Source organism: Emys orbicularis, chromosome 4, assembly GCF_028017835.1.
Source record: "Emys orbicularis isolate rEmyOrb1 chromosome 4, rEmyOrb1.hap1, whole genome shotgun sequence".
In the NCBI taxonomy this organism is placed as follows: domain Eukaryota; kingdom Metazoa; phylum Chordata; order Testudines; family Emydidae; genus Emys; species Emys orbicularis.
The window spans coordinates 20,991,613-21,279,970 of record NC_088686.1 but is presented as its reverse complement, the minus strand read 5'-3'; the positions used below and the strand labels follow the sequence as shown (position 1 = coordinate 21,279,970).

At 41.8% G+C, this 288,358-nt stretch overlaps 4 protein-coding genes across 5 annotated transcripts; 2 read left to right on the top strand and 2 right to left on the bottom strand.

Annotated features, from left to right (window-relative positions):
* Window positions 1–16,071: 16,071 nt before the first annotated feature.
* On the top strand, window positions 16,072–94,842 carry KLC1 (kinesin light chain 1). The gene is made up of 16 exons (XM_065403899.1): window positions 16,072–16,215; window positions 44,388–44,649; window positions 47,654–47,884; window positions 49,565–49,643; window positions 56,482–56,707; window positions 57,308–57,395; window positions 58,164–58,265; window positions 60,574–60,747; window positions 62,042–62,141; window positions 63,096–63,145; window positions 63,228–63,295; window positions 65,056–65,164; window positions 81,826–81,987; window positions 87,246–87,376; window positions 93,273–93,339; window positions 94,777–94,842. The coding sequence occupies exons 2-16, from the start codon at window positions 44,389–44,391 to the stop codon at window positions 94,840–94,842; spliced, it is 1,914 nt and encodes a 637-aa protein (XP_065259971.1). The 5' UTR covers window positions 16,072–16,215; window position 44,388.
* Window positions 94,843–112,006: 17,164 nt separating this feature from the next.
* XRCC3 (X-ray repair cross complementing 3) lies at window positions 112,007–136,086 on the bottom strand. Its single transcript, XM_065404197.1, has 7 exons — window positions 135,997–136,086; window positions 135,137–135,274; window positions 133,350–133,562; window positions 126,847–127,001; window positions 118,790–119,002; window positions 113,413–113,459; window positions 112,007–112,414 (listed from the first exon to the last, which is right to left on the bottom strand). Exons 1-7 carry the CDS (start codon window positions 136,049–136,051, stop codon window positions 112,174–112,176), a joined length of 1,062 nt encoding a protein of 353 aa, XP_065260269.1. The 5' UTR covers window positions 136,052–136,086; the 3' UTR covers window positions 112,007–112,173.
* A 3,452-nt stretch (window positions 136,087–139,538) lies between these two features.
* ZFYVE21 (zinc finger FYVE-type containing 21) lies at window positions 139,539–165,794 on the top strand. 2 transcript variants are annotated; one of them, XM_065403013.1, is made up of 8 exons: window positions 139,539–139,717; window positions 143,110–143,160; window positions 147,547–147,715; window positions 150,297–150,372; window positions 153,673–153,764; window positions 154,741–154,794; window positions 157,445–157,587; window positions 165,420–165,794. In XM_065403013.1, exons 1-8 carry the CDS (start codon window positions 139,586–139,588, stop codon window positions 165,453–165,455), a joined length of 753 nt encoding a protein of 250 aa, XP_065259085.1. In that variant the 5' UTR covers window positions 139,539–139,585; the 3' UTR covers window positions 165,456–165,794. The 2 variants fall into 2 exon arrangements, with proteins under 2 accessions (XP_065259085.1, XP_065259086.1); XM_065403014.1 differs by lacking the exon at window positions 154,741–154,794.
* A 997-nt stretch (window positions 165,795–166,791) lies between these two features.
* On the bottom strand, window positions 166,792–273,131 carry PPP1R13B (protein phosphatase 1 regulatory subunit 13B). Its single transcript, XM_065402337.1, has 17 exons — window positions 272,907–273,131; window positions 242,457–242,604; window positions 225,390–225,509; window positions 219,519–219,586; window positions 193,798–193,899; window positions 192,523–192,697; window positions 191,967–192,163; window positions 189,451–189,591; window positions 188,151–188,331; window positions 181,803–181,972; window positions 180,187–180,688; window positions 178,726–179,510; window positions 176,917–177,054; window positions 176,694–176,827; window positions 172,254–172,420; window positions 169,411–169,610; window positions 166,792–168,509 (listed from the first exon to the last, which is right to left on the bottom strand). Exons 1-17 carry the CDS (start codon window positions 272,913–272,915, stop codon window positions 168,468–168,470), a joined length of 3,279 nt encoding a protein of 1,092 aa, XP_065258409.1. The 5' UTR covers window positions 272,916–273,131; the 3' UTR covers window positions 166,792–168,467.
* Window positions 273,132–288,358: the final 15,227 nt, after the last annotated feature.

Here is a 288,358-nt window from a genome sequence, read left to right as displayed (position 1 = left end):
GATAGACCAGAGAATCACACCATCACCAGGAAAAGGCAGGTCTACGTGACTGGGGATTCCTTACTGAGAAGAATAGACAGGCCTGTAACCAGAGCTGATCCAGAGAACAGAAGGGTGTGCTGTCTGCCGGGTGCAAAGATACAAGATGTGGACCCAAGGCTGAAGAGGATCCTAACGGGAGTGGGAAAGAATCCACTGATTGTCCTTCATGTGGGAACAAATGATACGGCTAGATTCTCGCTGGAACAAATCAAGGGAGACTATGCAAGGCTGGGGAAGACGCTTAAGGAATTTGAGGCTCAGGTGATCTTCAGTAGGATTCTGCCTGTTCCTAGAGAAGGGCAACAAAGGTGTGACAAGATTATGATGCTCAACAGATGGCTCAGGCAGTGGTGCTATAAGGAGAGCTTTGGGATGTATGGCCACTGGGAGGCATTAATGGACAGAGGACTGTTCTCTCGGGATGGACTTCACCTGAGTAGGGCAGGAAATAGACTTCTAGGATGGAGGCTGGCACAACTGATTAAGAGAGCTTTAAACTAGGAATTTGGGGGAGATGGTTGGGAGATGTACAGGTAATCTCCATGCCGGATTTTAACATTGAGAAGGAAGAAAACGAAGTAAGAAAGGATACAGCCGTGGGTAGGAGAATGGACATAACGAGGAAGGGTAGTGTAGATACCAGTCTAATAGGTGATACTGACAGTAGAATGTCAATGCCTAATCGGGTAAAGAATGTGAGCAAAGCCAAACAGCAAAAATTAAGATGCTTATACACTAATGCAAGGAGCCTAGGTAATAAAATGGAGGAACTAGAGCTACTGATGCAGGAAGTGAAACCAGATATTATAGGGATAACAGAAACATGGTGGAATAGTAGTCATGACTGGAGTACAGATATTGAAGGGACTGTGTTGTTTAGGAAAGAGAGAAATAAAGGCAAAGGTGGTAGAGTAGCATTGTATATCAATGATGAGGTAGTCTGTAAAGAAATAAGTGATGAAATGGATAAGACAGAGTCTGTCTGGGCAAAAATCACATTGGGGAAGAAAGCTACTAGAGCCTCCCTTGGAATAGTGCTTGAGGTGTGCTATAGACCACCAGGATCTGATTTGGTTATGGATAGAGACCTCTTGAATGTTTTTAATGAAGTAAATACTAATGGGAATTGTGTGATCATGGGAGACTTTAACTTCCCAAATATAGACTGGAAGACAAGTGCTAGTAATAATAATAGGGCTCAGATTTTCCGGGATGCGATAGCTGATGGATTCCTTCACCAAGTAGTTGCTGAACCAACAAGAGGGGATGCCATTTTAGATTTGGTTTTGGTGAGTAGTGAGGACCTCATAGAAGAAATGATTGTAGGGGACAACCTTGGTTCAAGCAATCATGAGCTAATTCAGTTCAAACTAAATGGAAGGATAAACAAAAATAGATCTGTGACTAGGGTTTTTGATTTCAAAAGGGCTAACTTAAAAAAATTAAGGAAATTAGTTAGGGAAGTGGATTGGACTGAAGAACTTGTGGATCTAAAGGCGGAGGAGGCCTGGAATTACTTCAAGTCAAAGTTGCAGAAACTATCAGAAGTCTGCATCCCAAGAAAGGGGAAAAAATTCATAGGCAGGAGTTGTAGACCAAGCTGGATGAGCAAGCATCTCAGAGAGGTGATTAAGAAAAAGCAGAAAGCCTACAAGGAATGGAAGATGGGAGGGATCAGCAAGGAAAGCTACCTTATTGAGGTCAGAACATGTAGAGATAAAGTGAGAAAGGCCAAAAGCCATGTAGAGTTGGACCTTGTAAAAGGAATTAAAACCAATAATAAAAGGTTCTATAGCCATATAAATAAGAAGAAAACAAAGAAGGAAGAAGTGGGACTGCTAAACACTGAGGATGGAGTGGAGGTTAAGGATAATCTAGGCATGGCCCAATATCTAAACAAATACTTTGCCTCAATCTTTAATGAGGCTAATGAGGAGTTTAGGGATAATGGTAGGGTGACAAATGGGAATGAGGATATAGAGTTAGATATTACCACATTCGAGGTAGAAGCCAAACTCAAACAGCTTAATGGGACTAAATCGGGGGGGCCAGATAATCTTCATCCAAGAATATTAAAGGAACCGGCACATAAAATTGCAAGCCCATTAGCAAGAATTTTTAATGAATCTGTAAACTCAGGGGTTGTACTGGTATGACTGGAGAATTGCTAACATAGTTCCTATTTTTAAGAAAGGGAAAAAATGTGATCCGGGTAACTACAGGCCTGTTAGTTTGACATCTGTAGTATGCAAGGTCTTGGAAAAAATTTTGAAGGAGAAAGTAGTTAAGGACATTGAGGTCAATGGTAATTGGGACAAAATACAACATGTTTTTACAAAAGGTAGATCGTGCCAAACCAACCTGATCTCCTTCTTTGAGAAGGTAACAGATTTTTTAGACAAAGGAAATGCAGTGGATCTAATTTTCCTTGATTTCAGTAAGGCATTTGATACGGTTCCACATGGGGAATTATTAGCTAAATTGGAAAAGTTGGGGATCAATATGAAAATTGAAAGGTGAATAAGGAACTGGTTAAAGGAGAGAATACAATGGGTTGTACTGAAAGGTGAACTGTCAGGTTGGAGGGAGGTTACTAGTGGAGTTTTGGGACCAATCTTTTTATTACTGACCTTTGTACAAAAAGTGGGAGTGTGCTAATAAAGTTTGCGGATGACATAAAGCTGGGAGGTATTGCCAATACAGAGAAGGACCGGGATATCATACAGGAAGATCTGGATGACCTTGTAAACTGGAGTAAAAGTAATAGGATGAAATTTAATAGTGAAAAGTGCAAGGTCATGCATTTAGGGAGTAATAACAAGACACATAATAAGCTGGGGACGCATCAGTTGGAAGTAACAGAGGAGGAGGAGAACCTCGGAGTGTTGGTTGATCACAAGATGACTATGAGTCACCAATGTGATATGGCCGTGAAAAAAGCTAATGCGGTCTTGGGATGCATCAGGTGAGGTATTTCCAGTAGAGATAAGGAGTTATTAGTACCATTATACAAGGCACTGGTGAGACCTCATCTGGAATACTGTGTGCAGTTCTGGTCTCCCATGTTTAAGAAGGATGAATTCAAAATGGAACAGGTACAGAGAAGAGCTACTAGGATGATCCGAGGAATGGAAAACCTGTCTTATGAAAGGAGACTCAAAGAGCTCGGCTTGTTTAGCCTAACCAAAAGAAGGCTGAGGGGAGATATGATTGCCCTCTATAAATACATCTGAGGAATAAATACCAGGGAGGGAGAGGAATTATTTAAGCTCAGTACCAATGTGGACACAAGGAAGTTTAGACTTGAAATTAGACGAAGGTTTCTAACCATCAGAGGAGTGAAGTTCTGGAACAGTCTGCCAAGGGGAGTAGTGGAGGCAAAAGACATATCTGGCTTCAAGACTAAGCTTGATAAGTTTATGGAGGGGATGGTATGATGGGATAGCCTAATTTTGGCAATTAATTGATCTTTGACTATTAGCGGTAAATATGCCCAATGGCTTGTGATGGGATATTAGATGGGGTGGGATCTGAGTTACTACAGAGAAGTCTTTCCTGGGTGTCTGGCTGGTGAGTCTTGCCCACATGCTCAGGGTTTAGCTGATTGCCATATTTGGGGTCGGGAAGGAATTTTCCCCCAGGGCAGATTGGCAGAGGCCATGGGGTTTTTTTGCCTTCCTCTGTAGCGTGGGGCACGGGTCACTTGCTGGAAGATTCTCTGCACCTTGAAGTCTTTAAACCATGATTTGAGGACTTCAGTGGCTCAGATATAGGTTAGGGGTTTGTTACAGGAGTGAGTGGGTGAGATTCTGTGGCCTGCGTTGTGCAGGAGGTCGGACTAGATGATCATAATGGTCCCTTCTGACCTTAAAGTCTATGATTCTACTAGAAATTAAATGGAATCCAACTGCACATACTTCTTGTGTTCTAGCTGCTATAGCTCTCATTCTTTTAAAGGAAAACGCCTCTTTTCATTAAAAATAAACAAATTTCAGAATTTACTTAGCTTTCACTTTAAAAACAATAAAATGTACTATGTTTTTTCACATCAATATGTAAACCGTGTTTTCTTTTGGAAGCTACCACTTTCTGTGACAGGGAGAAACAGTTGTTTCTTTAATCTCTTTCTCTGTCTCTTCCCACTACATAATACCCCACAGAATTCCTTTCCCTCAACACGGCCTTAGTAACTAGATCCCTTGGCTTATACCATTAATTTCCAGGAGGTAGAAAGCTATGCTATGCGAGTGGTTTGAGAAAGGGAGAAGAAAAGTGAGGAATCTGGATACTTGCCAAGAACAAAAAGGATGGTGGTGTAAGAAAGGAGTTCACAAGGAAAACTTGCAATTCTTGTGAGTTATATCAGAGCAAGATTTTATTTATTCTGTATTGGGAGGTGGTTCTCAGCCAGGAGTACGGGTATCCTTGGGGATACACAGAGGTCTTCCAGGGGGTACATCAACTCATCTATAGATTTGCCTAGTTTTACAATAGACTACATAAAAAGCACTATCGAAGTCAGTACAAACTAAAATTCCATATAGATAATGCTTTGTTTATACTATACACTGAAATGTAAGTACAATATTTATATCCCAACTGATTTATTTTATAATTATATGGTAAAAATGAGAAAGTAAGCAATTTGTCAGTAATAGTGTACTGTGACACCTTTTTGTATTTTTATGTCTGATTTTGTAAGCAAGAAGTTTTTAAGTGAGGTGTAACTTAGGGGTACACAAGGCAAATCAGACTCCTGAAAGGGGTACAGTAGTCTGGAAAGGTTGAGCGCCACTGGTATTGGGTATGTGTGGGGTATCTTTTTCTTTTTTCTAAAGCTGTTCATGCTTTCATGAGCAGCTATGCTTAACTTGTGGGTTGTTTTTTGTTTGTTTGTTTGTTTGCTCTTATTAAAAAGACTGCTGTCTGCCATTGTTCTCAATGGGATGGAAGTTAGTCTGTCATCAGAGAAGATGGCATCCTTCTGTGCTCTATGAGTTAGAAATCTATCAAGGTGCAGGGAAGAGAAAAAGATTTAAGGAAGTAGGATGGGGACTAGATTTTTAAATCAAAAGATATCCCATCTTTTGGGGTGGATGGGCCATGATAGGTGCCACATTCTGCACCCTTGGGATGAATGGGGAGAGACCCAGGAAAGTGAAAATGGAGGAGAATGGAAAAGGAAAGAATGACCTTGTCTCCCAGTACTAAAGAGCTAAGTGGAGTCCCACTCCACTTGGAGTTGGCTTCCTCTACAAACGTGGGTTTTTTAAATGCAATTTATTATTTGTAAGTCTTATTTTTTGGCCAATTCCGTGATTTGGGAGGGATGGCGGTGGCTAATGAGTTTTGAGCTGTGAGTCTTGGCAGTACTCTAGGCTCTTGGTTCAAGAGTGGATGGACATGACCCCAGCATAAGGCTCTGAGAATTACAGGATCAAGTGTAATTCTCCCAATGGTGATGCAAGAGCTGTGAGTACCAACGTCAGGGCAGACTGATAAAAAACAGGGCACAACCCCCTAATCGGTAGTGAGTTCTAAATTTAGATTTCACCAACCAATTGCACCAAGTGCAAACTCTTGTCTTCAGACACTTTAATAGCCTTAAAATGGAGTCACAGACAGTCCCCGTAGGTACTCCGGTCTGTCTTGCCAGGTGAGCATATCTCTGTGACAGATGGCTCCTTACATCAAGAATCACACTAATATTCAGGTTGCTCCTGATCCCAAAGGACCAGTCACCCCATGTTAATTACTTTACATCTTACACCAAAGCCAACGCTTGTAGCCAATCCTATAGTAAACTATATGAAGATTTATTAACTAGGAAAAAGAAATTAGAAAGTGATTTACAAGTTTAAAGCAAGCAAACATAGAAACATGAATGAGTTACAATCTTAGGTTTCAAAAGGTAATATAGACTTCGATAATCAGCAAGTTATATTTGTCCTCTAGGGCTAACTCAGGCTCAGCAGCTGGGGATCTCTTGCTTATGCCTAGAAACACCTTGCTCCCCCAGAGTCTAGGCAGCCTAGAGATTCTTGGTTTGGGGTTTTTATCCCCCTCCTGCCATGTGCTCTGAGCTGCAAACTCAACTGATGGGAGGAGTCCACTTGCATTACTCATCTTCAGAGGGCATGGGTGGCGGCTATAATAGGCCAGGGAAGGTACTGCCTTTCCTGGCTGCAGCTGCTGCTGCAGGATGTTGGGCTGGGGCTGCTCAGGCCCCGAGCTGCCAGGTGCAGCTGGGGCTGGGGTTGGTTGGCTGGCTGGGGGCCAGCCCGGGGCTCCTCTGGCGGCGGAGGGCACGCATGGCTCAGGGTTCCGGATGGCTTGGGGCTTCACTGGCCGTAGGGGGGGGGAGCCCTCAGGGCTGTGGCCCTGGGGCCTTATGCAGAAGGTGTGGGGCCGCAGGGCTAGACTCCCCGAAGGGGGGGTCGACCCACCGCCCATGTCAGAGGGAGGATAACAGAACAACATTTAGAGTATTTAGTCCTTTTGTTGATATTTTCTCAATTAAGATGTAGGGAGTTTCCAGCCGTAAGACCCAATGCTAGACTGTCTGGTATCGAGGGGTCGTCTCTTTCTGGAAGAGAGTAACAATTTTTGTAGAAGAGCCGCTCTTCGTGCTAATTAATCTCCTGTATGACGATTCATGCAGTCACAAAGGTTCACAATACAACCACTCAAATATTACAGTACAATATGGAACACAGATATATCAGTATAATTAATGCATGCAGCAACCCAGAAGCATTCAATAGAGTCTAAATACTTAACACTTTCTTATAGTTCTAAAACCTATTTTATATATATTAGCCCTCAAGTGAGCCAGATTCCAGCTATGTATCTGCCAGTGTCCTGCTGAGTTACGGAGACCTTGGGATGAACTGGCACCTGGCCTGCCAGTGTCACACCAGTACTCAAGGCTGAGACTAGCCAGGATCTAAGGTCAGGCTGGAGGAATGATGCTTACTGACACCTAAGGCCCCTGTTCTACAAGCTGATCTATTCAGGCAGACCTTCATGGAAGTTAATGGGGTTCTGGATGGGCACAAATGTCCATCCATATAGATCAGCTTACATGACTGGAGCCTATTTGAGTCTTCAGTTGGAGAGGTGAAGGGGCACAGTGTAATGTTATGCTGGGAAGGTGGTGTGTGACCAAAAGAACCCAAATAATAAAAAGGAAGGAGATGAGAAAAAAAAATCCATGTTGTCACAGAAAACATAGGTTCTGTAGGAAATCTGTCTAGACAAAAAGTCGTGTAAAACAAGACTTCCCTGTGAGATTCCCAATGCTTTTGGTCAAGATCATGGTATAAGCACTATAGGCTGATGGCTGGGTAGCGCCCTGGCTCCTGAATATTACATCAGATTCTTTTTTTTTTTTTTTAAAGAAAACGTTTTTCCCTCATGGTTAGGAAGAAAAAAAAACTTGAAAGCATGACCCAAGATTACTGCTGCAAAAACACCTACCAGGGTATGCAGACATCCTGAAACAATAGCTCAGAGAGGTGTGAGCTGCTCCATTATCTCAGTGGCTGTTAACTCCCAGATTCACTGCTCTTGGGGCCCCTGACCATCCCAGCAGAGGACTTTGCGTCACCCACCCAAACAGATACACCTCTGCTGTTGAAGCAAGTACTGAGGGTCCCTCTGCTGCTATACCTGTTTCTTGTGGGGTAAGTGGTGGAGAAAGCTCGCTATTGCCACCCCTGCTGCTTCCAAGCTTCTCAGGAAGGAGAGAGGACCCCCTGTCACTTCTAGTGGGGGCACGGCCCTGGCACAAGATTGAAGCCATGGGGGTCTCCCTTGTCCTGGGGTGCCAATGCACTGGATATTTTTAATGCAGCACTGGCCAAGATTAATAGGATATTCCACTAACAAACTTTGCTTTCTTATTCTTTTTAAGATTCTGATTATTACATGACTTCAGTAAATTGGCTCTGTGTAACTAAGGTAGGTGAATAGAGAAATAAATGTAAATTCCTGCAGTTCATACACATTGGTTAGGAAATGATGTGATCCTGGATGTAGATCTGAGTCAACAGAAAGATAGCAACTGTAAGTGAATAAATTCACCAGAAGAGTGAGTGTAGGGGGAGAAAAGGAGAAAGGACTGATCAGAATTGTATGGTCTTTCGCCTATAAGGCAACAAAAATCAAGGAAAATGATTATGGAGAAGAGACCCTTAAACTTGACCAGGACCCTTAAACTTGACCTAGTAGTCGCTCTGGTAAGGGCAGTCTTGGTTGAGTGGAGCAGATGGGAGGTGGTAAGGAAGCAAGAAAGGAAATTTGGAAATGAGATTAGGTAAAGGATCAATAGATACTGAGGTAGTATGCATAGAAATTTCCTTAAGGACAGAGAAAACAAGAGTGTGGTAGAAGCAAAGGAGCCAGAGAGGAGAGAATGGCTAATGATGAAATGAGATCAGGGGAAAGGGTGCTAGTGAGGTGAGCAGACAAGTGAATAGACTTTAGTGAAAACAACGAGGAATCCGGTGGCCCCTTAAAGACTAACAGATTTATTTGGGCATGAGTATGCCCAAATAAATGTTAGTCTTTAAGGGGCCACCGGACTCCTCGTTGTTTTTGTGGATACAGACTAACACGGCTACCCCTCTGATACTACACTTTAGTGGTTTGGCAAATAGGAGGGAAACATTGGCAGTGAACACGGGGGGAGGAAGGACTCTAGTTTGGGGACAGGGATGCAAAGCTGATGGATGCTGTCAATTTTGCTTCCAAAGAAACTTGCAAAATCCAAATGGGGAAAAAGTTAACAGTAGAAAGTTAGAAAGGAAATATTGACAATGATCATAATTCAGATTTGTGATGCCACATTCTATCCAAGGTAGGGAATAGGGGCCTAATTCTTCAGATACTTACTCAGATATACATATCCCTTTAAAGATGATGATGGAAACAGGGATGTATAGAAGAGTGGCAATGTTTCTGAACTGACTCAATATTTCTCTTATGTTCACATCTTAATACGTAGCTGCAATTTGTCTTAATTCAGTAGCTCTCAAACTTTTTTACTGGTGACCCCTTTCACATTGCAAGCCTCTGAGTGCGACCCCCCTAATAAATTAAACACACTGTTTAATATATTTAACACCATTATAAATTCTGGAGGCAAGTGGGGTTTGGGGTGGAGGTTGACAGCTTGCGACCCCCCCACGTAATGACCTTGCGACCCCTTGGGGGGTCCCGACCCCCAGTTTGAGAACCCCTGTCTTAATTGCATGAATTATGGAAACAATAATTTTAACTTCATAAATAGCTTTAAAATACTTCCATTATCATAAAGTATAAAACCCAATGGTTTTAAAGAAAGCAGAGCATCTTTAAAAGAGCTCAGTCCATTCAAAAGCCTTCTTAATCTTTTCAGCGTGTTCCTTGTGCTCAGACAATAGCAATGCTATGTAATAGCTGTGAGCTGGAAGAGAATTCTGGGTAATGAAATGCAAATGTCCACATCAAGCATCCTGCTCTACTTGTAACTAACTATTGAAACACTCTGCATATATTCTAAACACACTGCATAATTTTTGTTCTTGTCAATTACTATATGCATAGTAAAGATTACGGAATAAACACACTAGCTATTATTGGCAAAGGCTTTCTACAACTACTTGTAATACTGAAAAAAAGAAAAAAGGGAGAGGGGAGAATTTACTTATATAGAAGACAGCTACATTGACTTTAAGCAGTGATGAGCTGCCAGAATGTTAATAACCGGTTCCCTACCGGGTCTTCAGTGGCACTTTGGTGGCGGGTCGTTCACTCGCTCCGGGTTTTCGGCGGCACTTTGGCGGTGGGTCCTTCAGTGCCGCCGAAGACCCAGAGCGAGTGAACGACCCGCTGCCGAAGACCCGGTAGGGAACCGGTTATTAAGCTGCCCGGTGAGTACAAGCCCGAGACCCCCCCACCCTAACTGCCCCCCAGGGCCCCACCCCCTACCCAACTCGCCCCGCTCCCTGTCCCCTGACTGCCCCGACCCCATCCACCACCACCCCAACAGACCCCCGGAACTCCTATGCCTACCCAACCCCCCCATTCTCCGTCCCCTGACCGCCCCCCCCCAGAACCTCCACCCCCTCCAACCGTTCCCTGCCCCTTATCCAAACCCTCCTCCCAGCCCCGGCCCGGCCCCCTTACCGTGCTGCACAGGGCAGCGTGTATGGATGCCGCGCGGCCCGCTGGAGCTCGCAGCCCCACCCCCTTACCATGCCGCTCAAAGCGGCAGGAGCTGCAGAGCTGCCCAGGAGCGGTCCAGAGCCCTGGCGCCGGGTTCTGCGAGGGGGGAAGGCGGGGGAGAGGCTGGGGGAGCCTCCCTAGGCGGGAGCTCAGGCAGGCCGGACAGGACGGTCCCGCGGGCTGGCTCCAGCTCACCACTGACTTTAAGTAGAGCAGAATCAGGACCGATGTTGTTATCTTTAATGAAACCTCCAATAATGGGTTTCCTATGATATGTTGAGACATCTCGATTGTTATGGCAGTGAATCAGATAGGAGTTTCCTGCCAGTCTAAAGTTTTGTTTTTTTTACTCCAGAGTCCCTGACCTCAGTGATACCAGTGTAATTCTGCCTGTAATAACTAGAAGACTATATTGTAATATATGCACAAAAGGATAGGGTTAAGGTTGTTTACATGGAACTGTGAACTTTGCATTTTCTGACTCTTGAGTGCTTATCTGTGCATATTTACTGTTTTCCTAGCACAGTCCTTGTTGTATGGAATGTTTATTAAAGCTTTGTGAAATTGGCAAGAAATTGTGATCAATGAAGTTGATAGCAGCATTAAACACTGCCAACTTAGGGCCTGATAAAGCAAAAAATATCAGACAGGCTGCTGATTCTGGCTTTTAGAGAACTAATGTTGCCTGGACACATTTGAACAGCTGCTGCATTTCACTGATGGGTGAAGTTATTCCAGTATAATTCCATACTGTAACCCATATTAATATTTTGAAGTCGGTTGGAATCTTTTGTGTGTACAGACTGCAGGATCAGGCTATGTTTGTAAAACATTTTGTGAGAGAATATATATCAAATGGAAGATTATTTCTGAAAATCAAAATGGTGTAAGTCGTTAACAGAATGGGCTATATTTCCCTCTGTATGTGATTCCCACTGACATGAATATGAATTTCTCTGTGGATCAAAGACCCCAAAGCGTCAGTCAGGCTGAACTCTGAATTTCCTAGATTAGTTGGTTTTTTAACAGCTGTTGCTATTTAAACACAGGTTTTTTTATTGGGTTGCTTGAATTGTTTGCTACCTTTCCACAAATAATTCATGTGTAAAACATGCACCTCAGATTGTGAGTTAAAGGCACAGATTTCTTTCTGGGAAGGGAGGGAGTTTTACACACCACATCCCCTTCTCCATGGACCAAACCATCACATCCACTGGGAAGTCTGCACAGAACCATAAGGTCCTGGCCTATCACTGTAATGGCCCTCCCCTCCACTGGGAACTGGGATTGTTTAGTCTGCAGAAGAGAAGAATGAGGGGGGATTTGATAGCTGCTTTCAACTACCTGAAAGGGGGTTCCAAAGAAGATGGATCTAGACTGATCTCAGTGGTACCAGATGACAGAACAAGGAGTAATGGTCTCAAGTTGCAGTGGGGGAGGTTTAGGTTGGATATTAGGACAAACTTTTTCACTAGGAGGGTGGTTAAGCACTGGAATGGGTTACCTAGGGAGGTGGTGGAATCTCCTTCCTTAGAGGTTTTTAAGGTCAGGCTTGACAAAGCCCTGGCTGGGATGATTTAGTTGGGAATTGGTCCTGCTTTGAGCAGGAGGTTGAACTAGATGACCTCCTGAGGTCCCTTCCAACCCTGATATTCTATGATTCCACAAGGGTCTCTAGGCCACTTCACCCTAAAAGCACTGTTTTGTGCCCATCTTGTTCCTTAAGAGGACTTGGGAGAGCAGGCAAGGAAAGGATTTACTGCTGGTGAAACCAGAATTAATTCCTATGTAAATGGTCATCCCACTAGGCTCTTGGGGTATGTCTATACAGCAATAAAAACCCAGGGCTGGCCCATGTCAGCTGACTCGGGCCATAAATTTGGCTTAGATGTTTGAGCCTGGGCTCTGATACCTTCCAAGGGAGGAGGAGCCCAGGTTCCAGCCCAAGCACAACTGTCTACACGAGCAGTTCTCAACCAGGGGCTGGGGGGCTGCAAGTAGATTTCAGGAGTCCACCAAGTAGGGCCAGTGTTAGACTCACTGGGGCCCAAGTCAGAAAGCCGAAGTGCTGCTATGCAAGGCTGAAATCAGGGGCCCTGAGCCCTGCCACCTGGGGCTGAAGCCGAAGCCTGAGTGACTTAGCTTTGCAGAGCCCCCTGCAGCATGGGGCCCTGGGCAATTGCCTTGGCTTTTATATGCAGAAAAACAGTTGTTGTGGCACTGGTGGGCTGTAGGGTTTTTATATCAGTGGGGAAGAGCTCAGAAAGAAAAAGATTGAGAACCCTCCTCTACACTGTGATTTTATAGCCCCACAGCCTGAGCCCAGCTGGCCCGAGTCAGCTGACACCAGCCAGCCCCAGGTGTTTTATTGCAGTGCAGACATACTTAGAGGTCTAATCCAGCAGACCTTTGATGGGAGGGGCTTCTATTGTGTCTGAGATCAGGTGGAAGCTTGCTTCAGAGGCACACTGAGTCAGTGTCTTTTCTGATACACATGATTAGTAGAGGGATTTGTGTGGCCCCTTGGTTCCAGCAAATTAGAAACCTATCTGACTGGAAGCTTATGAAATATGTACTACTTAGCAAGAGATCAAAACCATATATATATATGCTTCATTAAACAAAGTGCATTATGTATCTGAGCATGTTAGAGTAGTTGCTTTGTTCAGAGCCATTCAAGTCTCTGGGGCAAATTAGTAACTGCAGAATTATTATTTTTTTAAATAAATGGGTGACAGGGAGGAGGCAGTGAATATTGTTTAGCCAAAAGTCAGAAGCAGCTTCTTTGTATCAGCTCTCTTGCATAATTAGGATGTGTTCTGATTTTAATTAAATCTTATGCATATTCATGAAAACTCATTGAACTTCCAGACCAAGTAGATCTGATCCCCCTACCTCTTTTAATGTTTAGTTTGAATATAGGGTTGTTCTCTACTCCCTCCTTCTTTTACTTTCAAATTTCTGCAGAACCACACAACTAGCTCCCATAATGTGAAGAATCACAACCTATGATAGCTTCCTATCTATTGCCTAGCTAATGCTAGAGCTCTGTTCAGTAGCTCCTTACTACAAATACGAATAGATAACAAATCATTAATGTGAAATTGCCAAATGTGTGTGTGTGTTTAATTGAGACAAAGGGCACAAAAATTGCTGCTCTACAGAACTGATATTTAACTTTCCATCAAAAAGCAATCACGATCTCTACAACATGAACATCAGCATTACCTCTGGGATATATTTTAATGCCACTATCCTTTTTGAAGTCTTAAGACTTCTTCTCCATAATTTTCTCACAACTGCCATTGGCAGCACCATCCATCCACTTTTCCCTGAGTTTTTTTATTAGGCTTCTGTGACTCTCCCCTTGCCTGGTTCTCCTACCTCTCTGACCATTATAGTATTGCCTTTGATCCTCTTTTCTCCCACCTCCCACCTATGTTGATATTAATGAGTCTGTCCTTGGTACCCCCCTTTTACACTTGCTATCTGAGCGATCTCATCCACTCCTATGGTCTCATCACATTTATACTGATATCTAGCTCTCCCTCGCTATCTAGCTAGGTACTTATATAGTGATGCACCATAGCATCTGAGTGCCTGTCCAGGCTTACATTCATACATGTATGATACAGACTGTTCATGTCCCTCTGATACCACCTCCTCATGGAAATCCTACTGCTTCCTCATATTAAACATGTCAAAAATAAACTTCTTGTCTTTCCTTTTAAACCACCTCTCCTCCCATCTTTCTTCATTACAAGGATTGGTCTCTGTCCAAAGGTGATTGTTTTTAATTTTGGGCAAAAATGGTTCAGACAATTTTCAGTACAAAAATTGAGTAAATATAATGTGACTCCTTTCTTTGAGGAGCCAGAACAGTTGGAATGAAAGTTGAAAGCTGGCATTAAAAGTAGTTCTCAAGTGTCACAAAGTGTTATGGTGAAATTTGTTTTTGGTCTGACCTATGGCCATCTGAAACTGTATACATACAGTCCATTTTGCATAAGGTCTTTCATTAAGCTCAAAACGTGCCAAGTTCCATTGTGTGTAGATAATTTAGCTCGCACAGCAAAAGAGTACTGATGCTATATATGGGCTAAAGCAGAACCCTCACCGGAAGCCTTGCTTGTCTCCTGTGCACCTTAAGGTGCAAAGGTGAACAGGAGACAGGCTCTGTTCTGCAGATTTTCTAAGGTGTGCATGTTCCAGTGGTGTCTATCCAAACGGTATGATTATGGGATTAACATGTGCTACTGTCAGTCTTTTTTGCAAGCCAGTGAAGCTTGAAAAAGTCTCCTTTTCCAGATTGTTCTTTTAAAAGAAATTAATAATCTAGGAACTGTCATACAAAAAACAGCCAAGAAAACATTAAGTCTTAAAACATAAGACTGCATGGATAGGCATTCAGAAAATGCCAGTCAAACTCTGCCTTTCATTGCACATGAATTGTGGCCTTGCCTAGACTAGAATTTAAAGCTTTAACTTAACTAATTTAGCACACATTAAAAGCAATGTACTTTATCTACATTATATTTCTCAAATAGGGTGGCCAGGTGTCTGGTTTTCGACCGGAATGCCTGGTCGAAAAGGGACCCTGGCGGCACCAGTCCCACGCGGCTCATCTCCAGGGAGACAAGTGGGGTCCCACATGTGGTGGGAAGCAGAGACTGCCCGGAGCCAGAGGTACACTGGAGTCCGGACAGGACACAGAGAGAAACTGGTGGGTGGGGCCAGGGGGTGGAGAGGAGCCCTCGGTTGGCCGGTGGGCAGGCCGAGAGGAGCAAGTAGTGGGGGCGGGGGGAGTCAGGGGGCTGGCAGGATCTCAGGGCACAGTGCAAGCAGAGCTGGCCTGGCCCGTTCTGAGCATGGGCCCGGCTCCATGGCACTGCTGGCTCCATTGTAAACTGGGCAGGGGAATGGGCTGAAGTGATGCAGAGACTGAAGAGACAGGGCTGATTGGGAGGTTGGGAGCAAAATTAATTGCTGGGCAAGGGATGGGCAGATGTGGGAGGGAAACCTGCAGCAGGGGCCAAAAATCACCTCACCCAATACAGTTGGGAGCTTGGGCAATGCTAAATGTGCCTCACACATTGGGGATGGGGCATTCCAAAGTCAGAGCGAAACAAGCCAATGCAACCCTCTGTAAAAATCTCACCACTTCTGGGGGCTGCTGCATGATTTTTGAACTGAAGCTGGCAGTATTGCTCACGGCCAAGCTTTGTCTTGGTCAACGAGGACAGCACGGTTAGAGGCGGAGTAGGGAGAGGAGCTGTCCCTGCTCTTCTCTGGGGGAGCGTCCCGCAGCAACTGGGGCGCAGTGGTCAAGATGAACTTGTCTAAGCGTTATCTCCCCTTCCTCCCCTCCCCGGCATGAGTCTGGTCCTGGCTCACCCGCCAAGCTGCCCCTGCCTGCAAGCGGACTCTCCTCCCGGGGGATTCTTTCCCACATATGACCAGCAGAGGGGGCTGTGCTAAGCCTGCTCCTCGCCACTCTCCTACTGCTGCCCCGCGCCGCAATAGGAGGGTGAAGGCTGCCGCTGCCGCTGCCCCTGCCCCGCCGGTCCTCGCGCTCGAGCCGGCGCACGCGCTCCCTTGCAAGCTCTCGAGCTTCTGCCCCCACCAGAGGGGTGACGTCATGGGTTTGGTCGTGGAGCATTGTGGGTCGGGAGGGGCCGCCATTTTCGGTAGGGCGGAGCGAGTCGCACAGGCTGGGAGCTGGGAAGGGGGCGCGCGGCGGCGGTGATTCTTATTGCCCGCAACTGTCAGTGCCGCTCCCGCGGGAGGGGTCTTGCGTCGGCAGCTGTAGTAGCTCCTAGGGCAGCCGGCGGGTGGGGAGGCCGCCGGGGTTGGTGGTGCTGCCCCGCTCCCCCTGACATCCCCTCCAGTTCCTTCCCGGGGTGAGCGGCCCCGGCCGCCTCGCCGAGCCCTGCGCGCATCGCCGCAGCCTGCAGCACCCGAGCGGTGAGTGAGGGAGGGGAAGAGGCCGGCTGTGGCCAAGCCCGTGCCTGTCGGGGGCTGGAGCTGTGAGGGAGGGTGATAGGGCGTGGAGTGGTGTGTGGGGAGGGGATATGGGGGTGAGCCCTGTGCCTGGCTGGAGCTGTGGGGGAGGGTGATGGGACACGGGGTGGTGTATGGGGAGGGGATATGGGGGTGAGCCCTGTGTCTGGCTGGAGCTGTGGGGGAGGGTGATGGGACACGGGGAGGGGATATGGGGGTGAGCCCTGTGCCTGGCTGGAGCGGTGAGGGAGGGTGATGGGACATGGGGAGGGGATATGGGGGCTGAGCCCTGTTCCTGGCTGGAGCGGTGAGGGAGGGTGATGGGACACGGGGTGGTGTATGGGGAGGGGATATGGGGGTGAGCCCTGTGTCTGGCTGGAGCTGTGGGGGAGGGTGATGGGACACGGGGAGGGGATATGGGGGTGAGCCCTGTGCCTGGCTGGAGCGGTGAGGGAGGGTGATGGGACACGGGGTGGTGTATGGGGAGGGGATATGGGGGTGAGCCCTGTGCCTGGCTGGAGCGGTGAGGGAGGGTGATGGGACACGGGGTGGTGTATGGGGAGGGGATATGGGGGGCCGAGCCCTGTGCCTGGCTGGAGCTGTGAGAGAGGGTGATGGGACACGGGGTGGTGTATGGGGAGGGGATATGGGGAGCCGAGCCCTGTGCCTGGCTGGAGCGGTGAGGGAGGGGGATAGAGCGTGGCGTGGTGTATGGGAAGGCTGTGGGATATCGGGTGGGGGTGGGTTGGTGGGGTGCGCAGTGAGGGAGCAGGAGGTGGTTGACGGGGTGGGGTTAGCTTGTGTTTTGCTATTTTCTGCGAGCACTGAACTTCACCTCCTTTTCCTTCTCCCATGACACAAACAGAACAAAAGGCTGGGCAGGTCCTGTTGGCCTGCTGGTCCTTCTGTAGCTCATGGTTACAGCCAGCCCCTTCAATGTGTGTCTGTCAATCCAGTTAATCGTAAAATGCTCTGGCAGTGACTGTACTGGTGACTCTGCTGAGGAGATGCTGAGAGGAGGGGATCCAGTTTGCCTGGATTGCCATCAGCTTTGCTTTGTTCCTCTTCCTTTCTTGCTCTTTCCTGGCTTCCTCCAGTGCTGCAGTTTGGGGCTGAGGATGCCCAGGGAGTAAACCCTGCAGAGTTGTGGAACAAAGAGGAGCTATTCCCTTTCCCACCTCTTTCTTGTAATGTCTTTATTTGCAGGGTGGATAGATGGGTCGGTTAGTTGCTAGTTCTGAAATCGTGTAAAAGAACAGTTGTGACAGCCCTAATGCCCTTTTCGTGTATGCTGGCTGGCTTTATAAATTACAGGGGCACCAGTCATGATATAGATTGTGTCATCATTATAAACCTCTCTATTTTCAAGCTTTAAGACTCTGTGTATGAGGTCTTGGCCCCAGGAGCTAACCATATTTAGGAGATTTTAAAACAAACCAAAACACAACTCTTCAATAAGCTATACTTAATGTGAGCAAAATAACGGTAATACACACCAGGTTTTGTAGCTTCATAGGTCAATTTAGCTACTTTTCTGGTTAGTTCCTCCCCCCCCCCCCCCCCCCCCCGCGCAAATTTAGTCCATTTAAGGATTTGTGACTGTTTTTTTCCCCAGGTGACATATTAGCTGTCCAATATGTGCATCGGCATATTCAATTTAATAAATTCTCAAAACACAAATGTAAGAGCTCCTTGCATTTCTGTAGTATCCTTTGTTCTGGGTATCTTGAAGATCATATCTGGATGACTAAAGGGATCGTATCATGTAGGTTAAGTCCACAGTGAATAATTTAAAAAAATTACAAAAGCATATGTTTCTATTTTAATTTTTTTCTTTTATTTTAAACTTTTCTCTGTAGTGTTTGAAAACTGAACATAACAGCAATGCAAAAAGCAAAACTGACTAGAAACAAATGTGAAATTTGTTTGCATTGTTTAAAGTGAGAAATAAAAAAGTAAGCAGATATCCTAGATAGTATAAATTAATTTACATTTTCATTTTTAAATATGGAAGATATTTTAAGTATCTTTGCTTTTTAGTAATATTATATTAACCTGTACTTGCAATGACAGTAGGACCAGGCGTGGGATGGCATTTTGTTTGGGAGAATGTCTCATTTTATTTTTGGTCACGGACACAATTTGCATAGGAAACATGCATCCAAATTAGCACAAAAGGACATACTTAAAAAATCTTTCCAGATACAAACCATTGTTTAAAAAAAAAAAAAAAAAAAAAGTTGGCTACAATTTTGAGTTTAGCTTTGATTCAAAAATCTTATTTGGCAAATAATTTTATTTTAATTGGTTATGAATTCCATAGCTGAGGTACAACATGACTGAAGATAACATAGCCAGAGGACTAATGATAGCATTGAGTAACAAGTTCAGCATTCATGGACTGGGTGGATTTGATTTAAATCACTAGTCAGGAAGACTCGATTTAATCATGGATTTCTACGTAAAAGTGCATTCTTGTTGATTGTTATAACCTTAATACATATTCTTCACAACTCAGAGATAGATGTAGGTTTCATTTTTAGTAGGTACACACTATACATATTTTTAAAGGATTAGTTTTACAGCTATATCAGAAAATGAATGATTGGTTATTTCATGTACCAAAGGTAATTGAAGCAGATATTTATGAAGTCTTTGGGAGGTGATCGCCAATTCAACAGGTTAATCATTAATATTTGGAGGATTTTCTTGCCACGTTGTATTAGGAGGAGAACATCACCAGACAGACATTTACATTGTTTTATTTAACTAAAACAATGTTGTTGTGATGTTGTGCAGTCTATGGTTTTATAAAAATATGATAAGTGAATATAATGTAACTGGGATATGCTTCATGCAAAAGGTCTCTGTAAGGTATCATTACAAAGCTTATAATCTACTGTGTGTGATCATCCTATTTGTATACATGTACCCCTCTTGTATCTGAAACTAGAAATATGAAATATAACTCTGAGGGCCTATTGTAATTATGCAAAGTGTGGGCCATTAATGGTGGTTTGGAATCTTGATGACTCCCATTAACTAGGACCACTGTCTGCAGATGGCTGTGTTTTACCTGTAAGTCTTCCTGTATAGTTGTGTGCTGGCAAGTGGGTAATGAAGTCTTGCAGTGACATGTGATCATGTCACCTGAACTGGAATCCATCTTTAACCTGGTGCTTTTCCAGTGGGGTGGTGGAAACCCAGATAGAGACAAAGGATTCCCGCCTTATGCAAAAGATATATAAAGGGGTGGAACAGAACAGAGAGAGAGGAGCCATCATGAAGAATCCCCTAGCTACCACCTAAGCTGGAACAAGAGCTGTACCAGGGGAAAGAATTGTGCCCAGGCCTGGAAGGTGTCCAGTCTGAGGAAAAAACTTACTGAAGCAGATATCTCTAATGGTGAGATTATCTGTATTTAGTTCGATTAGACATAGATTTGCGCATTTTATTTTATTTTGCTTGGTGACTTACTTTGTTCTGTCTGTTACTACTTGGAACCACTTACATCCTACTTTCTGTATTTAAGAAAATCACTTTTTACTTATTAATTAACTCAGAGTATGTATTAATACCTGGGGGAGCAAACAACTGTGCATATCTCTCTATCAGTGTTATAGAGGGCGAACAATTTATGAGTTTACCCTGTATAAGCTTTATATAGGGTAAAACGGATTTATTTGGGTTTAGACCCCACTGGGAGTTGGGTATCTGAGTGCTAAAGACAATCACACTTCTGTGAGCTGTTTTCAGGTAAGCCTGCAGCTTTGGTGCAAGTAATTCAGACCCTGGGTCTGTGTTGGAGCAGACGGGAGTGTCTGGCTCAGCAAGACAGGGTGCTGGAGTCCTGAGCTGGCAGGGAAAACAGGAGCAGAGGTAGTCTCTGCACATCAGGTGGCAGCTCCCAAGGGGGTTTCTGTGATCTAACCTGTCTCAGTTATGTATTCTGGATTTTTTTCTTCCAACAGCAAACATATAATATTTTAACAAAACAAGCATATGGATTTTTGAATGTAGGTAAACATTCAAGTTTTTTAAAATCAGGTTTGTTTTTGTTAAAATTGTTTTTAACTAAAATAGTTAAATGAAATTTAAAAAAAACAACAACCAAAAATTAAATCGACTGTCAGCCTGGTCAACATGAGAAACTTAAAATATTGGCTTCTTCAGCTAACTCAATTGTCTTCACCTTCATTTTCCTGTTTGTTCATAATCTGGAAAAGAAAAACAAGCTTTCCTACTTTTTCAGGTCCCAAATGATTTCTCAATTTGGAATGAATTAGCCCAAAGGAAGAAAATATTCTTTCTACACCAGCAGAAGAAACTACTGCTGTTAAAAGTGAGATTATCACTTCAATGGTCTCTGAATCCAAGTGCTTAAGTGACTTCCATCAGTTCACTGGTGTGACTTTCTTTAAAACATCATCAGCAAACATATATTTCTTGAATGGTTCACCCTTAGCTCTGAAGTTTATTATAGTTGGCATTATGGAGGGATGATTGCTGGATGTCCATGTCATAGCCAACTCCTCTTCTTCAGCAGTGAAGGTTTGACCCTGGTACCGAGTACTGAGAATATTTGCAAGAAAATGAGCTGGAGATAGTGCTTGTCCCATTCGTTTTTTTTAATGCTTGTAATTTAACTCTGTCACTGCATATTTCTCTTTTTTAAGATTTCATTCAGTTCCTTCCAAATTTCAACAGTGTCAGCAATAAAACAGCTATTTCCCTGCATTTTGTTCAAGACTATAGAAATAGACTTTAGGGTACTCAGCATGTGTTCAACATTTCTCTTAAGCCCAATGTTGAGAACTTTATGACAGTGCCATCTATTTTTTCACGATTTTGTTCACAAACTGTCATCAGATTAGGCCAGTTCTTGATATAGTGCTCAAAAGTCCCTTCCAACCCTGATATTCTATGATTCTATGATCTCACTACTGAGTTCCATCGCACGTCTTGTGGGAGAGTTAGCTTGGTTCCTCCCACTTTTTTCAGAGCAGCTGCTGCAAAGTGGTTGGTTGTTATGGAAGTATTTTGCAATTTCAACAACATTAGCCTTTGTTTCTGGAACACTGAAGTCTTTGGCTAGGAGGTGCATCAAATGAGCACTGCAACCGTATGTTATTAGCTTGGGATTCTCTTCACTCTCTTCTAAATAATTTCTTCTCATCTTGGATACATTTGCAGCATTGTCTGTGACCAAGTTGCATACTAGACATTTAAATTTTTTTCAGTTTGTTATAGCTTTTACTGCTACTTTTTGTAAGTATTCCGCGATGTGTGCATTTCCTGATGTATCAATTGTTTCTATAAGGAAGACATTCCCTTCTTCTGTTGTCACACAAACACATACAACAGGATCATTGTGGACATTGCTCCACCCATCAAGGCTCAGGTTAACAATTTCACCTTCTAGACCTTTTGCACACTGCTCAATTTCTCTTTCATACACTTTATCCAGCAATTTGCCTGCGACATCTGCTCTGTTGGGTGGATTGTATCCTGGTCTTAATGACTGAACCATGTTAATGAAGTGTGGGTTCTCAATCATACGGAAATGAGAGTTTGTGGCATAAAAAAACGGGCAATTTTTCCATCAATTACCTCTTTTTGTAATCTGCTGGTTCTTATCACAAATTTAGCTATGGTTGTTTCTGGATGATGGAGATTTGTTGTTGTTGCTACAGGTGATATACTGTGGCTATGTGACATACATGATGTGACTGAAACACTATCATTGGCAGATAACACTGAAACTATAGAAAATGATGGTGATCTTGAAGGTGGATAGTCTTCAGAATCCTGTATGTTGAGGATGAATTCTTCTAAACAAAATAAGTCAATGTAGTTATTTAATTATTATTACCATACTGCTCATTTAGTATTACCCATTGCATTCACTGACACTCAGTAATACTTTAAAGGTGAAATTGTAAAAGGAACATCTGCCTATTTCAGTTATCTATTTTTTATCACAACTGCATCTAAAATGATAGTACCATAGAGTAACAGCTATAGTTTTTGCTCAAACATGAGAATTCAAGAATAGTCCAGAAGGAAGACAGGCAAGAAAGAAGTATGAAATAAAAAAGTTTACCAACCTGAAGATCCTGCATGTTCAGACATGTTCCTTTCATCATCTTCAATGCAGCTTCCTCTTGAGAAGGAACGTTTCTCATGATGTTTCATTCGGACAACCAGGCCTTGCATTTCTTTATTGCACTGTTTGCATTTTGCACGCATCCCTGTCTTACCCACAGGTAGAGGAACTTCATTAAAATATTCCCAAACTGGGTCTCTTTTATGGCCTGCTGCCATTATAGGTTTTTCCCTTCTAGTGAGAGAATGGTATGGTAGATCTCAAATCAATGAAGGCTACACTCAGAAAGACCTCAAGACTTCTGGAATATGCTGCTCAAACAGTTTCACTTTTGTTTCTACTGTCTGTCCCTCTCTTCTCACATTTATCTCCAGACTTCTCCTTGTCCAGATCTATTCCACCCCCAACAATCTTCTATTCATTGAACTTTTTGAAACTTTTCACTTTTAGAGAGAGGTAAGGGATTGACTCTGTGTACACAAATTTGCAGAGGGACAATAGAGTTGAGGTGTGTTATTTCTTACTCTATATGTTATTTATTTATTTAAAAACATTTTTGCTGTTAACAAGCATGTTATCTCTGGAGAGACAAATCCACAGTTTGAGAACTGCAAAACTATAAGCATCTCTGATGGTATCTTCTAGACTGAGCACTGAGTCCAGTTGGATGGATAGATAGAAAGATAAACCTAAATAATCTATACAGAAGCCCCTGGAATCCCATAAGATTGGGTCCCTAATCCATGAACTATTTGAACTCCTGTACAAAACTTTTCTTAAACGTTACATGAATATATTGTCTCATACTGTAAAATTCAAATTTATAATCCTTATTCCACGATGAGATATCTTTGAGCTATAATATATCTTAATTAAAACAATCTTTAGATAGGTTTTTTTCCTCAAAAAGCATTTTATCAAAAAAATCAGATTTATTTAAAAAATCATTGATTTTTAGCCACCCTGTTCATGGACAATTGAGAGCAAGCAGATCCATTAGATGAAACTGAGCACAAGGTCTTAATGTTTTTTTCAGTCAGCAGAACAGTTCTATAGTTAACACATTGCTTAACAGGAAATTGCTGTGAAATGATTGCAAATTTGGAGAAGTATTAGACTCGGTACTCTATCGCATTCAGAACTGTTCAGATAATGCAGAACCATATGGGGAAGAGCAGAGAATTACAATAGTCAATTCCTCAAAGTCACACAAGAATGCGGTATCACTTCTGCATCATGTTGCAGTTAAAAAGTTTGGAAATTTGTCATTTCCACTTGATCTGAGAAATGGAAAATCTCCTTTTTCCTTGTAGTGACAGTGCATAGCTGTAGGTTAGACTCTTGATCCTAGCTAAAATGATTCTCCTGCACTTACAGAGCACCTTTCCTTTTATTGGTGAAGAAAAATACAATGATTTGCAGTATATTGTGAAATTCTCACAAAAAAGTAGAGTTATGGTTACACATATCCTTTCAAGATAAATTCAGTTTTTATCAAAACTAAAACTTAAAGCATCATTAATATGCAGACTAATCTCTGATCACATGCCTTATTACACAAACATCACACCCAAACGCAGATTTTTTTCACCTTCACTACAGACTTCCTCTCTTGCAGCATAAAGCCTCTGACAATATATAAAGCAATTTCTCAAAGTCAAACTCAAATTCAGGCGATTTAATTAAGGTAATACCAGACTTTCCAAGTAAAATTATATTGGTGATGTATTAATCTTTCTGAGGTAGCAGTTAAGGTTGTACAGTTGACTACTGCACCACTCATAATAAGTAATTCAACAATGATCCATAGTCAGTACACAATTGACCAGAGAGATGTGGATCACTCTTTGTATCCCTATGATCATTTAGATCAGCTGAGATGCCTCTGTTGGCATTCCCTACATATGCAGTCCTGGGAACTTGAATTGGACACCTTCTGTGAGTTGGTTCCGAGAATTGGAGCAAGAACCACCTATGGATTCTTGAATGGTGCAAGATACAATTTTTATTTCTACAGTGTGTTGTGTGAGAAATTCTACTGACTCAAGATGATAAGGTATTTGTCTCCGGAAACTTAGTCTATATTAGACAGATAACAAAAGAAATAATGACAAGCAAGGGTGAGGACAGGCAAACCTCTACAGAAAAGATGCAACTCCAGTGCCCAAGATTGTCTATCCAGGGGCTATCTTTTATTGGACCAACTTCTGTTGGTGAGAGAGACAAGCTTTTGATCTTACACAGAGCTCTTTTGTGTAAGCTCAAAAGCTTGTCTCTCTCACCAATAGAAGTTGGTCTAATACAAGAAAATACCTCGTATCTAAATACCAATATCAAAGAATTTAACTGGGCGGGTTGGTTATACCTGTCATGCTGCACAAATGGTGGGATTATATGATAGCAGTGAGCCACACCATATTTAAGGGTACAACCTTATAACACATCCCATAAAATTGTTTTAAAAGGTTAGCATTACATCACTCAAACATGACAAGAAAGGATGTTTACTTTGAATGTCAATTAATCAGATCACAAGATACCAGAACACCTTCATGAAAAAGATGAAGTAAAGCTGGAAAAACACATGCACACATTGCAAAATGAGATAAAGATTGTCTGCACTAGTCTCTACCAAAGAGACTTCTATCAAAACCCTATCTCCCTATTCCAACCTCAAAACATAAGGTTGTGAAACCCACAAGATTATTAGATCTTAAATAAAAAATTTCAGGTTAAAAAAGGTCCTCTGTAGTAAATTGGTTCTGGTTGGTAGGTTTTGTTGTTCTTATCAACTGCAACTACATCTCAGAATATAAAATCACTCAGTTTACTATCCACCTCATAGAAAACATGGATGTACTAGTTTGCTGTGGGACTCAAGATGTCAGGTGACATTTCAGCATAGGTAAGAAGTGCAGATACTTACAGTTTTTAATCTTAGAAAGACTATTAGATCTGCCACTGAAGATCAATTTGTGAGCAAAATAACTGTGACTGTCTTAAAACTTTTGATCAAAAGAATTTTCCTTCTAACCCAGTTTACAAATAATAGTTCGAGATCACATATGAAGCATGTAGCGCTATAATTATAAAATGTTAAACGGAGACCAAGATATAACTAAGTCCATATGAAAAATGGAATGCAATAAAACATCCCATCTTGTCTTTATGAATTCTTGTGACAATCTTTGTTTTTTAATAGTGTAATACAACAAAGCAAATGTAAATACAACTTACTGCTGTGTAATCACTTAATTGTTGGTTTCCTACACATGTGGAAACATTGAACTTAATCTGTGTATATACAAGCGTTTTTAGGACTTTTTAAACTCATCATTGGTTCATTAACACACACATACTTTGTGGAGCATTAAGCTGTCCAATACAGTGGTCATATTTTTTAAATGAATCTTATTCTGTATTAAACAATTGAAGACAGCCATGCTTTTTTTTCAAGTATGCATCAGTGTGGATTCCACTGTAGGGATGCAGAAATGCAAGATAGGAGTCTTTTGAATGGTAGTGTCAGTCAGGGCTGTGCAAGTGCCTTGTGTAAAGGTCTGAGAGGCTATGAACCTCCCTCAGTTCTCTCTTACTGCCTGTGGCAGTGAGATGGAACTCAAGGAGTATCCAGCCCACTGCTCTCTTTAGAGTAAAACTATTTTTCAACATTGTGGGACAAATCTTCTCTGCACACTCCTATTGAATGTTTAAACAAAGAAACAGAAATAAGAAAAGAAGATTGGTGACCCCTCCCACATACACTTCCCTGTACAGCAGGGTGAGATGCTTCATTCCAGCTACCACCTCTCATGGCAGACTCCAAACCTTCAGTGTTCAAACTCTGCCCCTACTGTGACTGTCTGATTCCTGACAAGGATGGATATAGCCAATGCTTTTTCTGCCTAGGGGAAGCTGAAACTGCATCTGGTAGAGCAGTCTATGTGGGTCTCTTTGAACCCAAACATGGTCATTGCCAGAGCAAGTCTGGATAAACCAGGCCAGCACTCCCTCGAATGCACATCATACCCTGGGATTGAGCAGTGGAGAAAAAAGGCAGTGCTGGCACCAGTCACTTTGATGTTGACCACCTCAACGTTGGTGAAATCCTTAGCCTCAAAAACCTCTGCACTGACAACTTCGGCACCAATGGCCCCAGAGGCTGCACTGGCCACCCCAGTGCTAGCTCTCCAATGAATAAAGCCAGCATCTGTATCCACAGAAAGGTGACACTAAATCATAGAATTGCATGTAGCTGAGATGTAGCTCCAAACTCGAAGGAAAGTCCCAAAATGAGGATGTGACACATCACTTCTCCAGGACAGAGTCTGTAAATCCTCATTCAGAACTGGAGCGGCACAGGGAATGAGGGGCTGGGTGCCAACTCCCATGTTTATGATGGAACCTAGCAAGGGCCCAATAAAAAGGAGGAATCTATATCACTTTTTGAGACATTTGTAGTGCTGAAGAGGCAACTGAAACCAATATTATAGTCCTCATAATCAAAGTGCGCCTTGATGGCGTGAGGCTGGGATCTCTCTCCTGCCTTTAGAGAGTGACCATAAGGAGAGTACCATGGAGCCCTGGGGTTTGGCCTTGGGGCTTGAGTGGCACTGGACCGGCCAGTCCCAACCAGGCCAATACTCACGTGGTGTGCCAACTTGGCCGTAATGGCCCTGTTGGGAACTGATGTCCCATGTGTCCAAAAGCAAATCGCCCTCCCATGCTTCCAGAAAGAGGAGGAGATCCTGTTCCCCAGTGGCATTGCTAGCCAGGCAACCCTCACCAGAAGCAGACATGGGTCCCCAAAAGCAGAGAACAAAAGAGGGATTACATTAACCTCCATCTCCACTTAAAGGATTTGTCCTTATTGACAGATGAGGCAGTTACACCAGCCCCGACATTGGCGATTGATGACTTTAAATATTTAGGACCTCCTGTTCCATATTGTGGAGACTCCGGATGTTGAAATTTTATTTATACAAGAAAAAATCAAACTTTTTAATATTCTGAGCCCCACTATGCTGGCCAGAATTGCCCTCCCGCTAACAAGGGCATCCTGGAACGAGCTAAAGGACTGCACAAACCTCAGTCACTTCTACTTCCCCATCAGTAATCCCAGAGCTCAAAGCGATTAGGTTAGCCTGCCTAGCCTTCCTATCTAGTCTTCAAAACTCTACAGTGCAGCTCCTGACAGACAACGCAACTGTGATGCACTGTATAGACCAGGGGTAGGCAACCTATGGCACGCGCGCCGAAGGCGGCACGTGAGCTAATTTTCAGTGGCACTCACTCTGCCCGGGTCCTGGCCACCAGTCCGGGGGGCTCTGCATTTTAATTTAATTTTAAATGAAGCTTCTTAAACATTTTAAAAACCTTATTTACTTTACATATAACAATAGTTTAGTTATATATTATAGACTTCTAGAAAGAGACCTTCTAAAAACGTTAAAATGTATTACTGGCACGCGAAACCTTAAATTACAGTGAATAAATGAAGATTCGGCACACCACTTCTGAAAGGTTGCCGATCCCTGGTATAGACAAACAAGGAGGAGCATGTTCATCTCCCCTCTATCAGGAAGCTATCAAGTTCTGGACATGGTGCTACTGTGACCCATAAATCCCTCAATGCCAACTGACAAGGGTGTTAAAAGAATATCCTGATCCTGGTGTTACCTTCTGGTTCACCAAAGAATATCATGCGAGATCTTAAATGAAAATCAGGGTGGTGCTGGCCATTAATATAATTGTACAATGTATGTACTGCTACTATGTAAGGAGGGGTGTGTGTGTGTGTATTATATGTATATATAATATACACACACACCCCTCCTTACATAGTAGCAGTACATACATTGTACAATTATATTAATATATATGCATATACCACTGTTGACCAATCAGCTGCTGATCCAGCTCCTGGCTTGCTGGACAGGACCATTGCCAGAAACCCCATCCAGATCTCAAATAATTACTCTGCATGTCTGTTGGCTGATTGAGTAACACGGACAGAGACTGCTCCATACTGTCCATGAAATCCTGATACAGAACAGGAAAACATTGAACAGAAGAAAGACTTATTAATCTAAATGGAAATGGTTTTTGATATGGGCAGCCCAACGTACTCTGGACCTGGTCCAGGCCTTGATACCAAAGATCCTCAGTTATCTGTTGCGCTTCAAACTGTCTGGCCTTTCATTCAGTTCTGTCAAGGTCTGCCTCGCAGCAATTTCTGTTTGACAGCTTCCTGAACAATCCTACTCTGCCTTTTCTTGCTCAATGTTATTGAAGTTCCTCAAAGGGTTCTGGCATATTTACCCACCAGTCAGAGAACCAGCTCCTGCCCAGGACCTCATATAGTCCTCCCTGGGGCTCATAGAACCTTCCTTTTGAACTTCTTTTGGAATGCTCTTACACTACTCATTCTGAAAATGACATTCCTAGTGGCTGTCACTTCAGTCAGAAGAGTGAGTGATCTTAAGGTGGTTATGATTGAACCTCCCTATATAACATTCCACAGGGATAAGGTGGTGCTAAGACATCACCCAAAATTCATCACCAGTGTGGTCTCACAATGTGATCTACCTCTTCCTGAAACCACACACTGCACTGGGGGGGGGGAGGAGTTGCACAGATGAGATGTGTCTGGACATTACTGTATTACATTACAAACTGTTCAGACTGTCTCCCCATCTATTTTAGTGGCTATAGCTGGGTGTTCTGAAGATCACGCCATCTTCTCACACTGTCATATTCATTTGGATATTCTATGTATCTCACTATTTCCAGTTAACTTGTGTAACCCTCCCACCAAACATCAAGGCTCTCTTCACCAGAACTCAGGTGACATCTTCCACATGCTTTAGGAATGTGCCAATATAAGAAATCTCCAAAGCAGCAACCTGACCTAACCAGCTGACCTCTGTCTAGTAGTATGCTTCAGACTAAGCTGCAAGGTCCAATAACAAGTTTGAGAGAGCAGTAGTTCTTCCATTGGCGTTTGACTTACACAGCTGAGACTTCTCATTCCCATCATCCTGAGGGAATACTGCTTCCAGTCACTTACAGTGGAATCCACACTGATGCATACTCGAAGAGTACTTACTCTGTAGTAACTGTGGTTCTTCAAAACGTCAGTTTGGATCCCGCAACCCACCTATCCCTGCTTTTGGAGTCCTCAGCTAACACAGGCTTTGAATCATGAGGCAACTGAGGGAGGGTTGCAGCTGCTCCATTCTTTATGCCCTGACAGAGGAACAGGAAGAGGCACAGATCAGATGTGTAGCTCTGATGGAGAAGGCTAGGCAAAAACCTCCAATTCTGCATACATGCGGCACATGTAGACAGTAGAATTCATACTGACAACATCTTGAAGAACCTTGGTTATGTAGGGTTAGTAACTGTTCTTTTATTCCTTGTCATTGTATATTTCTGATAGTATAAAGAGGCAGAACTTAAAAGAATGAGATGCTCACCAGAACTCTGGCTGCATTATGCCACTCTGAGCCTTTCACATGGCATAAAGGGTTCCTAAAACCACTGTAACCAGCGGGGGAGGATTCCCTAGCATAGGCAATGTGAAGGACAGCCATAACTTCCAAGGACCCCTTGCAGGCCCTGTCATGTGGGGCAAGTGAGGCATGTTGCAGTGGGACCAAAGCACTCCGCATCATTAGGGAGATTCCAGGCAGAGTTGCAGCCCATAAGAAGTATAGTCCTTAAGAAGCTCATGATCTCTCCAAGGCTATCCTGGTAAAACTGCCTTATAACAGATGTTTTTAAAGCGTATCAATCAAGGCAATTAAACAACATTTCAAGGTTGATTGGAATATGATATTGATTATGCACTCAGATGCTATGGCCATGAGCACAGTATTAAAACCTATATAGAATAAAATTCCACAACTTAATGAACAGTTTTTTTGAACTTAAGTATGAGGCTAAGTATTCCATTAGTGAATTATGACCATAATTACAGTGGATACAAAATAAAAGTGAAGGTGAGATCTAGGACACTAGGTATTGTAACAAACTGAGGAAAAACTGAAAGATAGAAACCAGCTTGTATGTAACTGCTGTTGTTTGACATCATTTTTACAAAATTATGGACTTATGCACTGATGCATGTTCAAGAATCTAAAAAGTACAATCAGTGTTTTATGTATGTATATCACTCCTGAGGGTACTCTGTGCCCCAAAATTAAAAATTCTACACACAATATTTTAAAATTCTGTAAATTTTATTTGTCAAATAAATGTGGAGGCTCCAGCATGGCATTGGGGAGCATAGGCCACTGGCTGCACCAAGGTTGGCAATTGCTGTGCAGCTCTCCCTGGGGACACAGACTCAGTGATGAGGCTGTACCCAACCCTGACACAGCGCAAGGACAGGGCACCCCAGGGCCCTGCCCCTCCGTGCCAGGTGCACCAGGTGTGGGCAGGCAGGCTCAGCCCAGCAGGATCCAAGTGTGGAGGGGCTTAGTGTGGGGGGATCCAGGTGTGGGTTGAGAGGGTTCTGTGTGGGGCAATCTGGGTGTGGGTGGCTCAGTGGGGGATCTAGGTGGGGGGATCTGGATGTACAGGGACTTGTTGGGGGGGGGTTTCTGGGTGCAACGGTAATGCCTCTGCAGGGGGGTCCAGGTGAAAGTGGTTGGAGCACAGCGGGAGAGGAGGGGGTCTGGGTGTGTGTGGGATAGAGCTTGGTGTTGGGGGTCCAGATGCTGGGGGAGTGGGGCTCAGTAGGGTGGGGATCCAGGTGCAGGTGGCTCGTCAGGGTAGTTCAGGTTCAGGGGGAGTGGGGCTCGTCGGGTGCGGGCGGGTGTTCTGGTGCCAGGGTGTGTGTGTGTGTGCGCAAGGCTCGTCGGGAGGGTCTGGGTATAAGGGGGTCTGGGTGCACGGGGGTTGGGTGGATGAGGGAGCAGCTCCCTGTACAGTGATCCTTCCCCCTGCAGCTGAGGAGCAATGGGTGTAGGAAGTGCAGGGGGAGAGTTTGCAGAGCTTCCAACAGCCAGGGGAGAAATCTGGGGGAATGGGTCTGACGCAGCCCGGGTTGCCGTGCAAGGGAAGAGGAAGTCCCCCTCCTCTCCAGCTCAGCTGGGACTAGCAGCTGAGCCTGGCACTGGGTAGGAGCTACCAGCTGGGTCTTCCCCTGCCCTTTCCCCTGCCCCACAGTGATTTACCTCTCTGCCAGCTGCCCTGGGCACCCAAAACATACTGCTGGGGAGGGTCGCATGACCGCTCTTGTGGCTTCCCTTTGCTTCCCCATCAGAAAGTCCTTTTTCTGCAGGGAAGCAGAGAAATTTGTGGGGGACACTAATTCTGCGCATGCATAGTGGTGCAGAATTCCTGCAGGAGTAACAGTGTGTATATATGTGTGTGTGTTCGTGTTCTCTCTCTCTCATATATATAGATATAGATATATAATCTCTCTCTCTCTCCCCCATAGTGCTTGTAGCACTTGTATCTCAAAACATACAACTTGACTAAACCTTATAACAGCTATGATTTCATTGTTAACTGTGTGAGGCCTTATTTTCTAATGTTCAAATGTACATACAATAGATAAGCTATTCGGAAAAAGGTTCACTGATGATTTGACGACAAAACATTTCGCATATTTACTGAACTTTTTCAGAATATACTAGAATGAGAAATTCCAAAGCATTAAATACATGAAAAACTATCTAATTTAAACCTCTAATTTTACATAATCTTTTCATAGTAATAAGCATAAAGCATGGGCTTTTCTAAAGTGCGTAAGGTGGAGATGAGGTGCCCAACTCTTTGACTTTCAAAATCTAGAACTTTTAAAAATTGTTTGTCTCTTCTGCAAGTAGGGCCCATGTGCCAAATCCTGCAGTCTTTACTTAGACAAAATTGCCATAGGAGTTTTCTAAGTGAACAAAACAGAATTTGTTGCTTAATGAATAGTAATTGTTATACATGGCAAAGATTCATTTTGATAGATGCGTTTCAGCCTTAAGGAAACAGAGTGTAGCTACAACTATTCTTTTATTGAGAATCTATGTGCATATTACAATTAAGTGTGTGGGTCTGGGTGTGAAATTTTACATGAACTGTCTTTTTCTCAAAGGTGATCTAAAGGGGTTGACTTTTATATAGTTTTTAAAAAACAAAGGATAAAAACATTTTGTGTGTGCGTCTTTGCAAGTCATCTTTAAATGGTAGTGTTCATGTTTAGGGGATAAACTAACATTTGTTATTTGTTTAATATATGTACATTTCAGACTTAAAGCACAAACTGGAATCTCTTGAACAAAGTTTAGTGCAGTTCAGAATGCATGTTTTTTCCCCTTAAATGCAGGCAATCAAAATTACATTGTTGTGATGTGACTAATTGTGCACTGTAATGTCTCTGAAACCTTGTGATTGAGCTAAGAGATGATAAATCTTCTTGTCTCAGCATCCAGAGGAGTTATTCTTTGAGACAGCTGTTTAGAATGTTAGTGAATATTTATATACCTCATAAAATATTCAGTACCTTTTATGTCTGGTGCAGACATAGAGCTACCCTCGTTCAAATCACTGCCTATTCCTCTAATTTATTTATAGCCAATGTATCAAGGTTATTTGACCCTTTTTATAAGGGTCTGGAGTGGGGCTATAAAATTATTATAGAATGGCAATCAGAAGTTTTGCCTTATGAGTGATAAATAGTTCTTGCAGTCTTCTAGCACAACATAGACTGGAACTAGTTGTGTTCACTAGACTGTATTTCAAATATCAGCACCCTTCTACAAGGACAGTAAACTTCCCCCACCCCCAGGTCTCTTAATTGTGCTTGTGAGTAATAGTTCACTTGTTGTGTGTCAGGCAGCTGTTTCGCTAGATCAGGGGTTCTCAAACTTCATTGCACCGTGACCCCTTCTGACAAGAAAAATTACTACATGACCCCAGGAGGGGGGACCGAAGCCCAAGCCCGCTGCCCCGGGGGGGGGGGGGGGAGAGTAGCAAAGCTGCCCTCCCGCACAGGGCAGAAGCCCTCGGGCTTTGGCTTTGGCCGTGGGAGGTGGGGCTTGGGCTTTGGTTTTAGCCCTGGGTGGTGGGGCTCGGGCTTTGGTTTCAGCCCTGGGCCCCAGCAAGTCTAACACCAGCCTTGGCGACCCCATTAAAACGGGATCAGGACCCACTCTGGGGTCCCGACCCACAGTTTGAGAACCCCTGCACTAGACCCACTTACTGCACTTCTGAGAACAAAAATACAACAAACCAGGGCTGCCATAGCAGTAGCAGGCTAATTCAGTTAATCTAAAAGTCAAGCAATATTTAATTAGTATATTTTGGATGATTGTTTTATGAATATAGAGTTATCAGTAAAAACCTTACAATTTCATTTCTTTTACCTGTTTGTGATATGGACACACTATTTATTGTCAATATGTATGTCTATGATGTAGGGAATTTCTAAATTTAACTTCATAGTTGTGTTCCCCCTTATTAACTTTTAAACATAACCTTTTTAACTAGTGATAGAGAGAAAATATTTAGACCAAAATGAACTTGTCAAGAGGGGCAAAGTGTAAGTAGATTTGACTCCTCTGGTCCTGGCTACTTCCTGAATGGTGAATTGGAATAGCCCCAAATCTGCATAAATATATTGTCAAGCTTAGCTATTCAAAATTAGAAAAGTGTTAAATTTAGCCAGAGTCTGACAATAATTATTTGATCACTCAAACAATGCAGATTGTATGTACAATAACTTCCCAGTTTATTTATCTCTTCATGCACAAATAAAATGACGATATAACATTGTAGAAGCAGTTGCCTTCAAATGTTGTCTTCTCTGTGTAAGGAAACTTCACACTGGAAAAACACCAGTCTGGCTTTTCTAGAAGCTATTAAAAAAGCATTTTTTGGCTGAAACTGGCCACTAAAATCTGCTTCAAATTTAATGTTGCCCAGTGAAATTTGCCATATTGCTCCATGATAATGGCACTTCTTTTTGGGGGTCGGGTGGGAGAGGAACAGCTTTACATATAATACTTGCACTTCCCACACAATCTTCATAGCCTATTTACTAACTAAACTCCAAACCCAACCAAAGAACAGAACAACATAATTGACCCAAAAAAATCAAACCGGAAGATAATATGCATATTTAAAGATGAATTATATAGCAGTCCTTAATTATATAGCAGTCCTTCCAGAACATATTATAGTATAGATACTCATTCATTAAACTTAGATACCAGCAATATAATCCACAGTTCTTCTTCGAGTGCTTGCTCACATCGATTCCAATTAGGTGTGCGCGCGCTGCGTGCATGATCGTCGGAGAATTTTCTACCCTAGCAACACCCGGCGGGTCGGCTGTGGAGCCCCCTGGAGTGGCGCCTTCATGGCGCTGGATATATACCCCAGCCGACCCAGCGCCCCCTCAGTTCCTTCTTACCGCCCCTGACGGTCGTTGGAACTGTGGAGCGCGGCATAGCTGTTCTCCACTCTCCCTAGCTTATCCTGTTAATTCTGTAGATAGTTGTAGTTATAGTTGTTGTATAGTGTTAGATAGTTATTCATCTTAGTTTTTTAATAGTTGTAAATAGTTAGCGGGGGTTAAGGGGGTTGTTTTCCCCCCTTTTTCCCCCGGCGCATAGCCGGGCTCATGCCCAAGGCTCCTGGCTTTAAGCCGTGCGCGTCCTGCGCTAAGCCTATGCCTACGAGTGATCCGCACGACTCATGTCTGAAGTGTCTAGGAGAGTCCCATCAGACAGATAAGTGTAAGATCTGTAAGGCCTTCAGACCGAGAACCAAAAAGGAGCGGGACTTTAGGCTTAGGCAGCTCCTCATGGAGGCGGCACTTAGCCCGGATCCTCCCTCGGCGCGCCCAGCCCCGGCACCGAGCACCTCGGTGCGCAGCGCACCTGCGGCACCGACTGGTACTGCACCGCGGGCAGAGTCGGACAAGGCCTCACGGCACCGGCCTCCTTCGGCACCGCGCCCGCCACAGGGGCCTCGGCGCCGGTCCCTGTCTCCGGGACACAAGAAATCCCGCAAGGCGCAGGAAACTGCTGTCCTGAAGACACCGGCTCCCCCGGTGCCGGGGGTAGAGCCGCGTCCGCCTTTGGACCGCCAGAAGCAAGTGCCTGCTACACCGTCGACTCCGGCACCACGGCCGTTGAGTCCGGTGCGGACTGGATCACCACCTCGGTCGGTGGTGGAGCCTTGTCTTCCGTCCACCCCAGAGACCTTCGCGACGGCGAGAGACCTTATTGCTCTCACGGAGCCGGCACCGCCCCAACCACCGGCACCGTCGGCTCCTCGCGCTGTGCAATCCAGGGGCAAGCCTGCCCTGGTGCGCCCGCCGTCTCAGGACGTGGACTCACGGCACCACTCCAGGTCTCTGAGCAGGTCCCGACGCCGCTCGCAGTCCCGGCGCCGACTATCGCCTCGGCACCGGTCGTACTCGCGGCCAAGATCCTCTTCACGGCACCGGTCTACGTCTCGGCACCGTCACGATCATCGGTACCGATCGGACTCCAGATGTAGTTCTCGGCACCGGTACGAGCGCCGCTCGAGTTCGAGGGGCTGCTCCCGGTACCATGTCTACTCGCGGTCGTCGTCTTCTAGGTCCAGATCCGGATCTCGGCACCGACATGGCCACCGGCACCGATCCCGGTACCGCTCACCGGCACCACGCAGGGACCGATCACCTCCGGACCGGCACCGATCGGCACCGTATCATCCTGAGCCGATTTCGACGCGTTCAGCACCGCCTTGGCCCTCGAGATCAGCGTCTCGCTCCTCCGATGGGACCTCGAGATCGGCATACCCTCCTCAGGGTCAGGCTGCTGCGGCTGACTTGGGCCACTGGCAGGAGGTGGCGGAGGACCCTGCACAGGGACCTACGCACTGGTCGTTCTGGACCCCGTGGGCGTATCACCAGGCGCAGGGGGCTCCACCATCAGCCTCTCGCTCGGCACGCTCTGAGCCCAGGGTCCCGGAGGCCACCATCTCCCGTCCTCCCCCAGGGGGCATGGAGGCTCCCGTGCCTACACCACCTGAGGCCCTGGACCCAGGGGCAGGCGATGCTCCGATTCAGGGACCCTTGGAGCAGGACCTGCCATTAGACCCCTTGCCACCTGAGGCATCCTCCTCATCTTCCCCAGATGAGGCGGTGGCAGGCACAACAGCCTCGGGCCCGCCCCCGATAGATCTTCGTGCCCACCAGGACCTATTGCGTAGGGTGGCGCGTAATATGGATCTCCAGGCGGAGGAGATAGTAGAGGTGCAGGACCCAGTGGTGAGCATCCTCTCGGCTGATGCCCCATCCAGGGTGGCATTACCTCTGATCCGGACGATTCAGGCTAATGCCACTACAATATGGCAAACTCCTGCCTCTATTCCACCCACAGCCAGAGGGGTGGAAAGGAAGTACTTCGTCCCTTCCAAGGACTATGAGTACCTATATACTCATCCCCAACCGTGTTCACTAGTGGTGTCATCGGTGAACGCAAGAGAATGTCACGGCCAGCAGGCTGCAGCGCCCAAATCGAAGGACGCTAAGCGCTTCGATTTGTTCGCGCGTAAGGTGTATTCAGCGGGAGGGCTACAACTCAGAGCGGCAAACCAGCAGGCGCTCTTGAGCCGCTACAACTTTAATTCATGGAACTCTATAGGGAAATTTAAAGAGTTGGTTCCCCAGGACTCAAGGGAAGAGTTCGGGGCCTTAGTGGAGGAGGGTAAGAAGGTGGCGAGGACCTCCTTACAAGCCTCCTTGGACATAGCGGACTCGGCCGCGAGGACGCTGGCCTCAGGTATCGCCATGCGGCGAGTCTCCTGGCTCCAGGTCTCGGGCTTGCCGCCGGAACTGCAGCAGACCCTGCAGGATTTACCCTTTGAGGGCCACGGGCTGTTCTCGGAGAAGACGGACTCTCAGCTGCAGAGCCTCAAGGACTCGAACGATCATGCGCTCCCTGGGGATGCATGTCCCAGGGCCCCAGCGCAGACCCTTTAGGCCCCAGCCTCAAAGGTTCTACCCTCCCCCGCCTCGTCCGAGACAGGACTTCGCCAGAAGGCGGGGCCGAGGTGGTAGGCGAAGGTCGACCGGCCCTCAACCCGGTCAGAACCAGGGGCCGCCTAGGCCACCTTCAGGCCCTAGGCAGAACTTTTGAAGGTGCGGTCGAGGACAGCGCCCCAGCCACTACCCAGGATCCAGCTCCCTCCTTTCGGGATCGCCTCTCCCGTTTCCACCGTGCTTGGTCCCTTATAACCTCGGACCGTTGGGTCCTTCGCACGGTGGAGAGGGGATACGCTCTCCAGTTTTCTTCGTTCCCTCCCTCCCACCCCCCCCCCCCCCCGTCCCTCTTCAGGGACCCTTCTCACGAGCATCTCCTTACACAGGAGATTTTTGGGCTCCTCTCTATGGGGGCCATAGAGGAGGTTCCGCCAGAGTTAAGGGGCAGGGGGTTTTATTCCCGCTACTTCCTGATCCCCAAGTCAAAAGGGGGTCTGTGACCCATTTTAGACTTACGCGGACTCAACAAATTCATAGTAAAGTTGAAGTTCCGCATGGTATCATTGGGGACCATTATCCCTTCCCTGGATCCTGGAGACTGGTTCGCCGCCCTCGACATGAAGGACGCATATTTTCATATAGCGATCTATCCGCCTCACAGGCGCTTCCTGCGATTTGTGGTAAACAAGGTGCACTACCAATTTGCAGTCCTTCCCTTCGGATTGTCCTCGGCTCCCAGAGTGTTCACAAAATGTATGGCTGTCGTGGCAGCATACCTTCGTCGACAAGGGATACAGGTGTTCCCGTACTTAGACGACTGGCTGGTACGCGGCCGCACCAGAGAGCAAGTTCAAGCTCACGTCCACATAATAGTACAAACATTCCACGAGTTGGGCATTCTACTCAACAAAGAGAAGTCCACTCTACGACCAACCCAGAGGATAGAATTTATTGGGGCAGTCCTAGACTCCAAACGTGCCCGAGCTATTCTACCAGACAATCGCTTTCATACCGTCACAAGCGTCATTCGAGGGCTCAGGGCCTTTCCGATTACCACAATAAGGACGTGCCTTGCCCTATTGGGTCACATGGCCTCTTGTACTTATGTAACCAGACACGCCAGACTTCGACTTCGCCCACTGCAGGCCTGGATATCGTCAACGTACCGCCCTCATCAACACAGCCTAAACATGGTGGTCACGATCCCGACCTCGGTCCTGGCCTCTCTCACCTGGTGGCTGGACCGCAAGGCGGTTTGCGCAGGAGTGCCGTTCCACGCCCCTCAACCCTCCCTGCACCTGGTCACGGACGCCTCATCTCTAGGTTGGGGCGCTCACCTTGGGGAGCACCACACCCAGGGATTGTGGACCGCACCCCAACTAGCCCTGCACATCAGTGTTCGAGAGCTGATGGCGGTGCGCCTGGCGTGCCAGGCATTTCTCAGTCTCCTACAGGGCCGTTGTGTGTTAGTCCTCACCGACAACACCACGGCCATGTTTTACATCAACAAGCAAGGAGGAGCCTGCTCATCGCTTCTATGCCAAGAGGCCATTCGCCTGTGGGACTTCTGCATCGCCCACTCGCTACATCTCACGGCATCGTTCCTTCCTGGAGTCCAGAATTCGCTAGCGGACCGTCTCAGCAGGTCCTTCCAGACACACGAGTGGTCAATTCGCCCAGACATCATCTATTCCGTCTTCCAGAGGTGGGGATTTCCCCAGGTCGACCTGTTTGCATCTCGAGCCAACAGGAAGTGCCACGCATTCTGCTCCCTACAAGGGCGAGCTCTGGGCTCTCTGTCGGACGCGTTCCTTCTAACCTGGAAAGACCACCTGTTCTACGCTTTCCCTCCATTTCCACTGGTCCACAGGATTACTGCTCAAGCTACGCAGAGACCAGGCATGGGTAATTCTAGTCGCTCCAGCTTGGCCAAGGCAGCACTGGTACACCACACTGTTGGAGCTATCGGTTCAAACACCGATCACACTTCCCTTGTGTCCAGATCTCATCTCTCAGGACCACGGCCGACTATGTCACCCCGACCTGCAATCGCTCCACCTCACGGCGTGGATGCTCCATGGCTGAATCGGACAGAGCGGCAATGCTCGCATTCCGTCCAGCAGATTCTGCTGGGAAGTAGAAAGCCCTCTACACGGACCACTTACTTAGCCAAGTGGAAACGGTTCTCCTGTTGGTGCGAGCAGCGAGCCACGCCCCCCTTGCAGGCACCTATTCCTCTCATACTTGAATATCTCCTATCCCTAAAACAGCAGGGCTTGGCGATATCTATCTTCAATCAGGGTTCACCTGGCCGCTATTTCGGCGTTCCACCCAGGAGAACTCTCTTCCTCGGTCTTCTCTAACCCGATGCTCGTTAGATTCCTCAAGGGCTTAGACTGACTGTACCCACAGCAAGGCCAGCCCGTTCCGACGTGGGATCTCAACCTGGTTCTCTTCAAGCTCACAGGGTCTCCATTTGAGCCATTGGCTACCTGTTCACTCCTGTACCTATCCTGGAAGACAGCCTTCCTTGTAGCCATCACCTCAGCAAGGCGCGTTTCTGAACTCAGGGCGCTTACGTCCAAGCCCCCATACACTGTTTTCCATAAGGACAAGGTGCAGCTTCGCCCCCACCCTGCCTTTCTTCCCAAGGTAGTCTCACCTTTTCACGTGAACCAGGATATATTTCTCCCGGTCTTCCATCCTAAGCCACACACTACTCGCCAAGACCAGCGTTTGCATTCTTTGGACCTACGCAGGGCCCTGGCTTTCTATATTGACCGTACAAAGCCGTTTAGGATGACGACACAACTCTTCGTTGCAGTGGCCGACCGGATGAAAGGCTCACCGGTCTCCTCACAATGCCTGTCCTCTTGGATCACGTCCTGTATTCGTGCTTGCTACGACCTGGCCGGCGCCCCGACGCCACGCCTCGCCGTTCACTCCACGAGGGCCCAGGCCTTCTCGACTGCCTTCCTGGCTCAAGTCCCGATCCAGGACATTTGTAGAGCTGCAGTTTGGTCGTCAGTCCACACATTCGCCGCTCACTATGCGCTGGTACAGCAATCCAGAGACGATGCTGCATTCGGATCAGCGGTTTTGCACACAGCAATGTCTCACTCCGACCCCACCACCTAGGTAAGGCTTGGGAGTCACCTAATTGGAATCGATATGAGCAAGCACTCGAAGAAGAAAAGACGGTTACTCCCCTTTGTAACTGTTGTTCTTCGAGATGTGTTGCTCATATCCATTCCAAACCCGTCCCCCTTCCCCACTGTCGGAGTAGCCGGCAAGAAGGAACTGAGGGGGCGCTGGGTCGGCTGGGGTATATATCCAGCGCCATGAAGGCGCCACTCCAGGGGGCTCCACAGCCGACCCACCGGGTGTTGCTAGGTTAGAAAATTCTCCGACGATCGTGCACGCGGCGCGCGCACACCTAATTGGAATGGATATGAGCAACACATCTCGAAGAACAACAGTTACAAAGGTGAGTAACCGTCTTTTTCCATATGTTATCAAATATATCTCCTCTGTCCTCTATTTTATAAATCATTCAAGCACTTTGCTTTTCAGGTTGAATTGTCTTGGCTAATTCTGACAGGATTTGTCTGTCTTTACTGTAGTTTCAAGGTTATTGTAGACCTAAATGTCATTTAAGCGGCCATTCTCTTATACAGATCCACAGAGATGGAGTCTGTTCCTTTCCTGGTAGTAGACACACATTAGAATTCTGAATATTGACATTCACAATTGAGGAGATTCTGAATGCCTCCATTCTGCTGCTTTGTCTCCAGATTGTGGATTTGTCATGTTGCCTTCAGAAATCCCCCATTTCAACTCCTTGGGTTGGTAATTCACAGGTCATAGATCTCAGAATCTAGATTACATCTGTTAGTATTTGGTTTTAGAATCTGATTGCCTCCCTTTTAAGACCCCAGGATTGGAGCAAATGTAAAGTCAATAATATGTTTTTAGATAATCAAAGTCCGGTCTGCAAGTCATGACTATGTTGTTTTAAATATGTTTGTCTGCACTGAATTTAAAACTTAATTCTAAACATTCATCCCTTGTCTCCTGAGGGTTCCTGTTCAGGGTAGGTCAATTTACAAGCTGCTTTGTTGGACCAGATGTAGCTGCTGCTGGGTTCGACTCTCCTAATTACAACGTTAATGTATTCTCTCAGAAATGTGTGCCAGTTTCTTCATTCTTTATCAACCCTTCTCCCCATAGTAACAAGTCACAGCATCCATTTTGCATCTCCGATTTAATTGAGCATACAAATTGTGTCCCATAGGAAAAACCCTTTAAATGACACACACTATACAAACTAGTTCATTTATTTTTTCCACTCCAGGAGATTGACCATTTGCAGCGTGTCTCACTTTATAACAGATTTGTTATATTTTCTTATTATATGGTATCGTTTTTATCAACAAATGACTATTCAGCTGTCTGTCTTCATTATCTGGAATCCAATTAACTTTTGCTGCAATGGTTAAAATGTATAGCTCAGCAAAAACATTCTCGTCTGTCAGTTTCCTGTTGCTGTCTGTTTCTGTTAGAGCATACTAGACTCACCACCCTTTTTCTGCAGAATATGGGGACATTTTTGTATGCAGTTTGCTTTTGAAAATTTCAGAAATAACCCAAACATCTGAAAAACACTTAATCTTTAAAATCAGGCTTTTCAGAGGGTCTCTAATGTGAAATGAAAATCTATAATGGCCAGCTGTCTACTGCTATTTACCTTCATTTCCTTACTGACAAAAAGGATTAAATGTTTTTGCATTCAGCAGGGAAATAATTAATTTTGGGGAGAAAGGGAGCATGTCAAATTATAGGTGGGAGTGGGCAAAAAGAAAAATTGGGTACTGGTTTAATTGTAATCATTGATGGTAAAAACACGATACCTGTGAGGTTACAGTACAGTATTATTACCTCTTTCATTGTTTGGAAAGTTTTTATATAAATTAAAACATTTAATAATTTCTCATATCTTTTCTTTCTGATGCATCTCTTTAAAATCTTATGCTAAATTAGTATTCACTTCATTTTAAAATAAAAGTTTTAAGAGTTTAACATAATTTTGACATACAAATAGAATATCTGAATGTGCTGGGTTTTTAAAAACATGATACTATGAGGCTGCTAGTTAACATCTTACTCTTTCTTTTGTTGTCTATCAGTTGTTTCATGAAATAAAGCATCCTTACTACAATAATCAGCAATTGATACGCTTATTTACTACACAGTGCTAAATATATTGATTTTAATATACAATATAGTCATTCAAACATAATGGCCAAGATTGCTCAACTTGAGACATCTTAAACTTGCCTAATGTTCAGAAGGCATGTGCTCAGCATTCTGGAATTCTAGGCCCCTCTTTAAATACTTCAAGTTAGGCACCCAAAGTCATTATTCACTTTTGAAAGTCTTGTTCAATATATTTTGAGAACTTTAGTTTTAAGCAGTATGTGTAACTTCCTCCTACTTTGTAAAATCCTTCCCTGTATTGAAGTATGTTTGTTTGATTTAAGCTGTCATCCTTAGGATTTCTTAACTATTAGCAGAGGTTTGCTGAAGTAGAATGATGGTATTGGTTGGTATTCTTCCCCTCCTAGCTTCTACTATGTCAGTGTACCAGGGAGTACTAAACATACAAATGTCACCTTGCTAGCTGCAGAGGAACAATTTGTCTGTTCTACTGTTACATTAATTTAGAGTGAAGAGGTATACAGGACGTTTTGCTTAGCATCTGATTCTTGAAAGTGACAGGATGTCCTATGTCTTCTGTTGTTAATTCCACATCATGCTTTTGCTTCTCATTTTATTAACTGAAGATTTAACATCATATGAATCCCTTTTGCATTTTGTCACCTTTCTCTTACCTCTGTGTAGTGTAAAATATTGCTTGTCACTGTTCCTCTTAATTCCTTTTAACAGTGAACTCCTGAATTCCTTTAAATAATTGGGGCATTAAAGTATTTAGTAATACTAGTAATATAACAAAATGAAGAGGTGATTACAGTCAGCTTCAAACATTGTAATATTTAAGTGCTTTCTTACATAATATGGAAACTGTTAGGCCTTTTTTAAATAGGAAATTTAAAAACAGTTTCATCTCACAATTAGATGTGTCAACAGTTTCAGATCAATATGTACTTTGAGGTTACTACTACTTTGACTAGACTAGAATGATAAACCTAGGCTAATCTTAGAGTCCTGCTTTTGTTTTATGATGTAAAGGGAGTGTACTGTTCCTGGTTGCTGGGAGGGAGGGTGTTCTTCCTCCTTTCTTCTCCCCTCTCAGTAATGAAAGAGAATTCTGGTGGTCAGTCAGTCACCTTAATGGACAAATGCAATTCCCTGTGTTTCACTGATTGTATGTTTATGGAAATAAGTTGTGGCTGATTCTGGTCCTGCATCACAGCTTCTATATGATGTTGAAAAGTAGCCACAATGGACTGGGGAGAATCCTCCAACATAGAGCTGACAGATGTGGCCCCATACTGCCTCTCTTTATGAACCGCAGCATAGAGGAAATGGTGGGGTTGGTAGTTGTACTTAACACCACAGGGATTTTGGGCTCTAGTACATGAACAGCTGTGAATGAAGGGGTGGTTGTAAAATAGAGCAGCCCCTGTGCTGCTCTAACTTATGTCAGGGACCATGAGAGAGAGACAGGTGATTTAAAGGAGAGAGAGCACAGAATCTGCCCTCTTGTTGGGTGCTAGCTGGAAATTCTTCTACCATGTATTGATATATTTTTGGTTTTCAGTTCTTTTGCTTATGTAAGTATCTTAATATAAACTTTGGACAGAGATAAAATGTTGAGAACTTTTGATATTCAATGACATTTAGAAATAGTGCATGAAGTATGCTATGTACAGTACATAGACACACAAATATATTTTGAATAAACATCTATTCATGATTAAGTTAAATTTAAAATGCACATGTATGCAGGCTTTATTAAAACTAAAACATTAATATTCAGTTGATTATTTTATTTTTGTATTTGTTGTTCACTGTTGTACTTTTTCATTACAGAATGTATGACAATATGTCCACAATGGTGTATCTAAAGGAAGAGAAGTTGGAGAAGCTTACTCAAGATGAAATAATTTCTAAAACTAAGCAGGTGATTCAGGGACTAGAGGCACTGAAGAATGAACACAATTCCATTTTGCAGAGCTTACTTGAGACACTGAAATGTTTGAAGAAAGATGATGAAACTAATCTGGTGGAAGAAAAATCAAACATGATTCGAAAGTCGCTGGAAATGTTGGAACTTGGACTTAGTGAAGCACAGGTAAAATTGAAGCAGGGGATATCATTTCAAGCTGTAACTGCAGTTATGATATGAAAGCAAATGCAAGCTTATATCTCTTTGGACTGTGCTTTAGTTAGAGGTGTAGAATTGAACACTTGGATATCAATTCTTAGACTTACACAGAACTTATTAAAAATTAGCAGTGTCAGTTTGTATTCAGAAGTTTTTTTAAACCTGATTATAGCTTATAGGGAAGTAGGTTTATATAACTATATAGAGCAGGGGTCGGCAACCTACGGCATGCGTGCCAAACACGGCACGCGAGCCGATTCTGAGTGGCACGCAGCTACCTACTGCAGTCCCGGTTCCCAGCCCCCTCAGCCCCCCCGCCCACCGCTCTCCCCTGCGGGGGCAGGAGGCAGAAGCTTGGTTCTGCGGCAGCCAAGCTTCCCCCCTCCCCTGCTTCTTCCCCCAGTGTGGTGCTTTCCTGCCCCTCCTCCTCTCCTTCCCTGCGCCAATCAGCCGATGGCCCTAGCGAGGGGGAGGGGGAAGAGCGGCAGCGTGCACACAGCTCCGTAGAGGACGCAGAGAGAGATAGGGACGGAGCCTGGGGGATGGGGGTGGAACAGGGCATATCCCTTCCAGCCCCCTGCCATGAGCCGCTCAGGGCAGGGGTCTGGGAGTGCCCCCACGAGCTGAGCACCCCAGCCTTCTGCCCTGAACCCCCCCACCCCAACACACACCCAGCCTTCTGCCCTGCACCACCCATACCCCCAGCCCTCTGCCCTGAACCCCCCACACACCCAGCCTTCTGCCCTGCACCGCCCATATCCCCAGCCCTCTGCCCTGACCCTTGAATTCCCCACACACCCAGCCTTCTGCCCTGCACCCCCCACACCCCAACACACACCCAGCCTTCTTCCCTGCACCCCCCCAGCCCTCTGACCTTACCCTTGAACCCCCCCACTCTCAGCCCTGCACCTCCCCCACACCCCCAACCCTCTGCCCTGCCCTTTGAACCCCCCCCAGCCTTCTGCCCTACACCCCCCACACACCTCAGCCCTCTGCCCTGATCCCTGAACCCCCCCACACACACCTCAGCCTTCTGCCCTGAACCCCCTCCCCCAGCGCTCTGCCCTGACCCCTGAAACCCCCTTCCCCCCCCCACCCCACCCCCGGTCTGGGGTCCTGGCCACAGGCCCTGCTCAACCCGCTGCTGGCCTAGGTGAACAGAACCCCAGGCTGGCAGCGAGCTGAGCAGGCTGGTGGCGAAAGATCAGCATTTTAATTTAATTTTAAATGACGCTTCTTAAACATTTTGAAAACCTTGTTTACTTTACATACAATAGTTTAGTTATATAATATAGACTTATAGAAAGAGACCTTCTAAAAACGTTAAAATGTATTACCGGCACGCGAAACCTTAAATTAGAGTGAATAAATGAAGACTCGGCACACCACTTCTGAAAGGTTGCCGACCCCTGATATAGAGTGACTGACAGTGGCGGTTTTAGTGCATTATGCAGCTAATTATGCATTGAGCATTAAATCCTGGTCCACTGAAGTAACACAAAGCTGTTCTTTGACTTTAGTGAAACAAGAATTTTTATTTTATATATAGGCTTTCTTGTGGCACTTGCCATGTAATGTCTGAGCACCTCACAGATATTAATGATGCTCATAACAACTCTGGAGAGTTAGGAAAATGTTATCCTCACTTTATATATGGGTAACAGAGACACAGAGAAATTACCTAACTTGCCTGAGGTCATACAGAGCTGGGAATAGAACTGCTGAGTCCCAGTCCAGGACTATAACTTTAAGACCATCATTTCTGTCCCTTGAACCTAGGATTATCTTTTTAGTACTTGGTACTGGTAGGGCATAAGGGTTTCTAATGTACACCCAACATTTTAGTAAAATTTAAAAAAAAATAGTTTTGAGGGTTGGCTAAAAGTTGAGTACTGAATCAGAGGAACATTCCTTGTTTAAAAGAGAGAATCCCTCTACTGACTTTTATGAAATGGCTTGGGGCATGGGATGGGGTGAAGGCTCTGGGTGGCACTTACCTCGGGGGGCTCCCCGAAAGCAGTGACATGCCCCTCCCTCAGCTCCTAGCTGGAGGCATGGCCAGGCAGCTTTGCACGCTGCCTAGGTGCTGGGGTGGGGGGGATGTCGCTGCTTCCAGGGAGGCACAGAGCCAGGTAGGGAGCCCTCCCCGGGGCGCCCCCGAGCACCTGGGCCAACATCCCCCCCACCCCCAAGCACCCGTGGCAGTGTGTCCCCCTCCACCCCTGAGCATCCACAGCCCCCATCCTCCCCGCCCCCCAAGGTTTAGTCAGGGATATATAGTAGAAGTCATGGGTAGGTCACAGACTGTGAATTTTTGTTTACTGCCCATGACCTGTCTTTGACTTTTACTAAAAATACCCATGACTAAAATGTAGCCGTAACCATGTCAAAACCTGGTATTTTAACTACTTCCAAGGGTGGCAGGTGTGTGCTGCTCTGCCCTGTTCAGGTAAAAGAGCGTTTTTCCTCCACCAGCGTGGACATAAATTGTCCCCCTTTTCTTCTGGTCACCTGGTGGAGATGGTTCAGTGTCCACGTGCTGAAACTGCCATAACAAGTAATTCTGTGGCTGTGTAGCCCTCAAAGGGGCCACATACCATTTCTGGCAAGACAGAAAACAGCCTGTGTTACTTCACGTGTGGAGAGGTCATTCCCAGCTATCAAAGTACATTACTATAAACAGCAGTCAAGGTAGCAAACTTATATACGCTGCTGTATGTTACATCAATAAAAGCAATCACAGCACCGCATATGGGTAAGAATTTCTTCAGATTAGTCTCAGCTGAGCAGGTAGCAAAGATGGCAGAAGTAGAGAGAAATCAACAGCCAAATGGAAATTATGAAAGGGGCCAGACAAACATTAACAGATTTCACAAGTGCAATGGTATCTATGCATGAAAAGCCTTATATGTTAATACTAAAGGAATGCATTGTACAGGAAGAATGTCTTGTAATCTTTCGTGCTTTTTAGGTAATGATGGCCTTGTCAAATCACTTAAATGCAGTGGAATCAGAGAAGCAGAAATTGCGTGCTCAGGTTCGCCGGCTATGCCAGGAAAATCAGTGGTTGCGTGATGAACTAGCCAGTACTCAACAGAAATTACAGAAGAGTGAACAGTCTGTGGCTCAGCTGGAAGAAGAAAAGAAACACTTGGAATTCATGAATCAGTTAAAAAAATATGATGATGATATTTCTCCATCAGTAAGTAGATGTGCATTCAAAAGCATTGTTTCTTTTTGTTAGTAAGCTGCCAAGGAGCTTTTTATTCCCAGATACGAATTTTTAGCAGTTGAAACAAGCATTTCATATATAGATTTTAATTTGTTTATAGACAGGCACATTAGGAGATTGATTTCTTCATACACCTCTACCCTGATATAACGCTGTCCTCGGAAGCCAAAAAATCTTACCGCGTTATAGGTGAAACCGTGTTATATTGAACTTGCTTTGATCCGCCGGAGCGCGCAGCCCCGCCCCCCCAGAGCGCTGCTTTACCACGTTATATCCGAATTCGTGTTCTATCGGATCACGTTATATCTGGGTAGAGGTGTATATTTATATTGTCCTAATCTTATGTAGTTTATACATTCACACAATAGAGAACTGCTTCCAAGAATCTTTATCTCAGGAAGACCTATATTTTACAGATGATGGAGTAACTACACTGTAGACTTGAGGGGGTAAAAGTCCAGCATATAGTAAAACACTTATACCTAGCAACACACTAGCTTAAAAATTTACTTCGAAAATTATCTTCAGAAAGCCATAAAATGTCTGTTTTTAAAGCCCACAATAAAAGGAGAATTGAGGATAAGATGTGTAAATTGTTGATATAAAAGGAAACTGCATTATTTGGAGCAGTCTGGAAAATGATTTTGACCTAGATAGTGGTCTCACTATTTTTTATTATTTAATATTTATATTAGCACTAGAGGCTCTAGTCAGGAAAGGGGCCCCATAGTATTAGGCATTGTGAAAACACAGACACAGTCCCTACACTTACAGTTTAAGAAGGGAAGTGACATATGAAGGGTCGGGAAAATAGGAGTGCAAGCAAATATGTACAGTTTTCATATACATATGTATACACTTGCAAAAGTGATTTTCATAATTTTAAATAAAGTAAGTGCTTGGTAACCTATCTGCCCCTCAAGCAATCATTGGTTGATTTATGGGCATTATCACAGAAATAGATCTCATCTTGTAAGTTGTTACATTCTGGATGGTGTCTATGTCTGTTTCAATCAATTGTTTTATTTTCTTCTGACCTATTATTGCTACAGCGTAGGAGTGGCAAAATGCATGTGTTTAAACATGCTAACCAACTGCTAGACAAATCCTTTCTAGCACAATGTGAATACAGTGAATTGTTTTAGTCAGGTAGTCAGCTGCATGCAATGCAAGGAAATCTAAAAAAGCTAACCCTTTTTTTTTTTTTTTTTTTTTTTTGAGTCTCGGTACCTAATTATGTTCTTAAGAATATGGAATAGTACCTAAATAATTTAATAGGATAAACAAGGAACTATAATCTTTAGACAGGATAAAATATCCTAGCACCTCCATGCTTTGGAGCAAAAAAACCTTAAATTTTGGCAGGTGCATAGTGTGAGGTCATTAGTGCCCCTTTTCCTGTCCTCACAAAAATCCACATAGATCTGACTGAGTTAAAAACCTCTGAAATAAGATTGCCAGTGCAAATTTAATTCAGCTGTCTTGTGCATATGCATTGAGATAGTCTTGCCCAGCATCACAAAGGACATCCTCGATGCATATCTTTAATGTTCTTTAATCATAGATTTTTATATATAATTGTATATAAAAGTTTTCAGTGATTTTAGATTTAATAATGTAACACTTTGCTTGGGACTGGGGTTTGTATAGGAAGACAAAGACACAGATTCTACCAAAGAACCTCTGGATGACCTTTTCCCCAATGATGAAGATGACCCAGGGCAAGGAAGTAAGTGAACTTCAGATTATATAATTACAATATATTTCTGCAGAACAGAAGCTTGCTTTTATCTTCAGGGAAATAACCAATCATTAATTCCTAGAGTGCTCTGGTCCAGACACTGTGCAGCATAGACAACAAGAGTAATTGCAGCTTATAGGATTTATTGTATGCAGTAAATTATGATATAATGAAGATAAAAATGTTTCCCTGATGCACTTTTCTGTAATTTCTTACTCCAGCATTGACTGAGTATGTTCATCCCTTCCAAAGGGTGGAAGACAGGAAAGCTGATTTATGAGGATGTTATTCCCACTACATAAAAAGGCTGGGCTAGTCTAAGCTGGGGTTTTTTTTGTTTTGTTTTTTGTTTTTTTTAAAAAGCTTGTTAACTACCCCTGACCTCATTAGGAGCTAATTTCAATACAAAATTTAGGCAGTAGCTTGCTAACTTAGGCAGAGAAGCTTTAGATCCCAGTGTCAGGACCTGTTTCAGTCAACCTTGAGACTTGGTAGTCTGCCCAGGTAGGGGGTTCTATGATGACCTGTATGGTTAACTTCCCTGGGCAGGTTTCCATATGAGGCCTTGTCAGTTCTATTTTTGTTACTCATAAGGAACACGATTTATTTATTTATTTTGCAGTCAATGCTCCTCCAGAGATGTTATCCTCTCAAGGCTGAAGGGTTGATGAGTTGGATGTGGTACACTTGAGTTACACCTTTATCATTATTTATGTTACCATAACAGCTAGGAGCCCCAGTTATGGACCAGGACTCCATTTCGCTATGTGCTTTATGAACATAGAACAAAAAAAGATGGTTCCTGCCCCCAAAGAGATTACAGTTTTAAGTACAAGAGAGGAAACAACAGATGGATACAGACAGACCATTGGGATAGGATAAGGAAACAAGACACTATTGGTCAGCCTATGGTGTCCACACACCAGCGGCCTTAACCATTGGCAATTTTTTTTGTAGGCATCAAAGAAAAGGAGAGTTTTAAGGAAGATAATGAGGTAGCTTTGCAGATAATTACCAGGGAGCTTCTCCTAAGTCTGCAAGGCAGCATGGGAGAAAGCATGATGGTGCTTGTTTGAAAATTCAGCAAGTATGCAATGGAAACTGTCACCATAGGTCCAATAGGCATCTTAGTCAACCTCTAGATAATAAATGATAGATGATGGGTCTTAAAGGGCCTTGAAAGTGAAGACAAGTCGTTTTATCCAAAAAGGAAGGGGGAGCTAGTGGATGCAAAGAGACAGGTAACATAATTAAAGTGAGAGCTTAGGAAAACATAGACAACAAAAAAGCAACTGCAGCTTTTAGGATTTATTGTATGCAGTAAATTATGATCTAATGAAGATAAAAATGTTTCTCTGATGCGCTCTTCTGTCTTTGCAGCAGTGTTCTGAATGGATATGAGTAGGACAAGACTGCATTGTAAAAGCCAAAGAAAAGGATGTGTGGTAGTAGAGGCATGAGATGAGAGCCATGATGAGGGTGTTAGCTGTGTGGATGGAAAGGCTGTATATTAGAGATGTTATGCAGAAAGAAACAGTGAGATTTAGACATAATGTGGATTTGGGGATCTAGAAAGATCTGAGTCAAAGATAATGCCTGTGTTACAGGCTTGAGTGACAGTCAGAATGGTGGTGGTATACCCAGTGGGGGAACTCCGTTTTAGCCATATTTAGATTGAGATGACAGCTAGATGTCCATGAGTCGATATTAGAGAGAGAGGCTGAGATTTTAGTTGGGACAGAAAGAGGCAGATCTGTAGTAGAGAGATAGCTCTTTGAGACATCAGCATAGAGATGTAGTTGAATTTGTTTGTAGATGAAATTGCCCAGATATAAGGTGAGAGGCAGAAGAGGGGGGACCAGGACAAAACACTGTGGAATTCCCATGGAAAATTGGAGGCTGGGGGTGAGGAGGATCCTCTGAAGGAGCAGTAAGAGGTAGGAGAAGAACCAGGAGAGGCCAGAGTTACAGAAGCCAAGGAGAAGCATGGTCGATAGTGTAAAAGGCAACTGATACATCAAGGAAGATGAGGATGGAGTAAAGGTTCAGAGCTTTGGCTAGGAAGAAGTCGTAAGACACTTTGGCAAGAGCAGTTTCAGTTGAGTGTAAGCCGCGGAAGCTGCATTGGAGAGGCTCTACTATGGAATTAGAGGAGTGGAACTCCAGGCAGCAATTGTAAACAGCATGCTCAATGAGCTTAGAGCTGAAAAGGAGATGGGGGTGGTAATTGGAGAGGCAATTGAGGTGAAGGTTGGGTTTTTTAAAGATAGGAGAGACTAACATATGTTTGCATTGTGAGGGGAAAGAGCAAGAGGCTTAATAAAGAGTAAGGGAAGGGATGAGTGGATGCAAGGGATTTCAGGAGATGGGATGGTGTTACTGGAGCAAGCGGAGGAGTTAGACGGGAACAGCAGATGATAAACTTCTGCATCTGTGACAGGAGAGAAGGAGGTAAGAGTTGTAGGAGGAGGATAGGGAAGGTCATGTTGTAGTTTGTCAGCTTTCTTGTGGAAGAAATTGTCAAGGTCCTGTGCTGAGAGAGAAGAGTAAGATTTGAGGAGTGAGTCAAAGGTGGCAAAAAGTTGGCTAGGATTGTGGGCATGGAATACAATTAAGTTGAAGAAGTAGAGTTTAACTAGGATGATGTCAGAACTGATGGAGGAGAGAACAAATTTGTAGTGGAGGAAGTCAGCCTGGTCATGGAATTTCTTCCAGAGAAGATCTGCAACGTGAGAGCAGGAGCAGAGGAAGTGCATTTTGGGGGTGAGCCAGGGCTGGGGATTAGCAGGGGGAGCCTTGTCATGGAAGAAAGGGGCAAAAGAAGTAAGGGTGGAGGAGAGCGAAGCATGGAGATAATCATCAATCATATAAATGGAAGAAAGGGGAGAGAGGGGGCAGGGAGGAGAAGGCTGAGAGCAGATGACAGTTCTTCAGTGCTGATGGACTGGAAGGCAAAGAAAAGCCAAGTGACAGGGTATTAGGAAGGGGACTAATGGGCGATGCAAAAAGAGATCAGGTGGTGGTCGCAGGAGAGACGTCAACAACATAGGATCAGCGAGAGCAGAATGTTTGGTGAAGACCAAATCAATTGAATGGCCATTTGGTGACTGGGAAAGTTGAACCAGAGCTTCAGGTCAAATGAAGAGGAGAGGGTGAGGCAATGCATAGCTACAGGATCAGATGAGTCATTAACATGGAAGATGAAGTCACCAAGAATGAGTGAGAGTATAAGGAGAGAAAGAGCCAGGACTAAAAATCGGAGAGGAAGTCTGATGGGAAGGAGTTAGGTAGATGAGAGGAGAAAAGATTGGGATGCTGTGTTGCTCAAAAGACAGAGTGGAAGAGGGCTGAAGAAGGGGGTTGGAAGTGGCAGAACTGGGAGAGGAGAAGCCACACACCCACCAGGGTTGGATCCAAGGTGGGGAGGGGAGTGTGGGGGAAGGAGAGGCCTCTGTAAGAGAGGGCAACTACAGAATCAGTGTAGGGATCCAGGTCTCTGAGAACCAGGAGCTAGAGGGAGCAAGATACGAAGTGGTTGTGGATCACTGAGATCTTTTTAGAGATGGAATGGGTGTTCTAAAGACAAAAAGAGGAGGGGAGGAGGTGGGGAAAATGGAGCAGGAGAGGTGTAAGGTTAGGAAGGTTAGGAATGGTGACAGAATGGGTGGAGACGGTGGGGGGACAGGTATGGGTGGTGAAGAGGTTGATGAGGAAGGGAATGCCAGGGTTGGGAGAAAGGTCACCAAAGATGAGGAGGTGGCAGCAGAGGATGTGTGGTTTGGATTTGTGAGGGTGGGAGGAGAAGGGAGATTGGAATAGAGAGAGGAAAAGGTATAGTTAGTGGGAATTGTAGAGGGGTGAGAGTAATAAAGGAGGGGAATTGGAGCTAGTGTGAGGGGTAGAGGAGGGAGGAAGAGAAGAGATGATGTGATGCAAAATAGAAGAGGGATGTGTTGAGAACCATAGAAGAATGACAGGGGGATGAGGTTACAACAGAAAACCCAAACCCGAACCGAGTTCAAAAAATATTTTGAAGGCACGCTTGCATGTCCCCCTGCTAAGTGGCTGTGGTGCTTTCTCCCACCTTGCAAAGGAGGAGGGGAGTAGCCATCTGGGGTCCAGTGCTGGGATCTGGGCAGTGGGGGGTGTTTCCTTGGTGCTGACAATCCTTATGTGGTAAATTGTTGATGGTTAGGATTTGTTTACTGAAATACTGAAGCTTTACAAAATGTAAATCAACAAGAGTGTGAGATTGGTTCTATAAAATCTAAAAGAGAATTGCTATGGAGACTGTTGGTGATATCACCTGAATCAAGTTTTTCTTCAGATGCAGCCATTGTGTGGGGCTTGAAAGAAATAGTAGAGAAAATCATTAAGATTTTATGTTGGGGTGAGGCTCATCTTCCATGCTTCTTTGAAGTCAACATACTGGTAACACTAATGCTGAATTGCAGAGCTGTACCCACAGCTGTCCAGTCCATCCACCATTTATTTGGTCAACAAAAAAGGAAGGGCAGTCTTTAGGTGACTCTTATGACCACCTGTCAAAAGGTGCTTGTGCTCTTTAGGCTCTGGTGGTAGATGCCTGGTTTCATCCCTGGATTATCAACTAAGCCTACATCTTCCTCCCTATGCTAGGCAGGGTGTTGAACTTGCTAGAGAGATAGGGCAGGTCCACACTACATACCTATATCGATATAATGACATCGCTCAAGGATGTGAAAAATCCACATCCTTGAGCGATGTAATTATACCAACCTAACCCCCCACGTAGACAGTGCTATGTCAACGGGAGAGCCTCTCCTGTCAAAATAGCTACCGCCTCTTTGGGAGGTGGATTAACTACGGTGACAGGAGAAGCTCTCCTGTCGGCATAGGAGCGTCTTCATTAAAGTGCTACAGTGGCACTGCTACACTGGTGCAGCTGTAGCACTGTACATGAAGACAAGCCCATAGTCCTCATGGTTGTCAAGATGTAATTTGATGAAGACAAACCCAAAGGGGATGGGTGGAATGGGGCTGGAAGACAAAGGTTATAATTACAAGAACATACAGCTGGTTTATCGTATGCATCTTTGAAAGACAAAAACATCGTAATTATTTTTTTTTGCTTGTTTGGGTTAGCTTAGAAATGGAGAAGGGAAAATACTAGTAGCTAAAGCAGTGGTTCTCAACCTGCGGCCTGTGGGCCGCTTGCAGCCCGATCAGCACACAGCTGCGGCCAATGTGACATCTTCAGGGCCATACAGGTAGTATTGGATATGGCCCACAATGGTAAATAGGTTGAGAACCACTGGAAAAGAGGGCAGTGGGCAGAAAGGGGAAGAGGATCAGAGTGTGAAGTATAATGGGCAAGAATTTGCAAATGTAACCGCTGCAGTTTTTGAACTGAATGATTCCACAGACATTAGAGTTTGCCAGGGCTGTGAAAGTGTCCCTTGTTTGGTAGGGGCAGAGGAGTGCAGAAAGCCAGGCTCTCACTGCTGGAGCTCTGGTCCTTTGCATTCAGTTTCTGGAATCAATGTGGTTCTGCATTGGAGGAGACCTTTATAGCCCTCACAGAAACTTGTGTGGAGAGGAGGGGGCAACAGGCTATTTCCTCCTGGTTCTGGGATGGAGATGCAGTTGTTGTGAGTTGGGGGTAGGGAACCAGGTGAGCAGATTTCAAAGGAATAGCAAACAAAATGAAGAGGCTGGCTGTAAAGGCTTGCTTCCCTTTTCTCTTGCTGCTGCTGCTACCTCTATTGGTGTCTCTTCTAGGGTAGCATAGTGCTTTTATAGGCCACCATGGGAAGAGTGGTTGGAGAGGAGAGCAGGACATGCTGGAGAGGAGGGCAGGGCATGTGGAAGAAGATGACTACTGAGACTTCATACTCCTGGAGCAAGGGGATAAAGGAGGAAAAGTAGACTAACTCTAGTCACCTTCCTGTGGCTGGCTGGTGTTGCTTGTCTTGCCCTACCCTTCCCCCTAGGTTACTTGGACCTTTAGTAGCTGTAACTGAGGGCAGAATTTGGCCCTAAAATTGGAGCTTTGTTGTTAATTCAGTTGCTGTGTGAATCAGATTAGATCCCACCTCTCTCCCCATAGCTTTTATTGGCTCATAGGGGTAAAAAGTAGTAAAAATATGAACTTGTTCATAACTGGAGTTATACTGTATTATATTACCTGAATTCTCTTTATCCGAAAATCCTAGTTGTCCAAATCCACAATATGTCCCCCAGTTAGCCCTATGTTAATAACTTGCTAATAACTTCTTGGTTAGCTTGTTAGCACTAAACAGCTTTGTATTTGTATATTGGTTTTGAGTGGTTCCCTGTTGTTACTGAGACCTACTCCCATTTCATCAGCAACAACACCTTGTCAGGACATATTAAATTGTTTAATTTGAATTAATCAGAATAAATGATGTCCACAGTGGTTTTAATACAATTTTGGTGTTTTTAATTAACTCAATCACATTAACATTGTTTTTACTCTTTATTGAAAGTACAAAGTATTAAGCAAATATCAGCATTACTCCCTTCCCTCTTGTATTTCTAGGGCAGTAAAAGAAGAGATCAAAATAGCACTTTTGTTTATCCAAACTCCTAGTTTTCCAAAACTTTCAGATGTCCCCTAGGCTATTCGAATAAATGGGAGTGAACTATGTCAGTCAGAATACAGACAGGGAGAGGATCTGCTTAGTATGGGAGTGCCATTTTTTACAGTCATGTTTCAGAACAGAACCACACTTTAAAACAATTAGATTAATTTTAGTGTCTAGTATCTGGGGAGCATGGATTTTTCTTTCAAAATGGTTTCAAATCGGTTGCCTTCTTTTTGCAGTCCAACAGCAGCATAGCAGTGCAGCAGCGGCTGCTCAACAAGGGGGCTATGAAATTCCAGCAAGATTAAGGACTCTTCATAATCTGGTTATCCAGTATGCTTCCCAAGGTAGATATGAGGTTGCTGTACCCCTGTGTAAACAAGCACTTGAAGATCTGGAGAAGACTTCAGGTCATGATCATCCTGATGTTGCCACTATGCTAAACATACTTGCTTTGGTGTACAGGTTGGTATTCTGCTATACATTTAAATTCTCCATTAACTAAACTTCTTTGTTTCTGTAAAGTTGACTAGAGGCCTTAATGCTGGGACTGCTATAAAAATGTTTTTGACAATTTTGTAGGTTCTAAATTTTTTATTTGTGGTATCACATGGGTACTTGACCTGGGGTGCTCTGTCACACCACAGTACACCAGGGTCTAGATGAGTTCCTGAATATCTTCCCATACCTCAGTTTTTGGAATGCTATTATTCATTTTGAAATTTCACTATCCATCCATCTTAGATCATTGAGAAGACAGTCAGACAACTACCTCTCGGTTTATGCTAATGCTGTTGTAAATTGGATGGCAAGATGTACATATGCAGATAGTTCATTTCCAGTCCCTCAAAAAAAAAACTACTTTAATTGTAGTTTTTTGCCCTTGGAAGTGAAGGACTGTGTCTGCATTTGATCCCTTCTCTTCTGTACTATAGCATTCCTATCCTGACACTGAAGTCAGCTCCTACTTTTGCAGTTCATTATCTTATAAGACTTTTATTTAAATGCTACTTCCTTTTTTTGTGAAACAGAGTAAAGTGTTAATTATGGTTTTCTAAAATTTAGGGACCAGAACAAATACAAAGATGCAGCAAACCTCTTGAATGATGCCTTGGCTATTCGTGAAAAGACTTTGGGCAAAGATCATCCAGCGGTTTGTATATCTGATTTTCATATTTTTAGTTGTGTTTTTCACTGACACTTTTTTTTTCTTCCCCTGCCCAACTTATTCTAATATTAAACTCAACAGGAACATTTAAGATCTGGCTTGTCACTAAACAGGACAGGTAGGAGGCCACAATATAATATTTTGCATTCTTTTAATATTTAACTTGTCTTTGAGCATTTTATCCATTTCAAACTATTTCACCCAAAAATTACTCTGCTGCCACATTTATTTGATTATGAATCAAGTTGCATGGTCTGTATGTGGAAAAAATTAACTTCTGAAGGAATATTTTAATTCGCTTATTTTAAACAATTCAGTTGCTGAATTCATGTAAAAATTGTACTTCTGATTTGTTTTACTGCCTCTGTTTTAAAATAAAACAGATAATTCCAATCAAGATGTTCGTGCTCAAGTCACTTTTAAAATTTAACTTGGTGATGTATTGCTTCATATAATCTATGTTACAGTGGGCAACTCTGTGAATCTGGATTTATGTAATATAGCTTTATTTCTGTGTTGTCCTATTTAGAGCAAATTTATGCATTAATCACATTTCAACAGACTAACTAAATACATTTCACAGTTTGCTATGTCTTCTCATTTAAGAGTTATTTCTTAATGCAGTGATTTTGCCAGAGGTCTTCACTGTACATAGAGGATATGAATACAGCAGTCCATTGTAAATATATTTTAACTAGTTCATTCTTTCACTAGGTATTCACTTCATATATAATGTTTCTCTGCTGTTGACAGGTGGCAGCTACTCTAAACAATCTTGCAGTGCTTTATGGTAAACGAGGAAAGTACAAGGAGGCAGAACCTTTGTGTAAGAGAGCTTTGGAGATCAGAGAAAAGGTACAGAGTAAAAAACAGAAGCCTGACAATGGATTTTTATTTTCTGTGAATTTCAACTTCTGCTTTTTAGAAAAAACTCTCTCTCTCATATTTTGATTGGTTAGACCTACCAAGCAATACTAAATACCTTGGATAGAGTTCTACAGCTTCTTAAATTAAAATACAAAATTGTTTTAAGAAAATTAACTTAAAAATCTTGAGAGGCTTTGGGTGTATTCTAAAGTTGTGCAATAACTGTAAAGTAAGAGCAACGCTGCAGGAAAAGGACATTTAGGTATGTTTCTATTGGGTTGACTAGAGCATTTGAATACAAAATAAATGTATGCCATTTAAATATTTCAAGTTAGTTTTGTACTGCCGCAGAGAGTGAAAATGCTTATTCCAGTGCATTTGTCTGGCTGTCTGCACTGCAGTATGTTAAAACTGGTTAAGTATGCTGTATGTTTTTTAAGTTATTCTATTACTTGAAAACTACATCTCCTGTTATGAATTATTTTGTTGCTCTCTCAATTAGGATCTAATTGAATAATCCACACATTATATACAAAAAAATTTTTTAGGCTTTTCATAGCTATTATAGGGAAATCCTTAAACTCTGGTAAGTGCAAAGCCATAGATGTGCTGACTAGTTTACTTGAATGCTGTTTAAAATGTTTTAATCCTGATAGAGATAATTGTTGACCTGGGATTAATGTAAATGGACTAACTCAAACAATTGTTTTAGAATCCATGAAACAGGAAGAATTAAGACAATAAAAATTTCTATCTGATAGGACTCCCCCCTCTACCCCCCCCAATTACTCTGTACTTTCTGAATAATCAGTTTGAAATAGAGAAGTCTGCATCATCTTCAAATATTATTGAAAATGAGGTTTTTATTGAACTAAATATGAAAATGAATAATACAGTTGCTAACGTAAGCCTGTGATATTTTGACCTGCTGTGCAAATCAATTTGTTTCATGCTGCCTGTAAATTTTAATATGGTGTGAGATATTGTATTGCAAATACATAACTATTATAAAAGTTGTCAAAGGAGATGGAGGGTTATTATTTGGGCAAAAAACAACTTGGGCTTTGGTCACCTGGAAAAGTTGAGGCAATTTTCATTTGTCAGGTAAGCCTGTCAGTTTGATATTAAAATGATCAACAATGATAGTTACAATGTTAAGATTTAAATTGTAATATCTGGATGTCATGGGGTAATCCTCATTTTTCAGGGCTACTGTTTCAGGCTTCATGCAGACTTCTATGCTGAAGTTTTGTGTCAGTCTCCCACTAATGCTGGTGGAAGTGCAACTATAAACTGCCTGCTGGAGTTCTTGCCACCAGGTTTTTTAATCCTGTTCACTAGCACTCCAGCTATTGCTGACATTGGTGGCACTTCACTGAAGGTAGAGAAGTTGTGGGAGATCTTATTTCAGAAAAAAATGGAGTGTAGAGAAAAATCAACAGGACATCATTGCATTGGCTTACACTCAGTTCAAGTTTATAAGTTTTCTTCATAATCGTAAGAGCTAGAAACTGTTTTCTTTCAAACAGAAGTTTGGATTCTAGAGCAAATTCCATAGCCATGGAATTGCAGAATACACAAGACCCTGGTTATATACAGTATTATAGGAATTGGAGAATAATTAAATGTACATATTTAGAAAAATTCTATTATACCTCCCTCACTTACAGAATGACTAGTCATTAGCAAAACAACATAATTACTGACCAAATGACTGTGTCTAACACAATGCAAATTAGAAAAAAATAGAATATTTCTTCTTTGCGAGACTGAAAGATATCCTAAAACTTATTGGAATATATTCATGCAAAGGACTTTTTGGAAGCTGTATTGAGAAGTTTATTTAACAAATATCAGTTTCTCTAATGCATTGTAATCTTAGCCTGTAAAATTTCAGTTTAACTTTGAATTTTGATTGAGTGCACAAAAGCATCTTTTAAAATTTGCTATAGATGGAAAATGTCTAAACTACTTGATTTTTGTGAAAATGGTTGAAAATTAGATGCCCACTTGATACCTTATTTGCCATGTCAGCCAAGAGCAGTCCTAGTGTATACCTAACGTAAACGGGGCCCTCTTCCACTCTCAACCAAAAAATGGGATTTATAATGAAAATAGTGACTGAATCTTAATTATAGAAAAGTCTGAGCAGGGTAAACTGCTGAGGTAAAAGAATATGGTCTGATATTGAAATTAGAAAGAAAAAAGTTGTGAAAGATCATTTTAAGATCATGCTTCTTTAAAATCTAATACAATAAATGGGGAATGTTTTAATGTATGGTACCTTCATTTCCAGGTCCTGGGGAAGGATCACCCAGATGTTGCCAAACAGTTAAATAACCTGGCCTTACTGTGTCAGAATCAGGGTAAATATGAAGAGGTGGAGTACTACTATCAAAGGGCACTTGAGATCTACCAAACTAAACTAGGACTGGATGACCCAAATGTAGCAAAAACAAAGAATAATCTGGTAAGTTTGTAACATGAAGTAAAAATAGGAAAATGTAAGCTTTGTTTTTTCTGATATGCTAAAATAATTACTCCTGGGTGCAGAATGCATATCCTCCGCAGATTTCTTGGCTCCCCTGCAGAAATATGGGGAGCAAAGAAATCTGAGGAACACACGTCCTTTCCCCAGCAGCCCTGGCGCATCTGCTGAGAGCAGTCAGCAGCAGAGAAATCGCTCGGGGAGGGGGAGGGGAGGAAAGGAAAGGAGGCTGGGCGTGCGTATGTCCCTGGAGAGATGTTAAGGGGGTAGGGCTCGGCGCGTGCCTGCGTACGGACGAGTGTCAGGGCTTGTCTACACTAGCACTTTACAGTGCTGCAACTTTCTCGCTCAGGGGTGTGAAAAAACACCCCCCTGAGTGAAGCAAGTTTCAGCGCTGTAAAGTGCCAGTGTAGACAGTGTACTAGCGCCGCGGCTCCCAGCGCAGGTAGCTACGTGTCCCTCGTGAAGGTGGGATTTTTTAGAGCACTGAGAGCGCTCTCTCCCAGCATTATGCTGCCACTACACAAGCCACCTTAAAGCGCTGCTTTGGCAGTGCTTTAACGTTGCCAGTGTAGACTAGCCCTAAGGAGGCAGGCTGCTAATGTTCCCATCGTTAGTTAATTGTTCCCATTCTTAGTCAATGAAGACTTCTTTACCTTGCCAGAGTGGTGTAAAGGAGCCTTATTGTAAATAACAGTAACTAAATCCTCAGCTAGGAAGGTCTATGTGCTTTCTCACTTTTTTTTCTGTGCCAGAGAAGCACAATGGGGTTAGATTACAACTCAGGATCTATTTTACGTTTCCATGTTTAAAAAAAAAAAAAAAAAGGCAGGACCATGATTAGCAAAACTGTCTGACTTTTTTGTGTGTGAATGTCTGAGCAATTTAAAGCGACATTCTACTTTACAGAACACCAAAATAAAAGTAATGTAATTTAAATGAAAATCCAGGATAAGAGGAATGCAGGGTATTGGTTACCAAGTATTTGTAACTTAACTTTCTTGTGTTTAGGAAATGCTGAACAGTTTTATTGTGGTATTTTTTCTGTATGGTAGTTTAAATAAATTACCAAAATAAGTGAAATTGGTGTGATTATATTGTTGCATATTTTATTTGTCAAAATAATGCAGAATTTTGCATTTTTGGCTCAGAATTTCCCCAGGAGAAAATAATGTTGTTTTTTTTATTCAACAAGCATGTAATTATAGGTACATTCTGTCTTTAAAAGATAAATCAAAACTTTTCCTATGCTGATACCTTTATATTATTTTTTTAGGCATCCTGCTATCTGAAACAGGGAAAATTTAAGCAAGCAGAAACTTTATACAAAGAGATTCTTACTCGTGCACATGAAAAGGAATTTGGCTCTGTAGATGGTAAGGAACTTGGTGTACAACTGAAAAGTAGGATTTCTTTTTTATACTTCTCAAAATAAATCTGTTTAAGACTAATTGATATTATACTTAAAGTTGTGAGTATTTGAGGGAGATTAAAAGGAATGAAATTTTAGACTTTATTGAAACATACAGCAAAATCCATCCTAAGGAGGAAAGACTTTAATTACTGCATTAAAATTAATCCAAAACAAGGATTTTTTCCAAATGAGTGAGACTTAGCAAGTCTACGTAACAGACTACTTTTCTATCTAACCTACTTTAGGATGTTCTATAGAACCCCAAACTCTAGTGTCTAAGAGCTAGTATACACACGGGACTATGTTTGTCGTCTTCTAGTCAGTGACTGTAATAATTCAGTATAGGATTTTAGATTACTTGGTAAAAATAATGGTCAACTGTTTGAGCTCATCTGCCAAAACAATTAAAGAATGCAGAAAAACTTATCCTCTTCTTAAATTGGGCAGACTGTAAATTTAACAGCTAGATGTCAGCAGTCTATTTGTACATTGTTCCAGTAGAACATGTTTCATAAACTACTAATTGTAATGCAGTATTTTCATTTCCTTGCAATAAGACAGTTACTTTTGCAGCATTCAGTAGCTGTCACAATAAAAGAAATAAATGTGTGTATTCTAGCAAACGACTAAGCTCTTGTCAGTATGTACTTCCACCAACTTGGTTGGATCAAAGTCTTTTAGAAATAGCGCTCTGTCAGCAATTTTGTAATGCTGACTTCTAGGTATCTTTTCTCTTCTAAAGCCAGTTAAAGGCAGACACACGTGTTTTGTTAATCTGCTTAGTCTTTCTGTAATGTGTCAAAAATGCTAATTGTGCTGCCAGAACCATTATTTTTGTTGGTCTTCAGCTTTCTTCAACCTGAATATTAATGTCTACTTCTTTCACTGCTATTATTATTATTTATATTTTCACCAGATGAAAATAAACCCATCTGGATGCATGCTGAGGAGAGAGAAGAATGCAAAGTAAGGACATGATTGAATAATTGTTTTAAGAATTTCTGTTGTTAGTTACAGATATATTTTTAACATGCTGTTTTCAATTTAGGGAAAGCAAAAAGATGGCTCATCCTTCGGAGAGTATGGTGGTTGGTACAAAGCTTGCAAAGTTGATAGGTAGGTATATTATTTAAAGCATTTTAACTACAGAAAATACAGTGTTCAGAAATGTCAGTTTTAAAATCATACTTAAAAATAAAATCCTTTCATCTGTGTTACTAATATTAAAACTGATATCTAAGAAATCCAAGGCCATGTTTGCTGGCCACAGCAGAGAAGGTGGCTTCGGGGATCTGATTGTGACTTGGTTCTGAGGCCTTTTTTATCTCAACTGAGGCAAATTCCAGTGGCTAGTAACAGCACCCAAAAGACCATCTGTCAGTTGGAGATGAGTAGAATGCAGCAAACTCTGGACATGCCTTTTCCCCCAGTTTCAACATACCCCTTATTCCAGGAATTACAGAGGAGGGGTGATATAGGAGCTTACTATGCCAGCTCTGTGCCTGCTGGGAACTCCCACATGCTGTGCATCTGATCAGTCTCTGTGCCACTGCGTATCAATAGTATAGACAGAACAGAGGGGAGTAGAGCAGGCCACATCATCTGGCCCCCTACCTACATTAACTCCTTATTCTGTTCTCTGTTTTGCATTTCATTATTAGTCTCGTTTAAGTCATTTACTTTTTGATTCTCATGCTCTACACAGTGCTGCAGTGTTTGAATTGCAAAATCTTGTGAGAAATGGCTTTGTTTGACTTTAAACATTTTCATTGAAATTTGAAGAAACAAACACTTCTTTCTCTTTGTATTATGCTTGATAAAAAAATTTCTGTATCAAATTTAAATTTTGAGCCAAAACTATTGTACTGTGTGTGTATTATGTATAATATCAAAATCTTCTGCACAAAATAGTTGACACTGTTAATAGTGAGAATTATTTCTGTGTTCATCTTAGCATTTAGTTGGGGGATGTAGTAATACAAATAAGACTTTTAAAACTTAGTAAAACTATTGCTGGATCTAGTAAACTTATCTGTTCAGTCAAATATGCAATAGATATGCAGGGGAACGGGTAACTGAACTATTGAGGAGCATGCATCAGGAATTTTGTAGTGTCATAAATGTCTCCTTGCTCCTACCTCTCTCTCTTGTTCTAAACACTGTGTGCCACAGAAGTAGTCAGGCTGTCTTATTGCTTCAGGGTCTCTGCTCAAATGCTGCTGGAACAAAACCTCAGCAAGGGTCTTGACTGGTTTAAGACTTATAATTAACAATTGTGGTATATTGTTGAATCAGTTTTTTTTTTCTTGTTGGGGTTGGGAGAGACAATTCTCAAAGAAATTCATAATGGAATTTGAAATCTTTCCCCTCAACATCACTGGCTTAAATCTGAATGAGGTATGTAGCAACTGAAAGTAGCTCCCAGCTAGAGGCCGAGAAGGAATTTTTGATCTCAAGTGCCTAATCCATATTACAACACCCACCATTGATACGGGCACTAATTGACATATTTTCTGACCATTTCACTGGTGGCAAAAGTTTGACTGTATTTTGGAGACTGAACTACACTGTTACCACTAGAGGTCAGGTCTGAGGCACCCAGGAAGCTAGCACTGCTGTTGTTCATGTCACATGGCTCCAGAGGATAGTAGTTGTATTAGTTTTCAGGGCTATTAAGCAATCACTTTTTGTGAGTCATAAATGCATTTGAAAGATATTTTTAATGTCTCACATATTTAATGCTTGTATAATATTTTAAAAGATGATTCTCAGATAATATTGATTATACTGATGGTATCTAAGCTTTTATCTCATGTTTTTGAGTTTTCATGTGTATGTAAATTTAAGAATAATTTCAATGTATATTTTTTTAATAGTCCAACAGTAACAACTACCTTAAAGAATCTTGGAGCACTTTACAAACGTCAAGGCAAGTTTGAAGCTGCTGAAACATTAGAAGAGGCAGCAGTGAGATCTCGTAAGCAGGCAAGTATGAAAATTCCCCTTTGTTCTTAGTAATGCTATTTGTGGTTTGTTTTTATCAACATTTTGACTTCCAGTTGATGTATATTGTGCACATATGATGTTTTAGCTGTTCAGTAGCTGGCAGTTTTTTAGAGATGTATTGCTGTATATATTTGCTAATTTACTATCTATTATGTTAACAAAAAGCACCCTTAGTTTTAGTTTAAATTAAAAATATATAGGCGCCATGTTAATCCTTAGTAAACTGGGTAATTGCTAGGTTGATGATACCAGGAACTGTTGGAATACTAAGTGTTCTGAGGTGCCATTGTGGGGGCAGGAGAACAGCAACTGGTAGGTGTGCAGTGCAGGAATGGCACAGCCGAGTGGGGACACTTCCTGGCCTGGGTTGGCAGCATGCATGTGCGTGGCATAATTGAGGGTGAATCCTGTGGAGGGCATGAGGGAGGACAGAAGCAGCAGGCTCAGACAGCAGTTTTCAGCAAGAACAGTGTGAGGAGTTGCACAATAGAAGTTGGGAGTTGAATCTTAGGGGGTAAGGTTGGACCATGTGGGGACCATAGCTAGAGAAGCATTTCTGGGGAGGGAGACCATGTTAGGGAGAGGATCAAGAGAGGAGCCTTGGTTGGTGAACACTCTCTCCAATACTTCTGTGTGTTGATATGAGGTCTCTTCAATCTATTGAGGAGGAACTTTTGTAACTCTCTTAATGTAGACAAGACCTGGGGCCGGTGTCTACAATGAATATTTTTGGAAATTCTCAAATCCTAAAACCTGTCAAATGACCACCTCACCTTTCCATGTGGGGGAAAAGTTTTTTTTTTTTTCTTTTTTTTCGTTTTTTTTTCTTGAAGTAGAAGGAAAGCTGCTTGTATGTTTGTGTTTTAATATGGGTATAAATGTAAATGTATACATCTATGAAAAAATAATGTAGACCATACTTGCAGAATGGGGGATTCTATCAGCAAAAGATTTGGGGGTCATGGTGGATAATCAGTTGAACACAAAATCTTGAAATTCTGTTTTTAATAATTTAGTAATTTTGGTGGTAATAGAAAAGTAAGGAATTTTCTTCTTGTAAAATGATGTTTTCGTGTGGACACTTTGTAATTCAAACTACAAGTAAACTAGTTCAGAACAAAAAATTGTAGTCAAAATATGGCAGGCAATATCTTACAGATAAAGTACCTCTTTCTTTTTTAAATACACCGATTTGTAGCTGAGATGTTTCAAAACCTATTAGTATGTGATCCTGATCCTGCAATATTTTTTGTTGCTGTAGAAGCAGACTGCCAGGAATAGGCAAGAGCAAAGGAGTTACTGACAAACCTTATACCCCAAAATGTGCTGATGACATCAACATTGATTGTTTTGATACACAAGGAAGTATCCAATCCATTCCTCCATGACAAACAGAAGGAAAACCTGAGTGTTTACCAAGTAGAAAAGGACAAAACCAGTAAGCTTGAAGGAAGATATTAGAGAAAAAAAATCTTGATATATCCCCTTTTAATATAAATATGTGAAAATGCTCCTGTATAAGGTCTTTATATATCTTTAATCCAAGTGAGATTTTAAAGTAAAATAGCAGTTCTTCGAGCAATGTCCCTGTGGGTGCTCCACTTAAGGTGCACTTGTGCCCTGCGCCTTTGATTGGAGATTTTTGGTAGCAATGCCTGTTCAGCCCTCACATGCACCCCATACATTCTCATACACCATGCTGAGGCGATATGGCACTAAACTGAGAGCGGTTAGCCTGTATCTTCTCAACCACCGTTTGCTTGAGATGGAGTCTGCAATGAGTGCCTATTCTCTGTTTAGCATTTAAATACAGTTCTGTCGCATCTTATGTGCATTTAACATGTGCGATTTCAACTTTACGCGGTTGGCAAAAACAAAAAAAGAGAAAAACAACAGTTTTAATACTATACCTGTAGTGCGGGCGATTTCGCCCGCCATTGAACTCAATGGGGTTTTGGCTATACGCGGTTTTCGCTTTACGCGCTAACCGCGGAACGGAACCCCCGCGTAAGATGAGACAGACCTGTAGATAGTTTTATAGTTATTTACCTTTTAATGTTTCCTTTGTCTTTTCTTTCCCTTTTGCCCTTAAAAATTTAAAATTAATAAAAAAATCCTTTTATTCTTAGATATATAGTTAGATATTCGTTTAGTACTTCCCCTTCTTGGGATTGTGCCTCATTATTTTTTCTTTGGTATGGTGAGTTCCCCAGGATTTGAGAGGTGCCTCTTCTGCTGTGAGGCTATTCCAATCAGTGACAGGCTTTCCCAGTGCCTCCAGTGTTTGGGGATACCCATATTCCTAGTAAGTGCAAGATCTGCACATCCCTCAAGGGTAAATCCCCAAAAATAGGGAAACCAAATTTAAATGTCTGATGATGGAGGAAGGCTTACGTCCAGCTTCAGATCCAGGGGCGGAGGATCCCACTGTACATAGACCTCCCAGTACTGCTATTGCTCTGCTCACATCAAGATCTCGTCACCATAAACCCTGAGAGAGGTAGACAGTACCGTGGCACTAAGTACTTCTGTTGCACCAAAGTCCTCATCTGCATCTTCCTCTAAACAGAAGGAGGTAAGGAGTAAATTTGCAAGAGGATCTCTGTCACTGACACAAGAGGACTATGGAGAACTCAGGTCCCAAGAGGAGTTCCATGTAGGCTCTGAGTGATGCTGGTACTGCAAAGGCAAAGAAAAAAAACTCAATCTAAGGCAGACTTGGTACCAAGTTTGGGTACTCAGACCCTAACTGGCAGAGATATGGGTGAAAAGACTTATAAGCCCGTCCAGGAGCAACGCTCAGTACCAATATTGAGGAAGTCAGCTGTACCAAGGATGGCTAGACCTCATACGGTACTGAGGGAATTGTAACTGACGCGCTACTGGGTGCCCAGCACATGGTGTCAGCTACATCAGTACTGAAGCCACCCTTCACAGAGTCTCTCTTGGGCTAATCTTTACCATCGGTAACACAGGTGTTCAGGTACCTGTCACATTCCAGGTTGCAGTCCATACCACTTGCCTTGAAACCTTGGGTGCCTCACAATGCTTTGCTGTGGTAGCTACCAAACAGGGCCACTCAAACAGACAAACAGCATGCAGGTCAAACCCTGTCTGTGTATAGTTGCAGTCCTGGTCCAGCAACTCTGACCTCAGCAGCCTTTCAGCAACACACCAGCAACTCTCTGGCTTCCAGGAGCCTTGGTTACTTCTTGTAGCGTGACCCCAACACACTCCTAGTCCTGAATTTCCTAAAATGTGCATTCGAGCGCTCTCTTGGACAGTTCAGATATTATAGGTCTATTGGCCCTGTAAGGGGTCAATATTCAATAGTTGCCCAAACATTTCAGTTTAAACACAACACTGGATTAGTTTTGATTAAAAAATAAAACAAGTTTATTTAACTTCCGAGAGAGATTTGAAATGAGTATAAGTATAAGGCATTAAAGTCAGAAAGGGTTACAAGAGAAATAAAGATAACTAGCTTTCTAGTATCTAAAACTTAAATTAGACTTAGTTCAAGGTGAAATCCTTACCACATGTTTCCAGCAACATTGCTGACCAAATTCTCAGGTCAGGATACTGCCCCCCTCCCCGAAGTCAAAGGACTGGTTTCTTAGTTGTCTTAAATGGGTGAGAGAGAGAAAGAAGAGAGAACCTGTGGTGGTTTTACCCCTCACTTTTATAGTCCAGTCACCCTTTAAAACACATTTCCCTGAGGGTCACTCCTAAATAATGTTCCTTTCTGTTGTGAGGACGGAGACATGGAATCTCCTGGGGAAAGAGGTTCCATATTGTTCCTTGCTAAAATGTAGATCCATCTGTTCTTGCCCCTGACAGGTGATTGTCAATCAACTTTGATGACTCCTGGCTAGAGGTGTTAGCCTGTCCTTTGTCTTTGAGGAACAGGTTTACCCTCTCCCCAGACTTGTCTGGTAAACATGTCAGTCATGTTTCCAGCTTCTGTTCACATAATATTGCTACACACATTTTACCATGATATAATTGACCAGTGAGTTATTAGTTTTCAAATGATACTGCACAAGGCATATTTTGTACAAAGATTACTACAATAGTGGGTAGTATGTGGGAGTGAACGCTTCAGATTCTCACATCTCAGTGCAAAGTTCCCCTGTCTATTCTAAAACACATCACTATCCCTCCTACACTGATGTTTTACAAGAGGATAGACCTTAAAAGGACACTCCCATGACAAGAACACAGATGCCTCCACCTATCCCTTTGGGCCCCGCCAGTGGCCTTGCTGGGATCCATGGTCATTCTATTGCCAGCAATTCGCAATAGGGTCTTCACACCACTGGAGGGAACAGAGAAGGACCGATTTTCCTCAGCCCCCTGTACCACCACCCATGGCAGAGGAGGCGCAAGAAGCAAGGACAGACAAGGAGATGACACCTCATATGAATATTTCCTCCTCTTCACCTGATGAAGCTGTGATATTTCCATCACCTTCTATGGGAGATAACTTCAGACTGATGAAGCAAATTGCTGACAGGCGTCAGATTCCCTTACAGAGATTTCAGGAGCCCCATAAACTCCTAGATCTCTTACACACTTCATCATCCATGAGAATTGCCATTCCAGTGAATGAAGCTCTTATGGAGCTCACTAAGACTATTTGACAAACCCCAACTTTGACACTGTCTACCTGCAAGAGATAAAAAGTATTAGGTTCCTGCCTGGGAATCAGAGTTTCTATTATCTCACACAGCTCCAAACTCTCTAGTAGTAGAGGCCATTGATGAAGAGGTAAGCAACGTAGCTCTAAGTCCATCCCGTACAGCAAGGACCATAAGAGGCTCTATGTTTTTGGCTGCTGAATCTATGCTTCAGCCACGATTCAGTTCTGAATAATGAACCATCAGTCACTCATGGCCAAGTACGACTACTTACATTACAACACATGTAATTCCTTTATTGAGCATCTGTGAGAGGAACATCGTAGCCAGTTTAAAGCCACCATTCAAGAGGGTCAGCTGCTAATGAAGACATCGCTCCAGGCCTCCTTAGATGCAACATATACTGCAACACAGTCTATATTAGCTGCAGTGGTCATGAGAAGAGTGTCTTGGCTGCAGATGTTGGGCTTTCCGACAGAGGTTCAAAATACTGTTGAAGATCTCCCATTTGATGGTCACAAGCCCTTTGCAGGCTTGACGGATACCTTTTAAAGGACTTGAGAGTCACGCTGAGATCCTTTGGAATCTATACTCATGTAAATAAGAGGAAATACAGTAGATCTCAGGTGACACACAGAGCACACCCAGCCCTGTATTCAACATGCCGTAGACCTTCTGAACCCCTGGTCAAGAGACCTAGGTACTCAAAAAAAGAAATCCCTATCAGCTACAACTACGTTCTCCTAGCCAGCCATGTCCTTAAAGTGACAATTTGGACGGCTTGGTCAAGTCTCAATCATCCAGTTGACAGGACTATACAACTACAACGTCCTATCCACCTCCCTCATTTTGGATGCTGCCTTTCCTATTTTCAGGATGTGTGGGAGCGTATAACTTTAGACAAAAGAGTTTTGGAAGCCATAACTTCTGGTTACACTATCCATTTCCAGGCTATCCCTCCTCCCATCCCCGTCCCTCTTCAGGGACCTCTCTCATGATCAGTGCAGTATAGAGGAATGGGATTCTCCTTAAAATACTTTCTGATATCCAAAAAGAAGGGAGGGTGGAGACTGATTTTTAGACCTCAGGTCACTAAATGGATACATAAAACAGCAAAAATTCAGGAGGGTGACATTGGCAGTAATAATTCCATTGTTAGAATTAGATTGGTTTGTGACCCTCGACCTACAAGACCCACATTTTCATGTCACTATTCACTCATCACACAATGTTTCTTCATTTCCTAATCAACAGCAAACACTACCAATACAGTGCACTTCCTTTTGGACTATCTTTGGCACCAAGGGTGGTGTTAATTATTCTCGTAATAGTAGCCGCCCTCCTAGACGATAGGATCTGCCTTTTAATAAGCCAATCAGGAGGTGCTGGAGTCAATAAAGATCATGTGTTCTCTGTTTCACAGTCTGGGCCTTCAAATCAGACAGTCTATTTTGACTCCATGACAGTGTCTATATTTCATAGGGCTTTTCTAGATTCATTGACAGAGTATACCTACCCTCCAGTGGATTTCTCGCACTAGCTGACCTCATCTCAAGGATTCAGGGCAGTACTCAAGTTGCAGTAAGAGATTGCCCTCAACTGCTGGTACACATGCTCATATGTGTCTTTGTAGTGCACTATGCCAGGTTACATCTCCAAGGTCTACAGGAATGGTTTACAAACCCAGCAAACATAATATAGGCATAATATTGTCTGTTCCCAAACGGATTCCACACTTACTCAATTGGGGGAAGGATCCAACCAACACTTGCACAGGTGTTCCTTCTGTTCATTCAGATCTCCCCCTACCGTGGCGATATCAGGTGCTTTGCTTTTGGGTTGGGGGGCACATCTGGGATCTCAGAAGATGTGGGGCATATGGTCACTGCAAAAGCAGCTTCTCCACATATTCTTTTTGGAATTGTGAGTGGTCAAAAATGCGTGCATAAATTTTCTACCTCTAATCAGATTGAAGTCAGTAAAGATAATGATCGACAACGTGGCATGTGTAATCAAGACCATCGACCAGGGAAATAACCCACTTCCTTCCCTGATGAACCACAGGATGCACCCCACCCATGTACTTATTCGCTACACTGATACTGACTTGGACTCTTTATACATTCCCTGGGTGGCGTACCCAAACCCACTTATCCACTGATGCTTTAAAAACTCCCACGCCCCAATCTGGGTCTATGCTGGTTATGTGATATGTATGTATCTCGTGATCCTTGTAACTGATACCTGTAATCCCAAATAACTCAAGCCGGACCCCAGATGTACAGTACCTTCCCTCTTAACTTGTGTATATTTAATTTTAAACATTAACTTTAATAAAAAATTTAAATCTGTTCTTATCAACTGTCAGGGAGGAGCACCGTTCCCCATCTCTCTGTGCCAAAGCAATAAAACTCTGGAATTTTTGCACAACCAACCACATAGTCATCTCTGCTTCTTACTTCCCAGGTATTCAAAACACCATGGCAGACTATCTCAGCAGATGTTTTTCTTATTTATGAATGGGAACTAGACTCCAGAGTCCCTCACATGATATTCTCAGTTAGGGGTTTCCGGAGGCAGATCTGTTTGCCACAGCAGCCAATTGAAAATACATCATGTATTGCTCCAGAGGGGGTCTTGATCCTGTATTGCTAGGAGATGCATTTGTCATAGCATGGACAAAAGGACTTCTCTGTGTGTATCCAATGCTGTTATTATTGAAGGTTCTGAACAAGATCAGACCAGGGTTATAATCATAGAATATCAGGGTTGGAAGGGACCTCAGGAGGTCATCTAGTCCAATCTAGTCAAAGCAGGACTAATTCCCAACTAAATCATCCCAGACAGGGCTTTGTCAAGCCTGACCTCAAAAACCTCTAAGGAAGAAGATTCCACCTCCTCCCTAGGTAACCCATTCCAGTGCTTCACCGCCCTCCTAGTGAAAATGTTTTTCCTAATATACAACCTAAACCTCCCCCACTGCAACTTGAGACCATTACTACTTGTTCTGTCATCTGGTACCACTGAGAACAGTCTAGATCCATCCTCTTTGAAACCCCCTTTCAGGTAGTTGAAAGCAGCTATCAAATCCCCCCTCATTCTTCTCTTCTGCAGACTAAACAATCCCAGTTCCCTCAGCCTCTCCTCAGAAGTCATGTGCTCCAGCCCCCTAATCATTTTTGTTGCCCTCCGCTGGACTCTTTCCAATTTTCCCACATCCTATTTGTAGTGTGGGGCCCAAAACTGGACACACTACTCCAGATGAGGCCTCACCAATGTCGAATAGAGGGGAATGATCATGTCCCTCGATCTGCTGGCAATGCCCCTACTTATACAGCCCAAAATGCCGTTAGCCTTCTTGGCAACAAGGGTACACTGTCGACTCATATCCAGCTTCTCGTCCACTGTAACCCCTAGGTCCTTTTCTGCAGAACTGCTGCCTAGCCATTCGGTCCCTAGTCTGTAGCAGTGCATGGGATTCTTCCATCCTAAGTGCAGGACTCTGCACTTGTCCTTGTTGAACCTCATCAGGTTTATTTTGGCCCAATCCTCTAATTTGTATAGGTCCCTCTGTATCCTACCCTCTTCCTACCCTCCAGCTTATCTACCACTCCTCCCAGTTTAGTGTCATCTGCAAACTTGCTGAGAGTGCAGTCCACGCATCCTCCAGATCATTAATGAAGATACTGAACAAAACCGGCCCCAGGACCGACCCTTGGGGCATGCTGCTTGATACTGGCTGCCAACTAGACATGGAGCCATTGATCACTACCCCTTGAGCCCGATGATCTAGCCAGCTTTCTATCCACCTTATAGTCCATTCATCCAGCCCATACTTCTTTAACTTGCCGGCAAGAATACTGTGGGAGACCGTATCAAAAGGTTTGTTAAAGTCAAGGAATAACACATCCACTGCTTTCCCCTCATCCACAGACCCAGTTATTTCCTCATAGAAGGCAATTAGGTTAGTCAGTCATGACTTGCCCTTGGTGAATCCATGCTGACTGTTCCGGATCACTTTCCTCTCCTCGAAGTGCTTCAGAATTGATTCCTTGAGGACTTGCTCCATGATTTTTCCAGGGACTGAGGTGAGGCTGACTGGCCTGTAGTTCCCCGGATCCTCCTCCTTCCCCTTTTTTAAAAATGGGCACTATATTAGCCTTTTTCCAGCCATCTGGGGCCTCCCCCGATCGCCATGAGTTTTCAAAGATAATGGCCAATGGCTCTGCAATCACATCCGCCAACTCCTTTAGCACCCTCGGATGCAGCGCATCCGGCCCCATGGATTTGTGCTCGTCCAGCTTTTCTAAATAGTCCTGAACCACTTCTTTCTCCACAGAGGGCTGGTCACCTCCTCCCCATGCTGTGCTGCCCAGTGCAGCAGTCTGGGAGCTGATCTTGTTCGTGAAGACGGAGGCAAAAAAAAAGCATTGAGTACATTAGCTTTTTCCACATCCTCTGTCACTAGGTTGCCTCCCTCATTCAGTAAGGGGCCCACACTTTCCTTGACTTTCTTCTTGTTGCTAACATACCTGAAGAAACCCTTCTTGTTACTCTTAACATCTCTTGCTAGCTGCAACTCCAAGTATGATTTGGCCTTCCTGATTTCACTCCTGCATGCCTGAGCAATATTTTTATACTCCTCCCTGGTCATTTGTCCAATCTTCCACTTCTTGTAAGCTTCTTTTTTGTGTTTAAGATCAGCAAGGATTTCACTGTTAAGCCAGGCTGGTCGCCTGCCATATTTACTATTCTTTCTACACATCGGGATGGTTTGTTCCTGCAACCTCAATAAGGATTCTTTAAATTACAGCCAGCTCTTCTGGACTTCTTTCCCCCTCATGTTATTCTCCCAGGGGATCCTGCCCATCAGTTCCCTGAGGGAGTCAAAGTCTGCTTTTCTGAAGTCCAGGGTCCGTATACTGCTGCTCTCCTTTCTTCCTTGTGTCAGGATCCTGAACTCGATCATCTCATGGTCCCTGCCTCCCAGGGTCCCATCCACTTTTGCTTCCTCTACTAATTCTTCCCAGTTTGTGAGCAGCAGGTCAAGAAGAGCTCTGCCCCTAGTTGGTTCCTCCAGCACTTGCCCCAGGAAATTGTCCCCTACACTTTCCAAAAACTTCCAAAAAGTGACCAGGACAAGTCTGGTATCCCTATCTCATCAGAGTCCCCTCTTGTCCTCCTTGGAAGCTTCCAGTCAGTCCTTACCTACTGACTCAAGATGCAGGTCAAACACTTCACCCCAGTTTATGGATTCTGAGGTTCCAAGCAGAGAGAGAGTTGGTAGGTAAGACCCCATGGGAAGCAGGTCTAAGGGGGAAAAAACAGTTCGAGGGAGTTGTCAGTTTTTCAAAGAGACATTATTAAGGACACAAGAGCAAACTATCCCACTGCTTAGGAAAGATAGGAAGTATGGCAAGACACCACTGTGGCTTAACCAAGGGATCTTCAATGATCTGAAACTCAAAAAAGAGTCCTACAAAAAGTGGAAACTAGGTCCGTTTACAAAGGATGGATATAAACAAACACAAGCATGTAGGGACAAAATTAGAAAGGTTAAGGCACAAAATGAGATTAAACTAGGTGAAGACAAAGGGTAACAAGAAAACATTCTACAGATACATTAGAAGGAAGAAGAAAATTAAAGACAGGGTAGGCCCATTACTCAATGAGGGGTGAAAGAGAATAACAGAAAATGAGGAAATGACAGCAGTGCTAAATGACTTTTTGTTCCAATTTTCACCAAAAAAGTTAGTAGTGATTGGATGTCTAACATAGTCAACACCAGTCAAAATGAGGTAGGATCTGAGGCTTTAATAGGGAAAGAACAAGTTAAAAATTACTTAAGTTAGATGTCTTCAAGTCAACAGGGCCTGATGAAATACATCCTAAAATACTCAAGGAGCTGACAGAGGAGATATCTGAGCCATTAGTGATTATCTTCAAAAACTCATAGAAGACTGGAGAGATTCCAGAGGACTGGAAGATGGCAAATAGAGTGCCAGTCTATAAAAAGGGGAATAAAGACAACCTGGGGAATTACAGACCAGTCAGCTTAACTTCATTACCTGGAAAGATAATGGAGCAAATAAGCAAGCAATTTGCAAACACCTAGAAGATGGTGATAAGTAATCGTCAACATGGATTTGTCAAGAACAAATCACGTCAAACTAACCTAATAGCTTTCTTTGATGGGGTAAAAAGCCTCGTGGATGGGGGGAAGCAGTAGATGTGGTATATCTTGACTTTAGTAAGGCTTTTGATACTGTCTCACCTGACCTTCTCATAAACAAACTAGGGAAATACAGCCTAGATGGAGCTACTATAAGGTGGGTGCATAACTGGTTGGAAAACCCTTCCCAGAGAGTAGTCATCAGTTCACAGTCAAGTTGGAAGGGCATATTAAGTGGGTTCCTGCAGGGATGGATCTGAGTCTGTTCAATATCTTCATCAATGATTTAGGTAATGGCATAGAGAGTACACACAAAGTTTGCGGATGATACCAAGGTGGGAGAGGTTGCAAGTGCTTTGGAAGATAGCATTAAAAGTCAAAATGATCTGGACGAATTGGATAAGTGTTCTGAAGTAAATAGGATGAAATTCAAGGAGAAATGCAAAGTACTCCAATTAGAAGGAGCAATTAATTGCACACACAAAATGGGAAATGACTGCCTAGGAAGTAGTACTGCAAAAAGGGATGTAGGGGTTATAGTGGACACAAGCTAAATATGAGTCAACAGTGTAACACTGTTGCAAAAAAAGCAAAAATCATTCTGGGATGTATAAGCAGGAGTGTTGTAAGCAAGACACCAGAAGTAATTCTTCCTCTCTACTCCGCGCTGGATAAGACCTCAGCTGGAGTATTGTGTCCAGTTCTGGGCGCCACGTTTCAGGAAGGATATGGACAAATTGGAGAAAGTCCAGAGGAGAGCAACAAAAATGATTAAAGGCTTAGAAAGCATGACCTCCGAGGAAAGATGGGGAAAAAATGGGCTTGTTTAATGTGGAAAAAAGAAGACTGCAGAGGGATATGATAACAGTTTTCAAGTATATAAAAGGTAGAAAATTTGTTCTCATTAACCTCTGAGGTTAGGACAAGAAACAATGGACTTAAATTGCAGCAAGGGAGGTTTAGGTTGGACATTAGGAAAAACTTCCTAACTGTCAGGGTGGCTAAGCACTGGAACAAATTGCCTGGGGAGATTGTGGAATCTCCATCATTGCAGGTTTTTAAGAACTGGTTAGACAAACACCTGTCACGAATGGTCTAGTTACCATGTAGTCTTGCCTTGAGTTGTGGGGACTAGAGTAGAAGATGGATTTCAGTCCCTTCCAGTCTTACACTTCTGTGATTGGATGGTTCTTGGGGCTACAGGGCCTTGTTCCTCAAATGCACAACAAGTTTTATTAAATAATAGAAAACCATCAACAAGAAATACTGTGGAAACAATACCATCTTTGCTGTAACAGTCGTCATATTTCATCAACTCACTCTCCTCTTCATAGGGTACTGGATTACCTGTTGGAATGGAAGACGTTTCTGTGAATTGTATTAAGGTTCACCTAGCACCAATAACAGGCTTTCACACACCCATGGAGGGTTTCTCTCTTTGTTCACCCAACTACAGCAAGATTCCTGTGAGGTTTGTCAAATATGTCCCCACAAATCAGGAAACCTGCTCCTAACTGGGACCTGAACCTAGTCCTTAATGACCTTATGAAGCATACGTTTGAACCTCTGGCTACATGTTTGTTGTAAGATTTATCTATGAAGACAGCCTGTCTGATAGTGATCTCTTCTCTTCTTCCCAAAGAGTAGGAGAATTGAGGGCTTTAATGTCAGACTCTCCCCATTTACAGTGTTTTCCAGAGAGAAAGTGTCGCTACAGGCCCATCCAAGATTCTTACCTAAAGTGTCCTCAGAATTCTAAATTAATCAAACCAGTTATCTCCTGGTTTTCTTCCCAAAACAACATTGGATTAGTCAAGAAGCTATATTCCATACTCTATATGTAAGGAGCATGTTAACTTTCTGCCTAGACAGGACCAAACCATTTAGAAAAATCTCCTGTTTCGGTCTATAATGGATACGAACAAGGGTTTGGTAATTTCGAAATGGAGGTTGTCAAAGTGGATCTCTGGTTGTATTAAGACTGGTATGATAGAACTCATGTCCAACCCCCTTCGAGAGATTTAGCACATTCTACAAGAGCACTTTCTACATCAATTGCATTACTTAAGGACGTAGACATATGTAGAGTTGCAAATTGGTCTTCTGTTTCATACTCCTTTTCTGATTGTTACGTCCTGGTGTCTGCGGAAAGATCAGCTGCATCTGTGGGCAAGTTAGTTCTCTTCTGTATTGGACTCTGCACTGAACCTTCTGCCTCCTTAGGGGAATACTGATCTGGAGTCACCTGAAGTTGAACACCCAGAGGGACACTATTTAAAGAAGGAGAGGTTACGCAGCTTGTGTAGTAACTGGAGTTCTTGGAGATGTGTCCCTCTTTTGGTGCTCCACTACCTGCCTTCTTCCCCTCTGCTTTGGAGTCATCCTTATGGGACTTCGTGGTGATGAAGGAGTTGAGGGCAGTTTGCCCATGCAGCCCATATAGTCTCTTATTGGAGGATGAGGATGTGTGGGGTGCATGGGCGGGCTGAAGGGCACCTCTACCAAAAATCTATTATCAAAGGCACAGGGTGCAAGTGCACTTGAAGTGGACCACTCACAGGGACACCCATCTCAAATAACTCCATTTACTGCACAAGATGAATAACCTCTGTATGTGTATTGTCTCCTGAGCAACAAAACTTTCACTTGGTGTTTAGTTCTGATTTGGTTAATATCACTTCATGTGATTACATGCATGTTAGAAAAGTTATGACATAATTAACCAGGGTAAATGGCAATGAGTATAAGGAATTATAGGCATAACTGGCAGGTAGGCCTGTAGTTGTTTGCCTAAGACTTAGCATTATAAACCACCATTATAATTTAGCCTGAATGGTTAAAGTCTGGCAGAATTTTTTTTCTATGCTTTCTCACTACATCAGGCTGGATTTTTTTTAAATGTGTCAGCACAAAGGGTTCAGCTGTTTTTGAGAATATGGTTAGGTGAAAGTTTTTTTTTTTTTTTTTAAACTATTGACAAAACAAAGTTCCAACCATTTCTTTGAAGAGCTCTAGAGCCCTTCAGGTTTTGGACCAGAATTTGACATTTGGTAGGGAGTTCCTTCTGGGATCAAAGAAATGCCTTTTGATGTCCCAGAGAAATCAACCCAGATATAGTTTAGTAATAAGCGTCTGAAAATCACCCCTTGCACATGCTCAATAGAGCTTCTTAAAGGTTTGCAGCTGAAATCCCTGAATATTCCATTTGTATGGAGCATGCTCTAGTCCCACAGAGCTCCAAAATGTGCCAGCTGTATTCACATGCACAGAGCTAGTTTCAGATGTGGCGGTTGATACATTAATTAACAGCACCTGTCACTGCCCTGTTGGTCTAGATGAAGGCACATGTTAAAGTAAAGGGGAAACAGAGTTGGCACAGCCACCATCTTATGCTAAAAGTAGAGATAGTTCCCCCTCTCCTCCTAGGCTTGAGGCAGCAGCACTTCTCCTTGGCTGGTGTGCTGAGGGTGCCCCCTCCTGTTTCAGTTTACTTTCACTACTGAGGTAGATGTGCTGGACTCCAGGAAAAGATTATGCTTCAAGTCTCATCTCTTTCATGGACTAATGAAGTCTTGTGCAATTTGCATTTCTTATTGAGCAAGTCAAGCAGTAAAGTATAATTCTCCTCATCTTATATTTGGGTAAATGAGGTTGCACCTATTCTGTTCTGTCAGAACTGGAAATAGAACCTGGTATTGCATCTCTCACGTGGCTCTTTAAGCCACATATATGCCTTCTGGGTTGTGGGCTGCCTCGGGGGCTCGTGCAGCCCCGGGAATAGGTTAAAGCCGCTTTGTGGCTGCTCTAATTTACAGCAGTCTGTTGGCTCACAGTCCAGAATTGCAGAGTGTTGCAGCCACTTCCCCTAACATTCCACCTCCTGCCCCAGCACACTCCTACACGGGGGTCTGCAAGTGTGGCAGCATATGGCCATATATCATGGTTAAGGCTACATTTTAGTCACGGGTATTTTTAGTAAAAGTCATGGGCAGTAAACAAAAATTCATGGCCCGTGACCTGTCCATGACTTTTACTATATACCCCTAACTGAAACTTGGGCCAGGGGGTGCTCTGGGGGGGATGGTACAGGGCGCCGCTGGGGCGAGGGGGAGGTCGGCGTGCGGCCCGGGACCCCTGCTGGCGGAAGGGGAGGCGGGGCTCGCAGACTCCCTTCCTGGCTCCACGTGTCCCTGCAGCTCCTATGGGGAGGGGCAGCGCACGCTGCCCACCACAAGTGCCGGCTCCACGGCTCCCATTGTCCAGGAACCACAGCCAATGGGAGCTTTGGGGGCGGCACTTGCAAGCAGTGCGTGGAGCTCCCTGGCCTCTCTGCTTAGGAGCTGTAGGGACATGCCGGTGGGAGCTGGGGAGCCCCTCCCCCCCCCCCCCGGAGCGCTGCTTTACCACGTTATATCCGAATTCATGTTATATCGGGGTAGAGGTGTATGTTTTTCTGTGCTCTTTGTAACTACTAAAACCCCACTCCCCTCCAGAGCCAGCAACAGTACCCAGGCTTTTGATTCCAGACTTCTGTGTGCTGTCTGAAAGAGTTGGGTAAGCCACTGGTGAAGTGTCATGTCCCCCTCTAGTGACTGATGGACATAGAGGATTACAGACTGCTAGTGCAGTAAGTTAGTTATACCTTTAGCTCAAGTAGTAGATGTCTGTGTAATTTATTTAAAGGTCTTGGTTTTCAATCCTGTTAATGACCCATACAGGGCATCATTATGGTTCCACTTGTTGGAATTTCTGTTTCTTCAGTTTACTTTTCTAAAAAACTAGGCATTTGCATACAAAAAGCTACTTTTAAAATGTCAGTTACAACGTGCAAGTACTCAAAATTAAGAAATGCCCAAATTAATGTTTTCTGTGTGACTTAGCCTCCTTGTGTCTGTATATTATGATAATCTTTGTGTGATTATATACTATTTGACCCATGCTTCATTCACTGCCCAAGGTGGACAGTGAATGATGCAGAAAGTTGCAAGAAGAGAAGGGATGTTCTCTTGTGACAAACGTACTGAGCTGGGTTCTGTTTCTGGCTGAGCAACAAACATCACTTTGTACTTGTAGCACTTCCTGACATGATTTGTTGTCTTAGCAACTTTAATATTTTTAGTGTAGTTTTTTGTATCTAACATACTTTATATTTCTTTGAGTAATCCTTTCAGAAATTCAGAACATGTACCTGATGCATCCTTTATCAGGAAACTCTATATTGCACTGGCAAAAGATTGGAATCAATAAAGTCCCTCTCTTCCATCTCTACTTTGATCCTATTCTATGGTTATAATTAAATTTTCATAATAAAATTCATTACTTGTAAAATTTCAGCACATGAGAACACTTTTTAATAGAAAGCTTATACCACAGTCGGTTGGGTTTTTTAAATGAAACTTTGTGTAGGACTTTTTAAAGATGAACTCAATGTTCTTTACAAAGATAAATAAACATTACTAACCCCATTTAACATCTGGGGAAACCAAGGAAAAAAGAGCATGTGTTTCCATGTTAGTGATCTAACAGGCGCCTTAATACCAAGCAGATATGTGAAATGCTTGAGGTAAGTCACTGACAGTCGAGAGAAGAACCCCAAGTCTCCTAACTCCCAGGCCTGTGCTGAGTCCAACTGCTTTGCTTTATGTTGCATTGATATTTGTACTAGATCAGTTATAAAGTATTGAAAATTGTATTAAGTTCAGAGCAAGTTAAATGTATCACTGATTTTTTCGTTAACCTGGTTACCATGCGTATTTATGATACTATACATTATTAAAACCTATATTGAGTAAGTAAGACACTTTTCCCCCCCTTTGCCTGCCTCACAGGGTCTTGACAATGTTCACAAACAGAGAGTTGCTGAAGTGCTAAATGACCCCGAGAGCATAGAAAAAAGGCGAAGCCGAGAAAGCCTCAATGTAGATGTGGTAAAGTACGAAAGTGGCCCTGATGGAGGCGAGGAAGTGAGTATGAGCGTAGAATGGAATGGGGTAAGTACAGTACACAGTTGAAGAAAATAGTTTAGAAAATTTACCACTATAACAGGAACTTCTTTGTCCAGTTGTCATTCCATTGTGTTTTCAAAGTAGTTTTCCTACTTCATCTACTTTACAGTTCATAATTCTGCAGAATTAAGAATTAAAGAATAAGATCTTGCATTTAGTAAATTCTTCACATTTTGCTACTCTTTTAAATTGTCCACAATTTTTTTGTCCTGAAAAGTAAAATTTCTTTAGGAATTTCAAGCAGCTGGGCTTAACTATGAGCATCTGAATGCTGATTGAGTGTCCTGGTGTTTGTTGGGTGCATAATCCCTAGTCTGTGGTTTCCTCAGTAAATTGGCAATTAATTTACTTCTGCTTATTTGCTCTCTTTATATCATCCTTGCCTGTAGGTTAAATGTGTCCAGCAGGTGCCACTATGGAATTAGGAATATTAAAACATCAGTGGTTTTTAAAGTAAATAAAAATAATCAGTTTAAGACTTAAAAACAACTCCAGTCACCCCTCTCCCAACCTTGTCAGAGAGAATGATTTGTAACTTTGTTTCCAGTCATGGAAGAAGGTTGATCCATAATCTGCTTTTGTATGTGCTGTCATTGCTGGTTCATGGCAACTTGACAGCAAAGATACATTTTTGAAATGAAATGTATATCTCCACTTCCCATGCACTCCTTTAGAATTTATGATTAAAGTGAGGCCTTATTCTATCTTGTGATGTCTTGTTCCACTACCTAACAGAATACCTGTGTCATGAGTTAGAACAACAAAAACTTTTAAAAATAGATATGTTTGTAATGTGTGATTAACTGTGCATTTTCTACCCTTTGTTATGTCTTTCATGCTTTTAGGTATACTGTTTACTTAATTTTGTTTGCTCCGGTTACTGACTTTCTTATTGTGTATTCTGTTGCTGCCAAGGGGATGTACTTAGTGCAGGCAGGCAAACTGTTAATTCACTATAAACTATAGTTCTGCTAAAAGCACTGATACATTTTGCCAAATTGCTGTAGTGATAGGTTTGTCTGGCTACTTTTACTTTTGCTTTCGGGTGTTTATCCTATTTTATAAACTAGAATGCTTCTAAAGTTCATTTCCCTTACCACAGTTTTCCAGTCACTTGTAAGAAGCTTTAGGATCCTAAAGCCAACTTCGTAAAAACTTACACTTGCTGAGTTTGCACGGAGAATGTTCTCTCCATCTTTGGTTGCTTTTGTCATTTATCAAATGGCACTTTGTTGGCATTGGTATTCTCCGTGCCAAGACAATCAATCAGCATCTGTTGTGAATAATTAATGTTGCATCATTAGTGTCCCCAAAATAAGTTTGGTAACTCCTTTTATCTTAATTTTGTCCACTCAGCATTAGAACTGTGTACTGTACTCCTCCCTTAATTTCTGCCGTACTTTGCATGCCTTTGTGTGTTCTAAGTGAATAAAACCTTTTTCTACTGTTTGCTTTTAATTAAAACAAGCATGCAGGTTTTGGAATGATAAAGAACCTTCTGGAAAAATACAAAATGGTATTTCTAGGTCAATATTTGAATGAAACCTAACTGATAAAAATCTGTTGACCTAAAAAATTAATTTGTCTTTAGGGACCAGAATTAAGGAAGTGTTGATTTTTACAAAGTCTGGGAATTGCACCATTCATTTAAAAAATGTGGCATCACTTTTTCTGATATACATGGGACTATTCACAGTCCACATTTTCTTCCTCACTTGAGAGAGTTTGTTCGTACACAAATGAAACAGGAAACTTCCCAGCATTGTTTTCTACCTTATTTTAATGCTGTTCTTTTCTGTACCTGTAGGATGTGGTGTTACCTTTCCCTTATCTCTTCTCTCCACACAGATATTCTGCTTCTCAGACAGGAAGTACTATTGAATTTCTATCATAGGCAATTTAATTTGTTTACAGAGACCAAAGAAAGGGCCTGTTTTGGTTTAAAAAAAACCCTTCTGATGTGCATCGGTACTCTTGAGTTGGCTCAAGAACTTGGCTGTCAGACAAAACGGTGTTAGGGATAGTGCAATTTATAGAGTAGTTGAAATTATTTTTAAATTTGAGAAATTTTCTGCAGTTTTTGACCAGCAGTGCACAGGAGTAGTAATTTTGTGAGGGTATACACAATAAGAGGATACTGCAATTAAAGTAACTTCCCACATGTAGTATAGCTTAGACAAGAACTGTACACTTTGGGGTAGTGTCCTAGAGGAACTGACAAGTCCGTTTTAAACAAATCTATAGCTAAATACTAAGACACACATTGTTTAGTAAAATTGATGTAATGTATATTGTATACTAACACTTACTTTTAAAACTTGCAACTATTTATGGAACAATACACTGTTCTCGTAACTTTTTATCAGTTTTAAAATTTTACAATTTGAAATTGTTGTTAGAGAATTGCTTTCATAAACATTTTAAAAATGTTTTCTTATACTGACTTTTCCAGATAAGCCTGAGCTTTTGCCCCATGTCTGTCTCAAAAACTGAAGGATATTTTTTATATAGTGGCTATAAAGCTGAAATGCCAGCTAACTTGAGAACTGTTGATGTGAACATACCTATTTTAAGATACAAGGAATAATTTGACTTTTTATTCATGGAATCATGTATCTAAAATATAGAGTTCAGATTCAAAGCTGCTGAATTTCCATAAGCACTTCTTGAATCATTCTATCTGAAAGGTCTTTATGTAATTCTAAACAAAATATAAAATCTAATTTGATAATAGACCTCTGTCATCAGGTGAAGATTTGATTGCAACTCCCAGTTAGTTTTCAGTTACTGGTAGTAGGGCATCTTGTTGTAAAATATTTTTTATTGGTATTCACTCTACTTCCTACGGAGAGATGCCATCATCACTAAACAAAAATCTTAATTGATATCCATGTCCATTTTCCCAGAGTTGAGAATGGAAAGCCTAAGAATTCAACTACCTCGTCACTTCTGTAGGTGGTTCTTTCAGTTCAACATAGAGGTCCATTCGGCAGGCCAGTGTGTGGAAACTTGCATTACAGTATTTTCCTTATGAATTTTAATTTTTAAAAATATATGCATGATAACACATCAACAGTTCCATGGATTCTTATTACCTCAAAGAAGTAGATGGAATTTTGTTTGGAGGGGTAAGAGAAACCCTTTTCCTTTTTAGTGTTGTGGAGAAAAAAATTCTTGACAGAAGTTAAAGCTTAAATGAATGCACCTTGTTCTGTTCATTTCTTTTAAATCTTGTATTAAGTTTTTCCTTTTTATTTTGGCTTTTGTATTCTTTTCAATTGAAAAAAAATCATTCTTTCCTTTGCATATATTACACGTGATTTTATAATATAAAAGCAATTTATGGTTTTTAAAAATCTGCTTTTCTCTTATTTACTTAAATTAATTACTTGTTAATTTAATAAAAGACTGGATCTCTTTTGGTAATTTTTGTATGATACATGTTAATGAAATAGGTTAAAGTATGTAAACAAACAACTACCTTTTGGGTAATTACAAGGATCTGTGAATGGCAGCACTTAGAGGTGCAATCCCAAATCTTTAATTTAAAAAAAGACCTCCAGCATATGACCTAGAAATACCGTAAACATAACTGTTCAAAATTGAAAACTGTTGAACTTTTCCCAACAGTTTCATTCAGTTTTTCTCTCTCCATTTCTGTCTGACAGGCCTAGATGCCTTTTGTGATTCTTATACTGTCTCCTGCATGACGGGCGTGCACCATCTTCAAGCTTTAACTTCTCTCTTCAGTACTGACTGCTGTGTTTTAGCAAATCCCTTACGATTTTTGTCAGAGCTACACTTCCTTGTAAACTGGCCATTCCTTCAGTGCTAGTGTCTTTTATTCGGTTTCCTATTTCTGTACATGTGTAGCTTTGCTAGATATGTATCTAGTCATACAAAATGTGTTATTACAACCATTTGCTGTGTAATACTTAAGTAAAAAGTAAGAATGAACTTTATAAGTAGCTGTTCACTATGAAAAAGGTAGTTAAAAGTATCACACAAGGTATTATTAAAATAGCATGATGGTGACCTTTACAGAATAAAATGTAAAAGTAAGGCATGTGCTCCAAGTGCTTTAAAATGTATTTAGAGACCTATAATGTGGTTAACATCAATATGGAACTCTGGATGTCTTCACTTATGATTATTCTAAAGTAGCATTGCTGTTTAGTCTTTGTGTGAAATTTTGGCAATTATGCTTTTCTCTACTAATCTTGGTGTTCAGTGATTTGTGTATTTGTCTTTCTCTAATAAACTCACTCCAACTGATGTCTGTCTCTGTCTGCTTAGTAGTACTTTCTCCTTTTACAGTCCTTCCTTTCAAACAGTAGCCATGTAGGATTTCTAGAAGTAGCAAGTGGTTACTTATCTTACTAAACTGTTGGTTTTTAAGAGAAAACAATAATTCTTTGGTATACAAATTTGATATCTGTACTTAAGAGTTAGAAACTTATGTGGCATAAAATGTGAATGTAATGTGTGGAAAGTTGTCATTTCATCTTTTTATATTTTTCTGAAACATGGTGAAAGTAAAACTGAAATATAAGAATCTAAATATATATAATTTTCTGATCATAAATGGTTCCTAAGTTTTTAATAAACTCAACTTATAGAATTCACTAAATATGTTTAGTGCACATGACCTAGATATCAGAGGGGTAGCCGAGTTAGTCTGAATCTGTAAAAAGTAACAGAGGGTCCTGTGGCACCTTTAAGACTAACAGAAGTATTGGGAGCATAAGCTTTCGTGGGTAAGAACCTCACTTCTTCAGATGCAAGTCTAGATAGTTGAACAAAAATAATAAAATAGTTTGTTCATTCAGACCTTGATAGAATGATTTTGCTTGATACTGTACTCTCACCTTTCCCATATGACTGCATCAACGTAAACATGAAATGTGGTGGTGGTGGTGGTGAAGGTGTTGGTATGCATTTGTGAATCATGTATGCTTTGAGATTATTTTTAACTGTTATAAATCATAGTTAACCATAAATTGAACAGATTTTCATATTTCTGAAATCCTTGTGATAAGTAGGCACTGATAAGTCTGAATGCTGACAGTAATCTTCTTGATAAAATAAAATTTATATGGCATTTAAAAATATTTATATAATTTGGCACTATTACCTAACAGTAATAGAACATAAGTATTTTGACTATACATGTTGTTGTTAATTCAGCTGTAGGGAAGGGGCAAAAGCTGTTGCAGTTTCACATTTGTTCAAATTTTTTTCAGGATGGCACTGGATCTTTAAAACGCAGTGGTTCCTTTAGCAAGCTCCGTGCTTCAATTAGACGCAGCAGTGAGAAGCTGGTTAGAAAGCTGAAGGGAGGAAGTTCACGAGACAGTGAACCAAAGAATCCTGGGTAATTATTTATTCTTAGATGAGCTGGTGTGCTCCCAGTTTGTGCCCATTTTGTAGCCTAGCACTGATCAAGGAAGCCTTTCCTCTTGTGGTTATTATCTATCTTTACTGCATGTAGAATTGTAGTTCATAAAGGTCTTAAACATATTGTATTCCTTACTGAAAAGTGATATAGGGAATAATTTAACTCTATGCGGATAGTTCCCTAATATTAACAGTGGAAAAATTTATTTGTTTTTAGTATTTATTGCTCTGTTGTTGTTGTTTAACAGAACTTGCAACTTCTTAAAGGGGGATGCTTAGCATGATGGCAGCTCTAAGAAAAAGCTTTATTTAAAACATGTTTATATAGTCAGAGTATTATTGGTGCACTTTATTAAATTGCTAAAATTCTCTTTTCCCAGAGAATAAATTAAGTTGCCCATACTTTATTCTTAAGTACTGTATTGGGAAAAGGTGTGTGTGTGGGGGAGGGGGGGGGGGCAGGGGTTGTTTGGTTTTGGGTTTTTTGTTTTTTATTTTTTGCTTTAGTAGAACTCACGACTAGCATAGCATTATGAACATTTAATTTATTAAAAATAAACTTCAGTGTTAACACAATTTGACATCAAACTTTTTAAATCTAAGAATCTGGTTCTATATAAACAGAATGTGTTTCACATATTGTATGTATTAATTTTCTACTAACATTTAAACTTGCTCTTTATCAAGGGTATAGAAGTGGAAAGCTACTGTTAAAGAAAGCGAACAAAATGTTACCTCTCAATCCTTAGTGTTGAGGGAAAAGGTTTACTGGAAGTCAGCATAAACAATCATTTTTAGTCATGCTTCACTTAGAAACTAAGGCCTGGTGTACACTAAAAAGTTAGGTCAACTCAGCTATGTGGCTCAAGGATGAGAAAAATTCACAGCTCTGAGCAGCATGGTTAAGCTGACCTAAATCCTGGTGTAGACTGCACTAGGTCGATGGAAGAATTTTTCTATCAACCTTGCTACTGCCTCTTGAGGAATGGGTCACCTATGCTATGGGAGAACCCCTCCAGTCAGCTTAAGCCTGAGGTAGTATCTACATTGATATGCTACAGTGGCGCAGTTGCAGCGTTTCAAGTGTAAACAAGCCCGAAGAAGGGTTAACTACTGAAACATCCAAATTTCAAAGGGCAGAAACTAGTGTCGAAAAAACTCTTAACTATTAAATTATATGTACTGTAAATTCAGTGAATCAAGAATTTTACCACCTGCTATTAGCTATGTTATGTATTAAATTCTCACACCCCTGAAGTCAGTGGCAAAACTTCCACTGAATTGAAGGGGGATGGGGGCACTGTGTATTTTCATGGCTTTAAGTGTATTCATAATTCCTGCTGATGTACAAAACGATATGTTGTTCTGTTTACCTGTTGCACTATGCAAACATTCATCACAGAATTAAGCATAAGTGTTACCTTTTTCCTTAATAGCCCTCCAGTTCTAGCAGCATATCAGGTTTAGCCTTGAATACTTTTTTCACTTTGGAAAACAAACTAATTTGGTTTCCAGATACAACTGTTAGAACAGCATTGCTTTATTGAGCTTCTTTTTAAAAATTCTAAATAAGAGAATTTGGGTTGTCTTCATTTGCTGGAATAACAAATATTTATGTAGTAATTTAAATTTCTGTGTGATGTCTGGGGCAGGGACAGGGACATGGGGGGCATATCATTAACTGGTGTAAATTGTCATCGCTCCATTGGAGATCTGCCGCACTCTTTATCTGCTTGTAAAGCTTCATGCACACCCATGATACTATATAAATAATTTCTGTTGCTATTTGTCATTTTTTGATTACTTACCTCACTGTAAGCTGTCAATGAAAGGGTATTTTTTCAATTAAGGTAGAGTGGGAGACTGAAATTTAAAAAAAACAAACCCACACACAACGGTATAATGGAAGAAATACAAAACTGCAAGATGGTTTAGCAAAACAGTGCAAATGCAAGCCCAGAATGAGTCTTATTCTTCCAACATCCATAGTTTAAAAAAATTATAAATGTTTCTATCATTTGCATACAATTCTTTATCAACTCCCTATATTGCTCAGGTTTACCATTGTTTTTATAAACTATAATTTATACCTAATAACTATTTCCTTTACCCCCAATATTTTTGGAAGGTTTAAAAGTTTTTTCAACATTTTATAGAACCAGGTTGCTATTCCTGGTCTCCTGCAGTTGTTAATAGGGAAATATATGGACAACTTATTTTTTTATAAATTATAAATAATAGCTAAAGGGGGTTTTTCTACCATATTTTGAATATTCACACTTAATTTATTTGGCATTGCAATCTGCTGTAAACATCCTCTGTATATGTGCTGCATGTAAGTAAAAGTAATCTATCCACATCAATATGAACCATATTTTTGACCCTATGCCACCTAAATGTGTTTGGTATTTATACTAATGATAAAGTTAGTGTAGAACAGATGCTAAAGTGCCAACATCATTTTTGGTTTCCAGTGTTCATAAAGTGTCCTGTGTTCTTTGAAAGCCTGTCTGATATTTGAAGGTAAAATTCTTCATTAGCTTATCTGTTATGTACATATTCCACAAATAGTTCTGATTTCAAAATCTTTCATTGCTGGTGATCATGTAGTGCCAGAAAAAAGTTTCATTTTGAGGTCCTAGGATGAGTTTGCAGTACTGGCAAGGTTTTTTTTTTTTTTTAAATTAATCCTTTGACTAGTAAATGTACAAATTCTTTTGGAAGTTGATGAGAATACCTATACAGACGCCGCCCGACTCACGCAATCGTTCCGTTCCGGAAAGCCTTGCATAACTCGAATTTTGTGTAAGTCGGAAACGTATACTCGTACGCTATGCAAAAATTTCCACAACTCGAAAATCCTATTTCTGGTTTATGGAACTTTTTCCGTAAGTGCGAATTTGCGTAAATCGAGTCTTGCATAATCCAGGGAGCGTCTGTACAACCCTTTTTTTGTAGATTATAAAACCTTTTAAAAATCTTAATTTTCATTTGCTTAGCTATTTCAGAAAGAAGTTAAATATCTGGTTTGTAAAATTAATTTTTTTAATCCTTTCATGGCTTTCTAGATCATGAAAGTGCAATTGAGGATAGGATTTAGTAAAATATGTACATATGTTTACACAAGAATACTTTCCAATAACTTCTTTATTCATAATAGGTTATTTCAACTTCATTTCCGGTAGTAACATTGCTTTCCATAGTAATTTGCTACACTTAGTTAAAACTGCTCTGTTTTCTTTTACTGCCATTTGACTTTAAAAAGTGACAGTTTGATGCATATATTTTTATATAAACACACATTTGTGTTTAAGGTGTTGCAAATAACTGAATACAGTATTGCTAGTGTATATAAAGATCTACTGACTTATCAGAAAAATTGTTTCTAAAAAGAATGTTGTTCAAGATTTTCCATGAGAAATCGTTTTTTCTTCTCACTGCCACCTCTACCTCTTCCCTTCACTGCCTCTTCTCTATTTTCTGTGAAGGCTATGTTTTTGCTTTGTAGTTCACCAGTTCCTGCTACTTTGTCCTCACTTACAGTCATAGTCATTGATCATGCTGTCAAACAAGGATTATGATTTCAAGTGAGTAATAAGTAACAAGAATAGATGAGTTCCAAAGCTCTATTCACAGAAAATTGAGGGAAGGAGGGAAAAAACACTTGTCAGCAAATTATTTATAGGTAAAATGTTTTTGATAAGGTGATAGGAGATCTGTAAGAGTTGGATGTTACAAGCATACAGTACTTGAAACTTGGTGTGAACTACTTACCATGGACATTTACTTTTTATTTGATTTCAGAGCTTTAATTTTACATTTATTTTGCTTTGTTGATAGGTTGCTGATTTTGATCTCCCATGTTTAAAATTTGACCATAGAACAGGTTAGCTAAGTTGGCGCAGCAAAAATAAAAGCAAAGCTTTTTTAAAATATCTGTTTATTATAACACAAAGAAAAATGATGCATGTATTCTGAGTATTTTTAGTCCTGTTTCTGACTTGAAAAAAGTTACAAGTGCATTTGCCAAACTAATTTTCATCTGTAGATGAAAATCTAATTTTACTTCTAAAGTAAATTGGCTGCTAATAACTTTTTAAAAGTTGAAACTTAGTCATGATATCTCTTTAAGTTCATTATTAGCACTTGAGCAAAAGTATACAAGATATTTGGGTAGATTTGTACCTGTGGATTTTTTTTGTTTTGTTTTCCTGGAGTTTGGATTTTGTTTTTAATAAACCTTTATGCTCTTACTTTTTGAAAAGAGATTTTAATTTGTGATGTTTTGTATGTGTGTTTTTACAAATTAACATACTTTGACTTTCATGTGTAACCGTAACTGTATATTTTATGTAAATAAATAACAGAGAGGTATAAACCATGCATGATTCATTGCTTCTTTTTTGTTGCTAACACTTATGTCATATTTTAAATTATGTGCATTCTGCTCTCTGAAACATTCAAAATTAATTGCTTTAAAAATGTAGTATGCTTACATTGTGTAGCTGCTGCCTGCATTTATTTGTATAGGTTTTTTGTATTTTAGTTTCGGCATTCCAGACATAACACATTACTTGGGCTCAGATTTATCAGAGCACTTAAGCACATGCTTACCTTTATGTCTGAGTAGTACTGTTGATTTCAGTGGGACTAATGACTTACTTAGTGTGCAATGTGAGCTGTGCAGAGACCTTTACACATGGGTGCAGGGAGCCACCTCTCCAGATCACACTGCAGGATTGGGGCCTAACTTTGGTGTTAATAGTGTGACAAAATAATGTTATTTAAGGTGCTCCTTTAGAAACAGACAAACCATAAAAGATCCAGTGATCTCCTACCAACAGAGCACTATGTTCTAAGGGACATATAGGTATTTAGGGTGGGGAATAGCAAACATCCATATTGTACCATTTCAGCAAAATCTTCTGACATTGGGGACTATTTAATACTCTAACTTAAAATGTATATAACCTCACATTTAAACATTTTAGTCTTAAATGTTGTAGATGTTTGATTAATCTTTATTAAAGATCAAGATGAAAGCAATTATTAATCCTTATCCTCAAGAATACGGAAGTTGATAACTCTATATTAACTATTTTATATTATTATCTTGATTAGCAATAGCCCTTCTAAAATAACAAGGGCTTAAATTGATTGTGTTATCTTTGTGGTGTATTGCTTTCAGAAGACCATTTTAAGACTACCACTGACTGAAGCACATTATGGCCACAAGCATGACAAAAGTTAATAGTAGCAACAATCTTGTATTGTCCTTCACTTCAAAATAGACTTAGCAAGCTTTTAAAAAATCCACTATAAAAGGAATGTCTGTGATAACCTGTTAATTTTTGCCTTATTTATGTAAATGGAAGTTTTTCCATAGCTTTTACTAGTTAAGTACAACTTATTGGATACATTTATTGATATGTATTAATATTTTTCACAAACATTTCCTAAACTATATCCGAATAGTTTGTTTTTTTTAATTAGCTAAATAACTTTAAAATGAGCATTAAAGTGGAGCATATGTTAAATTAATGTATTGATTCAGAAAGATGACACATTTTGGAAACAAATAATTTGAACCATTAAAGATATTAACATAAAACATGTAATGTGCTTAAATACTATGGGGCTGGCAATTATTTTTACACATATCTTAGAATTAAAAGAGAGAAGGAAAATGTGCAAATATATATAAGTAACTATAGAAAGTATTTCTCTTAAAGAGCATACTTCATATTAGGTTTCACAGGTTATATTAAAACTCCCTTAAGTTTGCCTCAGTATTATTATACTTATGTGTTTAGAGTTTAGTTTTCAATTATTCTGATTGGTTTATCCTTGCATGTTCACTATCCTGGTTGCAGCATGAAGCGTGCCAGTTCTCTGAATGTTCTTAACATGGGTGGCAAGGCTACTGAAGATCACTTTCAAGTAAGAAGCCCTATAATATTCTTACACAAGTAGATACCAGTAGCAGAGTTTGGGCTGAAGAGCTTGAGAAACAGTAAAATAATAAACCTCTTGGGACTCAATAAGACTCTCAGTATAGCAAAACACTTTAAGCATGTGCTTTAAGTCCATTGGCATTCAGCAGAATACTTAAACACATACTTAACTTTAAGCACCTGCTTAAGTCCCATTGATATCAGTCAGTTAAGCAGGTGCTTAACTATTATGCTGAACTGAAGCCTGAATTAGAATATTGGAATGGCTAGTAAGTTTTTTGGAATCTTACATCCTTTTTAAATTTATATTACAAGAAATACTTGTAAAGCTCAGATATTCTGTATTTTTGATGAAAGAAGCTTCTCTCAAAAGGTCCGGTCATACTAGGTGTTGTGTGCTCTCAAATCCCAATGACTTCAGTGGGAGCTCAGGGTTCACAGGAGCAGGCACTAAATTTATCTGATCTGCTATCAAGTGTTGCTTCTACCAAAATCTAAACTGTAAATATTTTGCCTAACTATATTCAGTGTACCTGATCGCTACTACACATAACTGTTTGTACCTAATAAGTCACCATTGCATATGTTGTCGAGGAAAGCTAGTAATGTTCTGTGTTCTAAACAACGTTGCGCATTTTACTAACAGCAGCTGTGACTAACTTTGGGGGGAATATTAATTGCGTCAATGCCAGCATACTGTATTCTGTAGAATCTTCACCTTTATTTGCCCCAAAGCTTATAACAAAAGCACACGCTGCATGGATCTCTTTCACTGTTGTGTGGCATAAAGGTATCTCCTTAGTATTATCCCTAAAGAGTCTACTGCAATTTTTTAGTTCTCTGAAATTTATGCAAAGATGTTCCTTCATTAATTTATGTGAACTTTGACCAAAAAAAATCCACCAAGGTAAACCAAAGCACTTTGCAACAGTAATACAAAAAATGGCCAGGGCTTTCAGAATCGGACTGTCTTGGCCTGGGAGTGTATATCTTTATAACTGGTTTCCTGTACATTCCATAATTTGTGCTTTCTCAACGAGCTGTGCTTACCACATGTGAAACGTGTAAAGTTAACAATGTGTTTACAAATTTTACAAATATTTCCCCTGGTTTGCCAAGTAGAGAGACACTTGCCAATATCCCTAGGCAGTCAGCCCCTTCTGTAATAAATATCTGTTAGGAATGCAAGGGAAGTGCTCAGATATTACTACATCTGTGGTTGAAGTAAAGATAGTTATCAGGATGTGAAAAAAAATCTTACATAAGCTCTCAAACTTAAGTAGATAAGCAATACTAGTTTCCTAAAGTACACCAATTGTTCAAGTGTTTGTTTTAGTTTTTAATTTTTTTATCATTCTTTTTATGCAGGCATCCAGGTTGCTCAAGTGTTTTAATAATTTTTTTTTTCATTTTTTTTATACAGGAACGAAATAATTGTCTGACAGACTCAAGGGCTCTGAGTGCCAGTCACACTGATTTGGCACACTGAAGTTCTTGGACAGAAACTAGCTATAATTCCTTTGTGAATAAAGAAGCACTGAGACTCTCAAAGCTTTGGTTCCTTATCACTCTCTATAGGAACATCTAATTTGTAGACTCTTTTGCAATGGACTGCTGTTTTTACTTTTCTAAAATAGTAGTGACATTTTTAAACATAGTATTAGTGGATATTTTCTTCTGAAGAGAAACTATATAGATATATATTGCTCATTGCACTGTTGTCATTCATGCTACTTATGTTGATTTCTGTTAACAGATCTGAATATCACAGCAGCTGAAAACTGAAAAAATAGAAATACATATAAAACATACCAAAATGCAAAGGAGTATAAAGGGTTCTCTATATTGATATTTGAAAAGAGATTAAATATGTAGCAGAAAATATATACAGTGCTTGAATGAGACAAGTATCGGTTATGTGCATTACTGTATAAATTCAGAATGGGGTATACTGTACTGGTGCGACTTTACCTTACATGACTGAGAATCACAATTTCAGATATCTTGCCTGAAAAGTAGAGCTTAAATATTGGATTCCTTAACCAGTAGATCTAAATAATAAATTTTGTAATGCAACTATAGGTGGCATGCATAGCAATACCTGTAACTATGAAATTTCATACCTTATTTATTGATGTAGGTCTTAAGGCCCAGTAATCAGTGGTGATCGTACAGTTCATTTTGATCGGGGGGAAATGGCAAAGATTTTGGCCTGTATTTTGTACAGTAGATGCATATTGAAGCTGTGGGATGCAACTGTCCCAGAGCAGTAGAATATTGTGCCTCAGGTTGCTGACACTTTTCCTGCCTTTCCACTGGAATTCTTATCCCTTAGTTCTCTTTAGGCTAAAACTACTGCATTGTTTCTTCATGCTTGTTCCAACTCTTGCCTCTCTCCATATTAGTTGATGGCAACAGGAGCAAATGAAGCAGGTGATTGCATGCTAGGCTGTTATACTGTGGAATAGCTGCTGTGCAGAGGACCTACTTGTGAAACTCTCTACTGAAGTTTAATACATTTAGGGCCCCATCAGAAGCACTAGATGCCCTTATTTGGCAGATAGGGCACATTTTTGATCAGCCATCCTTTTTTAATCTAGATACAATTAATAGATATGCTGTCTGTATTCAGGCCTGCTGCTGGGACTAAGTATGTAATGTTTAAGTATCTTGTGAACACTAACATTTTCAGTTTGTTTTTTTCTGTAAAATATGTGATTTTTAAAACACCACACACAGAATTTTGTAGACAAGTGAAAACTGTTATTTACATGCAAGTGGAAGGAGAAAGTAAAAATGTGCATGTGTTTGTGAATATAGGGAAGTAATTGAAATATACAGAACAAAAAGATAACTTTGGGACAAGCTGGAATACTAATCCAAGATGAGACTAACACACATTGAGGTAAAATAGAGGAAGGAAAAAAAATAAGTTTTGGTATTTGATCAGGCTGTGAAGAACTCACTAGACCTAATACTGTTATAACTCCTTGACCAACTGGCATCTGGTTTTAAAGCTTATTTTAATGACTGATGCAACAAGTTATATGTGTAATGCACTTACGTTTACTATGAGGTACTTCATTAGCATCTCCATAAAGAAGAAAATTGTATATATGGTGTACTTGCCATAAAAACAGTCCAGAAATTGAGACAAGATGCTGCTAATGTGTAGTGGTTTTAATCCATACTAGTGCAATTCAGTGATGAACTTGTGAACAAATTGTTTGCTCAGCTATTTTATAGATGTAGTCATAATGTGGACTTAAATTTGAATTTTTTTTAGAGCTTTTACATTATTTTAGTAAAACATTACATATACGTTTGTTGGTGAATTCATAGTTCCCTGCACAAAGCTTGAAGTAAACTAGCTTTGCCCCGGAACTAAACAGCAGTTGCTGGGGGGGTAAGAAGATGGTATCCATTGCTAACTGGTGGGCAGGCCACAGGGCTACCACAGCTGCTTTGTGTCAGCTGTCCCTTTTGCAATAACTGAAGGATTTCTAGTGCAGAGGCCTGCCCTACAACTCAGCCTTTGCTGGTATGGGAGGAGCTATCACAGTAATAGTGGCCCAGAGGACTTTTTACAAGCCCTTTACATCCAAGGTGACTTTCACCAATGTGAAAAGCACCTATAAAGGTCTGACTTTGTAGAAAAGTAGCTATTCTGACCCAAAGGTGACTTTGAGATTAGATATTTGGTGCAATCTAAGAACTTGTTTCTAAGCCTTTAATTCAAATTTGAAAGATAATGTTTTTGCAGCCTCTCAGAGAACTGGAACTTGTTGTGTAAATAGAAATCTGTTTAAATATTTAAAACTTAATTCAGACCTGCTTAACTATAAATTTTATTAAATGGTCTTAAATTCAAGACTAGAGTATGTCAGACTCTGGTAGTGGTGAAATCTCATTATAGCTCAATAAAATATTGTAGGTGGTACTATTAGTACTGTGCTTACAAATGTGACTTACGTGCTTTATATATTATTTAAAGGAATGATAAGATTAAAATGTTGACCTTCTTCTCTATCCCACACCATCTTCCCAAACAAAACCACTCTTTTCCCAAGTTGCAAAATCTGTGTAATTTTTCTGTGGATTTTAGCATCAATCTTCCTTTCGTTTAAATGATCCAAAAAATTACTTTGCCAGTGTATGCATCTATTTGTTTTTAAGTGGACTTCTGAGTTTACTTTTAAATCATAGTTAATGTGACACTTCCATTTTAATTTTTTTGCTAGACTCTGTCAGTTGTGCACCAGTTGCTAGCAGTACTGTCACTATTTGTTTTTGATCGAAGATCTAATTAAATATCATGGTAAAATTTAGCAGTGATTCATAAGCTCCCTTTCTAGATGGGTGACTGAACTAGCAGTTTACTGTTTGTAAACAATGTCCCTAGTGGTAGCAAGGTATTTAAAACAAACTATGGATGAACTAATTTAGACATTTATTTTAATGGTTTTGTATTTTTTTTAAGGATGAGTGGTAGTAATTCAGAAAGGTTTAAGCTTGAAGTATCTATCAGTGGTTAATCTGTACAGTTAAAGGATTCCATTGACTTAGAAAACAAGAGAGAAAACCAGCTATGGTTGTGTTGTGTATGTATCGTTAAAATGGGGTGTGCATGCAGTGCTTCATCTAATGTATGTTTACAGTATTTGATAGGTTCAAGTGTACAATTTAGTTTTTGTCAACCAGGTCACTTACTTTGTCTGAAAGCTGCTAAGTGTATGTATTGCATTTTAGTAATCAAAGTGTCTGCCTATATCAAAAGAATAAATATTGGAAGGAAAGCATGAACGTGTAAAGTTTAGTTTTATAGTACAGACTTTGCATTTTGATGATGTATTTTTGTAAATGCATTGGTATAAATATTCTCTCTTTAAAAAGTAAATGGTTAATTTGTGAGGGGAAGTTGTGAAAGTTTACATTTGTTTCAAATAATTTATAGTCTCAGTACTTTGAGTGGAAGAGGTGAGTAGTGTTTTTTATTTTTTAAAAAATAGAGCTAAATGAAAAGTTACCCACACATTCATCACCCTGAGTTCAGTAGCCCTAAAATATACATTCTTGGTGAGAAAATGAAGGTTTATGTGATAGAGTGGCAAAACTCTTTATATCCCTGTAATACAATTGTTATGGTTGCTTTGAAATAGAATAATTTAAAAGATAATAGCTAAAATACAGTGGTTAACACTCCATTTGCATTTTGAAGCACTGAAGATGCCTAGGACTGTAAAAGTATGGCAGATTAGTTATACATTGACAAAACCAAAGTAGACTAAGAACTACATACAATTCGATATAAAAAGAATACTAAAAATTGGTAAAATAATAATGAGGAATCTTCAGCATCTCGATGTATTCATCAGACACTGTCTCCAACTTAAAGCTCTATGAAGTTTTTTAAAATTATAAAAAGTATTTTCCTATGTAACTTGGAGGCTGGTGTAACAAAATTAACAAATTAAGAATGCACAGCTCAGATTCTATAAAATCACTAAGGGTATTAGGGATCTGGGGCAAAAATCTGTCTGGGGATTGGTCCTGCTTTGAGCAGGGGGTTGGACTAGATGACCTCCTGAGGTCCCTTCCAACCCTGATAATCATAGAATCATAGACTTTGGTTCTGTTGGGATGGGAAGGAAAATGGAGGTCAGGTGCATCTTTTAAGTAGAGCCCTGCTCAGATACAAAATTTGTATCTGCATCTGGTCCATAGATATAAGCAGATTTGCAGGGCTCTATCTTTGGGCTGGTCTACACTAACCCCCCAATTCGAACTAAGATACGCAACTTCAGCTACGTGAATAACGTAGCTGAAGTCGACGTACCTTAGTTCGAACTTACCGCGGTCCAGACGCGGCAGGCAGGCTCCCCCGTCGACTCCGCGTACTCCTCTCGCCGAGCAGGAGTACCGGAGTTGACGGCGAGCACTTCTGGGTTCGATTTATCGCGTCCAGACAAGACGCGATAAATCAAACCCAGAAGTTCGATTGCTTGCCGCCGAACCAGCGGGTAAGTATAGATGTAGCCTTTAAGGGCAGTAATGTCACCTTTCCCTTTAAATCCATCTGAAAAAAATCTGTGGATTTAGATTACAAAAGTTAGTTTTAAAACCTTCAAAGACTGATTTGAGGGTGCTTGTGTTGATCTTAGCTCTCAAATACTGTACAGTATATTTCCAACTGTTGAAGGAGAAACAGGAATTCCGTGTTCTTTCTTGAAGGATAAGAACTGAAAAGCTTCAAAATAAAACAAAACTTTAATTGTAACAAATATCAGTAATTCACTGTGATTTAAATGCAGAACTTGTCATGAAGTTAAAGGTTAGGCTTTTTAACTAGATCTATTGTGTTGTCTTAACACTTAACACTAGCATAAATGCACTTTTTCTTATATACACCAGTGTCTTTACAGTGCACAGAATAACTGTCCTACCATTCTAATTTTCAACAGCAATCTGGTTCCAGAAGCATATCCTGTTACCACTGAATGTCTTTTACTTTGTATCTGTTACAGAGCTATGGTTTGATTTGACGCTGTTAACAAAATATGTCTGTCTTTTGGCATTTATTTTCAAAGTGCAAAACTAAAATATTTAAATGTAGTCTTACAATAGTTCTATGTAAAATAAAGTTGAGTGTATTTATGCATCTTAGAATGTAAACCTTTCATGTAAAAAGCCCTTAGTCATGTATTTTTCCTGTACAGAAGCAAACTTAAATTGTGAAACCCAAAGATTAATAAAGCTATAATAAGGGACAGTTCCTAAATAAAGTGCATTTATTACATAAAAGAAAAAACAACTGGAACAGCTATGACTTACAATGGAGAGTTACAGTATGTTCCTATATTGCTGATAATCTGCTGAAAGTAAGGAACACTTAACAAAATAACTAACTATGTAGCACTGTATACAGATCTGCTTTTCATGGGTTTTACACCACCTAACTTGTATTGAATTAAAGTGTAGTTCATAAATGCAATTTTAAGTTACGTGACCCCTATATACAGCTATAGCTGATGAAATAAAATACAGTAAAGAAATTCTCTTAAACATTGACTTTGACTGTATGATAAGTGCTTCTCTGTGAACACGAGGTATTTTTTTGTTTTAAACTTTCGTCACTTTTTCTTTTTGTGGGTGCAGAGAGCTCAAGAAAATGATAAACTCTTGTAACCTGCAAGATCCGGGACCATACCATAACTCCCCACTTAATGTCCTCACTTAACGTTGTTTCAATGTTACGTCCCTGCTCTATTACAGAACATGATGGTTTAAAGTTGAGCAATGCTCTTCTATAACATTGTTTGGCCGCCTGCTTTGTTCATAGCTTGCAGGATTCTGCAGAAGAGCAGCGACTTTATAAGACAATATTGCACAACTTGTATCAGGGTGGGTTGGCAGCCCCCATATCAGCTCTCCTACTCCCCCCCACCCCCACCGGTGGACCCTGCAGATCAGCGCCTTCCCCCTGCCCATGGCAATCAGCTGTCTTGGGGCAGTCAGGAGGCTGGGGGGAGGAGCGAGGATGTGGAGCGGTGTGTGTGTGGGGGGAAGAGGTGGGTTAATGGTGGGGACAGGGCAGGCCAAAGATTGAGCCCCCGGCCCCTGGCAAAGTTGGTGCCTGTGCTTGCACAGAGGGGAAGCTGCCATGCTGCTGCACAAGGTGCTTCTCCTAGCCTACAATGGCACCTTCAGCCTCCTTGCCTGCCTCGTCTGCAGTGCCTGTGTGGGGTAAGGCAGGGGCACTTCCCAACTATAGTACTGTGCAGTATGTTTGTAAACACATAGCACGTGCACACTTCCCCCCCCCTCCCCAAAGCGATTCACTGTTGCTTTATGGCCCAACGGCCCTGCTTGGGAATAGGATGCTACACCAAGCGCTTGCGAGACCACCAGCTGCCTGCAAAGCAGCTGCAGGTGATGCACAGCAGAGGCCCTGCCTTGCTGTCTTGCGACAGAATAAACAATGTTTTATCTGTTCTCCCCCCTTTGCTGGAGGGAGGTAAGAACACGGGGTGGCAGCCTACCCAAAGCAAGTTACAGGAATAGCATTCCAGCACCTGCTTTGCTGTAGCAAGGGGGAGAAGCGGCGTAGAGATGCACAGAACCCGGCCCTGCTCCCATGAAAGTCTGTGAAATCCACGGGAGCTTTGCCATTCACTTTTATGCCAGTTGCATCTCTCTGCCCTTGCATGCACACAGCAGAGAGGGGCACAGCTCTGCAGCAAATGTTATTTTCCTCCTCTTACTACATTGGCTGCAGTGCTGCCCGGGTGCTGAGTGCATGGTTACTAGGGGAGATACAGCAGGGCCAGTTTTCCAGGGCACCCTGGAAGAGAGGTCTTTGGACCTCCAGCAGAGCTCCTGTGAAAGTAAGAACCTCCCTAACTAGTCCTAGCCTAAACCCACAGGGCTTCCAGTAGGGGAGCAGATTTCCATGGAGAATGACATGGGTTTTCCAAATTCTTTCCCTTGCAATAGTTGCTCGATGCTGCATGACCATAGCCACTCCAGGATGAAGGGAGTAAAGAGTAGCACATGCATACACGTCCAAAGAAGCATCACCCAGCATCAAAACACCCAGCTGGAGTCAAAAACGTACAGCAAGTGATAGTAGAGTGCCTAGCAGTAACAGTACCACTAGCAGCAAGAAAACCATTAGTTTAGGTACTAAATTAGACATTTTAAAGTGTTTTGATGCAGGCGAGCATGCAGTAGACATTGGCATCGCTCTAGGTCTTACTCCGACCACTGTGAGAACAATTTGGAATAATGCCGACAAGATCAGGGCTTGTGCTCGGTGTGTAGCACTGCTTAGTGCTACTACAATAAGTCAATCAAGAAGTAGTTTGCTGGAAAACATGGAGCATCTTCTCTCACTGTGTATAGAGGACCCAAAACCAGCGGAACATACCTCTAAGTTTGCTAGTGATGCAAGCTAAGGCAAAAAGTTTGTATGACAATTTGAAGAGAGACCAAGGTTAAGGATCACAGACAGAGACTTTCACAGCAAGTCAGGGATGGTTTGATCGGTTCAAGAGGTGCTTCCACCTGCATAACAACAAGATGTCTGGTGAGGCGGTTAGTGCTGATACTGTAGCAGTTAAAAAATTCCCCGAATATCTCAAGAAAATAATTGAGGAAGATGGCTATTCCCCTAAACAAGTCTTCAATGTCGATGAAATGGGCCTGTATTGGAAGAGGATGCCTGAGCAGACTTACATTTCCAGAGTGGAGAAGACAGCGCCTGGATTTAAAGCAGCTAAAGACAGTCTAACCTTGCTTCTAGGTGGTAATGCTGCCAGAGACATGAAGATGAAACCACTGACAGTGTACCAATCTGAAACACCACACGCTCTCAAGGAATTTTCAAAGGAACACCTTCCGGTCATTTGGAGATCCAATAAGGTGGCACAGATAACTGGAGCTATTTTTTTCAGAATGGCTGACTCTCTATGCTGTCCCTGCATGGAAGGAATACTGTGCCAAGGAAAATCTTGATTTCAAGATTTTATTGCTTACTGATAATGCACCAGCTCATCCAATCAACCTGGACAACCTGTGTGAAAACGTCCAAGTTGCCTTTCTGCCACCTAACACCACATCACTCATCCAACCCATGGACCAAGGAGCCATCGCTGCATTTAAGGCACATTACTTACACCGTTCTTTCGACCAGCTCATCAGAGGCACCGAGGGGGGAAGGCAAACCTACGATTCAGTGATTTTGGTGTGACTACAACATCCTGAAGTGCATCAATAACATTGGTGAGTCCTGGGCTGAAGTTACTCAGGCATGCATGAATAGTGTGTGGGGGAAGTTGTGGGCTGAATGTGTCAATGACTTAAAAGGATTTAAAGATGTTGTCCCCGCTATGAATAAAGATATCCTCGGCTTGGCCAAGAAAGCAGGTTTTGATGAGGTGGAAGAAGTCAACGTTACACAACTTCTGCAATCATACGGAGAAGAGCTAACCAATGAAGATCTGATGCAACTAGAGGTGACAAGAGCAATGGAAGAAGAGGGCCAAGAAGTGAACCAACCCATCCAAATTTGACTGCGAAACATCTTTCTGAAGCTTTCCAAATTATTGAAACTGATGACAATCCCGACAAGGAACGCAGCTCCAAAGTGATTAGGGGAGTTGGTTATCTAATGACTTGCTATAAAGAAATTTACCAAGAAAAAAAAAAAGGGAAAGCAAAACAACTCTCTCTAGATGTGTTTTTTTGAGTTCAGAAAGTTCAGCAAGAGGAGCAGCCAGACAATCTACCCTCTTCCACTCTGACTCCACCATCTCAACTAAGCTTCATACTCAGCAATGATGACTGTAGTATTAAATTGTTTGTTTAAAATTGTTTAAAACTTATATAATGCCTTTTGTCTGGCAAATTTTTTTTTCCCCAGGAACCTAATTCCCCCTATTTACATTAATTCTTATGGGGAAATTGGATTTGCTTAACATCATTTTGCTTAAAGTTGCATTTTTCAGGAACATAACTAAAATGTTAAGTGATGAGTTACTGTATTTGGATCTTCAAAAATATATGATATTGGACTAGCTGGACCATTGGTCTGACCCACTATGGCCCTGTTTATATTCTCAGGGACAGGCTGGCTAGAGGAGGGTAATAAATTAATAACAAAACAGGGCAGATCTAAGCAGTCAGTACAAACTAGAGCTGGTGAGAACAAAAATCAAGGAACCAAAACGCATGAAGAGAAGACATTCTGGGAGCCAGAGTAACAGAGGAGGGATTGGAATTGTGCATTTATGAGAATAAATATGATCTAATTGGTATTACTGAAACCTGGTGGGATGATGCCCATGATTGAAATATTAAAATTAATAGTAATCTATTTTTGAATGACTGCTTGGGCAAAAGAGGGGGGGAAGCAGCATGGTGAAAAATGGTATTCCCTGTTTTTGAGTCAGTGATAACTTGGAAGAAAATGATCTTGAAACACAACCTCCCCCCCCAGTGCCACCTGCCCCACAGAAACAAACCCTCCTTCCCCACTGAAACATTCCAGGGCCCCACCTCTTCCTCTGCAGAGCAGCCCTTGCCACAGAGCCAGGGCTCAGCAGAAGGGCAGTTTAAATAATGTACAGAGTCAATGTTATAAACATGACACAGGTCTCTGTGATCCCCAGCTCTTCCCCATACATACAATTGTTTGCTTTAATTGAAAAAAATCTTAATAAAGTATCACCCCCTCCCCAACCTTCCTTTTTGGCCCACAGCTGTTTCGGCGGGGATGTGGCTAGGATTCTTGGGGGCAGGGCCAGGGGGATGGTGAGGAACAGGGAAGAATGATATGGCTGCGGGGTTGGATCCCTGAACTGTTCATTTCTAGACTGTCCTGCCTTTGGGTTTTTAGGGACGCTGTTGAGTATTTGTAAGTGAGATTTGTTGATGGGCTAACTGGGCTCCTCTAAAATTTACAGCTTAACTCTTCAGCTAACAAAGTGGTTTGGATTTATGTGCAGTATGTCATAGTTCTCTCTTCTCTAACGTGGGGATGGACATGTGATTTGATCCTGTCCTCACTTTGCCTTTGCACTGCTGGGGACAGACTCAGCTGCACAGGGTCCCAAAGTGTGGTGGGATTGAGTCCAGAGAGCTGGGTGTGTGCTTATGGGGCCAGCTTCTTCTGACTGCAAGATAGAAAGAAGTTAAATATACATTTAAGGGTCCTCCTAACATGGCTTTTCCATAGAAGCAGTTCCTGCAGTGATGACAGCCACATGAACCTCTGATCCAAACACAGCAGCCTGTCTCGGCCTGGGAGCAGCAGTGATTCCTCCCAGAGGCTGTCAAGCCTTAATGACCCAGTTTTCTTTACCACCCTGGGGCAGTTACTTGAACATTTGGGACCGTCAGGGGCACTCTGCCATTTCCCTCTCCCACTTGCCCCCCCACCGCCGGCTCACCTGCCCCCCCCACTCACCTCCTCAGCCCCCCACCTGCCCTCCTCCCCCTCCCCCACCGCCAGCTCACTTGCCTGGCCTCTTACCTTCTGCTGCTGCCCCCACCTCCTGCCACTGGCTCACCCTCACTCTCCAGAGTCCAGCCTGACACTGGCCCCTTCACCACCCTGCCAGCCAGCCGGCCGTTAGCTTGCCTACTCACCCCATGCGGGCTGCACAGTGAGCCCACCTACTCACCCCCCCCCCCCCACGGGCTGCACTGTGCGGCCTGCGGGCCGTATGTTGTGCAGGCCTGGCTTAAGTATAAGTACTGATGAGTTGATCACATTTATAATGTGCAAACAGTATGAAGTCCAGGCCACTGATATATTTGGTGCTTTAAAATGGCCCATTTCACAAAGCTGAAAATAATTATTAGCCCGATAAGTTGTGAAGAAGAACTAACTCAGAAAAATGTGAGTTATAACTGGGAATCGGTTAAGAACACTTTACAGATTTTTACCTAAGTCGTCCCAAAAATTGAGGAAGGCAGCCATAACCAGCCCGGTTTAGAGGGGAAGTGAAGGGTATATAAATATAGCCATATAGATTAATAAACAAACAAATGGAAGGAAAAAGGGAACGTTAATAGGAAGCAAAAGGACATAAGGAGAAATCTATGGCTAGCAGAGTTAAGGACAACACTATTGGTCCATTACTAGATGGAAATGATAGAATTATTCTTACTAATACAGAAAAGGCATAAATATTACTGTTCTGTATTTTTGGGGAAAACAGATGTAGTCATGTTAACTAACATTCCTCATGAAATATTAGCAGAACAGAAAGAGCAACAGCAGCTACTGTTAGACATTTTTAAATCAGCAAGTCCAGATAACTTGCATCCAAGAGTATTAAGAGAGCTGGCTAAGAAACTCACTAGATCATTAATGTTCATTTTCAATGTCTTGGAGCACTGGGGAAGTTCCAGAAGAGTGGAAGAAAGCTCATATTGAGCCAGTACTTTACCTGTGTCACCCCATTTACCCTTTTTATTATAGGCCTTTCAGTCTGACATTGCATCAGTTGTTCCATTATCTTGCCTAGGATCAAAGAATTAAATTCTTTATTAAGAATTAAAGGAGGGTAATGTAATTAATGCCAATCAACATGGGCTTCTTGAAAATAGAGCCTGTCAAACTAACTTGATATATTTTTGTATAAGATCACAAGTTGGATTGATAAAGATAATATAGTAGAACCTCAGAGTTATGAACAGACCAGTCAACTGCACACCTCATTTGGAACAGGAATTTCACAATCAGGCAGCAGCAGAGTCAAAAAAAAAAATTGCAAATACAGTACAGTGGTAAACATACACTACTAAAAAAAAAAAAAAAAACCAAGGGAAAGTTTTAAAAAAATTGACAAGGTAAGGGAGCTGTTTCTGTGCTTGTTTCATTTAAATTAAGATGGTTAAAAGCATTCTTCTGCATAGTAAAGTTTCAAAGCTGTATTAAGTAAATGTTCGGTTGTAAACTTTTGAAAGAACCATAATATTTTGTTCAGAGTTACGAACATTTCAGAGTTATGAACAACCTCCATTCCCAAAGTGTTTGCAACTCTGAGGTTCTACTGTACTGTTGATGTAATAGACTTCCATAAGGCTTTTGACTTGATACCCGCACAATATTTTGACTAAAATATTACAAAGATATAAAATTAACATGGCACACATTAAATGGATTAAAAGCTTACTAACAGACAGGTCTCAAAATTTAATTGTAAACAGGAAATCATCATGAAACAGGTATGTTTCTACAGGGGTCCTGCAGGGATCTGTTGTTGGCCCTAGCTTATTTAACATTTTTATCAATGATCTGGAAGAAAACATAAAATCATCACTGATAAAGTTTGCACATGACACAAAAATTGGCGGAGTAGTAAATAATGAAAAGGACAGGCCACTGATCCAGAGTGATCTGGATTGCTTGGTAAATTATGTTCAAGGAAACAATATGCATTGTAATGTAGCTAAATTTAAATGTATACATGTAGGAACAAAGAATGGAGGCCATATTTACAGGTTGATGAAGAAACGCAACCCAGAAGAATTGAGCAACTACTGTTTGATCACACTGCTCTCAAGTGTATAAGGTCTTCACCAGTGTCATACTCAATCGGATTAAGAAGGATCTTAAAATGTATGAAAGCAGAGAACAAGCTGGTTTCTGCTCAGGGTATTCGACAATTGACCACATCCACTCAGTTCGGCAGCTCATGGAAAAATGCAAGGAATACGAAGTACCATTCTGTATTGCATTTGTTGACAACAAAAAGGCATTTAACTCAGTGGAGATTAACGCTCTGCTCAACGAAACTGGAATTGACCCAAAAGGTATTGCTAGAAGAAATTAACCGCAATTGTTCAACAGAGAACATTATTCAACGTCCCCTACATTACTACTATATGTAGAGGAATCAGATAAGGCAACACAATCTCATCAAAGCTGTTTGCAGCAGCACTGGAGTCACTGTTCAAGAAATTGAACTGGGAAGAAGGAATCAGAATTGATGAAGAACAGTTAACACATCTTCTCTTTGCTGACAATTGTGTAATATTGGCAAAGGATGCAGAACTGGAGAACAAATTGCAGCAACTGCAAATACTTTTGCATGATATCAGGTTGGAAGTGAACACGTCGAAGATGAAGAGGATACGGAATGAGCATTGTGCAGCAGGAATCATCACTGTAAATGGGAAAGTAATCAAGGAGGTCGATAAATATATTTATCTGGGTCTGCAGCTGAACAGAGACAACTCACTCGAAGGGGAATGCAGTAGGAGGAGAAAGGCAGGGTGGGCAAGTTTCAACAAAATAATGATGAACTGCCCATGGAAAAAAAGAAAAGAACTGTTTAACTCCACTGTTCTGCCAGCAATGATATATGGAGCGGAAAGCTGGTCAACAACAAAAGTGGAGGAAGAAAAATTCGCTGTCACCCAGAGAGCAATGGAAAGGCAAATGTGCTATCGCTCCATGATCATATACCAAATGAGATCAGAAGGCGTACAGAGGTGACCGATGTAGTACAGGCGATGTATGATGCAAAGTGGAGATGGGCAGGTCAGGTAGTCCACAGGCAAGACAATAGGTAGACAACCCGCATCAATGACTAGATCCCCAGAAACCAGAAGTGATTGCTGGGCAGATGGAAAACACACTGGGCTGATCTCATGACAAAACTCTTTGGCCAGAAATGGAAAGAATGTGCTCACAACAAAACAGAATGATCTGGCATCGACTTGTGTTTGTGGAGGGACGGACGAGGACAAGCGGGACAAAGGTTACTTACAGCTTGGGAAACTGTATCCTGGGAAACAGTGACTCTGAAAAAGATTTAAGGGTAGTGGTGGATAATCAGCTGAACATGAACTCCCAGTGTAACGCTGTGACCAAAAGGGCTAATGCGATCCTTGGATGCATAGAAAGGGAATCTCAAGTAGCAGTAGAGAGGTTATTTTAACTCTGCATTTGGCACTAGTGCAATTAGTGCTGGAGTACTGCATCCAGTTCTGGTGTCCACAATTCAAGAAGGATGTTGATGAATTGGAGGATTCAGAGAAGAGCCACAAGAATGATTAAAGGATTAGAAAACATGCCTTACAATAACAGACTTAAGGAGCTCAATCTATTTAGCTTAACAAAAAGAAATTTAAGGGTGACTTGATTACAGTATAGACGTATGTACATGGGGAACAAACCATTAATAATGGACTCTTCAGTGTAGCAAAGAAAGTTAGAACATGCTCTAATGGCTGGAAGTTGAAGCTAGACAAATTCAGACTGAAAAGAAGTTGTACATTTTTAATGGTGAGAGAGTAATTAATCATTGGAACAATTTACCAAGGGTCATGGTGGATTCTCCATCACTGACCATTTTTAAATCAAGATCAGATGTTTTTCTAAAAGATATGCTCGAAGAATTATGTTGGGGAAGTTTCAAAGCCTGTGTTTATATAGGAGGACAGACTAGATGATGACAATGTTCTCTTCTGGCCTGGGAATCTATGAATCTGGAATAATGGGGGAATTCTCAGGTGGCCAGCACTAATGATTTTATGATCCCTTTGTGCATGACTGAGAATACTGCTATTGTCATTTCACTGTTTTGTTAATGTTGCATGTGTTCACAAGAAGAACTGGAAGTGAAGAAGCAAGAGTTTGCACATAATGAGAAGGCCCGAGTTAGTTTTGGCACTGCTTTCAGCAGGGAATGGGAAATTAATGGAATTAAAAGTATTGGGACATGCCATTTAGAGTGTTCTAGCAGAGGACTTAATTTAAAAGATGATCAAATTGACAGTGTTGCTATTAAGCGCTGCACAACAGCTCCCTTTGGAGTCACTAGTCAGGGAGATAGAAGTATTGTAAATGAGCAACAAAAGAGCCATGCTAACTAAATGTAACCTTTCTTTTTGTGGAAGCTTAAAAAACAAATGTACCTTCACTCTCTATGCTCTACCTACCTCTCTTCTAGCCAACAGTAGCATGCAACATCTGTATTTTCCAGCTTCAACTCCATGCCCGTAGTATTCAGTAAGTGGTTAAATCAAGCATTCCTGTACACTACTTATGGCAGCTTTATTTTAAAAGAGATATAGTAAAATACAACTTCGTTAAAAGTTAAACTAATACTGCAGGACAGCTTTGCTGAAAGAAACAAGGCAGGAGTAGAACCTAAAATGAATTCTTTCCAGTTTGCCTTAGGCAAACTAACTTAACATAAGAACATAAGAAAGGCCGTACTGGGTCAGACCAAAGGTCCATCTAGCCCAGTATCTGTCTACCGACAGTGGCCAATGCCAGGTGCCCCAGAGGGAGTGAACCTAACAGGCAATGATCAAGTGATCTCTCTCCTGCCATCCATCTCCATCCTCTGACGAACAGAGGCTAGGGACACCATTCTTACCCATCCTGGCTAATAGCCATTTATGGACTTAGCCACCATGAATTTATCCAGTCCCCTTTTAAACATTGTTATAGTCCTAGCCTTCACAACCTCCTCAGGTAAGGAGTTCCACAAGTTGACTGTGCGCTGCGTGAAGAAGAACTTCCTTTTATTTGTTTTAAACCTGCTGCCTATTAATTTCTTTTGGTGACCCCTAGTTCTTGTATTATGGGAATAAGTAAATAACTTTTCCTTATCCACTTTCTCAACATCACTCATGATTTTATATACCTCTATCATGTCCCCCCTTAGTCTTCTCTTTTCCAAACTGAAGAGTCCTAGCCTCTTTAATCTTTCCTCATATGGGACCCTCTCTAAACCCTTAATCATTTTAGTTGCTCTTTTCTGAACCTTTTCTAGTGCTAGAATATCTTTTTTGAGGTGAGGAGACCACATCTGTACACAGTATTCGAGATGTGGGCGAACCATGGATTTATATAAGGGCAATAATATATTCTCAGTCTTATTCTCTATCCCCTTTTTAATGATTCCTAACATCCTGTTTGCTTTTTTGACCGCCTCTGCACACTGCGTGGACATCTTTAGAGAACTATCCACGATGACGCCAAGATCTTTTTCCTGACTCGTTGTAGCTAAATTAGCCCCCATCATGTTGTATGTATAGTTGGGGTTATTTTTTCCAATGTGCATTACTTTACATTTATCCACATTAAATTTCATTTGCCATTTTGTTGCCCAATCACTTAGTTTTGTGAGATCTTTTTGAAGTTCTTCACAATCTGCTTTGGTCTTAACTATCTTGAGTAGTTTAGTATCATCTGCAAACTTTGCCACCTCACTGTTTACCCCTTTCTCCAGATCATTTATGAATAAATTGAATAGGATATTCAATTATCCCATACAGTTCAATTTATATTTGGTATTGCTTGATGATAAATGAGCTTTTTCAAAATCTTAGCTAGGATCAGCCTATACATTTTGCAGCCAATTTATATTACAGCATATTCCCATCTGCAGCCAATAACTGTTGTAAACAAACTTCAGACTTATGTTCCATATCTGCTTCTTGTAAATGGGGTTAAGGAGTGAATGCTGCCTGCAATGAAAATATAAATACATAGCGGTATGTATAACTAAAATGTTACCAAAATGCTACACTGCACACACAATTCTCCCTCTGCAGAGAGAATGAATCATATATAACAAATGTTAATATATGCTTCATGAACTACTTGAAGTTGCTCAAGTGCTCTGGTGATGAGAGCAGTATAAGAACCTACATAGAATCTATAGCCAATGTACAGGAGCTAGGGGAGTAGCTGTGTCCTCTTCTCTGCAAATACCCCCACTGCTACAAGTAGTGAAGTCAGTTATGGTTTAGCTAGAAGTAACAGCACAAAAGGTTTTTTGTTGGTTGTGGTAGGGGGAGATTTGGGAGGAGGGTGTTAGTACAGGTAACAAGTCAGTATTGCTTTGGTACTATATTCATGAATTATTCCTTTCCCAGAGCAGCACACTTTCAGCTACTTAAATTAGTTTTATAAACATGCTATTTCCCTGCTAGAGTCAGGATTTGAAAGTACAGCTGGCCTACTTCAGTAAGTGTTTAAAGCAGGCCAGCATTTAGTATAGTCTGCATCCCAAAGAAGCAGGTTATATTTTATTAAGATCCCTTCTTTTCCAAGATAGATACATCAAGGTGCAAATCTAACTGAACCTAAAAAGTAGGTACAGAAATCTATTCTTTATCACTGCTTCTGTATTTTTGCAGAGTATGGTTATAAAAGTGTATTGTCCAAGCAACATTTTTCATATACATGGTTAGGCATCTTTTTTTCTATAGATGGAAAAAAATAGGCCAATGGCTTCTTGATTCACAATCATTTATATCTATCTTTGGAGTCGATAGATATGTAACATTTTCACAGTGGGGTTTTCACTTTTACACCTTTCACACCTTCCAAATTTACTGCATAGCAGCAAAAGGACAGAGGGAGATGAGGAGCAAAAACCACACTTAAAGTCCTCAAAACACTTCCAGTATGCTGTAATGCACCTCCAGGTGACTGTTCTGATTGTGTTATTCGACTGGCCATCAATCTCATCAACAGTTGATTGGACCAGGTTAGCCCAAGTGCTGGAGAAACTTTCTTATCCAATAAGCTAGAAGAAAACAGTGTTTTATAAGTTTTTGCATGCATGAAACATAAGATGTTTCACACTAAATTGTTAATTCATTTTAAGTAGACATACATTAGAAATTACACTTCAGCTATAAGTAGCTGCAATGCTTCATAGATATGGCATTTGTCTTGACAAATCCTCTCTTTTGCCAGGAAGAATTACAATAAGTCAACTTCAAACAATTTTCAACCACTTAAAATACAAACTACAGGGCCATCTACCCTGGGCTCCATCAGAGACAACATTAAAGAGGGTGGGGTAGATTTAACACCCTCAATTTTTTTTCTTGATTTATCATTTACAAAATTTGTTTTAAAGGAATGAGGAAATAACCCTCCAGTAGGCAGGGAATAACCTGCCCAAAGGAGAAGTTTCTCCCTAGCCCCCATCAACAATGTCAAATTTTATGTATCAGGGGCATATCTCCTCTTCTAAAAATATGATCTTATGTCACTGGGAATGTTCTCATTCATATAAATACCAAGGCCTTATTTAAATCCTACTAATCTTTTGGCCTCAAAGGTATCTTGTGGCAATGAAGTTCTGCTGGTTAATTATGTCTTTACAATTTTTTTTTTTTAAACAGGATTTTAATAAAGGTTTAAATTTATATGGAAGATGACAACATCCGCAGTTACATTAGACAGACAAGAGAAGATATAATCCCTCATGTGCTAGAGTGTAAACCAACCACTAATACCTGAGGATTAAAAAAAAACAACAAACAAAAAAAAAAAACCCATCCCCTATGAGCAGATTATTCCATAATTGTACCCCATAGGATTTCTTCCACTTTCCTCCACAGCTAGTACTGGTCACTGTCAGAAACAGAATGCTAGATGAGATGAACCCTGGTCTGATGTGGCAAGGCAATTCCTATGTTCCTATATATTATACTGAGGATAAACTGACAAAAGGGAAGAAAAAAAAGAAAAAAGGGCGCGCGTGTGTGTGTGTGCTATTATTACATTACTTACCCAAAATTGCTCTGAGCAACATCTGTCTCATCCACTGCATCAGTTACCTAAATCATAAAAAATAGAATTTGAATGAAGTTGCATTTTGAATATATATATTTGTATTTACCCAAGGAAAGGTGGGGAAATGGGGTGACACAAAAAAAGACCGTATATTGAATCACAAATTACTTAAACTAAATTTTTAAAAAAGGTACTTATCCAGGCTGAAATTGAAGGGGTACTGTGGGGTATAAACTTAGTCCTAAACACTAACTATTCCCTTAGTCACAGCTTGTACCAATCTATTAATTAAAAAGGGCCCTAGAATAGTTTCACTAGATTGTACCATCATCCGGAGAACTATAAAAGAATAAACCCCATTTTATATGTGTGTAAGTGAAGACACTCAGTGAGTGATTAAGTGACTTGCCCAAGATCACAAACACAGACTGTGGGTAAAGCCTGGAATAGAACTCAGGTGTCCTGCCTCCCAGGAATCCATCTCAACCACATGAATTATCTTCCAAGATGAAACATATAAAAATCTTTGTTCTTAACACCTTTCTGTTGACAAAAGCACAGCAAGTTAAAGAGTAGTTGTGTTTGTATGTAGCCCTTAATGTACACTATGGATTTTTTACTTAGAAGCACAGTTTGAAGATACAGATGAGGAAAAAAAAATAGATTACATTCACGGCTCCCTCCTGTAACTACAATTTTTGTAGCCTACTTGATATGCTACATGTCTTATTTAAAAATGAGTCCAGTTAGTTACCGGAATTTAAAAAAAAAAAAAAAAAAGAACTTTTAAATTAAAAATGCATTTGCTTTCTGGATCCACCTCCTCCTCAGTCAGAGGACTGGGCTACATTTGTCTTTCAGCAAATACCAGAGACAGACCGTCCATGGGGCTTGATCATGGGCCTTCCACCCTTGTGTCAGATTCTATCTCTGGCATTTTAAGTAGAATGGCAATCCAGTATTCCCAGCTTTTAAAGCTGAATTTTAGATTATAGCAAGTAACAACAGTCCCGATATCCCAATTCTTCTTTGCCTTTGGGGTCTGAAATTTCAGGAGCCTTATTCCCCAAATGAGACCATCCACCGGGCTTCTGCACTTCACTTGTTTCTTTTTACAGCAGAGCAGTCCAAATGGAACAATTCAAAGGCTAAGAAATGCTCCAGCTGTTAGGAGACCCTTTCTGGACACTTGGAAGGGTAGTTCTTCCACAATTGCTCCCTATCTGCAGAACCTTGCTTTGCCAGGAAAAGAGACTTGATCTACATAAATCTGGGACCTGTGCATCCCCGCCACATCAGCAAAGACTCCTCTAAAGACACTTTCTCAAGTGCACATCAGTCCTCTTCAGCTCTTGGGAGTCAATCCAGACCTTCCAGAGCAATTTCTTCAGTACTAAGGTCAAAACACTACTAGGACCTGAGGGGTCCAATCCACCTCTAAACAGATAAAGCACTAGAGTTCAGTCTCAAGTTCTTAAGTGACTGAAGCACTTGGAAGAAATCTAGCATACTTTCTGATTCCTTTGCAAAAGGAAGGTCTGGGCTAAGGCTCGGGCTCAAAACAGAACTCTTCCCTAAAAGAGAGGCTAATCCTCAGAGGAGGAGAGCCATCATTTCCCCAAAAAGGCAAAAGATTTCCTAAACAGCCAAAAGCATAGGAAACTAACCCAATAAAGCATTCCAAATCCAAAGCTGCTCCCCAAAGATGGGGGACTCTGGACTAAAATAATAATAAACAAGAGAAATTCCTCCCCCAGACTATTGCTGCAATATCTAGGAAACCTCCTTTTTTAAGCACACCTACACAAATTATCAAAAATCATACAAAATATTACCCATTCAGTCTTGTCTTTCCTTTCGTCCCAGGATGTTCAGTAACAAACACCTGGCTGAGGAGCCTGCAGGCTACTCTACATTCATTTTTAGACTACACATTCATAAGATCGTAGCCCTTAAGGATGTCCCACTTCAGGTAGCATATAGCCAAATGGAAAGCAGTCCATTTGAGATAGGTTAGAGAACCCTAAGGTTTGCACTGACCTATGCTCGGGCCAGAGCCAATTTACAGTTCCCTGATTCTCAAGACAGATCTAACCAGCACTCAAACTACCTCCACCACCTCCCATGCAGAACTGAGAATCTTCTCAACTCAGAACTGAGTTTTGAAAAGATACATACTTGCCCTGCCCTTGCCTCCTTGTCAGACACCTTATTTGCAGCATAGCTGCCCCAGAAAACCCTGGGAAAATAGCCAAAAAGAGCCGACTCCACAATGCACAGTCCCACTCTAAAAGATATCCAAGGCGCCAGTGGCAGAATCCATGACAAGCAAGGCTCTGCAGGAACTGCACTGTATAGGAGATGGGGCAGAGGGTCCTAGAGCAGTGGTCCCCAAAATGTTTACCTCACGCCCCCCTTTACCTCTGTCCGTGTCCCACCCCCCAAGCAGGGAGCAGGGTTGCAGCTCGGGGGCGAGATGCAGACAGAGGAAATGGGACTAAAGCTGGGCCACAGCTGGGGGCAACGGTGGGAGCAGAGCCTCGGCCAGGGGTCTTGGCTGGCAGCCGGGGCCTGGAGCCATCAGCCAGGAGCAGATCCTGGCGGCGCTCTCTCCCTGCCCCCTGTGGGGGCTGGCCTGGGCCCCAGCCTCACCCCCCCCCCAATGTTCCTCCACACCTCACTAGGGGGACACACCCCACAGTTTGGGGACCTCTGTCCTACAGTAAGTGCTGAGGCTTGAGGGGGCTTCACATCCCCAGAAATCCACTATGTTTAGGGCCTGAATCATGCAACGGAGTTCAGATTCTGCCAATAAAAGAATTCAAAGGAAACTTTAGGGAAGCCTCAGCTTCACTTCTCCTATGTCCTCGCTACAGGTTCTTCTAGTTGGGAGAGGGTCTCACCTTATAGAAATAACTTGTCATTTTCTAGTACATTCATTTAAAATTAGGAATATTTTAGTGAAGCAGAGCCCTAGGTTTAGGTTTGTCAATCTTATCATGGACTAAAGTTAAAGGGATGCCACCCTTGCTGAATCATTTCTGTTTGAAAACATTGCTTGTAGTATTATTACAAGTGATCCCTAAAATTATTAGAACTGAAAGACGTTGCCTAAGGGTACTTTTTCTGCTGCCCATCACTGTAGTATTCCAAGTGCCTTCCATGTAAAATCAATGGCAATAGCGAAGCCACTACTTGACTTCATGGCATCTCTAGCACTTCTTTTTTCAGGATAAAAATATGTTTTTGGTTTTGATCTTTTAGATTTTCTTTTCTTTCTTTAGATGGTAGGGGTTTGGTGGTACAAGGGGGTGTCACTGTTGTGTCATTATTATGGAGGAAAAAAATTTTGAAGAAAGTTTTGCAGTGTTTCTTAAAGGTAGTCAGACTCTGGATTTGCGCAATCTCCTCTGGAAGTTTGTTCCATAGCAGGTCCCCTTGAGTGAGAATGTGAGAGCTTGGGATAAAACAAACTTCATCCTGGGCTTCATTTTCTGCATTGTCCCAAAGGACTGCAGCTGTCATGATAGTTCATAGAATTTTGTCTTTAATGGAGTTGGATCCATTAGTTGCTTTGTTGATTAGGACCCAAAGCCTTAAACTGGCATCATAAGTTGACTGGGGAGCCCATGGAGGGACTTCAGCATAAGCCTCTTGTGCTCAAGGCAGCCTCCTAAACCACAGACATGGCAGACAGCCACATTTTGTAACAGCTAGAGCTGATGCATTGTCTTCACATTCAGCTTCAGATACAGTGAATTACAGTAATCTACCCTAGATATGACAAATGCATTGACTGTTGCCAGGTCCTTGTTCAGAAGAAAAGGAGAAAAAGTTACTTAACGAACTGGAGATGAAACTAGTAGTTTTTAAGATACTGATGGTACAAGGTCATCTAAGTTTAATGAGTCAAACTAGAAGCCAAAGCTTCACACTATTTTGATGGAGGCTTTATGTCATCAATGGAAGGAAGAAACAATGTCTTGGCTAGTCCTTCAAAATGTTTCCCCTCTCTGACTAGCATCACTGGTCTTGCTGGGTTCAGCTTGAGCCAGCTGACCTTCATCCAAGAACCAATGTCTTGTAGGCATGCTGACATTTTAGTAGTAACAGTTGCATGGACTGCAAATGAGATATATAGTTCAGTGTCATTAGCACACTAATGGCAACTGGGTCAATAACATCGCCTATCATTAGATATTGAAGAGACGATGGGATAGTACAGATCCCTGTGGGACCCCTTCAAAGTTAGCGTGAGTGTGAGAGAAATTCTCTTTTTTCAGTCTGATTACTTTGTGCAGTTGACAATGCTTTAGATATCGTTATTTTCACTTTCTCCTCTATATAGACAGTTTCTCCCTTAGCAAAAAAAGACCCTTGCAAACATTAACAGGGGAGGAGAAAAAACATCTATACAAATAATTTTTTAAAAAATTTCAGGATATTATTTAAAGCCTGCCTTATTAGCAATTGGAACATTTCAGTTAGTCATTATGACGAAGTTGATATCCCTTTAAAACAAGACAATTTTCTCACTCAAGCAGCCCTTTTTTCCTAATGTACTGAACACTAACTTGCAAAATCAGATTTACAGCACCCACTGGGACCTCTAGGCACTACCGTGATACAAGTAACGCAATAAAAATTGTTCCAAAAATATTAGTAGGAAAAAACCAAGCTAAAAACAGATAAAGCTCCATAAGCAAGTCTAAGATCTGACGCTTCATCCCAATTTTAAAGAAAATATTTCCATTAGTTCTCTGTACTGATTGTTCCTGTTTGGCTCATTCTAGTTTCTTTTAATACCTCAAACATTTTTTTAAAAGAAAGATTATTTCCCCACATGTCACTCAAAAAATTAAGCCTATGACTTCCTTGGGCCAGCTTTCAGTGGACTAAGTTCCACATCACAAAGTCACCATAATGGCCACTGGTACTGCCTGGGTTGTACGTGTTCTGTTGATAAAGACCTCCAGAGCTATCATAAATTGACTAAATTTTAAAAAAACCTAAAATGTTGGAGAGGAAAATATTGGGACATACTGACTTTCCTAGTTCTTATATAGGTTTTGCAGTTTCATGGGAGAAGACATTTTTGTATAAATACAAATATGTTTTCACTTTCAGAATGTATCAACTGGCTTGTATAACATTCATACAAATACTTTTGGGCCAACAGATGTCTCAATACTAGTGAATTTGTTTCTGTATGAGAAAACTCCTCCATTAATCATTAAATGATCATAGAACAAAAGTGTGTGTTCAAAAAGAATACCGTCAGCTTCATTTCTGTTCGTAGTTCTTTTCAAGAAGTCTCTTTTATTTTGTTTATTCAATGGTTCTGCAGAGTAGGAAATAATTTCTGGTTTCATACCTGATTAATGCACAGTATTGGAGTTCTGAATCGACTGCTTAAACTGTGAAGTTTTGCTCCAAATGTCTGCAGATATCTGGCTTTCATAACAGAATCTTTTGCTCCAAATTCACATCGAAACAAAGCAGCCATAGAATCAATGACCACCAAACGCACCACGCCTCTCAAGAGCAGTAAGGTAATCCTTTTAGCAATGCAGTTGTAGAAGGTGTCCTACCACAAAATACAAACATTCAACATTAGAACTAGTTAGAATGCTGGTACCTATAAAATTCTAAGACAGATACCTGTCATTTCACTGCTTGGCTCTATGGTTATTTATGGGAGGTTATATTCATAAGCCAAGATTGTGGATCTTTACAACACAATTGTATTCCTCTGTGTAGGTCTGATGTCTGTTTGTTAAAAGTAGTCACAAGAAAAAAAAAAAAGGAGATCAACTAACTGCAGCACTAGTTTACACCATGTGCAGCCTAGCACAGTCAAGTAAATGGGGCTGCACAAGGCATAAGAAGTCAAGAAATTTTGAGTCACGTATAAAATTCCAGTGTTACCCAAGAATATGATAGTCTGCATTCAAATTCTCACTTGAATGTTGAGGAGTTAACTCAAGGCTAGCATAAGTCCTCAGGGTATTGATAAATGAGAAGAGACAGTGTTTTTTCATCAAAGGAATTGAGATCGTACTATATCAGACCCTCTATTAACCAAAACTTCTGGTAAAAGTTAGTATCACCTGAAACTCCTGTTTCCTCCCCAGTTGATACAAAATTCCATCATCTGAATGTTTCTGAAGTCCCCAAAATATTTTAGATAGAAGTTACACTCCACTGGGTGCTTAATAGTTTAATTTTCTTCTATCACATGTAACAGTTGTTCATCTTAGCAAAGAGGGAATTCTTTTGACACCCTTGCACTGTTCTTGTGGAAGACACCATTCTTCATACATAAACAGGAATACACAGTTAAAGATTTATAAACGTTCTGCCAGGATTAGCGATCTTACACACGGACGACTTTCTACATTCCATCTCTGTCAAAATTAGACTGAATTTCTTGGAACTGGATTATAGTAGGATTCACTTTACCAAACTGATTTGCTCTTCACACAAATATCATCATAACTCTGTGTTTCTAACTGCTGAAAAGAATTCATTCAGCAGAACAGATGATCTCGAGAAAGATTTCTTACTGTGTTCACTGTACACTAAGGATGGTCTACACTACATTGGAGAGGTGACTGCAGTTTGGGGAGCCATAGCCAGCTACTGCTGCAATTTATTGCCTTGTCAATATGTGTAACATTTTATATTTGGCAGGGTGCTTTGGTTCTACGTACATCCTATTATGAGCTGTTTCTCAGAACTCCTGCTGTTATTGTGCAGACTTTCTCCATGATAAATGCATTTTATTAGGGCTACCATATGTCCGGATTTCCCCGGACATGTCCGGCTTTTCGGTCTATAAATAGCCGTCCGGGGGGGATTTTTAAAAATCTAAAAATGTCCGGGATTTCCCCCCGGTCGGCTATTTATAGATAGAAAAGCGGCGGCCAAGCGCCGCTGGGCACCCAAAGCCCCTTCCCGGCTCCCCCCATCTCCTGCAGCCTTACCATGCTGTCCGGCCCCGCAGCTGTCTTCCCCCTCCTCCCCTCCCCTGAACGCTCCGCCCCCCTGCTCCTCCCCCTCCCCTGCTTCCCGCGAATCAGATCTTCGCGGGAAGTCTGAAAAGAAGCAGGGGCAAGCAGGAGGCAGCAGCAGGTAAGCTGGGGCGGGCGCGAGGAGAGCTCCGGGGGGGCGCGGCCCTGGCCGAGCGGCTCCCTCCGGCCCGGGCCGAGCGGCGCCCGGCTGCCCCAGCGGCTCTGGCCCAGCTCGGGCCCCAGCACCCCCAGCCCGGACCGGCTCCGGCCCCAGCAGCGCCGGCCGAGCGGCTCCGGCCCGGCCCCAAGCCCCGCAACCCCGGCTGGAGTGCAGCCCGATTCCTGGGCTCTTTAAAGCCGGCCCTGGTCAGGGAGGGGGGGTTGGATGGGTCGGGAGTTTGGGGGGGGGGCTGCCAGGGGGGCAAGGGTGTGGAGAGGGGTTGGGACAGTCAGGGACAGGGAGCAGGGGGGGTTAGATGGGTCTGGGGTTCTGGGGGGGTTGTCAGGGGGCAGGGGTGTGGAGAGGGGTCGAGGCAGGCAGGTAGCAGAGGGGGTTGGATGGGTCAGGAGTTCTGGGGGTCCTGTCGGGGGCGGGGAGCAGTTGGATAGGGCATGGGAGTCCCCGGGGGTCTGTCTGGGGGCAGGGGTGTGAATATGGGGTGGGGGTGTGGATAAGGGTCGGGGCAGTCAGGGGACAGGTAGGGTCGTAGGGCGTTCTCAGGAGGGGGCAGTCAGGGGACAAGAAGCAGGGTGGCTTAGATAAGCGGTGGGGTCCTAGGGGGCAGTTAGTGGCAGGGGTCCCAGGAGGGGGCAGTCAGGGGTCAAGGAGCGGGGGGGGTGTTGAGGGTTCTGAGGGGGGCAATCAGGGGGTGGGAAGTGGGAGGGAGTGGATGGGGGTGGGGCAGGGGCGGGGCTAGAGCGGGGCTCCTCCCCCCCCCCAGTGTCCTCTTTTTTGCTTGTGGAAATATGGTAACCCTAATTTTATAGTTTCAGAGGACTGGAATAAAACCATTGTTTCCCCAACATAGGACCACCAGTTGTTGTCTGGACTGCAACGAATGTGACATTTAGATTAGAATTTGCAATATTATCATCATCATCATATACAATGTGTTCTTATATTTACCCTAGAATTTTTAAAATAATGATCTAGTACTTTGAACAAATATTTTTAACCTTTAGAGCCCATTAGAAAATGAAAGTTACTTATCCGTAACCAGAGTTCTTTGAGATGAGCCTCTGGATCAGGGGTGGCCAACCTGAGCCTGAGAAGGAGCCAGAATTTACCAATGTACATTGCCACAGAGCCACAGTAATATGTCAGCAGCCCCCCCATGAGCTTATACAGTATACAGTGTTCTTGTAGCTGTGTTGGTCCCAAGATATTTGAGAGACAAGGTGGGTGAGATAATTATTTTATTGGATCAACTTCTGTTGGTAAGAGACAAATTTTAAAGCTTACATGAAGCTGAAGAAGAACTCTGTGTAAGCTTGTCTCTCTCACCAACGGAAGTGGGTTCAATAAAAGATATCTCAGCACTCTGTCTCTCTAATATAGCTGCAGTATCAGTCATGCAACACTATCTGATGAAGACAGTATGAGGGCATGCCACAGACACTGCCTCTGCTCTGGATGAGGACTGACAATTCCAGGAGGTTGAAGCTGTGTCAGGTCATGACAATTGTAAAACATAGTGCGACAGATGGACAACCTTTGGCTCCTCATGTGAGCTCCATTTCTCCAAAGGAAACTTGTAGATAAGCTTTGGCGTGATTTGGCGCAAGAAAAGAGTGTGATATTAATGTTAGGACGCGTTTGTCTTTGGATCACAGCCATGTACAAGCATGGCATCCCTGTTAGTAATTAACTGGTATTTACCCACTTGTGGAACAAAAGAATATAAAATGGAGCCCTCACTAACGCACTTGTACTGTTGAATGAAAAATTCTTCTCAAAGAATCTACCAATACATCATCTTTCACTGGTAGGCGAGATATTGGACCCATCCAATGAGGACAGGGAATTTTTTTTAAGAGGAAATTTCCCTGACAACTGGCTTGAGAAAACCCCTCTTTAGTGATCTGTGGAACATACTCACATAATGCTGTCCATCAGAAATTTTAGACAGATTTGGATTTTATGAAGGGAAGAAAAGCCTTGCAAGTCAGAGATAGCTCTCAGCTCCTGTATCTTTATGTGGAATCACATCTTTCCCTGCGATCACAAACCTTGGAATGGATGGAAATCAAGGAACCCAGATATGAATACAATGAACCATAGGGTGGGAGTACAGCCAGATAGCATTCTGACCTAGTCTTATTGTCCATATTATATGATAGAAGGCTATAATTCACATTGTGGCCAGGAAACAAACCTCACACACCATTGCGTTCAGGTGATGGATGTCTCAACCCTTAGATGCACCTGTTCATTCCAAGATGGGAGGAATCAAAGCTATGTTTACTGAGATTTTCTGAAATGCTGTGCCTACTGCTCAAATGGATCCAAGTTCTCTACTGGTTCCAAGGAAGACTTGGTAAAGCTAAGGATAGGTGCCTCTGTGTGTTTCTACTATGTATACAAGGGCCTACCAAAGACACTATCCAACCGAGAGACACTTGTGTACTTCATGCTGGAGCCAGAAGCAAGCCTCAATAGTTTCTTTTCTGGCTTAGAATCAGGAACTAGTTATAACTGAAGGTAGGTACCCTGGGAGGTAGCCCAATAATGCTCTAATAAAGTTTACTCCTATGAGAGATCAGACACACAGATCTATCAGCATATTTATGATGTCAGATTAAAGAATATCAGAGCAGTTGTCACAGCCCCTTAAAAAAAGCTCTAAATCTAAAATAAGACCAACAGCACTGTATCTTCTCTGGAGAACCTTAACAAAGCAGTTTCATTCCCATTCAACACCATACCTGATTTCTCCTACAGACACTGTGTAACAAAAATCTTCAGATCTGTGAGTCTCAGAATCACTAGAACGGAGATAGGTATAGTACCCTTACATCCTAAGGAAGCATTTGACCATAGTATCAGTTCTCAGCCTGCCAGATTCTCAAATCTGGTTCTGGGCAGCTGAATTAGCCCTTAGGAACCTAAGAGAACCTCAACAGTTCCTGCCCAGAACCAAGTGAACTCACAATTCCTGGACCAGGTAAATTGGCTTTTAAAGTTTCTGATAGTAAAAGAGTGTAAGAATGGATTGGTCCCTCTCTTCTTGCCTACAGGATGGGGTCTGATAGATGGAGCATTGGAATGGGAAAATCTCCCAGGCAAGCAGGGCTCAAAGAGAGACAGACAATGTGTGTGTGTCTGAAAAAGGCCAAACAGGAAGCATAATGTGAAAACTATCCTCTAACTTAGAGATCCACCATTTCAGATCTGATCAGAAGCTTGTAGTGCATTTCCCCTTTCCAGTGTTGCAAAGACCTTTCCACAGATTGATTTGTTTATGCCACTATGTTGAGCACAAAATTAGTAAGGCAAACAGCTCTGCAAAGATCCTGATGTTGGAAATATAGTCCCCTACCAGACTTCACTAACTTGGGCAGATCTAGGGCCTCAGTAGTGCAGAGCCATTAGACAAAGTGATGCAAAGGTCAAAGATGTCAGATCCTCATGCTGGCTGGATCCCAGGTAATCAGATCCCTTCTTGGCAACTGTGCTTGCCAGTCCTTAATGTTTGACTATTGAATCTGGATTCAGACTCTGACCCTGGATCCATCTGTATCCAAAGCCACGCTAACCAGTCACAGATCTATACTCAGCATTTTGTTTTAGTAGCTCTGTACAGTGCTCTGTGGTGTATCCAAGTTTTGCTGCTCCCAGATCCACACCTGGCTGCTAGATCTGGGTTTTGCAGCCCCAGATCCACACTAGGCTGCTGGATCTAAGCTCTGTGGATGCAAATCCTTTGGAAATTGGATCCAAAAACTAGAGAGCCACTAGGTCTCCTGCGACAACCTGGACAGACCCAGAGACCTTGACAGTGAACAGCCTGAGAAGTCTGTCTAGTGCAGAGGTGCAAGAGGCAGCCAAACCCACTCCAGTGGGACACTCCTCAAAGTCAATGCTGGACTTATTCAGTACCAGCTAGCTGACTGGGCCTGAGGAGCCTCCCCTGTGAGCCCACACAAAGCCCATGCCAGACAGACATCTCCTCATGTCTTTTAATAGAAAAACCTGATTAAGACAGAGTAACTATAAAACAAAATTGGCCAAAAAAAAGGGCAGAAAGATGGGGGGGGGGGAACCAAACCTGATGAGGAAAGTGTAGAGGACATTTTGTATGATCTGAGCTCACTGCATCTTCAGCAGTTAGAAAGGAACTGAGGGGTGGTTGGGGCCACTCGCCCTTTTATACCCTCAGAACTCTCTGGGACGGGAGAGAGAGGGAGGGGTGAGTGGCCCCAATGGACACTGCTCCAGACACTCACAGTGTGCACAGGTGCCTTGATCCCACAAGTGGGAATATGCTGAGGCCACTTGAAGAAGTACACTTTCCATCAAATAAAGGGCCACTCGTAGTCATGAGGACATATGCTCTTGATGGCCTTATTTGCTACTCATGAAAATGGGGGGGACTTGAACGTGGCTTTGGCTGGGCATTTAGATCGATACTTTATAACCTGAATCATAAATAATTTATAAATAAACAGTTCACTAAAATATTGATGGACCAGGAATGCTTCTCAGAAGTTTTGGATGTGGAAAAACTACCCTAAATTTTTCAAGGCATTGTTTTGATATTTTAGAAACTTTTGATCCCACATAGCATTAAATATAATTACAAAAATCCATACATGAGGGAGGCTACATGCACGAGGAAAATTAAACCAGTCACTCATCTACGCTTATCTAAAACACTGATGGGGTGACAAAGGGCAACTCAGATGTGTGGCTTTTGAAATACCATCAATTACATAAGCTCAGTTAAAAAGAATATGTTGCTGTAGCTAGAGCTGAACCTAGGAGAGGGTGATCAGGCCCATGGGTGCCAACATTCAGGGATGCAAGTCATTGCATTTAGGAATGCCAAACATGGGGTATTTTTTGATTTTGCTTGTGCCTTCGAGGAGGGCAGGGCGCTGAAAACATTTTCCGCCTTGGGCAACCAAACACCTAGGGTTGGCCCTGGCTGTAGCTCAGTTAATACAAACAAGTTCTCTAAACACTAAGGCCTCATCCTTCATTCGAATCAGCAAGTGCAGACCTCCACTAAGGTCAGTCGGACTCCACCTGGCCACAGGGAGACATATCCCAACACAGAATTAGTTCCTAGAGAGCTACTTCCAGTAAACTTGAGGTTTAAAAGCCACTTGAGCTACACCACACTTTAAAGAGCTCTTTTCCCCGCTGTAGAATTGCAGACGAAAGAAGGGAGTAAAATTCTCATTAAAACTTATCAAATCTCAAATATATGTACAACCACTGTAATTTGTTACTTTACACTTTTTCTGCAGGCATTAGCTGCTGTTTGCATGGTTATTGTCTTTTCTCACCTACCTCTAATAGTTTTAATCTCTCATCTTACTACTGTTCTCTTTTTTAAAACAAAACAAATGGGGTATAAGTTACCAAGACTATCATGGAGTTCATTTTGATTATTACTCAACAGTTTAGAGAACACACAATGGAAAAACAAACGCATCCTGCACAGTAGTTCTTTTTGTGTTTGTCAAGACCAACTTGAAAAAAATAAAAGCAATTACAAAAATAGCGCTAATATTCCAACATTAAACCCGTCAGGCTATCAATTATTAAGCTAAACTGATGGTTCAGTACTAAATTATGCAGGGTTCCCCCCAAATCTCTCCTTAAAACTAATCCCTCTATCATGACACATACAAAAATACTGGCAATGACTAGACAGCTGATATACCATGGCTACTGTTTATCATGGTTATATCATTGTTACCTTTCATTCCCCCGCATCCTGTTTGTTTGTTTGATCAATCTGTTATCTATTGTCTTAAAAACTTACATTGTAAATTCTTTGGGGCAGGGACCATCTTTTTATTACGAGTTTTTACAGTGCCTAATATAAAGAGTGGGGGGAGGTGTCCCTAGGCACTCTTGCAATACAAGTAAGTAATAGTAATGCCTCATATACTAGAACAAGTATAATGGATTTTGGAAGAAGTTGAATGTTAGTCTGTAAAGATCTCGTCCTTTTCAAAATGAAACTTTGTATGAGAATTAAATCTCTGAAAACTTGGATCAGCTCCTAAATATAATATGAAGAGATTAGGAAGCTGGTATATATAGAAAATCACCTTAATTTATTTGTCGTCTTTGTGAGCACTACTGCCTATCTACAGTTAGGCCCCCTGTACTATTTGTTTGCATCTGCACTAATTGGATTTAATGTTCCCAAGTAATTTATTTGTAAGTTGCACTGTTACTTACAAGGTCTGCGGCATGCTCAATGAAAACACTGTTTCCAAATTTTATTCTCTGTATGACATCAAGTGGAACATCTGCCCTAAATGTATGTTGTTGATCAATCAGTTGCTGCAAGCGTTTATTTGGGAAAACATCTTCTGTGCAAATGTAGACAGCACCTGCAATCAAAAAAAAAAAAACCCTCTAATATTACACAACTCACATTACAAATATATTTTTAAAATTCATTCCTTTTTCTGCTTAGCAATGAATACTCAAATTAGGGAATATTTTCTTCTTAGAACTCACTCAAAATCTTGGTACTGTTAAAAGGACAATTTTTACTTTTTTTACCCAAACTTGATGACCCAACAAAAGATACAGCTATGCTCACAGCAGTCCTGCCAGCTGTTCTTTCGGTGCCCAGTGCAATGATCACATCCTCTGGTTTCACAGACTCCCCTTTGCACTATTCATTGACCCACCAGATGACACTTATTTATTGCATAGCTGCATAACTGCCTGACACTCCGTGTCCTCTTCAGGTTCCTTTTGACCCTTTGACCTTCACACCTGTCCTTGTTACTTTTTCTGTTGTCCACCCGTAATTATGAGTCCCGGGCTCATTGAATCCTCCCGATAGGCTGCAGAAGGATCCTTTAGCCAACCTCCCCAGAACCCAAAAGGACTGAGGAATGGTCCCTGGCTTATGCCTTTGCTGTATAGGCACATTATGAAGATCATGTCTCAATGATAAATACACCAATACTTCATCGTTTATTTTATATACCAATAACACTGATTAATAAAACTCATCCTTTGCATCTTTATGGGTGTCAAATGGGTGTGCATTTTTATCGTACTTTACACACCAGTAATCAACCCCTCACTGGGTTTAAAGAAGCCCAGTCACACAAACCCATTCCAGCTGTTCTTCTTTGAGTAGGTGCAGCCACATATTCTACTTTGTGTGTGTGTGTGTGCGCGCCCAATTCATCAAAGCCAGAGAATTTTGCCTAGCAGTATCCATAAGGGCAGCACTTGCACCTCATGGCCATAGCCCCCCCGACATATGGCTGGAGTCATTCAAGGCTGACCACAGAGGAGGGAGGACACTTGGTGGAGCCTCCAGCCCAGGAGCTGCTTCAGCACTTGACCGTGGGAACCAGAGATCCCACGACAATCACATCCACATAAACACTGACCTGTGAGAGACACGGTTGGTGTATGTGTTTGTGAAATGAAAATGACTGTTCTTTCCCCTTCAAAAGTTCTTTTCCCTGTATTTATAAAGTTTCATTCTGTTATAAATATGTCTGTTTGCTTGGGTTTGGAATAAAAATTTAGTTATGGAAACTGAATTCATCGTTATTATTTCACAATATATGCTGTGTGGCTCTCACATCATTTAGAGATAATAGCAATAGGTGCATGTGCAATGTTATATTACTACACACAGCACTCGTTACAAGGTTCATATTGGAGTGCAAAAAACACAATGCCAGGGAGAGCACACTACAGCAATACATATTACTGTGGCTCACTATTAAAATGGTCTTTCAATGCCTCCCTGAGCTGTATAGCTCACTGCTGAGCTCTTCTTATAGCCCTGGTATCTGGCTGCTCAAAATCAGCAGATAGCCATTCCACTCCACCCCAGCAGAAACTTTTCCCCCTTTGCTTTACAGATATTATGAAGCACATAACAGGTAACTATACTCATTGGGATAATTTTTTCCACTGAGGTCTAACATCATGAGTAGACAGCGCGAGCTGTCTTTCAAACAGCCAAAGGTACATTTCACTGTAATTCTGCACTGGCTTAGCCTGTAGTTGAAGCACTCCTTGGTACTGTCGAGGTGGCCAGTGTACAGCTTCATGAGCCACAGGAGTAAGGGGTAGGCTGGGTCTCCAAGGATCACTATTGGCACTTCAACAACCCTGACGATGATCCTCTGGTCTGGAAAGAAAGTCCCTGCTTACAGCTTTCTGAACAGGCCTGTGTTCTTAAAGATGCCTGCATCATGCCCCTTCCCTGACCATCCCACACGGATGTCAGTAAAACAGCCTGGGGATCCACCAGCACTTGCAATACTAAAGAAAAGTAGCCCTTTCTGTTCATGTACTCTGTGGAAAAGTGGTCTGGTGCCAAAACAGGGATATGCCTGTCATCTATTGCCTCATTGCTGCAAAACCATCCACTATGTCCTGCGCATTTCCCAGGGTCACAGTCCTTTGTAGCAGGATGCAATTAATGGCCCTGCAAACTTGCACCGCAGCAACCCCCACGGTGGATTTCCCAACTCTGAATTGATTCCCGACTGATCGGTAGCAATCTGGTGTGCCCAGCTTCCACACGGCAATCGCCACTTGCTTCTCCAATGTCAGTGCGCCAAAAGGCTGGGGTGAGCTCTGCTCACACTTCCAGGAATGGGCCTTGTGCATCCAAAAGTTCTGCAGTCATTGCTCATCATCCCATACCTGCATAATGATGCATTCCCACCGGTCAGTGCCTATTTCTCAGGCCCAGAACCTGTGCTCCACCATCTGCAGCTGCTCTGTGAATGCCAACAAGAACCTTGAATTGTTTCTTTCTATGTCCAACAACAAGAAAGCCTCCAAGGAATTGTCTTGTTCCACCACCTAGCTCCTCTGGTGGCTCTACAAATACTACAGAATCAGGTGCATTGTGCTCACAACTCTCATCACAATAGTGCAGAGCTGTGCAGGATCCATGCTTCTCACAGCAATAGCAGATGCGCAGGTTTGCGGGGCTTTTGAAAAGAGGTGCAAAACATTATGGGCAGGGCCCTACCAAATTCATGGTCCATTTTGGTCAATTTCATGGTCAAAGGAATTTTAAAAAAAATCATAAATTTCATGATTTCAGCTATTTAAATGTGAATTTTCACGGTGTTATAATTGTAGGGGTCCTGACCCAAAAAGGAATTGTGTGTGGGGGAGGGGGTCACAAGGTTATTGTAGGGAGTGTTGCGGTACTGCTACCCTTACTCCGGTGCGGCTGCTGGCAGCGGCACTGCCTCCAGAGCTGGGCAGCTGGAGAGCGGCAGCTGCTGGCCGGGAGCCCAGCTCTGCAGGCAGAGCCGCTGCCAGCAGCAGTGCAGAAGTAAGGATGGCATGGTATGGTATTGTCACCCTTACTTCTGTGCTGCCGCCTGCAAAGCTGGGCCCTCAGTAAGCAGCCACCACTCTCCAGCCACCCATCTCTGAAGGCAGCAGCACAGGAGTAAGGGCGGCATGGTATGGATTTGCCACCCTTACTTCTGCACTGCTGCTGGCGGGGCGCTGCCTTCAGAGCTGGGCACCCAGCCAATAGCTGCCGCTCTCCAGCTGCCCAGCTCTGAAGGCAGTGCAGAAGGGTGGCAATAGCGCGACCCCGCTAAAATAACCTTGCAACCCCCTGCAACTCCCTTTTGGGTCCCCAATTTGAGAAATGCTAGTCTCCCCCATAAAATCTACAGTATATAGTATAGTATAGTGTAAAAGCACACAAGCCCAGATTTCACGGGGGGAGACCAGATTTCACAGTCTGTGACACATTTTTCATGGCTGTGAATTTGGTAGGGCTCTAATTATGGGATGGAAATAAAATTATGGGATGGAGAAAACTGCATCATGAGATATTGAAACCATGTTCCCAGTCACCTGTGTGCAATTCATTTGCCTCCATGAGGTACTGTAAACCTTTCCCAAAACCCCCTGTGCTAGATAGTGGTGAGTTGCACAGTGGGATAGCTACCCACAGTACACTGCTCTCTACATCAATGCAAGCACTGGTAGTGAGGATACACACCGCTGACACAAGGAACGGAATGTGGACATGCAAAAGTGATTTAATTATCGCAGAGAAAAAATTTCCTCCACGACATTGGTTACTATGTATTAAAAAAACCCACCCCCTACTGACAGAGACCTGAGAGTCAAAATATTCGTCGTCTTTGTGAGAGAAGCTGTTGGGCACACTTGGAAACCAGCATTTTGTTCCACTTTATGGTCCTGAATAAATTTGGTTCAGATAGAAACATTTTAAACATGCAACTGATTGTACGAAGCATATTTTTCACTGGTCACCTGCGCAATTTCATCATTCCACAACAGTATGAGTATGTAGAAGCAAGGTGTTTCATCAAACCCCAATGGTCTGTCTTCATTTAGGCTGACGAAGGTGCTATCTTTGTTGCTCCACAGTGTTCACAAAATTCTAAAGGCAGTATCAAAAATTTAAATAGTATTTTTTATATTTACTGGAATGCAGGGCTTTTCCATACTGTGGTAGAATCTACTGTGTACCATACCAATTTTGTTTAAAATAAAATTACAAAACACACAGAAAGTAACAGGATTTGTTCCTGATCCTAAATTGAGAATTCTCATATATTTGCCACATTACATTCAAATAGTTTATCTATAAATACGTGCATATAAAGTAAATTCAGCCAAATAAGCAATAAAGGAGAGCTATTCTTAGATTGGCACAAACCCTCACCTAAGATAAAATTGTTGTGTGAACCAGTCCAGTGCTTTTGGACTGTGTGGGCTGAGGGGTTTTTGCTGATTTTTTTGGAGGGATTCTGTGTGTGGAGAACACAGAACCAGAAAATGAGAGAGAGACAGAAGACATCTAAACAGAAGCCTGTAAAAACTGTATGGCCCTAGAAGAAGCTAGAGAGCTTTTTGAGTCTGAGCTGGTTAAAAAGGCTTGGGGCTGAAAGCAAAGAAGCTCTCCCCTGTTTTTGGTTCCACTTGTCTGCGGAGAAGCAGAACTTTGTACATTTGTTGTAAACAAACAAGATTGCATCAAAGAAAATGCCAGACTCCATCATCAGTTTCTACTCCCAATTGGAATAGCCCCAGGGCCATGAACTTTGACTAGCCACTCAGGTCAAAAAGGGGCAACACTTGCAATATGTGCTGCTCCGACTGTCTGAGATCCAAAAATTTGCCAGTCACCTGTCTGCCAGACTGCCCATCAACGGTCATGTCAGAAAGTTGGGTTCTGTTGTTCCTGTTCAAAAGCAAAGATTTACTTATTTGCACGCACTCAGATCTAATCAGGAACCTCAGAAGCACTTTCTCCTCTCCACCCCTCAGACACGGTTTCTGTTTCCCTTCTGCAGGAGTTGTATTTATTACTATGGGCTCTGTGCCCGCTGATGTGCCACAAACCGCAGTTGGCAGAGCAGAGGGGAGGAGATCAATATGCCCAGAACAAAACAACATAACAGCCCTAAGCACTAATGGGGAGGCTGGGGTGCTGTGTGAGAGAGTAATGACTGGATTCCACAACTGTGCCTGTGCAAGGAGGATTCTACTGGCAAAAATGCTACTAGGATGAGGTGCCTTCCTTTCTGCCCCCAACACCCATTTAGTTCCTTTCTCCCAGCATAAATGGAGGGGAGCACTAGGGCACGAATAAGAATACATCTGATCTTGTAAATGAGTATAGATCTGAACTTGTGACACATGTAACACTTAGTAGCATCCAAGGAAGGAACTGAAGGGGAGGACTAAAACCATACATGCTTCTGCTCTGATCAATGACATAACCTAAAGCAAAAAAATGTAAGCCAAGGACTAATTTCTGCCCTAAAAGCCATCCCTGCCTTTTGACGTTTCAAGAATTTTCCATATGGTTGGACACAGTAGGAAACAAGTTGAGCAACTTTCACACAGCAAACTGTGAGAGCTTCAAAAGTTAAACATGATGCTGCAAGGGAGGCAGAACAACAACCTAGCCAAAACATTAGTCATACAGAGGACCAGACTAAAGAGTTCTCAGAATTGACATAAGTTTCTTCATCCCCAAAGTAGTACAAAAACGCAAACAAAAAATACAAAAGATCGTTGGCTTTACAATAATAATGGTTATGTTCAAATTATCCTTATAATCTACTTACTTGCACAGACATGGGGAAAATGTAGGGTACAACACAATGCCTATGACTTTTTTGACTATATGTCCATCAGTTTTGCCCTGTACATCATGACCAGATCCTTTGTGATACTGTAACCCTTGCTTTACATAAGGGATACTTAGCACATGCCTAAGATATTAATGTAACAATATCTGTCATGTGGATTGTTTTGTCATGTCAGTTTTCATGAAGAGTCAGGGGGTGGTCATGATGCTGAAACCTAACACACTCCTTCTGTATATGCCTTATGCATTTTGATTAACCAACTTCCCACTACTTGATTGTTGAGGGAAAAAGTCAATCATAACTCAATGGAAAGTCATGTCTGATTCTATTCACACAGCCACCCTAATGTGTGTGCCATCAGCAGCCAGTAGTAAGAGTGGAAAGTATTATGTGGGGGATGTAGCAGTTGTACACAGCATGCTTTTCTTTTCCAAATGCCCAGTTTCTCATCTTACTGCTAATGATGCTGCAAATGATCAGAAATCCACGGATACAAATATTTACTGCAATTACACAAATTACTGATCTTATAGCTAGCATACTCCCTTAAAACAATAAGTAAATCTGAAAGTGTATTGTACTTACCAGATTCTAATCCTCCATATTCATAAGGATACTGCACAGAAAGGCACAGCTGCAAACTAATCTGAGTCTTCCCAGCAGAGCTCTCACCAGCAAGCTCTGTGATCCCCACCACAGGAATGCCACCTCTTAACAAGCTATCTAGTACTGAGCAACCCAGGCTTAGTTTCTGGTGTTGGGATGTGCAGTGATCTTTGTCTTGGTACAGCTGAAGTGCTAGAGGATATTTTTTAAAAGAAAGAGTTCTATTTAGCATTTTCTTAATAAGGGACAATAACACATAGCTGCCACATTCCAGGTAGCTCTATGATTGACATTTTTCCAGATGTAAGCATGATTCACCCTGTTTTCCTCCCAACTAACAATCTATGCACTGAGGAATCTGCTTGTAAATTGGTACATCTTGCATTTACGCTGATCCCCTCCATGCTCTAGAACTTTCCCCTCTTCCTGTCCTTTAAGGAGACTTTTGGGGAAAAGCTGCAGCAAGGAAAATCTTGTCTGCATGACTTCAATGGAGCAGATATGACCAGGAAGTGGAGGTAGGGTTGCCATCTTTCTAATGGCTAGTAACCAGACTCCTGAGGCCCCGCCCCCTGCTCCACCTCTTCCCCCCAAGGCCCCGCCCTTGTCGCTCACACCCCACACTTCCCCCTCCAGCTGGGCTCCCTCTGCTCCAGGACTGAAATGAGAGCTGCTGCAGCCTGACAAGGAGCTTGCCTGCAGGTAGAAGGCAGCCCCGGCTGAGCAGGGGCTGGCATGGATTAATGACCCCATTCCTCCCCCTGCCCCGCGGTAACCGGACTTTTGGTGTCTGGTCAGTACATCTGACTGGACACTGCCAGGTGCACTTTTGGACTGGACTTTCTGGTTGAAAATCGGACACCTGACAACCTTAAGTGGAGGAGAGCTGCTAAGGGTCAGGAAGCAGTATGAAAACATAGAAGGCTCTGTACTTCTGGCTGAGCTTTAAAGATCCACACAGGGAACAAGAAATGGGGGATTCAATTGCTCAACTCCTAGCCCATTCCATTAGAGGAGGGCAACCCCTGCCCTACGAAATATTCTGGTGGAAATTCTAAGAGGGGAAATTTGCAGTGTCTTGTCCCCCAGCCAAGATTTTCCATGTAGGGGAATTATTTGACCCTATAAGACTGAGTACAATCCACTTCTATTTACATTCAGCACTTCACAGGATCAGGCCCTGTAGGAATATAAAAGCATCTGCTAAAGTAGTGGTTCTCAAACTAGGGCCGCTGCTTGTTCAGGGAAAGCCCCTGGCGGGCCGGGCCGGTTTGTTTACCTGCCGCGTCCGCAGGTTCGGCTGATCGCGGCTCCCACTGGCCACGGTTCGCCGCTCCAGGCCAACGGGGGCTGCAGGAAGGGCGGCCAGCATGTCCCTCGGCCCGCGCCTCTTCCTGCAGCCCCCATTGGCCTGGAGCAGCGAACCACAGCCAGTGGGAACCGCAATCTGCCGAACCTGTGGATGCAGCAGGTAAACAAACCAGCCCGTCCCGCCAGAGGCTTTCCCTGAACAAGCGGCGGCCCTAGTTTGAGAACCACTGTACTAAAGAGTAACAGGAACTTACAGCTTTTTCTTTCCTGAATAATTGACTTGACTGAGAAATAATTTATCAATATACTATTACCTGCTATACAAAAAATGGTTTATGCTCTACTTCAACAATAGATCTTTAAGCAATAAATTTAAACCTTTCATTATAGCTCAAAAGTCTAGAACGGTTTTTAATTATGTAAATAAAACACTTTATTTGTATTGACAGTATTACCTGTAAGCACACAGCTTTTCCTCAGTGTACCAGAGACTGTTTTCAGTAAGCACTGTACATCCATACTGGACAGTTTTGTCAGCCTTTGCAAGTCTGCTCCAGAAAGATTCAAAATCTCTTTTATTGATTTTATATTAGCTGAAATTAGAGGAATTTTCATAAATGCTTTTGGATTGACTATAACCTTACAAAAGAGAAGGACTTCCACTTATTGTTAATTTACTGAGAGTACTGGTTAAAAAAAGTTACAAGTTTTGTTTATATTATCATGATTATCAGTGATTTTCAATGGAAAGGGACTTTAATGTTTTTTGGAAGGCTTTAAAGCATTATCAGCTTTAACATCAGATGGAAGTGGTGCCTGAGAGAAGGCTCGGATAGAGAAGCAATTTCACTATAATGTTCTTCTGGTGCGCCAAAGTGGAGTTACTTGTGTGTAAACTGTGGCTGCTTTTGATTTTTAACTTCTTCTTGAAGAAGGCAACAACAGAAATTAAATGCACATTGCAAATAAAATTGACTAGATTAGAAAAGGATAGCCTGACAGTGTCTGTTCATTTCTTTCCTAATAGAACAAACTCCAGTATTCCAACCTCTTCTTGACTGCTTGGAAGCCAGGACATTACTCTTGACAAGCTTTTGACATGGGAGGCAGCATGCATTTGGGGTTTATCAAAAGCGGATTATAAAGCTGTTTGGAAAGATCACCATTGGATCATTGGGAGAAGAGGGTATCACTTGCAAATACACACTGTCTCACCAAGTATTTAAATTACATTTCCAGTATGGATAGGATTATGTACAGGTAGATATTATGGTAATAGCAAATCAGGAATGTACATACAGGTGGATTAAATTACCTTTCTTAACAGCAGCTATCACTTTGGGGTTCATGTCAAACTGGTCCCAATCCATGTCTTGATACAGTACTGTAGTGAGTACAGAGCCTGGTGATTGCCTGTAAATTGAAGTCTTATGAAACGTACATGAAATACAGATCGTAAGTATTTATTTCATTTGACGAATTTTGTGGAAAAATGGACATTCAAATACTATTAATTCCTAACAATATATTTGTCTATAATCTATAGCCCAGAATGTAATTAGCCATTCACATGATGGAAATTCTCCTCAGATGCTCTGTAGCTACATCCTACTGGAGACAGATTACAGTAACACTGATGAAAGGAACAGTTGGTAGTTATTTCAATTGCCTGTAGCTGAGCTACAGCTGTACACCTCCCTAGCTTTTCATTTTCAAAGAGAAATAAAATCATACAAATGTAATATAAAATAATCCATGACTATAAATATTTCTGTTACTCAGAACTGTTTTGATTTATTAAAACATGGGGTGACTAAATACTACAGCATAATGCAATCCAATTGTTTTTGAAACTTCAATCTAAAAAAGAAAAGCCGAGTCATTTGCTATAACTATATAACAAAGTAGCATTATAAGGCTTTTTATTATTTATATAATGGATTGTGCAATGTAATGGCAGACAAGTATAAAACATATTTACAAGACTTAGTTCCCCAGTTAATCTGCTTTTTAAAAACAAGGGTCCAATTATTGGGGTACATATACATAATATATGGAAATGGGTCCTGAGAGCAGGATTAATACATTAAAAAGTCAGTGATTTAAACATAATTTCATTAAAATTAAGACCTATTTAAAACAAACTTATGATTAATACCTGTCTCAAGGGCGAAGCTTAATATAATTAAAGATGGGCACAGTGCCCTTAGACCAAAAGGATCCCAAAGCACTTTACAAACTTTACCCACAGTACCACTGAAATGCAGCCACTACATCATACAAGTGTGAAGGGAAAGAAAATTTTGAGCAAGACATGAGGACAAACACCTCTGCTTATGAAAAGTGCTCTAGGATCTTTAATATTCACATGGAGTAGAAAGGATCTTGGCTTTTAAAATCTAATTTACATGCACTAAACTACACGGTATGGAATGCATCATCAGAGAAAGATGAAGAGGAGAACCAGCTCAGCAGGTATTTGAATTTATGGTCCCGGGGAGTTCAGATATTAAACTGGATACTTAAACCACTAAGCTAGAGAGACCAGGTCTTCAAAGTGAAAAACCTGAATTCTTCCAAGGAAGGTTGTGGGCACGCAGGAGGTGGTTTTTTTCAGCATTAGAGAACTGTGTGTGGAAGAAAAAGAAATAAATGGGTGCTTATTCTTTCCTCTCCTCCCTTGGAACCCTGACCAATCTTCTGAACCACTGTTTTGCGTTTGGTGGGTCTAACCCTGCTTGGAGGGGATGTCACAAAAGACAACTGAGGGACTGCAAGGCATTGAAAATGTTATTGCAATTAAAACAGACACAAAAAATGCCACACCTCCCTGCCCATTCTTGCCGTTCAAGGACAAGTATTCTCGGTCAACACAAAACATCCACACAAATAAGTTATACAGGGTAACTGTTATCAGCACTACTCTCTTGCTGTTCCATTTATTATAAAAGTAAGGGGCACGTGAATATCTTGGACTTCAAATAATACGTCAACAAACTGAAGAGATGAAACCCTGACATATGCCAAACAGCCCTGCTGCACCTTTCCCCTGGGATTCCAGGGGTGGGGCAGACATGGCAAGCCCGCTATAAAAAAAAAAAAAAAAACCCACAGAAATTGGGCTTCTTTTTGGCTTAATTGGCTTGTGAGTTGTTTGTTGGCTAGTAGCTTGTTGCTTCTTTTTCCCCCCCTCCTCAATTGGCTCCTGGCAAGCAGGGGCAAAGGGCGGGGGGGGGGGGAGAGCAAGGGGGAGAGTGTCAGGGGTGCACAGCAGGCCCACCAGAGTACCAGACTGCACATCAGGGGAATCTAGTCCAATACCATCTTGGGGTTCTTAGGGATTGGCTTGTTTTGAAATGGGATGAGCTTGATTTTTGACTTCTTGTGAAAATCAGGGTGTTTATTTACCATGTGAAAGTTGGCAACTGTGGGGTGGGGCTGTCCCCACGAATCAGACGCCTCTGAGGAAAGCCCACTTCATAGGTGACAGTGCTACACAAGGCAGCTGCCATCTGTGGAGCAAGAAGGGGGTGACACTGAGCCTGATCTACACATGGGGCTTGCCCCCGTTCAGCCACCACGGCGCTGCACTGCCGCTGACCCCGCGGCACAAACCAGAGCAGCCGGAGGCACGGACGCAGACACTCCAACTCGCGGGGAGCGATACCTCCCAGCAGGGCTAGATGCCCCACAGTCCCCGCCGGGAATTACAAAGCCCTGGGTGAAGCTCTAGGCCCGCCACACCCCTGCCGGGGTAGTGTAAAAAACTACACCCGCGCTGAGGAGGGCCCGGCTCGCCCCACCCCACAGCGCAGGCAGGAGAGCGGTGCTGCCCGCTCCGCCAGTGCCATCGGGACTCACAACACAGGGCGAGTCTTAAGCGTCTCTTAACCCCCGCCGCGGCACGCGCACGGGCGGTGCGGCAGCCCCTCGGAAAGACGGTTTGCCGAGGCTTGTGGGGGGACCAGGGATGGATAACGATGGGGGTGGGACGGTAAAACAGCCACACCCACAATTTCTGACCTATTGGGATCCAGGAAGGGGAGAATTTCCCTACCCCAGCCGCACCCGGCCCCGCCTCCAAAGTGAAGCCCCGCCCATTGTTTTCCAGACGCTTCCTTACTACTCCACCCTCCAACTCTCTCCCCAGGGAAGCCTCGCAAATCGCTACCCGCGCCCCCGGACCATACGGCGCGTAGGTGAAACCGAGTCACCAGCAAGGGCGCTACGGCTAGCTAATCAGGGAGTGACTTGCCTGAGTCTTCGCACGGCCAAGGCCAAGGCCAGCCACTCTGGCCCTGAGCCCTCGCAGCTTGCCAACCAATCAGAGGGCACCACGCCCAAGAAGGCTAACGGGATTAACGCCCTAGAAGTTATAGATGGCCGCGAACCCGAGGATATTTGTCTGAAGCCGCGCAAGGCGCACACCAATCAGAGAAGCGGTCGAAAAGCCCAATCAGATGGTGTCTGGGTCAAGCCAATCCCAGAGAGTCTATTCAGAGCCCTAAAGAAGTGCCGGCTAATCAGAGTGTTCGGAGTCGTGGCCTTCCTGAGGTACCAGGCCTTGGTTCCGCCCTCCGCACATTCCGATTCGCTCATTGGTTACAGCCTTTGTCCGGGTACAGACACTCGGGCGCGAGTGAAGCGGATTCTCCTCCTCTTTCGGGGTTACCGTCTGTTTTTTCGAGCTGCGCATGCGCCTTAACTGCGGTACGACATTGCGATAGAGGATTGGCTGAGAGTTTGGGTAGGCCTCATCTCATTGGGTGAACATAGTAGTGGGCGGGTCACTAGTCGGAGAGTTCATTGGCAGAGAGCGGCATCAGTTTTAGGGAAGTAACGGGCGATTGGGCGGTGCGCTGCCGTTCGTTGCTTGGGCTAGTAGCGGTGGTGCTGTGGGAAAGATGTCGGGCGGGGAGGCCTGTGATGGAAAGAAGCTGGTTCGCTCGTCCAGCGGACTCCGCATGGTGCCAGAGCACCACGCCGCCCGCAGCCCTTTCGGCCTAGACGAGCCGCCTTGGGTGCCTGATAAGGACGTAAGTGGAGGAGCGCGACCCCCCTTTCCGCTCCGACCCTCCTCTCCCCCGCCAGCGGGACATCTCCCCCGCCCCCCTTTCCGCTCCGACCCTCATCTCCCCCGCCCCCCTTTCCGCTCCGACCCTCAGCGGGACATCTCCCCGCCCCCCTTTCCGCTCCGACCCGTCTCTTCCCCGCCAGCGGGACATCTCCCCGCCCCCCTTTCCGCTCCGACCCTCCTCTCCCCCGCCAGCGGGACATCTCCCCCGCCCCCCTTTCCGCTCCGACCCTCCTCTCCCCCGCCAGCGGGACATCTCCCCCGCCCCCCTTTCCGCTCCGACCCTCCTCTCCCCCGCCCCCCTTTCCGCTCCGACCCTCCTCTCCCCCGCCAGCGGGACATCTCCCCCGCCCCCCTTTCCGCTCCGACCCTCCTCTCCCCCGCCCCCCTTTCCGCTCCGACCCTCCTCTCCCCCGCCAGCGGGACATCTCCCCCGCCCCCCTTTCCGCTCCGACCCTCAGCGGGACATCTCCCCCGCACCCCTTTCCGCTCCGACCCTCCTTCCCACCCCGCCTTTGGGCTCCCCCTTCTCGACACCCCTTCACCACCGGCCCCCGCTTGTGGGTCCGTCTTCCCCTTCACTCCTGGCTCCAACCGCCCCGACCCGCCTGGGTGAGCCCCTTTCCCCCGCGTCACTCCTTGCATTGAGCTCCTTGGACTCTGCCTTCTGCTATCCAGATGCACCTGTGGTGAAATCCTTTCTAAGGTGCCTGTGGGGATCCCAAGGTCCTGACCCATCCCTGGGGCGTTCGGGCCACTCCCCTCATTACAGTGGCGCTCAGTATTTCCCCTTGTGTTGGGCTCTTACAGTCCTATAGGCAAAGGAGCCTGCCCTCCACCCTCCCCTCAAAAAAAGCTTCACTTATGCGCCTGTGCCCTGGCTTCTCTCTGTCCCCCTATTGTATAGGGTCCAGTAAAGCAGCCTCAGTGGCCTGGAATGGAAGGATATTGGGGCGTTAGGGTTTTTTTTTCTCCCCTCTTTATTTTATCTTATCACTCCTATCTTGAGGCTGCCTATGTCTCTTGTCCCATCTTGTGAATACGTGGTTCCCATATTTGCTGGCAGGAAATGCCCTCTCTGCTGAGGCAAAATAATTATAGGCAAAACCTCATGTAAGTGCAGAAAGCTGTCTCGCTGGAGAAATGGCTAAGGAAAGGGTTCTGTTGGGTTGACTTAAAAAAATGTGAGTGAATCTGCTTCCTAAATAGTGGTGGGGAAGGCAAGTGAAGTTAGAGTCCCTTTTTGCTGCTGTTTGATTTTAAGAGTTCACTGCTCTTTCTGCTATGTTTATCTCCAAAATAATGTGCTGGAAACCTGGATTAGCCCATGTTTTAAAAACTGACAAGCCAGCAGATGCATCTCATTTATCTGGCTGTGCATAGAGTGTATTTCCTTTCTGTTGTAAACAATGCACAGTATTTCACTTATTAGGGCTAGTCTACATTGGCAATAGACTTAAAGGGTTTAGTGCATTGAACTGATAATACAGTGAAGGTAAATGTGCATTTCTGTAGCCATTCTGACAGGGGTTTGATGTTCAGTACATCTTTTGAAAGAACATTCATCATTTGAGACCAGTTCTGATCATTCTGTATAATATTTTAATTTGAACAGTTGAGCAATCTCTTTAATCTCTCTCTTTTGAACTGGCTAATTGCAGATTAATGCAGGTACTTGAATTTGCTAAATGTCATAAGTGATTTATTGCATCAAGCTGTAGTTAAAAGTAGGTGGTTCAGGAATTTGAGGTTTGTGACTTAGCTGATGTGGCATTTCACATCAGCTAAGTTTTTGCTTATTGAACTTTGATACTGATTTGGAACCTGCTGAAATATCTAGAACTTTCTAAAATAGACCATGAAAGTTCTAGTTACGTTAAAGAACTTTACAAAGTAAGGAGTTAAATACTGGGAGCATGGTAACAATAGGCAAATAGCAACTTTTGTATGCTTAGCAGTTAGCTCATTCTCAACCTTGAACATTACAACCTGCTTTATTTTAAATTCTGATACTCTGTTTTGGAGCCTGTTGCAAGGGGATATTGACTAAGGCACAGTGTTTCATCCCATGATTTTCAAAATGTACCATGAGATATTTCGCCTGAATGGTCACTGAAAGCAAGAGAGACCTCGGCTTAATATATAATCTGAAGGACAGTGCTCCTAACTGCAGTATTCTCTTTCCCCTCTACCCCATTTGCCCCTTCACCTCCCAACCCATTGCCTTGTGCTCTCAATTTTAGATACATTTATATGTATTGCACTGGCATCTAGGGGCCTCAGTCAGGGATTTGGGCACCATTGTGCTAGGCATGGCACAAACATAAGATGATGATGGGCTCTGGTCTAAAGAGTTTACAGTCTTTATAATTCCAAAAGCTGTTGCAGAACCTGAACATATTACCACCTGTCCCAAATGTCAAACACAGCATTGCATTAATAGCCTAGCTGATAAACCTGATACTATCCAAGGCTTTGTAATTGAAATGTTATCTGGTATTATGTGTTGAATTGAAACAATGTAGAAATATGAGGGTCTCAGGAAAGATGCGGGTCTCAGGAAAGATGCCGGTGATGTAAAATAGTGCTGTAGATCAGCACGTAGTAGGTGACTTTTGTTAGTATCTGTGTAGAAAATGCCATAATAATAACCACATCTAATACTTATTGAATAAAGTTTCTCTCAAGCACTTTGTTACCAGTTTAGACAACAAAACCCAGAGTAGCTGGCTCTTATCAAATGTTTAATGGGGGGGGGGGGGGGATTTGTGACTTCATATATTTTTTTTTCTTTCACCAAGCTCTTTCTAGGAAAAAGTTATAAACTAGCAAGTGAAATTTTGCAGATATAGATTTAGCCTTCGTGGTTGTGGGGGGGAGACGGAGGAGGGAACAGAACTTCCAAGATAATTATGCTATTTTTCAGATATTTTAACTACTGATAATGCATAAACTAACAACAATTGTGAGTTAAAAATGTGTAACAGTATAATAAATGGATAGTTATCTTCTATGTACGCTATACAAGTTAATACAAATTTGGACTAATGGACTATGCATGAGATTGGAACTCCTGAGTTGTAATCCTGACTGTTACTGATTTACTTTGTGCCTAGGGAAAATCAATTTTTTTCTTTTGCTCTTCTTTCTCTGTAAGACGTGGATAGTACTTGCCTACCACACAAATGTTCAGAAAATTAAGATAAGCAGGAAACAAGCATTACTTAGACATTACTTGCATGGGAATTCATTAGAGCTATTTAACTTTCTAGAAATTACTCTAATATGTTTAGTCTTGTGCATTGTACCTGGATAAAGATGTACATAAATCTTGTACTCTTTACTGTCTTCTAGTGTCCAAGATGTATGCAGTGTGAAACGAAGTTTGATTTCATAACCAGAAAGGTAAGAGAGAGCAACAAAACATAAGCCTAAATACATTACATTGTGGAACTTTTTTTGTGAACTCTTGTTTTGAAATGTGTTGAAACCTCTCTTTCAAAAGGATACTTTCAAGTACCTTACACCCAAAATTTGACATGCCTTAAAAATAGCTTTTGTTTCCCGCCTCTAGGAGTAGGTCTTCATCCTTTTTAATCTATTATTCTGCTGTGAAATTTAAAATAAATGACTATTTTTAGGACTAAAATACTTTGCTGGTTTTGAGGCAACATATAAGTAACACTTCTCAAAATATGCTGTTGTCAGTAATGCTGGCAAGTAAACGACAAACATGTTCATGTCAGTACACTCAGAGTTGCATAAAAAATTGGTTATGTGAGTGAAAGAGTCTAGTATTAGGAACACTTATTTTCAAGGCTAGGATTCTAGGGAGAGCCCGATTATAAAGTACTTGGACAAAATGTGCAAAACAAATAATGGGTGAAGATATTGGCAGAAGATGCATTTGCTATAAGTAAAAATAGTTCTTTTGTTGAATTATGAACAGTAATTCATTGAAATTGATGAGGTGGGCTGCACTGGGCATGTAATTCAGTCCATCCATATAGAGTATTTTAATTAACTTTTATGTTGTCTTCCGTTGCATGAACTTTTACTAGCAAGCAGCATAGAGAAGGTGCTGCCTTACTGGGAACTACTGTCAGAGGAGACGGAGCATATTGCCAAGAATCTGGAGTTTCTCCTTGGAGAAGGGGAGACATAATTGTTTTAGATTGCTAGTTTGTGCAAAAGTCAGCAGGACAGTCATTCTAGCTATGAATAACATTCCTTGCATAACTACCTAATTACACAGACATTTTGCTAGCATACACTGATGGAAAGGAAGAAAAATGAATATAAGATGCATCTTGGGTTGAAACACTTGTTTTGCAATGTGTTATTTGGAAGATAAAGCCCAACAGATATGGTGTAACGAAGTGGAAAATAAATCTTATTAAATATGGTATACTGGGAATCTTCAGGAATCCTAAAAGTATTAGACTGGTAACTATGATAAGTAAATGTGGCTGGTCAATGAGGAGGATGGGCATATTGGAGAGGTTGATTGGTAGTTCTGTGCACATAAGTTTTGCTCCCTAATTAAAGAAATATTCAGAAACTCAAGCTATCATTTATTCACATCAGTGGTTGAAACTTATTTTGATCCATAAGTTGGTTGCCTGACATGCTCCATCTCCCATGGAGAGTTTTACTATGTAGCATGAATTATTTTAATTTCCTCTGTGATCTCAAACAAGGAATAGCTATTGTGCCTGTCATCATTTCCAGTGGAAATAATGATTTGGGGTCCCACTACTAGCTGAGAAATTGAAGTTTTTGCACGAGTGCTATTCTACCAGCTTTGAAGACCTCCATGGGGATGCCATCTGGGCCTGGCACCTTGTTGTTTCTAGTCTGAGTGATGGCATGCCAAACTTCCTCAGGAGATGGGGGGTGGGGCGGGTCGTCAGCAAGAGGGTCTATTACTGAATGCTCAGGAATGGACTGGATGATGGCAGCTGAGACTTCAGATTCGCAGTTCGATAGCATCTCAAAATGCTCCTTCCAATGTTGCTTGAGGGCTACGTTGTCCTTAAGAAGGGTGGAGCTGTCCTGAGATTGCAGAGGGGTTGTGTCCTTTGAACTTGGCCCGTAAATGACTTTTGTTGCTTGAAAAAAGCTTCTCATGTCATGTTGATCGGCGAAGCTCTGGATCTCCATTGCCTTTGCTTGCCACCACTGATGCTTGATGTCATGCAGCCCCCTTTGAACTACAACTTTAAGCCAATAAGAGTCTTTTTGCTGGTTAGAGGGTTCATTTTACCAAGTGCAAAATGTGCTTCTCTTCTGATGAATAAGTGCTAGGATTTCCTCATTTTCATCAAATCCAATCCAGTGAGTGGAGTATATGCCTTGTGAATTCAGCATGTGCCTTGTGAATAATGGTCTTAAACTCCTCCCAATGACATCCAAATACATTGATGTTGTCAGGTAGGTCAGAGAACCTCTCAATGAGGCATTGCTGAAGAGTCTCGCGACTAGCATGATTTTGAAGTTAATGAGAAAATTCAACCCACCTAAAGAGGGCCAATATTGTTACCATTTTTAAGAAAGGGGACAAGTTAATGTGTGGGAATTATTGAGGCATTGCTCTCTTCTCCATTGCCACGAAGATCCTTGCTCGCATCCTTTTGAATAATCTCCTATCTCTTGCCAAAGTATCCTTTTGGAATCCCAGTGTGGTTTCAGACTGTCTCGGGGCACCACCAACATGATTTTTCTTGCACAACAGATCCAAGAGAAGTGTATAGAACAACACCAGCCATTGTTTATGGCATTTATTGACCTAACTTAGGCCTTTGATTCCCTCAGTTGTGAACCGTTATGGAAGGTCTTGTCTAGGTTCGGCTGTCTGTTGAAGTTCATTCGCGTTCTCAGGTTACTTCATGATGGGATGACCGTGCACTGTCCTCTTTAATGGGTTAGAGATGCACCCATTCACCGTCTAGACTTATGTCAAACAGGGCTGTGTTATTGCCCCAACCCTTTTTTTCCCCATCTATGTTGCTGTGATCTTGATTATTTGTGACTGCCTTACTCAATCTCAGTTCTTGAAGAATCACATGGATGGCCAGCTCTTCAACCTGTGGCATCTTCATTCTAAAACAAAGGTCACTAGGACTGTTATCACAGACTTTTAGTATGCTGACGACTGTGTTATCCCCATGCACACCGAGGCTGACTTGCAATCCACCCTAGATCTTTTCTATGGTGCTATCATAATCTGGGACTTTCCCGCAACATTGGGAAGACTAAGGTGCTCCATCAGCCTGTCCCAGGATAAGTTGCCCCCTTTCTCCCACAAATTGTCATCGGTGGTGAATGCCTGGAAAATGTTGAGCATTTCCCTTACCTTGGTAGCTACCTCTCCCAGTCTATCTTGATGTGGAGATTGAACATAGGACCTGCTGTGCCAACATATCCTTTGGAAAGTTGCTTCGTCGTGTCTTTATTGAGAGATCTGTGAATGGAAGCTAAGATCCTGATCTACAATGCAGTGGTCATCCCCACTCCCCTTTATGGTGCGAGACCTAGGTGATGTACCAAAGCCATCTTAAGCATCTAGAGTGGCACCTACAGCGCTGCCTTAGGAATATTCTCCGTATTAGATGGGAAGACTGTTGCACCAAGGCCAGCATTCTCTCTGCAGCTAACATCACCAATGTTGAGGCGAAGATTATGAAACATCAACTTTGTTGGGCTGGTCATTGTGTGTAGATGGCCAGTACTTGTGTTCCGAAGCAAATGCTCTTTTCTCAATTTAGTCTTTGTAAGAGGACCCACAGGGGCAAAAAAACACTACAAGGACTCCCTGAAAGTATATTTTAAGAAGGGAGGTGTTGACCCAACAAATTGGGAAGAGCTGGCTGGCAATAGACTGCAGTGGCATCGCATCATACATCAAGCCTCAGACGTTTTGAAGAGAATTGCCTTGCTCACAAGGCTGGGAAACTGCACAGGCAGAAGGAAAATGTACAATATCCCGGCCAGCAGTTGTGCTCTCTCCAAACAACCCCCTGTCATGTATGTGGAAAAACCTGTAGAGCACAGATAGGACTCCTCAGCTATCTTAAGTCTCATCTATGACTTTTCCTCCTGGCAGGTATCATCCTTGTATTGAGGGATAGCCGCTGATGTCGACAGGCTGTGAAATTATAATTGCTGTGAAATAGGCCTTATCACACTTGCAAATGATTTGCCATTATCCCAACTTCACTGGACACTTGTAGAATTTTTCTTGTTCTACTAACTGATCATTCAGTCTATAAAACCTGGAATTGCTTCTGTCACTTTTAGACATGGAATTAAATATTTGGAGGGAGAGGAGTGGGCTGAGGATGGAGCCCAGTGGAATTTCCATGGAAAGTGAAGAGGACGTGCAAACCACCATTATATTTTTGCAGTCTTGTTGACAGTGAGGACAAGGATTTAATGGTCCATGGAGACTTCTTTTCACCCTTGTTCACTCTGGTCAGACCTGAAGCACAGTGCTCAGGTGTCTGGAGAAGCTTGCACTGCTGTTGCTCATGCTGGACCGTCTTTAGAGTTCCATTCTCCAGAGATGTCATTTTAGCACTTCTTACTATCTCTAGAATCATGTGACACTTAATTAGCCATATCTAGTATTTTTTTTCCCCTCTGTGTATCTTGTTGTTACTTGCTCACCTAGTTTCTCTTGTGCATGCCAATGCTTCAGGAGTAGTAGTGTTGATGTGGTAATGTTATCAGCTCTTATTAATTGCATCTTTTATAATATTAGTTTTTTTTTTTTTTTTTTTTTTGGTCTAGCACCATTGCCGGAGATGTGGGAAGTGCTTTTGTGACAAGTGCTGCAGTAAAAAAGTGCCTCTGCCTCGTATGTGCTTTGTAGATCCTGTGCGCCAGTGTGCTGAATGTGCTTTCATCTCTCAGAAAGAAACAGAATTTTATGACAAGCAGCTTAAAGTGCTTATGAATGGTAAGTACTACCTGCACAACTGTTGTTTTGATCTTGTACGTAGTTATTCAAGTGAGTGTCAAACAAATGAGATAAATAGCAGAACTAATTCCCTTATGTTGTCAAGTAAGGTGCTATGTTGCAGTCTCTAGAAATCTCTTTTGAAATACTTCCCCACTGTCATTTTTTTTTCTTGTTTGCCCATTATTTTGTTATCCAGCCGGATCTGTTCTTCGGAGATGAGATTTTCATTTTTATATATTTTAAAAGTTCGGCTTCTAGAGTCAAAGGAACTCTAATGCCTCTTACTAGCTGATGAATGTATGAGGGCATGGTAATAGCTCTCTTGTAATATTGCACTTTATTAAATCACATCCCTGTACACACAATGTGGATCAAATACACTCTTAACAGTAAAGAAAACAATTTTGAAGTCTTATAATGAGAGAGAATACATGCTTCAAACTTCATTTCAGCCTCTGTTCTCTCCTTCCTCCCTAGACTGTGTAGGTGGCTGTGATTCTCACTGAACTGTCAATTGTGAATAGATTTAAAGAGCAGTATGAAATATAACTGGAGCCCTGATTGTACTGTTTTTAAAAATGAAGAATCTGATAGGTCTTTGTTAAATTTTTAAAATATCCTGTGACTATTTAAAATTGGGAACATGTCTTTCAAGGGATGCTGAATGTGACTTTAATAGGTATTTTCAGTAGTTAGGCAAGAGCACACCTCTAATTAGAATGCACATTCCTGGTGAGATGTCCTACAGCTCCATGAGCATAGGAAGGAATGTACCAATTTCTATAGAACACTTACATTTGAATTTTAACACTTTGGTCTCTTTGGTTTGTGAAAGACTCAACCAAAATTAGTGCTCCTCATGGGGTGGGAAACATGCTTTCCGAACACATCTACACATGGATTACGTATAACGTAATGCACTGGTTATTCTATAATGTGCTCTGGGGGTGAGGCACAGATGGCTTTTAAACAAACTATTTGTAAGGGGATTATTTTATTCTTCTCACGTATAGCAGTATAACTTCATTAACTTTGATGGAGTAACTCCTGACTTACACTGGTGTAACTAAGAAAATCTGAGCATGGGGCAGTCCTGAACTGAACGGCCACCTGCCAATAAAATCTTTATATCTCACTGTATATTCTGTACACTTTTCTAAAAGTTTCAATAGTATTTTTACTAACTGCAATATTTGATGGCAAAAATGGTCCCGTGTAGCTGCAGGAAACTGTCCCACAACCATTTGATATTGTCCTTTGCCTCTTGCTTTGAGGTTGATCGTGTGCCTTAAATCAAGTAAACCTACAACAATCTACACACATTACTCCTTGGGGAATTCTGGGCCAAAAAATAAAAATTCTGCACACAGTATTTTAAAATTCTGCATATTTTGTCAAAGTAGCATAATATAATCACACCAGTTTCAATTACTTTTGGTCATTTATTTCAAAATACCTGTCAGCAAGTATATCTGTAACAATACAGACAACAAAAAAGATTCAGGAAATCTTTTTTGACAAATAGATTCCTTACTAGGCATATTAATACAGAACTGAGTAATAATTCATATAAACTACAGTACAGAACCTTATTTCCTGCACCCCTCAGAAGCAGTGCAAAGGCTTGGGGGAGTCAGGAGTAATGGAGGAGTTGAGGGAGAGGGAAGTAAACTGCTGGGAAGGCGCCTGGGTGTGAACTTGGAGGGTTGTTTGGTATGGGTGGGAAAAGTATTGAACAGGTTTTTTGGGGGGGTTGGGAGGGATTGTTAGGGAGCTTCCCCCATGCAGACCCTGGCTGACACCTAGCCTCTCCCATTCAGTCAGGCACATCTGCCCCGTCCCCATGTGGCCATGCGCCCCCCTCTCCCCGTCTCCATGTGGCTCTGCACTCCCTGTCCTCATGTCTCTGTGCCCCCATTCAGCAACCCACTGTCCCTATGTTGCCCTGCACCTCCCTCCCCCCTGTGGCCCTGTGCCTCAACTCCCATTCAGCCCCTGCCCCAGTCTGTCCTCCCCCACTAGCCCTTATGAGCCCCTATTTGACCCCCCCACAACAGCCCCATGCTATCTTCCCTCATTGCTCCAGTTTTCTGGGCCTAGCCTGACAGGCACTGCGAAGAAGGCAGGCTCGTTCTCTTCCCTAGCTGGCTGGGAGCTGCTGCTGTGTTTCTGCACCACAGTGCCCTCTGGTGGGCAAAAGGCAGAACTGCATCAACATTTCAGCAGAAGCTTTTTTCTGCGCAAAAAAATGAAAATATGCGCGCAGTAGCACAGAATTCTTCCAGGAGTAACACATGGGAGAAGAAATATTAACTGATCACAGGATGTTTAGTTACAACTGCACCATTTTGCTGCTGATGGTAACAGTGAACTCTTTTGATGTGCTTTTCAGGATTAGACTTTTAAGATACATTGGGTAAAATGGAGAGCATAACGTAGCTTAGTGTTCAAGCCATTAGGATAGGTGCATTAAGTGCAAAAGTTTATAAAAGTTTTTGATACGCTAATTTTGCTTCTTAAATTACAAATTTAGCATTTGAATAATTGAATAAATACTTGGGGATTTTTTCCTACTAAGGTGCTACATTCTCTGTTGCTCGGGGAACATCAGAAAAATCGGAGATGATGGTTTGTCGACTTTCCAACAACCAGAGGTGAGAAATGTGAATGGAAACTGCACTTGTTAAATCTGGTTAGGTTTTTAAATCTTTGTTTAATCTTCCCATCCCTGCTCTTCATGAGGGCTTGAATGTTGCCTCTACAGCATTCCTGCTGGTTTATGTGCTCTAAAATGTTTCCAGAATCAGCAAGTGAGTACATGGTATGAGTAGGGCCCTACCAAATTCACAGTTCATTTTGATCAATTTCATGGCCAGAGTTTTAAAATTAGTAAATTTCACGTTTTCTGCTGTTTACATCTGAAATTTCACGGTGTTGTAACCATGGGGGTCCCAACCCAAAAGGTACCCGGAAGTGGTTCTGATCTTCCACTCTCTGAGCTGCCATGCCTGGCCCTAACCTAATCCAGCTCCCAACCTGCTGCGGCCGGGACAGTCCTCCACTGGCCCCAACTCTGCTGCAGCCCGGCCCCAGGCACAACTGGGGCGGCCCGGACCCGATCTGCCGGGGAAGGGGTGCCTATCCTGCAGCCCGAGCCCTGGAGCTGCCGCGGCAGGGAGAGGGACCTCTCCTCACACCCAGGTCCTCTCTTCCTGCACCCCAAACCCCTCATCCCCGGCCCCACCCCAGAGCCTGCACCTCCGGCCAGAGTCCTAACACCCCTGCACCCAACCCTCTGCCCCAGCTCTGATCCCCTTCCCACACTGCAAACCCCTCAGCCCTACCCCCACCACATGAATTTTATGTGCACCGATATGGAGGTGATGTGTCATATTGGTGCACATAACAAAATTCATTCCACACATGGTTGGGAAAAACTAGAGGGAACACTGGTCCTGTCCCTCCCCAGCCCAGCAGGGACTCACAACTAAGAGCTCCCTGACTGGTATGCTCCCAGGAGCAGGGGGATATCTGATCCACCTCCACAAGTCCCGGCCAGCTGCAGGAACATCCGGTGCTGGGCAGGAAGCTTCCTGCAGCAGGGGGAGGCACTCAGAGGTGGGTCTGATGTTTTTCCCTCCCACCCTCCTTCCCAGAGCTGCTATGCAAGGGAAGGACAAGTCCTGTCCCTCCCCAGCCCAGCAGGGACTCACAGCTAAGAGCTCCCTGGCTGGGGCACTCCCAGCAGCAAATGGGAGATCAGATTTCATGGGGAAGGGCTTATTTCACAGTCAGTGACACACGGTGGGCCCTAGGTATGAGCCAAGGGTAAGCCCTTTTGGGCTTATTGTTATATGTTGCATCATCAGAGTCTGGTTTTTTTTTTGCTACTGAAACCTTGCTGATCACAGCAAAAATTTACACTAAAAGTATGTCTGAATTGCAAAAAATGACCCACGGCAGTGAATGTGAGCCTGGGTCAATTGACTCGGGCTCATGCTACAGGGTTAAAAATAGCAGCGTAGATGTTCCTGCTTGAGCTGGAGCATGGGCTCTGAGATCAACCCCCTTGTCAGGTTTCAGCCAGGCCTCCAGCAGGAGTGGGAATGCCTACACTGCTATTTTTAGCCCTGTAGAGCAAGCCTGAGTCAGTTGACCTGGGTGCTGAGACTCGTTGCTGCAGTTGTGTGCGTGTGGTGGGTTTGTTTTTTGTTTTACATTGGGGTGTTTTTTAGCAATGTAGACATACCCTAAGAAGCTTGGGTGGCGCCAGAAATTGATGATGGAATATTATGAAGCACTTTGCATGTAAGCAGTTAATTTGAATCTGGCTAGGCAGGTAGTGACAGACTGTTGCTGTCTCCTAACTGGTTGTCTATAAGAAATGAATTCTATATACTGTGCCTACTGTACAGTCCACATGACTAGTCTAATTTTTATTTGTATACTGGTAGCTTCCAAAACCTATAAGGTGATGTACAAACAAAGGAAGATTGTCCTTAACCCCCTCAGAGCTTTTAATCTGCAAAAACTTGTATCAGATGAATGCTGGGGATAAAGAGGTACAATATACAAGCAGAATCCTCAGGATGATGACAGGCACGTCTTGCAAAGTTAAGATGGGAGAGGACCAGCGTGTGGACTAGGAGTTTGGAAACAGATACTGAAGAAAGGGTGAATTTTAGAGTTCTTCTGAAAGACAAAAGCCTAGTTCTGGAGGAGGAGAGGAGAATCTGCTGATCCCAAGGTTCTGGGATTAGGTGGTAGGAAGAATGGAGCGGCAGTGTAGGGCCCCTTGCCTCAGTGGGGGATGGAAGTGATTGGTTGCTAGTGGACCTGTGGCGTGCAAAAGACCAGGTGAGTGCCCTGTCCCTTTCTTTGGGGGAGAAGGGAAGTTCCTGTGTGGGAGATGAAACAGCCATGAAGTTACCTTCAGATAATTTTGACAGGTTTCTTAATTTAAACTCCTACAATCAGAGGGAGGTGGAGTATTCCTCTATTGGAGGTGGATAGGATAGAGGGATGGTTGGTTGATTGTGAATAAAAGTGAAAAGAAATCGTAGTGTAATTTTAAACAAACTGCCTGCTGTCTAGTATCGGGGGGTAGCCGTGTTAGTCTGTATCGACAAAAACAATGAGGAGTCCAGTGGCACCTTAAAGACTAACCAATTTATTTGGGCATAAGCTTTCATGGGGAAGAAGTGGGTTTTTTACCCACGAAAGCTTATGCCCAAATAAATTTGTTAGTCTTTAAGGTGCCACCAGACTTCTCATTTGGTTTTTTTGCGTACTGTGTGTAGTTTTTGTTCATTTGTTTTGTTTTAACCATTTCGGGGTAGGTGCAGTCTTCTGTTGTGTGTTTGTTTAGTGCCTAGTACAGTGGGATCTCAACCCTAGTTGACGTGTAGGTGCTATTGGAATATAAATAATGTGTTGCCAACAGTAATGGGAAGGGTACTGGTTGAGAGGGCATGAGAGGAAAAATTTAACCATTGAAAAAATTATTTCAAAATATTTATTTTAAAAACTGAACTCATGCATAAGGTTCCAGCCTCCACAGAGCTGTGTGTGATCCTCAGATTATAGATCGACAATGTCTTTCAAAAAGCCTCAGTCACTTTCCCTCTTGAGGATGCTCTGCAGGAAGTTTTGCAAGAGGCACCTGGCAGTCTGGCCCATAGCTTTCAACTGGCTTTAACTGAAGATCAGAAGGGGGGGGGAGTTCTTTTTTTGGTTGGTTGATTAAGTTGGTTTTTTGTATTAAAAGCTTTTCTTCCTATCTTTACTGCTTGCGATTAAGACTGTAGTAATTAATCCCTGTGAGGTTTGTGTTAAAGTACATAAATTGTCAGGATACTGTTGGTAGAACCTGTTGTTTCTCTTGAATCAGACTTATTTTGTAAACTTGAAAACTGACACGCTTGTAAGAAGCAATGTTTTCTTCTGTTGTGTAGATATCTGTTTCTGGATGGAGACAGCCATTATGAAATTGAAATTGCACAGATTTCAACTGTCCAGATACTTACAGAGGGATTTACTCCTGGAGGTAAATCTTGCAATGAATCTAAACTAATGGTCATAAGTTATGAATTTCCAATGCTTTTCTGTAACCTAATAAAACAATACACCACCTTTTACACCGACAGCTCAGATATGGGTGCTTCATTTCACTCTGAGTACAGCAGCAGCATTTGGAAGCCTATCCTTGTGGCTTCTCACAGTAGCATTTTAGAGAAAACTCAAGAATTCAGAATTGACTTCTAACCTTTTGATCCTCAACCCAGTAGAACTTTGTACCTTGAATCAAGTGACGGTGGACATCTGCCCTGCTGTCACTTCCCACTGCTGAACCATAGAGATGCACTCTTGATTGAGTTGGGGGTAGTGGTGGGGAAGAACTTTGGTCATCAGAATGGAAAGTATCAGGACCCAGCTGTGGCCTGCTTTTGCTTGAAGCCAACATTATAAGGGACAAACTCTGGAGTTGATGAAAATGCAGTGTCAGAGAGGATGTTATCTCTAACATGTTAAGAAGTAAGAGTCTAACCAGAGATTGGGACCAATTAGTATTATCAAATTAACAAACTGTTAACTACATCTGACTGGTATGTGGTTAACCAAACACTCATGCAGAGTTTTACTTTTCACCTGACCCCTGATTGTGGCCAACCGAAATCTGAATGGGGTAACTAACTTTTACCCAAGTCCTACAAAATACGCTCATCAGGCGCAAACCCAGTATTAGAGTACACTAAATAAAAAATGGGAACAAGGATTTCAAAAGTGATTCTTTACCATTAATAATTGTGTCAAGTACGACTGGACTTTCAGTGTAAATCTCACATCCGTGGAATGTGGGAGCAGTGTAGTCACTGTAATTTCTGTCTAATGAACTAACTCTTATATTCAAATCAACCAAATGTGTGGCTATTTGAGTGTAACTTATTGCTCCTTTAATTTCCTTATTCACTGCTCTTCTGACTAATTTTTCTTCTCACTGCTTGCCTACCTTCTTGATGTAGAAAAAGATATTCACACTTATACCAGCCTTCTGGAGAGCCAACACATTACTGAAGGTCAGCAATGTTGTTGTGAACTTGATTCACCTGAGCATGCTGTTATGATGCCCTTTTCAGTGCTGCTTTCTTCCTCTCCTCTTTGCTGTCTACAGATCTTATTGAAATTAATTTTGGGCAACCTGTGTTTAAAAGTGTTAGATTTAAACATGTGTTTTGTGTGATGCCCTTAGAAAGAATAGGAACACACAGAAATTATCCAATCTAAATTCTAAAGTGGAGAACATTTTGACTATTGGAGGAAGACTTAAAATACTTCTGCCTTGATCAGGGCTCCCTTAAATCATATGTTTGTGGCTATTCCCCTTGCTGACAGGCACTATGCATAGCTCACTTCCTGCTGCACAAATGGGTGGGCACTAGAGCGTTCACTTCCTGAAGCGACCAAAGTACTGCTGCTCAAGATGGGAGGATGGATAGAGCAAGAAAGGTGTGGATGTGTTGAATGTCAATTATAGAATAAATGAGGAAGCAGAGGGAATGGGTAAATGGAAGGAATAGAATAAGAAGTGGTGGAAATGGAACAGAAAAGACTGTTCTCATAAGTCTTAAACTTGATCTCTGGCAGTCATTCCTCATGGAGAGGCAATTACAGGGAACACTAGCCTTGACATTGGAAACTATTTTAGAATATCTTTAGCATGCATCACTGCAATTTCAGCAAAAACTACCCATAATTAACGTGCCAAATTAGGGAAACACAAACTTACACTTCATACAAAAAGTGACCAAAATTTAGTATCACTTTGGAGTTGTAGGTCTATAACTAAGGCAGTTTAGTTTCTTCCACTTATGTCTCATGAAGAGAAAATACTGGTGCTCAAACAGTGTGCTATTGGGCCAGTTTCTAGACAAAAGCAGTGGTGAAATCGCAATAGAAATTATTGAGCACCAGTTGGAAGCTTTGTTCTAGTCCTCATAACGAAATATTGTAAATAAATTGATTTTCTTTAAGTATCTTTGGTAACAATACATGGGCAAGTGTGCATATTCAAAATGGATAGTTATCTTGCTATTCTGCTTCGATATATGATCTTAACAGTTGTCTTGTGTAGCTGGGTATGTAGAGTATATGTACATGAAATGTATTGCATATGTAATTGGCATGTCATGAGATTTTAAAAGTGGATCTTCGTAAAAACCTTAATTTTGGACAGTCAGTGCATTTGGCATGATTTGATTCTTAAGATAAGGATTGTCTGCCTTTTTGAGGGGAGAAGCTATTTATTTTATGCCCAAGTGGTGTGGGAGGGGTTGCTTGTTTTGTTTTGGGTGGAAAGATGGGCTTGTGACTAAGCAAATCATGAAGAGAAAATACTGGTTACTATATTTGTTTTTCTCCTGTCTTGCTGTGTGCTGTATTGTTTACGTAACCTACTACTGACTTTTGCTTACTGGTAGATCAGATCAGTGTCACGTAATCATGTTTGCAACAATCTGAAATTGGTCAAGGTCCCAGTACAGTGAAAGTTAGGCACTCAGTTTTATAATCCAACTAGGTAAATTGGAGAGGGCAGAGGAATCTAATTGCTCCTTTTGCAAAGAGATTGAAAAACATGTTAACTCATAAATGTAATTATGGGGCTTGTGGTCAGAAGCTTAGTGCAAGATTATCTTTGTGCCTGGATTTCTCTTGCATAGTGCCATAAGGATACTGACCCCTTAGGGCCCTACCCCATATGCAGATAATCTTTTCATTGAAATAAATGAGGCCTTTGTATGCATAAGGAGCATTGGATCAGGCAGGTGAGGTGACTTGCAGGGGATTGGTTTTTGAAGGTTCTGGTGACTTAGTTAACCCTATAATAGTGTACTAAATGCCCCAAACAAAACATTACAGTATGAAAGCTATGGCCATTGGTACATGTTACTCCATACTAACCTTTCTTGATTTTTAGGCTAACCTGATTCCTCACTTCCCTCCTTTTCTTTACTGGATGGCCTATTAATAATATCATAACTTAAAATCACATCTAGAATATAAATTCTATAAGGTGGGGTGCTCTCCCACACAGTTCCTTGAGTGAAGCCATCCTCTGTGGCAGACACACCCCATTTTCTGATACTTTCAGGAGTTATTTGGCCTCACAGTAGGCTTCCACCATGAGGCCACCTACCCTCCCACCTATCTGGTAGAGACCAGAAAGCTTTCAGCGCTGTGAGCTTGACTTCCTATCAAGCAAGGACCCCTCTTTTTTTAATTAAAATATGAACAATGGTTAAATCTCACAAGAATAACAACTTCCATTGTTTGCAAGCTGCAAGATACTGTGGTGAATTGCCATGAACTTTATTTTTAAGACTTTTAACACTTAAAAAAATTCCAAGCTAGAAAGGTGTTCTTGCAATGTCAGTGTATAAATAGCTTTATTTCCAGCAATAATTCCCTTTGCTGCTAGCTTCCCTGAGTGATGTTCTGACAGTGCATTCTTGGCTTTGGGTTGTGGTAACACACTGTGGTTCATACTCACACAGTAGCGTACAATAGCAGCAGCTGTTAATGCAAGCCATTTAAAGCATTTAAGTGGTATTGGGAATGAGTTATATTGGTGATTATGGACAGAGCATCCCTTCTTTTGTTTCTCAAGTGGCTAAATACTTTGTTCTCCTACTGCTTGTTCAGGACTCTACTTTAATTTTCCCTTTTCAGGAGGCAATACTCGTGCCACAGGTATGCTCCTGCAGTATAAGGCACCAGGGTCAGAGGAGCTCACACAGATGAAATTTACTGCCAGTGAAGACTTCAATTCTAACAAGAAGCTGTCAGCAGCCTGGCTAGCAGCTATGCATAAGGTAACGTGTGTAAAATACATTTAAAGTTTAAAATTGATCACCTTAAGTTTGGTCACCATTTGTGTGCAAAACAACTAGTTGTGACTGTACTATAAATATAATAAGGCCATAACCCATCTTATACTAGATAGACCATACTCTGACTACAGGACTGGCTTCTGCTGAGGTCTAGAAAACATGCTGGTTTGGCATCTAAATGGGGGGGGGGGGGGAAACTGAGTGCTTACAGCAAGCACAGGAAACGGTCTTTACTCTGGGGCTTTAATATTTGGTGGTAAATGGATTTCCAGATGCCAAGGATTGATTGATACTCAGTATTTGACAAGATTACAAATTAGAGCCTTCACTTCTGAGGGTTTCATCTTGTATGCAAGTTAGTCACACACAAAAATACCAAAACCTGCATTAGGTTTCCCTTAGTTCTTATGTAATAATCCTGGAGTTCACTTTCATAACCAAAAAAACACAACAAAAAACTGTAATATCTATGGTTAAGAACAGTGCACTGTGTGTTCAGACCTAAGTAACTGGGGGAGTGAGATAATACATAAAATATATCAAACAGCAGCAGACAGGGCATGTTAATACACTAACAGAACACCAGATGCAGGGGAAGAACATAATCTTGCTAAACCTTAACGTCAGCATTGTGAAACAGTTATAAATCAGTGAAACCAGACCAGATGGCCATATCTTTCATACTGTAACATTTTTTTAAAAAATCAGGAATTTGGTTTCTCTAAGTTCCAAAGTTATCTTTATTCTTAATGCTAAATTGATAGAGGGACCTTGGAATACTTCATAGATTTTAAGAACAGAAGGGACCATTGTGATCATCTAGTCTAACCTCCTATGTTACACAGGCCATAGAACTTTCCCAAAATAATTCCTAGAGCAGATCTTTTAGATAAACATCCAATCTTGTTTTAAAAATTGCACAGTATTCCAGCAGCAGTTTCACAAGTGCCAAATTCAGAGGTAAAATAACCTGCTACTCCTAATTGAGATTCCTCTGTTTATGCATTCGAGGATCTCACTAGCCCTTTTGTCCACAGTATTGCACTGGGAGCTCATATTCAGCTGATTATCCACCATGACCCCCAAATCATTCAGTCACTGCTTCCTGTACTGTAAACATGGCCTACATTATTTGCTTATAGCTGTATATGTTCACAGTTAGTTGTATTACCAAATGATCCAGATAGGAGTGTATCAGTGACCTGTCCTCTTCATTGTTTACCACTCCCTCAACCTTTTTGTGTCATCTGCAAAGGTTTTCAGTTGATTTGGTGTTATTCCAGATCTTCAATAAAAATGTGAATCTGTTTTGCATTTACTAGAATTAGTAGTTGGGTACAGTTAATACTGGGGTATAATTAACAATACAGAGTGAATTGACAAGTAAACTAAGGAGAATAAGCATCTGCATGACTTGCAAAAATCTGTATAGTTCATAACTGCTCTGAAACACTGCATCCTCTATAAGATCTGATTCCTGGGCTTTTAGAACTTCTTTGATTCCCAGCTAAGACTACTTTTTTTGTTTATCATCCAGCACAATGGGACCTCAATCCTGATTGGGACTGCTGGGGGCTACCATGATATATATGCTGCTCCATAACCTTAAGGAAATTCCAAATAAAATTTTAATTTTGCAAATACATATTAAAAACAGCCATAACACATTCCGAAAGGATTTTGGTTTAAAGGTTAGATTAATGTTGGAAAGCGGAGTGGATTGATTTAAATCAAAGTGACATAAATCAGGTTTAAATAATTTAAATCAGCAAGCAGAAAACTTTTTGATTTAAATCTATTTTAATCTTACTTTGCATTTGTCCTTATTTTCGTAATAAAAAGTTTGATTCTTATTGGTCAGTAACCATTCAAACATGTTGATTTGCAAGTAACTTCCACCTTTGCACTAAATATGGTGGTACTTTTTGCTGAGGATACATATCTGTACACTTTGAGCTATGTAATTGCAATTAATTCAGATTAACTTTTACATTTGTTAAAATGGTGATTGATACATTTACTAGACTTGGGTAAAGCTCCATTTGGATGAAAATTAGAATTAAATTAAAAATGCACAAATATCACTTTTTAAAATTTTTATATTAAATCAAACTACCTTAAATGTGCTGGATACATAAGAAAAGGGATTTTCAATACAGTTTTGATATACAAAACTAAGTGACTTATTTAACAAAAGTATTATCTGTACCTAGTGAGTTGAACTGATTGTTTCTGGTCACCATATCCTTCAAGATATTAGAACTAGTAGACAAAATCCTCTTACACCTCACTTTAATTCATGGATTGAAAGAGGAAAACAAGCTTTACTGCTTTTAACTCCTGGTCTGTTTCTTAACTTTGAACTAGTAGAACAAGCTGAAAAGAAAATATTTCCTATGCACCTGCAGAAGAGGCTACTACAGTCAAAAGCTAGTTTAGCACTTCAACAAAACATAGTTCCAAGTGCTCGGCCAGTGACTTCCACCAACCAGTTCAGTAGCTTCCCCTTTCTCTCTCTCCCCCCCCGCCCCCTTTTTAAAACTATGGCAGCAAAGATGTACTCTGTCAGAGAAGAAACTAATACTGGCATGTGTGTATTTAAAAAAAAAAAAAAAAAAAAAAAAACCCTTCCTTAATAATTAAAGGCTAGATCCTCCTGCTTTCCAAGTGTGGGTCAGTGAGCACTGCTTATGACTGACTCACTCCTCCACACTCCAGCAAAAGGTCAGAGCAACTTTTCCACATCTGCCCTGACCAGCCAGGTAACGGTCTCTGTATCCTAGATGAGCCTGAGACTGCCTCCGCATCTGATATATAGATGAGGCAGGTTCTTAGATGTATTAATTGTCTGTTTAATATGTCAGTCACGAAAGCCAAGGGCATACTACTGTAACAGTTTCTTTCAAGTGGCAGTGTGGTTCCTCCAAAAGGAAGGGGAAAGTGGCAGAATGAGTTAGCCTCATTAAGATAATGAGTTATCTTAATGACTAGATGGGTGTGTTACATTTATTTTAAGCTGCATAGTCTGAAATAGTCAACTTTAATATTCCCAAGCCACCTTCCTTAAGAGTATTTCAGGAAAATCAGAATGCAAGTTCCTATCCCTGAAAGTGTGAATTGAAGTCAATCTAAAACTTCCTCAGTGTCCTGAAATCATATTGAAAGCTTCCACATTTTCATTTAAGAAGTTCTCTCCCATAAAATCAGTCAGTTGCTACTATGGAAACTTCCACTTCTGTGCCATTATTAAAGCTGTTAAGTGGGAGGGAAGGGTCACTCCAGGCCTATTCTTCCTCTGATTCCCTTTTCCTGAACTCTAGAACAGTTAGTAAAAAATCTAAGACCTCACTGATTTGTACAGATATTTTAACATGCAGCTTGAGAGTATTCCTAAGCAGGAAAATAATAAAATTCCAGTAGGGAGCCTCAGCTTAAATCTTAACCGAATGAGGGACTAGAGCAGTGATACTCAGACTGAGGCTCTCAAGCCACCAGTGGCGCTTTAATGTGTCTCCTATGGCTCTTTGCAGCACATGATATTAAAACCATAACCACTCGCGATGCTTTTACTATATTAACCAATTGTAGTTGATAAAGTAATACTTGGTCAATCATTTTGCTGTGTATGTGTATATAATAAAAATAGTAAATGAAACAATGAATTCACACTATTGTGACTCTTGGATAATGTTGATCACTAATTTGGCTCCTGAACCACTGAGGTCTGAGTATCACTGGGCTAGTGTCAAAACTGCCAAATCCAAGCTCTGCATGTTGGGCTACTGGCAGTGAACGTTCAGCTCAGCTGTTACCACCTCTTACACGGGGACAGACAATCTAATCTTCATCTGTTGCTCTATTTGATATACATGTGCATAATTACCACAGTTAGCAGTTGATGTGGGATGCAATCAGTAAAGAATTAAAGCACAGTAACATAATACTAATCACATGGTTTTATGGAAGAAGCCTTGTCACTCTTTTTTTTTTTTTTTTTTTTTTTAGATGACAGGTTTGGTTGACCAAGGTAACTGGCGTACTTCTGTAAGGCATTTGATTTAATACTTCAGTACTATACAGAATCTGCAGCACATAAAATAAATCACAAACTGGCTAGCTCTCTAAGTGGGGAATCATAGTCCATTGGGAGGGTTTCCAGTGCAATGTGGTCTTAGTCCAGTGCTATTCAATATCTTATCAGTGATCTGGAAGTGATCAGTCATTCCTGGTAAAGCTTGCAGATGATGCAAAATTGGAGTGGTAAATAACTGGTCAGTTCCACAGAGTGATCTGAACTGGGCTAAGCTGGGTTCACTTGAATAACGTCTTTTATGCAGCTCAAGGCAAAGTTGTACATCTAGGAACCAAGAAGCCTAGGATTGAGGGGGGGGGGGGAAAGTATTTTAGAAAGCGGTGACTGGGAAAAGGACTTAGGGGTAATGGGAGATAACCAACTGAATGTAAGTTCACAGTATGATATTGGGCTAAGAGCAAATGCAATCATTAGATGAATAAGGAGTGTAAGGGATATATGGGACATGTCTTGAATAATTAATAATTGTTCCTTCTTGCCCTCAAATTAGAAAAGTTATCTACCTCTGTTTATCTCAAAATAAGATCTACCTATGAGGACAATAAGAAAATGGTTCACATCATGTGACAGTAAGGACCCACAGATCAGCCAAGTTTGAGTGTTCCCCTCTCCAGCTACAGAAACTAAAATAGCTAAATAAGTATTGTTAATCACCTAGGCAAGAATCTCTCCTAATATGCATATGTATAAACCTCTCTCTCTCTCTCCCTAGTTAAAAAGAACTCAGAATTTCCAAACAAAAGTGGCCTGTTGCACATTGAGTGGGTCAAGAAAAGAGACGGGTGGGGAAGCTGCAAGTTGAACAACTTAGAACTGTGGCTATAAAATTGAATGTTAAATTGGGCTGTTACCCCAAGAAATCCAAGCCACATGTTTTCATCCCAAATTATAAACTGTACATTGTTTCCTTGTAAATCAAATTTATTGTGAATCATCTTTCACCCCAAATTAGAAATGGCACATTTGTTTGCATTGTGAGTCAGATCTATATCCTGTATGTGGAAAATGACTCTTGTTCTGTTAAGTCCTAAATAATGTGAAATGCATATTGTAATCAAAGAATGTATGGAGTATGTCCTCCATATTTAGAAGATTACAATAAAACCAACAATCCTTTCAAATTGTTGAGCTCTTTAAGTAATAGGAAATGACTGACACAAGGAAGGAGAAATGTAAAGATGTACAGCAGGGTATAACTTTGGGATATTAAGAGAAATTGCTTAGAATGGGGGATCCCAATTTGTGCAGGCAAATAATGAAATAGTTTTTGAAATGACTCAAACTTAAAGCCTCTGCTAAGAAAAGGATTAAAGACATTTGTTATACACCACAACCATGTACTAGATACTAATGGAAGCAGCAGAGAAGTAAAGCTCAAACCTGAGTACCTACTTGGTATGTGTCCTATAGGAATTGGAGGGTGGCCCCCTCCAATGAGCGCTGAAACAAGGGTGTATAAAACTGAGGTCACGATGTACTCAGAGTTGACAGAACCTAACACAAGTAGCTGCAGAATCCTAAATGCAACCACCACCCAACTCAATCATGTGGAAAGGACTCTCCCTCATCCCAAGGTTAAGAGGATAAGCAGAGGTGGTGAAATTTAATTTCAAACATGGTATTTCCCCTTCTATTCTTCAATATAAATAACTGTAGGTTACCTTGCTGAATCTACACACTCTAGTGAGACTCAAGTAATCGTATCTAAGATCAATTTGTTTGGATTTCTAAAGGAATTAGAGATTGAAAAGAATTGTTTTAAGCAATTGCTTTTAACATTCTAAACTTGTCCCTTTTGGACTAGTCTAATAGAGGATTGTGGTTAGTGCCTTAAAGACAAGTGCACCTTTGGAAGTGTGATGTTTTAGGTACTAAAGAATTGAGAATTGTTGATCATAAGTAAATGTAATAAGAAATATTGGTAATTTGACTGGTCGTTAATATAATTACTGAGCCTCAATTGTAGTCTGTGATAATTGCTTGCAAGCCTATTGTGTGTATGTGGTACACACAGTTGGTTGTGTCTATTTAGTATATAATCAACAGTTCATTACTCAATGTGGTTTTGGGTAATTAATAATAAATTGTTGGTTAAAAATAAGCAAATGTCCCGATGTGAGAAATACTGTTCAAGTTAAAAATCGACATGAAAAGAACTCTGTTTAAACTAGTAAGCTAACACTTTGAGATTATCCTATTAGATCAGGGGAGGGTAAACTACAGTCTGTGGGCTGGATCCAGCCCATCAGGGCTTTCAATCCGGCCCGCTGGATTGCCAGCCCCGTGGTGCAGCGGGGCTAAGGCAGGCTCCCTGCCTGCTCGCAGAAGCGGCCAGCACCATGTCCCTGCGGCCCCTGGGGGAGCGGGTGGGGCAGAGGGCTCTGTGCACTGCCCTTGCCTGCAGGCACTTCCCCTGCAGCTCCCATTGGCCAGGAATGGGGAACCATGGCCAATGGGAGCTTCGGGGGGTGGTATCCGCAGGCAAGGGCAGCGTGTGGCAGAGCTGCCTGCCCCACCACACCCCCAGGAGCCACTTCCTGACATGCTGGCCACTTCCGGAAGCGGTGCGGGGCCAGGGCGGGCAGGGAGCTTGCCTTAGCCCCGCTGCCACCCTGGAGCTGCTCGAGATAAGCACCACTGGGCCGGAGCCCACACCCCTCCTGCACCCCCAACCCCATATTGAGCCCCCATCTGCACCCCTCCTGCACTCCCTCCTGTCCTCTCCCAAGAAAGGAAGAGAGTTTGCTTCTTCCTTTAACATCTCTCCCAGAAGGCCCAGCGTGTACTGACTTCTGCTTTTCGCAAGGCACAGCTGTTTAATCCATTTTCTACTACCCTAAACACGCATGGCTGTCTGCCTGAGGTCAGCCTGGAAAAAGTAGCTATCTCTTTGGGCTAGGCTTTTATTAAGCCTGGTTTAGCTGGGGGTACAAGAGAGGGTATATAGTACCTCAAACTTGATCAAGAAATCAGAGTTGAGAATTTCTGGCAATCCTCCCTAGAGTTTGTAAAAAATCATGTAGCATCTACTTACTATGTAAGAAGCTTTCTATAATCACTTAAATCAACATTTCTGATGGCACTGAACACCAGGCTTATGAAAAATGTGTTTAAAAGAAAATATATTGAGTTATTTCACATGGAAACAGGCCAGATCACTCTTGTAGAAAGACCCTTTCAAAGGCTGTTTACCACTGTACTCACTGTTTCATAGAACACCCCTTTACCCCCTCCCCCCAACAGATAATGCTTTTTTCAGTGCCAAGGCTGATCTAATATTCCTCAGGAATATTTCTTGAAATACAAATGACAAGATGCATGTCCACATAAGATAAGCAACTTGGTTAGAAAGCTGTTACCTAGCCAACATCACTAAATGACTTCTCAAAAAGAAATTATCAGTTATCTGGCAGGTCTGTCATGACAAACTGTTCTAAAGATTGCAAGCTATTTATGAAATTCTGAAGTTTTACCCCTTGAGAATCTGATTGAAATTCTGATTGATGTTGTGCCATGATAGTAAGCTCTAGAATATGGTTTAGTCTCTCTCCCATGTATGAAAACTATACATATGTAGAAGGGCCAGGATTTGAAAACAAGTTACAGCTTTTTGGCTTTACAGTAGTTTCTTGGGGAAGACTAAGAGGCCTTAAGTTTCAGTTATTTACCACTGAGGTGCCTATATAGCAAACTGCAATATGTCTTGTTTTTGTAATCATAGGCAGCAAAACTCCTTTATGAATCCCGGGACCAATAACAGCAGCAAGTTGTCTGAGATCTGAGGGAAGAGACCAGCTCTATGAAAAACCGCTTCTCACTTTTTGCTAGTTACTTTGATCCATGTAATTGGTATTATGAACCCCTCTCTACCGCAAATGTGGTTCACTATGTAAGCACTGGCAAATGCAATGTGAGTATTTTGGAACCATGAGTATTCACTTATCTAGTGTGCAATATGTATACAATTAATGCTTTAAACATAGCCTCATGTTTAAGACTTTATATTTTGTTGTCTTCTTATTGGCACTTAATATGGAAAATGAAAGTATGACCTGCACTACAGCTAAAATGTATAGCACAATTTTTGTAGTACCAATTATGTATACTATATGTATTTAATTTGTTGGCTACAAACAGCAAACAAATGTATTTGTAAGTCTCTTCTACAGAGAATAGCTTTTTGGGTATAGATCTCAGGTTTTTTTCTTATCCAAATGTTGAAGATCAATGTACAATGAAATCTGCCTTAGATACCCTTTTATAAAAAAAATCATTTTGGGTTCTCAACATGTGATCAAACACTTTAAAGATAAGTTTCATCAAATACCACAAACTGGGTTGTATGAACGTGACCTCTTGGAGTCACCCTTACGTAGGAAAATATAAGCTTCCAGAAAATGATTTTGAAGTTTTGTATTCATTTTACTTGTGGTAATGATCTTTTGCTAATTAATCAGATTATTGTAACTGTTTGGACATATCGTATACAGTATTTTAAATGTACAAGTCTTATGGATCAAATGAATTCATACTTATTGAAAATAAGCAAAATGCTCAAGATAGCATTCACTTTAGCTTGCTAAGCAATTTAAGCTAACTTTCAACCTTAAAGACTTCAATATTCTTGGTTTGAGTGGAGGAGAGAATAAAAGGTTATTTACAATACCCAAAAATGTTCTATGCCTCCTGTCTAAATGATACAGTCTGTTCAAGCACTATAGCATGAACTAGAAAAATCTCATGTATTCAGCTGTTCTAAGAAAACAGCTAGGAGTCTGAACTTCATTCATTACCAAGTGCAGCCAGCAAACCTTCAGACTGGCCTTGAAGAACAGAGGCCAGCAGCTTAAGGTGAAAACATTTTTTTTTAAGTGACAGGGCCTACCTGGTCACAGAGCAGCACCTCAAGCCTTTTTCTCTTTGTACAGCCAAGATAACCTCTTAGTACTATGCACACCCACTTGTGACTACTAAGTTATCACCATCACTCAGTGTGGATTAGTTTTGCAGGTTAGGTGGACAAAGGTTACAGTACTTTGCCATTGCCTATTATTTTAAAATAAACACTTCAAAATGCAGCCATGCCTTGGCAGTACTTTATTATACACTCATCCAGAGAACATGTAAATGTGCATCATAGGCTCTTGAAATTGTCACATTCATGTAGCCAATGTTCTTTAACAATACCCTTTCACGTTTCATCACCACAATATATACAATTAATGTTAAATGGTGGTAAAAGCAAATTACAGCACTGCATAAATGATATATAAATTATACACAAGACTTGTACATGAAGAGTTAAAGCCAACTGGCCTACACATTAATGAAGAAAAAATGCAAAACACATCGCTACAACTTATGAGAAATTCAAAATATATTTGATATATAAAACCATGTACAGTTAACTCCAGTGAAGTGCTGCTTTTTTTTTTTTTTTTTTTTTGCTTGAAACTACACTATAGTGGAAAGGTTATTGCATAACACACCTTGGCACTAGGTGTCGGGCTGCCAAGAACCATAGAAACTGTCCTTACCAAAATAGCAAATTATTGCCATTCTCAAATCCTCAAACGCCTTGTTTCTCTTCCTCTCATTGACTCTCAATATTAGTACAACTAGCTCTCCACTTTTTAGTCCTTCAACTACTCAGGCAGACTTCAAGTTAGTGTACCTCTTAACTTATCAGACTCTTACCCTTCTCAACTATTGCACTTTCATCCATGCAAACATACAAATCCTTTAATCTGACTGCAAATCCACTGTTACATGTTCTTTTGTTCCAAACAGACAAGTTCACAGGTTAGTGGGAGTGGGACCTGTAACTTAAATTAGTAGAGGTAAAACTCGTGTAATAAGCTGAATACCAAGAAAATGAACAAGTTAATTAGTGTAGGGGTTTTGAGAAGTATACAAAAACTCTAGTTTTGATTCTGGCTTGTCATTTAGAGATGCTAGGATCTAGATTTTGTTTGCATTTAAAGCTTCTGTTGGAGCTTTGTAAAGGGTATCTTTACACTACAGTGGCACAGCTCCAGCACTGCAGCTGTGCTGCTGTAGCATGATGCTTCCTCGAGTGAGGGAAGGGGTTTTTCCATTGCTGTAGGTAAACTACCTCTCATTCAATAGCTGCATGTATGGTAGGGGTTAGGTTGACCTAACTGTGATACAGGATGTAAAATTGTTCACAGTCCTGAGCAATGTAGCTAGGTTGACTTAAGTCTTATGTGTGGAGCAGACCCTAGACTAGGACTTAGAACATTAGTTAACATATCTTTATTTCTAGAGTAGATAGAGCCTTGGTGACTGCTTATGCACTTAACGTCTGAAAGTCTTCTCTGCAGCATACACAGAATTAAGTCAGTAATGAGTAAACAACATTCAGTGGTGTCAAAAAATATCCAAAATCTTGACAGGGGACAGTTATTGTGGGACTAGAACAGATTGGACAGCACATCTGCAATTTGGAAATTACATTTGTGAACATTTAACACAAGAAGCTTCCATCCATGGACTCTTCTAGAAGAGTATTTTTGGTATTTAGAGTAGAGTTGACAAAATACTGTAGATAGGTTACGTGGAATGATCTTCATTTACAAACTGCAGATTTTTAAACCCTTGACTGCTGTCCATTAACAAGAGAGAGCACCATTAAAAACAAAGATTATAATTTTATTTCTCCAGTTGAAATGTGATAGAAAAGGATGACTCCAGTGTGGGCTTAAGCTTCCAGTTACCAGCCATGTTTTGCACTGCCAAACATCTGAATTCAAGCAAGGGTTCGCTGCCTAGGCTTTATTCTTGGATATAGCTGCAAAACAAAATCAAAAGTTAAAAAATACCCAAGCTTTAGGTGTGATAATTAGAAAATCAAGTCTATAATTAACACATAACCCACTTACAGCCAAAAGGCTACTTCTGATTACCTGAATGGATTGTACAGCAAAGGGTAAGACATTTCATTGACATGCACTAAATATGTCCAGTGGACGATGACATTTCTTTAGATTACAAAGTGACATGCAAGTCTGAACAATTCAAGAGGAGACTGTTAGAGGCTTGAGTTTCCTTACCTAAATAACTAATGCTATTAATTATTTTTATTTCCATCCTTCAGCAGGTGGCAGTAAATGGGTATAACTTTCTACCACTTTATGCAGTCAGAAAGTGAAAGTTTACCTGTTGCATAATTCTGACCTGCATTTTGGCCACATCTACCTTCTGGGCAGGTGAATAGAACACACACTCCCACCAATAGTGATCCATGCCACAAACTTGTTACATCCCAATTATTTAAATATCTTCATGTACCAAATATCAAGGTTGCTCACAACAGCCACCATGCTATACTTAGGGAGCCAGTTTTATCCCTTTGTTTGATCTCATGGAAAATATCACTATTTAATATGATGCTAAAGATCAATTAAGTTATAACCTAAAAAAACTTCAGGCAGCCTAATGATTACTGTTCTGTTTACTGTCCTGGGTTAAATTCCTAACTACAGTATTTTTTCTACAGCAATAATGCTCAGAGAAAGTGCACTCAGGCCCCGGGAAAGAGGGATTGCCTTCTTTGTGTCACTGCAGCAATGATTTACCTAGAAGTGGCATAGGTAGGAGACTAGAGGGAACTTCTAGAACCCATCGAAGGAAAAGTGTAACAATAGGCCAAGTTCAAGGGAGAAGGAAGGAAGAAGCTTAAAGTAACTTACCCCCAAAAGATTTTTAGGCACATAGCCTTCTTTATCATTGAGTCGAGCCCACCACCATTCTGTTTCATTATCATCCTTACGTCTCAGGATAGTAATGGCATCTCCTTCATGGAATGACAACTCATCATTATTCTGGGCTTCATAATCCCATAGAGCATACACTACTCCTTTGTTCATGACTCCCAACTTCTCCTGTACTCCTGTTATCAAGAAATAAAAGGTAAACAAGAATATTACAGATGGCAAAGTACCTTGACTTTATACACTTGGGATTTTGGGTCCTCCTCTCCAGTGGAACACGCTGAGAGCCTTTCATTCTGCTGCAATTTAAGACTGTCAGTGTTTCCATTATAATCCCCCCCCAGGAATTTAATTGGAGATTAAAACCTGGTATGGCATAAAACTTGTCATAGAAGGTTGGGAACAAGGTTTTTCTTTTCATTGCATGTGTATTTGAAAATTAGTTGGCCTTACTTTAGTTGAAATAAGGATGCAAATTAGGGCTGTCAAGTGATTTAAAAAATTGCAATTAATTGTGCAATTAAAACAAATCAATCACACTATTAATAGAATACAATTTAAATAAATATTTTTGGATGTTTTCTACATTTTCAAATATATTGATTTCGATTACAATACAGAATACAAAGTGTACAGTGCTCTTTATTTTTTATTACAAATATTTGCACTAAAAAACAAAATAATAATTTTAAATTCACCTAGTACAAGTACTGTAGTGCAATCTCTTTATCATGAAAGTTGAACTTACAAATGTAGAATTATGTACAAAAAAATAACTGCATTCAAAAATAAAACAATGTAAAACTTTAGTGCCTACAAGTCCACTCTGTCTGAGCAATTGGCTGAAATAGGATTAACAAGTTTGCTTACAATTTGCAGGAGATAAAGCTGCCCGCTTCTTGTTTACAATGTCACCTGAAAGTGAGAACAGGCATTCGCATGGCACTGCTGTAGCCAGCGTTGCAAGATATTTACATGCCAGATGTGCTAAAGAGTCATCTGTCTCCATCTTCAACCACTATTCTGGAGGACATGTGTCCATGCTGATGATGGGTTCTGTTCGATAACAATCCAAAGCAGAGCGGACTGGCATGTTCATTTTCATCATCTGAGACAGATGCCACCAGCAGAAGGCGGATTTTCTTTTTTGATGGTTCGGGTTCTGTAGTTTCTGCATAGTGTTGCTCTTTTAAGACTTCTGAAAGCATGCTCCACACCTCATCCCTCTCAGATGTTGGATGGCACTTCAGACTCCTAAACCTTGGGTTGAGTGCTGTAGCTATTTTTAGAAATCTCACATTGGTACCTTCTTTGCATTTTGTCAAATCTGCTGTAAAAGTGTTCTTGAAACAAACAGGTGCTGGGTCATCATCTGAGACTGCTATGACATGAAATATATGGTAGAATGCAGGTAAAACAACAGAAGACCTACAATTCTCCCCCAAGGAGTTCAGTCACAAATTTAATTAACACTTTTTTTTAAACGAGCATGGAAGCATGTCCTCTGGAATGGTGGCCAAAGCATGAAGGGGCATACAAATGTTTAGCATATCTGGCATGTAAATACCTTGCAACGCTGGCTACAAAAGTGCCATGCGAACGCCTGTTCTCACTTTCAGGTGACATTGTAAAAAGAAGCAGGCACCAGTATCTCCCATAAATGTAAACAAACTTGTTTGTCTTAGCAATTGGCTGAACAAGAAATAGGACTGAGTGGACTTGTAGGCTCTAAAGTTTTATATTCTTTTGTCTTTGAGTGCAGTTATGTAACAACACCACCAACAAAAATCTACATTTGTAAGTTATACTTTCACGATAAAGAGATTGCACTACAGTACTTCTATGAGGTGAACTGAAAAATACTCATTTTTACAGTGCAGATATTTGTAATAAAAAATATAAAGTGAGCACTGTATACTTTGTATTCTGTGTTGTAATAGAATTCAATATTTGAAAATGTAGAAAAGCATGCAAAAATATTTAATAAATTTCAATTAGTATTCTATTAACAGTGCGATTAATCATGATTAATTTTTGAGTTAAGAGCGTGAGTTAACTGCGATTGACAGCCCTAGTGCAAATCACTCATACTAGTCTCATACACATTCTCTAGCACAACAGGTTTAGAGTTCTTATGTCTTCTTGCTCCGCATAGTTATTAGAGCATTTGCTGTATACATCATCACACTGCAAATCTGCCTCAAGGGGTATATTAAAACCCTAATGAAGCCTTTACACTCTTTTTGGTGTAAGTTAGAATCTTAATTTTATTTAATTGCTGCTTCTAGAAAGATGCTTCTCTTGTGATATATGCACTGAACTTAAAAGCTGTAGGTCATCTGTCTCATTAATTCAGTGAACAAAACATGAATAACTACTCATGATAAGGAATTTGAATAAAGTTTAGATCTTCAGCCTCCTGGTGTGGTCTGCTAGAAGTCTGGGATATCCTGACAAAATTCCATGTGAAATTTACATGGCAACACCCTTCTAACTCCAAAACCCTATCATCATTAGAACTGTTTCCTAGAAAGGAAGGAAGAGAAGTTTAAAAATCATGCACAATGCCATAGTGAGCCAGTGAGCTGACTTGAAGAGGGAAGGATGACATGGTCAAAGAAACAGCCAAGAAAATATTCTGGCACCAATATTTTGAATGGATGAGGTTGGGGGAAGGGCAATGCTAATTTCAAAGACCTATGTAGAGGATACAGAATTTAACTAGCAACTTGGTAGTCAGGACAGAGAAGAAAGGTTGAATTTCAGAGAAGTTTTAAAGGGTTGTAAAGGGAATTATCAAGCATATACACTTAGCAACCTACCGTACAAGAACTGGGAACACTGAATATAACCCTCCTCCATCTCCTCACACTTGTCTGCAGCAGTTTCTATATCACTTATAGTTGAAGCAAAAATTGCTGCCCCGGATTCTACAAGTACTTTACAGAGATGAACACTATTGCAAGAAGCTGCACAATGCAAAGGCGTCCTGAAACAAAGCCAACATTTAGACATCAAAATGGGCCAGGAACCCTACAAATCCAACCTCCAACAAAGGGTTCAGTCATCCTTTAGAAGTTACTTTTGAAAGACAATTATGTTTTTACTTGTGCCACAAACATTCTCCACATAAAAGTTAAATAAATAACCCAGATGAAATTCTGACCCCACTGAAGCAAACAGATTTTAATGAGAATGGTACGTTTTCATGACATTTTAGAAGTCTGCAGTATGTTAGCTTTAAAGGGCAGAGAGGCTTGTGCTGGTGAGAGAGTAGAGAGCAAGGCAAAAAGGGCTAGAAATAGCTCAGCAAAGCCAGCTCTCTAAATTCCTCACATACACTAAAGAAGTGCTGCAGGACAAGGAAACGTTACTCACCGTGTAGTAACTGGAGTTCTCTAAGGTGGGTTCTCCCAGTGTGTCATGTACTTCAGGTTTGCACATGCACTTCATGTGCCCAGGACCAAAGATTTTTCCCTAGCAGTGTCCACTTGCTCCATGCATGCACCTCCACTTTGCTCATGCTCTGCTCTGAAGCTATAAACGGGGCTGCCAGGCTGCCACCATTTTAGTTCCTTCTCTACCGCTAGGCCCCACTTAGGGAAATTGAGACAGCAGAGAAGGAGGTGGGTAATAGACATAAGGACAACACATCCTTCGGGTGCTTGTCCCTATATATCATGCACTTCAGGTGATTCAGAAGCAGTGTCTCTCTGAGGAGGTGAGTACCCACAGTCCCATATCACAACAGAATACAGAACTGCTCTACCCAAGGAGGCATCCGAAGCAGCTGCTTGCACCGGTGCATAATGTCTTGCGAAGGTATGTACAGAGCCCCATGTTGCTGCTTTGCAGGTGTCAATAATAGACACACCCTTGAGGGAGGCTACTGAGGCTGCTTGGACTCTTGTTGAATGTGCTCTCACACTCCTCAAGAGGGACATTATTCAGCTCGTAGCAAAGTATGATGCATCCTGAGATCCATTGACAACTTCTGGGTGGGTGTGGCCTCTCCTTTCATCTTTTCCACAAATGATACAAAATGTCTAGGAGATTTCCTAAATGACTTCACCCTCTATAGGTAAAAGGCAAGGGTCCCACGCACATCCAAGAAGTGCCTCATTACCTCTTCCCTATTGGTGTGTGGTTTAGAATAGAACACAGGAAATGGATGTTTTGGTTAATGTGAGTCTGACACTACCTTAAGGATGCACTTCAGATGCAGTCTCATGAATACCTTATTCTTGTGAAAAACTATTGGAGAGGGCCAGGGGAGGTCTGCCATGAGTGCTCCTAACTCCCCTACTTTTTTGGCCAGTGATTGCGACTAAAAATGCTACCTTCATTGAGAATTGCAGTAGAGAGCAGGGTACCAGAAGCTCAAACAGCACTTTTGTCAGAGTTGGTAAAACCAGGTTTAGGTCCCAGGCTGGTGTGAGTTTTGCCACAGGAGGGAAAACTGTAACCAAACCTGTCAGGAATCAAGATGTGACTGGTTGTAAAAACACAGAGTAGGTGTCTACTTACCTGTCTCTGCCTACGTTTGGTGGCTCCTGACACTACCTGAGAGTTGCGAGGCAGATGACAGAATAGGTATTCCAACCCTTTCACATGTACAAAATACCTCTTTTCAGCCTACTTAGCTACTGGTGGAACTGTGGCAGGTGTCTACCAAAGTGTCTTTGGTGAGTTCCATTCCATTCGGTCCTGAGCTGTGCAGAATGTCTAGCAATGCGTAGAATGTGTAATGCCTCTGCCACCCTTTTAACCAAGTCCTGGAAGGCCTTAGAATCATCAGGGTATGCAAGGAGGCAGGAATCACTGCCTCGTTTGGAGACGAGGACAACAAGATCACCAGCATGATGGCATCTTGTTCCTGTTGGGCCTCTCCTCCAGATTGTTGTTGTGACTTCTGAGGCTGAGGGTGCTCTTCCTCTACCCTGGGAGCCGGACACCTACGAGGATCCTTTGTCCCATAACATGGGTATGTCAGGTGATAGTCTTGGGTCTTCCAGGCCCCAATACTGCCATTGCGTGACCTCATACCCCCTCAGTGCAAAGCCCCAGGGTAATGGATACCAATATGTATAGGGAGGGTTCTTAATTGCACAGGAGTACTGAGACTCTCTGGACAATACAGATACCCTCTCTGAGCTCAACCCCTGCAAGACACCCTCAGGGGAGTAGTCCGGGATGGGTGTCCCCCATATTCTTCTTCTGACTCCAACCCCAAATTCAACAGGAGACCTCTCAGTCCTGGAGGAGGCAGTGATGACCTGCCTCTATGATACTGGCAACAGTCTAGCTTGACTGCAGAGATATCTGTACTCAATGATATCCTGGTACTGGACATGGGACTCCAGAGAGTATCACAGTGACTCTACTTCCATAAATACAATTAAGTCACCCGCTGCTGAGAAACGGGCTGGAGTGGATAGAATAGTTTCTGTACTTCAGGCCATTGGTACAGAGAAAGCCAGAGCTGACAGTGCGGATGCAGCAGCTGTTGATGGTGCCAAAGTACCTTGGTTCTGCAACGTGGTGTGGCCTTACCTTCTGATGAAGTCCCAGACTGGTCCTTCCCAGTATCAGACGGTCCCATTCTGGAGCACAAGGTGTCTCCTGACTTGGTGCAGGACGGAGACTTTTGCCTCTTCTTAGAGGACTTGGATGGGGAAGGACAAGAGGGAAGATTATGGGAGACGTTTTGTCTCCCTTCCATTTGCCTTGGCTTTCCTCATCCGAGTCTCTCGACGCTGGTGGGGGGTGCCTTGGAACCAGCCAGAGCCACTGTAAGGAATGTTCCTACCATCTTTAGACATTTGGGAGGGGGATCTCCCCAGTCAGAGCCTGTGACCGCTCTCATAGACCTCTCCATGAGGAATCTTCTGGGTTAGAACTCCCTTGACTGTTTTGTCCTCCTTGGAAACGACCTGCAGATACTGTACCTAGAAGGGACATGGGTTTCCCCCAGGCAGTCCAAGCAAGTGTGATAATCTGTAACCAGAAATGACTTCTGGCAGTCTATGCAGTTTTTGAAGCCAGGGATCCTTGGCATACTCTCCACACTGCCACTGGAAGAACTAGAGGGTGGTAAGAGTAAGTGAGTGTGTATAAATAGGGATTATGGTGTGTGGTACAGGAATCGCATCACTCCACACGCCATGGGTGGGATTCCCAAAGTTTAGGAAATCAAACCCCAAAAATCTATCCTAACCAGATTAAAACAACTAGGACTAATTTTTAAAAATCATCTACAGGGAAAGCTGAAGTAGTCAGCACATACACTAAAACTTCATCCTAAACCATTAGCAGTAAGAAGGAACCAATATGGTGAGGGTCTGGCAGCCCAGTGCAGAGCACGAGGAGAATGGTGGCGCATGTGAGGACCAAACAGACACTGGAAAAAATCTTAAAATATTGTGCGCAGAATTTTTAAATTTTGGGTGTAGAATGCCCCATGAGTAATATTAGGATCAACTTTTTTTAAAACTTCCCTTTCTAAAATCAATGGAAAGTTTTAAAAAATTGATGACACAAAAAAGACCTTATAGAAAAGTATAGATATTCATGCATTTTTTAATAACGTAGTTCATTTACTAATACTGCCAAATTATAACAATCTATGGACAAAGGATCCATGAAGGTAAACCCACTTTGGGATAAAAATGGGGAAGGCTGTGTATTTCAAGTCAAAATTATTAAACATATGGGAGACAAATTAGATCTATACAGTTAAATATAAACAAAATACAATAGCATTTATTTATTATTTGGAAGAGTTTGTACATTACACTTAGGTGAACATTTAGTAAAGTCATGTATTTCAATGCCTCGATCATTAAAGCTATGTAGAGACCTTACGGCGACACAGCTATACCGACGCAGCTGCACCACTGTAAGATCATGCTGCTCCATGCCGACAGGAGAGAGCTCTCCTGTCAACATAATTAAAGCACCTGCAATGAGTGGCAGTAGCTATGTCGGCAGGAGAGTGTCTCCTGCCGACATAGTGTTGTCCACACTGGCGCTTCTGTCAGTGTAACTTAGATCAGTCGGGTTGCGTGTGTGTGGTTTTTATCATATTCCTGAGCGACATAAGTTTTACCGCAAAATTGCTAGTGTAGACATAGCCTTAGAGTTTACAAAAAGGTCATTTGGTAAATATATAATAATCTGATCCCTAGATAGCTCTCCACTAAATTTCATCATCAAAACTGACTGAATTGGGACTTTGAAGTTAAAAGTGCCAGCACACTTACCATCCATCACTGTCTGCTGCATTCACATTAACACCAAAATCAAGCAGGAACTTTACAATGTGGTGATGACCAGCACACACTGCATTATGCAAAGGGGTAATTCCTTCATCATTGGGTTTGCTGGGATCATCAACCTATGGGAAAAAATTGAAATACTTAAGCCCAAATCATTTCCTTCACTGAAAAAATGTGGACGAGACTGACTACATTTAGAAAAGTTCACCTCATAAATGATCCTTTGTACCAGATCAAATTCTCCCTCCAAAGAAGCATCAAGCAGGAGGGCTAAAGGGTTGAACTTTACCCTCAAACCGTGACCAGTTCGTTCAGAGTTAGGTTTCTTCAGGTTGGTACGTTTAGTCTGAGTGGAAGAAAAAGCAGATGTCATTCCAGGTTGCATAAATATCACAAAACAGTCAACTTCGTTTTAACCGAACAAGCATCACTGTGCCCCCAAAGTGCTGATTAAGATTTGTCAGCATTTCCATTATAAAACCACAGTGGCAGATATTAATTTTATTACGTGGAAATCTGAAAGTCATTCCAACACAACAATAGATTACTGTTTAAAGAAAATGGTTAGAAGGTACAGTAGGTTAATACTTAGCTCATTCCTCATCTCTGAATATCATAGTTTTAAATTCCATCTGACATCACAATTGAAAGCGAGTGGGCTCATCCTAGTCTCTAGCAAGACTTACAAATTAAACAATTCAGCATGACTGGCAGTCTCTGCTCGGGAGAATCTCAGGTTTGAGCTAGCAGGAGTGTTCATTACAGATTAGGACAGAGGTGCATTCATTTGCTATGCTGTTTGCAGTGGGGAAGGAAAGCTTGCACAGCACTAGACTATTGTAGGTGTTTTTCTAGCCAGTAGTTTCAAGAGAAACATGTTCACAAAATCTGAACCATTTTAAAATTTGTTTTGTTAAACAGTATTTTACATCAATCAGATGCATTTTTCCCAGGCTACTGCAGAATGTTTTAGCAATTTGTGCTTTATGTGGACTACAGGCTGTAGGTTTTTGAAATGTCTGTTTTAAGTTTGGGGGGGAAAGATTATCTCCCCCTTCTCCTCAAAATAGCCTGCACCTGTTCCCATAGGTACTGTGTACTCCGTGGCCAAGCTGGACCTAATTTCTTCAGCAAGGTCCTTGGATTCTATGACCGCTTTAGATAAATGAAAAAGTAGATGTGCTCGCTGTATTCAGTATGAAAGTGAATAATACAATCTAATGAGTATTATTTTTATATTAAATTTAATCTATTTTATGCTGTCCCCACATTTTCAATTATCTACCTAGTGCAGATTTTGATAATGACAAGACAAATAGTGTTGCAGACGTGCCAGGCTGAAACTGGAGGCTTTGGCAGCTGGAAGGGGGGCAGTTGGGGGCCATGGCACCTGGGGAAGCATGGAGGGTAATTTGGATTGTGGGATAAGCACATTAGATGAATGTTTCTGCTAAAATAAATCAGCAATGTTGACATTTATGTTGTCATTTTTAGGGTGTAGAGGTAATTCCCCACTGAGGGGAATATGGGTAGTTCACACTGCCCAGAGCTGTTTTTTCAGACTGTCTGCAGAATTAGGAAAGCATCACTGCTGCAGTTTCCACTCAGGTTCATGTTTACAGTTATCTTTGCAACCCTGAGGTCTGAAAACATTTTTTAAATTTAAGTCTGATTCTGAAATTCAGTTCTTGGCAAGGGGTAATTTCAGATAAAGTTCTGCAGCTAGAGGATACACATGACCCTGAACATGCAGGATCATCTACAAAACATGTGCATCATTTCCTTACTAACTAGCCAGAGTTGCATCTGAAGCAATATTAGTACAGAAACAGCATTTCTGTCAACTTATCCATAGGAATCTTCCATGGTGCTGTGTTCATTTTCCCTTTATTCCTTTGATACCATAAACCTTATGCTATTGTATATCATTTAGCATAATCCCATTGTCTTCCAGTCACTGCAGGAGTAATTGACTGTATAGCTACTTCCAAAGGCCAAGAGTAATACGTAATATAACTGTATTTCTGCCGTCACTTACTGGAGGAAGTGGAGGAGGAACAGCTGGTGGCACCGGAACTTCATCTTCTACTGGGGAGCTGACCTCAGGTATGGGACTGGGTGATTGCTCAGTGGAAGGGACTACAGCAGGATTGTTATTATTGTCTTCAGTTGTCTCAGAGGTTTGGTTAGTGGTTTCAGTGCTAATCAGTTCCTCAGTGGCAGGAGAAGGTAATTCATTATCATTGGCATCTGATGAAGGAGGAGGTTCATCAGGAAGAGCAACTGTGGGTTGCACAGAAATAGGTTCTTCAATATTGCCATTGGTGCTAGTGTTTCCATTATCAACATCTGCTAAGTTGCCTATAAAGTCCTGTGGGTTGCTTGGTTGATAAAAAGGAGCACTTTCTATTCCTCCAGCAAGTGTATTAAAGCGCTGATACAGTAGCTTCTGTATATTTGGTCCACTAGGCCCTTCAGGTTCAGTGATAGAGCTACGCTTCTTTAATGGCCTAGGAGCATTGGCTAATTTTCTTCTAAGAGCTTCAAGATCAGCATCACTTTGATATCGTAGGGGTGAATGCACAATAGGTGTAAGCTTAGTAGGACTGAGAGGGCGAGGAATGTTTTCCACATTGCTATTTTCACCTGATGGCGGAATGTTTTCCAGCTCTTGATCTTTTTCAGTGAACTCAATCTGAGGCTGAGACTGTGGCTGTGATGTCTGGGTGGGCAAAGATCCATGAAGGAATGGTAAAGGTGATGGAGAGGTTGAACCAGACTGTAGGACAGGTTTTCCATAAACTGAAGAGGAGAAAATAAAACAGTGAGGAACTGTTCTGAATTTATATCAAAAAGGTCATGCAATAAGCTGCTGGATGCGCATGCTGCTGTTTGTTCATAAATCAACATAGAAGAAAAAGATGTCAATAGCTAGGTTATGTCATAACCTATCACCCAGTTGGCTGATCAAACTAGGATATCAGTATTCATCTGTTAGTGATGGAGATACTTCTGATTGAGTTATAAACTATTCATTGATAAACGGTAAGAGGAGGGTTGTTTAAAAGAAAAGCCTGCCAGAGACTATTTCTTTAATCAATCTCTGTAAAGATACCTGGAATACAACATATTACATCTAATATAATACATATTGTTCCAATAGTTAGTTAGTATGTTTTAAAATAAAGATGTCTCTCAGCACATACCTATTTGCCACCTCAAAAACTACAAATGGGGTTAAATTAAATTGTGATGCCATACTGTTTGAATAAGAAAAAGCAAAATCCTCCTCCTTTCCTCTAAATTTAGACAAGTTATTCAAACAACAAAATAATGCTTTTAAGGTAAGTGTATTTACATTAATCTCAACTAAATTATTATTTATTACAAACAGATCAAAAAGCAAGTCTACTGAGTAGATCTGAGGTAACAGTAGCCTACTTCAAGGGGAAAAGCAATAAATATATATATATTCTACCTGCTTTTACTGATTTATTTAGGGTATTGTATACAGCCTGTTGATAGTTCTTTGGTGGTGTTGCTTGCTGAAGATACATTGAGTAGATGGAACTGGAGTTCACTGTTTGAGGTCCTTTTCTTGGAGACTGAGGCCTTGATCCTTTTTCAGCTAGAAAAGGCCTGATAGCCACAGTTAAAGGGAGATCAGGCCTGCCATCTCCGCCAGGAAATGAGGAGGGACCAGAAGGTTGATAAGTAGGGCTAGGAGGTACAGAAATTCTCTGTTGTATCTGCTGTGAGGAACTAGGCTGATGTATATTGCTCGATGGTGGTAATGGAATAGGTCTTTGCCGATTTGTTATACTGGAGCCAGGTCTTGGTAGGCTGCCATCCTTCCGCCTTTCCAGTGAATTTGTAGAACCTGTTCCTAAAGGAACAGGGCTTGGATAGGTTCCATAGTTTTGAGGCAACTGCTTACTTACACCAGGGATAGTAGGTGGCACTTTCCCCATATCAAGGCCCTAAATAAGAACAACAATACAAGTATTGTATGAAAAACTGGGCAGACTGCACCATCTCACAAATAAAATAAAAATAACCAGGAGCAAAAACATGCACATCTTAACTAGTCAGATTCATATTTCTAAAGGACAAGGAATAATATACATTACATATATACACAATAATGAAGCATGTTTTTTTAAATTGTATTAGACATTATGCTTCTAGGAGATTTTCCACAGAAGACTCAAAGATCAAGAGAACCACCACATATCAGAGAGAGAGAGAGAGAGAGAGAACGCACAAATCTTTCAAGCCCAGTGTAAGATATCTCTAATTACTATATGTAAATATGAATCAAAACAGTATTTGCATCATCAAGGGCTCAATTTTCAAACTTGAGCGCCTAGCTTTAGGCACCTAAGTTTGCAAGATTGACCACAAAATCCATTTGGTAATAAAGTGCAGTAAATCTACACTGCACTTCAAGAAAAGAAATTAAGACAAGGTCGTCACTTGTCAGAACTTACAGTCTAAGAAAAATACAAACCACTGGGCAATGGTGCAAACACCAGAGGACACAAAAAGACAACACTAGCAGGCTCAATGTACGATGGATTTGAAGGTTTTTTTTTTTTTTTTTTTTAAAGGATTTTGAAGGAAAAGAAGAGGGAGGGTGATTAGTGGATAATGGGAAGTTATGCCAAGCAGCAGCAAGTGACAACATGAAAGGTGTGAAACTGAGAAGGGAGGAGGAGACAAAACGTGTAAAGGGAGAGGATTAGGAGTAGGAAAGGGCTTGAGGGGGAGAGTCGGAGAAAGTGAAAGCAGAGATGTACGTGAGTGGCAATACACAGGACCCCGAAGGTGAGGGACAGGAGTTGAAACCTGATGTGATAAGAGACAGGAAGACAGTGAAAGAATTTGAAGAAGGGAGATGAAGAGGATTTTATTAGTGACATTTTTGATAAATGGAAGGGAAGAAGTGAGATGAGCAGAGACCTAAGGCAAACTCTGCTAAAGAGGCCAAAGCCATAGTCAAAAGTTTTATCAAACAAGATTTATAAAAATACTACACAAATTTGACAGACATTATGAGGTTACTGGTTTTTATATGTCGCATACGAAACCCACCAGTTTATCAGTACTTCCTAATACTGAAGATGGCAAAGGTTGACTGGATATAGTTCCTTGTTTTAAAGCAGTATCCATGCTTGATTCCTTCCAGTCTGCACTGGAGACTTGAGGTGGTTTTACCACGGGAGTTGAACTCTGTTTAAGTGTCGGCCAATTTCCATCATTAGCTTGAAATAGAGGGAAAATGTGATATTTATGGTTACCAGTGCCGATCACTGTAAACAAGCAAAACATTTGAAGTGGAATCCATTATTCAGATTAGTTTAATCACAATGAAATTAATATGATGCCAAAAATCAGATAAGCTCTCATTAATGTTAGTGTCTGATCCAGAAGAACAGAATAAAAGCTTAACCACCAGGAACAATAAGCTATTCGTTACCCTTTGACATTCAAATTAATTATATTAAAATCAGCTCTAATGACAGATGGTGAATATTTGGGTGCTAACTGCAATTTCAGCTATCATATTCCAAAATTAAACTTTTTTTTAAAAAAAAGTTCATCTATACATAGAAATAGGCCATTAGCAGTCAATATTTGATAATTTTTGGTGAACTACCAAGATACAAGGCTAAATTCTGCAATGTATCAATTATATCAATGTATATCATGAGTAACTGCATTAACTTCAGTGGAGTTTTTCCAAATTGGCACCTGTAGAACTGAACAGAATTTGGCCCAGAGTCATTGATATGTAAGTAAAGACTTGCTGTAGCTACATTAATTGCATTAAACAAAAATCTTCCAAAGTATGCATTAATGTCTTTCTTCTCTTCCCACTACCCTCAGTAATTATAATAGTGTCTCCCGGTTAAAGATTTAATTTTTCAGAAATTCATCTTAAATCAGTTGAAAATTTCAAGCCACAGGCATATTTATTCATTGCATGCAAAAATATTATGCACAATTGCTTGTAAATTGAAGTAGCCAGTCCTTGACTAAGTCCTTAATGCTTTAGTGTACAATTTTAGTAATTGGAGGAAACAATTCACTTTCTATTTTCCCAACTAGGATAAAAGTTTTAAAACTATCTGAAAGTTAGACCTATGCTGTTACACTGTAAAACAGTTTTGAATTAGTGCTTTATTCTCCTGTTTAAAAGAGCATATTTCAGTTGCCAGACTCACTCTTGCTCTATGAGGTGGATACGGTTGTTTTCGTCCCCCCCACTGCTCTGTAGTGACCATAGCAAAACAATTTAATAGTAGTATTGATGGCCTGTGAAAGAGGCACATACAGCCTTACTTTACCAGAGGATCGTAACTGAAATGCCAAGTCTTATGTGGAGAAAGGGGAATTTATTGGGATTCCTGGAACCCCACTGTGAGGAGACCAAATGAAGGTCAGCGATACTCAGTGACAAAGCCTTCCCCTTCATCTCAACTTTACAGAAAAATTCTATCTAGGCCTCTCACTGATCCTTTTTTCCATTTCCAGATTTGTCACCATACACTATCTTGTACAGTTTTTTCCAAAAACAATTTGACTGCTACCCCACAAATAGGCCACATAAGGGTGTGGTAGATACAATGCAGTTTACATCACTCATCTTAGGGCTTATGAACCTGAGCCACTTTTATTTAACATCTAATTTCTAAAGAAGTTAGAATCTGGACACTGTTCAGCAACCCATATTTCCACCATGCTAGTCCACATTCAGAGTTTATCAGCTCATTAATCTGTCTTTACCCTAGCCCACGATTATGTGATCTATTTTCTATCCTTTACTCATTTGAAAGTTACACACTCTGCATGTGAACTGCCCTAGTAATTATCTTTTAAATGATCTTTCCTAAATGTAACACAAAAAAGTTACAATAACATTTTAATTTCAAATCAATCTAGGTTGAATTCTGAGAGATAATTACGTTGGGATAAGAATGCTTTTCTGATTGTTAATTTAATACAGTTAAGATCATTGTAGATTTTTTGCCCAAAGCTCTTTGTATAACATACAGTCCAGAAACTGCTTTTCAGAGTTTGCAGAATGCCAGGAAGTGCTGTAGTCAGGGCCGACATCAAGATCTGACACTGTCCATAAACTGTGCACCTTGTTTTTATTACCATCATCTAGGTAACAAGAGTAAGACCAAAAGAGACAAAAGTAAAAAATACGTGCCTCTAAGAAAGGGCAATTTTTCTAAATGGATTAATATTTACTATATGATAGACCTAAGATGTTCTTTAATTCTAGCATGTTTATTACAGTTCCAGTTCATAGATCAATTCCAGCAGTTCCTATATCCTATTTACACTAAACAAAGGAATGAAGATTTAGATTTAGTAGTTTAGATTTAGTAGGTAAGAATGAAAAGAGGGAAGTACTAAACTTATTTAAGGGGTAAGAAATAGCAAGACATCATAAAATATATTTCACTCTTATAAATATACATGCACACAGGTTTAAAAAGAATGCTCAAAGAGCTAGACAATTGCACAAAAAATGTGCATTGAGTATAAAATTTCAATTTTTAGAACTCTAGGGACAAGTGCACTTATCCTTAGAATTCTACGGTGAAGAATAGGAACCAAATATGTTCAACCTCTGTCCCTCCAACCTCTCCAGTGTCTCTCTTAGGGGGCTGGTCTACAGGTTGCTTTAATTCGCACCAGAAGGGTGTAAATTTTAGTCCACACTACTGTGTCGCACACTAACTAGTCTGTGTGGACCCTGTTGGTGTGCACCAAAAGTTCCCTAGTCCAAACTAACATAGTCCCACTTAAAACAGCACCATGTTAACGTGCATTAGGAAACTTTTAGTGTCAGCAGGGTCCACTTGGGCCAGTTAGTGCAAGACACACTAGTGAGGACTAAAATTTACACCCCTATGTTGTGGCCTAAGGCACTATATAGACATGTTCTTGGTTTCCTTCAGTTTCAGAATGCACCTGATCTCATCTTTCTGCCCCCTATATATCAGTCAAACACGTCTGCCAAGTATCATGGACCTTGCATGGCATACATGCATGGAGACTGCCTCTCACATTACCGCCTAAACTGAGTGTCACACATTCAGCTAAACTGCAGTAACAGCCTACAAATACAGCTCTGGCCGCTAGAAGCTGCTGGGGAGAGGTGCTAAGCAGCTGCTGTCTGCTACTCCCTCTGGTGGATCTGACCAGAGAAGGACCAGCTGTTAGGAACAAGCAAGCCCTGACAGTGGCAGCTAGGCTTGCCAACCCGCCAGGTTTTTACTGGAGTCTCCAGGAATTAAAGATTAATCTTTAATTAAAGATAATGTCATGTGATGAAACCTCCAGGAATTCATCCAACCAAAGTTGGCAACCCAAGGGCAGCAGCAAGAGGAGGCAAAGGCAAGGACAGAAGGTGAGAGGGATACAGTACTGGCCCTAGGCTCCCCTATCCAGCAACCAGCCAGTCTCCTAACTCAGACACTACCATTCACCAAGCTGACCTGCTACCCTGACAGGCCCCTGCTATCCCCTACTCCTACTCAGCCCTCAATCACCCCACCCAGTTGCCCATAATTCCCTTAGGTATCACAAAGCCACTTCCAGCTACATCTTTCCCCAAGACACCTCCACCAACCCAGCTGTCCCCTGCTTCCTCCAAACTATCAAGTTATCCCCCTGGATCTTCCTAGAAGTCTAACTATCCAGCTGCCCCCAACACCCTTTGTGAACCCCAGCCATCTTCAAATCCTTCCCCTCCACCCAAGCCTCCATCTTCCCTCAGCCACTGAGCTTCCCCCATCTTTCCCTACCCAGACACTTCCACAAACCCAGCTTCCCTTAGCTAGTCCCTCCTCCAGCACTCCCAACACTTCTGTTGCCTTCATCTTCTGCCCATGCACCCCCAAAAATCCAACCTCCCTTCAATATCCCTCAGCCACTCCCGCTAACCCTATTGCCCAGCTTCTCTCTCTCTCACACACACACAATTTCATCTAATTATTTAGTCATTTTACTAGTATATTCTAACAGTAACCGTATGCTGTAAACCAACAATCTGAAGATACTTGATTTCACTATTACTATTATATTTGGGCCTTTTATAGAACTTTGTATTCATAGATTTCAGACCAACTGATAAACAGGAGATAATGCTTATCCCACAGTCATGTAGCAAGTGAATTGCAAAAGCAAGCGTGAAATCCTAGTCCCACTGAAGTCAATGGGAATTTTGCCATTGACTTCAAGGGGGCTGAGATTTCACCCCAGGACCAGAAATCAGATCTCCCAATTCCCAGCGCAGAAGACCACATAAACCCTCATAGCCTCACACATAATCCTATCTCCAAAGTAAACCTACACATGCCAGGTCTCTCCAACATTCTGAATTCACCCTAATTTATAGATTGATTACCTATACAAAGTTTCTAGTAAGTTTTTGTAACTATTCTTTCAGTATCTTTTTAGACCTAAACACTCAATGGGGCAAACTCATCTGGCAATACTCAAGGGATGAATTTGCCCCAAATCCATTTACTTTCTTTTAATCCCCAAATTAGCCTCTTAGAAAGTTTACATTATAATAGTGTATCTACTGCATACCAGGACACAGCACAGTTTCTAAAATTGCTGTTTAATATGCATCTGTATGCATGAGCTCAAATGACCATATTAAAAACTGGCATTCTTAGCTAGCCAGCTATCATCTACACACTCACAGTGCAGGGTGTCAGACAGAGTAGGTGCCAGGCAGATGACACTTTGAACAGCAGACTGAAGAGAGGAAGTGGGAGGTGACAGAATAGGATCCACTATTATGTCTAAATCAGAAATCTTCCAGGTTCCTGGAGATTTTTTCACACACCCATAATCTGTCTCTACAGGACAGGCAGATTCAGTCACACACAAAAAGAAAGAAAAAAAGTGGTGGAAAAATTACAATATAATGGCAATGCAGAAATTAGAACAGGAAAACTCAGAAATGCAGAAATAAACACATGACACTTGAAATAAAAAATCTCAAATTTGATTTTTTTTTCTAGCAGTGGATAGACAATATTTTCATATACAGCTCTTTTGAAAAATTTGCTTTAAATACAATTAGAATCATAAGCATGTAAAGTAAGAACTAGTCTACACTACAAAGTCTGAGAGAGAACAATCTCTGTTTTACTGTCTAAAAAGGTCTAATGCAGAATAACCCCTTGGGGTCGAATACAGCAGCTCTAAAAGTACATATGCAATTATCCAAAAAAATTGTGAGATTTACAAATACCAAAATGGTGTTTGCATATAAACTGCAACTTATGAATTGACCCTTTCCATCTGATAAGAGACTTAAATGCAATAAAACAGAAGCCAACACAAAGGAGTTGCTAATCTGTCATCTCATTTAAAAGGTGACCCCAATCCACGTCCTGTGGTCAGAGGTTTAGGACTGTGCATTTCTCAGTCTTAAAAGAGATTCTTTGTTACCAACCCATTCTTCGGAGTTTTGACTTTACTAAGACATTTACTGACAAATTGCCCAGTGCAGAGAGCTCTAGGAGAATGTGAGCCAATAGGCTCAAGCACCCAAGGCATAGATGATATAGATGGTTTCCTACACCAGGCCCCATATGAGAAGGAGTATTACAATATAGACAGAATTGTTAATTATGGGATACATGGGGGCCATAGTGTTGAAGAACATATTATAGATATGACTGCAGAGAAGCTCCTTCATTAGCCGCAGTCGGAAAGGAGCTGGCAGTTGGAATACTAAAGGACATTCCACTGCAGAAGTAGCACAAGACAGACAGACACCCCAGAGCCAGAACCAATCATTTTCAAACTTATTTCGGCAAGCTCTCCTCTTGCTAGGGAAACAGGCCTGAGAATAGAAATCTATCACAACTTCATTTTTTGAGAAGCAGTGTATTTTGCCCAATTCAATACTACTTAAAGAAAAAAAAAATTAAGACAAAGCAGAATACTTTCAAAAAACAGATGAAAACAAAATGCTGCAAAAATTAGTTGTATTATATTTACAGATTAAATTGGAGTTACATACTGGATTTTAAAATACAAACTGATTTAAAATCTATTATTTAGAAGCAAACACTCCTAGAGCAAAATTGTTCATGGTCACATTTCTGACAATTGTACATGCTCTTTTGTAGGTGCCATATTCAGTTCATTAGCCACGTAAAAGTCTGGCAAAGCTGTGGAGACAGCATACACTCAGCCTCTTAGGAAGAATGAGTGAGGAGAGACAAAAATACCTCACATCTATCTCGAATGACTAATATGCCCAATTCACAGAATAGCACTGAGAAGCCTAGCTCACTTTGACCAGAGAAGATTGTCAAGACATGCGATCTCCAAGGACCACTCCTTTGCCTCCTCCTACCCCAAATATTTTAATAACCATTACACTTAAGTATTTACCAGATTTTGATCTCCCATGAGTCGCAGTGGAAGCAATGGTGAGAGACTGTGGTTTCACTGGGTCTACTGGTACAGCATAACTGCCAGCGCTAGGAACTTGGATGTAAGGCCCCACTGCTGCTACTCTTCCTGAAGCAGTCAGAGATGATTGGGGCGATGATGTTCCATTAATACGGTTTAACTAAAACAGACAAACCAAAAATGGTGTAAATGTCTATTTATCTAGGCATTTCTAGTGTGTTAAGAAACAGTACGGTTGAATAATCTAGAATTATGCACTCTAGACACGTCACCTCAAATTTGTTAATCAAATTTGAACCAGAAAAGCAGATTTCTACTCCACAAAACAGACTTTGCCCACCTGAAACTATACATAGTTCTCAACCATGGCTATATTTTCCACAAGGAAAATATTTTCCTTCTGTTCAAGGGCTTGCTTCACCTCAGACATTATAAGATTGGGGCCCTAATAGGGCACTGAAAACCAAAAGTGAATCTAACTGTAAGTGGCCCCTCCATCTGGGCCTTTACCTGGTCATCAGAAAACACACATACAGTTAGGGTGACCAGATAGCAAGCGTGAAAAAGCAATTTGGGGTGGGAGGGGGTAATAGTTGCCTACATCAGACAAAGCCCCTAATATTGGGATTTCTGGACACCCTACATACGGTGTCCAGCATGCAGTTGACCACCGTGCTTAATTTGTAATGAAAGAGGTGCTGGGGTTCAAGCAATTTTTTTACATTTATAACTGATGCAGCAAGCCCAGAGGTGCCGGGGCTACGAACTGCCAAGCCTAGAAGTGCCAGGGCTCAGCCTTGCAAGCCCTGGCACAAATTAAGCACTGGTTGACCAGGTTATTCAACTACGGGCAGATCATCAAACCGCTTAAATAAAAGTCACCTTTCTGCTCCAGGCATGGAGGTGGTGATTTTCATATTTGGGAACAAATATTTTACTAATTATCCAAACCTAACAAATGCCCTGATGGAAAGCCAAAAATTAAGCCCTCATTTCTGAAATATTGTTACTGTTGCAAATTTTAAACAATACCCTAGTTCCTAACATAAAAATAAAAGGAAACACACATTGCAATCTAAGCTTTTCCTAATCTCTGTGGAAAGAATGACAAAATTCTGGATTTCTAAAGATTACTATTTTCAAAAGAAGTGTTTTTGTAATTGTGGTTTTTCAGCTGGAGAAAAAAGTTACATTTTATGACTTTTTTAGGTTGTTGAAACCACTAAAATATGGCCCTTTTAATAGTTTATCTTACAGGAATGTTTTCTTTTTGACGTGCCTCAACTTTTTTCTTGTATAGTCGCTCACGCAGCTCGTTGATACGCTTGTCCATCATAGCCACCTCCATGTTACGTTTGTTTAAAAGTTCTTTCTGCTGCTGAAGCTTGGAGTTCTGCTCCTGGTTAAGCCTATTACGAATCTTTAAAAATGCGATTGTTATAATTACAGTAGATATTTTATTTCACCTGCTGTCAAATTATTTTATAAGATATTCAAAGACATGAAGTAATATAGATCAACTAAGTCTACACTTCTACATAGCCTGTTAAGTAAACATTTGCACTGAAATACAATTCTTTAGAAAAAGAATCAAAAGAAAATATATCCTAGGAAGCAATTGTACATTCATGAGTATATGCTGAATCATCCAATTTATGGCAACTCCAAGCATCTAAGCATAAAGATGTTTCATAAAGGAACACTGATGAGATGAAAACCAAATCATATATAATATTTGATAGTAAGCTCATCTTTTTAAACCTTCTTAAAGTCAGTCAATTTTTAACTACCTGGATGGTAAAAAAAAATATTTAAAAAAAATGTCAGTTTCAACAACAGAAGCTATGCTACGGATTCTGCTTCCAATTCCAAGTGAAACCTCTTGATGGATGAATGGGATGCTAACTGAACTGGTGCATAGGCTAGACACTGATTTTCCTTTCTACGTGGGAATTAAGGTGAAACCTTTATTTGAAGGCTTCTAAAGGTTAAGGGGGTGGGTTACCTCTACAGTTTAAAATCAACCATTGCATCCTTCATAATTATTTTTCTTGTCTCCCCATTGGCTCTCTTTGGCACCTTCAATAATTCTGATAGTTTGTCCCAGTTCTCCACTTCCCATGTTGATGTTACATGCAAAAAAAAACTGAGGCAAATTTACATCTTGATAAATATGTAGGGAGTCAAAATGACAACAAGCAACAATACAGACATCTCAGCAATCTGTTAAGCATCTTTGCACTTAGAATTGCTCCAGAAATGGAGATGCACCTAGTGTAAGTGATAGGGGAAAAAAGGTCACTTCTTTTTCAATTAAATAAAAATGTAAGAACCTGGTATAATATTGTGCAACCTGGTATAATACTTTAAATGAAGTTTCCCTTCACTTCAGAAAAAAAAATTATATTATATTTTAGTGATTGTTAAAGAGCACATCCCAATTACATGAAATCATCATACAAGAGTGTCCCCATTTAAAAAAAAAAAATAATAAATCACATCAATCTATACCAGGGATTGGCAACCTTTGGCACGCAGCCCGCCAGGGTAAGCACCCTGGCGAGCCGGGCCAGTTTACCTACCTGCCGCGTCCGCAGGTTCGGCCGATCGCAGCTCTCACTGGCCGCGCTTCACCATCCCAGGCCAATGGGGGCTGCAGGGAGCGGCGGCCAGCACATCCCTCGGCCCGCACCGCTTCCCGCAGCCCCCATTGGCCTGGAGCGGCGAACCACGGCCAGTGGGACCCACGATCGGGTGAACCTGCGGACGCGGCAGGTAAACAAACCGGCCCGGCCCGCCAGGGTGCTTACCTGCAGGCGGGCTGCAGGCCAAAGGTTGCCGATCCCTGATCTATACTCAAAGGTTCAGAGCCTAAGGATAAAAGAAATACATGCATCCCAAGAAAGTGAGAATTGTCAAAAAGCATTACTTGTATTTCCCATTTTTAAACTAATACATGGTAGAGCTCACATCTCAACCACAAAACACTATAAGCAAATTATAAAACCCATGAAATCCTGGCAAAATGGCATGTAGTTAAATATTTGTAATTTCATACATATAAACCAGAAACCATAGCAATGTAAACAAAATACTTTACCTTCTAAATTAATAAGATCTACATTATAGCTATAAAGGTATACTCAGAGAAATAAGGTATAGGGTAACTGCAAATTTTTCTTGTATTTGCAGTTTATATTTTACTTCTGGTGATTCTGTTAAAATATAAATCAGGACAGGCTTGTTATTTAGCCCCTATACATTTTAATTATATCATATATTCACTATTATGTTTTCAGACTGCATTTTACAATGGATATTTTCACTGCTTAATCATACTTTCTAGCTATGAAAGCACCTTACACAATGTTTGCTATACCTACTACCTCACAAAAGAGAAAAGATTAAGATCTGAAAAATTAGTCTGAGAGAATACATTTTAGAAAAAAGGAAAACAGAAACAAGCACTAGTTTACATGTAGAGTTCAATTTTTGCATATACATTCTCTTCATTGCTGAGTAATCCTCTTCAAAACATTTATACAGGTTATTATATTATTTACAAGTTCTAACAAAGTGGTGATAAAAACATGGTTTTGAAAATTAATGAAGTTCCCTTTATCTGAGGTTTATACACTTAATGTGCCCTTACAAATTAACACACATTCCATCATACTGGTTAATGGGGTTTCCCAAAACCAAGTACAACACTAGTTGTAACACCAGGTGGGGGAGGTAAATATTACCTTTGTTAATTTACAGATATTGTGAAAAATGTCCCAGTTAATGGTTTACCTGTAGTTCTTGGTACAACTTTTTTAATTCTACAGCTGCAGGTCCTGTCATCTGTCCATTATAAGATTGGAATCCATTCAGTTTCCCTTTCCTTAAGTCCTCCAATTGCTGAGTTAGCTGATCCACTTTTAACACTGCAGCTTGTAACTCCTGCTGCTTCTCCTGGAACATGGCACTGATATGCTCAATTTCAGTAGCTATAATTAACAAAAAACACACCACAACAACCAAATGAAATACCAGTACAACTGTCTTGTGTATTTTCATGGTTCTAAACATACAGCTATTGGAAACTGTAGTCCTACATACAGAAACTTTTCCATCAATTTAACATAGCATACAAACTTATGCTTATAACATGCTAACGTAATTTGCAAAAAGCTGAACATATTTACTAAAATCTATTATTTAATTTATTCACTTGTGAAAGACCCTTTCTAAAAATAGAACAAATACTCAATTCAATATCCTGTTGCTATACTAATATTTGCAAGTTACAGTAAAAAATATCATAAGTGAAATTAACAATGGAAATAGATTTGAAAAATCCACATACACAGATTGCCATTCATGATCTTGCTGTAGTCCACTTGTCCTCTCATGGCACGTATTTTTTTCAGCTTTGACTCCTGAGTCTCCACCCGTTCTTTAAGTTTTTGAAGCTTTTCACTCTCAGAAATAGACTGCTGCTGACGGCGTTCTTGCTGCTTCAGATAACGTAAACGTTGTTCCTGCCAAAACAAGGAGAACATGTCATCTAATTTTAGAGGAATTTTTTTTAATAGTTGGATAACGGCAAAACAAACAAACAACAAAACTTGACTTTAAAGAAACGCAAACTTCACTATCAACTTTGGATGGTTTTCTTGCCTATACATCTTTTCTAAATAAATAAATAAATAAAATCACATATGATAGTAAAATTTAATTAAAATGTACAATAATACTCCTAGAAAAACCTACTATGATTTGTGCCCACACAAATTTGTCTTCAAAAAATAGAAAAAGGGCACACTGCTTCTGAAGCTACTAAGTCAAACGTCAAATGTACACCAAAAACAATTTCAGACTAAACATTCATTCCAACACATCTGTGAAGCTTCCGCAAGCATTTGTTTCCTGCTGCTAGCAACACGCTTCCTGCTGTTGCAAAATGTCTTCCAACCCTCCATTACTCAATTTCCCAAAGGAAGCAAACAATGGTCAGTAGAGGATTTTAGACAGGCAAAGATAAGGAGATCTGCTGTAAGATAAAGTTTCAGCTCTCTAAATGACAGCCCATGCACTGAGCAAATAAGGGAAATGTTTCTTTTTTTCCCAATATAATTTCTTCCAGAGAACTGCAAATACAGCAAACTCTGTTAGCTTGAATCCATTTAAATGTATTTCAGTCCTGTAGTCAAGTATGCAATACATACTGTATATATTATATAGCATCTGTAATAGTGTCACAAAATGCTTCACAGAAATACAAAACTTTGAACATACATTCATGTTTATATATTAGAAAGTGAGTCTAACACAAAGAGGTAACAACAACATACTAATCATTTTAAAGATGCACATAACTAAGGAGTCATACTAATATTCCATGTCTACTGTTTATTAAGCTGTAGTGTTCTATATTGCCTGGATTTAGAAGTATTTGTTAATGCAGCAGATTTCTCAGGCTCTTTCTTTTATTCAAAATGTTGTAGTGTATTTTTCTAAATTCTTGAAAATTATATATGCATATGTTGAAGGAAATCTATAAATAAGGTGTTCATAGATAAAATTATATAAATCTTTAAATTGTTGCAGTTGTCTCTTTTCCACTCCTTTGTATTTTTACCTTAGCAACCAACATTTGCTGTTGGTTTTCAATCTGCTGCTGTTGTCTGGCAGCCATATCTTGAAGTTCTGAGAGTGTGAGTTCAACGCGTGGATTCCCAACCTGCAGAAAGCACAAAGCACTACACTAAGATGATTATTTATTTACACACGTTGAATTTTGTGACATCAGAAACCAGACATCAGTAGTCTAAGAATGTTTTTAAGTCCCAATTAGAATCTAAAATACATTTTCTTTTTTTTCTTCCTCTGAGCTTTGCCAGAGTTTTATGCATTTGGACCACAGCTAAAAAGCAACCAACAAAGGGATTACAAATGCCACAAATCAGATTTTCCAGAAACACAAGATCAGAATTTCATAACATGTAATTTACTTGTTTGTTTTCTGTTTCTAGCTTTCTGAATACCCTTGGTTCTATGGGAGTATTGTTCTATATGTTATCTCTTGGACATGTACCAAATGTAACAAATACTTGATGTTCCTGGGTTTTTATTTTTTAGATGAGACTTTTTCCTTAATTATGGTGAACTATGTATTTTGTGAGCAAAAGCACATGCAGGAATTAATTTCTAACAATTATTATTCAAAGTGTAGTCTCTTTAAAAATCTAAGAGTCTTTCAGGCTCTTAAGCCTGGGGGGAGAGGTGGGCTTGAGAGCCCTAGCTCCAACCCAAGCCCACATCAAAGCACTGTCCTACACAGATATTTTTACAGCGCGGAGTCTGTGGACCAAGACTGGGAGGCTTGCTCCGAGAGGCAGTGCAGACATGTCCGCAGAGGGGCAGCAAGAGAGGCACCCCATCCCTAATAACAGCTCCCATAGCAGAAGAGGAAGGATGGACCCCTATAAGAAGGAAGGCAGTGGGAGGCAGAAGATAGATGATACCATCGGGAGAGAAGAGAATACAAGGCGGAAGAGAAAAGTTAACATGAAAAAGCAAGGAAGTGGATGAAGAAGAGAAGCAAATATGGAGAAAACAATGCTGCTACTCAAAGAAAGAGTAGACCAAAAGATAAGAGAAAAAGAGAACAGAAAACAGTACACAAAAATGAAAATGGTACAATGCCAAAGAAGGAGTAAGACAGAGAGACAAAAGGGGGGGGAAGATAGAGAAAGGGAAAAGCTGGAATAGATACATCTTTTAGGTTTGATAATTATTTATTTTAAATGTGTTTATTTTTATTGAATTTCTATGGCAGATTTCCAGTTTCTGGCCTAAAGGTTGTCTCTCCCACCCTTATTTAAATTGAGCAAGTTACATGTGGTGTTGTCATGAATCATCTCAGTGGTCCTCTCAAAGAAATCCTAAAGACCATTCTGACTTTTGCCAATACATATATCAAAAAGAATGCACATGGGGCTTTTTTTGTTTTTAACTTCCCAGTGAGCCATTACAAACATTGAATCTATTTCCCCTTGTAAGTATTTTCACACTTGCTTCTTATCAAACTGTCTGTACTGAACCATCTTGATTATCACTTCAAAAGTTTTTTTTCTCTTACTTAATTGGCCTCTCAGAGTTGGAAAGACAACTCCCACCTGTTCATGCTCTCTGTATGTGTGTGTATATATATCTCCTCAATATATGGTTCACTCTTTATGCATCCGAAGAAGTGGGTTGTAGCCCACGAAAGCTTATGCTCTAATAAATTTGTTAGTCTCTAAGGTGCCACAAGTACTCCTGTTATTTTAGTGAAAGTAAAGATTTTCACGCTTCAGACAGTCATGAAAATTCCTCATAAGGATTACACACAAGATGGCCATCACAAGCTTTAAAGAGTTAAAAATCCTATTTTTTCTCCCCCACAACAGCACATGAAAGCAGTTTTTCTCCAGTGGCAATAAATATTAATAAAAACGAGAAAAACAAACAAACAAAATATAGGAAAGCTACCATTTTTTGATGAGCTATTACAGCTTAAGATCCATTTTTTGGCAGATTTAATATAAATTAAATTGAGGCCAACAAATTATTGTGCAGTGTTTTCACAAATTTTGCATGTGAAAGGTAACAAAAACCTTCACAAAACTGAAGCCAAATCATCTAATATTTGGGCAATTTTAACACTTTGTTAATGAGGAGCAATTACTGAATATTATTTACAATTTGTAAGGCACTTTCAAGATATGAAATGCTAAGTATTGTTTTAACAGGAATCTAATATACTATTCAAATTATTTCAATAATCTCATAGTCTTTTATTAAAAAACCCAAGTCATTTCTACCTATACACTCAGGCCTTCTACTCTGTGAAACATGTTCATAAAAAGATTTTTTTTTAAAAGTGGGAGTATAAAAAACAAAGCGAAAGTAAATTCCCAAAGTTGAAACTGCTCTCTCTCTCTCTCTCACCAAATATCTGCTCTGCTACACTTAGATAAATGAATGTTGCAATACCAGAACTGCACTACATTCTTGTCAAACAGAACATAGTATGCCAACACCTGAATAGTTGGAAGAGTTGGCAGGCGAAAATAGTGCAACTTCTGTTACAACTGGTTTGAAATTTAATGCAATCAGTAAAGTTTAGAAATGAAACAGGCAGGGTATTGTGCTGGCATTGTAATCATTCTACATTCAGTGCAGCATTTGAGCCAATGTATAAGATTACATTATTAATAACGAAGTTAAATGTACACCATATCCTACCCCATTACAAGCACTCCCAAAGAAAAATCAAAGGAAGTTAAAAAGCGCTTTGGAAGTGTTGTGAGATGAAACTCAAAACAATGCTTACACAAGGGAAGAGAGATTTTAAGATTCATAGACAAGGCAAAGGAACAATCACAGGGAAATCTAAGACAAACCCCACATATCCTAGCATCTGAGAGGAGATCTGGTTCAGAGTCTCTGCTCCTTGGTCCTCCCAAGTTGCCTTGCATTATAGTTCTGTAATGATCTGAGCTGCCAACCGATCCTCTGCCATACCAGTGTCTTAGCCCCAACCCCAAGAGAGGAAAACTCCTGCTCTGAAATCCGCCAGGTAACAGAGAAACAGGGCACTTGAGCAACTGACCTCCAGCTCTGGAAATCTACAGATCTCCAGTCTTTGTGTCCCTGCAGAGTGGTTTCTTTGAGGTCCAAGTAGTGGGGAATGGAAAGCAATGATTTTGACAAGCTCACATTAAGGTGGGCTTTCTGCTTCTTTGTTGCCCTTCACAATATAGAATGAAAAGAAGCAAAGGTTCCCCTAGTCACAAGAACAGACTCATAAAACTACTGTATATTCATATTGCAACAGGGATTGCTGCATGGGGGGGGGGGGAAGGAATGGCAAATAATGCATTTTAACATTTTTTATATTTTATATATAACAATATCTTAACAATATCACTGTAACTTCATAGTCTTCCTGAGAGGTCATACTTTACAACACAGAATATTTAAATGTTCCTTTCAGATGAGTGTCCTTTTTATCCAATAGCACCCAGTGATAGCATAATAAAAAGTAATATGCACATAGTCATTTCCTATTGTCAAAGCACTGCACAAACACTTTGCTAATCCTTCAAAACATTCCTATGAGTTAAGTATCCTTCCCATTTGACAGATGAGGAACAAACACAGAGGATAAGTTACTTGCCCAATGCTACATACTAAGTCAATAGCAAAGCAAGGATTAGAACTCAGGAAGGTTTCATATTCTCATAACCAAACTCATTCCAGTACACTATTCTGCCTCAATATCTGCTAATTAATTCAAACTTTGTTTTTTGGGGATTTTTTTTGACTGAATTACATTTCATTTTTATATAAAGGAAACGCAAATGATTTCCATTCAGGTTTTTATTTTATATCCATCCTGAAATTCAGATTGGAAAGAATTTTTATAGACATTTTAATTTAGAATACAAGCTGTTTGTCTGTCATCACTTACCCTACAGTAAATCAACAAATGTGCAAGTTTAACTATAGCCTGAATATATAAATTGTATATACTATTACATAAACTCACACATACATACACTCACACACAAAATCAGCTCAGATGCATGAAAGCAGTTCAGTCACTAGGGAGATCCAAATTTGGAATATTTCCTTTTCAAGCTGCTAAGGCGTCAGTATGATATAAACATGACTCACTTAAATTCCAGAGGGAATTCCACTCTGTGAACACCTCCTGCTGGTCATATTATAGAGCAGAATTAGAGTTCATATTGGAAATAGTAACCCATGTAACCCTACTCCTAGTAAATGTCAGCATCAATGGAAACTGTTTATAAAAGATGAATAGGTGATTAAACGGGTAGGGTATGGAATAGTGGCCCTAAAATCAAGGGGTATAAAAACACTTGCATAATGTCTAGATCAGATATAGAACACTTTAGTATTAATTTGATTTACCAAATGAGGGAAAATCCTAGATATTAGTAGTTTGTACTAATTTTTTTAAGTAGCATGACTGTAACATAGACATCTTTTCCACAGTATTCTCCTTTATAGGTCTCATACCTTCTCTAAGCTTGCTGCTTACTATTACCATGAAATGGCCAAGACATTTTACAATGAGCTATATATTAAAGCAGGGCTCAAAATGAAAAAGAAAGTAGCAGTACTTTTCTAAGTTCCACCCACAAATCAGCATATGTTCACTTAAAGACACAAAGATAAGATACCAAAATGAAATGCTGCTCCTAGTATATTGTGCACATGTTGAAAATAATCACACGTGCTCTGTTGCGTTTCTTAGGCTTGACTCCCTATAGGGCTCAGATACTCTCTGGGCTCAGCTGGTCTTCTTGGGCTTGGATCCCTCAGTTGGGCTCAGGATATCCCTGATCCTTTTTGTGTTTGGTGGACTTCAGGCTTGGCTCCTGACTGGTAGGGTGCAGATGCTTCCCGGTTCTCCCTGCTTGATGGCTCCAAGGGTCAGAATGGGGAAAATAGGTAGTATTCTCCCATGCACCACAGACTTTATACAAAATGAGACACCACTTGCACTAAACTGTGCAGATCTGCAAAGTCCTTCCTTCTTGTATGCTTTGATCAGCAGTGAAAGTTGGCAATACTGACATTTAAATTATCATCCTTAAGCTTCAGACTGCCCCCTCTCTTCCCGCCTAAGACATATGGCAGCAATCCACATCTCTCAGAGCTATTGTTCAGAATGTCTGCAGACTCAGGAAAACATCGCTGCATCAGGTTATTTTGTTCACATTTTCAAGATCATCATCCCAACAATAAGGCTAAACACTTTTTTCCCCCCCCCAAAATGAAAGCTCAGATCCTGGAGTACAAAATGACAATCTTTAAGAAAATAATTGGTTTTCAGAGCCACCACAAGCCATCCCAATTTGACTCCTGATAACTAAGAACTCAGTGCGCTACTCTAGATCAGTATGTTTTATGCATATCTTTTAAAATCTATTATTATGCTTAACACATGCCACAGCATATAGAACAGGAGAGCATGATAAATTCATACATTAGCCTCTCCTTATAGAAGCCTCTGAGAATATTTGTATATAAACTAATTTCATAGTGCAAAAACATTTAACTTACATACATAAAGGTTTAAAAAAAGCTATTTATATAATCTGCAAAAAACAAACAAGAAAACCCTGACAGCCTGCATTTTAGTTACAAATCTTCTCTAAAACTTCTAAATCTTTATTTTACTGAAAACCATTATGGCTAAGTGCCTTTCACTATTAAAATAACTACACAGTGTTGAGCAGGAGAAGGGGAGGGAGGAGATTTAAACCTGCAGTTTCACTCGCTGCTGCCTTCTTTTCATCCACATGAGAAATGAAGTACAGAAACCAAGCAAGATTCCTCTTCAGTTTCAAGTTAATTATTTTCAGAAAGATTGTAAAAACCAACATATGTTAGACGTCCCACGTACAGTAGCATAGTCTTTGAAACATCAGGAAATTTAGCAAAAAGGCAAAAATTCCAACATATTTTCTCTTGTCAAGATCTAGTTGAATAAATCAGTTTGTTTCAACCATTTTATCTGATGTAGTTTATAATAATCTGTATTCAATTCAAGCAAAACTACTGAGAAAACAAGGGAAAGTTTGGAACAGTTTTTTAGTCAGTCCAAGTCCTTCTTCAGAAGTACTGTTGTGTTACAGTATAATGCAAAACAGCACAGTATGTATCCTTAATGAGATCATCATCCTTCCAATAAATTTCTTCTACTCATACTAGCTATTACATGGCGTCACTCGCCTTTCACAACAAACCTGAACCTATCACATTTAAGCCTTAAAACATCTCCCTATTCCTGCAGCAAAGAAAATCTACCTCCTCTGGGATTGCACTTTTTACAACAACAACAAGAGCACTGTAAATATCTACTCCTCCAGATTCCACAAATTCACTTGCAATATAGTGATAAGTTCCAGGAGATGGGTCTGCTGAACTGTAACTTTCTTTACATTCATCACTTGGGAGTCTTACACTCTAAAATGAACTCCTAAATAAATGTTGTTGATTCAGTTATCAAACATTACAGATGTGTAATAAACTACCTCTCAAACAAAAGCATTCACAAAGTACTTCCCGTCTATGCCCATGAATTGCTTACAGGTAGTAAACATTTTTTTAAAATGTTGCACCTGTTTTGCTCATCGTATCATCTTGAAAGCTCATCTGGCAAGAGCAATTTGCAACAAATAACAAGGCTTGAGGGGAGGAAGGATATCCCAGTGGTTGGGGCACTGGCTTGGAATATGGAAGACGAAGATTCAGTTTCCTGTTCTGCCAGTTCCCTGTGTGATCTTGGGCAAGTCACTTAGCCTCTCTATACACCTCAGTTGCCCATTTGTAGACAGGTTTCAGAGAGGTAGCCGTGTTAGTCTGTATCAGCAAAAACAACGAGGAGTCCTTGTGGCACCTTAGAGACTAACAAATGTATTTGGGCATAAGCTTTCGTGGGCTAGAACCCACTTCATAGATGTATGAAGTGAAAAATACAGAAGCAGGTATAAATACATGAAAGGATGGGGGTTGCTTTACCAAGTGTGAGGTCAGTCTAACGAGATAAATCAATTAACAGGATACCAAGGGAGGAAAAATAACTTTTAAAGCAAAACCTAAAGTTAATTTCCTCAATACTAATTTCTCCCTACTGTTACTCACACCTTCTTGTCAACTGTCTGTAATGGGCCACTCTCTTACCACTTCAAAAGTTATTTTTCCTCCTTTGGTATCCTGCTTGTTAGTCTCTAAGGTGCCACAAGGACTCCTCATTGTTTCATCTGTAGACAGGTATTGCTGGAATAAAAACTGCCCATTTCAAACATCATGAAAAAGTGATGTCCCTACGAGCTGGTCATGGGATACCCACATACAATGGGGCTTGAAATTTTAATTTCTGATGTATGATTCTCCTGCTGGTGGCTACCATTTTGCGGAACAGTACTATCTGTGGCACTGGCGAACCGAAAGTCAGATTATAAACCAGTTTCTGTACTATTCTATTACTAAACCATCTCAAGAAATGCCTTACCATTTAAATATTTTTATCATTTATAAAATATATATGTGATTAAATAATTATTTCCACATTTCAGTCTGGGTACTCTGAAGTCTATTTTCTTGATCCTCTTGTTTCTTCTCTTCTTCCTTTACAGCATGGTTTTGGGATAGAAGTATCTCTCCTGTTGTCTACCCGCTCTCCTGGCATGTCTCCCCCTACCTACCTAATTTGCTTATGAGTCATAATGAAATGGCTCATCTACAGGCAGCCCAGAAGACTGGCAGAGGAAACACTGCATCTGAACTCACACAGAATTTCTTCAACAAGCAGAGCATCTGTGTAATGCAGACAGACATTCTTAATCAATGAGGATAGATCCCAGGAGCTTCCATCCAGCCCACTCCCAAAGACCCTATCCTTCAAGTTAAAGTGAGTATCTCAGCTGGCTGTTAGTTGTACTGCCAACCCCAACTGTTCAAAAGTCGTAAGAAAAGCCCACAAAACCGTGAGATTTAAAAAATACACTGCAGCGGGGAAGAAGCCTTCAGAGTTCAGTCAGGTCACATTTTCCAGATTTTCTCCATAACCACAAGGGCTAGAAACTTTCATAATAAAATAAAATAAAATAACCAGAGAATCTCAGGATTCCAGGAGCTGTTGCTTGAGGAAAATAACAAATATTTTGCAATTCATAATAAAGTCACAAACACTGGCAACACGCGTTAGCTGTAGTAGAGATATCCATTACAAACCCTTAACCAGTAGTTCCTGTCCACCCTATTCTCCCCCTCCCCAAGGACAGAAAGGAGATGAAGATACTGACACTGCTTCCTCCCTCTCCAGAGTTCTGCACCAGGCCAGGGGAGCCTCCAGTATCACCAGTCTCCTGAAATAGGTGGCTGTTGCCCAGGGCTCCACCTTCTCTCACATGTTCTTGCCCCTATGTGCTGCCTTCCTCTCCCCATCTGGTGTGCTGCCCCTGAGCCCAGTGCTGCCTGCCCCCATTCCCTCATTTACGTTAGTATCTCAAATCCCCTTGATGTGGTGCTGCTGCCCCTTTACACCCACACCTAGCCCCAGGTCCTGGCTCTCTATTCACTAGAGGTGTCTTCTGGGACTTGCCCAGATGGCATCTCCCTTCTCCTCCCATTGTCTTCAGGGGACCACTGTGTCCCCAATCCAATAGACAGCAGAATCTTCAGGGAAAGGGAGGTAGCCATTCCCAACCCCAGCAATGCCCAGGCCTTCCAGCAGACTGACCTCTGCAAGCCATGAAGTAGCTCCACCTCAATTTAAGGCATTCCCTGCTAATAAGGGGTTTTCTCCAACACATGCATAGGGAAACCCCTCCTACAGAGGTGGGGCTTCCCCTGGGCCAGCAAAGTTCAGTCTGCCTACAGAGCTGAGCAGGGCCATGTCAGATGGAAGTATGGCCATTTTTCTTCTCCCTGCTCACTAAATTCCTTGCTCTGTTTGATTAGACAGCAACCTCTCCCTTGTTAGCCTCCTCCAAAGACATGAGGGGAGACCTGGCCACATCCTGAAGACAGATGAATGGGAGAGGGGGAGGTCATCAGAACCCCCCAGAAAAAAAAAACTGGTTAGCAATAAGGTTGGACCTGTGGTTAGGTGGGAGAGGGAAGAGTTGTCTTATTTTGAGGTGGTGCTAGGGGGTAGCAGCACATCAAGGTTTGAAGGTAGCATAAGGGGTCGGGCTATATGATGGGGCGGGAGTAGTCCTGGCAGCAGGGGCACATGCAGAAGCAACAGTACAAAGTGGGGAATGCAGCAACAGCCACCTACTTTAATGGGGTTGGGGATTTCAGGAACCACATCCCTATCCTGGGCCTCATGGCCAGGAACAGAACTCTACAGTGTGAAAAGAAGCAACACCAGCATCTTATCAGGCTACAAGGACGGGGTAGGAAGGGCTAGAAGGTGGCAACAAGTTGTTTCTCAGGTTTGGAACAGCTGAGAAGTGGGAGTTTTCCATCAATGTGTGTAGCAGTTATATGACTGGCTGCCCTTTTCTAACAAGTGGGGTATTAGGGAAAAGCAGGCAATGAGATGAAAAAGTTTATCTAAATTAGTTTACCCTCAGAGGCATGTAGAAGGGTCTAGAAACCCATAAGCAACAGAGAGACTCCACAGAGTTGGCAGATCTGGGTGTGGGTAAAGGTGCTTGTGGAATGGGCAGATTTGGAGGGATGGAATGGGTGTGAAGAATGAGTGACTTCAGAATGGGGGTGTGCACATGCACATGCACAAGAGGAGTTGTAGAATGAATTGAGGTAGGTGCAGAGTTGTGCCTGGCCAGTGAGGTCCAGGTTGGAGGCAAGGCTCCCAGAATCCTCAAACATCACCCTCAAATAGGTGGCTGCTGTCCAGCCCCCCACCACGTCCCTTATGTGCCTCTTCCCCCTGCTGCATTCATAGGGGAGGGAGGAGAGAGCAGTTCTGGTTGCTCCACTGCCCGTTTCCTTGCCAGACTGCAGAAATCTACAGAAAACAGGATAGGAGCTTGTCTGTCTGCTGCATCTAACAAAGGATTGCTACATTCCCCCAAACAACCACCCAGGACAGGGAAAAGGGGGAGAAGCAGAGACCCACCAACCAAATATAGCTTTCCAATTCTATGCCTTAGTCCTACTGCAAGCTAAGGTACCCTGGGGGCTGCTATGGACTTAACCTAACTGGCTATGGTGCCCAAGAGACCATAGCACAGTTGGGAATTGCCAGAGTGCTGCAAACTCTAGTCACCCTTCCTCAACACAGCCTTTTCTTAATGCTAGGGGCAGCAGGGAGAGGGATATAAGAGTTGGTTACTCTGGTTATTATATCCACTGAAACTTCCAAGTGGTTTCTGCTGTCTTTTTACCACCTGAACAGCACAAAGAAAGCACCACAGGGCAGAGAGTCTGCTCCGAAGTACTTACTGGGGCCAGTTGGCCTTTTGAGGTAATGTTTGGCCCTCAGCCTGAAAACCACCGAGTTAAATACTTGATAATCCCCTCCCCACACCCAAAGTCTAATTAAACAGTTTAATCTTTTGTGACTTCCCTTGCCTGTATTTCATATAGGAAGTTGACCTTGTTATGGTATGGTACATTTTTGGAAGTGTTGTGAACAGACCTATATTTAACATTACAAAATGAGTATCTGGTTCTATTTTAACTAAAATAGAATGTTTGCTGATCTCTGTGCAGATGACATTATTTCCAGTTTAATGGTTTTATCCACAATTCTGCCTTGCATTTTTTAAATTAGGTCAGAAAATGCCAGCAGCAGAAATCCATTTAAAAATCCAATGATTAAAAATCCAGTACCTTTTTTAGGCTCATGGAGATGACCAAGCTAATCAAACACAGATAAAGCAAACACAATTTCAGAAATTAAAAAATAAAGATTAACGAAGTTAACATAAGCTATCTGCAGACAATCATTAAGTACGATTGTGTAGTACAACCTTCAATCTAGCACAGATTTAATCTGGTAATTTTATTTAGACACCTACAATGGAAGAGCATTCAGTATTTTTGTGCATTAAATAATACTCAATTACTTTAAAATGCAAAATATTATACCAGCTGTACTGCATCACAATTTGCAGACGAATTTCACTTTTCCTATATTTGTCAAAGTCTCGATAGCTCTTCCTAAAAAGGAGTATTCTGGTAGCAACCCCTACTTCATGCTGACACAATTGGATCAGTCTACAAATAAAGGTTTTAGGCTACTTTAAGTCCCAAACTTCAGAGCCAATCACTTATTAATGTTTTCTCCAATGTTCAGAACTTTCAAGTGTAATAACCGCTTATTTTTCTCTGGCAAAGCAGACCAGCGTCTATCCTGGTATTAGTTTCAGAAAACAAACTAATTAAACAAAAACAAGAACAGGAAACTGACTCCACGACTTGGTCCTGCCTCAGCTCAGGGGATTGGATTTCTTGAGGTTCCTACCAGCCCTACATTTCTATGATTCTATAACAATTAAAAAAGCTGCAAATGGATGTATTTACCTATTTTACAAATATATAGTGGGCACATGTTAATAAGTATTGGATAAAACAGGACTGCTTATAAACGATTTCTACAGTATAAGGAAAAAAGTAAATGAATTCCAAAGAAACTTATAAAAGAACACAAAAAACAAACTTTTTTTATTCAGCTACACATGCAAGTTGAAAATACCATAGTTTTTACTTGCAGCAGCACAGAGACATATATATTTCCCCTTCTCATCCTCCTGACTAGAAACATATATCCATTTAACAAAAAAAAACAACCAAAAAAAAAAAAGCTTTTCATGCATAAGCATGGAAGTAACTTGCAGGAGACCAGTTATGTATAAAACTTTAAACTTGTTTATGGTACCAATCTTTTACTCAGAGTAATTATGAGTAATAGCCATGTCTCATTAAGCTTTCAAAGTAAACATTGTGAGTTTCTTTAAAAATAAGCTTTTGGAACTCGATTTTCTGGGTATTAAAGAAGAAAAACATCTTATTTTGATATGCCAGTCCATTGTGGTTAAAAAAGCATATCATTACAGGTCTCTTAAATAATATGGTTAGTATCAAATGTGTTTATTTTTCCCTTAAGTAATGGTTTCAAATGCTTTGTTTTACAGTGGTGATGTCATACTGTTTACATGATAATGATACAACAAAATATTTCCAAAAGCAAGTACAAATGCATTGAAAAATAAGTAGCCTGTATTTGAAAGCAATTTTATGATTAGTGTGTGACTTGTACTTCTCACAGATAGCTCCTCACGTTTCCTTTTAAATAATTTACTTGTCATATTTTAAAATGACTACAGTTTTATAACTTACAATTAGCAGCTTGTGTGTTATCTGTATGCCAAACAATAACCTGTTTTTCAGAATTGCATTTTCAATGCTAAAAACTATAGTTATTAAAACAAACTAGTTTGCATTCTGGTCATGTGACTCCAAAACCACAATAACTTAAATTCAAGTGAAAAAGTAATACAGTACTTTAATGAACTGTTTGCAAAACAAAATATTATTTAAGTGTAAAACTAACAATTTTTGTAAAGTAATTAATTACCTGCTGGATACTTTCCCATGTAATTGTAAAAGAGCACATCTTTATTTTGCTGCATTGCCCATCAGCTGTAAACTCTTGCGTTCCTTCAACATGCTTCAACTCCATTTTTTCTGCTATTCTCTACCTACAGCAACCATGTTAATTGTTTAAGCCAAGTTAGCAAATGACCACAGAAATCCTACATGATGAGCTCTCTCTCATGCCTTCATGGCTAGGTATAATCAATAACAAGTAAGGTTTTGTATCTTTTTCTACACTAAACAGAGGGACTTTTCCCCCTATCCTTTATCAATATGGAAAGCTGTCTCTCTGCATTCATCAGCAATCAGTGAACGGAAAAGGCTAGTGGATTTTGCCAGCAGTGAAGGACCTAATCATGGCGAGATCAAGCCAGCTGTCAACTGTAATCAGCTTGATGTATTGCACTTTTCCATAGCCAATGGAAAATGTTGAGCAATACTCTTTTCTTTCACAGTTAGTTATAGGGTTAAACTGAAAATACTCAAATGCAGACAATTTTGATTTTAAGAGACAATAGAATGTTTATTTCTTTTTTAGTTTTGTAATATTTACAAATCAATGCAAAAGTCTGGGTATCACAGGTTGTGAAAAGTCATTATCCCGCTGCCCCCTGCATCCCCGCAATATTTGTTGTTTAGAGTAACAGAGGATCATGTTGATTGAGGTGTACTGAAATCTGTATCTTTATTGCGAGAAACTTACTGTAAAAGGCACAAAGTAAACATCTCACACAAAATGAACATGGTACAATTTTGTGGAAGTTGTCAATTCTACGCTTAGGGATTTTCTCCTCCAAACTTGTTTGTTCTTAAAACATGCAAAAGATGAATGAATGAATGAAACAGTCAGCAACACAGCATTCATACTATAATAAAAGCAAGAAGTTGCATCATACAAAAGACTCTATCAAGCCAAATCTAGACCCAAATGTTTTCAATTATTTAAATCAACTCAAGTACTTCCAATCCCTACGTAAACCCAAAACAAAATACTGAATCTCATTACGCATTGCTCATTCCTCAATTCTATCCTCCAGCATAGCACACTTCTAACAACAGAGAAGATGAAAACATAAAAGGCTGTCAGTGTTTTACTACACACACACACACACACACACACACGTCCATTCTTTCAGGAAGGGAATTCACACATGAACCTGATTCAGGCTTACATAAGAGGTCCAGCAAAATTCATCTCCATCAGGATATGGAAAAATCATGTATCCAATCCAACCACAATAAAATATATTTTCTGGCTGCATAGAGTCAGACTTCTTTTTAGGCAAAAAAGACCATCTGGGAGCTACAGCAAGATCCCCCAGTAATACCATGTGAAGATGGATAAAAAAAAATTAGGTTTAATTCCCTTTCTCCTAAATTAGCCAAAAATAGACTCCATCTTACTGCTACTTGATATTAAGAAGATGGTCTGTGGAATAGAGATGGCAACAATTGGAACAGGAGGAGGCTGCATAGGCAGCAAAATGGAGGATCTGTTGGTTGGAATAAGGTGCCTCTTAGAGCGTTGGGGGCGGGGAGAGAGATGCACTATACACAGGCTGAATGGACAGGAAAATAAAATTAATATGAGACCGAGTGTGTAATGGGCATGTCAGTGAAAGGAGCTGAGGAGGCCACTGTATATAAATTATGGGCCAAGGGAAAGATGAAAGGAGACACCAGTCAACAGATGGGAGGATGATTTTAGACGATGTCTTGAAAAGGAAGATTTTGCCGCTGATAACAGCCAGAGCCAAAGGATTATGTTGCTGACTGGAGCACTGCAGTTCTTTGATCTGGGGAAGAAACTGGTACATAGTTGTAAGGGAATGCTGGAAAAGGGATATTAAAGCAATATGATAACTCAGAAGCACTATGACCCAACAAGGTCTTGATCACCAGGCATGGCATGTCTACTAATAATGAGCTCACTTGGCAAATCCTTCTGCCCATTTCAAAGTGGGACTAATTTGAGTTGCAAATATGCTTTAAAAACAAGGGATGTATAGATTATAAATTTCCAGGACCAATGGTCCTAAACATGGATTTACTCAGTGGCTTAAAAAGAGCTCTGGACTGGAGCAGCCTAGCAGGAGGCAGCACCAATAACCCAGTTTGTTCTCCTAAAACCAAAAGATCTCAAAAGGCATATGAAAAATCAGAATGGGCTCAAAGGCTTCCAGAACAGAAGGCTGTAGAATTGAAATTCTTGGTTCTGACCTGACTCCTACTCTGGTGGCAATGATGATTCTTTATCTTCCTCTTCTCAGGGCCTAGACCTGAGGAAGGGTCCTTCTGATATGAATGCTTCCATGTCCCCTTTTTGCAGAAAGAAGAGAAGCCTCAACATATTGCCCAGACTGGACATCAATGGGACACCAGAACGAGGTGTCAGCTGGTCATCAGTACTCACCACTAACTTTATCAGAAGTGATGCTGGAATTTTGGAAATGGCTTGGAGAAGTTTTTCAGCTGTGACTGAAAGAAGAGACCACCTCAGGATCCCAACTATAGTTGAGCTCTTGGAGTCCAGCACCAAGACAGCTGACTTTACTATGATCTCCATATTCAGAGACCTAACTGGCACTAGGATTATCTCTGCACTTTGGAGAGGCCTGGTGACCTGTCTGCACCATGAGCAATTGACTCATGCTCCTGTGCAGAAGAGATGGAATTCAAAGTAGTTCCAAGCATCAGTGCAGCGACCTGTACCACAGAGGGCTCTAGCAGATTCCCCTTTCTCAGATATGAGGGTTTTGTAGCTGAAGAGAACCTCTTGCGGACCTGTAAAGAACCAGGGCCAGTTTATTTCTGTTCCAAGGCCTGAGCCTAAAGTGCTTCCTGAATCTTTCCAAGCAGCTAAAAAAAGCCTTCCAAGTTTGTTACCCTGAATTAAGAAACTACCCTTCATGAAAATCTCAAAGAGATCTGGGAGTTCTAGTCAAGCAAGAATTCAAAAACCATTTTGGATGCACTAGAGTTGGTTTTCACACTGGAAGCCTGTAGCTTCCTAATTCTTATTTTTTCCTCAGGTTCTAATAGTTTGTTTAGTTTTTATGTTTTGTGAAGTATAGGACATTGCAGAGCCTCTGGAAAATGCTTTAGCCAGGTATAACAGGGTATGCTGGCCCTTTAAGACTAAAAGGGAAAGCCTTGTGCTATGCTACTTCGTTTCAGGGGGCTTTCTGTGTTTAGACCCAGGAAACTTAGGAGGCAGACACTAAAAGAGGAAGTGGTCCTGGGGTTGCAGTTTGTGATCTGAGGAGAACCCAGGCTGCTAACTTGGTGCAAAGCTCAGGAGGAGAGCCTTGAAGTGTAGGAGAAACAAGACTTCTAGATCTCTCAGCCAGTGGGAAGGGATCCTGGGAAATTAAGTCTGAGTCGCTCAGATTTGTGGGCCATTCTGTGAAATGAGGCAGTATAAAAAAAACCAACCTCTTTGCATTAGAAAAGAGGCACTAAGATGAAGTGCTGTCAGTCTCCACCAGAAAACAGGAAGAACTCCATTTTGATGTCCAGATTTGTGCATAGACTGAAAATCTCACAGTATTTTAAAAGTTTTAAAATTTCTTTATATGAAATTGTTATATGAGCTTGTTTGTTTGGATTTTGGACATTCCAGACTCTTCCCCAGAAGTCTGGTGGCAGAATAAGCAACCCTGGGGACAGCTTTTGTTTTGTTTGTTTTTAAGAGAGGACTGCAGAAGTGTGACCTTCTTAGAAGGCCAGCCTGTTATAACAGGTACCACCTTTAACACTGCATGTGGGAGTAAGAGTTTAACATTAGAAATATTTAATGTTGCATGTTTACATTAATTAATGTTTAACGTAGTTGAAGAACTGGGTCTCTTTCTAGACCAAGCTCTTTGCTCTTCAACTTTTCCCCTCCTTCCTAAATTCTTTTACTGCATACAGAAAGTACTACACAGATTTTCCATACCAGTTACTATAGCCGCAAAGGCCCAGGCTTCTAAGAGAAAAAAGGATAGAGAGAAAAAGATTGCTTAAATGGTTTCTGAAATATAGACTACTTAAGCTTTGAATCCCTAGCCTTATAAAAACCAACATATGGAGGGCGGAGGGGGGAGAGAGGCACAAGGGCGGGGCCTCAGCACAAGCGAGGGCAGGACCTCGGGGAGAAAAGGCGGAGCGGGGTCAGGAAGAGGAGCAGCGTGGGCGGGGCCATAGGGGAAGAGGATGAGCAGGAGCAGGGCTACAGCCCAGCCGCCCTTTTGGCAGCAGCACTCCAAAGGCGGCAGGCCAGTGCATCTCCATGGGGAGGTGCACCGCATCCTGTTTGGGGAGGCTTAGCCTCCTCTGGCCTCTTATATCGGCCGCCCATGATAAGGCATGTTTTTCTAATCCTTTAATCATTCTCGTGGTTCTTCTCTGAACCTTCTCCAATTTATCAACATCCTTTTTTAACTGTGGACATCAGAACTGGAGACAGTATTCTAGCAGCAGTCGCATCAGTGCCAAATACAGAAGTAGAATAATCTCTCTACTTCTTCTCAAGATTTGTCTCTTTATGCATCCAAGGATTTCATTTGCCCTTTTTGTCACAGCCTTGCACTGGGAGCTCATGTTCAGCTGATTATCCACTCTTCCCAGGATAGTGTCCCCCATCCTGTAAGTATGGCCTACATTCTTTGTTCCTAGATGTATACATTTACAGTTAGCTGTATTAGAATGCTTGTTTACTTGCGCTCAGTTTACCAAGTGATCCTAGTTCACTCTGAGGTCGGTGAAACGTGTTCCAAAATGCCTAGTGTGGTCAGGAATAAGGAAATGGAGCAGGATTCCAGGGGTGCTCCTTCCAAGATTGGCTGGGAGGGTGATGACTGGCTCCCGGAGTCTGCTCTTCAGGGTACATTGTAGGGACAGAGGTGGGAAAGGGAATGTAGTTGAATCCTGGTGGCGATATCCAATTCAGAAGACATGTCATCCCCTGTGTCCAACAGAGAAGCTAGGGGGTGCCAGTACTGGCAGCCAAGTTGGCTACCTGGCCAGGAACATTTCCAATGCCTACTAGTTCAGATAGACTGCCTGTGCTCCTTCTCCAGCCCACTCCTGCTTCCTGCTTTACCCCATGCCTGTTTCCATGCTAGCCAGCCCCTGCATCTGCTCCTGCCTTAGCCAGCCACCCAGCGATTCTGGCAGGAGGAAAGACCTCTGGCAGGGCTTGAAGACTGGGTTTCAGGCATAACCTGCAGTTTTGGGCATAACACACAGGGAGAAAAGACCGCAAATGAGGGAAGGCTGAGGGCAGCAGCCCTAGCCATGGCCAGCAAAGGTTGGTGGGGAGGAGAGGGGGGCACAACGGCACAAAACTTGTGCCGAAAGGAAGAAATAAGAAAGGAAAGGAAATAAATAAGTAAAAGACAAAAAAATGATGCACAAAGCAAAGGTAAGCTAATGGACACCACAGTGCTCTGTCTTTAGCTCCAGGAGACCGAGAAGGAACTGGAGCAGCAGTGCGTATGCCCCTCCCTACATACCCAGTGTGTGGAGCACAAGGATATAGAAGAAGCATGCAGGGAACCCATGGACAATCTGATGAAACTCTCCAATTGAAGGCACATGGGCACAGGCATACCAAACATGGAGCACCCATAAGGAAATATACTTGAAGATCTAAAATTTCACAAGTCTCATAATAGGCATTGACAGCAGCTCATTTCTACTACAATCAGAATGGTACGTTATATATAAACAGTTTTCCAGACTGATTACCTCTAGCCTATGCTCAGTAAACAGTTACACAATTTTTTAATTTTCCAAATTAGGTTTACAAAAAATCCTGATAAACGAGGAGAAAAAAGTATGTGTGGGTGGGAAGTAACACATATAGTGAACTATTATTTGGATTGCTACTATCTATATTTAAATTTAATTCCTATTTAAGATCTAAGATATCTTCTGGAAAGCTGTAGCTTAAGGAAATACATTCTTTTATTTCTTTATGCTAGAAATAGTAACTATTTTTCTGCCTCCCACACCTACACTAGTTTTAGAATCAGTCTGAAAAGACTACAGATTTTTTCAGACAGTAACTTCATTTGTTTATGCTATCATTTTAAGCAGGAACATTTCAACAAAATTATAGGTTACAGACAGATTGTTTTCAGGATTATGTCACCACAATGCTTCTAGTATTTTTGTTTTTAAATCCTGCTGCATATGAAGTCCTATCCTTAGGTTTAAATCACTTGACATATTTGCATGCATTAATGTAAAGCTATATAGCTGTACATATATTTAAAGATTTACATACTATTATGCTAAATCAACCTAAATTTCACTGTCATTTAAGAAGCCACAATAGAGCGTCTCTCTTACAATAAGTTAAAGTGGCTCAGCAAACAATTTATTTTTTTTTAAAGTGATAAAATATTGGCCATTACAGCAGCAAAAAGCACCCTGGTAGACCAGGGTAGAATTCTAAATTACTGTCTCATTTTCTGTCCATAAGCTCTCTCAGTTCCCAGAGTTTTCAGCATTCATGTATGGCCCTGGTCTCTGGTGTATTAGAGACTTGAGGGCTAACTTTACTGCAGCTGCTGCTGCTTCTTCAGAGCGGCAACCCTTTCACTCCCCTCACTACCAACAGAAGGATGAATAGGAAATTCCATAAGGAGAGATGATGTAGGAGATCTAGATTTAGTTCTAATGTTCCCCTCTGTCAAATCAAATACTAAGAATAGCTGCTTCTGTGCCTACATAAACTTAGAAAGGAAAAACTATTTTTCTATCTGAAAACTGACGAGCTCTCCCAGTCTGAAGCTACTGGGTTGCTTATTCCATCCTCCTCGCACTAGAATATTTGAACCAACCTGCTTGTCAGGATGTTGGTACAAACTACAATAACCCATTCACCAGACAGCAGTCAAAATTCAAAAACAAACTTTCGTTATCTACCTACTAAAAGATACTATCAATTCCCATTTGTATCTCCTGGTTGAGGTTTCCAGACTAGGGAAGCGTAAAGGAATCTAACTTCCAGTTGGTAGGAAAACAGAGTTTCCTGTTTTGCTTGAGATTCTCCTAGACTGAAACTAATGTGATTTGCCTAGAAGAACTCCAAAACCCTTAGGGAAGGTAAGAGCAGCCTCAAGTTCTGTCCCACGCTGCCCGGTAGCAGAAGTTCTTCCCAGTATACATCCGAGATAAAGCTTATTGAGCTTGTCTCCCTTCTCCAAACTAGGAGAGAGTTCTAGCATTAAGAAAAACAAAATAAACTGTAGAGAGACCTACTCTATAATCTATACACTGCCTTCCTTTCCTCTTCTTAGAGAAAGCTGCCATGTCAAAAAATTCTGAGTTAGGATGAAGAGTGGGGATTTTTTTTTTTTAGTGGGTGCCACTTCTTAACAAATAGACTGTCTCAGGTGCCACTTCCAGTCCCACTCATGTCATCACAGCATCCCTGTACAACTGCAGTAACTGCCTACATGAAAAAAAGTATTTTTAATCTGTATTTAACCTTATCAACATTTTGTCCTTTTTGATATGTTAATCACACTAACCTACTTTTATTCTGCCTTTCTTCTACCTTCCCCTCTCCCCTCCCCTCCCCCCGGCTTCCCTCCACCATGCTCTTTTGTGCTTGGCCCCTTTCTCCTCTCACCATGTACCTCCAACATGCATTTGGCTCTCTTCTCACTTGGACATACCCGGACACCTGGTCCTCTTCTTTCTGCTCCCCAGCCACCTTTCCTCCTGGCAGACAGAAACTCCAGTCCCACTGGTGACTCATTTCCTCTCCTGTGTTACCAGTGGCCCCTAGTGGATTCAGCTATTATTGCTCTTCCTCACTGTTTCCAGAAAATTTGCAATGAAGAGCTTAGATACCTGTAGAAGCAGCTGGCACCATATGAGCAATCAGCTCTCCACAGACCATTGTTTTGAAACCACTAATATAAAGCAACAGTGGAAAACACTAATATAAAGCAAGTGGACTACGAGGATATCAAAATCTTGACAAAACTGGCTCAAGTATATGGGTGAGAGGGAAAGAGAAGCTGCTACTCATCAGTGTGAATGTTATTCAGCAGCAGAATAAGGATTACTCCCTTCTGCTCTAAAACGTTGGTTTTCAAACTTTGCTACCTGTAAGTCTTCCTTGAGCCAAGAAAAATCAAGGCTGTCCTTGTAGCACGTCCAATACTCATCCCTGTTCCAGAAGCTAGATCCATCATGAGGATGGCCCTAGCAAATTCACGGTCCATTGTGGTCAATTTCATGGTCATAGGATTTTAAAAATCGTAAATTTCATGATTTCAGCTATTTAAATGTGAAGTTTCAGAGTGTTGTAATTTTAGGGATCCTGTCCCAAAAAGAAGTTGTGTGTGTCGCAAGGTTATTGTAAGGGGGGTTGCAGTACTTCTACCCTTACTGCTGCTGGCAGTGGCACTGCCTTCAGAACTGGGCAGCTGGAGTGTGGTGGCTGCTGGCTGGGAGCCCAACGTTGAAGGCAGAGCCACCGCCAGCAGCAGCACAGAAGGACAGCATGGTATGGTACTGCCACCCTAACTTCTGTGCTGCTACTGGCAGGGCACTGCCTTCAGAGCTTGGCACCTGACCAACAGTCACCACTCTCTAGCCGCCCAGCTCTGAAGGCAACGCAGAAGTAAGGCTGGCAATACTGCGACTCCCCTGTAACTCCCTTTTGGGTCAGGACCCCCAATTTGAGAAACACTGGTCTCCTCATGAAATCTGTATAGTATAGGGTAAAAGCACAAAAAAGACCAGATTTCATGGGGGGAGACCAGATATCACGGTCCGTGATGCGTTTTTCATAGCTGTGAATTTGGTAGGGCCCTAATGAGAGTGGCCCCTCTCAAAAATTTAGGAAGTGAGATTTTGAAAGACAAGATTATCTACCAGCCAAGCCAGCTATAAAGTAACATTCCGTTCATAACATGACTTAAGTCCTATGACAGCCATACACCTTCTCAAATGGCAAATTTGGAAAAAGTCATTATTACACTAATTAGGACTTTTTGGCTCTGCTTTGTCTTCGTCATGTTCTCAAGATAGCTATTTTATACAATTTAACCTTTTGAAGGACAACCTTGATTTGAAAAAACAACAAGGAGTCCAGTGGCACCTTAAAGACTAACAGATTTATTTGGGCATAAGCTTTCGTGGGTAAAAAAACCACTTCTTCAGACATATGGTGTGAAAATTACAGATGCAGGCATTATATAATAACACATGAAGAGAAGGGAGTTACCTCACAAGTGGAGAACCAGTGTTGACAGGGCCAATTCGATCAGGGTGGATGTAGTCCACTCCCAACAGTTTTCACTCCATGCATCTGAAGAAGTGGTTTTTTACCCACGAAAGCTTATGCCCAAATAAATCTGTTAGTCTTCAAGGTGCCACCGGACTCCTTGTTGTTTTTGTGGATACAGACTAACACGGCTATACCCTGATAGTTGAAACTTTGATTTGTTCCATCTTCTCATAACAATGGCCACATCAACAAACTAAAATAATAGAAACAGCAGCGTTTTCCAATGTTGTTCATAACGTTGGCAAGAAGGCAAAAATATTAATCTTCAGTTCAATTCAGGAATACAATTTTCCACTGGGGAAACTGGAAATTTGGTATCTTACAGAGGAAAGAAAAACTGACCTTGAGAAGCTACCCTCTTCCCCATGCTCCAGGCAAGGGGAAGAAATCTAGATGTATGAATCTCTTCTCCATAGGGACGGGGAGAAGTCACGTCATGAGAACAGTACAATTCCCTCCTCCAAGGAGGAAAAGTTGGTAAGATTGGAAACAAAAGCCAGGCCATGAGAACCTCTACTCAGTCTCTGGTACCTAGGAAGAACCTGACAACAAATGCTACCTCACACAGACCTTGTTTCATTCTTATGGATGATAAATATTGCTTTTATAGCAATGTATGTTTAACCTTTTGAGGAGACTTGCTCTACTATTAATATAAAAGTCTCCCTTTTGAAAATAATCTGATAAAAATCAAACAGTAGTTTTCCTCCTGACTTTAAAATCACCACTACTGATGATCAAAAGTAGTGATCATGTAAACAGAGAGAGCTTCCCAGAACAGAAAAGCAATTGCACACATGACTAATACCATACAATTACTCAAGCTGAATTCTAATAAAACAGATTTACTGTGATTTCATCCAGCAGTATTGATTTAAACACCAAGACAAACATTTTTATCCTACTACACAGCTTTCTATGCATCAGTCACACTTTCAACTTTCTCCAGTTAATTATATTTGGCAAAATCAATATTTCAATAATGTTAACACAATAAGAGTACAGTAAAAATATACCTGATTATAGAAAATTTGCTAACTAAGTTTTGTAAGCTTCTTCAGTGTTCCATTGTATTGTATTTATTCTAGAGCAGTACAATATTCAGCATTCCAATAACAACGAATAAGCCTAATGCATTATGTAAGAATAAGCCTATTAAATCCTTGAGCCTGAAACCACGTCTTTCCCTCCTCCCCCTCCAGTTTGAAACTTGTCACAAACAGAATATTAGTTTTCTATGCTTCTCGGAACTTGCATTATTCCTATCATTAGCATGTGTATTTTTATATATACCACAAGAACTTAAATCTGTTTAACCCCTTAATGTCAATGGGATTTAGTGCTTATAGATGGGAAATTTTGAATTCAAACACAAATTGCCATGTTTCAGATGAGTTTAAACAGCTCATTATAAATTCTTCCTTTGTGGCTAAAAGCAGGAGTTTGATTATTTATTGATTATTAATTATTATTATTTTTAAATACTGACCTGAAAATCTTTTTACAAAAACTTAAATCAACCATTTATCATGTTATGAACCTGAGTCATAAATGTAAAATTAACATCTGCATGCTAATTTGGACACAAAGCCATACTTTCATCAACTTTAACACTGTCAACAGGTGGTGATTAAAGGGAAAATTATGTGTGTGACTCTCTGCTTTCAGAGGCATAGGAGGTCCCAGATGACGTGGAACTAGTGTGGTGTTCCTGCATACGGAGGGCAGGATTTGGGGAGCTATATAGAAGCTATGCATCCCTTGCACACCATGGGGCTGTTTCCTCTGTGTGCTATCACCAAAGAGGTTGAAGCAGGGAGATGGAGCAGCATAGCAGAGGCTCTGTCAGCAAGAACCTCCAAAAGAACGAGGGGGGAAATTGTAACCCCATGATCAATAGCTGTTTGGTGGCTGGAGGAAAATTTTCTTGCACTGTGTCCCTCTGGAGAACATCAATGCACAAAACAGCTGCTAAAATCATAAGACCTACTGTGTGCCTGAATAATAACAAAAAAATGAATGGAGGCTTTTCGGCCATCTTTAAAAGTGCACATACATCTTAGGTGCCTATAGCTGGATTCTATTCATTTTTGTGTCTTCAGTACAATGTTGAAGAAGGTGCAATTGCAGGACCAGCTATATCTATACTACCACAATGAATGTAATGGGATGGCATAGGTATAAATGAGGGCAGAACATGCCCTGAAGAATTTTCTTTGATGTAGAAGATGCATAAGAAGGCAAGAAGCTAGCAAGGTCACACCCTTACGAATTAATAGTAAGAATTTTTACTATAAGATGATGGCTGATCAGTCAGAAATGACAAGGGGTAGAAAGACCGCAGTCTATTAGTCAATTCCAGGATGACAGTGAGGCATCAAGGTAAGGTGAGGTATTTCCAGTAAAGACAGGGAAGTATTAATGCCTTAATAAGGCATTATTAAGATCTGTTATACTGTGTACAATTACAGTCATTCATGTCCAAGAAAGATTCATTCTAACTGGAACAGGTGCAGAGATGGGCTAGTAGAAGAATTAGGGAATGGAGGGCCTGTCTTATCAGACGCGACTAAAAGAGCTTGGCTTGTTTAGTCTAGCAAAACAAAGGCTGAGAGGATATCTTCTCTCTATACACACACGCACACGCACGCACGCAGGCACACACACACGTAAACACCAGGGAGGGAGAAGAGCTATTTAAGCTAAAGGACAATGTTGGCACAAAAACATATGGGCATAAACTGGCTATGAATAAATTTAGGCTGCAAATTAGAAGAATTTTTCTAACCATCAGCGGAGTGAGGTTCTGGACCAACCTTCCAATTGCAGTAATGGAGGCAAACAACCTAACTAATTTTGATAGAGCTTGATAAATTTATGAATGGGATTGTATGACATGGGTTGCCTGTGGCAATATAGGACTGGACTTGACGATCCAGAAGGTCCCTTCCAGTCCTATGTACCAGTGATTTCAGGTCCCAGGTTTGAGTTTTTTAGGCCTGGGGGTTAGAAAAGCCTTATTTTTACTTGAAAATAGGAAGTTTAAATGTGGAAATAACTGAAACACAACAAACAGGAACAGGTTTCAGAGTGGTAGCCATGTTAGTCTGTATCAGCAAAAACAATGAGGAGTCCTTGGGGCACCTTAGAGACTAACAAATTTATTTGGGCATAAGCTTTCGTGGGCTAGCACCCACTTCATCAGATGCATGGAGTGGAAAATACAGGAGCAGAGAATCAAACAGGGAATCTCCACAATGCTATTTATGTGTGAGAGAACTTTCAAAGTAGAAATGTACTTTGAAGTTTTACTAAGCTAAACACAGGCATAAAACAAAACAAACAAAAAACCAATCCACTGTTACAAGGCATAAAACAATAAATAGAAGTGGCTGTGAAATACAGCATGTCAAAACTCTCAGCTAGCAGGGAAACTCAACCTACTTCACCGCAATCTAAAAAGGCACCTAATCCAATGATTCCCCTAATGATTGCTAAATCAGGAACCAGCAGTAGAGAGGAAGTTCATGTAAGAACAGATGTTTGACTAGGTGGTGCTGAGGGACACCACTTTCTCATAGTAATCTGGTGGTTCTTTATCAAACAGGCAGGGGAGGAGAGGCAGGAAACCAAAAGGACAGTCAGCAGTTGGCAGGACATTGGGCTGCTTTTGTGAGATTGGGGAGAAGATTAAATTTTCTGGAGGACAAGCAATTCTCTATGTTCTAAGAGAGTTAAACTGCACTCTCCCATTCCCTTTCAAAAATACAATATTGAAGCTTAAGCTTCAGTATCTTTCTTCCAGTTCCCAGCCAGAAGAGATGAATTTAACAGATGGTGTTACATTTTAAAATAATGGCAATTTGCAAATAAACACACTGTATTTATCATTTGTTACATACCCCATTCTCTGTACGTTTCTCCACAGGTATATTTATTCCATTTCTCTGATTTTGGGTCTGACGCCCACCTAGAAATAAAGTATCAATCTTATTAGCAAGGGGGGTTTTTTTGGTTTGTTTTTAATTCAGAAGGTTTTCACTGTAAAACAACAACTATATCTGTACAAATTACTATCACTCTTTAACAAATCAGCTTTTTGTAAGTTTAATTTCCTTCCTTACAAACTACAATAACTACATTATATTTGTCATCTGGTAAAAAAAATCAAAAGCAATTAAAAAATTGATATATTAAGTGTTTTTCTTCTTTTGGGAGGCGAGGGAGCAGGTGTTTTTGTTTTTAATACAATGGGTAGTTAATCAAGTTTACTTGAAGCTCAGCCAAACAGCACTGAGCTTTTTTCACACCAATACTGAAGTGATTTGTAAAATTAAGAGTTACTTAAAATATTCTTTCTAATCCTCTACAAACCAGCCCATATATATCACTATTTATTACAGTATCATGTTTTTTTTGTTTTGTCTTGTCTTTTTACAATAAGATTCCAATGCCGTTAAAAAGAGGCTACACATGAACTATTTGACAAGACAGTTGTTGCCAATATTCATTTTAACACAGAACTATTCCTCTTGGTTGTGAGCACATAAAGTTTCCTTTCACCTGTAATGTCAATTCTGCCAATTCCTACTATATGAATCCAAACCTTTGGCATTAGGTTACTCTTTGTAGGTGGCAGAATCAGCAAAAGTAGAAAATGTTGACTTCATGGCCCGACTGTATTAAGATCTGTAATGTGCAGCTCTGTGTTTTTCTGCCTCAAACAAGTTTTGTTGCCACAAACATCCAAGAAATAGTGTTATAGTACTTAAGTCAGTGAACTGAGCATCATGTCACAGTTTGACTGCTAAAGCCTCATATTTCTGTGTACACATGAAACAGTAGTTCTGGCTGAGTACATTGCAAATGTATATATTATAGGCCGTTTCCCAGATGCCTTGCGAAGTTCCTTAATATAAAGCTTGATTAATCTTACCATGGTTGATTTAGAAGACTTGCATGCCTGATTTAGAAAGGGCAAGCATGTTTTCCATGTATGTAAAACTCCAGGCCATGTTTAAAACATATTTAATACATATACATTTATATTGCACTTTAAATCACAGAGGATGGTTAAGCACTTTACAGTGTATACAAATCAGTATGTACTGACATCCCTTCATGCACTACTGGACTTCACCTACTGTCAAAAATCAACGAGCCTTTCTGCACCACTATATTCTACAGCTTTCAAGAGAGGTAGTGGGGAATCCCTTATTCCACTGAAACTATAGAAATAATTTTGGTGGACAGGGTAACTATGTCTGTTGGAACTTGGCTATGGCATCAATAGAATAGAAACATTGATTTAATTTCTATGACCACAAATGGTCAGTACCTCAATTTTAAGTCTGATCATGACTCAAATATATGTAGAGCAATATCCCTTAGTACATAAGGTAAAAGTTAATGTAGGGACTAAACCTGGGCCACTCTTAGTAATCTAAACCATCATCTATGCTTCAGGTTCCTCCCCACTGTTGTAAAACTAATGAGCCAAAAAATACTACTTTTAGAAAACTTTACATATGGAACAACCAAAAAAGGTTCAAAGGGAGAATTAATTAAAGCAATCAAGACTAAGCTGAGACGTAAGAAAAAGTTACTTGTTAGAGACGGTCAAATTAATTGAATTGAGTCAAAACAGCCTGAACATACCAATAGGCATCTCAATTGGTGATTCCTTCATAACCTTCAGACAGATTAATTGACCATGACACAGTGAGTACATATACAAGTACAATCTCAAAGTTTTCTTGTAAATTAACTATGATCTATCTCTGTTTGATCAGAGAAAATAGATTATATTACCTACACCAATCCCTTAAGGTTCTTCTGATTTAATACTACACTCTTCGATAGAAAGCTTCTTTCTAAAAGTCAAGTAGACGATAGGGTTTTCTTGACAGAAATTGCTACTCCATTTTTGTTTTAAATATAGCTACATGAAGTAGTAGAGGAGTCTGTCAGGGATATTTTGCAAAATAGATTTTAATCTCTCTCTCTCTCGGATCAAAGTCATTTGCTTGGAGAAGCACAGTGCCCTCTTTCAGGGAAGTAAAATAAGGGACCTTGCCTTTAATATAAAAACTGCTTTAAGCCTTGCATACCCATCAGCATTTCTGGATCAGTATCAAAAGGAACAAAAAACTGCTTTATGAAATAAAGCAAAACAAATTTTTCTGTTAAGCTGTCCTCATAAGAGGCAAGTGTAATTGTTTCTCACTTCTCCTCTGTCTTTTGATATGTGGTACTTGTGCTCTGTTAGAATGCTGAATGCCTTTTCTGTCATTACAACTAGTTCTGGAATGAAACATTTGAAACTCGTTTATGTCATTTCCGGCACCAAAGCATGCAAGTTACAGGGAGGTGGATTAGTGTCCATAACTATTCTGATCAGATTTTCTGCCAAAAGACTGAAAAAAATTAAGGTAAATATATTTATAATAATAATAATTGTATTAGAACAAGCAAAAGTGAAATGCCTAGGAATCCCCTTTATCGGTTTTAATGGAGAAAATGTGATTTCAGCAGCTAACCTGTAACCGTACAGTAAAAAAGAGAACAAGAAAGTGAGAAATTTGTGCAAGATACAATTCTGTAGAAAAGGCAGGAGAACAGAAGTTAACTGTCTCAAGGATTATTGGAAGCAGTGTACTTCTCCAGCTAGGTTGCTACTGTAGAAGTGTGATTCGTCAAGTGAAGCAAAACAAAGAGCTTAAGCGGAGGCAGCTGGTCACTAGGAGCCGGTACACCTGAGCCTGATCAATCATTCCACAGCTATCAGCCACACTAGGTACTATAGTGTGTAGCTGATATTGCAAGTTGCAGTGCTGCCTGTTGCCACTAATAGACACCTGTTCCGCTCTTGGAAGCATTGGTGCAGCACCCCCTGGCTTGAAGTGGTTTCCATCATATACAGGGTTTACAGTTTGGTTCACTGGCACCCCCACTGTACAAATTGTTCCAGCACCCCTGCCAGTGGCTACAGGGTATCTGGCTATCACCAGGAAACTCCTGAAGGGAATAGTTCAGAGAGGGACATTCATGACTGTGGAAAGGTATTTAAGGCAGGGATTCTCAAACTTTTTGATCACATGAATCACTTTCTTATAGAGTATCTTGGGGACACACCTCTCCTCCCACCACAGCTGCATAATATCCTTATGGGAACTAGAGTAATTGCTTACATGGAGAAATATTAGGAAAGTAATGAATTTTTAGGAGTCTTTGAATGTGATTTAGCAGAAAAAAGGATGCTGAATTTATATACTAAGTTTATTTTAAGCAATAATATTCCTTTTAAAGCCAAGTTAAATGCATGCTTGAATAACTGAATGTTGGCAGTTTTCTAGCTTCATTTGTTTTTGAGAGCGAATTTTAATAAAATAAAGTCACTTTCCAGTGGAATTCTGATTTTTGTTATTCTAGTTCTCCGCTTTACTGCCCTTACCCCTAAATGACCTCTCTCGAGTTTTAGATTACCACTGTTAATAGCTGGCATAATACAAAAAAGAATTCCCAGGATATATTTTGGAATAAAATGAATAATTCTGAATTTGTGACAAACTGAAATAATACATTTAGGAAATGAACATTAATTTTAAAAGACATTTCCAATCTAACAAAGTGTTGTAAAAAGTTATCACGCTCAGTCATTGAAATTTTAAGTAGAAAAACCAAAGAATTAAAAATGTAAACAAATTCTAATCTGTGACTAATAAACTCCTACATCAGATGGAAGTGTTCAAAGTCCAGAGGCAATGAGTTTTTGTTTTTTTTAAATTAGTCAGGAGTGCCAAACATAACACTTAACACATTAACAGAATAAATATATCGCAGAAGAAAAATAAATCAATGGATAGTCAATAATTCCTATACGAACGCTATTCTTATATACTGCAGGAATGGGAGGGGGAGCCTTTTTAATATAACAGTCAATTTCATACTATGGAAAAAAGAGGACATGCATTTTTTGTTGATTTCTTACATTTAGCATTAGGGGCATGTATACTAAATATGCTATTCCATACTCAAACAGCACACAAGTGAGGGGAAGTTAATATTTCCCGGTGAACACTTTCAAAGCCACGGTCAAATAAGCCTTTTGGCAACACATTTTATAAAATTATACGTGCATCAATAAAGTGTATGAAGAATTATGTATTATATTAGGCTAATACAGTGTTGTGGCAGCTATGGCTATTTCCTGCAATATCCTGAACATACTTTACTGAATTAAGTTAAACCTTCATTGTATTAAAAATGCAAATGTTTACATATTATATGGGATTATATGTCTTAGAGGAGACCTGACTAATGTAAACCCTGGTAAGTGTTATGAGCTTCAAAGGACTATTTGAAACAATGCGAACTTTTAAAATGAAGTGGGTTTCCCAAGAAATCTCTAAGGGGAGGGATATGCACATGTAACACCTCAAGTTATGCAAAAATCCAGCCTTTTGAAGCTAGGGCCCTGAGGAGAAGAAACTCATTGTTTACGAATTACCTCTTCCCAGTGTGCTTATTGTGAGCTAACAGCTGTGATGGACTTGTGATCACAGAAAACCCGCTTGGTGGGGTCTGAAGGATTGTTCACCTGCCAGAGCCTTTGTGGGTGTTGGGGTGATCTCCGGTAACCTTATCACCATGCATGTGGATTCTTTTATTGTTTTTAATATGTCTTCTCTGTAATGCTTTTACCTTAAGAAAAAATTGCTTAGAAAGAGCTATGTGGTAACTTAACTGAGGGCAATTGTGCTGTGTATAGCCTCTAAGAAGAAGGCGAAACAGGCCTGCCAAGGCAGTCTGATTTGCTGGGAATTCACAGTGTAGGCATGGAACTTGCAGCCTGGAGATTCCCTTCCTCCTAATGAGGGTGACATATGTCTCTGTCCAAGAAAGGTGACGACTGGGGAGCCAGAAGCCTAAGAGTGGGTGCCCTTACTGGACCATGAGGGGGAATACAAGTACAGCTGCCCTGAACTGTGACAAATGCTAACAATTTTAATGCATTCCTGTAAATAATTCTATAAAGCAATTTGATTAGTGAGCTTTAGTTATTAAGGCAGTGAGTTTGTCAAGTTGCGTGACCTCTGTGACTTCTGCAGTGGCTGGTGCGCCTGGCCTGGGGGCAGTCCCTGTGCAAGTCACACCAGCCGCTGCAGGGGCAGTCTCGGGCCACCGCGCTTTCCCTCCCTCTCCCTCCCCAGCAGCAGCAGAGTTTGGGTGTGGGAGGGGGCGGGGGGTTGGGACACGGGACGGGGTGAGGTGGGCTCTGGGAGGCGCTTACCTGGGAGGCTCCCTGGAAGCGGCAATATCCCCCTCGCTCAGCTCCTAGGCAGAGGAGTGGCTAGGGAGCTCTGCGCTCTGCCTCCGCCCAAAGCGCCGGCTTTGCGGCTCCCATTGGCCAGGAAATGGGAGCTGCGGGGGGAAGGGGGGAGAAAGGGGGTGCCTGCAGGCGGAGGCAGCACGCAGAGCTGCCTGGCCATGCCTCCGCCTAGGAGCTGAGTGAGGGGGATGTCACTGCTTCCGGGGAGCCCCCCAGATAAGCGCCGCCCAGAGCCTGCCTCACCCCCTCCCATGCGCCAACCCCTTGCCCCCTCCCGCACCCAAACTCTGCTGCTGCTGGGGTGTGAGGCGCAGAGCCAGGTAGGGAGCCTACTGGCCCCGCCCCTCCTCCTCCCCAACACCAGGGGGGGTCCCAAGCCGCACGCTGCTGCCCATCCCCCCTCCAGCACCAGTTATTATCGGCGTAAGGTAAGCGTACTTACTCTGTTCATTGCTTTCAGCTGGAGATTCCTCATGCCGAAGAAAAAATTTCACTTCTTCCCTGCGGGGTCCCCACTTCTGTAGATGATCATACATCATGTGATCAAAGGGTATATGGCGTTCTGAAAATATAGAATATTATATTTCTGAGTCCAGCAACTTCTTACAAAGTAACATTAAAAAAAAATGCTTCTAAATGTGGGTGCCTTTTTGGCACTTCAAGCAGTCATCTGACAACTTAACATGTAGAAAACTAATTCAAAATAAAAGCAGAAACAGGAAGAAAATAACTGCAACAGCATATTAACATACTATTAAAAGAACAATTAATTACATAACAATAGTGACGTAATTTTAGATAGTACAACCACCTACATAATTTCAAAGTTTATAATCCTACTATGCACGCATTTAAATTTTGCCAGGAATTCTCCATCACCTTCTGTGACATTATAAGACTAAAACATGACCATGTAGATCACTGTTGCTACCACTGTTATACAATGCAACAAATCTTGCACAAAGTATGTCATGTAAGGTGTAAATGAAAAAGTTACGGTGTGCTGAATGTGATTATCCTATTTGTATGCATGCATCATTTTTGTATCTGAAATTATGAATTTTGGTGTATAACTATTTCAAATGTGTTTGCTCCTGGATAACACCCACAAGGTATTTGCATCCAGTCTAGCCAACACATTGTGAAGGGAATACCTAGATTGACATCCCATCAGCGAACACAATAGACCATGAAAGAAGCTTATCCACACCTGATGGACTTTCCTGAGAACATTTTAGCTAGAATATGGGTAATGACTCATTGAAGCATGCAAGGGCATGTGACTAGATCATGTGGTACTGAACTCCATCTTGTGTGCCTGTACTTTTCCAGAAACTGTGCTGAGGGCTCTGCCTGGAACAACGAGTTTCCCTCAACATAGGAGAAGCTATAAAAGGCCCTGGAAACATCTCCATTTTGCCTCTTCCCTGCTATGATCTCTGGATTATGGATTTATACTAATGGGAGCATTCTAACCAAGGGACTAAGGACCTTCCAATCATTTGGAAGCAACCAGAGACTTAACAAGCCAGCACTTTATGCCATCACTACTTGAAACTTGATCCAAGAACTTTGCAATTATTGTATGTATTTGATTCCTTTAACCAATTTAAACTCTCACCTCTTTCTTTTCTCTTGTAAATAAACCTTTAGATATTACATATTTAAAGATTGGCAACAGCAAGATTATTGGGTAAGATCTGAGTTATATATTGACCTGGGTATATGGCTGGTCCTTTGGGATCAGAAGAAAGCTTTGATTGATAAAATTGGTTTTAAATAACCACTCATCATTAAGTCTAGTGTCTGGATGTTGAATCCAGGACTGGAAAACCTAAGGAGGCTGCATTTCTGACTTTTTGTTAGCCAGGGTGGTGAGACAGAAGTTTTGTTGCTGGGTTGGTATATCTTATGGAAGAATAACCACCAGTTTTAGGGTGTATCTGCCCTGTTTCTCAGCAGTTTGTCCTGAATTTGGTATTCTCAGTTGTGACCCACTGAGGCACGGTGACATTTAAATTTTGCCAGGAATTATCCCTCACCTACACCCTTTTCAGATAGTTAAACCTTTCAACTCTGCTCTCCTTTGCCAATTGGGTTTTCTGTGCCTGTTATGAAAGCATCACACTCAGTCTGAACCATAAGACTTCCAATGAAGTCCACCAGACTATAGTCATGTATAATACACAAGTATAATGATAATTCACCCCTAAGAATTTAGTTATGTGCTACCAGTAGATTACACAATAGTCACTAATACAGCAGAAACTGGTACAAGATGGCAGTAATCAACAAAGCCAGGAGTAAAATCAAGACTAAATTTTCTGCAGTATTACAATTAAATCTCTCTCACACACACACACACACACACACACACACACACACACAATTTCTCAGAATTTTGAACAAGGTGTTTATTTCAGAAATAAACTTACTAGCAGAAGAATAAGCAACATATAATTAATCTTGCAAAAAGTTTAATGTTATTTCCAAATTTCTAAAAATCAATTAAAAAAATATTTCAGAATTATACTTATATCAGTGTTTAAATAGTACATACAGCACAAGTTAGAAAACCTATGAAGAGTGCAATTTTTCTACTAATAGGCAGGAATATAAGATAAATTAAGAAAGAAGTATCTCATACTCCATTCAAGTCATCAGAAAAGGCACTATTTTAAAACCCAATTTTAAGATAATTTATTTATTAAACAAAACAAAAACAAACAAACAAACAAATCAGGTAAATCAAAATAAGAGGTGTCTAACAGTGAGAAGTTTAACAGTATAATCTTATACCAATATAATGCTATAAATTTAAGCTGATAAGCTTCCCTATGTAGACTAGCCCTACTTTTTTTTAGTTAATATTTGGTTTTTAACTTTTATTTTACTGACAAGAAATGTTTCAGTAATTTCCAATGAAGAGCGGTAACTTCACTCTTCCCTGAGGAATGGTGTCCTCCATCCCCTTCCCTACTTCTTCAGCCTAGTACTCAGACCACTCCCAAAGGCCATCTGCAGTCTCATGCAGCAGCCAGGATGTGATGGGTCTTGTGAGAACATTAGCCTGATGAAACGGGATTCAGGTTATTTTCATTTTAGTGTTTTGTCTGGACACTTCCTGGCAATGAAGAGAAAAAGAAATTAAACCACATTTACCTAATAGGTAAATGTGATGAATATTTTATCAAAAGATCATCTTCAAAGTCTAATGTCTTTCTTGTTGTCTTCAAAGCAGTAGGAGTCTGAGTGTTTTCTTTTTAAACTTTTTAAACTTCCCTGCATTGAAAGTAAAAAGGAACTTCAATCTCAGAGAAAAGGTTATCCATGAAACGTTTCTTAACTAATTTAATATCTTTGGGTATTTACTCATACAATCTGAAATAAGCATACTCAAAGTTTAGTTTAAAATACTCAAACCTGAATAATTCAGATCAATAAAGACATTTAGACAAAGTGTACAATACCTGTCTATATTTTAGTTAGTTGTGTTATTAAATGTTTGTGCTGGTTAAAGAAACTGCAGGAGATTTCTGCTCTCTCTCACCAAAAGACAAGCCAGATGTCAGGAAGATAGCCCTCTTTGGCCATAATCCCATGTTTATTATCCCTAAACGTGTCTTATCTAGACCGGACACCTCTCCCAGTATAAATACCAGTTTGGTACAAATGTAATCCTTATCTCAAGAAAACAAACCATGTAAAGCATTAGGAAAGGACCTAATTGTAAAAAGGAATGTGGGGTTGTATTTTCAGAGCAATAAATCTAGGTGTTAATTGTTTTTTTTCACTCTTCCACGAAAAACTTCTAAGTAAATCCACACAAACAATTTTCGAAATATCCTAGGTGGAATGAATTTTATTACTCTAGAAATACCTGCTTCTGTCCTTAAAAGCTTCTAGGAAAAAACTAAGTAGTTGGAAATGTTTCAAACTTTGTTTATTTCTTAAGCATTGAAGAGTCCATTAATAAATATTATTAAATTTCAATCTAGCAGAGAAAGGTGTAAAACGATCCAATGGCTGGAAATTGAAAGTGGACAAATTCAGACTGGAAATAAGGTGTAAATTAATAGTGAGAGTAATTAGTAAGGCTGTGTGTCTGTCACAGAGGTCATAGAAGTAATGGATTCCGTGACCTCCGTGACTTCTGCAGTGGCTGGTGCTGGCTCAGGGGCTGCTCGAGCTGGGCAGCCCCTAGGCCAGCAGCAGCAGTTTGGGTGTGTGGGAGGGGGCTCAGGGCTGGGGCAGCGGGTTGGGTGCAGGGCAGCGCTTACCTGGGGGGAAGAGGGGGGCTCTCCCTGGCTCCCACCAGCATGTCCCTGCAGCTCCTACGCGGAGGGGCCACAAGGCTCCACGTGCTGCCCACAGCCGCCGCCCCCTTTGGCTATGGTTCCTGGCCAATGGGAGCTACAAAGCCGGCACTTGTGGTGGGAGCAGCGCATGGACCCCCCGGCCACCCCCCTGAAAATGGGCTGAATAAAAGAAAGAGTTAAAACTCTAACTTTAAAGATGTTCTGAGAATCTCCTGCCATAAGTACAAAGACAAGTAGAAATTTTGTATATCCATTAAAGAGACTGCATATTCAGAAACTGAAGGTAACAACTAAGCCAACCCCCCAAGGCATGGAGTCAATGAAAGAGTGATAGCAAAGAACTTCTATCTACATAAGACTGACAGATGCCTGTTTTCCTATAATTGAATGAAAGTAGGAGGAAAAGTATAAAAAACTGATGTGAACGCCCCTCACACACTCACACCTCTGCCACTCTGCTTCAACAACAAGGAGTCCACAACTCATCCTGTCCATCTGTACAAATAAACTATCATAGACAGTTAAGAAAAACACAAAAGACTCAAAGTAACCAACACAAGGAAAACCTCCCCAAGACTTCAATATGGATTGGTGAGAGAAAGTTAACTAAAACCCTGCCAAGGGATTAGATTTACAAACTCTTGTAATGATTTTACTGGAATATTGAAATGCAACTGTAACTTAAAATATTAACAGCTTGTCCTGTTGATCATCGGATGGTTAGACCATATACTCCTGAAGAGGCGACAGGGACTAAACAGTGGTAAACAGAGAAATAGTGGGATTTAACTGGATTTAAGATTCTTAATATTGGTTCATTAGCCTGTCTCAAGACAGCTCCTTAAATGGCTCTAAGTAACTGATTTAAATAGTTTATTCGATTTCATAGGATTTAGTTACAATTATCTGTTTTTCCCAATTTACAAACTAGCTTATTATTATTAATAACAAGACAGGTTTCACCTACCCTAAAACAAATTATTTTGCCCATACATAAGTAAGATACTAATAAGATTGAGACTGAATTCACAATATTTTGGGAAACTATATATTTTGGACTTAATTTCCTAAACGAAGAACATCCCCACATGTAGTCTACTCTCAAAGGTGTAATCACTGTTAAGACTCTACACATAGAGGCAGTCAGAAGAGATTGTAATGGAAATAACCAGTTTATCAGTTGTGTTCTATCATTTGTGTTTTGTTTAATGATTTCTTGTCTTTAATAATAAATCAGACATGGTTAATACTTGTGATGCTTTTGCTTGTTTTTAATCATTGTGTCCCCTAAGGCATGGAAAAAAATGCCTGTGACTATAATAGTGGGAATCATATACCCTAAGATAGCATCATAATTGCATGTATCAATAACTAGGTCATAAGAACGGCCATATTGGGTCAGACCAATGGTCAATCTAGCCCTTCCGAAAATGGCCAATGCCAGGTGCTTCAGAGGGTATGAACAGAACAGGCAATAATCAAATGATCCATCCCCTGTGGTACACTCCCAGCTTCTGGCAAACAGAGGTTAGGGACACTCAGAGCATTGTGTTGCATCCCTGCCCATCCTGGCTAATAGCCATTGATGCACCTATCCTCCAGGAGCTTATCTAGTTCTTTTTATATGCCTGTTATAGTTTTGGCCTTTACAACATCACCTGGCAATCAGTTTCACAGGTTGACAGTGCGTTTATGAAGAAGTACTTCCTTTTTTGTTTGTTTTAAACCTGCTGCCTATTCATTTCATTGGATGACCCCTAGTTCTTGTGTTATGAGTAAATAACATTCCCTAATTCGTTTTCTCCACACCAGTCAAGATTTTATAGACCTCTACCATATCAACCCTTAGTCATCTCTTTTCCAAGCTGAAAATACAGTCTTTTTAATCTCTCCGCATATGGAAACTGTTCTATACCCCCTAATCATTTCTGTTGCCCTTCTCTGTACCTTTACCAATTCCAATATATCTTTTTTTGAGATGGGGTGACTAGAATTGTACACAATATTCAAGATATGAGTGTACCATGGATTTCTATAGAGGCATTATATTTTCTGTTTTGTCTATCCCTTTCCTAATGGTTCCTAACGTTGTTAGCTTTTTTTTGACTGCCATTGCACATTTTCTGAAAACAGCAGCTCAACTGTCCACAACAAGTCTAAGATCTCTTTCTTGAGTGGTAACAGCTAATTTAGACCCCCATCATTTTATATGTATAGGTGGGATTATGTTGTCCCATGTGCATTAGTTTGCATTTATCAACACTGAATTTCATCTGTCATTTTCTTGCCCAGTCATCCAGTTTTGTGAGATCCCTTGGTAACTCTTCGCAGTCTGCTTTGGACTTAACTTTATTGAATAATTTTGTACCATCTGCAAATTCTGACACATCATTGTTTACCCCTTTTTCCAGATCATTTCTGAATATGTTGAACAGCCCTGGTGCCAGTACAGACCCCTGAGAGACACCACTATTTACCTCTCTCCATTTCTAGAAACCAACCATTTATTCCCACCTTTTGTTTCTTGTCTTTTAATCAGTTACTGATCCAAGAAAGGACCTTTCCTCTTATCCCATAACTGCTTACTTTGATTAAGAGCCTTTGGTGAGCGACCTTGGCAAAGGCTTTATGAAAGTCCCAGTATCCTATATCCACTGGATCGCCCTTGTCCATGTTTGTTGACCCCCCTCAAAGAATTCTAATACATTGGTGAGACATGAATTCCCTTTACATGAATTACCTGTTGACTCTTCCTCAGCAAATCATGTTCATCTATATGTCTGATAATTCTGTTCTTTAATATAAATTCAACCAATTTGCCTGGTACTGAAGTTAGGCGTACCAGCCTGGAATTGCTGGGATTGCCTCTGGAGTCTTTTTTTTAAATTGGCATCACATTAGCTATCCTCCAGTCATCTGGTACAGAAGCTAATTTAAATGATAGGTTACATATCACAGTTAGTAGTTCTGCAATTTCATATTTGAGTTCCTTCAGAACTCTTGGGTGAATATCATCTGGTCCTGATGACTTACTGATCAATTTGTTCCAAAACCTTCTCTAATGATACCTCAATGTTGGACAGTTTCTCAGATTTGTCATCTAAAAAGAATAGTTCAGATGTAGAAATCTTCCTCACATCCTCTGCAGTGAAGACTGATGCAAAGAATTCATTTAGCTTCTCACCAACAGCCTTATTTTCCTTGAGTGCTCCTTTAGCATCTCGATCGTCCAGTGACCCTACTGATTGTGTAGGAGGCTTCCTGCTTCTGATGTTCTTACATTTTTTGCTGTTAGTTTTTGGGTCTTTGGCTAGTTGCTCTTCAAATTCTTTTTCGGCTTGCCTAATTATACTTTTACACTTGATTTGCCAGAGTGTTTAGGCTCCTTTCTATTTTCCTCAGTAGGATTTACCTTCCAATTTTTAAAGGATGCCTTTTTGCCTCTAACCACTTCTTTTACTTTGATGGCACTTTTTTGGTCCTCTATGTTTTTTTAATTTAGGGTATATATTTAATTTGAGCCTCAATTATGGTATTTTTAAAAGTTTCCATGCTGCTTGCAGGCATTTCATTTTTGTGGCTATACCTTTTAACTTCTGTTTCCTCATTTTTGTGCAGTCCTCTTAAATGCTACTGGGGTGGGCTTCTTTGGTGTTCCCCACACCACGGATGTTAAATTTAATTATATTATGATCGCTATTAACAAACAGTTCAACTATACACACACCTCTTGGACCAGATCCTGTGCTCCGCCTAGGACTAAATCAAGAATTGCCTCTCCTCTTGTGAGTTCCAGGACTAGTTGCTCCAAGAAACAGTCATTAATGGTGTTAAGAAACTCTCTCTGTATCCTATCCTGAGGTGACATGTACCCAGTCAATATAGGGATAACTGAAATCCCTATTACTGAGGTTAGGGTGTTGTTTTTTTGGCTACAAGTAAAAATCAATTGATGGCACCTAGGAAACACTGATTCAGGAATGGTCTTTTAACCTTACATTTCTTGGGACCATCTGAATAGAAAATGTCAGAGATGCTCTCAATTTTAAAAGGAGAATGCATTTGTTCTCATATCACAGTAACCATAATGACGATAACACAGATAACATGAGAGAGTCAAAACATTTCCCCTTCCAAAAGTTTCAGATTATTTAAACTAGAGTTATGGAAGTAAGTCAGTCCAGAATGGGGGGGGGGGGGGGAAGAGAGAAGAGAATTAATCAAAAATTTACTTGAACTTCACCACACTGAAATAAGGAAGTTAAAGTTTAAAAAGATACAATATAAAAGGATTGTTGGTAGATGAGTCTAACACCTATCATTAAGAACTGTGAAAGCTTAACTTTCAGTTTCTTAGCTTTCAAAGGTCTGTGTGCCATTTTATAGATATATTTTAACTACTTACATAACTAATTGGTTATTTTAAAAATGCTGCTTTATAAGGTTTTTTTTTTTTTTTTTTTTTTTTTTTTTTTTTAAATAGTCTACCAGATTTCCAAATTTGGCTCAATCAATTAATGGAATCAAAGGCTGATTCTCAGAAAACATTTCTTTTTGAGCCCCAATAGATCTCTCTCTCTCGCTCTCATATTTCTAAGGTGGAAACTACTTTTTTTACCCTCAGGTCAAAATGCTCTGAAGAGAAAAAGCACTTCTCAGTCATCTCCTGGGCAGAAACTTCCTCTTCAGATCCCATCCTCTATAGAGAAGCCAGACAGAAGCTCTTTGTGCTTGTTTCTCAAATTGCTTTCTCAATTCCCCTCCCCACCTTCTTTGTACATTTATCCTTGGTCCATCTTATAACAAGGGACAAAGATGAAGGAGGAACCAGGGTATCTCCTTTACTGCTTAGAAGATATAGTGAGCAGAAAGAGCAGTCTGTCTCAGGCTGCAGCCTGTTATGAAGGAACATGAGTGGTGGTGAGTCCCCTCATATTGGAGCACAAGGGAATTTAAGGCACAGGCAGGGATCCAGAAACACTGCTGATGAAAATCTCCAAATAAGAGTGCACAGGCATGTACACATCCTGACAGAGCACCCCTAAAGGACACTAATCAAAAAGTATATTGTTTTCCCATGTTACAAAATTCAGACAGACATTTTTGCATGCCTATGGTTTGGGGAAGGAACTTTATATTTGGCAGCAGTGTGGCTTGCGGGTGAGGGATGTGCCTTCCTATGAAAGTCAGCCCAAATTACAAACCTTTGAAAAAAATTCTCAGTTTGCATATGCTTAGTAAAGATTTGTTAGCCCTTCAAAGCTAAAGTCACAAAAGATTGTATTTGTACCATAATGCTGTGACACTCTGTACCTCAAAATAACACCCTTGATCCCCCATATTCACCACTGTCATATGTTTTGTACAATGCATGTTTTGTGAGGTACCATTTTAAAAGTCTTGATCTGCTGAACCTTAATATCCTGTTGAATTGTATGTACTATCATTGTATGTGACATTATGAAGTATTACCGTGTGTGTTACTGAAATATGTTGTGAGGTTGGGAGATGCCTACAGCTGGCATTTCAGTAGGGACAAAGGAGCAACTATCACTGGCCAGACAGGTATCCATGCCAGACAAGAATCCACTCTCCCAAAGGCTCCTTGGAGAGGGCACATATGCAGTGGGGACTGCGTGACCCCCATGTCACAGCCAGGATCTTCCTAGCAGAGGGAAGAAAGTATAAAAGAGTGACAGTCTCTCCTCCCCCATCTCAATACCTGGAAGATCATCTGGAAGACAGACTTTGAACGGAGGAGATTGGTCCCAGGCTGGGAAGGGAATCCAGCCTGTGTGTTGAGAACTGTGAGCTGCCAATAACATCTGTCAGAGTGAGAGACTGCTTGACTCAAATCTTGCTTAGGCTAGAGAATTTAGACTGCGAATTTATTTTTTATTTGTTAAGTAACCAACTCTGAGTTTTATGCCTGCTACTTATAATCACTTAAAAATCTTTGTACTTCATAAATCTGTTTTATATTTTACCTAAAACAGTATGTTTTTGGTTGAAGTGCTTGGGGAATCTCAGCACAGATTACAAAGGCTAGGGCACGTCCACTTTCCTTTGAAGAAGTGACTAATTAATGAGCTTGCACTGTCCATGGGAATCTTGAGCAGTGTAAGACTATTTCTGGAGTGCAAAACTGGGGGCTGAGGGGTGTGGCTGGGACCTCTTTATGATTCATGAGTGGCTCAAGGAGCATTCACGCAATTTAGCTGGGTGTGGGGCTCCACATACTGATGGCTGAGTAATCACAGCACCAGGAGGAGTTTGCTGCTTGTCACTGGCATAGCTTTGTGAGAGATGACTCAGGCTGGATTGTTAAGGAGGCACAGAGATCCCCACAGATCAAGATTGTATCTTAGGGATTCTGTCACAAATGCATATACAAAAGAGCCCCAACTTTTTTCTTTTTAAATATATAGAATTACTGAAGAGAAAGAATTAAACCTGGATTAGAGAGGCTGGAGTTAATTTCATAAATCTAATTCTCTACACTTACAGTAGGAAACTCCAAGGTACGGGGTTCGTGAGCATCCTATCGTAAGAAAGTAGACAAAAAGCTTAGGGTGAAAATCCTATTAGGGTGACTTAAGGGAGATAGTGTGGAGGGCACATTCCTAATTTTCTACTTGTTAATACAATAGGGTTGTTCTAGGCCTCCGGAAGTAGGGGAATTCCATGCACTGGGTAAATAAGGGTTCCCCTTTTCCCTTAAACAGGTGGAAAATGTTCTGCCTTCTGTCCTGTTACGAGTCTCAATTGCCTTTTCCTTCATTTCTACTTGACCAATAGCTTATTTTTATGTTTCATTTTACTGGAAAACAGAATGATGCAGAAAAATACCCAGAGAGTTATAATCTAGGATCTCTGATAAGTGAAGCAAAGCTTATGAAAGTGCTTTCATGACAGATGATTTAATACAAGCAATAGTGAAGCTGGGACCATTATACCCATGACCCTGACAATGGCAACAAGAGTATGTACACTAACCTCAGGGGAGACTTAAAAACAGAGGCACAAAGCCAAAATTGATTCAGAGTTCTAAACTTAAAGTGCCTGAGTCTGCACTTGATGTGGGTGGTTGGTGAAATTTAACAGCCTTAACACAGAATCAAACAGTCCTGTTAGGTACTCTGGCCTGTCTTGCCCCCCAAGCTGAATGTCTCCTTCTGGCAGATGGCCCTTACACCAAGAATCACTGCAATATTCAGGTTATTCCTGATCCCAAAGTCACTTGTCCCAGGTAATCTGCACTTTACATCTCACACCAAAGACAACTCTTGTAGCCCATTCTATACTAAACTATATGAAGATTAAATAGGAAAAGGCAATTAGATTGTTATTTACAAGGTTAAAGCAAGTAAACAGACATGAATGAGTTACAGTCTTGGGTTTAAGAACATAAGAATAGCCATACTGGGTCAGACCAAAGAGGTCCATCTAGCACAGTATCCAGTCTTCCAACAGCGGCCAATGCCAGGTGGCTCAGAGGGAATGAACAGAGCAGGTAATCATCAAGTGATCCATCTCCTGTTACCCATTCCCAGCTTCTGGCAAACAAAGGCTAGAGACACCATCCCTGTCCATAAATGGCTATTACCTAGGATGGGGCTATCCTCCATGAATTTATTTTTTTGAACCCTGTTATAATCTTCACCTTCACCACACTGTCTGGCAGAGTTCCACAGGTTGACTGTGCACTGTGTGAAGAAATATTTCGTTTTGTTGGTTTTAAACCTGCTGCTTATTCATTTCATTTGGGAACCCTAGTTCTTGTGTTATGAGAAGGAGTAAATAATACTTCCTTATTTACTTTCTCTACACCAGTCATGATTTTATAGCCCTCTATCATATCCCTCCTTAGTCATCTCTTTTCCAAGCTGAAAAGTCCCAGTCTTATTAATCTCTCCTCATATGGACGCTGTTCCATACCCCTAATCATTTGTTGCCCTTCTCTGTACCTTTTGCAAATCCAATACATCTTTTTTGAGATGGGGCAACCAGATCTGTACACAGTATTCAAGATGTAGGTGTACCATGGATTTATATAGAGGCAATACGATTTTTCTATTTTAATTTAAACCTTTAAATGATTCCCAACATTTCGTTCACTTTGACTGCTGCTGCACATTGAATGCATGTTTTCAGAGAACTATCCACAATGACTTCAAGATCGCTGAATGGTAACAGCTAGTTTATACCCAGTCATTTTATATGTATAGTTGGGATTATGTTTTCCAACATGAATTACTTTGCATTTATCTGCCATTTTGCTGCCCAGTCTCCCAAAAGGTGATACAGGCTTCTATATTCAGCAACCTTTATTTGTCCTTAAAGGCTAACCCAGGCTCAGCAACTGATTATCTCTTGCTTGTGCCTAGAAACACTTTGCCCACTTCCCCCGACAAGTCCAAGCAGCAGAGAGATCCTTGATTCCTTTGGTTTTATCCCCCTCCTGCCATGTGCTCTGAGCCACAAAGTCAGCTGATGGGAGGGGTTGACTTGCATGACACGTCTTCAGGGTGAGGAGAGCAAAACAATATGAGCCGTTAGTCCTGATGATGGTTTCTCAGTCGAGATATAGAGAGTTTCCAGTTGTAAGAGCCAAAGCCCTCTGGTATTGATGGGTCTCCTCTTTCAGGCAGGGCATAACAATTTCTGTAGAAGAGCAGCTCTTCATGCTAATTGATGTCTCTCTCCTGTATTGTGAGCTTCTGTGAATCACCAAACAACCTCTCAAACAGATAATACATTATAATATTACTCTGAGGGAATTCTGCACCAAAAAATAAATTCTGCATACAACATTTTAAAATTCTGCAAATTTTATTTGTCAATAAATAAATGTGGAGGCTCTAGCATGGCAGCAGGGAGCACAGGTGACTAGCTGCACAGAGATGGGAGATCACTCTGCAGCCCCATCCTGGCACACAGACTCGGTGAGGCTGCACCCAAATTTGACACAGAGCAAAGGCTGGGCCTGCCCCAGAGTCTGTGTCCGGGTGAGTTCTTAATTTTTGGTGCAGAATTCCCTCAGGAGTAGCAAGTGAAGCAACTCACCAGGCTCAATAGGTGTGTGTGTGTGGGGGGGGGGGGGGGGGGGGGGCAGGCTCAGTCTGGCAGAATCCAAGTGTGGAGGGGCTTAGTGGGGGAGAAATCCAGGTAAGAGGGTTCTACATGGTGGGGCAATCTGGTTGCACAGGGGCTTGTTAGGGGGGTTCCAGGTGCATGAGCAATGGGGCTCAGTGGGGGGGGTCTGGGGTCCAGGTACAGCTGATTGAGGCTCAACAGGGTGCAGGTACAGGGGGCTTGTGGGGTGGTCCAGGTGCATGGGGTGGGGCTCATCAGGATGGGGGTTTGAGTGCACAGGGATCAGCAGGGGGTGGTCTGAGTGCAGGGCAGACAGGGGAGCATCTCCCCGTACAGTTACCCCTGCACCCGTGGCTGAGGAGCCAAGGGGGCAGGAAGCAAGGTGGGGGTGCGGAGCCAGGGGAGGTTTCTGGGGGTGGGTCTGACCCAGACCCAACCAATCCGTGCAGGGGAAGTGTGCTTCTCCCCCACCTTCAGCCCAGCTAGGACTAGCAGCTCAGCCCAGCATAGGTAGCAGGCCAGGTGTGGATGGCTCCAGATGCAGGGGATGAGGCTTGACAGGGTGAGGCTCGTGGGGGGTCCGGATGCATGGATGTGAGGCAGATGGCCCTGCCACCCCAGTGGTTTACCTCTCCGGGTGCCTGAAACGACATGCCTGTGCTGCTGGGGAAGGGTGCATGACTGCTCTTGCAGCTTCCCTTTGCTTCCCTGTAAGAAAGTCATTTTTCTGCAGGGAAGCAAAGAAATCTGCACAGGACATGAATTCTGCATGTGCGCAGTGGCACAGAATTCCCCCAGGAGTACAATATTGAACACATATTACATGCTAGATTAAAACATGGAGCAACTCACAAGCATTCAACAGAGTCCAAACACTGAACACTTTCTTTTAATTCTAATATCTATTTTATCAATATCAATCCACAAGTGAGCCAGACAAATTCCAGCTATGTATCTGTTAGGATTAATTTGAGACATGGGGACCTTGGCATGAGCTGGTGCCTGGTCTGCCAGCATCACAATGAGCATATCAAACAGTTTGATAGCCCATACAGCAGAAGCTAAATGTCTGCTTTGAGAGATCGTTCAAGTTTTTACTAATCTTTGTAGGAGGAGAATATTGTAGATAATCCTGAAGCTGATATAGTTTCCTTGTCCAAAGTGTTCAGCACATTGAAAAAGTCATGAACTACAACCATGAAGTTGTAGTCTTTACTGGATCTGGTTAGTTATTATAGAAAGCTTGTGCCTATATTGGTCACACAGGCTGTACCCTGCCAGTCTCCCCAAAACATTAGAAACTTAAAAATATCCAGTGGGTGTCTGAATAAATCACTTGCCAAGTAATCTTTTGTAACTAGTTGATACTACATTCTCTGAACTCTCCAAGATATTCATCCTCAAGACTGATACTTCGGAGGTAGAGACAGGAACAGAGTGAAGGGCTAAGAAGATTCTGTATTCTATTTTAGCTGAAAACTGTTCAAGATATTAGACCTATTCCAGTGGTGTCAAACTCCTTACTTGCAGGTCCACTTTATGTATTTATGCAGTCCACATGACATTCAAATTCTTAGGAAGACAATACCCTCAATTACACTTGGTTCGCATTTAGAAAGTTTTCTGTGCATCCATGAGGATTAGAAGCTTACTTCTTAACAATGGAAGTGTATATTCTCAAGGCTGCAGAGAGAGTCTGAAACAATGACTCAGGTATAAACTCCCCCATCTTTCATTAATCTAATTGAAAGGTTAAATGATAATGCTGACATTTTAAGTAACTATTCTATTGCTGATCTTTAAAAAGGGAGGAGAGACATTCAGAAAAAAGAAATGAGAATACACTAAGGGCATGGCTACAGTTGCAGATGTAGAGCGCTTTGAGTTAAACCAGCCTTCGGAGAGTGCAGTAGGGAAAGCGCTGCAGTCTGTCCACACTGACAGCTTCAAGCGCACTGGCGTGGCCACATTTGCGGCACTTGCAGCAGCACTGGGAGTGGTGCATTATGGGCAGCTATCCCAGCATGCAAGTGACTGCAACGTGCTTTTCAAATGGGAGAGATGGGATGGAGTGTGACAGGGAGTGCCTTGTGTATGTGGGGAGAAAGTGGGTTTTTGGGGGGCTGAGAGCATGTCAGCATGCTGTCTTGTAAGTGCAGACAGCAGCAGACCCCCTCCCCCCCCACAGTAATGGTTGATTTGTCTCGGAGCAGATAAGCAGCTGGCTGTCAGAAACAAGCTTTCAAAGGGCACTTTTGCCATTTCTTTGAATCGCTGCAGAAATGCAGGAGTGGCCACTTGATTTAAGGGGATTATGGGACATTTCCGGAGGCCGATCAGAGCGCAGTAATGCAACACCTTGTTCACACTGGTGCCGCAGCGCTCCAGCAGGGGTGCAGCAAACGTTATTCCTCTCGCCGAGGTGGAGTACCAAGAGCACTCTAGCCGCGGAGTCAGAGTGCTCTACGTGTCTTGCCAGTGTAGATGGGGAGTGAGCTAGTGCGCATGGGGCTCCTTTATTGCACACTAACTCGCAAGTGTAGCCAAGCCCAGAGAAAAACAAGAAGAGGGATGGACCTAAATGTATTATTTCTTCCTACTTAGTGACAATGAATTTGATAATAATGCACTTAGCAATAGTAAGTAAAGTTAAAGGCCATATTCTACCCCCAATTCTTTGCAAACCTTCCACTGACATCACTAGGAGTCCTGCTGAGGCTTGAAGCTAGTATGATTGAGACTAGTTGAACTAAATTTCTACTCCAGCCCTTGGACACAATTCAAAAATGGAATGTAGACTCTACACAGAGCCATGAGGTAATTAAGACAAATACCATACAGTGCTGTGGGGTTGGGGGCGGGGGAGACGCATTAGATCTCAGTGCCATTCACAGGAGTGTCTAAAGAACTGGAGAGATACTTTAAGTTTTGCATTTTTACTCCCCCTCACAGGAGAAATACTGCACTGTACATGTATACTTAAACTTGGAACTGGATTTCTAAAAGCCCACTATTGTGCACACCCAACCTGTGACTTTAACTCAACATGGGAGCTGTGCCCATGGAAGAAAGGAGCACACACAAATGCCCCCATTAAGACATAAAAATGTTAGATGTGGGTTCTCATCTGGTAGGAGACGACACATTGAGACCTCTCACCTTTATAGAATCTTGAAATTAATGAAAAGAGAATAGGACTTCAGTATTATGTGAACAGCTTACTCTGGAAGAGCTCTACAGATGTCTGAAGAATGCCACCCAATCTTCCCCAATCACAAAGCAAGGCTAGAGAAGTTAGGGAGATTTCATGGTTTAGGTTAAACAAGGAGACTGGGACACATATGGAAAACCCACTTCTTTATGGAAAATTAGATACAAGACATCACAACCCAGAACCAGAAGCACTGGCTATCACCAGAAATGAAGCTTCCATGAAAAGAGGAAGATAGAGTGCAGAAGCACAACTGAGCTGTGTTGAATATGTACATCTCCATTGGTCTCAGGCGAGTTTGTACTCAGCACACCTCAACCATGCCTCCACCCATGCTATTGTGGGTACACTGCTATTTATACATGGGATAGCTCAATGAGAGCTGGCATTAGTATGTGTACATGAGCAAGGTAATCACACCCCTAGCCTGTAGAGCACCTGTAGCTTTAGATTCCAGTTGGGTTTGCAGGTCTGATAATGGGGGGTGCGGGGGAGGAGAGAGAAAGAGGGAGGGAGAGAAGACATTTTAGCTTGTAAACCAAGCCCAAAATGAATAATTTACAAAACTAAATTTCTGCTTAAGTAAAATGTTCAGTATAACTGTTTTAGTCTAAAATAGAAATATGTCTCATATAACCTTAGAGACATTTGTTTGTCTACTGCATTCCATGTACATTTTATGTAAATATTCCAAGCTAGGAAGGGACAAGGGAAAAATCAGCAAGGGTTATATTTATCTTTACAGCTGTGACAATTTGAAATCTTAATATTCTGCAAAAGTGTTCTAGCAAGCGCAAACTACAACTAAAAATAAGTAATAAAACCTATATTTGTAATTTAAAAAATATGAAATTTATATGTTACCAAAGAACACTTCGCTTACCATTTCCACGCCACACTTCAGCCAGATGGCAACTTCCTTCGCCAGGTTCTTTGCAGAACTCCACAACATCTCGACAGGTTGTTTCTGGTGTAATTGGAACTTCTGTCAAAATCTGTTCATTGTTGCTCAAGAACACCGTTAATATCATCTGAAAGAGAAGAATGATACAATAATTAAAAACAATGCCAAACAGGAATAGAGCCCAGTTTTATACAATCTTCCTTTAAATTAATATTAAGGTTGCCTGACACTTCCTATTTAAAGACCCCATTTTCAATTCCTTTAACTGTTTGGACTGAAATGTTCTATCCTGGGTGTCTGTCTCAAGCTGAGTTTTTATTTAAAAAAAAAAAAATAAATAAATAAAAAAAAAAGTTCCAGCCAAAATGGTTCAGCTGTTGCTGAAAATGAAGTTAGGACAAAACAATATTTTTCCCCTCTGTTATTTCTTCCCTGTATTAAAAGATTCTCAGGACCTTTTCTTTGAAATATTCTGGCACCCCCAGTCTTTGGAGCAGGAACTTGCAAATCTGACTGAAAGGCACCCCCAAATTTCTTTTGCCATCCCTGTGAAAATCCACCTAAATTTGACCAACCTATAAATCTGGAAAAACCCGGAACAAAAGCACCCAGTTTGCACATGCCCAGCAAACTTGCTAACTTCTGAAAACTGCTCCTAAGATTCCCTCCTTACCAAGCTCACTCGAGCCTCTCAACTGCTAAAGCTAACCAGACTGTACATGCCATTCCCACAGAGACTGAGCATGTTCCATGCATTCCCTTGCAGCCCCTATTTGTGAGCCATCCCCACAGAGCAAGTGAGCACGTGCACTCCAACCAGGGACTTCAGGGGTGAAGCTGGACTTTTCCTTGTAATGGCTGCTGCCTCCAGGCCAGGCCCTAGAAGTGACAGCATAGGCAGCAGGTATAATAGGCCAGGGCAGGCTGTGCCTCCCCTCCTGAGACAGCAGCCATCTGTGTCTCTTCCTGACAAACCACTTGAGCTTTTTATAGGGTTACCATATTTTAATTTATTTAAAAAAAAAAAAAAAAAAGAAGAGGACACTCCACAGGGCCCCGGCCCCGCCCACAGCCCTGCCCCTTCCCCAAAGTCCCTGCCCCAACTCCACCCCCTCCCCTGAACGCTCTGCCCCCCTGCTCCTCCCCCTGAAGCCTGAAACGGAGGCAACAGGTAAGCTGGGGCTGGGGATGGGCACGAGGAGGCGCGGTCCAGTCCGGCCCCCCGGCCGAGCGGCTCCCTCCAGCAGCCGGCCCTGGCCAAGAGACTCTGGCCCCGGTGTCTCCCGCCCTGCTCGGGCCCTGGGACGCCGGCCCTGGTTCCGGCTGAGCGGCTCTGGCCCGCCCTGGCCCAGCTCGGCTCGGGCCCCAGTTCCGGACGAGCGGCTGCGGCTCTGGCCCGGCACCGGCCCTGGCCGAGCACCGCCGGCCCCAGCAGTCCGGGCACCGCCAGCCCTGGTCCCAGCGGCTCTGGCCCAGCTCAGCTCGGGCCCCGGCTCTGGCCGAGCGGCTCTGGCCTGGCACCGCTGGCCCCAGCCCGCACCCAAGCCCCACGACCCCTCCCTCCCTATTTTCCCGGACATGTCTGGCTTTTTGGGATTTCCTCCCGGATGGGGATTTGAGGACCAAAAAGCCGGACATGTCTGGGAAAATCCGGACGTATAGTAACCCTAGCTTTTTATATGCTCCATGCAGGTTCCAGGGTGGCTAGAAGATAGTATCTGCTACTCAGCTTCATCAGTAATCTTCCTGGGGAAAAGCAGATGCTGCCTTCTCAGCAGCACCAGAACCTGCATGGAGTATATAAAAAGCTCAGGTGGTTCGTCAGGAAGAGATGCACTTTTCCCACGAGTATCAGAGGGGTAGCCGTGTTAGTCTGGATCTGTAAAAAGCAGAGAGTCCTGTGGCACCTTTAAGACTAACAGATGTATTGGAGCATAAGCTTTCGTGGGTGAATACCCACTTCGTCAGACACCTGGGTGCAGGCTCTGGGCTGGGGCAAGAGGTGGGGGGTGCAGGAGGAGGGAGTAAGGTTAAAGGCTCTGGGAGGGAGGAGAGGGGTCAGGGGTGTGCAGCGCTTATCTGGGGCTCCAAGGCAGGTTGGGGGCCTTGGTGTGCTGCTGCCCACAGGCACCGCCCCTGCAGTTTCCCATTGGCCACAGGGGTACTCAGGGCAGGGGCAGCGCACAGAGGCAGCGCACAGAGGCACAGCCCCGCCCTGGGGCCTCAGGGAGGGGCCAGCAGCCACATGGAGCCAGCTTGCAGGAAGCTGCGCAGCTCTGCTGAACTGCTGGTGATGGGTGGGGCCCTGGGCCATTTTAAAGTCAGCTGGGGGATGTGTGGGGGGGAAGGGAGGGAAAGGGAGTGCCCAGGGGTGGCAGGTGGGGCTAAGGCAGAGACCCAACCCCAAAAGTGCTGGAGCCCTGCAGGCCACATTGGGGAGGTTCTCAGACTGCAAATGGCCTGTGGGCCGGGACTTTGAGACCCCTGCCCTAAGGTCAAATTTGCATGAGTGCTGAGCACTTAGGGCTGCACCTGAAATCAATGGCAGCTGGGCTGGAATATACAGAGTGCTAAATATTCTGAAAAATCAGGTCCAAGGTAACTCAAATTAGGCACCCTTAGTCTGTAAAAGGGGATAACGCCATCCCCTTCACCTCACAGGAGTTTTATGAAGAATCAATGTTTGTGAAACACTACGGTCATGAGAGCCATAAAAGTTTGAGGAAATTAATTGTTTTCAGAGCAGGGTTTACATTAGTTGTTCCCAAACTTTTGTACTGTGACCTCTTTCACATAGCAAGCCTCTGAGTGTGACCCCCCTCATTATATATATAAGTGTTAATTTAAACACCATTATAAATGCTGGAGGCAAAGCAGGGTTTGGGGGGAGGCTGACAGCTCGCAACCCCTCCCCCCTGTAATAACCTTGTGACCCCAAGGGTCCTGACCCCCAGTTTGAGAACCCCTGGTTTACATAGTATGCACTGTGCAGTAAAAGGTTTAGGGCTACACATTGAACAATGAAGATAAAACAAAATATTCTACACCTTCTCATTAACTGAGTACCATCCATCCTAATAGACTTATATTTCAGCTTGCATAAACAGGATAGAAATTCGGTACTTACACTCATAACAATCTTTATTCACAGACCTTGCACAACTTTCTAAAAGGGGATGATATTTGCATAGTTTTGTAGCCAGAAACTGAGACAGTAAGTGATTCAAAACTGCAAACAAGTGGCAAGAATAGAAGCCAAATTTCCTAGCTTTTTGCTCAGTCCTCTATACCACTGTTGCCCTTCAGCCACCTCCTCCCCAATATACTGAAGCTTAGGGTCTTTGACATCAATACATTTCAGTGTTGGAAAGGTACTAATCTAAAGATGAGGCTACACTAGACAAATTCAGACCTGTAATTCTCCACCAGTGATAATAATGTTGGAAGCTATATAGTGTAGATAGGATGTAGCCATCTTTTGATTAGATAACAGTTGTAAAAAAAATGCCTGTACCTACACAATAGCTTCAACTGTCATTAGTACTGTCGGTGAATTAAATTTGACTTTTCCTAGGATAGACAAGACTCAGACATGATCACAGTATTCCAGGGGTGTGGAATTTATTGCAGAATTCACCCCTTGTACCTGAATAGTTTACTGGAATCTTAAATTTTTTTTAAATTAAAACTCAAGTTCCCAGTCTTTCTGGTTATGAAATTTGTAAACATGACATAAAACTAGTGTAAATCAATACAATGGTACCTGCCTGCATCTGCAGACAGCCTAAACCAAACAGCCTTGTGAAGTATGATCTGCCCCATTAATCTCAAATCGGGTCACCATGAATTTTACAGTATGTACTTTGACGTTTTCCCCCCACTAGAACATGGAATTTAGCCTGCCACTGAATTTGCCATTTTTACTGCACTTAAGTGCCCAATATATTTTTTTCTATCTGCCTGCCCTGCTGGGACCTGCCTTCAACTTTCTGTTGCTCTGCAGCTTTCACCACAATGCTCCTTGCACTGTTCCATATAGCCAGGATAGGGAACCAGTGCTGAGTCCAACTTGCAACTGGGGGACCAGAAGTATAGGGGAAAAGCTAGGCAGCCCAGAGAATAGTGCAGCAACTGAGGCCTTCAGACAGGCAGATATGCTGCTGAAACAACTATAAGCTTTCCAGATACATATGGATAGGAAGGAGGTGTGGAACAGATCACCTGGAGAACACAGGGAAAACATTTTCAAAAACAATTATGGTTGAAAATAAAACAAATTTTGCATCAGTATTTTCAACTGTGAGCCATAGCTATGTGGCACATGTTTAGTTTTGAGAAACGACTAAGGGCAGACCTGAGTCTTCAAATATGTTAAGGGCTGTTATAAAGAAGATAGGGGAAGTCAACTGTTCTCCATGCTCACTGAAGTGGGATAAGAAGCAATCAGCTTAATCTGCAGCAATGAAGATTTAGAGTAGATATTAGGAAAAGCTAAATGACTGGTTCCCCCCCAGGGTGCCACCTGGAACCAGGACTGATGCAAGGAAGTTTCGTGCCCTAGGCGAAACTTCCACCTTGCGCCTCTCCCCCCCCTGCCCTGAGGCACCCAGCCCTGCAGCAGCTCCCCCCCCCCCCTGCCCTGAGGCACACCCCCCCCCAGCAGCTTCCCCCCCGGAGAGCCGTACGGCAGCTCCCCACCCCAGCTCACCTCTGCTCCACCTCCTCTGAGCACACTGCCCCTGCTCTAATTCTCCTCCCCTCCCAGGCTTGTAGTGCCAAACAGCTGATTGGCACTGCAAGCCTGGAGGTGGGAGAGGTGGAGTGGTGACTGTGCGCTTGGGGAAGGGGTGTAGGAACACTAAAAAAAAAATAATAATTGGGGGCACTGTTTTTTGGTGCCCCCAAATCTTGGCACCCTAGGCAACTGCCTAGTTTGCCTAAATGGTAGCACCAGCCCTGCCTGGAACTGGGGTACCACTGAGCCCTCTGACCCACCAGCCTTGGCACCCTCTCACACTGTGCTGCTGTGTCAAGTTGCAAAGCCCTCCAAGCTTTCACTTTCACCAGCATTCAAAGAGGTAGGGACACACCCAGCTGCAGTTACATGCAGGCTCTCTAATCACCAGCCTCAGACCCCAGAGCAATACCATCCTGCCCTGTTTAGATCTCGCCAGTATATAGGTTTATCACCTGGTCTGCCTTTCCCTCAGTGTGAAGACGACCATGCAACTTGTGGTAACCAAGCTGAGTTTTTCCCCCAGACACCTTAAACGCATACTGGTTTGGATTAAAATATAAAATAAGTTTATTAACTACAAAAGGATTGATTATGGTTCACCACTTTATCAGTGGAAAGTGGATATACATACCAACTTTTGCAAAACCTGAGCAGATTTGCCACACACTTCATATAAACTCACTGGTAAAGATAAACAGTAAAACAAGTTTGACTACAAAAGATAGATTTTAAGTGACTGACTTTTTGCCTGAGTTAGTTACCAACAGAAATAAAATATAAAGCACGCAGTCTAAACTCTCAACCCTATTAGAATGGGCAACTAGACTAAACCGCTTCTCACCCCACTGGATATTGCAGTTCATAGTACATATATTTCACCCTTGAAATGTGGGCCAGTCCCTTCAGTTAGAGTCTTCAAAATGTCCTTGTTGCTTACAGTGTAGGTGGGTGAAGGAGAAAGAACTGAGCAGGCCCATGCTTGGCCTGTTTTATACCCTCAGTCTCATGTGCTTGGAGACCACTCAAGTCCAGGCGTGTCTGGTGGGCATTACTGAGTCTCTAGGCAAGGTTGAGCAATTCCCCTGGTGTGGCCTCATGCAGGTGAGTCATTGAATTGTAGCTCCCTTGCTGGACAATGGCTGTTGATAGGTTGTTTGACACCCCGCCTGGGCATTGGTTACTTTCCTTGCTGTTGTCTCTGGGGGGCTAATATCGGGCTGATTCCCCAACTTACAGTATGTTTTAAGTGACAACCATACAACAGTTCTCATAACTTCATATGCATTAATGATATACATATATGGGTAGAGAAATGACTTTCAGCAGATCATAACCTTTCCCTGATACATATAAAGCATGCCTTGTAAGGAATATGGTAGTCACATCATGGTCCTCCAAGTTATAGAATGTCTCAGAGGGAAAGTTAGGAGCTCTTTCTTAACCATGTTGAGTTTGAACTAACAGCTATCCATCCATAATGAGATGTCAGAGTCAGGCTAAGATTTTAGTTTGGATAGAAGGAGACTAGTTTTGAGAACAGCAATAAATCAGTGTGTCATCCACAGAGATGATAGTTGAATCTGTGCTTATGGATGAGATTACCCAAATATTGGTCCCCCTTTTCCCTCTGCACCCTAAAAGAGCTCTGAATTGTCCACAGATGGCTGGTGGAGGGGGGCAAGGGAGGATGTGGGACATGCTTAATGAGTGTTTAGGAGAGGCAGGAGAACCAGGATAGGACAGAGTCATGAAAGCCAAGGAAGGACAAGATTCCAGGAAGAGCACAGTTGACACTGTTGAAGACAGCTGAAGGTTTAAGGAGGATGAGGATAGATCACTGGTTCATGAGTTAAACAAGATTTGTTAATTTACTTAAAGCTGCAACTTCAGTAATCACTTGACTGCATGAGAATCTCAGCTTTCCTTTTAGATAAGCAAATTTCTAGCATCACGGTGAACACTAAAGACTCAAGAACCCAGAAGACCAAAAAAAAAAGAAAAAAAAAAACCAAAATGTAAGATTATGATTTTAAGCCACTTAAGAACCCCAAAATATTTAATATACTTTTTTTAAAGGCCTAACTCATGATTTTTGAATGTTTGGGATCTTCAATACTGTAGTTAGTTTTGAATGACCACCCATTTTGGGTAGGATTTTAACACCATGCAGCAGGGCTGAAAGGGGAGAATGGAGGCAACTAATTTTTGAAAACTGCCTTTCAGAAAAAACAAAGTTTGCATGAATAGCATCATTTAAACAGACTTTACCCTCTTATGTAGTTTGAGGTACAATGTTTGGGAGAATGAAGTGCTGTTTGCTACAGTCCCATGTCTGGCCTTGTGAATGATCACTGAAAGTTCACACAACTCCCACTAATTTCCAGAAGTGACTGACCATGTACTGTGACTCAGGAAATTAAATTGTATGGACTTTATGGCATATAGTTGTCTGACAAGATATGCAAGGCTACTAGTATATTTAGTGTCTCCCTCCTTATTTGTAAGGCACTCTGACCCCCAAAAAAGTTATACACAAAGTAATTTTTATAAAAAGGTACCATACCTCTGATTCTACCATACCTTCAGGGCTACTTTGTTGTATTTGAACACTTACATCTTATTACATGCCCCAAGCAAGCAGCAACTTTAAAAGTTATAAACACAGACCCTGCTGCAAGTAGACATAAGCATTCTAGACCTTTTTCTTTATTTTCAAACACCGACATAAGGAGTAACTGACAACTTCCTTTATGAAAGAAAGCAGACAGCTTAGAAACTTTGTGTTAAAAAACAAAATTAACAAGTGGTTTGGTGGGCTGTTTTAAGACTGTAGCAAGCCCTTGATCTTGGATCTATTGTTTACTGGCTTGAGAATTATTTAAAAAGTGAAAACATAGATACCTTAGGAGTCAAGTGACTGTCTGAAGACAGACCCTTCCTTCTCATACTCCTGGGGTGAGAGTTGCTAACCACTGGATAATAACTCTGCTAGAGCATTACAAAAATACTGTAGCTAAATTTTAGTTGAAAGCAGAATAAAAAAATAAAAACAAACATCTGTTTTGTTCTGAGCACTTAAATTTGGCGGACTGTATTTTTACTTCAAAGTGAAGTCATAGAACTGCTATTTTTAGGCAATTCACATATGAGAGGGGTGTTACCAGGCAATAAATGTAAGCTCCTAAATATCAAGGGGAAAAAAATCTCACCCACTTATAAGCTTTGAACCATCATAACATTTCATGGTTATCTTTGTAAAACGTGGTTACAAATTAAAGTTTCATTTCAGAGCAAGTACTATAACAATACAATCCCACCTTTTTTTGAATTACTTTGTCCATTTTCTTACTTTCAGGCTTCAATCCAATCTTTTCTGGTAGCCAAGATTTCTCCTTTGACTTGTTTATAATACTTTGAAGAACCATTCTTAAAATATTCTTCATGTGCAGAGCAGTAAACAATAGTGAACATAAAATAAAAAGTATATAAATAGGTGATGTATAGCTGAAGTCTAAAATAGTTTCTATGCACCAGCTGCTACAGTGAGAAACTACTTAAATGGATGTCCCTTTGGTCTACTGGCATATGAATACAAGTAGTAATGAGGAGCAGTGATAAGATGTTCTAATGAAACAAGACAGGCCAGGGCTGTGACAGGAACAAGATATGGAGGATCAAGTTTCACCTAATTAGGCAAACTTGCACTAAGAGAGTTCTACTATCTTAACATTGTGTAATATTCATCTTTGCTTGGGATTATAACAAATGATGGCAAAGATTAAGTATTTACATTAAATCTTTTACAAACAAGGTTCTTTCCATCCTTCTTAGAAACCCACTAATTTTTTTTGTTAAAAGGTGGCTAAGTTACCCTAAAGAACATTAAGAATTGCTCTAATGTAAATGTTTAAATATGCTAACAAAGCAGTTCAGAATGAAACACCAGTCTGTTTGCTTAAAACAAAAACCCACATACTCCTCTAAATTTTATCACACACACACACACACACACACACACACACACACACACACACACACACACACACACACACACACACACACACACCGTCCATTTCTTAGCAGAAATCTGCCTTCTGTTGAATGTAGGGTCAAACAGCTACTGCACAATGACTGGTAAGCTGTGTTTATTGCTGCTTCTGCACCTCAGAGGCCAGAGAGTTGATCACCATCCCACTCCTCAACAGACCCTCTTCTCTAGCACACAGGATCCACAGCTGCAGGAGACCACCTATGAACCCAGCTGCAGCTCCCTAAAGGCATCAGAAGAGCTACAGCACATTTTCCAGCCCCTCCATTCCTTTTGTTCTCACACTCAGAGCCTAGTTAAAGACAGAAGAGAAGAGGCTGTGACCAAGTATCCCCACAAGCAAAAATAGGAGCCACCAGTGGATCTTACATATCACAGCCCTCTGACATGCTGAGCTACACATCATCACCAGTAGCTCCTAAAGTGTGTTTTTTTGGGGGGAGGTGGGGGAGGAAAGGGGAGGGGAAGAAGAGCATGGGGGCTGGGAAGGGGGAGGTATAGCTGATCCTAGCAGTCTCCCTCCTGCCTCAGAAGGCCGTCATGGGTGACGCAGGTCTATGAAAAAAAGGAAATTGGGAGGATCACTACAGACCTCCTTTGAGGGACAATGGAACCATCTAACTTGCTATAAAAATATATGTTTCCATTTTCTAAAAGTAAAAAAGTTCTTTTGATTTTATTTGAAGGGGTGGGAAATCTAATTCTCAAAACCCAGGACTGTCACAGATAGCAAATTTAGTTATCAGTAAAGAAGATTGAGGTTTTTCAAATAATCCATAATTGAAGAAAAGAAACAGATTATGTTAAATAGGTGACACTGTGCTATCCCTACACTACACATACTTGCTCCATTGTTGGAAACAGGGAGCATACTGAATTTAAGAAACCTTCTCTAAGAGATATTGTGGATAGAGGCCTTGTCTACATTACAAATGTAGATGCTGCATATCCCCACAAAAAGGAGTTTTTCCTGCCAGCACAGTAACATCACATCCCTGAACTATATTACTTATGGATAACAGAGGTACTGTTTGCATAGCTGCATTTACACTGGGAGTTTTGCCAGCATAACTATGTTGGCTAGGTGGCTTGTGGCTTTGTCACATCCCTCACCAACATAGTTCTGCTCACAAAACCTTGTGATGTAGACTTGGTGTGTACACACATACAGTACACTGGTAGGTCTAATTCTAAGTCTGTCAGCCACTCTTCAGTGTTCTTTTAAAGAAAACCATGAACTAAAAACAAATGGACATCAGAAGGATGAATAGCACCTGTATCTAGTGGGTAAAATCAGCCGTTCTTAAACTATGGGGCATGCATGCCTTTGGAAGGTGCAGGAATGTGTCAAGGGAGGCATGAGCTTTTTTTGGTAGCTGGGGCTCCTGCAGAAGGGCCATGCACAACCAGGCAGCAGGGATAAAGTAGACAGCTGGAGACTAGGTGTGCCTTTCCCTTTGCTGCACCCCCCCCCTTCCCTCACAGGAAGGCAGCCCAGGCTTAGGCTCACCTCTTCCTGTCCCCCTCCAATCCATCATTTGTCATATTGCCATCCTTATTTCTGTGCTGCTGCTGGCACAGCCTTCAGAGCTGGGTGCCTGGCCTTCTGAGTCAGGTGGCCATATATGTACTTGGGGAGGGGGCATAAACGACTACAAACAAAGAAGGGGGGGAGTGATGAAATAAGTTTGAGAACCATTGGGTTAAATACTGCAGTTATCAAGAGCAGTATAACCACAGGGCAGTCTCTTCCACTCTTTCCCAAAACCCTGACCCATAGTTGTATGGCCTCTGAATCACAGCTCTTGGCCCAAGTCACTCATTTGCTTGTAAAGTCTAGAATGATTTTTTTTTTTTTTTTAAATATAACACACACACACACACACACACACACACACACACCACTTACCTAGTAACAATATTAGACCCTGGTCAGCAGATGAAGAGGATAGTTAAAAAGAGCTCCCTGACTGGCTAATTTGTTGAAGTCATCAATAAGATCCTACTTTAGAGAGGTATCAGGGTAGATAGAGAAATTCTTTTGCATTAATTTTTTTTTCCTCCAGCGGGTCAGATTCTGACTTTGTTTTAAAGGAGAGAGGAGTATATACACAACCTACAGCAATAGGTTTTGGGATTTCAACTCTGAATTAGATACAAGCCAGATAGATGCAAGGTTCAAGAGGCTCATGAGAGTCTGAAATAGCTGTCTTGTGAAATAAAGTCCTTAGTAAGCAAAACATTGGGATGGATAACTGCAAGGACAGGACATTCTCTGCTTGTTCCATAATCAAAATTACATAAATCACTAATACAAATGTGGGCCCTAATCCTGTAAAGGCATTTTAAACAGGCAGAACCTTATAATCCCCTCAGAGTTCTACCGAAACCAAGAGGGATGGATGGGAATAAAGGAAACAGTAGAAGTATTAAAATGAAATTTTAAATAGTCATTGGCTAAAATGAGTCAAGCATTATCGAGATAAATGAATACAAACAGGCAACGTTTAATAGTCAGGGTCTAAAAATCATTACTGAAAGTATGCAACACAAATACACTGGCAATAGGCAAGGATTAAAAATTAACTTCAAAATAGCGGCAGTTCAAAAAGAAAGAACAATAAGACCTGTGTAGTACTACCTAGCTAACTCGTTTGTTTTTATAACCTGTCCCCCTCTGCCCCCCCAAAATCACCTAACTCCTCCATTTCCTTCATCTCATCCTGCTAACTCTTATGCATATGTTCATATGAGTAAATCTGTACAACATACTTAAAGTTTGCAGGATTAGTGTTTCAGATTGTCCTCTTTGTATTGCAGACTGCCTACTTTTCTTTAAATAACTTTCTTCCACGAAGACGGTTGTTGAGTCTCTCCATTCTTCACTCTTATACCCATGACTCCTTTGCCTCACTCTCCCATCATGAGATCTAGCTTGCCCATCCCTGGGCTCACCCCCACTCCTACTGTGGGAGGTCTCAGATAGAAATCCTGTGGCCAGCCTGAGTTCCTCCATTTCAAATTCATACTTTCCTCTTTTAGTTCTGCCATCTTTTTAGCTAAAAAAACTACTTCTCAAATTTAACTGAATCCCAGGCCCCACAATCCCAGCCACATTTGACTCACTTCTCAAACCCTCCCTTCTTCCTGCCTCTACTTTTCTCTCTGAATAGAATCAATGATTTATTTCAAGAGAAATTGACAAAGTATGTGACCTTCCTCCTCCCCTCAGCTTGCCTTTCATTCCCCCACCCTAATCACACAGATGCAAAAGTTTCTCATCTGCTTTCTTCCACTAACCCCTCAACAGGTCCCCAGTGACTCAATTCCATACCCTAATCTGCCTTGTGCCCACTCTCCTCTGCACCCTTACTCTTCTCCTTAACTTCTCCCCTCCCACCACTTTTCACATCACAATACAAATATACTTTAGGCTCTTCCACCTTAAAAACCCACTCTCAACTCCACTTGCCTCTCCAACTACCACCCATCTCCCTTTCACCTCTAAAGTCATTGAATGTGCTGTTTACAATTACTGTCTGGACTTCTTCTACAATTCCATCCTAGACCTTACTGAATCTGTCTTACACTTACTGCACTCAACTAAAACTGCTCTTGCCACATCTCTAATGACCAGTTTGTAGCCAAATCTCAGAATTGGTACTCCATCCTCATCCTCCTTGATCTATCAGCCACTTTGACACAGTTGACCATGCGGCTCCTCTTGAAATCACATCCACTCTTGGCATCCATAACGGTCTCCTCCTGCTTCTCCTCCTATAAGCCTTTGTCCTCAGATCCATTCTCTTCTCCCTCTACACCTAATCTCATCCACAAACACAAATTCAAACTACAATCTCTATGGGGAGGATTCCTAGAGTGCGCGCTCTATCTCTCCCCTAGACCTCTCTCGTTTTGGCCAAACTCAGCCGGTCTCTCTGCCATCTCCTTGTGGATGTTGAATGGTCAGCTCAAACTTAACACTTAAAGACCAAGCTCTGTAAGGGACTGGGGCATAGTCAGTCTGACCTAACCATCACAGCTGGGCCCAGGTATGCAACAGCCAGGTCCCATAAGCAAGAGTCAGGCTGAAGTTAGAGACCAGGGATCACAGGCAGCACCAGGCTAGATTCAGGGGGCAGGAATCAGGGAGAGTAAATGCTATTAATACTAGTAGGGCCCAGTTATTCTTGGATGTACTAGGTGACAGGTTTCTTCATCAATAGACACTGAACCAACAAGATGTGATAAAATTTTAGACTTGGTTTTAGTAAGTAGTTAGGATACCATAGAAGAGGCTGGTCATAGGAAAGAACGTGGAATGAGAGATCGTGAGTTGATTCAGTTTGAATTAAATGGAAGGACAATCAAAACCAGGTCATCAGCTATGGGTTTTTATTTGAAAAGGGTAGATGTTTGGAAATTAGTTAAAGTAGTCATTTGGACTGAAGAGCTCAAACACTTAAATGAGGAGGCTTGGAATTTCTTTAAATGAACTATACAAAAAAAAAAAATATATACAACTATCTGAAATTTGCATCCCAAGAAAGGCTCCAGACCCAACTGGATTAATAACCACCCCCAAAAGGTTATTAGGAATAAGCCAAGAGCCTATAGGGAATGGAAAAAGGGACTGATCAGCAAAGAAAGGTACATTGTGAAGGTTAGAAAATGTAGGAACAAAATGAGGAATCTAAAAGTCAAGCCAAATTAGCTTTTGCCAAGGAAATTAAAAAAGGTTTTAGTTATATAAATAAAAAGAATACGGAAGGATAAAGTTGGGCTGCTATGCAGTGTGGATGGGAAGGAGATTAAAGATAATCTACGTATGGCCCAAAAACTAAATGAATACTTTGCCTCAGATTTCAGTAACAAGAATATGGAACTTGTGCATGAAGGCAGTACAGCTAAAAATGGAAAATTACCACATCTGAAGCAGAAAAGCTTGAAGAGTTTAAGGAACTCAAATTGGGGGGGAGCCCCCACAGGGAGGAGGGAAGAGAGGGAGTGTCCCAGATAATTTCCATCCCAGAATGCTGAAAGAACTGGAACATAAGATTGCTAGTCCAGTAGCTAGGATTGTTAATACATCTGTCTAGTCAGGGGTAGTACCATATGACTGGAGAATAACATCATACTTTTATTTAAGAAGGGGGAGAGGGAAGAGAAAAGAAAAGTGTGATCTGGGCAGTTACAGACCTGTTAATCTGATCTCAGTACTACGCAAGGTTTTAGAGCAAATTGTGAAGGCAAGAACAATTAAATTAGAGGGTAAATGGTAGAGGGGATGTAATGCAACATGAGTTCACCAAAGAAAGATCCTGCCAGACTAACCAGATTTCCTTCGAGTTTTTAGGTAAGGGAAGTGCAGTAGCTCTAATCTATTAGGACTTCAGTAAAGCATTTGACTCTCTACCACATGGAAAATTATTAGTCAAATTAGGGAAGATGGAGATCAGTGCAAGCATTGTAAGGGGAGAAGGCAACAGGTTGAGCCGCAAGGTAAATTATCTGACTGCAGAGAGGTTACTAGTGGAGTTCCTCAAGGATCAGTCTTGGGACCAATCTTATTCAATATTTTTGTTATTGACCTTGGCATAAAAAGTAGGAGTGTTTGCTGATGATACAAAGTTGGGAGACATCAGTACAGAGGAGGATTAGAATATTATACAAGAAGATCTGGATGACCTTGAAGACTAGAGTGACAGAAATGGGATGAAATTCAATAGTACAAAGTGCAAGTTCATGCACTCAAGGTCTAAAGAATTTCTGTTACAAGCTAGGGGCTCATCAGCTGGAAGTGCCAAAGGAGGAGAAACCTGGGTGTATGGGTGAGTCATAGGAGGACTACAGCCATCAATGTAATGCAGCTGTGAAGAAGGCAAATGCGATCCTGTATAAGGCAAGGCATTTCCAGTAGCAATAAAGTAATATTAATGCCATCGTCTTGAAGATCTTCATTTGGAATACTATGCATAATTCTAGTTATTCATGTTCAAGAAAGATTAATTTAAACTTGAACAAGCACAGAGAAAAGCTACTAGGATGATCAGAGAATGGTGGGCCTATCCTATGAGGGGAAACTGCAAAAGCTTGGCTAAAGAAGAGCTAAAGAAGGGACATGATTGCAGGGTGGATAAAAATAAAAGATTATTTAATTGGTTTTTGATTTAAATCAGATCTTTTTGATACGCTTTAAGAAAAAAATCTTAATTAAAACGATTATAGCTCAAAGATCTCATCATACAATAGGGATTATAAATTCTAATTCTATAGTATTAGACAATATAGTCATGTAATGTTTAAGAAAAGTTTTGTAAATGAGTTCCAGTAGTTCATGGACTAAGGACCCAATCTTATGGTGTTCCACAGGCTTCTGTATAGATTATTTAAATTAAGCTTTCTATCTACCCAATGGGACTCGGTGCTCAGTCTAGAAGATACCATCAGAGATGCTTAGTTTTGCAGTTCTCAAACTGTGGATTTGTCTCTCCAGAGGTAACATGCTTGTTACCAGCAAAAAAAAAAAAAAAAAAAAAGTATGTATGTATAAATAAAGGAGAGAAATAACCACCTTTAGACCTCAAATTTGTCCCTCTGCAAATTTGTGTACACAGTCAATCCCTTACCTCTCTCTAGGCTCCAGCCTATATTAGATAATTTTAGGGCTGCTATAGTTTAAGGTGCTGTTGTAGCCAGTGTAAAAATTGTAGCATTTGCTGGGAAACATCAAAATCACAAGTCACACTTGGCCTACACTAGGAAAGGCAGACATATAGCTAGTTTGGCTGGCTCTATGCCAACCAAGAATTCCCCAATGCTGACAGAATCTCCATCTGCCCTCACAGGGCAGCTTCCGGGTCCCTTTTTGTCAAAGGAGGAGCCATGGGTCTGGCCCAAAATTCTTCCCTTCTTTCAAGATAGAAGAAAAATGGTAAGGTGCAGAATAAAGCAGGCAAGCTGCAGCATTAAAAAAAAGTTAGAAAACAGCTAACACAAATAATAGAACATGCGGTCATGTCAAGTGAGATGGTGTCTGTTTTACCAACTAGTCTATGGGTGTGGCTCTAAAATAATTAAATTGATGCAGACATGATTGAAGAGCACAGAGTAGGTCTCCCACTACAGATCTTTCACACTCCAAAGATTAGGATTCAAACATCTTCCCCAAAACTTACAATTGTGGACCAAAAAAAATAGTAGTATTTGGGGAAAAAAAAAAAAAAAAAAAAAAAAAAAGTACTGCAGACATGCTGAGATATTCAGAGCTGCATGCAGAGATGCTTTCTTTAGACAAGTTTATTAGGTAATATTTGAAAAATAAACGATACAGAAAATTTGAAGCGTCAGTTATTGGTCATTGGGGGTAACATACAGCGTATAGGGGGATGTTAGTATTTTGGTGTTGGGCAGCACACATAATATATACAGACTGCAATGTCCCCAATGGGGGGGGGTGTGGTAAACGGTGGGCGAGACCAAGATACAGCCGACAAGCGGTGAGGGTCCATCACGCATACAGAAAGTAGAGACAGTCATGGGTATAAGTAAGTGGGCTGGGTAATGGGGATGGGGTGACCCTCATGTGGTGGGATTCAGTTAGGTTCGGTGGGTTCAGGGGATAAAGTCCAGCAGGGGGGGGTTATAGGTCTCTACTTTACATAAGATACAGTGAATGCTAATCAATCTTCAAAGATACACAATCCAGTTGGTTTTGAGCCCCATGCTAGTTAACACACTAATTAGTCTGCAGAACAACATACTAAACAGCCTGTGAAATAAACAACAAGCACTGGTAACCACAGAGAAGGAGGTGTTTTTAAATGCCTTCATAAGACACAAATAAAGATCAAGCTTCACTTATTTCCCTGTTATTAGTTCCAGTGACTTGTCATTTTTAAATACAATATAAAAATTAACTACTTCTGTCATAACTATAAAGGGAAGGGTGACAGCTCTCCTGTGTACAGTGCTGAGGTCCCTCCTAGCCAGAGACTCCAAATCCTTTTACCTGTAAAGGGTTAAGAAGCTCGGGTAACCTGGCTGACACCTGACCCCAAGGACCAATAAGGGGACAAGATACTTTCAAATCTTGGGGGGGGAAAGGCTTTTGTGTGTGTCCTTTGTTTAAGGGGTTGTTCGCTCTTGGGACTGAGAGGGACCAGACATCAATCCAGGTTCTCCCCATCTTTCTAAACAAGTCTCTCTTATTTCAAAATTGTAAGTAAAAGCCAGGCAAGGCGTCTTAGATTTACTTTGTTTTCTCAACTTGTAAATGTACCTTTTACCAGAGTGCTTATCTTGTTTGCTATACTTTGAACCTAAGACAGAGGGGGTTCCTCTAAGCTCTTTAAGTTTGATTACCCTGTAAAGTTATTTTCCATACTGATTTTGCAGAGATGATTTTTACCTTTTGCTTTAATTGAAAGCCTTCTTTTTAAGAACCTGATTGATCTCTCCTTGTTTTAAGATCCAAAGGGGGTTTGGATCTGTATTCACCAGGAGTTGGTAAAAGGAAGGAGGGGGGAAGGGTCAATTTCTCCTTATTTAAAATCCAAGGAGTTTGGATCTGTATTCACCAGGGAATTGGTGAAGGTTTCTCAAGGCTTCCCAGGGAGGGAATTCTTAAGATGGTGGCAGCGAACCAAAGCTAAGCTGGTAGACAAGCTTAGAAGTTTTCATGCAGGCCCCTACATTTGTACCCTAAAGTTCAAAGTGGGGATACAGTCTTGACATGGTGGCACAGCGGTGGAGATCGTTTTAAACCCAAAAGCCAGGAAGAGATTTTTTTTTTCCTTCTAGCTGCTTGGAAAGCAGAGCTGAAGGTAGATGCATATCTTAACACCTCTGCCTTCAGGCAAGGAGAGATAAGTTTTTTTTAACAAGGTCCTTTGTTAAGAGAACGGTTCAATCAGTGAGCAAACTTTGATCTGGTAAAGGTAATTTACAATCTGAATTGTGGTTTTTTTCTTTTTACATCCTCGGGAGTAGCTTGTTAGAAAGTCTCTGTTAACTCAGCAGCACTCAGCAGGAGCCTGAGCTAAATACATCCCAGTTTCAGTCAACTGCAGAGGGGTGTGACCCAGCACAAGAAAACCAGGAAAATGACTACCAAAGAAGAAAAAGCCAAAGAGGGGGCCCACAAGAGAGAGATGGAGCTGAGAGACAGAGAAGAGAAAGCCCAAGAGGAGGCCCATAAAAGAGAGATGGAGCTGAGAGAAAAAGAGATGGAACTGGAAGCAGCAAGGACTAGGCAGGGTGCATCAGACCATCCTAACAACTCCTCTCCAGGTACCACTTCCCATCCCAGGAAATTCCCCACCTACAAGGCAGGCGATGATACTGAGGCCTTCTTAGAAAATTTTGAAAGGGCCTGCCTTGGATACAACATCCCTTCAACCCAGTACATGGTAGAGCTGAGGCCGCAGCTCAGTGAACCCTTAGCAGAGGTGGCGGCTGAAATGCCTAAGGAACACATGAACAGTTATGAACTTTTTAAAAACAAGGCCAGAATCAGAATGGGGCTAACACCTGAGCATGCCCGTCGGCGGTTCAGAGCCCTAAGGTGGAAACCTGATGTGTCATTTACCCGACATGCCTACCACATTGGGAAAAATTGGGATGCCTGGATATCAGGAGCAAATGTTAAATCTACGGAAGAGTTGCCCTTCCTATTGCAAATGGAGCAGTTTTTAGAGGGTGTTCCTGAGAAAATAGAAAGGTACATCCTAGATGGGAAGCCCAAAACTGTAACCGAGGCGGGGGAGATTGGAGCCAAATGGGTGGAGGTGACAGAAAAAAAAAAAAAAGCTAGTAGCAGTTGGAGCGAATATCAGAAGGGGCAAGCCGAAACAAAACCTTATCACCGGGGACAACCCAAGGCCCCACCCACATCCCAAGGGAAACCCCAGACGCCTTCTCACCCCACCACACCAGTCTCCGTCAACCAACATCGCCCCGGTGATACCTTGGCAGGGCGATGTTTTAAATGTAATGAACTGGGGCATATAAAGGCTCACTGCCCCAAGAACCCCAACCGATTACAGTTCATTACACCCAATCACACCAAAGATCCCCAGACCCAGATGCCTCTCTCATACCCTCGGAGCGAAGGGAAACCTTGAGAGTGGGCGGAAAGAAGGTTATCGCTTGGAGGGACACTGGGGCACAAGTGTCAACTATCCACCAATCCCTAGTGGACCCCAAACTCATCAACCCGGAGGCTACAGTGACAATTCAACCCTTCGTGTCACAGTCTGTAACCTTGCCTACAGCCCAGTTGCATGTCCAGTACAAGGGCTGGTCAGGAATGTGGACTTTTGCAGTCTATGACAATTATCCCATTCCCATGCTGCTGGGGGAAGACTTGGCCAACCATGTGAAGCTAGCCAAGAGGGTGGGAATAGTCACCCGCAGCCCGGCTAAGCAAGCTTTCACCCCCATCCCTGTTCCTGAGCCGTCCACCAGGGCCCCGTCTGTGTTACCAGAGACCCAAACAACGGTGGTGAAACCGGATCCCCTGCCAACGACTGCAACAGCCGTAGTGGATCCAATCCCAGAGACCCAGCCAAAGCCAGTCCTGGAACCGGAACTGGCAACGCAACCAGCACCAGAACCATTGCCAGCACTGAGTCCAGCGCTTGCAACCCCGTCTACAACTCCAATGCCAGAGGACACCAGCGAGCCTGAACTGGCGGAAGCAGCAGATAACCCTACCCAAGAGGCTCAGCCAGAGCCTGAGATACCACATAGTGCACCAGCGAACAGCGGTTCACAGTCAATGGAAACAGCCCCAGCACCTGCATCGCTTCCAGAGGGACCAAGCCCCAGTCCACAGTCCAAGGAGGAACTGATGTCTCCAGCATCAAGGGAACAGTTCCAGGCCAAGCAGGAAGCAGATGACAGCCTTCAGAAAGCTTGGGCGGCGGCGCGGAGCACCCCACCGCCTCTCAGCTCTTCTAACCGATCCCGGTTTGTTGTAGAACAAGGGCTTTTATACAAGGAGACTCTTTCTGGTGGGCACCAGGAAGACTGGCATCCTCAAAGACAGTTGGTAGTTCCCACTAAGTATCGGGTAAAGCTCTTGAGCTTAGCCCATGATCATCCCAATGGCCATTCTGGGGTGAACAGAACCAAAGCCCGGTTGGGGAAGTCCTTCCACTGGGAGGGAATGGGCAAGGACGTTGCTAATTATGTCCGGTCTTGTGAGGTGTGCCAACGAGTGGGAAAGCCCCAAGACCAGGTTAAAGCCCCTCTCCAGCCACTACCCATAATTGAGGTCCCATTTCAGCGAGTAGCTGTGGATATTCTGGGTCCTTTCCCAAAGAAGACACCCAGAGGAAAGCAGTACGTACTGACTTTCATGGATTTTGCTACCCGATGGCCGGAAGCTGTACCCTTAAGCAACACCAAGGCTAAAAGTGTGTGCCAGGCATTAGCAGACATTTTTGCCAGGGTAGGTTGGCCCTCCGACATCCTTACAGATTCGGGAACTAATTTCCTGGCAGGGAACATGAAAAACCTGTGGGAAGCTCATGGGGTGAATCACTTGGTTGCCACCCCTCATCACCATCAAACCAATGGTCTGGTGGAGAGGTTTAATGGAACTTTGGGGGCCATGATACGTAAATTCGTAAATGAACACTCCAATGATTGGGACCTAGTGTTGCAGCAGTTGCTTTTTGCCTACAGGGCTGTACCACATCCCAGTTTAGGGTTTTCACCATTTGAACTTGTGTATGGCCGCGAGGTTAAGGGACAATTACAGATGGTGAAGCAGCAATGGGAGGGGTTTACGCCTTCTCCAGGAACTAACATTCTAGACTTTGTAAGCAACCTACAAAACACCCTCCGACACTCTTTAGCCCTTGCTAAAGAAAACCTAAAGGATGCTCAGGAAGAGCAAAAGGCCTGGTATAATAAACATTCCAGAGAACGGTCCTTCAAAGTAGGAGACCAAGTCATGGTCTTAAAGGCGCTCCAGGCCCATAAAATGGAAGCGTCGTGGAAAGGACCATTCACGGTCCAGGAGCGCCTAGGAGCTGTTAACTATCTCATAGCCTCCCCCACCTCCAACATAAAGCCTAAGGTATACCATGTTAATTCTCTTAAGCCCTTTTATTCTAGAGAATTAAACGTTTGCCAGTTTACAGCCCAGAAAACTGATGACGCGAAGTGGCCTGCAGGTGTCTACTATGAAGGAAAAAGGAATGGTGGCGTGGAAGAGGTGAACCTCTCCACGACCCTGGGACGTCTGCAGCGACAGCAGATAAAGGAGCTGTGCACAAGCTTTGCACCGATTTTCTCAGCCACTCCAGAACGGACCGAACGGGCATACCACTCCATTGACACAGGTAATGCTCACCCAATTAGAACCCCACCCTACCGGGAGTCACCTCATGCCCAAGCGGCTATACAAAGGGAGATCCAGGACATGCTACAGATGGGTATAATCCGCCCCTCTAGCAGTGCATGGGCATCTCCAGTGGTTCTAGTTCCCAAACCAGATGGGAAAATACGCTTTTGCGTGGACTACCGTAAGCTAAATGCTGTAACTCGTCCTAACAACTATCCAATGCCACGCACAGATGAGCTATTGGAAAAATTGGGACATGCCCAATTCATCTCTACTTTAGACTTAACCAAAGGGTACTGGCAAGTACCACTAGATGAACCCGCTAAGGAAAGGTCAGCCTTCGTCACCCAGGCAGGGGTGTATGAATTCAATGTACTTCCTTTCGGGTTGCGAAATGCACCCGCCACCTTCCAAAGACTTGTAGATGGTCTCCTAGCAGGATTGGGAGAATCTGCAGTTGCCTACCTCGATGATGTGGCCATTTTTTCTGATTCATGGACAGAACACCTGGAGCACCTAAAAAAAGTCTTCGAGCGCATCCGACAGGCAGGACTAACTGTTAAGGCTAAAAAGTGTCAAATAGGCCAAAACAGAGTGACGTACCTGGGGCACCAGGTGGGTCAAGGAACTATAAATCCCCTACAGGCCAAAGTGGATGCTATCCAAAAGTGGCCGGTTCCAAAGTCAAAGAAACAGGTCCAATCCTTCTTAGGCTTGGCCGGATATTATAGGCGATTTGTACCACACTACAGCCAAATCGCCGCCCCGCTGACAGACCTAACCAGAAAAAAAACAGCCAAATGCAGTTCAGTGGACTGATAAGTGTCAAAAGGCCTTTAACCAGCTTAAGGCAACACTCATGTCTGACCCTGTGCTAAGGGCCCCAGACTTTAACAAACCGTTCCTAGTAACCACAGATGCGTCCGAGCGAGGCGTGGAAGCAGTTTTAATGCAGGAAGGACCGGATCAAGAATTCCATCCTGTCGTGTTTCTCAGCAAGAAACTGTCTGAGAGGGAAAGCCACTGGTCAATCAGCGAAAAGGAATGCTACGCCATTGTGTACGCGCTGGAAAAGTTACGCCCATATGTTTGGGGACGACGTTTCCAACTACAAACAGACCATGCTGCGCTACAGTGGCTTCATACCGCCAAGGGAAATAACAAAAAACTTCTTCGGTGGAGTTTAGCTCTCCAAGATTTTGATTTTAAAATACAACACATTTTGGGAGCTTCTAACAAAGTGGCTGATGCACTCTCCCGGGAAAGTTTCCCAGAGTTAACTGGTTAACAATTGTTCTTGTAATAAAACCTATTGTTAGTTTTTATATAATCAGTAGTATGTCTAAAGGTACATGTGTCTTATTAACTCTGTTTTCTCCTAGAGCTCCAGGAAAGAAATCACAGCCAGTGTGGAACCAAACGTCCAACACTATCTGTGATTTGGGGGGCGTGTCATAACTATAAAGGGAAGGGTGACAGCTCTCCTGTGTACAGTGCTGAGGTCCCTCCTAGCCAGAGACTCCAAATCCTTTTACCTGTAAAGGGTTAAGAAGCTCGGGTAACCTGGCTGACACCTGACCCCAAGGACCAATAAGGGGACAAGATACTTTCAAATCTTGGGGGGGGAAAGGCTTTTGTGTGTGTCCTTTGTTTAAGGGGTTGTTCGCTCTTGGGACTGAGAGGGACCAGACATCAATCCAGGTTCTCCCCATCTTTCTAAACAAGTCTCTCTTATTTCAAAATTGTAAGTAAAAGCCAGGCAAGGCGTCTTAGATTTACTTTGTTTTCTCAACTTGTAAATGTACCTTTTACCAGAGTGCTTATCTTGTTTGCTATACTTTGAACCTAAGACAGAGGGGGTTCCTCTAAGCTCTTTAAGTTTGATTACCCTGTAAAGTTATTTTCCATACTGATTTTGCAGAGATGATTTTTACCTTTTGCTTTAATTGAAAGCCTTCTTTTTAAGAACCTGATTGATCTCTCCTTGTTTTAAGATCCAAAGGGGGTTTGGATCTGTATTCACCAGGAGTTGGTAAAAGGAAGGAGGGGGGAAGGGTCAATTTCTCCTTATTTAAAATCCAAGGAGTTTGGATCTGTATTCACCAGGGAATTGGTGAAGGTTTCTCAAGGCTTCCCAGGGAGGGAATTCTTAAGATGGTGGCAGCGAACCAAAGCTAAGCTGGTAGATAAGCTTAGAAGTTTTCATGCAGGCCCCTACATTTGTACCCTAAAGTTCAAAGTGGGGATACAGCCTTGACAACTTCTCTCAGATAACTTTCAGTCAACTAGGATAAACACTATCTGAATACTAATTGGTACCTGAAGGAGTTAGAAACATTATGCTTTCATATTTTACTACTTTAAGACTAAAGATTTGAAGCATCCACAAACTAATTGTTATCCTCTTGGGTATGTGAACAATGGTTGCCACCAAGTGGATCCTGGTGCTCTATGATATAAACAAATCAACATATGGATTGGACCACTCAAGATGCAAGTGGTCATGAAGCACAGTATTATTGGTTAAATTCATATGCATCATAACCACATAAGTCAGAGATGCCAATTTCCCATGCTACCCACCACACATCTTTGCCAGATCCTGAGTCAACCCATCATCACTGCCACTCTTCCAAAGACTTCAAGTGTAGTCCCAGGTTACCAAAACAATGTTTTCCCCCTGCCTGCAGTCAACCCCTTAAAGATTTTGGTTACATTTCTCCCTTATTCTTGAAGGATTAAAATTTAGCTGCTTGCAACCAGTTTATTCATGTGTTCAAAGATACAAGGATGAGCCTTTATATATTTATTTGTCTTCATCTTCTCAACAGTATTACAAATCTAGGTACTTCACGTATTATAAAATTGATTAATTTCTTTTATTCAATAAGAAACCTAAAAACCCCTCATTTAATTTTAATAGATTAAAATTCAAATTATGCCCACTAACTCTATCCCTACAAAATTCTGGCAATCTCCCAGGATGTAACTGAAATCTGCAAAACCTAGTCTTCATGTACTGACACCATTGCTTTATTTACCCAGCTCAAAAAGAAAATGATTGAGCCAAGTAACATCAACAACAAGTTAATTTTCTATAGCCTGTTTCCTAACATAGTGCTTCTGAAGTAAATCATTTCAGAACCTCAAGTGTGGCTGGACAGGATTACACTGAGGTCTATTTATGGTAAATTGTGTGTTTAAAGGTCTCCCCATACTTTTTGTAAAAAAGTATGCAGAAAATTTAAGATTTCATTAAAAATGAAGGCTTAATTTGTAAATGTAATCTTCAGAATGCAAACTGATGAAATGTTATCTTAAAGTAGACAACATTAGGGACAGGAATCAGTAGACCAATAGGGACACAGATGGACAGACACCTCTCTCCTAGTTCAAAGTTACCATCCCCTCACACAGCAGTCTGTTGCCCAACTGAATGGCACAACAAAGTTAAAGTAATAAGCTCTTAAGAGGTGGAAATAAAAGTAAGAGCTAGTTTAAAGAACACCATGTCCACACACACAAGTCTCAAAGCCTGGGTCAACTGACTCACCCCCATTGCTGGCTTTCAAGCTATGTCTCAGAGGCCAGGCTGGGAACAGAGAGCCGGGACCCTGGGGGGGGGGGGGGGGGGGCAGTAGGGAGCCTGTGGAGAAGCCCAAGCTAGGAGCCTGGGTGGCAGCCTGGCTTATAGCAGAGACCTGGTGTCGGGCTTTCTTGTCAATTTCACAGCTCCAGTGTAGCCATGAAGTTGACAAGACAGCCAATAGCTGATGTAAGTAATGCAGTGCCCTCTCTGCACCAACACAAGCCCTATGTCTGTTGTGGAGGTGGAGTTATAATATTAGTATAGTAGGGCACTTACATTGGTAGGAGCAAGGCTGTAGTGTGTACATTGACATAGTTAGATTGACATAAAGCAGCTTATGTCAACCTAACTATAGTGTAGGCCAGGTCTTGGACTTGCTGACTCAGGTCTTTTTTTGCAGTGTAAACATACCCATAGTGAAACCAAGAGGATAGGGAAGAGCAACAAGAATAGGCATAAGTCAGGATGAATGCAGTACTGCCAACTCCAAGCATTCAAACTGAAACTGAATTTAAGAATGTCAAGTTGACATACGTACCTCTAGACTGATTAGAATACAGAAGAGTTGACCTCTCTGAATAAAAGGAAGCCTAAATCAAGTGTATATTTATTCTTATTTAAGTTAGGGTCAAGCCATGCCCACATTAGACTTTTTAGAAAATATAAGTTTAAAAAAATTAAATGTATGTCATAAAGGTGCAGACTATAGTGTAAGCATCTCAGCATTCATCTGAAAACCAACTTTATACAAAATCCTGCAGGTACTTAATATAGGAGGCAGCTCTTTTGGGAAATTTTGTTTAAACAGTTCAGTTATATATAAAAAAAAACCACCCACCACACACACACACACCCCCCCACCCATTAGGGTTCCAGATTATTACTGACAAACTTCATATTATGAACAGATTATATATACTTAGCCACCACGCATTTTCCAAAAGATATATAATTTCAAGTACTACCATACTAAGTTGCAAAACACAAAGGAACAAAAGAACCAACACTAAATAACTGATTGGCCCTCACAAAAAAGTAAAATAAAACAAAAAATTAAAAAGGCACCTTAGCTTTAGATCCAAAAAGTTAAGGTTTCATCCTAGCCACCATACGATTCTATCTAGACAGACATCTGAAGCCTTCCAGACCACAAAACTACAGATACTGGCTGTCAGCAGGCCAACCTATCCAAGACAAAAGTCAACACCTAGGCCAAAAAGAAAAGTTCCACAGAACAAACTAGGAGTTACTTGAGAAGATGGGGGAAATCTAATGTTCATCTCAATGTACCCCGCGCATCACAACTTCTTATACAACATCTTTCTTCCCTGTCATTCTACTGAAGATGCACAGACCACAAGTATTCATTCCCAAGCCATAGGGTTGAAATAACATCCCTGCATAGGATGTGGAGGTGAGAACTGACCAAGAATTACCTAGAAATCAAATGGTATATTGGAGGAATATTTTAGGTCTGTAGCAGCTCCTCTCCAACTGCATCTCTTCTTGTGTAGGAAAGAAAGTGCTCTTCCTCCTCCTTCACTTTGTAGACACTGGTGAGTGGAAAAGGCAAAGGGCTGGTAGTAATCTGCAAGGTCATGTCACTTTGAAGCTATCATCCAAGGAGATTTACTCTAATTGCATATCCCCTTTAAGATGTCTTCCCCAGTTAACTCCCTCCCCCAACCCCACAAACCTTCAGTTCTATGTCACCACCAGTCATAAAACAACTCCCACCCCAGAAAGTGGGCAAACCTGAGTTCCTATGTAATAATGATAGGCTAAGAATTACACAGTTGCTGTTGGAGCAGAAGGGGCAATGGAAAAGAAAGGTAGCCTCCTCAAAACTGGTTATTGTCAATGCAATTGCATCTACAGGAATATGCACAGCACTTTTGGAAGTTAGCATTCATGATGGCTATTTAAACCTGTAAAGAGCCACATTAACTTAGATGATGAAAGGGTATCAGACTGGTTTTGTACATTTTGCCTTACCTCTAAGATCAAATTAGACAAATAAAAAGATGTTTTTACTTTTTTGGTGAAAGTAGATCAGTGATCTCAACTGTTTAATCAGGACATACACATGTCCATTTTTTACAAAGTACTTTGGGATGGGGACTACAGTCTGTGCAGAATCACAGAATTTTTGCATTTATCACACATTTCTAGCTGGAGACCCAAAAGTTTACCATTTTTGCTCCTGAATAATATTTCCCAGCTGAGCAAAACTGACAGACTGCATGGCATTCTGTCCATTTCCTGTTAGTAAGGTGGATTAAAATTTTATTTGAATTATACTAAGGTTTATTTTTTAAAAGAAAAAAACCATTTAAAATCTGAACTTGATACAAAATATGTCAAGGCCTAAAATTATAATCTCTCAAAAGATAAATAAAAAAATATGCTGAATCAAGGAGCCCATCAAAAACTTTGAGTTAAAGACAGCAGAGGAAAATACCTCGTGTGAGGTCAAGCTTTATAAATATGGCACAACTGACCATGCACTGTATTAAGGGATTGCTTTATTTAATAAAATAAATTTTATATGTGGTTGTGTTTAGTTAAGTTCCAGTTACCATCCTAATGCAGCTTGACACATCACAAGCAAAAAATTATCTAGTAAATAAGCAATACAGCATTCACCATTTTCTAAAATGTAAAATTAATTAAGAACCTGGAAATATTAAGCTACATAATTGCATAAGTAAATATATACAGTTACAGCAGACCCTCCTATGGAGCAGAAAGATATTCCAAATCCAGTGTAAAGGCTCTATTTAGTTGTAAAATCAACTTCTTGTAACGGTTACATCAACCATTGGGAATGCACCTTTCTTTAGGAAATAACTGAAGTATGATAGAAAAGTTGATTATAACAGATTTATAATCAAGGATTTTTACTTGGTAATTTAAATTTAAAATCACCTTGATTTAAACCAATCCACTCTGCACCATTACTACAGGGAAATTCAACCATGCAGGACCACAGGCAGCACCAACTGAACCAAGATGTGGCAGAGTAAGGAAGAAGAGTTTAGAAGAAGGGGAGAGAAAAGGTGTACAAATGGCAAGAAGATCCTTATTGGTAAAACCTCTTTCTGGAGATATTATCCTCCATCTTCCCTTCGTGTGGGGGGGGGGGGGGAGAAGAGGGGGAAGAAGGGAAGCATGGAGGGAAGGTAGAAAGGAATTATGCTTCCCCATCAAGTTGAGACATTTAGGAATTAAGGATGAAATCCAGTTTCAACCAATTAGCTGTCAAGTTTACTGTTCAATTCCTTGATATCTGATCACCAAGTCAACAGAACAGTCCGATACAGATTAAATTATTATTTCTTTCTAAACTTCTCAATTTAGCTTGTTAAAACAAATACTGGATAAGCAGATGTTAACCACACAGGATAGTTCTGATAATATGTAAAGTGTATCTTCTTGCAAAGAAGTTTTTGTTTGCTAATTATTCAAAAGCTATTTCATGAAGGAGAAAACTTTCATTAATTTGAGGTCTAGGAGCTACCTAATACAATAAATTAGGGCACTAACCTTCCACTCCTGAAAAATCTGGGCTCAAAACTTATTTTGGGTCACAAGTAAAGTAAGTCTGGTCCCATTCCAGTCCCCCAGATCATCTGCTCACAAAACTAGATCACTATACAGACAGAATTTGGTATTTGCGACATTTTTCTAGGAGGTCCAGAAGTAGACTATCCAGGATGTGCTAGATCAGGATTGAGGTGCACTCTCAAAAAGGTATCCAAGTATACATATGTGCCTACATTATGACAGATTTAATTAAGTATTTATTAATTTCATTACCACAGGATTCACTCAATTCTTCAGAAAGGAAAACAAATCTAATATTTCAGAATTTGGATTTAGCAACTTCTAGTTTTCAAAACAGATATAGCTGTTGTAAGGTAATTTGTTGTATTAAAAAAAGACATCAATACTAAAATTAATTTTCAGAAACATAATTAGAGTTACCTCAAGACTACCACAAGCAACTGCAATATTTAAAACTAGCCTGGAGTGAATACAAAACATGGAGACTAATCAAATGGCCTAAAAAGATTATAAAAGAATGCAAACACTGCACTTCTGAAGTTCACATTTTCTCCCAGTCCAAAAATCATATGCTAACAGGCAATGACAAACAAGTAAAGGTCATGGCAGTCTCTGATTTAAATATAATTTACGTGTTACTATTTCTGAAGCATAAAAACTGATAAAATTAGTCATTTTTTCCAACTCTCTAAAACTGCACAATATCCATAGGTTGATGGACTAGGAACATAAGTACGACAAATCAATTACCCTTCTTGTGCCTGCTTTTGGTAAATCTGTTTTACAGGAAATTTTTTTAATCTTAATGGAATACTTTTGTATTTGGTAGCTGAAAAATCAGAAAAGTAGATGAAAAAATAAATTTAAAAATCTCATGGTATACACCACCTTGTACTGGTCAAAATGAAAATCTAGATCTAATTTACTCTGCTTAGTTTCTGAATTTTCTCTCAAGCCTGGATAACAGAAAGTCAGTTTTTACTCAATTTCACTTCCATATTCTCACAGACAATCATCCTGCTGCAGTGTTCTGACTGCAGTATGGAAGAATTTTAAACTTAAAAACACCTTTCAATTCTAATTAAAGAAAACAGATAAAAGTTCATATTGGGTTTTGTTTTATTTTGTAGAAGCTAGTTTTTAATAACCCAAATTTGAACTTTAAATCAACAAATGAATATGGCTGTTTGTCACTCAAGTCTCAAGAGTTAGCCACAAACCTAATACCGGCATCAAGCACAACTCTCTCCTGACCACTGCACCAAACCCACATGCAATCTCCACTCTTAAGTTGTGAGAGGCAAATTAATTTGTGTATTTAACTTTTAAAAATAAAACAATATATCTCCGCACTGAAGCTGCGAGGAGCAGAGAAAGGAGACACAGGAGAGATATCCTGCCATCCTGAGATGGAGAGGCTGGAGATATAGCTGCTCCATGCATTCTTCCTACCAGAAAGGCGCATGAAGCCGCTTAAGAAAGGACCAAAGCTGTACGTCCTAACCGAGAGATCCCTTATCAACCCTTCTTCACACGTGGCTGATGAAAATGTGTTTTAAGAAAAACAAACAAGGCTTCACGAAGAAAAACCCAGCCCACGCTGTAACCGAGGAGCCACAGGGCTCGAACCTGCTCCCCACGGATCAGCAGCAAATTACTGTACCACCGAAGCACAAGTGGTCTCCAGAGCAGGGAGACCTGCCAAGCAGTGCGGAGCGCGAAGTCCACAGGGTCCTCATCCCGTCACGCCCAGGGCTGGCTGTCAGACGCGCAGCCCCTCTGCCCAGCAGGACGAACAAATGGGGCAGACGATGCTGCCGCCTCTCTCGGAGAGAACCACCCCAGCCAGGCAGCGATCGGGGTTGACATGAGGCCCCACACCCGCCCGGGGACACGGGGCATTTCAGCACCCAGCGGGGGTGTAATGGCTGGGCCCCCCTCCCCCACCTGGAAGTGGCCTACACACGAGAGACCGAAGAGGGGGGCTGTGGTGCCGAGCGCCCTTCCCAGCCCCACCGGCCCGCTGCCATGCCCGGCCAAGGAAAGCAGCACGGACTCGGCTACAGGGTAGGAGCGCAGCCGCCCTCAGCGGGAGATCAGGGCGCCCCGCACGAAGCGGGTCTCGCACTTACCGGCATCATCTCTGGAGCGGTTCCTGAGCCGCCGTCGCTCCCAGCCTCCTTAGCTGCAGCGCGGGCTGCTTTCCTCACCGGCCGGGGGAAGCGGAGACCGTGGCGGCAGCGACGCCAGGCGCCTCTCGCTTCCCCACAGGCCTCGCTCCCCGGTGGCTGCTGCCCACAGCGGGGAGAAGGCGGCGACGGCGGCAGCCGGGCTCCACAGCCCTTCACCTCAGCGCTTCCTGCTCCGCGTCCTCTGCCGTTCCGCCAGGCCAGGGGTTAACGACAGCGCCGCCTCCCCATTGGCCGGGGCGGGACGCCTCGATCGAGGGGGGTGGGGGAGAAAGGCGCACGCGCACACACGCGCTGGGCCCTTAGCCCACGTGATGCCAACAGCGCGCGCGCGCGCGCGCTCTTGCTGTGCTAGCGTTGTTATTATCCGCCCCCTAGCGGGGCCCCGTCCCCGTGCACCTAGGTTCCCTCCCCATCCCTGCCCTTTATTGTCAGGTGTCCTGGCCCTTCCCCCTTCCTGTCTTCTGCGCCTGCCTTGTGCTCCCAGCCCCTCTCCCGTCCTCCGCTGCCGGCCTGCGTCCGCTCTCTCCCCATCGACCGGCCTGTCCTAATTCCCCATCCCCAGGGCCCGGCCCGGCCCGCCACCGCCTTTCCTCACGCTTCTGTACAGGGCCTGCTCTGCCTCATTTTCTGCTGATGCCGCACCCCTGGCCTGCTGCAGGGGCAAACTGGGCCCGTCCCCGCCCTGTTCCCATAGCAGCGGACCTGGCCTGCGACTTCCATCTCCCGGGCAAACGTAGGCTGTCCCCGTCTCCCCCCCGCTGCTTGCCATGTTCTGTGTTACTGTTGCTTCCCATCACTGAACTGGTGCGCTAACAGGCGCTCTGTGCTCCAGGAGGGCTGTAGGAGAAAGGCCACTTTAAAGGGCCATTTGCCGCAGCGGAGCTGACAGTCTTCCCACAGACGTCACCCGCTGCTGGAATGTGGGGAATGCGGATTTGCAGAGGCAAAGTCCTCGGAGCGTCCCCCTCCCCGCCTCCTCCTGCCCTACACTGAAAGCAGACTGCAGCGACAACTGCAGGAAGGAGCCGGAGGGCCCTCACTGAAGGTGTAACCCTGCTGATCGGCGCTCTCCGGAGGTGCAGGAGTGCGGCATGCAACGTGAAGCCTGAAGGACAAAAGCATGCTAAAGCAATACATCTGAAGTATAAAATAACATAGAGGATGTTTAACTGTTACAGGAAAAAGACGAGATAAAATAATGCATTAATATCGCTTTAGTTCTAGCATTCTGGGCATCCTACAAGATCATAAAAACTACACTGCCGTTGAAACAGCTAGCTGCTGTCCGCCATACAATAGTGCATAACAATAAGGGAAGAAAAATTTAGCCAAGGACACCGGTGTAATGATTCTATAGTGCTTATTGTTCACAAATAGCTTCAAAGGCTTCTTTGGAAATGACTTCATGTGACTGTTAAAAATTGTTTTGTTTTGCAGAACTGTAAAAATAAAGTTAATTTAACAGCTCGGAAGATGTTAATCTGTTATGAGTCAAAGCAGCAAAATAAGCCTATTCCATTACATATATACAAATATCATATGGTTATGTAAGTCTTATCAACATTTCTCTTAGTCTATAAAAAGATTAATTAGTCCTACTGTTGGATCTACTATATGGATAAAAAATCCTCTTTTGTTTGAACTGCTGATTTCTCTGTTCTTCATTTCTTTCAGCATATACCATGTACATTGTCAAGAAACTGTATACTTAAATATATGGGAGGTAATTTTTAACATATTAAATAGAGTAGGCTGTTAAAAGGTAAGTTAAAGATTTTTAGCTGAGAGAGCCAGCTGGAGATTTGATAACTCTTATGAACCCTTGAAGCCCACAGTCCAACCAAATAATATTTTGTTTTGGTTCTGCAGGTAGAAGAGAGTGGGCTGCAAATCCTAGACTGAAGGTCATGTGGTAACTTCAGCTGCTTATTTAATATTCCATAAATTTATTCTGATCTTTTAGCAGTGCGCATAGCCTTAAAAAGATAGTTAATAAATATAAAAAATTGCATTGCGTATCCATGTGTCTCAATGCATCAGTTCTCAGCTCTGTTTTGAATGTTGTAATATGGCAGAGTTGCCACTTTTGAATAAAATTGTCCTGCTGGACAAACCTGTTAGCATCATAACACAATGTTTTGTCAACCTAAGATTATTTTGCAAGTACTATGCAATGTGCTACTAGCTGGCAGTAAGATGTGAGACAGTGGCATCCTTGTAAACTAATTCCACCTCCCACACAGGTGTAGGAATAGGAAAGACTAGGATACTGGGACATAAGAAAAAGACAAGTTCAGATTCACTCAGAATTGCTTTATTAACCTGGAGCTAGGCAGACCTAGAATAAAATAGGCTATAAATTACCGTAATTATTGATATACCTTAAAATAAGCAGTTATTTAACTATATTCTTCCTCAAATATATTCTAAATATTTTTAACAAACAGGTAAAAAACATGAAAATGGCAGTGAATGGAGTTCCTCTACCTCTCCTAGTGTTTATATTGCAAAATCCTGAATCTAATTGTGGCTAAAGGAAACTCTTTGCCCATCTTTATTTTTCCAAATATATGCCCTTCTTGTTATTCAAGGTGCAGTTTGGTCAATGGTTCTCAAACTATGGTCTTTGGACCACTTATTGGTGGTTGTGCAGATAGCTGACTGGTGATGATTCCTTCTCCTTGTTTTAGATAATAACATTAAAAGAAGTTAAAAATACAATAAATAATTTTGAAATATTATTTTGCCATGTAAACAATTGCTATATGTGCTGCTGCAGAAATGCTACATGAATGGTAATCAGCGAGTAGGTGGACCTGCGGTTAGGGTACTCACCTTATAGATGAAAAACCCATGTTCAAGTCCCTTCTCCTGTCAAACAGAGGGGGAATTAAACTGGGGTCTCCTGTGCCCCTAGTGAGTACCCTAACCACTGGGCTAAAAATTATAAAGAAGACTTCTGCTGACATTGCCTTCTTTCTACTCCCTCCCCCAGGACCCTTTTGTGAGGAGTTAGGCATGCACTGCTGCTGTTCTTGCAAGAAAAGAGTTAGGTGCTTGACTCCAGGAGAGGTTCCCAGCTGTGGATCCCAAGCAGAGATAGGTGCCTCCCTCCAGCTCAGACTTAGGTGCCTAATTCCCTGAGAAGAGTAGGATTTAGGACACACCCCTCTCCATCACATCTACAATTAGCTAACTTAGGCAGCTCAGACTTTAGTGGATCCCATTCTCAGGCACCAGTATGTCTCCAACTCAATGCATTGTATAGAGAGCCTACACACCTAACCTAGGGTTTGTGGATTCCACTGGTTGGCTAGGGGTGCTATCCATGAAGCAACTTAGATGTCTAAACTCCAGATATAGGTGCCTAACTCCCTGTATGCAGCACCACTGTGATCCACAAAATTCCTATTCGGCTGCTGCTTAACTTTTAAGGTGCCTAATCTCACTTGTTGCCTTTCTTCAGTAAGAGTTCCTGAGGTGCTTAGACCCTGAGGCATGCATGCTGCTGCGTCTTTCTAGGCACCTGGGTGCCTATCCCCTGCCAAATCCCAGAACTAGTCACAAACAGGGGGAAATAGGCATTTATCCGCCTAAGTTACATGCAGGGCCTGATTTGGTAGGTGGCTTCTGAGCTTGCCTACCAGGTCAGGTCCCATTCAAAATCTGTCTGGGTGACATGGTGGTCTTAAAAGTTCTTGCCTAGTGGTTAGTGCACATACTGGGGATGTGAGTGACCCAGGTTCAATTTCCATCTCTCTATGAGAGGAGGAAGAAGGATATAAATAGGAGTCTCCCACACCTTTCAAAAGGGTGCTGTAACCACTGAGCTATGGGTAGTTAGAGGGCTCCCTCAGTCTCTCCTCTAAAAGCTGTTTCACTGTGGATAAATATGTAAATAGTCATGGGGCCAGAGAAAGAGCAAGTGCGAGAATTACTCTGTAGTTCAGTGGTTGGGGTTCCTCCATGGGAGGTGGGAGACCCTTCAGCCAGTCCCCCTACTCCAATTGTTCTTTCATTATTTAGCCCCAGTGAACAGCTTCAGCAGAAGAAATTGAGGAAGCCCCACATCAGAATATCTGAGAGCTTAGTGATTAGAGAGCTCTCCTGAGAGACAGGAGACACTATTCAAATTACTCCTGGGGAATTCTGTGCCAAAAAATTAAAAATTCTGTGTGCAATATTTTAAAATTATGCATATTTTATTTGACAAAATACAATATAATCATACTTCTGCTGTCAGACCCAGGCAGCTGGGTGTCCTGCTGACAGCCCCATGTGTCTGGGGCTCTGCAGTCAGTCCATGCCAGGGGCGGGTAGGGGTGCTGGGAGGAAATCATAACTTTGCCATGGGAAAAAATAAAATTCTGCAGGGAACATTTATTCTGTGTAAATTTTGTATTGTGCAGTGGTGCAGAATTCCAGCAGGAGTATCAATTTTTTTCCTCCCCCTCTGACAGAGGGGGGAATTGAACTGGAGTTTCCCACCTCCCATATGAGTTCTCTAACTACTGTGCTAAAAGTTATAAGGTGGGCATTGGCACCATCTCCAGCTGTTTTGTGTGTAGCAAGACAGATGCCAAACTCACGTTCACATGTGGCATAGGGCATTTAAGCCCCCCTGTCTTCAGGCGTCTGGTTCCTGTTCATGGATCACTAGCAGAAATAGGTACCTGTCTCTGAGAGTGTGGTGAGGTTTAGCACACATGCCTATTGTTGGCATCTCCCATTGGCTAGTTTAGGCAGCTCCCTGCCTAGCATGTTGGCTTGTGTGGATCACATGCTTAGGCTCTTCTCTCTCCCCAGTCATTGTATAGGAAGCCTATGTGCCATACTCTGCTTTGTGAGTCACAACGTTGCTCCTGTGAGTTTCTAGGCCCCCTAAAAGCAGGGCCGGCTCCAGGCACCAGCTAAGCAAGCAGGTGCTTGGGGCAGCCAAGGGGAAGGGGCAGCACGTCGGGCTGTTCGGCGGCAATTCGGCAGCAGGTCCCTCTCGGAGGGAAGCACCTGCCGCCGAATTCCCACCGAAGAAGAAAGCGGCGCAGTGGAGCTGCCGCTGGAGTGCCGGCGATTGCGGTTGTGATCACAGCTTTTTTTTTCCCCCCCTGCCGCTTGGGGCAGCAAAAACCCTGGAGCCGGTCCTGCCTAAAAATTAGGTGCTGTGATGTGCAGCGGTGCAGTGTCTAAAGCCCTTAGAGGTTCAGGTCCTACATACATAGCTTGGCTGCATTCTGTGTGTGGTTGCCCAAGGTATGTGGGGTTGTATGAAATAAGTCACAAAGTCATGAGTGAGTCATGAGAATAGTTATGGTAGAGAGTAGGGTGTGGGAGGGGACGTAGGCGGTAATGAGGGCAGAGATGTAGAATCCTAGCCTCTTTGTTTCCAGGTGCATTGCTAGAAGAGAAGGGTCTGTGCTTATGTGGAAAACTGCTTGATTTTCATGTGATTGTAGCTTCTGTTTTCACATCTAGCTACATAGCTAAAGGAAGTTCTGTTCCTCTTCCTTTCTCAGTGCAAAACATTTTTATTCTTGCTAGAACTGCTGAAACAAGAGGTTTCACCAGATGGATACACTCACACTAAATTAATAACTGGAAAAGGCAATTATTGCTAGCTACAGAAATGCACTGAAATCTAAATCAGACTTTTTGCAGGTTTAATTTATGTCTGTTTTAAATAGGATTTGTGCTGTGGCTATCATTTTGCTATTTAAAGTTTGCTGTGATTTGGGTTGTATTGTTTCTTGTGACATTTTCTAGTTACTGTTTGAGAATCCATTACATTTTAGTAGAATCCATTACATTTTAGTAGAATGCTAAAATAGTCTAAGTTGCAAGAAGCCTGATTTTGTATTTACTTCTGCTGACTAAACCATTGTTCTTTTGATTCTGAGATCTGTGACGAAAGAAAGCCTGGCTTTTGGATGCTGACAGGAACAAATGTATAGCTTCAGTGAGACAAAATTAACACTTGCACAAATATCTTTTTTTATAGCATGTATAGTGCTGTATTGGTAGGTTGCTGTTTATTTATAATGGTGCAGGCAGGGTTTTCTTACATCTAAAGCTAAAATAGGCTTTCACTAAACTAGATATGAAAGAACTGGGAATTAGTGTTTCTAACTTTTCTGCCTGGTGTTGCCTAGTATTGTTAACATAAACATTGCTATTTCTTCCCTTTATTCAGGGTCGGCTCCAGGCACCAGCTTACCAAGCAGGTGCTTGGGGCGGCCACTTCGGAGAGGGGCGGCACTTCCAGCTGTTCGGCAGCAATTCGGCGGACGGTCCCTCACAACTGCTCGGAGCGAAGGACCTCCCGCCAAATTGCCACCGTAGATTGCGATCGCGGCTTTTTTTTTTTTTTTTTTTTTGGCTGCTTGGGGCGGCCAAAACCCTGGAGCCGGCCCTGCCTTTATTATTAAGTAAAACAGCTTTAAAGGATTAATTTATGAGAACACCTTTTTCCAGATTATGCCATATACTATACCAGGCACAGTCATTAACAAACTGTTTATAAAATTTATCTGGTCTGGAAAAGGGCCTAACATGTGGCTGCTGGTTTTGAAGGAAAATGGAGGGTTTCCTTTTCCTGGTAATTTACCGTTTTGTCTCTGCTCACATGCTATTCCTTTGAACAGTGATTGTTCCTTCACAAGAGGAGGAACATTCACATAGTTCAGACATTAACAGACCGATCACACAAAAAGGGGGTCTGGAAAGGTATTTGTTGTACGCCTTTATATTGTGTAAAGTTTTTTTGTGCATCCCTTCCAAAGAACCACATGTATGTCTTGCTTAATGTTAAATATTTTCCTCTTGAAAGGCACATTTGTTTCTCTTATTGTAAGGCTGTAAAAATTGGCCACGTGTAGGTAAGCAATTATAACAACTGAGTCATTTAAGTAATAATAACCTTGTTAAGCAGTCTGTTGCAGGTGCAGTATACTGTAACAGATGATGTAAACAAAGGAAGACTATGAATCTCCAGGAAAGTTGCACAGCAACAGTTTTTAAATAATTTTAGATAATACTTCACACACAAGAGTCTGTATGTCAGAATAAAGGGTTTGTTTTAATTTGTCTATCATGTCCCAGCAATCGCACACAGAATCAAGCTGAATTTCAGACTGCAAAAATGACAATGATATGTATTTGTCAATAATCATGTGCTGAACTGCTCAAATTCATAAACAGAGTATATATCTGGATCACCAGCAAACTAGCTGAAAGGGAGACAAAGCATAAATCATGCTAAAATGAGAACACTGAATTGTTCATTCTGTACACAATCTCCACAATAAATGAACAGGAGAAAAGTCTTACTGCATTACTGTACTATATTAGGGCATTACTTTATATTACAGGAACAGATGGCTGATATTCTAAAGTTTACACAGTATAACTCAGGCAATGTTAAACTCTGAAAAGAAGTGTCAGAGCAGGAATGAAGCCATATGATTTGTATACAGTATGGCTGTGTATACTTACTAGAGGTTTGAATGCCTGATGTCACATTTTCAGCCCTGTGTACAGTGGATTAGAGATGCAATTTCTATTAACAATAACATCAGTTGTATGGTTAATCCTATGCACATGATGCTGCAAATGTGCACTTAAGCAGTAGAGAATCTGCTGGGTTGAGTGTGGATCTGCTGATATGCAGTCTTCTTGGATCCTTAGACTGATGGTCACATTGTTCTTTTATGTAGTAGCTGTTTGGTATGGATGTGTCATCTTTTTACTAAAGATTAAATGCCATCATATGTGTGTATGGGCTTTTTGCATACATAAAAAATCCAGTTCTGCTCCACTGTAATTTAGAATGATGCAACATGTAAACACATCAGAAAGACTGGAGAAGACAAAAACAAGAAAGAGAGGTTAAAGTTCCTGGGAGAGGTTCTTTTTATTTTTACATATTTAGGCATATAACCATTTCAGCTGTCACATTAATGTCTTGGATTTTATTTTTTCTTTTCTTCAATTGTAATCATGAGAGTAGCAGAGGGAGCATACAAGCATAGCTAAGTATTAGCTGTGGAATATTAACTGAAGATGTAGGGTAGAGGAGAGATTTAGAGACAATCCATTCTTTGACATTTAGTTCTGTTCTTCCCAAGGTGCCATTTTGTGTTGGGTATTGTTATGTAAAGCCTCCGCTCAAATGCAATTGTAAGATCTGTAACTTGTATCATTAAGTTCTGCAACCTTTTTGCAGATTTTGTAACTTCAGTTATTCTTAGCATAGCCTTTTAAGTTTTGTAACCTTTGCAAGCTCTATAACCTTTTAAAGTTACCACTTGTATGAACTTCCAAGCTTTGTAATATCCCATCCCTCAGAGAGAGTGTGAATGAGGGAATGTGAACAAGGGAGTGTATGTGGGACTGGGCGGAGAGGAGCTGCAAGGAGAAAGGAGCCCAGAGACAGGAGACAGGTGTGTCTGATATAATCTGCCCTGAGAAGACAATCACGAAGTGCTGTAAAGAGAAGAAGAACCTGGTATGCATGAAAGGAACTGGTCTGGGAATGCTTCTCGGTGATGGACATAGAAGGAAAACTCAGTGTACGTGACAGGAGCTGCCCAGTTCCAGAAAAAGGAAGCAGCCATGCACACAAGCAGCTGCTGCTCCTTGACCTACTCAGCAGCCTGGATTCGTGACCGCAGGCGGACACACCAGATCTACCACGCTTCGGCTTCTCGGTCTCCATGCTGTCTCCGGTAACTCTCCGCCTGTGTAAGTGTGTGGGTGCATGAGAGTCTGAATGTGGTGAATGTGTGCGTGTATGAATAAGCTCCATCTCTTTTCTATCTGGCCTGGTCTACACTACGAGTTTAGGTCGAATTTAGCAGCGTTAAATCGAATTAAGCCTGGACACGTTCACACGGCTAAGTCCCTTTTTTCGACTTAAAGGGCCCTTTAAACCGGTTTCTTTACTCCACCTCTTACGAGGGGATTAGCGATAAAATCGGCCTTAGCGGGTCGGAATTGGGGTAGTGTGAACGGAATTCGACGTTATTGGCCTCTGGGAGCTATCCCACAGTGCTTCATTGTGACCGCTCTGGACAGCACTCTCAACTCAGATGCACTGACCAGGTAGACAGGAAAAGCCCCGCGAACGTTTGAATTTCATTTCCTGTTTGCCCAGCGTGGAGAGCACAGGTGACCACGCAGAGCTCATCAGCACAGGTAACCGTGATGGAGTCCCAGGATCGCAAAAGAGCTCCATCATGGACCGAACGGGAGGTACGGGATCTGCTCGCCATATGGGGAGATGAATCAGTGCTAGCTGAACTCCGTAGCAGTAAACGAAATGGCAAAATATTAGAAAAGGTCTCCAAGGCCATGAAGGACAGAGGCCATAACAGGGACGCACAGCAGTGCCGCGTGAAAATTAAGGAGCTAAGGCAAGCATACCACAAAGCCAGAGAGGCAAACGGAAGGTCTGGGGCAGAGCCGCAAACATGCCGCTTCTACGCGGAGCTGCATGCGATGCTAGGGGGTGCAGCCACCACTACCCCAACCGTGTGCTTTGACTCCATCAATGGAGAATCACGCAACAGGGAAGCGGGTTCGGGGTACGAGGAAGATGAGGATGAAGACAATGAAGATATCTCACAGCAAGGAAGCGGAGAAACCGGTTTCCCCAACAACCAGGATATGTTTATCACCCTGGACCTGGAACCAGTAACCCCCGAACTCACCCAAGGCGTGCTCCCAGACCCTGAGGGCACACAAGGGACCTCTGGTGAGTGTACCTTTGTAAATATTACACATGGTTTAAAAGCAAGCGTGTTTAATGATTAATGATTAATTTGCTCTGCCAATCGCGGCCAGTACCACTACTGGAAAAGTCTGTTAACATGTATGGGGATGGAGCGGAAATCCTCCAGGGACATCTCCAGAAAGCTCTCCTTCATGTACTCCCAAAGCCTTTGCAAAAGGTTTCTGGGGAGGGCTGCCCTATCCCGTCCGCCATGGTAGGACACTTTACCACGCCAGGCCAGTAGCATGTAGTCTGGAATCATTGCATAACAAAGCATGGCAGCGTATGGTCCCGGTGTTTGCTGGCATGCAGACAACATCCATTCCTTATCGCTCTTTGTTATCCTCAGGAGAGTGAGGTCTCTGGTTGAAATGGGGCGATTTTATTAAGGGGACATTCAGAGGTGCCCGTTCCTGCTCTGCTGAACAGAAATGTTCCCCACTGTTAGCCACGCGGTGGGGGGGGAGGGGTGAAGTGATCATCCCCGAGAATTGGGGGGGGGGGGAGGGGGGTTAGTTGAGTTTGTGCTGCATGTTAACCCGGAAACTGCAGCCCCTCCTTTTACATTGCAAACCCATTTTAAATGGCCAACCCAACGGGTGATTGGTATGGGAAATGAGGGCGCTACTGTTTGAAACCATTCCCACATGTTAAGAAGGTTAAAAAAGCCAAAAGACTGTGTCTTACCATGGCTGCCTGCAAGCCGAAATCTGTTGCCTGGCACTGCGTGAGTGATCTCTCACACCAAACCGGCAGGCCCTCAATATAAGAGGAAAAATGCGACCTTGTAACGAAAGCACATGTGCTGTGTAATGTGAACAGCAAAATTTAACAAAGAGTGTACCCATTGTTCTCTAAAATGTGTCTTTTCTTAACCACCTCTCCCTTCTCCTCCACCAGCTGCAAATGTTTCTCCTTCGCAGAGGCTAGCGAAGATTAGAAGGAGAAAACAGCGGACTTGGGATGATATGTTCTCGGAGCTCCAGATGTCCTCCCATGCTGAAAGAGCACAGCAGAATGCGTGGAGGCAGTCAATGACTGACTACAGAAAAGCACAATATGAACAAGAGGAGAGGTGGCGGGCTGAATCGCGGGCTGAAAATGATAGGTGGCGTCAGCTTGTAGACAGAAGGTAAGAGTCGATGCTCCGGCTGCTGGAGCATCAAACTGATATGCTCCAGCGTATGGCTGAGCTGCAGGAAAGGCAGCAGGAGCAGAGACCGCCGCTACAGCCCCTGTGTAACCAACAGCCCTCCTCCCCAAGTCCCATTGCCTCCTCACCCAGACGCCCAAGAACACGGTGGGGGGGCCTCCGGCCACCCAGTCACTCCACCCCAGATGATTGCCCGAGCATGGGAAGGCTGGCCTTCAATAAGTGCTAAAGTTTTAAACTGCAGTGCGTCCTTTTCCTTCCCTCTTCCCCCACCCCTCCCGGGCTACCTTGGCAATTATCCCCCTAGTTGTGTGATGAATTAATAAAGATTGCATGAATGAGAAGTAACAATGACTTTATTGCCTCTGCAAGTGGTGCTCGAAGGGGGGAGGGGAGGGTGGGGTGGTTGGTTTACAGGGAAGTTGAGTGAACCGGGTGCGGGGGGCGGAGGGTTCATCAAGGAGAAACAAACAGAAGTTTCACACCGTAGCCTGGCCAGTCACAAAACTCGTTTTCAAAGCTTCTCTGATGCGCACCGCGCCCTGCTGCACTCTTCTAACCGCCCTGGTGTCTGGCTGCGCGTAATCAGCGGCCAGGCGATTTGCCTCAACCTCCCACCCCGCCATAAATGTCTCCCCCTTACTCTCACAGATATTGTGGAGCGCACAGCAAGCAGCAATAACAATGGGGATATTCTTTTCGCTGAGGTCTGAGCAAGTCAGTAAGCTGCGCCAGCGCTCTTTTAAACGTCCAAATGCACATTCCACCACCATTCGGCACTTGCTCAGCCTATAGTTGAACAGGTCCTGACTCCTGTCCAGGCTGCCTGTGTACGGCTTCATGAGCCATGGCATTAAGGGGTAGGCTGGATCCCCAAGGATCACGATAGGCATTTCAACATCCCCAACGGTTATTTTCTGGTCCAGGAAGAAAGTCCCTCCAGCTTTTGAAACAGACCAGAGTGCCTGAATACGTGAGCATCATGTACCTTTCCTGGCCATCCCATGTTGATGTTGGTGAAACGTCCCTTGTGATCCATCAGGGCTTGCAGCAGCATTGAAAAGTACCCCTTGCGGTTTATGTACTCGGTGGCTTGGTGCTCCAGTGACAAGATAGGGATATGGGTTCCGTCTATCGCCCCACCACAGTTTGGGAATCCCATTGCAGCAAAGCCATCCACTATGGCCTGCACGTTTCCCAGAGTCACTACCCTTGATATCACCAGGTCTTTGATTGCCCTGGCAACTTGGATCACAGCAGCCCCCCTAGTAGATTTGCCCACTCCAAATTGATTCCCAACTGACCGGTAGCTGTCTGGCGTTGCAAGCTTCCACAGGGCTATCACCACTCGCTTCTCAACTGTGAGGGCTGCTCTCATCCTGGTATTCTGGTGCTTCAGGGCAGGGGAAAGCAAGTCACAAAGTTCCATGAAAGTGCCCTTATGCATGCGAAAGTTTTGCAGCCACTGGGAATCGTCCCACACCTGCAGCACGATGCGGTCCCACCAGTCTGTGCTTGTTTCCCGGGCCCAGAATCGGCGTTCCACGGCATGAACCTGCCCCAGTAACACCATGATTTGCACAATGCTGTGGCCTGTACTTTGTGAGAGGTTTATGTCCATGTCAATTTCCTCATCAATCTCATCGCCGCACTGCAATCGCCTCCTCGGCTGGTCCTGGTTTTGCTTTGGCATGTCCTGGCTCTGCATATATTCCAGGACAATGCACGTGGTGTTCATAGTGCTCATAATTGCCGCGGTGATCTGAGCGGGCTCCATGATCCCAGTGCTATGGCGTCTGGTCTGAAAAAAGGCGCGAAACTAGTATCTGACGGAGGGAAGGAGGGGCGAGTGACGACATGGCGTACAGGTACAGGGAATTAAAATCAACAAAGGTGGCTGTGCATCAGGGAGAAACACAAACAACTGTCACACAGAATGGCCCCCCCAAAGATTGAACTCAAAACCCTGGGTTTAGCAGGTCGTTGATTTCACGGAGAGAGGGGGAAGCAAATGAATACAGAACAAATCTGGTCCATCTATTTTTTACATCTTAAGCTGGCAGCCGACGGTGCAGCATGACTGATAGCCCTCGGCATCTTCTGGGTGCTTGGCAGAAAATACTGGGCGCTTGGCAGAAAATAGTGTACTAAGACTGATAGCCATCATCGTCAAGACAGTTCAATAGGACTGAGCATGTCTGCCCGGGTGCCTCTGATTGAACTGCAATATGACGATGATGGATATCAATCTTAATACACCATCTACTGCCAAAAGGCAAGGGGCTGCTGCTGTGTAGCAATGCAGCCCCACGTCTGCCAGCCCCACGTCTGCCAGCACCCAGATCGCCGATGAAGGCTACCAGTCATACTGCACCATCTACTGCCAAAATGCAATTAGTTAGCTACTGCTGTGTAGCAATGCAGTACCACGTCTGCCGGCACCCAGATGACATATGGTGACGCTGAGCTGAGCTGAGCTGAGCGGGCTCCATGCTTGCCGTGGTATGTTGTCTGCACAGGTAACCCAGGTAAAAAGGCGCGAATCGATTGTCTGCCGTTGCTCTGACGGAGGGGGAGGGGCCTGACGACATGTACCCAGAACCCCCCGTGACACTGTTTTGCATCATTCAGGCATTGGGATCTCAACCCAGAATTCCAATGGGCGGCGGAGACTGCGGGAACTGTGGGATAGCTACCCATAGTGCAACGCTCCGGAAGTCGACGGTAGCCTCGGTACTGTGGACGTGGTCCGCCGACTTAATGCACTCAGACCATTTTATGTGGGGACACACACAATCGGCTGTATACAACCGATTTCTATAAAACCGGCTTCTATAAATTCGACCTAATTTCGTAGTGTAGACATACCCTCTGACCCAACAGCGGCATCGTAATAAAACTAATACAAGTGTGACCCTGGGTTGTTTTTTAGGGGAACAGAGGTAACAGGTATATCTCTTTTCCCTTATTTCAGAAACAAAGGTTAGGGTTTTCTTTTTAGTATTTGATCTATTGTTGCATTTGATGTAACAAATCATAGGGTTGTTTTCTGTGCTCCCCTTTACTGTTTCCAACTGCTTTAGATTTCAGATACCTACATTTTCTCAAAGGTCCCGTATAGAATCCCACAGTATTCATATGAGTTCTTTAGACCATACTGCCAACAAATTGTAGCTAATCTACCTTTTTTTTTTATAGTGACCCAGCATCAACCCTTAATTTAAGAGGGGATGTCCTATTCACAAACAACTGTTCACAACTGTTCACAAACAACTGTTTTCCTTCCTGATGATTAATGCTGGATGAGGGCTTGTCTACATATGGAGTCATTCTGGAATAGCTACTGTGCTTTAAATTCACAGCCTACCTTAATCCAAATTGACTTTCAAGTGTAGACAGGCCCTGAGACAAGGTTATAAACAGAGAGGTAGGAAGGGAGAGAGACAAACGCACATAGAAGAGTGGAAGAATATGTACATAGTGGGAGAAAGAAGAGGTTATAAATCAATTAAAATTAGTGCTCCTTGTGTAACCCACACACCTTCTGGGTGTGGTGTTCTGTCCCATCTAGTGGCACCAAGACCACTTAGAGAGAGATTAATGTGTTTGCTCAACAGCCTTAGCTAACAGCCAGTTGGCTTTTAGCTCATGTGGTAGCAGCTCATGCACTAAGCTCCAGAAGTCCCCAGTTTGATCCCACATGCCAACAACCGGGTCTGTCAGCATTACACTTGCATTTATACCAATATATTGTTTATACTTTATTTCCAAACTCCAATTATATAAAAGCTCCATATAATTAAGGATGCACTACCAGAGTCATAAATATCATATTCTTTTACAAAGTAGTATGCAAGTGAAAGAGATGTTTCTTCTTCAAAGATATAATACAATAGTGTCTCCTGTTGTTTATATAAAATTCCATAAAGATTTGACACAAGTTAAGGCTATATGTAACCTGTAGCTCTGTAAGACAGAAGCACATTTGTGACATGTATTTTAAAAGCCTGAGTGATCACTTTTCAGAGCTTTATGTGACTGACAGGAGAATGGTGAATTGAGAAATGTCAGAAAGGGCATGGGTGCTTCTTATATTTAGCTACACAACTCACTAGGAATCTCAGACTCTAGAACACAGAATGCAAAAAGTGTTTAATTCTAGATGGTGAATTTTGATAGAAGAGCAGCGATGGTAGGATTATCTAACCAGCAGAAAACTGACTTTAATTTTTTCTAAAGGTATCTGCAATGTCTCTCTATTACCATAACATCCCTTCCATAATACAAATAAAAATATTCAGGGTTTCCAACAGTGTTGTTTGAGGATTGTCTCATTATTATTTGCATATATCATATAAAGAATGGTACTCCATATAGAAAAACCACTGAAAATACTGAAACCGTTCAAACATTAATGAGAGCTGCAAGTTACTGGTGGTGATTAGTGCTTTGGCTCATCATCCTGTAGAAATA

Bases quoted from the DNA above. Each gene is read 5' to 3' on its own strand.
- KLC1 (XM_065403899.1), top strand. From the start codon at position 44,389: ATGTATGACAATATGTCCACAATGGTGTATCTAAAGGAAGAGAAGTTG. The intron at 60,748-62,041 runs GTAAGTTTGTAA...TTATTTTTTTAG, and splicing joins CAAAAACAAAGAATAATCTG to GCATCCTGCTATCTGAAACA. The intron at 62,142-63,095 runs GTAAGGAACTTG...TATTTTCACCAG, and splicing joins GGAATTTGGCTCTGTAGATG to ATGAAAATAAACCCATCTGG.
- XRCC3 (XM_065404197.1), bottom strand. From the start codon at position 136,051: ATGGATTGGGACCAGTTTGACATGAACCCCAAAGTGATAGCTGCTGTT. The intron at 135,275-135,996 runs GTAATTTAATCC...CTCTAATTTCAG, and splicing joins GATAGCTGCTGTTAAGAAAG to CTAATATAAAATCAATAAAA. The intron at 127,002-133,349 runs GTAAGTACAATA...TTTTGATTGCAG, and splicing joins ATATGGAGGATTAGAATCTG to GTGCTGTCTACATTTGCACA.
- ZFYVE21 (XM_065403013.1), top strand. From the start codon at position 139,586: ATGTCGGGCGGGGAGGCCTGTGATGGAAAGAAGCTGGTTCGCTCGTCC. The intron at 153,765-154,740 runs GTAAATCTTGCA...TTCTTGATGTAG, and splicing joins AGAGGGATTTACTCCTGGAG to AAAAAGATATTCACACTTAT. The intron at 154,795-157,444 runs GTCAGCAATGTT...TTCCCTTTTCAG, and splicing joins GAGCCAACACATTACTGAAG to GAGGCAATACTCGTGCCACA.
- PPP1R13B (XM_065402337.1), bottom strand. The intron at 192,164-192,522 runs GTATGTGGATTT...TGTTAATTATAG, and splicing joins GATCATGAATGGCAATCTGT to CTACTGAAATTGAGCATATC. The intron at 176,828-176,916 runs GTGAACTTTTCT...TTTTTCCCATAG, and splicing joins TACAAAGGATCATTTATGAG to GTTGATGATCCCAGCAAACC.